The sequence below is a fragment of the Epinephelus lanceolatus genome, chromosome 23, assembly GCF_041903045.1.
Source record: "Epinephelus lanceolatus isolate andai-2023 chromosome 23, ASM4190304v1, whole genome shotgun sequence".
NCBI lineage: Eukaryota > Metazoa > Chordata > Actinopteri > Perciformes > Serranidae > Epinephelus > Epinephelus lanceolatus.
Genome location: NC_135756.1, coordinates 11,664,116 through 11,947,800, shown reverse-complemented (window position 1 = coordinate 11,947,800; position 283,685 = coordinate 11,664,116). Strand labels below are relative to the sequence as shown.

At 40.4% G+C, this 283,685-nt stretch overlaps 19 protein-coding genes and 14 non-coding genes across 48 annotated transcripts in view; 10 read left to right on the top strand and 23 right to left on the bottom strand.

Moving 5' to 3' along the window:
* The window catches only part of arfgap3 (ADP-ribosylation factor GTPase activating protein 3), a 12,196-nt gene extending 11,709 nt beyond the window's left edge, over nt 1-487 (bottom strand). The window contains exon 1 of the mRNA XM_033614941.2: nt 304-487. Within this exon, the coding sequence (XP_033470832.1) occupies nt 304-372 (69 nt within the window). The 5' untranslated portion in view covers nt 373-487. The remainder of the gene's footprint in view (nt 1-303) is intronic.
* Nucleotides 488-2,113: 1,626 nt separating this feature from the next.
* Nucleotides 2,114-28,498, bottom strand: pacsin2 (protein kinase C and casein kinase substrate in neurons 2). 4 transcript variants are annotated; one of them, XM_033614690.2, is made up of 12 exons: nt 28,348-28,498; nt 17,426-17,517; nt 17,091-17,247; nt 16,560-16,795; nt 14,432-14,587; nt 13,695-13,870; nt 13,469-13,589; nt 10,813-10,860; nt 9,499-9,629; nt 6,311-6,454; nt 5,011-5,192; nt 2,114-3,907 (listed from the first exon to the last, which is right to left on the bottom strand). In XM_033614690.2, the coding sequence occupies exons 2-12, from the start codon at nt 17,480-17,482 to the stop codon at nt 3,795-3,797; spliced, it is 1,521 nt and encodes a 506-aa protein (XP_033470581.1). In that variant the 5' UTR covers nt 17,483-17,517; nt 28,348-28,498; the 3' UTR covers nt 2,114-3,794. The 4 variants fall into 4 exon arrangements, with proteins under 4 accessions (XP_033470581.1, XP_033470583.1, XP_033470582.1 ...); XM_033614692.2 differs by lacking the exon at nt 6,311-6,454; XM_033614691.2 differs by lacking the exon at nt 10,813-10,860.
* Nucleotides 28,499-30,530: 2,032 nt separating this feature from the next.
* Nucleotides 30,531-47,286, bottom strand: ttll1 (tubulin tyrosine ligase-like family, member 1). Its single transcript, XM_033614486.2, has 10 exons — nt 46,805-47,286; nt 46,553-46,676; nt 44,712-44,920; nt 44,436-44,616; nt 43,999-44,136; nt 43,727-43,835; nt 42,479-42,622; nt 41,010-41,096; nt 38,849-39,012; nt 30,531-33,509 (listed from the first exon to the last, which is right to left on the bottom strand). The coding sequence occupies exons 2-10, from the start codon at nt 46,663-46,665 to the stop codon at nt 33,380-33,382; spliced, it is 1,275 nt and encodes a 424-aa protein (XP_033470377.1). The 5' UTR covers nt 46,666-46,676; nt 46,805-47,286; the 3' UTR covers nt 30,531-33,379.
* On the top strand, nt 33,713-33,800 carry trnay-gua (transfer RNA tyrosine (anticodon GUA)). Its single transcript is given in 2 exon segments — nt 33,713-33,749; nt 33,765-33,800. It is a non-coding gene; the product is annotated as a tRNA-Tyr (tRNA).
* Nucleotides 34,624-34,710, top strand: trnay-gua (transfer RNA tyrosine (anticodon GUA)). Its single transcript is given in 2 exon segments — nt 34,624-34,660; nt 34,675-34,710. It is a non-coding gene; the product is annotated as a tRNA-Tyr (tRNA).
* trnay-gua (transfer RNA tyrosine (anticodon GUA)) lies at nt 36,110-36,215 on the bottom strand. The gene is made up of 2 exons: nt 36,179-36,215; nt 36,110-36,145 (listed from the first exon to the last, which is right to left on the bottom strand). It is a non-coding gene; the product is annotated as a tRNA-Tyr (tRNA).
* On the bottom strand, nt 37,383-37,469 carry trnay-gua (transfer RNA tyrosine (anticodon GUA)). The gene is given in 2 exon segments: nt 37,383-37,418; nt 37,433-37,469. It is a non-coding gene; the product is annotated as a tRNA-Tyr (tRNA).
* trnay-gua (transfer RNA tyrosine (anticodon GUA)) lies at nt 38,635-38,722 on the bottom strand. The gene is given in 2 exon segments: nt 38,635-38,670; nt 38,686-38,722. It is a non-coding gene; the product is annotated as a tRNA-Tyr (tRNA).
* On the bottom strand, nt 41,805-41,892 carry trnay-gua (transfer RNA tyrosine (anticodon GUA)). Its single transcript is given in 2 exon segments — nt 41,805-41,840; nt 41,856-41,892. It is a non-coding gene; the product is annotated as a tRNA-Tyr (tRNA).
* Nucleotides 47,287-49,019: 1,733 nt separating the features above from the next.
* bik (BCL2 interacting killer) lies at nt 49,020-52,807 on the top strand. Its single transcript, XM_033614929.2, has 6 exons — nt 49,020-49,080; nt 49,165-49,193; nt 50,230-50,332; nt 50,467-50,619; nt 50,706-50,820; nt 51,784-52,807. The coding sequence occupies exons 3-6, from the start codon at nt 50,238-50,240 to the stop codon at nt 51,898-51,900; spliced, it is 480 nt and encodes a 159-aa protein (XP_033470820.1). The 5' UTR covers nt 49,020-49,080; nt 49,165-49,193; nt 50,230-50,237; the 3' UTR covers nt 51,901-52,807.
* Nucleotides 52,808-52,821: 14 nt separating this feature from the next.
* On the bottom strand, nt 52,822-56,094 carry mcat (malonyl CoA:ACP acyltransferase (mitochondrial)). The gene is made up of 5 exons (XM_033614928.2): nt 55,517-56,094; nt 55,191-55,278; nt 54,878-55,095; nt 54,609-54,746; nt 52,822-53,257 (listed from the first exon to the last, which is right to left on the bottom strand). Exons 1-5 carry the CDS (start codon nt 55,952-55,954, stop codon nt 52,979-52,981), a joined length of 1,161 nt encoding a protein of 386 aa, XP_033470819.1. The 5' UTR covers nt 55,955-56,094; the 3' UTR covers nt 52,822-52,978.
* An 831-nt stretch (nt 56,095-56,925) lies between these two features.
* On the bottom strand, nt 56,926-66,840 carry def6c (DEF6 guanine nucleotide exchange factor c). Its single transcript, XM_033614927.2, has 12 exons — nt 66,315-66,840; nt 65,489-65,629; nt 63,915-64,097; nt 63,139-63,369; nt 62,911-63,057; nt 62,632-62,740; nt 60,267-60,496; nt 60,077-60,184; nt 59,697-59,863; nt 58,180-58,378; nt 57,991-58,081; nt 56,926-57,389 (listed from the first exon to the last, which is right to left on the bottom strand). Exons 1-12 carry the CDS (start codon nt 66,408-66,410, stop codon nt 57,178-57,180), a joined length of 1,914 nt encoding a protein of 637 aa, XP_033470818.1. The 5' UTR covers nt 66,411-66,840; the 3' UTR covers nt 56,926-57,177.
* Nucleotides 66,841-69,290: 2,450 nt separating this feature from the next.
* Nucleotides 69,291-76,146, bottom strand: LOC117249576 (tetraspanin-7-like). Its single transcript, XM_078165394.1, has one exon. The coding sequence runs from the start codon at nt 74,409-74,411 to the stop codon at nt 73,323-73,325; it is 1,089 nt and encodes a 362-aa protein (XP_078021520.1). The 5' UTR covers nt 74,412-76,146; the 3' UTR covers nt 69,291-73,322.
* Nucleotides 76,147-79,065: 2,919 nt separating this feature from the next.
* On the bottom strand, nt 79,066-86,366 carry LOC117249331 (uncharacterized). 2 transcript variants are annotated; one of them, XM_033614911.2, is made up of 9 exons: nt 86,226-86,366; nt 85,485-85,687; nt 85,300-85,401; nt 85,130-85,228; nt 84,934-85,044; nt 84,731-84,848; nt 82,394-83,159; nt 81,180-81,238; nt 79,066-81,090 (listed from the first exon to the last, which is right to left on the bottom strand). In XM_033614911.2, exons 1-9 carry the CDS (start codon nt 86,257-86,259, stop codon nt 79,565-79,567), a joined length of 3,018 nt encoding a protein of 1,005 aa, XP_033470802.2. In that variant the 5' UTR covers nt 86,260-86,366; the 3' UTR covers nt 79,066-79,564. The 2 variants fall into 2 exon arrangements, with proteins under 2 accessions (XP_033470802.2, XP_033470803.2); XM_033614912.2 differs by having other exon boundaries at nt 85,130-85,225.
* Nucleotides 86,367-87,324: 958 nt separating this feature from the next.
* washc3 (WASH complex subunit 3) lies at nt 87,325-94,062 on the top strand. Its single transcript, XM_033614913.2, has 7 exons — nt 87,325-87,510; nt 88,058-88,156; nt 88,270-88,335; nt 88,487-88,624; nt 91,368-91,484; nt 91,566-91,630; nt 91,722-94,062. The coding sequence occupies exons 1-7, from the start codon at nt 87,460-87,462 to the stop codon at nt 91,819-91,821; spliced, it is 636 nt and encodes a 211-aa protein (XP_033470804.1). The 5' UTR covers nt 87,325-87,459; the 3' UTR covers nt 91,822-94,062.
* Nucleotides 94,051-103,398, bottom strand: dram1 (DNA-damage regulated autophagy modulator 1). The gene is made up of 7 exons (XM_033614451.2): nt 103,068-103,398; nt 102,653-102,720; nt 100,247-100,389; nt 99,979-100,156; nt 99,691-99,749; nt 97,160-97,252; nt 94,051-97,068 (listed from the first exon to the last, which is right to left on the bottom strand). The coding sequence occupies exons 1-7, from the start codon at nt 103,196-103,198 to the stop codon at nt 97,030-97,032; spliced, it is 711 nt and encodes a 236-aa protein (XP_033470342.1). The 5' UTR covers nt 103,199-103,398; the 3' UTR covers nt 94,051-97,029.
* Nucleotides 103,399-113,059: 9,661 nt separating this feature from the next.
* Nucleotides 113,060-141,652, top strand: gnptab (N-acetylglucosamine-1-phosphate transferase subunits alpha and beta). The gene is made up of 21 exons (XM_033615163.2): nt 113,060-113,402; nt 115,646-115,731; nt 116,120-116,239; nt 116,712-116,762; nt 119,443-119,645; nt 119,983-120,047; nt 120,225-120,359; nt 128,647-128,808; nt 128,906-129,085; nt 129,302-129,472; nt 129,591-129,714; nt 129,802-130,017; nt 130,941-132,019; nt 132,100-132,299; nt 132,644-132,863; nt 132,977-133,090; nt 133,200-133,285; nt 133,376-133,474; nt 133,588-133,755; nt 137,039-137,129; nt 139,090-141,652. Exons 1-21 carry the CDS (start codon nt 113,241-113,243, stop codon nt 139,159-139,161), a joined length of 3,804 nt encoding a protein of 1,267 aa, XP_033471054.1. The 5' UTR covers nt 113,060-113,240; the 3' UTR covers nt 139,162-141,652.
* A 2,085-nt stretch (nt 141,653-143,737) lies between these two features.
* On the bottom strand, nt 143,738-158,300 carry chpt1 (choline phosphotransferase 1). Its single transcript, XM_033615079.2, has 8 exons — nt 157,861-158,300; nt 151,613-151,760; nt 151,355-151,496; nt 151,145-151,229; nt 150,547-150,678; nt 150,294-150,452; nt 148,249-148,374; nt 143,738-145,264 (listed from the first exon to the last, which is right to left on the bottom strand). Exons 1-8 carry the CDS (start codon nt 158,098-158,100, stop codon nt 145,148-145,150), a joined length of 1,149 nt encoding a protein of 382 aa, XP_033470970.1. The 5' UTR covers nt 158,101-158,300; the 3' UTR covers nt 143,738-145,147.
* A 2,458-nt stretch (nt 158,301-160,758) lies between these two features.
* mybpc1 (myosin binding protein C1) lies at nt 160,759-211,109 on the bottom strand. Of its 9 annotated transcripts, XM_078165479.1 has the most exons (34): nt 210,841-211,109; nt 202,302-202,328; nt 199,618-199,692; nt 197,606-197,821; nt 196,500-196,547; nt 192,608-192,649; nt 192,113-192,148; nt 191,238-191,348; nt 190,814-190,962; nt 189,564-189,681; nt 189,426-189,477; nt 188,754-188,810; nt 183,383-183,549; nt 183,174-183,306; nt 180,453-180,461; nt 180,054-180,178; nt 179,819-179,924; nt 178,309-178,475; nt 178,029-178,194; nt 177,843-177,949; nt 177,613-177,749; nt 176,678-176,837; nt 176,500-176,604; nt 175,288-175,476; nt 174,573-174,707; nt 172,541-172,708; nt 172,234-172,322; nt 171,963-172,158; nt 170,831-170,970; nt 170,596-170,755; nt 170,057-170,193; nt 168,441-168,627; nt 164,972-165,010; nt 160,759-161,641 (listed from the first exon to the last, which is right to left on the bottom strand). In XM_078165479.1, the coding sequence occupies exons 1-33, from the start codon at nt 210,860-210,862 to the stop codon at nt 164,991-164,993; spliced, it is 3,756 nt and encodes a 1,251-aa protein (XP_078021605.1). In that variant the 5' UTR covers nt 210,863-211,109; the 3' UTR covers nt 160,759-161,641; nt 164,972-164,990. The 9 variants fall into 9 exon arrangements, with proteins under 9 accessions (XP_078021605.1, XP_033470117.1, XP_033470119.1 ...); XM_033614226.2 differs by lacking the exon at nt 164,972-165,010; XM_033614228.2 differs by lacking the exon at nt 164,972-165,010 and having other exon boundaries at nt 188,754-188,807.
* Nucleotides 211,110-216,696: 5,587 nt separating this feature from the next.
* Nucleotides 216,697-219,128, bottom strand: spi2 (Spi-2 proto-oncogene). The gene is made up of 5 exons (XM_033615298.2): nt 219,030-219,128; nt 218,858-218,942; nt 218,681-218,778; nt 217,559-217,703; nt 216,697-217,199 (listed from the first exon to the last, which is right to left on the bottom strand). Exons 1-5 carry the CDS (start codon nt 219,030-219,032, stop codon nt 216,892-216,894), a joined length of 639 nt encoding a protein of 212 aa, XP_033471189.1. The 5' UTR covers nt 219,033-219,128; the 3' UTR covers nt 216,697-216,891.
* Nucleotides 219,129-219,544: 416 nt separating this feature from the next.
* On the bottom strand, nt 219,545-223,701 carry spic (Spi-C transcription factor (Spi-1/PU.1 related)). 2 transcript variants are annotated; one of them, XM_033615153.2, is made up of 5 exons: nt 223,569-223,701; nt 223,314-223,401; nt 222,943-223,064; nt 222,737-222,842; nt 219,545-221,793 (listed from the first exon to the last, which is right to left on the bottom strand). In XM_033615153.2, exons 1-5 carry the CDS (start codon nt 223,605-223,607, stop codon nt 221,312-221,314), a joined length of 837 nt encoding a protein of 278 aa, XP_033471044.2. In that variant the 5' UTR covers nt 223,608-223,701; the 3' UTR covers nt 219,545-221,311. The 2 variants fall into 2 exon arrangements, with proteins under 2 accessions (XP_033471044.2, XP_078021513.1); XM_078165387.1 differs by having other exon boundaries at nt 222,737-222,839.
* Nucleotides 223,702-229,222: 5,521 nt separating this feature from the next.
* trnay-gua (transfer RNA tyrosine (anticodon GUA)) lies at nt 229,223-229,309 on the top strand. Its single transcript is given in 2 exon segments — nt 229,223-229,259; nt 229,274-229,309. It is a non-coding gene; the product is annotated as a tRNA-Tyr (tRNA).
* Nucleotides 229,310-229,762: 453 nt separating this feature from the next.
* trnay-gua (transfer RNA tyrosine (anticodon GUA)) lies at nt 229,763-229,850 on the top strand. The gene is given in 2 exon segments: nt 229,763-229,799; nt 229,815-229,850. It is a non-coding gene; the product is annotated as a tRNA-Tyr (tRNA).
* A 1,815-nt stretch (nt 229,851-231,665) lies between these two features.
* On the top strand, nt 231,666-231,752 carry trnay-gua (transfer RNA tyrosine (anticodon GUA)). Its single transcript is given in 2 exon segments — nt 231,666-231,702; nt 231,717-231,752. It is a non-coding gene; the product is annotated as a tRNA-Tyr (tRNA).
* Nucleotides 231,753-233,728: 1,976 nt separating this feature from the next.
* LOC117249225 (uncharacterized) lies at nt 233,729-242,953 on the bottom strand. The gene is made up of 2 exons (XM_033614714.2): nt 242,786-242,953; nt 233,729-234,907 (listed from the first exon to the last, which is right to left on the bottom strand). The coding sequence occupies exon 2, from the start codon at nt 234,740-234,742 to the stop codon at nt 234,005-234,007; it is 738 nt and encodes a 245-aa protein (XP_033470605.1). The 5' UTR covers nt 234,743-234,907; nt 242,786-242,953; the 3' UTR covers nt 233,729-234,004.
* Nucleotides 235,696-235,782, bottom strand: trnay-gua (transfer RNA tyrosine (anticodon GUA)). The gene is given in 2 exon segments: nt 235,696-235,731; nt 235,746-235,782. It is a non-coding gene; the product is annotated as a tRNA-Tyr (tRNA).
* On the bottom strand, nt 236,066-236,152 carry trnay-gua (transfer RNA tyrosine (anticodon GUA)). The gene is given in 2 exon segments: nt 236,066-236,101; nt 236,116-236,152. It is a non-coding gene; the product is annotated as a tRNA-Tyr (tRNA).
* On the bottom strand, nt 236,436-236,522 carry trnay-gua (transfer RNA tyrosine (anticodon GUA)). The gene is given in 2 exon segments: nt 236,436-236,471; nt 236,486-236,522. It is a non-coding gene; the product is annotated as a tRNA-Tyr (tRNA).
* trnay-gua (transfer RNA tyrosine (anticodon GUA)) lies at nt 238,212-238,298 on the bottom strand. Its single transcript is given in 2 exon segments — nt 238,212-238,247; nt 238,262-238,298. It is a non-coding gene; the product is annotated as a tRNA-Tyr (tRNA).
* A 1,976-nt stretch (nt 242,954-244,929) lies between the features above and the next one.
* On the bottom strand, nt 244,930-245,016 carry trnay-gua (transfer RNA tyrosine (anticodon GUA)). The gene is given in 2 exon segments: nt 244,930-244,965; nt 244,980-245,016. It is a non-coding gene; the product is annotated as a tRNA-Tyr (tRNA).
* A 1,267-nt stretch (nt 245,017-246,283) lies between these two features.
* On the top strand, nt 246,284-257,387 carry atp6v1e1b (ATPase H+ transporting V1 subunit E1b). The gene is made up of 10 exons (XM_033614715.2): nt 246,284-246,433; nt 246,554-246,615; nt 249,137-249,202; nt 253,215-253,324; nt 253,570-253,636; nt 253,742-253,831; nt 254,118-254,186; nt 254,464-254,558; nt 254,654-254,741; nt 256,602-257,387. The coding sequence occupies exons 2-10, from the start codon at nt 246,583-246,585 to the stop codon at nt 256,662-256,664; spliced, it is 681 nt and encodes a 226-aa protein (XP_033470606.1). The 5' UTR covers nt 246,284-246,433; nt 246,554-246,582; the 3' UTR covers nt 256,665-257,387.
* Nucleotides 257,388-257,484: 97 nt separating this feature from the next.
* Nucleotides 257,485-269,680, top strand: ada2b (adenosine deaminase 2b). 2 transcript variants are annotated; one of them, XM_033614712.2, is made up of 10 exons: nt 257,589-257,630; nt 257,912-258,273; nt 259,945-260,164; nt 261,321-261,531; nt 261,632-261,759; nt 261,911-262,001; nt 262,134-262,242; nt 262,342-262,499; nt 263,980-264,182; nt 269,545-269,680. In XM_033614712.2, exons 2-10 carry the CDS (start codon nt 257,973-257,975, stop codon nt 269,663-269,665), a joined length of 1,542 nt encoding a protein of 513 aa, XP_033470603.2. In that variant the 5' UTR covers nt 257,589-257,630; nt 257,912-257,972; the 3' UTR covers nt 269,666-269,680. The 2 variants fall into 2 exon arrangements, with proteins under 2 accessions (XP_033470604.2, XP_033470603.2); XM_033614713.2 differs by having other exon boundaries at nt 257,485-258,273.
* On the bottom strand, nt 269,246-283,068 carry LOC117249223 (putative polypeptide N-acetylgalactosaminyltransferase 8). 2 transcript variants are annotated; one of them, XM_033614711.1, is made up of 12 exons: nt 282,946-283,068; nt 282,612-282,841; nt 280,732-280,975; nt 278,451-278,617; nt 278,072-278,255; nt 277,089-277,286; nt 274,588-274,702; nt 273,393-273,578; nt 273,101-273,238; nt 271,427-271,522; nt 270,365-270,529; nt 269,246-270,277 (listed from the first exon to the last, which is right to left on the bottom strand). In XM_033614711.1, exons 1-12 carry the CDS (start codon nt 282,957-282,959, stop codon nt 270,143-270,145), a joined length of 1,872 nt encoding a protein of 623 aa, XP_033470602.1. In that variant the 5' UTR covers nt 282,960-283,068; the 3' UTR covers nt 269,246-270,142. The 2 variants fall into 2 exon arrangements, with proteins under 2 accessions (XP_033470602.1, XP_033470601.1); XM_033614710.2 differs by having other exon boundaries at nt 282,612-283,042.
* Between the last annotated feature and the right edge of the window lie 617 nt (nt 283,069-283,685).

Below are 283,685 nucleotides of genomic sequence, written 5' to 3'. Positions count from 1 at the left end.
TGAGGATGCTTAAAACAAACAAATATCAAGCCTCCACAAACACAGCTAGCTAGAGCCAACTGTCAAAATGTAGCTAGCTGCCATCCACGTAGCTAACGTTACGTTCTCTCACACATTATTGTCCTGTAAATGTTACCAGCCCACAGTTCAACAAAACCGACCGTGTTTAAACATGTCACGTATTAGCTAGTTGTTAAATTAGCTGGTAAATTAAAGCTAGCTTTAGCTTTTCCCCAAAGTGCGACGTGTCAGTTGAACTTCCTTGTTAAAGAGAGTAAACTGTCAGCCGTTTGAAACTCTCACCTTGTTCGTAGGGACGGCGCGAAGTCGCTTAAAAATGGTGGAGATATCGTGTCTGCTGGGCTCTGACATTGTTCTGTCTGTAGGTAATAACTGTCGGTTATGTTGAGAAGTAGAAAGGAAAAAACACCCAGTGTGTTTCCTCAATAATAACTGAATACGACACGTCAATAGGAGAACATCATGGTCGGGCTCTGATTGGATAAAAGTGACCCGTGGTTATGTTATTGTAGCAAGGGCTGCTGGGTAGTGTAGTTCATCCTCACATTTTGACGTTACAGTGTTTTCAATGTGGTTAAAGACGTATTTAGGTCCTTTATTCAAGTCTGAACTTTTTCTGAAGTATTACCAATTATTTATAAACGTTTTAATATGCATTTAATTACTGTAAGATTGTTTAACCCTTTGAAACCTGAGCAAATTGGTTTGATTTCTTTTAAAAACATGGGAGAAAGGCAATGAGCCACAAAAAAGTGATCATTATTATTGAATAATCAATCAATTTTATTATTATAATCATAAAATATGATTATTATTGATTACATTTTATTTATTTTTGTAAAAAATAATAAATTATATATATATATATATATATATATATATATATATATATATATATATATATATATATATATATATATATTGTGTGTGTGTGTGTGTGTGTGTGTGTGTGCAATTTGTGGGACATTTCATACCACGTTGCTCACTGCCTTTTTTCCCATGTTTTTTTTTTTTTTTTTTTTTTAAGAATTTGCTCAGGGTTCAAAGGTTTAAATACTGATGGTGTCTGAAAGCAGCACAAGAAAAGAGATGTCACTCCATGCCTGAGAGTGACATCTTGACTTGAGTAGGCTATATTAACTTTTAATTCAAGGTACAGACTGATTTAATTTAACTTTCTGCATCCAACAAAAGTAAGGTTAAATATAATCTTACCCCTCTGATTTAGAGTGGTTTAGAGGAATCCATATTCCTACACTGAACTTGGTCTTGCCCCAAAATAAAATTTGGCTGTTGCAGCAATACAGGGGAAAAGTATATAGATAAGTATAGAAAGAAACAGAGATAAACAATGAGAGAACCCAAACTAAAATAAGAATTTGGAAACAAGATGACATAATAATGTGAGTGGTGTTAATAAAGTGACACTGGCAAAATGTACAAGATATTTTTATATTTCGGGTAACGCCACCGATTAAACCTTATTCTTAAGCTCACAAAAATACTAATAAATTCCAAAAATGTGTAGCACTTAAATGTAGAGATGTTTTTCCAGTTGGAATAAGGATTTATCTGCAAGATACTGACTACAAACTCATAAAAATGTGGGAAACTGAAGCACAAAATTCCAACATCTGTAGGATTCTGTGGATGGATTAAATTTGGTGTATTTCATTATATAAAGTTAACTTTAAGCATGTTAGTGAGGCATTTTTCTACAGAGCCCCTGGAGTCCCGAAATGTGATTTATTATTTATTTTTTTGTCTTGTGCAGTAATATTACACAAGATTATCATTTTTGTGGGAATAGATTATTATCTTGAGTGCTTAAAAAAAAAAAACTTTTCTGGACTTCACGGACTCTGTATTTTCCTTATTTCTACTTATTTCTGACATGTACACTCTGCAATTAAAAGAACTATACAACTTAACTATCAACGTCAAGTACATCTATATTCAAAATTTTTAAAAGATCCTTACATATACTCACATGCAAAAAGATTAAACTCTTTTTAGGTCTAGTAAACATCTTGACATCATCAGTGAAAAGTTAACGATAAGAAATATAAGTGCTCAAGACACGGGCAAAAAGTGTTTTTGAATAAATTCATTTATTACGTTGTGGGACAACATTTACAAACCTTACTGTGCAAGTACAGCTGCTGCTGCGTTTTGACGACAGCACGCCCTGAAAACATAGCAAAACGTCTCCTTTCTCACCATTATTAAAGACAACATATCTTCCTCTCATGCTGCAGGCAAGGGCATCAAGTAGCTTTTGCTTTCAATGATTTTCATCAATTACAATTTAGAGCTTGCACAAGTGAAAAGCCTGCAGTTCTTCTCAAGGCAACAAAATACTTGATGATCAGAACAATATTATAAATTCATGTCGTAGCTCTTGACACATATTTGTTGATTGATTCAATGAGTGTGGCCCTCTGTGTTGGGAAAATAATTATATTTACAAATATACCAAAATAACAGATTGAAGGGATATTTGCCATAAAACATTCAATCACTATACAAACTGATTCTCAGTCACAGCATTCTAACGAGAGTAGAACAAAAGCACTTGTGGCATCATAAATTAACAATCATCACTCTCCAACTACACATCGTCTGATATCGATGTTTAATTTGTTCTGTTTCATCCAGGCTATTTACACGTGTGTATGCGACGCCATACTTGGCTGTGGTTTTATTGCTATAAATTGTAATATATTTTCAAAAAAGAAAAAAGCAACAAACACTAAAATACTCTCCCATAACTTGACATTTAACAAGTGAGAGAATTCAAACATGGAGATTCAAGTGAGATAAACGTTTGTGAAAACCTTTCAGTGTTGCATGAGAAAAAAAATGTATTAAATCTACAATCGACAGAAAGTAGAGAGTGTGTGAAAAGCTTAACAACAGTTTGTTCAGGGGGGGTTAATGGTTCAGTGGTCGCAAAAGTGAACAATCAGTAAGTGAAAAAATACAATCAGTGAATATACATTCAATTGCAGTGACTCGAGGAACCCACCCACTGTGAACTAGATGAAGTCTACATCAGGATGAGGCTCAGCTGATCTTTACCATTCCTTATAAAATAACCAGAAAAACAGAACCCTGAAAGGAATGACAGAACAATGTAAGCACTAATTTAAAATCCGGTTAAATCTGACACAATAATCTCAACATAAGGGCCTGATTTGTCCAAAAAGAATCTAACAATTAACATCAATGGACTGGATTCTATCAGGCAGAAATTGTTTCAAACCTAAAATAGATAATGGTTATAAAAAGGGTTGTCTCCCTTAATGAATCCATAGTGGCTTGCATATTTAAGGCTGCATGTAACATCGCAAGACGATTTGTCAGAGTGTCATCCCAGTGTTTTCTTTAAACAATATATAAATTCACACATAGTTTTTATCTAATATATACTTGAAAAGGCTATTATTTTTTTTAACAGCATAAATGGGATTCTAAATAACATATTTTACACTGACAGCAATTTCTCTCTCTGATCTTCTTCTTCGCCTGGAATCATCTGGAAACTTTTATTTCCATCTTTGCGCTGTCAATCTGTGGCAAGCAACGTTTCAAGTGGTCCTTTAATAATCTGCAACTTCTCCTCTCCATCCTGCTCCAACACCGGTCCAGTCTTCACTGACAGGGAGAAAAGGGTCAAACATAAGGCAGAGCCTCCTCGTTTCCAGCCGCACTGTCATTTCGCAACACCCCACTTTCCTCTTTCTTCACATTAATTCATTTGTGATGAATCACTACTGGATGTCTTCCACGTAGTTAGCAGGATAGAGGCCTATTTGTCCATCCTTGAGACGGCCTTTGCACCAACCCTGATCATCTTCCTCGCCAATTTTGGTGAACTCATCCCCTGGAGACAGACAGAGGAAGGGAGGAATATTAAAGTGTGTCTGTGTTACAGAAATCGACTGTGAACTGACAGAGTTCTGAAAAGTTTTACTGTTTTTGCACAATTTTTTGAGGCTTTCACACTACGGAAGGGTGACATATCGATTATACTCAATGTATGGCAGCTTGTTCTACATGAGGTGAATAAAACGTATCACTAATGTCATTTTTTTAAGCCACTAGCACAAACATGATACATCACACACACTCCCCTGCAAATCCAGACCACTCTCTTTTAGGTGATAGTGAGTGAGCAGGCGAGTTACGTGATTTAGTACCTGCAGGGCTCCAGACTGTGACCATTTAGTCACATTTTTCGACCATGGAGCACCAGTGAGACTTGCAAATACAATTAATATATGCACTGGAGAGCAGTTAGTTAGTTTCCTGCTCACAGTGAGTAAATCCTTCAGTTTAATGGTGTTGCTGTTACAGTTTAACTTTCTGGTAAAATCTGAGTGGTTGACTGGAAACTTCAAGTTCACAGCAAAAACGTGAACACTTCCAGCCTATTTTATTTAACTTTATATAACAGCACTTTATCTAACTTTATTATAACAGTACTTTATTTAACTTTATATAACAGTACTTTATCTAACTTTATATAACAGCATTTTATCTAACTTTATTATAACAGTATTTTATTTAACTTTATATAACAGCATTTTATCTAACTTTATTATAACAGTACTTTATCTAACTTTATATAACAGCATTTTATCTAACTTTGTTATAACAGTACTTTATTTAACTTTATATAACAACACTTTATCTAACTTTATTATAACTGTATTTTATTTAACTTTATATAACATCACTTTAACTTTATAATAACAGTACTTTATTTAACGTTATTATAACAGTATTGTATTTATGTTTTAAATGTAACAATAGTTTATTCAACGTTACTGTAACTGGAGTTTATTTAGGAGTTTAGTAGGCTAGCAGTTTAGAGGCGATTGCAAAATATCAAGATATATATCATGTATCATGATATAGCCTAAATATATCCAATATCACAGCCCATGTCGCCCAGCCTTATTGCAAACCATTTCTGATATGTACCTGCTTTGAAGGTCAGCTCGTCCTGCTCCTGTCCTTCATAGTCATAGAGGGCTCTGACCGGCACAGATATGACCGGAGAGGCTGGTTCGTCCTCAAATGGATTCCCATTACCGTTGGCAGAGAAAGGGTTACCACCTGTGTCTTCATCTGACCAGTCTGGAGTCTTCTCCATACTGCTTGCACTGGATAAACAGACAAAAAATAGTAAAAAAAAAATGAAAATATATTTTCATGTTAATCTGTGGACCGTATGCATTGACGGGGAAATCCAGCATGCCAGGCGCAAGCAGGAACAAAATTTCTTAGTTAGGAAAGCGAGAAAAATAACACCAAGTTTGATCAGACACACAGAAGCCCAAAGTGCAATTCAAAATCCGGTGGCAGCATCCTGAAAAACAACCTCCTTACACTTCTAAATGAGTGCACAACATGCTGACTTATGGCATCAACAGAGCAAGCAGCGTGATACATGATTTAAAAGCCTCTTTAATGGCACTTAAAAACTCAAGAGTGAGAGTGCACACAATGCTGAAGGAAGGCAACAAAACAACATGACCACATATCAAACAGCACGAGAAGAAGCGAGACAAATCATTGTTGTGAAGGCATGATTGGAGTTTAACCTGAACGGCCAGCAGAGGGAGCCACCTAGACACCAGAGAGAACTGAGCTCTTACAGAGGGCTGTAAGTTGAAAGACAATAAACACACACCAGCACATACATAAAGGATTTACAGTCAGATCTGTTCAGTTTCTTTCTTGGACATCCACTGTTGACACTGGGTTTTTTTGGATTTACACCAACAAAACTGGTTGGATTCACATGAGTGTATCTTAATTGTTCTTTTCTGTACTTGTATTTGTATGTATACTTCTTCTGATGTTATACAGCCAGTTAATTGTCTGGCAATTGAAACTGATATGACCAATGTATAAATATACATGTGGGTAAGTGTGTCAACATTCAGATCTGACTGTAAGACATTTCCCACAGCTGAGACATACGCCCCCATGCGCATGACTTTTAATGTTCTGCAAGACATGGCACTGTTAGGAGTGAAGGAGAGACACACATCGGCTTTGTGTGCAATGCCATTCCAGCAACCATGCAGAGCAACACAACAACCTGCCACCTGAGGGAGGAGAACGGAACACAAGAAAGAAGGGATCAAAGAAACTGAGACAAAGAAATGACGCCAAGGACACGCGGCACGAACGGTGATCCGTGACACAAGAGATAGTAAAAAGAAAAAGCGGGAAGGTTGCGGGTGGGCGGAGTTTTTTCCTTCTGTTCACCAACGTTTTTATTTCCTCTTTATTCACACTGATGTGGTTGACTGTTGTCTGCTGCTCCACTGCCGTTGTCTCCTCCTCCTCCTCATCTTCGTCATCCTCGTCAAAGGGGTTTAAGCCCACTGGTGCTGTGTTAGTGGGCACAGTCAGGCTGACGACATGGGACACAGTGAGAGATCGGTTGTTGACATGCAAACACACATAAAGATGGACCTGTGACAAACATACCTGTGGACATGCTAAACATACGCTTCAAATGTTAACATACCCAGCTAATGAGTTTACTACACACAGTAGTGAGCATCACTTCCAAGGCCAAGGAGCCGAGGGGCTTAGCCAACAGTTGATTGTGGCTTTGTTAGAGATGGATGATCCCGTAATTACTGTATTTCTATTCAATTATAATCCTAAGTAACATCAACAGGGTACTACAACCCGTCTATGGAGGGCAACAACTGACTTAAGTACAAATAAATGAATAAACAGATGTATAAATAAATGTGAGAGTAATTAAATATGTAAATAAATAAATAAAAGATTAAATTCATGCTGAAATTAATACAGAAAAAAAGAAATGCATAAAAAAATAATGACAATAAATAACTTAAGTTGATATTTAAAAATTACCTAAATAAAAAAAAATATTTATTTATACATTTTTGTACAATTATATTTCTTTCTTTCTGTGTGTGTATGTTATGAGGTATGTAAGGATTCATAAGAGTACCACAAAAAAAAGAATAAATCTGTAAAATAATAAAAAAATAAATGTGTAAATATTAAGGGGAATGAATGAATAAATAAATATAACTAAAAGTGTGTAAATAAAAAGAGAATCAAATAAAAGAATAAATAAGTAAATAAAAATTTCTAGAAAAATATAAAACTTTAAAGAGAAAAAAATTAAAAGAATGAACAAATGTGGAAATATAAAGACAATCATCAAAATACAAAGAAAAAATTATTAATTATTATTTTCTATTTATATTTACTTACATTTTTAAATATGTTTATTTACATCAATTATTACTACTATTATTTCTTCTCTTTTTTCCTATAATTTCACGCAGGTCCTAACTTCTGCATTTGTTTATTTTTATATGCATTCATGTATTTATTTCTGAATTCAGTTCAGTATTTATTTATTGTTTGATTTATTCATTTACTTACTCCTTTATGTATTTATCTATTTATTTATTTATTTATACTTAATGTCATTTTTCATCCTCCAGACCAGTCAACAAACAACTGTTTTACACTAAATAAAGAGAAAAGACACCATGACAACAATTTGACTTGTTTTACACTAGTGGTTTCACTAAAATCCACAGACGATGTTCATCATAATGACAACAAAGCTATAAAAACATCAATAAGACACTTTCTGAGTGACACAAACAACACTTAATTGTCAGCTCTGTGTTTGTATCGGTGTAAAAGAAGTCACACAACGCCAGTTTACTTCCTATCATTGTCACTTTCCGCATCAAAGAACAAACCAGTAGTAGTAGTAGTAGCAGTAGCCCTCCACCTGTATCAGAGGAAACACAGGGTTTCTACTCCCTGTTTACAGACTCATTGGACCATGAACAGCAGTGGCTATCGGTCGGCCCTTGAGAATGTGCAGCGGAGAAATGTGAATGCCTTTGTTTGCATAGTCATGCCATGCTCTCTTGAGCTGAGCTGGGGGAGTTATTACACCAAACACTACTCTACTGGGAGTCTGGCACAATGTAACTTTGGATGGGTTCAGTCAACAAACAAACCTGACCTGATAACTATGAACCGATTAATCCAACGAGCTGTGTTATCCAGAGAGTGTTAAAATCGTGTTCAATCAAGCTTCAGACAGCAAACAGGGGAAACATCAAAAGGGGCAAATATGTGATACGAATGAGAGCTCGCCTTCTGATGCTGATAATAAAACGACTGAAACAACCACTGAGATAAGTCAACAACCTTCACGATGAAGTCTGCGTTTGAACCTAAGTCAGTGCTCTGTAACAAGGGGAGAGATAATCCAAATTGTTCCAGATTGAACTTCTCCAGGCCCTGTGCGTAAATACAATCCACCAGTCACACCCACAGATGTCGGAAATGACAGGAAAACAATGTGCTGTAAACGCTGGATGGGGAAGAGGCAGTCAACATTCCCAAGTTCAAGGGTCAAATGCTTTCCATGCTTGACATTCCCTTTGTTGACTCCTCTAGACACTCCTCTAGTGCTCTCTTGATTTCGACCTACACGCCACTTCCTACTGATGTCTCAATAAGGGGATGGTTGCTAGAAACAGGACAGGGCGATCATGACTAGTCTGACTTTAAAGCCCAAAGAGCAGATATAACACACACGACAACTTCTGCAATTAGGTCAAAGTTGCAAAACTGTCATTTGCTTTTTCACAGTGATGACGAATGCATGAAAAATTTTTATCTTAATCAGATGTTTGTTGTCGTTTCCATGAACCACTGTTATGTCCTTGGAGCTGTTGCCACAACACCAGGGACACATTTCTCTGTGGGGACAACGAAGTTCTTATCTTGTCTTAAAAAGATTATATCATGCTTTTAAACTGCCAGTCAAACGTGAAGAGCCTCTAAACCTTCACAGTTTGATTCGATTAGAGCTTTTATTGCCATCATTTGTGAATTATGCACTATTTTTCTCTTATAAAAACATGTTATTAACTGAACTCTGTTTTAATATTCTTTTTTTTCCAATCGCAAACTTGCTGAATCCAGGCGCAGGTGTTTGACTTGAACCCTAATCCGGCCTTCTCACAAACTTCTCAGTACCAATACTCATGCTACGAAGGTCTCTGTGTGTGTATGTGTGTGTGAGTACTATATTTCCACATTACTTTCTGGCTTGCTTTCAACTATGTACCAGCCAACTCCAGTCTCGCAGGGATGAATTCTTTCCCAACAAACTCTCAAACTCAAAATGTTTGCTGTTGTCATGGAAACAGCGGTGCCACTGGACGTCACTCCCAGAGATTCCCTTATGTAACGTTTTACAAGCATTCCTAAAGGGAAGGACGCCATGTGTGGTGCACTGGATCATCTCTGATGTGGGGAGTTTGGATGAGGAAGAGTCAGTGAGTGTGTGCGTGTGTGTATTACAAGCACATGCTCAGTTTTCTGTGCGTTTGGTAGAGACAGAAAAAGTGAGTCAGTAAGTGATCAGATATCTACCTGCTGCTGGTCTTGGCAGGCTGAACGGGCTGGTCTGACCCAGTTTGACTGATGCCTGTCAGCGTGACGCCCTCCGACGGCTTCTTCTTTTCTCGTCTGCTGAGGGTTCGGTTGAGGTCTATGGACCAGTCCTGGGACACACACATTGGAGTCAAGTATTACGCCAACATACTTGGCCAACAAAGCTGTTGAGCTTGGTTCAAATCATGCCTTCACAGCTAGTAGAGGGAGAACAAGTCACAGGCATGTGCACAGCAATATACACACACTTCAACACAGTCTAGAATCTGTGAAACATTTCTCAGGCCTCGACACTGACTGGAGGTTTTGAAACAAAACATGCACGGGTGTTTTTGCAGTACAGTGTAGGCCTGATAAGATGGGACACACAGCCACGTACAGTATCCATCACCTGTTGAAAGAAACACACCACCAACCAAACAGAGACCATAACAGCAACACAGTTATAGAAAACAAAATTAGAAATGCTGCTTAAAAAGCAAATTGTCCCCGACACATGACTGATTTCATTCCTGGACTTTTATTTCCAGTTGCAATTTTCAGTATCTATCAAGACATAGAAGTATGATATCAATCTTGTGCTGGAGTTGGGAGCGTACCGACTGACATCTACTCTAGGTAATACACCAATTATGGATAAATACCTCATACAAACCCACTTAAAAAGATCCGAATCATCCCTTTAACATAATTCAAACAGCCATCCCATTGTCCCTCTTTCATATAAATGACTTATTACTCTAGTAAGTGTGACCTCTGAGATTTTTTAAGTCCTTGTCTGACCATTCTGATTTATCAGGCCTCTCAAACTTTCACAGACCAAAGGTCTCCTGTCTGGCTCATGACCTCTGAGACTCTGTGACATTGCTGAGCCATAGTGGCATCATGTGACGGACTGCAGCGTTAACATGGACAGAGTAATGAGTGGAAGGGCAACTGAGGGGTCAGAGTTCAAAGGTTAGAAAGAATAGAAAATCCAAGCTGTGTTAAAAGTGGTGTAGAGTCATTCTGGTATCCAGGAAAAGCTATGCAAACATCCTGGAGTAATCAGGTAAAGGTAGCAAGGGTGGATATGTCAACATACTGTAGCGAGGACAGTGCTGTGGACAGGCATGTGGTTTCTCTGCATGTACCATGTCATTAAAATTCTTTGAAACTTGAATACAAGATAGAAGCACAACCACTTCAAACACACATATATAGAAGAAGTAAAGAGTGAAAGTGTTGTTGGAAAAAAAGACCCCCCCCCCATGGCTGTTGTGAAAAGGAACAGCCCTCCCATGCAGAACTCACTACAATGGACCTTCTCTTAAAGGAGCGAGGATTGGACCAGTCCAAGTTCTGTCAGACATGAGGAAAGGGAAGCAGGTGTGGAAAAGGGTTAATGTGGACAACACGGTCTAATCCTAAAGATGTGAAGTATACACTGTGAGCTGGAGAAATGTTAATTTGTGAATGTAGCAATGAATTACACCAGCAAATCACTCTACTTCTACAAAACAACATGAAATAAAAACCCAGTAATAATTAAGATATGAGCGTGCTGTATTGTTTCTGACATTACGTTTATATTCATCCAAGTTTCTTTTGGATGTCTGCACTGTTGGAGCTGTCTAACAGGTTAAGTCTCGCTCTTTTTTGTTGTGTGTATCCTATTACAGAAAAGACTTATTCCTTCCTTAAAAAGTCTTCCAAAAACTAACCGGTACTCAGAAAGAAAAACAGCGTGGTAATGATGGAGGTGGAAGTGGACGCCCCACTGAAACAGCTATGCACTCAACAGAGCTATAAATTGCAGCACTGAAAATGCATGAAGCTTTTCCTCTTTTTCTTATTTCACCTCCTGTTGAGAAAATGACATGAACTACATTCCTTCCATTGCCACTCTAACACTGAGTTAAGATTTACCTCCACCCCTGCTGCCAAACAGCATACAGTACAGGCCAAAAGTTTGGACACACCTTCTCATTCAATGCGTTTTCTTTATTTTCATGACTATTTACATTGTAGATTCTCACTGAAGGCATCAAAACTATGAATGAACACATGTGGAGTTATGTACTTAACAAAAAAAGGTGAAATAACTGAAAACATGTTTTATATTCTAGTTTCTTCAAAATAGCCACCCTTTGCTCTGATTACTGCTTTGCACACTCTTGGCATTCTCTCCATGAGCTTCAAGAGGTAGTCACCTGAAATGGTTTTCCAACAGTCTTGAAGGAGTTCCCAGAGGTGTTTAGCACTTGTTGGCCCCTTTGCCTTCACTCTGCGGTCCAGCTCACCCCAAACCATCTCGATTGGGTTCAGGTCCGGTGACTGTGGAGGCCAGGTCATCTGCCGCAGCACTCCATCACTCTCCTTCTTGGTCAAATAGCCCTTACGCAGCCTGGAGGTGTGTTTGGGGTCATTGTCCTGTTGAAAAATAAATGATCCTCCAACTAAACGCAAACCAGATGGGATGGCATGTCGCTGCAGGATGCTGTGGTAGCCATGCTGGTTCAGTGTGCCTTCAATTTTGAATAAATCCCCAACAGTGTCACCAGCAAAACACCCCCACACCATCACACCTCCTCCTCCATGCTTCACAGTGGGAACCAGGCATGTGGAATCCATCCGTTCACCTTTTCTGTGTCTCACAAAGACACGGCGGTTGGAATCAAAGATCTCAAATTTGGACTCATCAGACCAAAGCACAGATTTCCACTGGTCTAATGTCCATTCCTTGTGTTTCTTGGCCCAAACAAATCTCTTCTGCTTGTTGCCTCTCCTTAGCAGTGGTTTCCTAGCAGCTATTTGACCATGAAGGCCTGATTGGCGCAGTCTCCTCTTAACAGTTGTTCTAGAGATGGGTCTGCTGCTAGAACTCTGTGTGGCATTCATCTGGTCTCTGATCTGAGCTGCTGTTAACTTGCGATTTCTGAGGCTGGTGACTCGGATGAACTTATCCTTAGAAGCAGAGGTGACTCTTGGTCTTCCTTTCCTGGGTCGGTCCTCATGTGTGCCAGTTTCGTTGTAGCGCTTGATGGTTTTTGCGACTCCACTTGGGGACACATTTAAAGTTTTTGCAATTTTCCGGACTGACTGACCTTCATTTCTTAAAGTAATGATGGCCACTCGTTTTTCTTTAGTTAGCTGATTGGTTCTTGCCATAATATGAATTTTAACAGTTGTCCAATAGGGCTGTCGGCTGTGTATTAACCTGACTTCTGCACAACACAACTGATGGTCCCAACCCCATTGATAAAGCAAGAAATTCCACTAATTAACCCTGATAAGGCACACCTGTGAAGTGGAAACCATTTCAGGTGACTACCTCTTGAAGCTCATGGAGAGAATGCCAAGAGTGTGCAAAGCAGTAATCAGAGCAAAGGGTGGCTATTTTGAAGAAACTAGAATATAAAACATGTTTTCAGTTATTTCACCTTTTTTTGTTAAGTACATAACTCCACGTGTTCACTCATAGTTTTGATGCCTTCAGTGAGAATCTACAATGTAAATAGCCATGAAAATAAAGAAAACGCATTGAATGAGAAGGTGTGTCCAAACTTTTGGCCTGTACTGTAAGTCAATGACAAAAATGACACTAGGTATTAACTCCCGCTTGGGCTACATCTAACACTGTAAAAAGCCCTGACAATGCTGACTTAATTTCTACTGTCCTCTTGACTCATGGTTCCCACAGGGAAAGAACATCAGTGGTCTTTAAGAGGAGATGCTGGCCTCTCAAGATCAGTAAGAACTCAAATTCATTCAAAATCACCTCACTAACAATATATAAGGAAGGACTATTACTCTATGTCTTCAGTCAGGAACAGCACAAATCCTTCTGTAAGAGTTCAGGGGATTAAATAAAGTGAGAGACTGTGACCTACGTGTCACCATCATCCCTCCTTTATCAAACATTGAGCATTTATTCCTCTATTATTAGTATAAATCAAGGCTGTAGTACCTCAAACTGGGGCCAGTTCATCGGCATGCCAGGGCCATGATTGGACCGGAACCATTTCAGGTCGTCTTCAGCATCAGTAGCAGAGATTGTGTCTTCCAGCGTGTGGTAGACTGTCTGGAATCTATGGAGACAATGTTGTACATTATTTTCTTGTTGATATCTGAAATCTCAAGCATTTGACCAATGACTGGAAAAGAGCAACCCGTGTGACTGTCCTGTGTCTGACCTGTGATTGGTTGACAGATCGAGATGCTGTTTAACCTCCAGCAACAGCTCTTTGAAGAAGCGGATTCGTTTGTCTTCAAACTGCTGCCACTGCTCAAACACCTGCTCCATGTTTTCCATATACTGAGGGGTCAACTTGTCGAGTTCTTCAAGAGATTTCTCATAGCGTTCTTTAGTCTGGGATAAAGGGAGGAATGAAGTAACTATTTAAACACATTAAACATAAATACCTGGAGATGTACTTGTGTATCTAGACAGCCTGACGTAATGGAGTATACTAGTGCTGATGTAATTTTTACTCAAGTTATAAATGAAATGTCCAAAAGACACAGGTTCTTAGTTTCAACTGTTATCCCCCTCAAGAACTTTGTAATAAGTACCAGCTAGGTTGGGTTGTAGGTCAGTGAAATACTTAGGGATACCTATACCTATATAGATTAATTTTGATAACATATTCTAGTCTTACTTCAAACATAGAATGAATTAAGACAAATGTATTACAAAGGGTCATAATTGTTATTTAGACACATATGAGGTGGGGAAAAAATCTTTATAAAACTTCAAAGAACAGCAGTTCTAAAAGACTACTATAAGGCAGCTCAACTACGGTCTTTAACAAGTTAATGTGGACCTCTTTATAAAGCAAGATGGAAGGAAATTGAGCCAGCAGTTGGAAAAGGAATACCTTAAGCAGCCGTTCTTGACATTCTACTTAGTCTTTTCCAAAGGAAGCCCTACCTTCTGCACCTCCTGCTGACACTTCTCCACCTTTTCCTGGAGCTTCTTTTGGGCTTCGGGGTTGTTGTTGCTCTCCAGTTTGCTGTTATTCTCCCTGCTGGCTGCCAGCTTCTCTTCTTTGCAGGCAGAGTGATAAGCCTTTTTCATCGTCTCCATCTGTGTGGATTCCACCGACATAATAAAACACAGACAACAGTGCCAGTCTTGTTAAGTACCTTGGAAGAATCTTACAGTGAGGTGGAGAAAGACCAATCGAAGTTTGGTGCCTGACTGAGGGATTTATGCTTAAGTTACATCATATTTTTGGATTAAGTTGTTGGAAAATTGGCCTAAGTCTGTCACTGAAAGTATTTCATTTTTAGCCCAGTAACAACAATAACACCTTTCAATAAGGTCACAGTTGTAGAGTCATCTTTTCCTGAAATGTGCATGCATGTGGCTGCCTCTGTCATTTTCGAGAAAGTCTTTAACAGGCTTGCCAAGCCTTCATAAAGATCAAATTAAAGGACTTTTTTCAAGGACTTTACAGGCCCAACTCCCTCAAATTCAAGTATCTTCAATTTCTATTCTTGCACAAAATATATTAATTCAAGCACTTTCAATTAGGTATATTTAATTCTATTTTCAAAGCATTCAAGACCTTGATTTTTCTTCTCAAAATCACAAACTTTCCACGATTTCAAGAACACGTGGGAACCCTGCTTTGAGGAAACCTAATTTGACTTTGTCTTTGTTGTTAAGGTTGAAACTCATGCTCACTCTTGTGCCAAAAAGCCTGACTAAATGTGTGTCCTTCGTTATTTAGGAACCATTACGCCTAATTTCCTACTCGGAGAAGCTTGGTAATTTCAGGCCCTAGACACACGGATGTTGGAACGAATGAACAACACTTCTCACACAGAAACCAACTCATGTGAGAGAGGCAACATGGAAACACTGACGCCTGATAAGTTTTGTACGTGATGCATTTATGAGAGGAACCACTCCTGTCACTTTGTATATATTTAAACACCGACAGATAAGAATTGGGGAAGCACATTCATCCATTATGGCTCTATTTGAAGAGCATCTTGGGTCGAGCCCAGAGCAGCCGTGTGAACAAACCATGAGGACATAAGTAGAGGACAGCAGATCGTCCTACTCCCAAGTTTGATTTAACAGCCAGTTGAATGTCAATCCACTAAAACTCACGAGGGCTTTGGACTATGAGTCAAATACTGTATCCAGTTTAGCATGTGTGTGTCTATTATTGACACTGCCCACGTCACCGATGCCAGCTACTCATTTTCTAGACCAATTAATTAGCCTCATTTCCTCTCTGCCCTCTACCCACTTGTCCCCGTCTGTCTGGTCAATCAATAAATCACTCGGGCCACAAAACTGTACAAGGCCAGGATGTCACCAACCCCTGGTAACATCACACACACACACAGGAAATGAGGGCAAGGAACCAAGAGGTTGCAAAACGTTCAGTTATTTTGAACATACAAATACTTGGATGTGCGCGCTCTCGCATGCAGATGCACTGAAAGGAATGTGAATACTGTCGCGTAAACAGGCTGCAAAAATGAAAGCAGTAGTAGGAAATACATTGACCTGATTTTGAACTAGAAGTGTCAGTCTCCCTAGAAGTCCTCTGTGTTTCCCTTCTCCTGACAGTCAAAGAACTACAGGACACAGTTACTGGCTGCCACCTCGGCACACTCTGTGGCTACAGTTTGGCAATAGCTTCTTATTCAATATCAAGACGTTGCAGCTGGTGTTCTGCTCTGTTGTTTAGTAAGCAGGTAGTCATGGAGTGAAAACAATGGTGAGTCAGTGATATGTAATCATGTGAACTGGAGGGTAAAATTGATAGTCAGTGGCTTGAAAAATGACTTGCTTGTGGCAACATTTTTGCTGTTTATAGTTTAAAACACATACACTACAAATTATGGATCTTTTCAAACTTGACAACATAAACCTTCAACATGGGTCCCTTTGTATTTCCTGTTGGGATGTTTGTTAATGCGGGGGCTGACAGGAAGTAAACAGGGGCCAAAGCTGTTGCCCTAGCAACAGAGTAGCAACAAAAAGGTCTAGACTATTTTAGTATCTTGTGAGTTCCTGAGAAGTTTGAGAACCACACCTCTTTGAGTTTCTTGGCCCAGGGTTTCTGAGCCTTGCGAAAGCCGTCATCAGCCTCTTTAGTCTCCTTGAAGCCACCGATCATCTGTTTGTGGTACGAGTCTCTCTGCCAGTTCTTCAGCTTCTCGTAGTCTTCTCCCATCAGTGCTGCTTTCACCTCCATGTGGAGCTCGCTCACTTTCTCTGCCTCTGTGCACAGAGCGGACCACGCCCGCTCCAACGTACCATACTGAGGGCCTGAAGGAACAATTATTCACCAGTCAGTGTCTGTGAAAGTCATGTTTTCAGGGGTTATGGATGAATACATGTTTTCCCAATGATGCAATGCATTAATATTTTAATATTTTGGATCAGTGCAGTGTTGTGGTTTCGATGCACTGTCCCTGAGGGAGCAGGGGACTTTTTATTCATTGGATTAAAATGTGCTATATCGGGATATGTATCGTTACCGGGATATGAAATGAACTATATCATGATATGAGTTTTTGGTCAAATCGCCCAGCCCTAGTTGACAGGTGTTTCATGTTCCTACCTTTATCGATGAGCTGCCGCCAGCGTTTCCCCCATTCTGTGAGCTGCTGTGCATAGGCCTTTTCAATACGTGCCCGCTCATGAATACAGCTCATAAGATCATTGCAGAGTCGGTTGCCATCGTCTACCCGTTTCACCGATCGTTTGTAGTTACCGACCTGCAGAGAAAACAGAAAGATAGTTGAAGAAGATACAGAAAATCTAAGTTATGGCTACGACTGCACTGGATTTCCTTGAAGCCTTTGCTCCATGAGTGGTACTGGATTTATTCTACTATGGAAGACATGTGGCCCTGAATTTAACGACTGCTAGCATAAAGAAATTCATGCGTCTCACCTCCCAGAAGCTATCACTGGAGACATCGATCATGGAGTCATCATAAGAGCCCGACATCGCTGCTGCCCTGAGTTACACTCAGTGTGTAGGGCCTAGAAAAAAAACACATACAATACAAATAAAATGTTAATGAATAAAAGTAATTAAAACTCCCTTTTCAATGGGGAATTTAAGCTGTTATCCATGCTTTCTTTAAAGCCACCAGACTCCATTGACAAAAACAATAATTTTACCTCATAGCACAAAGAAGTTGATGGTCAACCAGCAACTCAATCGTTTAGTTTGTTTGTTATTATGTGATTTTCGGAACTGATCTAACGTGGTGCCCATGTAGTGTGGGAAAAAGTTTTAGAGGGTCTTGGGAAAACAGCATTTTTTCTAAAATGACTAAAAACATACATACTTCGGCAGAAATTTTAATTTTCAGATTTGAATACATCAGGAACACTGCTGGAAAGCTACAGAATGATATAAAAACCTAAAATAAATAAAATAATAAACAAAATAAATAATAATAAATAAAACATAACGGAGCTGCCCTTTAAATATATCATCTCTATAAACAGGTATCTGCACATGTCTGCAGAACCTATACAGTGGTACAAGATTTTTTTATCTGAAGCAACCTGGTTTCAGTTTGTAGTCTATAGCTTGTGTAGTATTGAACAATCAAGTTTGAGCATCAGGTTAACAGTCTGTACACAGAGAGCAAAAGAGGCCATATTCACTGGCTGAAATGCAATTTCAGAGCCCATCTGCTATCTTCTGATTAGGGATGCACCGAAATGAAAATTTGTGGCCAAAGCCGAAGCCGGATAATATTAAGCGCTTGGCCGAATACCGAGTACCAAATACCGAATATCGTTGTTTAGTTTTTCATTAGTTTTTGCAGATGAACCCCCTCCAGATTAGTGTTGTCACGGTACCAAAATTGGGACCCACTGTACGATACCAATGAAAATATCATGGTTCTGAGTAGTATCACGATACCACAGCGAAAATGAGGCAGATGTGCTTTTTGTCATTTATAAAAAGATAAATCACTTTTCTATAATACATCAATGATATTTCAATGGAATAAATTACTTATTGACTTATTCATACTTCAAAAACAGCATCAATCAGTGATTAACATGGGGGGATCAAAATAAAATAAATAAATAAAATAAGAATCATCCAGCCACCCTCCTCCCCTGATAAGTCCCTTCATAAGTAAAGAACAGTCCCTAAAGTGCGGTGAGGTTTGTGGGCCGTGAACGGCTCGTTTCTCCTCTGACACATCACATACCTGTGTTCGGCTGGCTCGGCTGTTCAGGTACTTTTGGGCAGTCATGACGCCAAGAAGAGGATATTATTGGAGCCAAATTCTCCGTCGCCGGTAAGCCGATGGCCGGCGTATTTGACAGGAATACATTACTGTCTGTGTCTGTGACCCCATTCAACCCAAAACCGGTGGGATTCGCCTTTCGTTTCTGCTGGTGGCTGAAATTTGTAGGCTGCTCACACAGCGTGCTGAATGATTTAAGCCTATTTTGCTCGCTCAAAACTATTTTTCGGATGGCCACACTGCCGACATTTTACTCCGCCCATCACAGCACGCTGTTTGATTGCGTTATCAAAACACGCCACTATTATTCGGCCTTGCTTTTAACTTACTACACCGAATACCGAATGTGTGGGGTTTTTTTTGCAATATTCAGCCCAATATATTCGGTTACCGAATATTCGGTGCATCCCTACTTCTGATAATGATTTTTAGCCTTCTAAGAAAATATTTTTGTTCAAGTCTTGGCCCAGATGTTTGCTGGTTACACCAGAACCCCCTAAATACTGGCTGTTGTCCCCAGAGGCTTATCATCATCAGACTGATGAATTCCAAGACTGATTAATATTTACAGCAAAGAGGAAGGGAAACATATCTTGTAATCTGACAGTTAAAAACTATTCTGCCCACCTGCCCTCTCTAAGAAACCAACAGCTGGAGGACAACAACATACTTCAGACAATGAACACTTTCATTCTGTCGCAACAACATACCTCAGACACTGAACACTTTCATTCTGTCGCAACAACATACCTCAGACACTTATAAGAGAGTGAATACTGCGGCGAAGAAAAGAAATAGTTCAGAGGAGTTACACAGACAGAAATCGAAGAGGAAGGAAAGTGAAAGTGTGTGATCTGGTTTGATAATCTAGGCAGCAGGTGGGGTTTTCATCCATTTCCATAACCTCACAACGCTCGACACACAACGAACTGAAACCACAGTGGCTGCTGGCAGCGCACGAAGTCTCAGCTAAATATCTGTGTGTGTGATTCTGACAGAGAGAAAAAGAAAACTGTCAAGAAGCGCACAGCGGGCAGCTTCCGTTTCCTTCAGATGGGTACCACAGACGGTCCTCTGTTAGCCTCCTCTCCCCCTCTTCTCTCCTCGTGGCCATCATTTCAAACTCAACAGTCTCTCTTTATTCGTCCCCTCCATCCTCTTCCTCTCCTCCCTTCTCCATCAGCTCAGAGTGTCTCCACTCTTTACAGCCTGACTGGCCCCGTTCAGATCTGGTATCTTGTAACCATATATATTCAAATTGTGGTTACGCACAGCTGAGACAGACGGCAGCGGACACCTGGTATCAGAACTCGTCTGAAATGCATCTCAAGTAACCACTCAAGATCAGATTTTACTTTCCAGCTCTGTGTAAACCGCAACCACTATCAGGAGGAAAACATTTGGAGTCAACTGTAATGGTCATCTGTCGTTATATTTCACAATGAACAGACTACATTATTAATTCACTGCTTGGAGAATGACTGATATATAAATTGAAGATGAAAGTACTCACTGCAGCCCTAGTGCTTCTCAGTGCAGCATGCTGTCATAAGCCACAAACAAATCAACTGTGGGGTTACTGTCTGGAATATGTAGAGTTCAAGAGGCTAATTCAGAGAGGTACTTTTGTTCACACAACCTGCAGACTACAGCACAACTGAAATAGGACTTTTGAGGCAATACAATATTTAAATGAATGAAAAAAATCAGATAATAATATAGCCTAGTTGCCAATGTTTTGTTTGATAAGGTTCCCATTAATTTGGTCATTAAAGACATTTTTAAGTTTAAAAATAAACTTGTAAAAGTTGGGCTGAAACAATTACTCGATTGACAGAAAAATAAGCAGCAACTATTTTAATAATCTGTTAATTAGTAATTTTGTAAGCAAAAATACCAAACATTCCTTATTTACAGCCTCTTCTCTCTTTAGGGTTTGGAAAAAATAAGTCACCTTAGTCGTACGCAAATTGTCGTGAGTATTCTTTCATTATTTTCTTACAGAAATATAATTGATATTCACGCTTAGCTGCAGCCTTAGTCAAAATCATAACACTTACAGCAAATATTTTATTTTAGAGAGATTTCCTCAGAATTGAATTAGTTCAAATAACTTAAAAACAACTAACACAAACGAAAACAAAAATCTAAAAATTAAATATGATTCAAAAATATAAAAATGCACTTTATAATTTTGCCTGTAATTAAAAAAACAAATAAATAAATAAATGGTGGTCATCTCTACAGACAGTAATTAAATTTTTGACATCTCTTTACGGCAATTTCTCGGTACTAATTGCCCATCCCATCACTCATCCCAACACTTTTCTGCCTCTCTTTCTATTTTCTTTTATCAAGACTGACTACATTACACTCATTCAGACATCTATAATATCTTACAAAATAACCATCTCTAATCTGGAGCTGTCCACTCGTAAGCAGATCACACAAGACGCGTTTTAATGATGAGTGTGATCACACAGGGCCTCTTTCAGCTGAGCGAGACAGCGAGAGGATGATGACTGGTGCTTAGTGTGTGTGTGTGTTGGTCAATGGTCAGTGGTCCGTGCCCTCCAGGGCAGAACTTGGACAGAGGGAAGTATTGTGGTCACTGCTCGCTGGGGAACAATCCCCCCTTTAACTGTGTTTGTAGTTTACAATCAGGTCAGTCAAACAGCCAAACACACCCATACACACACTGCCGCAGACACACAAACAGATGTTGTCAGTCACTTTTTCTAGAGCAAACCACACGTTTAATCTTATTCAACTTCCTCATGAATGATAGCCTTGATAAAAGGCACGATTGTACGTGTAAAGCATTTTGTATGCCGCAAATCCTGCAATGAGATCACAGAATGTTTTTACTTAGAGGCTTAATGGGATTGCATTTTCATGAGACATGTGTTTTTGATCAAACAAATCTAATCATTTCAAAGTGGATGTGACAGCAAAGCAGGACACAAGTAAGTTCACTGTAATTTAACAGTCTTGGAGACCAGAATATAGAACATTAACACAAGCATAGAAATCAGTCTAAACTATCTTTTTAGTCTCCTTTTAGCAGCTCCTTAAATGTGACGGTGTATGTTTTTTTGTCATATATCAAAGTTAACTGCACATTTTGGGGTTTCGGCTGCATGGTGGACAAAAAAGGAAATTTAAAGATGTCCCCTTGTGAAATTTTAAGGACTAATTTGTAAGATAATTGGCAAATTGTTAGTTCCAGCCCTTGTATTATCAAGGTAAATGATCAATTAAATTATTATTGTTATTACAATACTTTCTCAATTCATCTCCCAGCTCTGATTGAATGTATTCTGTCGTCTGCCAGATTTGAAATCATCAATCCAAAAGCTTTGGCTACACAAGCAAAACACGCTCTGTGTACATACAGGGCAAAAGTCCAAAAGTGTTCTGTTGCTTCAAATCACCACAAGCATTAATATCAATATTAATGTGCGGCGTGGACTGCCAGAAATCCATCACAGTCGAGTTCTGCAAGAGGTGTGTGTGTGTAATAGAGAAGACAAACTATGGAAGCCTATTTCCCAGCATGAAACATATCATGCATTACCCAGCCCAGTCCTATCCTCCTCTCCCTGCTGCATTTCCCCACCAGCTGTCCATATTCTTCACTCATCAATCACTGCTGCAGCATGAGAGAGGGACACACAAGGGACGCATGGAACGAGCCACAAATATCTGCTCTAAACATGGCAACAAGTCCTCTGACATCAAACACTGCAGATCACAAATTTTCTCTGACAGCAGCATAAAAGATATAAAAGATGTTTTACCTTGATAATAATAATGGGATGATACTTTTAGAAGATATATATATATATACACACAAGGACATTTTGACAATTAACCATGTGGTCATTTGGATCATCTAAGATGTTTAACATTTGAACTATATCATGAAAATCCATGTTTTATGTGTCATAAAATGATCCTGCACAGGAAGTCCTTAGATCTAGTATGGTTTTCTAATCAAGGGGCTCCACTAGCAAACTTTACAATAACAGCAAACACAAATGTATGGAAAATGACCTTCTGTAGATAAAAATTCTTAAGCCACAACAATGTACTAGGAATTCCTACATCACACAATCCATTTCCCACGCCTGATGTAATCTACAGCAAACAGGAACAACCGTCTGCACACCCTTGGCTGTGTAGGACATGGGGATTGTGCTAAACAATTGAAAGCAGCTTGACCTACCCCAACTATAAACAATGCTGTTGACTAAGGCCAGGTCCGAAGTCCACTCTACCAGAGAGCACTGGAAAATCCAACACTGTCTGCTAATGTGCACAACCGAAATACACACGGGAATGAGGCAGACTTGTAGAGAATGTCAGACAGAGGAATTACTTCCTGGCATTGTGTTTTTGGCCTCCAAATTTGAAGTGACAAATAAAAACATAAAACTAATTTCTTGCCAACGAATGCAAGGGTTCATCAAGGCTGCAGAAAGTTGAACAGGGATTCTTAGATTACAGGCTTAGTGATTACGTAATCAAACACAACAATGATATCCACTTAAGTCTAATAAGTGAAATGTACCGAGCATGCTGGAATTTCATTGCTGACGACAGCCTTAAGATAGAAGTGAACAAATGCATTCCTCAATGCTACTGTGGCTAAACTAAACCTTGGCATGCTAAGCGAGTTCCCACACTGTCACTACTCATTTTTAACCAATTTGTAATCCAAATGTAGACAGATGAGGCTGACGTGGCTGTTTGAAAGTAGATGCAGGGTTGACAAATATGGGTAATTTGTTGATTTGTGAATGCAGATGGACAGCTGCGTGTGACCAGCTGAGGCTGACAGTGAGACAGCAAAAGCAAGGATGACCATGCGTGTTATTTAAAGCACACGAAAGCTTACAGTGCTGTCGGAAATGGACACAATGCCATGACCTTTACAGCCAGTGCAGGGAGGGGAAAAGGAGATGAAAAAGACGCAACCAAATATGCCAAATAGGCCCCCAGAGCATATTCTTTGCCACGAACCACAAGCAGACTGTCTATTCCTGCCATGTTTATGTTTCTCAAAGCGCTCTGGGGCTTGTCACACAGAGACAGTGTCATGAATGGAGGTGAGGAGCAGGAAATCACAGGATACACAGACAGCAGAGATGGGCGCATACACAACTGACTGGCACGTGCATACCTGCCCTGAAGCTGTGTGTGTTTATGTTAGTGGGTGAAAAATATAACCAGAGCTCCAGGAAACCAACCTGTGACCAACCTGTATTTGGTCACAGACTGCACACAGACTTCAAAAATAACCTTTTGTTTATATCACATTTGACCGCTTGTGATATTTTGATGATTGAGTTAGGTCACGTCAGAACAACTGCTTATCAACAAGAGTACAGCAAGGACATCTGCAGATTAATGTCACGTAATCTCTACGTTTCATTCTGCCTCAGTGTGACCAGCCTACTAATCAGGAACTGCTGCAGAGAGGAAATGTGTGCACAGTAAGTGGAGTTATCCTGAGGGCTGCTGTGTCATTTTCAGTTTCCTGCAAAATATTGAGACCACCCAGCCTTGTTTGTATAAATGTCAGTGTAAGTAGGGACCAACAGTGCTTACAGGTTTGGTCTATATGAGAATACATGACTAAGGCCTACTTTGACCAAGTCCTGTTATTTCCAGCTGTTGTCATGGTCAAAGAAAAAACATTGAAAACATTGACAAATGATTTGGAACGTTTTTCATTATTGATTCATCGTTTAAGTAATTTTTCAAGCAACAATACCAAAAATGTCCTTGTTCTGGTTGCTCAAATGTGAGTTTGCTGCATTTCTTACATCACAGTAAAGTGAATCACGGCTGCAGCAGCTGATGATTGTTGATTGTTGTTGTTTTAATTAACAATTAATCTGCAGACCATTTACTCTATCAGTTGTTTGGTCTATAAAATTGGCTACATCTAATGATTATTTTCATTACTGATTAGTCATGATTCAAGATTAGTTTAGTCTATAAAATGTCAAAAAATATTTGAAAAATGCTCATCACAACTTCCCAGAGCCCAAAGTGGTGAATGAAAATTGCCTATTTTGTCTAACCAACAGTCCAAAACCTCAGGACTCTTCATTTACTGTTATAAATGACAAAGAAAATGAGCAAGTTTTCACATTTAAGAAGCTGGAACCAGCAACTGTTTGACATTTTTACTTGAAAAATAACTAAAACTATTAAACAATTGTCAAAATAGTTGGTGATTCGGTTCCTTTCCAACAACTTATCGATAAATCAACTAGTCGTTGCAGCTCTAATATTAACAAATAGTAAAAAAGCCCATTACATTTTCCTTGTTGAAGTCTTAAAATGTCGTTTTGTCCAATCAACAGTTCAAAACCCGAAGATATTCAGATTACAATTATATAAATCAAAGAAGACCAGTAAAACTTCAGATTGGAGAGGCTGCAACCAGAGATTACTTGTCATTTTTACTTGAAATCTACTTAAACAATTGGTTTATTATTAAAATATCTGTAGTTTTATTGTCAACTTATCAATTGACTAAGCACTTTCTGATTTTATGCAACGCACAATTAATCCAGGAAATAATGATAATAACTGATAGTTGTAGCTCTACTGACAATTACTGTTACAGTAACACTCAACTCCCTTAAATCATGAGAACAAATGTTAATCAAGGGGACTGAATGAGGAGATTGTGATTACATAATACGCAAGCTTAAAAAAATACTCTAAGTTCGCGCTCTCCTGTGCCAAAGCCTCAATGTCTTAATCACATGAGAACTGCTTATCTGTCAGTTTCCATTTCCTTCCTTTGTTGCATAAAACGCCTGCAATATCTCACAAGCCAGGACTGCAGCTGAGCTGATCTATCCTTTCAATATTGCAGTTTCACAGCAGGACATTGCTAAATCCCGACTGAGCTATGAGAGAAAAAATACAATCATTCCTTTGCTTTTTTCTCTCTCTTATAACACACTCACACATAAACTAGAAGGTCAAAAGTTTCCATGGCAATCGCAGGTCATGAACTTGATTTTCTTTCCCTGTCAGTCATTCACCTCTGCCCTTCTTCCTCATGTGAGCCCAACAGCTGCACGGGACTGCTGATCTCATAGGAGTACGGCCTTTCCAATGTGGAGCCTCTCGATTACTCACTCCCACCGATCCAAGCCTTTATAGAGATCAGTGACAGAGCTTCGTACTGTGGTTAAGAGGCTCCACAAACACCAGACAATGAAACCGTTGGTCCGTCAACACCGGGTCAACTGTAGCCTCAACATAACTGACCGGTCCGCCTGCTCAAAAACCCCTTGCTCCACGGTCAGGGAAAAACAATGGCGTTTGTTCCACACTTTCAAGCATTTTCCAGTGAACACGCCAGCAGCATAGAGAGGGACATAATGGAGGGAAATTCAGTATTACATGACAGGGAAGGGGAGATCCTGACGTCACTGACATGCAAATTCTGCACTTTTTCCTGTGGAAGCCCCTGTCCTGCACGCAGGGTCTCATGTGATGCATTTAGAGCTGCAGACTTTTCAGGAAAGCGCCATGAACAAAAGTCATATGCAAAGCCTGTGACCTTTTATGGCATCTTCTATAATGTATGTGGGCATTCAGCAATTTCCCCAGAAACACAGAGACCACAGAAGAGCTACTTTACTGTACTTATAATGGCCGGAGGGACTGTGAATGAGGGATGCAACTAACTGCTATTCATTATCAATTATTCTGGCACTTATTTTCTGTGGAAAAAAGCCATTATAATTTCTTAAACCCAAGGTGACATCTTGAAATATCTTGCTTTGTCTGATTAACAGTTCCAAAACCCTAAGATATGCAGATTATAATGATATAAAACCAGGACAAGCTAAATATGCTCACATTTAGGAGGATGGCCAATAGATTGCAAATCAATTTCTGCCTCTTGACTAATAGTTTTAACCCCAATTTTCTAGATAAATCAATCATTTGGTCTATAAAAGTTGAGAAAATAACAAAACCCATTACAATCCAATAGGTTCAAGCTGACTTTCATATTATTTGTCTTGTCTGACAAATAATTCAAACTTAAAGATACTAGTTTCATCATTAACAGCTAAGAAAACCAGTAAATATTCACAGTGATTATTTGCCATTTTTACTTGAAAAATAACACTAACATTCAATCAATTATTAAAACATTTGCAGTTTAACTTTCTGTTGATCCACCAATAGATAACAACACTAACTTTATCAGGTATAATGGCACATTTAGCAGTTTTCAGGAATCAGATCTGTGATTTACCTAGTGTATGAAACAGTCTTTCCACTTTCTTGCTTTCTAGCTTTGCTGCACATAGTTGTTCACTCATACTGACAGGCTCATTGAATTACATGATTAAATTCTGCTAGACAATAGCTTATATCCCTTTAACTGCTTCATGTGTGCTCTTGGAGAACATAAATGGAGAGCAGTGCCTTCAGCCCAAATTGGAGTACCCAGTCTAAGTTTAGCTCAGTTCTGTGACGAAGCAATCAGTTCACATGTCCCCCAGAAATAAGGAACCACATAGCTTTCACTACTGCTTTGCCCTGGCAACACCACTCCCCCCACAAACACAAACCACATACATACACTTACACACATTAAAACCTGTACTTTTTTCGCTAGATTTGTCTAAATGCTCAAGCTGCATGGCTGATGACTGATAACTTCCACTGATTCATTACAAGATCATGAGTATTGGCTGTGTCATGCTCAGAGGAAAGGTTCCCTGTTCCCTGCTTCACGTGATTAATAACCTCGTGTTACCAAAGACTGTACTGTAGATGATCCTAATATTAAACCCACTAACGCCTTGACTCTATTAAGAAACCTAACATGTCTTTCTGTGCTTATAACTTGGGTTAAATGTACAGTAAAGGAGTCAGGACTGAACTGCTGGCACTGCGCAATTTAAAACACTGCCTAGATTAGACTGAGGACAGGGCATGGGAAACAGGGAGCCTGCAGGAGCTGAGCCATGTCTTCCAAAGAATATGACCGAAATTATGAAATGTTGTAAGTATACCATGCAGGATGATATGACATGGACCAGGGGTTATCTTTACTTGCGAAACCAGCCCCGCCCTTTATCACTACAGGCAACGAAACACTAGTCTGTCCCTGTGAAAACTACACAGCTGGGGTTAAACATCTTGAGGCAACTATATGAATTAACCCAGTTCATAAAATGAAAAAGTATGACATTGATTACAGCGACATTTTGTTCACTGGCAACCACTTAACGATGCTAGCTTGACGTTAAGTCGTTGGACTTTCGATACCCTGAAATAATAGTTACTGCAACCGTCTCACAGATAGGTAAACTAGTTAAACTTAATATATTAATACACACCCAAACTCTCTGAAGCACCATTATTTTAGCTGTAACTAAGTTAAATCATTTTATGTATTTATAACCACGGTACCAACCTCCTCCCATCGGGAAGTAACTTAACTTTAACGTTAGCCCCCTAGCTCAAATGTTAGCGAATTAGCCACAGCCCCTTCAGTAAAAAAGTTAAAATGTCCGACGTAAAAGTCTTAGTATGAGCTTACCTGGCACAAGTTTATTCCTCCTGACGGTTTAGGTTTAATTCAAGAGTTAATTCTCTCCGTGGTGCCAATTTACAAATCTTTTCGCCCGTTGTTCTGCTCAGCAGCGGCACCATCGATCGACTGACTGACACAACCGTCAGCTAGCAAAAGTACGGTACATCACTTCCGGTCAGGGATTTCAAAATAAGAGCAGCAGTGACTGCGACAGTACCAAGGGTTGAAAGAAAATACATATATGTGTTAAACAAGAATATCTGACCTTCTTTTTCGACATAATTATACTTTATTTGAGTATTTCTATTCTATACTACGTTTTCCCCCTACTTCATTACATTTCAGAAGGAAAGTTTGTACTTTACTCCACATTTTTGACTGCTTTACATTTAAAACATATGATTCCTCTATAAAATATGATGCACTGATACAGATCAAACTATCTAAGAGTGTATAAAGCACAGTATAAAAATAGCTCCAACTTGACTGGCCACAGCACTAAAATGCTACTAACAAAGAAATGTGTCAATAATAATAATAATTAGTGCTGCAACAATAAGTCACTCAGGACAGGAAATTATTGTTTAATTCAATTTTTGAAGCAGAAATTACAAAAATGTGATATTTTCAGGTTGTCAAATGTGATGATTTGCTGCTCTCCTTGGTCTTTTATGATAATCTATTATCTTTTATTATGTATAGATTGTTTTTTTCAACTGAAGTTCTTGGTTTATTTTTTATTTGTCTTTTTATTTTATTGCTCATTTTTTCATATGTCTACATGTTACTGTATGTCATGTGGCAAGCTGTTCAATCAAATTGCCCCTGGTGTGATTAATTAAGTTGTCTGAATCAGAATTTTGTACTAAATTTAATGTTTTGGGATTTGGAAATGTTAATTTGACAAAACAAGACATTTAATGAAGTCACTTTAGGGTTTAGGATACTGCAACAGACTTTTTTTGATTGTTGTCTTTTGAAGACCAAACAATTACTCAAACAAATAATCTGCAGATTAATCAGTACCAAACATAAATATAGCTGCAGCCCTACCAATTATATGATAAACTGGGATATAGCTAGCTATATAACCTTCCACTTTTGCAAGGTACACAAGTAACAATACATACATGGAAATTAAAGTATTCTAAACTTTAAGACAAGATGACAAATATAACAGATGTTGCCTATATATAACACCAAACTCATTCCAAGTGCCTAGAAATTAGATTAAGTTTGTTTAAGCATTAGGGGCACCTACAGCTGTTCCATGATGCTAAAAAGGAAAGTGTCAGGAAATAACACTTTATTTTGAAATCTCCTAACTTCCGCTCCCGAGCTATTTAAGACTGGTTAGCTTTATGCAAACTATGGAGAGGCGCGGCTCTCTGACGTCACATCCCTTGAAAAGTTTTTCTGGTTACTTTATCCTGAGGCACCCTGAGCTTTGGTACCCACTGTGAAGCCGGGGGCCCTCCAGGGGCCCTCGAGAGGCGTACAGGAGTCTGTCAGCAAAATGTGGATCACTTTGAGTTCTCTTAAGCTCCATAAAAGTTAGGCTCCTACTATTCTAGGTGATGTCGTGCTAATGTATAGTGATGGATATTAATAAATTTAGAGAACAAACCTATTACCGCAGACCTGCTGAAACTCTGGAGGCCTCGGAGAAGCTAATCCAATCTTAATTAAAATTTTAAACATACCAAATATCTATGGCAACCAAGTTCATAAATTCAGGAGGTTATCTATGTCACTGGTCATAAAAAAGTTTAACAATAAAGTAACTGAGGCATGTAAAATACTAAAGTGGTGTTGTAAAGATAACATGCTTCCCTATGCAAACATAACAAGCATAACAATATGTAAACACAAATTCAGACACAGCGGCCTTCACAGAAACAGAGTTAAATCCGTCTTGTGTTTCTCACAATGAACCGCCTCCACTACAAATATAGCGTCTTTACTCAAGCAGAAGCCATAAACTAATCCTGTAATCTGAATAGAGATAAATTTAACACAGAGTGCTGTAACAAACACTTTCTGCAGCATATTGCTATTTTTGCTTTCTCACGTGCAGGTTTCGTAAATGTGTGTCCATAAAATAGAAAAATTATACTTTAAAAATGCTGTAAACTAACACATTACTGTATAATTCTAAACAGCCAGCTCACCCAAATCACAAAAACACATTTTTCCACTTTAAAATGAATATCATTTATTGTCAAGGCAGCACCAATATGGATATTTTATTGAAAGAAAGATGAGAACTAAAAGTAAACAATGCATACACAGAGATATCAGTACTGCTAAAAACAGCATGTACACAACATAAGCTTCACACTTTATAACCACATTAAAGAAAACCAGCAGTGTCGACACAGTTCCTGACACACCTCAGAGTTGAGTACGTCTCTTAATAAATTTGGTCTCTAGCACAGGAGGACGTGTGCGTCCTCCTGCCAAACGATGACACATACGGATCAGATGGTTAGGGGAAGTTTGGTTAGAGATCACATGCCAAAAACCTCTATGGCTTACACACCTGATATTCTGTGTGGTAACCAGCTCCAGGAGGAAACAACAAGGTGGAGGAGGGGGAGTGTCAAACTTTCAAGGTCAAGGACCTTGCCATGCAGAGGCTTACTTTACCGGACAGCAAGCACATAAAGGTCATTTGGCTTTTAAAGGATTGACCTCTGATTAATCTAAACTCCACACAGATTAGATTAATCAAAGGCTAGAGGGCCCCTTACCACAGCAGGTGACAAGAAATAAAAAAAAATCTTCAGTTCTGTTATTTAAATTGGTTAAAATTTAATTTTATGTTGTAAAGAAAGCAAATAAAGAAGCTTGTTACATAATCACTGGAGAATTTCCCTTCAGTGAGAGTCAGCAATTCAATTTCACAAAGCACCAAACGGGTTTCTATATCAGAGTCGGCATCAACAGCTTGATTTAATCACAATTTGATTACAGAGGCGCTTTCTCTGGAACCATTTTACCACCTTTCCTTCATCCATTGACAGAAGACACCCCTTGTTTCAGAGTAAATAAAGGGATTATGATGATAATCTTGATAATGAACTTGAATGATGGGGGAGCATACTGATGAAAGGAGACAGTTAATCTCAAAATCAAAAAACATATTGTTCTCTTAACTGTGCTATTTATCAATCTAGATTGTGTGAGTTGCTGAATGTTGGAGATATCGGCTGTAACTTGTCTTGTGGTGCTCAAAGTGCCAAGAATTACATTTGAAAAGCTCAACAGCAATGTCTCTTTCCAGAAATCATGACCTGGTTACTCAAGAGAACCCACAGACCTTGTTGTGAGCAGTTTCATGTAGGAACTCTTTTCTTTTTTTTTACCAAACTACATCCCACAACTGTATCACTGCCCAGAAGGAAGTGTGCATCTACTGCTAGCTCACCTAGCACCACTGAGCTAGCTAACATTACAGCTTAGCAGAGGAAGATGCCATTAATCTTGTGCTGTTATGACACTCTGTCCATTAGTAGATGCATGCTAAACATCATATGGTAGAAAGAAAATACTTCCTACATGACAATGAAATTTTCATTCTACAGCTTCTAGTCTAGGCATCGGTTGAGCTTTAACGTTAGCTAGCTCAGTGGTGCTACATGAGCTGGCAGTAGATGCACGCTTCCTTCTGCGCAGTGATTCAGTCAGTGGGTGTAGTTCAGTTGAAAGAAAATAGTTCCTACATGAAACTGCTCACAACAAGGTCTGTGGATTATCTTGAGTAACTAGCTCATGATTTCCAGAGAGACTTTTCTGATGAGCTTTTCAAGTGTAATTTTTTGGCGGCGTCATCTAGTCCCATGATATTAGAGAGATGAAAGACATCTCTACGGCTGATACCTCACAACAAAACAATCTAAGTAAGAGGAAAAATATGTATTTTTGATTTGGGGGTGAACTGTCCCTTTAAGTGATACATTCATTCCAATTGGCTCTAAAAGTTAAAGCTGCATGTATCTTGTGAAATTACATAACTTTGCTTTAAAACCCCACGATGTGTGCTGCGAACTAAAATACCTAAGCCCTACTTCAGTGTATCAAAAAAGCAGCTGTCTACTCATCATCAGTGTTTCAACGTTTCAGTAGTAACCACAAATTAACAGCTGACAGCTAAGAATGCATTCATCCTCAACACATATTAAAATTTTAAATGTCCAGCAGATAGGACGTCAGTGGTCCAACTCAAAATGCAACATATCTATTTAACATTCAAGCAAAAATAAAGTGCAATAGGGTTCAGCACTGAATACAACCTTAATGAAACCCACCCTGTAAATGCATACTGATAATAAACCTATAAAAACATTATTAAATTCTATCTCGGGGTCTATACACATTAAGTACTATTAACTCTCAGTATATTATATCTTTATACCCTTTGTTAGATCTCTTGTTCCTCTACCTTCTTTTACAAACCACTTCATCTCACAGAGCTCCTTCTTTTTGCACCTGTGTGGTGGCTCTAGTAATCATGCATAGTTCAGGTTGTTGCAATCCTCCTTGTTCACGTCGGATTTTAATCCCACTGATGTATACAACAGGCACCTTTCTTTTCATTTGTGTGGTTCCCTTTTTACTGACTGCAGCTTTCATCAAAGGAGAGTGTTCTTTTTGAATTTCCTCTACCAACGTGTAAGTTTTTTGGAATGGTTGTCCTTATCTTCACAGGGAGCTCAGGCTGAGGTGGGAGCCGCTGTTGCTCTGTTGTTGAGACATTAACCCCACCAATATACCATGGTCAGCATAACGTCTGCATTTTTAGTTACTCATTCATACAAACGGCGACAAATTCCGGCCTTTAAACTCTCCAAATACGACCTCCCCTCCAGCAGTAGAGTTGTCGCCCCCTGTGAACTCTGTCATTGAAATGTGGAGACAGGGAGCAGTCCTCCATCCAATAGTTAGGCTAAAAATAGTCTTTTTTTATCCCCCTGTGCTCCACTGTTGGAACCTGTAATAATGTACAGGAAGTCATTGAGAGTCAGCAAATATCACCTCACTTCCAGGTGGCGGCAGCCGGTCGAACGCCTGCACTCCCCTTGGTGCCCTTCGACCCCAGGGCCTGACCCGAGCGGCTCCGCAGGTCACGCTCGGCATTCTCGCTCTGCGCCTGCTCCTCATCATACCTGGGGACACAGAATCAAAGACAGAGGAATAAGAGTGGGTAAACGCATGTGAGGGAACTCCTGTTGCCTTTACATGAACTATGGATTATGCAACAAGGTGCTTTACTCAAACAATACCCCCTTGCTAAGCACTAAGCCCACAAAACCCTCGCTATTGTGTTCACATAGAGCCCAGAACCCCTCTGTGTCCTCACACAACCAACCCTTCGATAGCTCAGTTGGTAGAGCGGAGGACTGTAGTGGAATTAACCAGGCATCCTTAGGTCGCTGGTTCAAATCCGGCTCGAAGGAGTGACTTTTAAGACTTGAACATACTCTACAACAGCAATTGAAAAACCTGATTATAACCGTTCCAACTGCATATGACATATCCCCCAATAACTTGACTGCAATCCTGTTCACTCCTGGTGTAAACATGCATCTTTGGTAATCCGATCACAAGTGGACAGCGCTAAACACAAGTGTGAACAACCACCAATACGCATTGTGATCCGATCATTCAAACCATCTGCCGAGGGGGTCTGGGATGCATTTGACCACATAGTTTTTATGGTGTAAATGCCAATATGTCCTGATGCATCCCCAATAAGGAGTGCAGTGCAGTGCGGGATGTGGTGGTTGTTTTGGTGACAGCACATTAACGCTCTGTGATTCGACCACTTTGCGTCAAGTTGGACAAAGTGTTGCGTGAACATTTATCATTTTTATGGGAGTGTACATCATGAATTCTGCTGCTGACAGCTGTCTCCAGCTTTCTAGCATGGATGATGTAGGCAGTAATGAGTGGTTTCAAGTGGTCAGTTAGAAATGCGCGATAAAGTCAGTGCTTAATTTAGTCGCCATGCTAGTTTGGCTCGGTTTAGTTTCAGGTCTGGGGAGCATATCCTTCATGTAATGTCTGTCTTTTTAGGGCATAAACTGAAGGTCCACAAGATGGTCATTATGAATACTCCAGGCATTAAAATCTAAACGTTGTGAGAGAGGTCATCTGACAATAGGTGACTCATTCTGAACACAAAAACTGAGGGTGGTGTGTGCCTTAGTACCTAGTGTACACAGTAAGTCCACAGGAATTTACCCATGGGGCATGTGTCTGTCAGCATGGGGAAACGTACCTTCGATAGCTCAGTTGGTAGAGCGGAGGACTGTAGTGGATATGCTAGGCATCCTTAGGTCGCTGGTTCAAATCCGGCTCGAAGGAGTAATATTTTAGCAAGATCGCATGAACATCTCAAAAAGAACAGCCTCACAAAGCTGTTAGCATAGTTGTTAGCATGGCTAAACCCACCCGTCCCCTGTTCAAATGCCCAGACGAGAGACTAGGCGGGGGGGAGTCATTGAGATAACCTGTGATTTCCCTGACCGTAACCCTCTTAGTCTTGTTATCCACATGTCTGCCACTTTAAACTGTAGTTCATATATCAGCAGCCCCAAAAAAGTTGTAGGTGTTATCCTAAACACTTAAAGCAACTTAAAGGTGCTTCTAAATGACAAGGTGCTTGTCTTGATGTATAAAAGCAGCGGGCTGATCCACGGGTTCCCCTTAATTTGGGTGTCTTACCATCACACAGCACGGCAGGTAAAAGAAATCTACCTGCAGTTTAAAGAGGTGCAGTAAAAGCCTGTTGTCTTTCATCTAGCATCTTATTGTAGCTGTCTCTGCTTGTAGTCTTCCTCCCTTCAGTGTAAGTAGACTTGTTTTAATTGAAGAGTAAGAAATTGAAAATTTGGCAATAACATTTAATTTCCTTTAAATCTTCACAGTAAAAGCCCTATGTTATTTTGTAATGTAAAAGCTGTTTTTCTTGTGAACAAGCAAAATAAGGAAATGATGAGTTTTCACCAGCAGTAACTTAAAGTGACTACTATACGACTGAAAGTGAACATGAAACCGTTAAATAAGGCAGATATCTAAAGTACAAATGCGGATGTAGGAGAAAAACTAAACTTGAAACCACAGAGATTACGTTAGAAGCTACAAAAGTACTAACAGCTGAACATAGACACTTTTAAAAACATCTTTCTCTTTGGTCTACTGCGCAGACATCAATTAAGTATTGCAATACACGCTTGTTTGAGGGGAAGAGGGGTTGTCGGGTTGGCTGCAGTCAGAGAGATGTCACAGCTACCTGGTATGCGCACTTGTGGCCTGACTAGAGATATCCATCTCAGACAATGGAAATGCAAATTGGCACAGCATGGTTTGACTTTGTGCAAAAAAAAACACGCCATAGGAAAAGCCCTATACATCCAAAATGACCTTGACTAGAGCCTTGTTCTGCTAAGGAGGTGAATAAAGAATGGCAGAGACAAGGGAGAATAATAAGTGGGTCAGATTTATAAAAAAATCTCAATTACTTATTGTGGAATAAAACAACTTATTGTGCTCTGTGTCAGATACTTCACTATGGTAACAAGTGTTTGTCAAGCCACAGTAAACTCTCATGAGTTATAGCTGTTTAGAAAGTAGTGCAGATTGCATCTTGTTTGGTGAAGTGCTGTATTGTATCAGGAATATCTATGCCAGAAATAAACTAACCACAAAGTACCAGAATCTTCCCATGTGAGGACAGACACACGGCCATGTGATTAAAAGATATTCCTTCGAGCCGGATTTGAACCAGCGACCTAAGGATTCCTGTGACTACCACTTTGGTCTGGTACACCCACTACAGTCCTCCGCTCTACCAACTGAGCTATCGAAGGAAGATAGTATCATTGAAAACAACAAAAAACAAAATGCATGGGATAAATGATAAAACAGAAAAATGACAAAGCATATAGTCTATACCTGAAGTTCATCATCAACAAACAACATGACCTTAATGTTGCCCATGAGCCCCTCGTTTGTGCTGCAGTGTTGGCATAGTGTAGAGAAATGAGTCAGAGTAAGTTGAGGTGGAGAAAGAGGAGTAATGTAGTAATTTCCTCCCTCTGGTTGCTCTTACATAGACTTATTATGTAAACAAGATGCTGAAGCACACACTGCCTACACTATTGTATTCAGAATGAGGCTCCTATTGTCAGAAAGGCTGTGTATTGTGTAAATACAATCCTCCGGGATCTGGTCTGTTGGTTCACAGCATCCCCGCTTCCATAGCTCAGCTGGTCGGGTGGAGGGCTGTAGTGGAAATGGAAGGCATCCTTGTCTGTCACTGGCTCAAAGAAAGATTTTTCTGTCTTTTACTGCCAGTTTGAACTATGAGTTTAAATGCTTACAAGATACTCATTTCAAGTGCTATTGATCCAGTGACCACCCCACTAGCTGAGCTACCACAGGGAGTTGCCAACTGTTTGTAGAAGAGCGTGAGCAGAAGGGTTGATCCCTCTTTTACTGAGCAGATATTGAACACTTTGTTTCACAAGACTGTACACACCATATACAGTAAGACCATTTATAATCTGGTTTAAACTGCTGTTGTACGGCATGTTTGATTATGGACTATTGATTTAAACACTTTGTACCCTGAGGTGCCAAGCTGACAATCAGCCGTAGGTCAATGTCAGGCCGTTGATGAGCATCTGTCACCCTAGTTTTTATGTCCAGCACCGTTGGCACTATTCAGTCCTTGTCAGCTTTTTTTTCTGCAGATTCAGAATGTTGACAGTTCAGCTCAGCGCACAAGAAGAGAAACAAAAGTGAGGAAAGCAAACAAACATCTTAAGTCAAGAAGGTGTGAACAAAACAAACTTGTTATATGAGTTGAGATTTTTTTTTTGCCATTGAGCTCTTTAGCAGGAACAGTTATTAATGCCGAAAATGCAGAACACCACTACCAGTGTACCATAGTCTTTATGATCAAGACACAGAAGACTCAATAGGCAGCCCATAATGCTTTGACTGTGACGTGTGTAGGGGCTTTTAAAAGCCACTCCTTCGAGCCGGATTTGAACCAGCGACCTAAGGATGCCTGTTACAGCCACTACAGTCCTCCGCTCTACCAACTGAGCTATCGAAGGGAGACACATATTCTGCTTTAAAGCAACACAGGTATGGAAACTAGAGAGGACAGGCCCATAATGGGGTAAAAAACATTTTCCCACAGCTGCAGGAAGCAAGCATAGGGAAAGACTGCTTATAAAAGAGTTTAGGTATGTAAGAGTGTAAAGAGTGATTCCTCTTGTGCTGAGCAGATGTTGAACAGTTTGTTTTAAGAGATCTGCACAGTGAGTTATAGACCACACAACAGACCTTTTCTGCTATAACTCCACACATAACCAACTCTGCTCTACCATCTGAGCTACCACAGGGAGACAAGGGGGTCATAATTCATTAGCAGGACCACCTTTACTTACTGTATTTACCAGATGGTCATCTTCTATTGTTTTAGCCTTACCCAATCGTCACTAAAGCTTTCGTCATGCAAGAGAGCCAATGAAATCACAAGGAATGGTCAGAGTTGTCATGATGACATTTAAGGTGTGTTGATTGATTCACAACGGGAGGCATCCTGATCAGATGCCCGAACCACCTCAACTGACCCCTTTTGACACGAAGGAGCAGTGGCTCTACTCTGAGCTCCCTCCGAATGTCTGAGCTCCTCACCCTATCTCTTAAGCTGAGCCCAGACACCCCACGGAGGAAACTCATTTTGGCCACTTGTACTTGCGATGTCATTCTTTCCGTGACGAATGAGTGATGAGAAGACAGCATCAAATCAGTTATATATTGGTACCATCCACAACATTTGACAATGAAAAAATAACTGTTCTAATGTGTAACAAACTGAAGTGCTTGGTGGAAACGAGGCTCTAGGATACCTGGTGTAACCATCACAGTCCTCCGCTCTATCAACTCAGCTATTGAGGGGAGATAAGAGGTTATAGTTCACCAGTAGCAATATTTATAGTTAATGCATTTACAAGCTGTTTATCACCTGTTGTAACCTAATAAAGATAAAGATAAAGATGTCACAGGAACTTCATGGTATAAAAGCCACTCTTTTAAGTCCCACACCCAGTATGTTGAGTGGTAAATGAGTCCTAGTTAATTAGTTACAGCATATTTTAGCAGTGCACTGGGAGAGTGGCTAATGTACAGGAAGATCAAGTATATGCTGGGTTGTAACTGATACTGTACAGTATTTCTGGCAGTGTCCTAGGGGTTTAACCTTTTAAAAGCCACTCTTTCGAGCCGGATTTGAACCAGCGACCTAAGGATGTCTGATATTTCTCACTACAGTCCTCCGCTCTACCAACTAAGCTATCGAAGGGATGATGGTGGACCTAAAAATAGCAAAGGGCTTCAGCTCAGTAACCGCAGGAGACAACGTTTCACTTTTGCTGCAGAAGCTGCTGAGTTTGCCTGAGTGTGACAGGTAGATTTCAACGTCACTCACAAGACTTGATAGTTGCCCAGGGCCTCTCGGGGCGGGCTGCGATTCCAGCGGCAGTCTGGGATGTCTCCGTTGGGAGTGACGATGTTGAGGGTGTCGTTGATGAGGTTGTACTTTAGGATGCGGTCGTTGGCTGTGCTGGAGGTCAGCGAGGGAGAGGCATTGACCTGAGAATGACACAGACGAAGAATGTGACATTTACATCTGAACAAAAGTGTTTGGCACCAAAGCACATGGAAACAGGTAAAGCTTTATGATGTGGGATCCAAACAGGCATAAGCACATTGTTTCATTTCCTCCTCTCCCCGTATAGAAGCTCTTATCAGGCAGGAAGTTCTGCTGCTTAGGTGCTGGAACAGCTGTGCTCATACATAGTGGATGGAAAATGACTCTACTATTTATAAATGAATAAATGTATAAATAAATACAGGAAAAAATAAATAAAATACTGAAATAAATAAAAAAAAAATGCACAAATAAAAATAAATAAATACATTAATAAATAAATACAAGTTGCTAGTTAAACAGGACATAAATAAATAAATAAATATTTTACATTTATTTCTGCATTTTTGTTCAACTACATTTATTTATCGATGTCGATGCATTTATCGATTAATTTCGTTATGCCTTTATTCGTTTTTTACACATTTATTTCAAAATGTATTTATTCCTGTATTTGTGTAGACATTTATTTACTTTCACATGTATTTATTTATTCATCACAGTTTTTATTTATACAATTATTTATTTACTTATTGACATATTTATTTATTCTTGTATTTATGTCTACATTTATTTATTTTTAATATTTATTTATTTAGGTATACATTTATTAATGTATTTTTCATATTTATTTATTTATTCCTGTATTAATGTACAGTTATTTTTTTATTTTCATATTTATTTATCACTATTTTTATATATTATTTTCACATTTATGTATTTATTCCTGTATTTATTTATACATTTTTTAATTCATTCCCGTTTTCATTCATACATGAATTTAGTTATTTAATTACTTTTTTATTTGTTTCTCTATTTATGTGTTTTTATTTATTTATTTTCATATTTATTTATACATCACTGTACTAACTCGTACATTTATTCTATTCATATTTATGTATATATTCCTGTTTTGATTTATACATTAATTTATTTAATCAATTACACATTTGTTTATTTCTGTATTTATGTATACATTTTTAAATTTATTTTCATATTTATTTATTTATTCCTGTATTTATTTATACATTTATCAATTTATTGATACTTAAGTCATTTTTCTTTCTCCATACTCAGAAACATACGTTCTAAAAAGAAGAATGAGTGCCCAGAGAAAGATGAAGCAGCATCTTTAATATCAACACACATTTAATACCTGGAGTAGATGGCACAAACAAAAATAGTTTCGCTTATCAGCTCTGGTTTTGCATTACCTGTTACCTGAGTTGGCCGCTTACAGGAATACTTGACAGAATAATGAACAAAGGAAAGCGTTCCTGACTAGATTTGTGGCACATTTTTTCAGTCCCTCACTGAGGACCATCTATGTCCTACAACCAACTTCATGTCGCCCAAAATAGATCAGATTGGTGTCTGTTAACAGAAATAGTTCAGACCTAGCCTGGAAACCCAGCAACTCATTGTGTGGCTGTCAAAATGAGTTCAAAGAAATATGACAGCCACATGACTAGCACACTATTTTGAATGTTAAAAAACATGATGACGGAGGCTTCCTATTTGAGATTAAAGACTAGACATCAAATAGCCTCTATCAGTCTGTATTACTTGGTACATGTTCAGGTTGAAAACAGCAGTGTTTTTCAGCTGGAATAATGGGTCAGACACACCTTAGGCACATATTTGAATAAACAGAGGCCACACGTTCAAACACACACACACACACACACACACACACACACACACACACACACACACACACTCACACAAAGATAAACCTCAAGGGCATTTAAAGTTGCTTAACACTTGTGAAAGGGAACATGGAGTCACTGTGTAAGCATGTTAAGTGTCTCTGGGCTTGGCAAAATATGCAACAAGGAAAAGAAAAACAGCAGAGGTTCATTTTTAGCCAATTACAGCCATTTTATGTGAGTTTGTAGGTGTGTATGCATGTAACAACCCCTCCTGTTAAATTACTCACCTCGATAAGCCATGGCTTGAGCTTGTCATCAATAATGATGTCATACCCGTAACACTCGAAACAGTGCTTGTCATTGTTCATCACAGGCTGGGAGAGAGAGAGACAGGAGGAGTCAGGAGGAGGAACTGACCTACATTGATTATGATATACTGTCATGTTTTAATGCAATAAAGAATGACTCATTAGGGAAGGATGTTAGTAACATCTAAAGACACCAGTGTGGACTTAACTATTAGTATAGAATAGCCTGTGTGTGAGGCCTGAGAGGGGAAGTGAGTCAGCTCACTTAGTAGAAAAGGGAAGTGTACATTAGGTTGAGTGCACTGTTGTGCTAAAAACAAAAAGAAATCCCCACATTTCAGGTGTTTTTTACAGCTGTGCATATACAAGTGCTGCCCAACTGAGATCACTGAATACTAAAAACAGAAGCCCGACAGAAGCGAAGTAAAAACACAATGACTGGAGGCTTCAACGTGTGTGGCATTGTGGTTAAAGTACTGTATGTGGCTGCAGCACTTGAGACATAAACAGGACAATCAGCAGTGGTGGAATATAACTGTGTACATTTATATTATTTTTTGTTTTCAGAACGAGGCACCTGTTGTCAGACGACCTCTCTCACAACGTCATAATCATGAAGTTTATGCTTCCTAAACTGGCTCATTCAAACTTCAGCTTAATTACCGCTTCAGATAATTATAAAGTGTACACTTAATACACAGTTGGAAGTGTTCTTATCAGGCTTTCAAAGGCTGTAGAGTTTGTTCAGTAGTGGACTACAGGTTTAAAAGTCACTCCTTCGAGCCGGATTTGAACCAGCGACCTAAGGATGCCTGGTATATCCCACTACAGTCCTCCGCTCTACCAACTGAGCTATCGAAGGGACACATACAGTGCATATTCACTATTGAAAAAATGTCTACGTACTGTATTTACCAGCTGTTCATCACCTTTAGTTACAACCAAAGAAATAATATCATAACATAAACTCCTTTGAAATGTCGTTAGGTCAGAGACGATGAATTTCCTGCACCTTCATCAGTCTAATCAGTAGTGTTTTCACTGTGTACATATCTTTTGAGGTAGTAATAAACTGTTAAAAAGAATTTCAAGAATTACTAGCCATTTAACCACTCTTTTTTCACGCTGTAATGAAATCACAAGCCACCACAGCTCATTCTTATTCAAAGATATCTAGTTTAAGTATAGTGTAAACCTCTTAAGTTAAACAGTGCTCTTGCTTTAGGTGCTATTGGACAAAATGTTTCTCAACACACAGTTAAAAGTTACTCCTTCAAGACATATTCGAATTGGCAACCTTAGATTATCTAGTATTACATTTTGGTCAAACTTCCTAAATCTGTGTTAATCTGTAATGTCAATAAGCATGTAGGAGTAATGGTCACATATTTTGGAAATGTAGTTTTCAGTAAAAAAAAAAAAAAAAAAAAACCTCAATGTCTACTTACAGCCACGGCCTTCAGTGACTGCACCACGATCCAGTGGATCTGGTCAAACAGTCGGCTGGTCACCTCCTTCCCTCTGGTGCTCTCTAGGTACAAACGGAGGTTACTGACCGTCCACTTGCCTCCATGGACATGGTTGTAGTCATCCTGCGTTAAAGGTACACAGTCTAACTAGACACTGACATTCTTGTTTGTTTTTTTCACATTGAGTTATATCATTACCTGAAATTCATCATTCAGTCTCCTTGGATATAATATAATTTTGAGAAAAGCATAAATGTAGCCGATAAAACACTTGAAAAATAAAACCAGCCTCAGTTTAAATTTCACAATGAATATCATTATACTCATCATGAGGAGTGATGCTCAGCCTGTGAAAGAAGTTGTATAATGTCCTCTGGGGCTCTGAAGGAAGATTTTTGAAGTCTGGATTTGGCTGAAGATATTTTTGAGAGGAACCCTGTGTTACAAATTTAGGGCATGGACTTGGAAAGACCACCACCGACACCATTTAAGGAGAGTCTAATGACTTTAAGTTGAATTATAAGAAATAGAGGGCCCAATGTTTTTGGAGTTTGACCCATACGAGGCAGTAAAAGGATAACACAGCAACTAGGGGTATCGGTACTGAACACGTTTAATCGACTTGACTAACACAGCACCAAGTAGTATCAAACAATGACTGCATTCAATCCTTTTTTTAATCATTTTTCCGGTTAGCATGAGCTAACACAGCAGCAGTGGCTAACATCAGTTTAACGGTCCAAACTTATTCACACTGACACTAAAACGGCCCGACTCTGTCATTAAACCTGTTATAAACTGTTAGGTAGCATTAGCCATGAGATGCTAACTCTCACTAAGTGTGTGCGGCCAGGTGGACTCTCATCTACTGTCCCTGGTGCAGAGCTCACTCTTCTGCAGCAGCAGCTACTACCCAGTCCATGGTGTGCCTCAGTCGAGCGCAGTGTATATGACCGAGTTTTTAGTTCAGTGTGCCAAGATGGCACCAAAACATTTGAAAGTGTGACATCACTACACATCACTCTATTCACATTATAGGTATCGAATGAAGTACTCTAGGTATCAGGATCACTTTACGGGGAAATGGTATTGGTACTGGTATTGTAATTAAGTGGCCACTGCTGCTTTGTGTGACCCCCAACTTAATGATTCGGTGGAATACCCCTTTATAACACTGTCTTCTAATAACAACACCCACTAGCCATAAAATACAAGATACAGACTTACCCCATGTTTTTGGATGGCCACATTGGTGAGGTGAACGAACATATTGTCCAGTTCACTGGTGCTGGGCGTGTACTTGACTGTGCAGAACCTACAGAAGCCGAGCTTGTACCTGAGGATCAAACCACAGAGAGGCTTAGTGGCAGTTTATTCATGAGAAAACTGTTGTGATGGTTTGATTACAGCCAAATAGTATGACAAACCAGTTGCCTTCTGTTACATGTAGATTACAATTCATTACTAGTATATGGTGCTAGTATCCAAAAAATGCTTACATGTAGCATTTTAATGGCCGATACGTGGTCACTAGGACGTAGAGACGCAGGTCGAACTTCTTCCCTCCTATCAGCAGAGGGTTGTCGATGTACAGGGAGATAACGTAGGCCTCTTTGCCGCTGGATGCTGCAACGAACCTGGAAAAGCAAGAAGCCAAACATCAGCAAACCATAAACCTCTGAAAAGAATTATCGTTACTAGTTTTGGAATTGTACCTGTGAATCAAATGCCCATAGCAGACTGTACAGGTTCTTAATTACACTACTGAGAACCTGTTAAGTAGTTTACTCAAATAAAACGTATTTACTGATTGAGATGACTGCAGGACTAGAACAGGTTTATTTTTACAGAAAGAATAATATATGACAACATGTGAATGTATGTACAGAGTAGTCTCCTTGCAGGAAGTGTTATGATGATGTCATCAGTAACTCACGTGGAGGTGCGGCTGTCTCTGGACCACTTCTTGATCTGGGACAGTTTGTTTATGAGGAAGATGCCTTTGCCCTGAGCCTTCCCGCAGGGCTTCATGATCCAAGTGCTGGACGGGTTCTTGCGAAACTCCTCCACAAAAAGATTATAATCGGCGGGGAGCATGAATGTGACAGGGACAAAATCTGCACGAAGCACAGGGCAAATAGGTAAACATATTCTCCATGTTTTCTGGGGAAGATAATGGAGTAAGCGTGAATTTTTTAACTCTAATATATACCTAAATAAATGTATTTCCCGTTCTCGTCCTTCTCTGCCAGCGGACTGCCCTCCTTCTCCAGCTCCTTGCGGTAGCGCTTGATGTTCTTGATCATCAGGTCCTTCCTGGTCAGCTCATAGTGGTTGGGGAAGTGGTTAACCATCTGATCATCTGACAGGCGGTAGCCGGTGTCCACGCTGAACACATTTCTGATGGTCTGGATGCTCATCCTGCATGTGTGATTAAATAAACCTTCATTATGGTGATCATAAATAGGATCAACATACATCCTATTTGCAGTAGTTAGAGGTTACTGAGAACAGAGTAGATTAAATAACAGAATATTTCCATTTTATACTGCTTTATACTTCTACTCGATAACATTTCAGTACTATGTCATAACTTCAGTTACAAGTTACTTTACAAAATAATATATTTGCACACAAACCAAATGAAAATATACAAGTGCAGCTGAAATGATTAGTTGATTGATCAGAAAGTTATTCAGCAGCCATTGTGATAATTGTTTTAGTCATTCTTCAGGCAAAAACATTTCATGGTTCCAGCCTCCCAAATATGAAGACTTGCTGCTTTTCCTTGATTTATTAAATTGATTCAATTTTTTTCTGCATGAGTATTTTTACTTTTAATACTTGAATACATTTTCCTGATTGTACTTACACACATATACGTTCTTAAGTAACACTGACTTTTACTAGTAACAGAGCCATATATTGCACTTTTTAACTCCACTATATTTATACTTTTACTTTTCCGATTCATATTCTGCATATAAAACATATGGAGACATTATAAAATACAATGCATATTAAAGGATATCTTTGCAGACATGAATATTGTTTATTTTTTCTTTAGCGTTTATTCACCTGAAAATAAAAATCATTGTCTTTTTGTCACCTTAGAATGAGCCGTTATTGTCTAAATAGAAAGCAGGTTCACGTTTATGGTGATCGCCATGTTGCGAAGCCATGTTTCTACATTAGCTCAGAACAGACAAACCAAACACTGGATCAAGAGAGGGCCATTTGCATTTTAGCATCGGCCACTGTAGTTCCTCTGAGCCGTAAAAACACAAATCTTTTAGCATGAAACTGCTTTATTTAGTGTTTACTGGTTTGTTTTGGTTAGGAAGAGACCTCTGCGGATACCTCAGCACCTCAGCTGAGCAATGAACAAGAGTTCACACTTGGCAAATGAGAGAAGTTCCAGCTAGTTGCCATCTGCACTTCTTTCTGCTACATGCCACTAAATCCTATGAATCCTACACACTGATCCTAAATATTACACCAGTGGTTTTCAATCTTTTCGGCTTGTGTGACACTTTACAATAAAGCTGTGTCTAGTTGGGGCCCCTTCTCTCATTTCAGATGTCTATTACTTGTAAGGAGTTCCACCACAGAGACACTTTAGTAGGATTTTTTTTTATCAGTCATTAACAATAAGTGGAATAGCAACTAATAAAAAAGGATCCATGATGACTTATGGTAGGATAAAGGTTGGCATGACAGCATTATTCATTCTTTCCATAACTGCTTATCCTGTTGGGGGTCACAGGAAGGCACTTTTGAAAAGAGCTTCATAAATATATTATTATTATTATTATTATTATTATAACATAATCATTTAATTTAACTTTGTGCCACTCCTTTTTTCCCCCCTGGCCATCCATGCCCCACCTGCAGTGGCTCTATGCCCCCACAGGGAGACCCACCCCACAGATTGACAACCACTGACTTCAGCACAGAACAAGAGTACTTTTGTGTTACTGTATTTAATGCTCACAGAGTACAGTGTCCAAAGACTAGTGAGTCGAGTGTCATGTGGATGAGGTGTGAACCTACCAGTAGAAATTCCAGTCGTCGTTTTCTGTGACTTGAACCCATTCCCTCTTCTCAAAGTTGTTGATGAGCACTGATTTCTCAATATCTGTCACCCACTTCACCTTACCGGCCATGGTGCCTCCCACTAGGGTGGAGCACAAGACAACAGGTAAAAAAAAAAACACAGACAGGACTCAGGATAGTTTAAAGCACAGACAAAGAGTGGGGCAATGCATGCAGCTACCATGCAGCACAAAGCTGTCACCTACCTACCTGCAAATCAATGTCAGGAAACAGCCAGTCATCAGCATGAGCTAGCCGGGCTGGCTCTGTTAGCAGGCTGCTGGATCCTCCCAGGAGTGCTGCAGAGGCTGCTGGGCGGACATCACCCAGTCAGTGATGCAATCTCACCACACTGTCGCTAGCCAGCTTAACTCATAGCGGAGCACAGCGACAGTTAGTCAGCATCACTGTTAGCCTCATAAAGCATCAAATAACAGCTAGCATGTTAGCGGTTTTACTGCTAACAAGCTACATTTATTGATCCCGGCGACGTGAAGCTGGACACAGTGACGAAACGCCCTCCTCTACTCTTCACAATAAAAGTCTAAGTTATTAAAACGCAATAACAAAATACACACGATAAGCTTACAATGCGACTACATTACATTTAAAGGGATTTTTAAAGCGAGAAATGTCTCAAAAACGTTAAACGACGTCGTTGAGGGCTTGGTCCTTCCGGGAGAATAACCTAGCAACGGAGGACGCAGTGATGTCATTGCAGGGCGTCATTACGTCAGCGCACCAGCAGGGGTCAGTGTTGGACCGTATGTGGAGTTTAAACTGGACTGAACTACTTTATATACACACACATAATCATGTTTCACAAACATTATAATGATTTGTAATAAATACTATTACGTATTAACAGAATATTCACAGTAAAGATATTACACACCATCTAAATCAAGGCAATCATTATTATTAAAGACTAAGTACAAGGGTATACCATTAATAATCTAAAACAACAGGAGGGAGAGAAATACTGGATGTCATTCTATATCCTGTTTATTCTATTTTATTGGATCATGTACAAAAGGGAGACAAAAGCAAGATATTTACTATAATTATAACACATAAAAGAGTAAAGTAATTAGTATTATATATTAGAGAAGTTAAGACATAAAATACCAGTGAGGAAAATACCTAAATTTTAAAAAACCTGTGCAGAGTAGGTGAATATCAAACAAAAGTCTGCATATATGTAGCAGCTCTGCAGTTTTAACATAAGGCAGGGACAGTGTAAGACATACTGTAGAGTGAATTAATTATTGTATTGGAATGTATAAAAACTGTCCACTTACATTGAAAAAAGTCTGAAATATTCTTATTTATAACCAAGACACTGCAAGATAATCTTTATTAATTCAGTTGCTACAGCATCAAAGGAGTAAACAGCAACAAGATAGGGGACTTCTAGTCCACACTCAGATGTTCCTACACTATCCCAGCCACTTGGTTGTGCCTCTTGATGTACGCTGTCCCAGCTTGCACCTTAGATCCTGCCACTATGTGTGTTGGACTGTCTCAGGGGACTCTTTGCACAGCCTGCACCGGGGGGTCCTGGCTACCATGGTAGACTCCTGCTTCCATGGATCTGGTGTTGAGGGCCCGTTCTTGTGCTGCTATGATCAAGGTCTTCATGCTGTCCTTCAGGCCAGCCTTTTCAAGCCACTGGTAGGATTTCTTGATGTCAGCCTTTTCCTGTATCTGCCAATGGTGTATTCCATGGAGGGGTTTGGTCTTCCATAATATTTCCTCTTTCTCCTCATCACCCTCTGTCTTCTGCTGCCTGAGGCGCTCTCTGAGCAGGTCATCCTGGGGGGCATCTTCCTGATGTATTCTTGTATGCTCTTTGTTTAATACTAAATCGTGGCTTGGACAATCACTAATCCTCACCCTCCATCTTTTCACTGCTCATATTGTCTGGCATTGTGCTGGCATTGTGAGGAATTTTTGTGTCATGTGTGACATCAGCAGCATCTATGTATGATTCTGATTATACATAATGCATACAATTTATATAACATATAAATATTATATTGTATACACATTAGACATTAGTCATAGTTATACTGTGCAATTGTCATTTATGTCTATCATTGTACTGTGTACTATGTCATTATCTGTATCATATGTATCATATCATACAGACTAATATAATGTGTTGCACAGTATACGTATGTCCGTATGACTAATGTGTTTATAGTATAATTTAAACAATATAATACACACATATATATAATGCATAAACAATAAAATGTTGTAAAATATAGTATATTAAATGTATGAATATATTTCCCTTGCACACAGAGATGTTTCATACAGTCATCATCTAACATAAACATTACTTAAAATCAAACTGTATCCTGTGTGTGACGGTGACGCTGTCGCCCCCTGCTGGTCCCTGTAGGTAGCAGCAGGTAAAGGCGTGGCCAGTCATATTTGTGGCAGTTACCTGAGAGCGAAGGAGATTAAAGGACGCTGCTGTAAGTACAGGAAAACACTTGACAAATATTAATTTATTTTATCACTTCCAAAACGTTTCAAATACAATGTCTTATGTATTACAGGGCGGCGTCCACCTTAATCTACACATAAGGTACGTTTACTTTCGTTTGTTTAATTGTGCATGCACCTGTTGTACTCTCCGCACTTGCATTTGTATCCTTAAAATTAAACATGATGCCATCCCAGCATGACACAATACAGTAGTTATTTGTAAATGTAGTTAGTCATTTTAAAATGGATTCACATCTGTGGGTTTAATGTGTAATCCAGAATGTGTGATCTTCAAAACGACCTTTGTTTGCTTTGGGTGAGAAGGATGACTTCACCTCTTTGTTATGACAGTATGGCAAAGGACTATAGGCTATCACATGATTAATACTCAAAAACTGTCCTCTGGGGATTATTCTAGAGCCTAAACTGTGATTATATTGTTACGGCTCACACATTTAAGGCAGTATTTTAATTGTATTCATGTCATCAAATTGGCATAAACACTGTAAAGCTAAATCTATATAATTAAACATCTTTCTGCACTTTAACAAATATCTAAAAGTTGAATATTTGGGGTCTGTAATGTTATATTTCTTCTTGTTGAGATAAAAAGGGCAGTTTGGTTGATTTGAGTTATGGAAATGGTGCATTTGCATCAAGGCACATGAGTGCAGGTACAGCAGGAACTGGTCTGAGGACAGGTGCACGTAGGAGGGAACACACCTGATCGTTGGGGCATATAACAAGTCATAAATCTTGTAATAAAGGGAGATTAAAATGCACAGTGTCTTGTATTAACTAGTTCACACAGGGGGGAACTTAAACTTAATCTTAAACTTAGTTTGGTTGAAGTAAACAGTAGTAAGTGAGCTACAACTGTTGGACTTAATCCAACAGGTGATGTCATCTCTTCAAACCTGGGAGAGCCTGTTTTATCAACCTGGATCTTCTCCCCGGTAACACAGCCGCCACCTATCCTGGTCACGTGACCCAGTATTTACACAGCCTGTTTATGAACGTTGGGAGTCAAGCAGAGATCAACACTTTCAAACCATGGGGCCTTTATCTATCGTGCATGGCCGATGAAGACGTGTACTGATATGACTTATTTGAATAATACTGGTTTCTCCTCTCAGAAAACAACATGGTGGAACAAACAAGGCAGCAGAGTCGTGTCGTGTCCCTCCAGGCTGGACCTGGTGAGGTGGACACTGACACCCTGTTTGACATGAACCTCAGGTACAGTACGGACCCTTCCCCACACAGCAGTCATAACAACATACAGCTCAGACAGACTGTGCTTCAGGCAGCAGACGATGTGGGACCAGTTGTACTAAAAGACGACAAATCCTTATGTCTGGTTTCTCCTTTAGGATCAATGACAGGGCTGCACAGGCCTTTGGGCGCCAGTTGGCTGTAATTGGAGACCAGCTGAACGGGGAGTGGGCGAGCAGACAGCCAAACTGGTTACCAACTCCTCTTCACATGCTGAGACCCGCTCAGGCACTCACCAGGACCATATATCGGTATAAAATCAGAAAAAAACTCAAATATCTTTATAGCTTTAATGTGACTGGCTAAGACTCTGTACCCTGGTGGTGTTCTCTTCCAGGGACGTACGCAGTCAGTTGTGGGGCCTCCAGGGCCTGTCTGCTGCAGTGAAGGCCTGGATAGCGAGCACTGCACCTGGGAAGGGGATCCTCAGAGCTGACGCCTGGGCCGCCTGGGTAACACTCATTCTCTGACTTGATATCTGAGTCTCAGTGACCTTTCGTTATTACTGCGTAGTAATAAACATAATTGATACACATGCAAAAAAATCCCTTTAGAGCAGGGGTGTGAAACATACAGCCCGCGGCCCAGAACTTGCCCACCAGATGACTAGGCTAAGGCAGAATTTATGCTTCTATGCTGAATCGACGCCGTAGGCTGACATCCACCTCCCCAGATATGTAACTAAACATGGCAGCTACACAGACCTTCCGCCTATTTTTGTAAGCCGAAAACATTTCTCGCAGTGGAAACAAAGCTTTTATTTACTTAAATTTAACAGATAAGAAACAATAAATTGTGAAGACAAAAAAGCCTCCATAAAAATATAACACTTCCGGTCTTGTGTGTGATTTATCCTGGCCTCATGAGCAGAGGAGGCGTTCGCTAGCTGCTAGGCTAATTTATACAGTGTAAAATGCCGCAGGCTTATGCTAATATCGTTAGCATGTTATATTTGTTTGGAAAACGTGTTCAGTATAAGACAGTTGTTTTGTCAGTGAACCTTATGAGTTGTAATGGAGCAGAATTTTGTAACGTTACCTTTGTAAAAATGTTGCTGTTGTCCCTGGCTTCATATGAGTACAAGAAATGTTCGCTAGCTGCTAGGCTAATATATACAATGGAAAATGCCATAGGCTTGTGTTGTTAGCTTGTGTCTGAAATTGTCTCTGTTAAGCCATGTTTAATGTGTGTTTTGGGAGTTTTGAATCATCTAAACTTTACAGCACCTGAACTTGTGCTGTAAAATTAGAGCTGTTGTTATTTATAGGTTATTTTGTGATGGTTTTACTGGCCCAGCCTATCTGAGATCAAGTCAGAAGTTTGACCCCGACCCCCCCCCCCCCACTTTAGAGCACATTTATAAATAAGATATAAACATAACTGCAATTTGACTTTTCATTTCTTTCATTTCACAGGTGTCCAATCTGAAACCAGTAACCTGCACTGGCTGGACCAGAGGAGCACTGGTGACTGTGGCGCTGGTGGCCGCAGTGACCATTTTCAGTGCACTGTGGATGGAATGGAAAGCCTAAAGGGGCCATAAGCAGGTCTTTAAGGCCGTTATATATTTGATTTTTTTTTTTTTGGCAAATGATGAAAAATATTGCTAATTGATTTGTTTCTGCTGTTTACTTTGGGTTCTCTTTTTATATCACTTTAATGATGTATTGAATTTGATACTGACGGAGCCCCTCAAGTCTTAAACGGTGGTATTTTTTATCTTGTGCTCACAAGTTATTTCAATCAGGAGAGAGTTGTTTTAAGAATATTTATGAACATGTGCACATAAGTATGAAAAATGAAAAGTCTTTGGCAGTTAAACCCAATCGAGATGGTATGATTTAAGGAGGGTGATGAATTTTGAAGTCGAACAGAATAGACACTGGTGGTGGGAGAGGTGGTGAAGATGAGATGAGATGCGGATGGGATGAGAAGACGGAGAAGTTCTGATGATCTGGATGAGTAGAGGAATGAGCCTTTGTTGGGATGGGAAAATCGGATGGTGTACATTACACCTGTATGCTTTTTTAAAATTAATGAATTAATTAAGATAAAAATATCACCTTTCAGGACCTTAGGGACTCCATACTATATGAAACAGGTTTAAAAAAATGCTGTAAAATTTTTCAGGGCATGTGGAAATTGTTTAAATGGGTTTTACAGTGTTGCCCAGGGGGTTGGCCAGCATATTGTAGCAGTGACATGTTGGTTCACACTTGTATTAATGTCAACAAGCATGTTACCCGTGTATGGACTGTTGCTGGCCTGCAGTCTTTTTGTACCCTGATTAGTTTCTTACTGGTGTAAGAAGCCAATTTTTTTTTACAAATGATATGTAGCCTGGCTTAATGTAAGATGAAGGGAGCTGGACTTTCTGTTTCAGATTTAAACATGCTTTTTCATGTGATGCTAATAAACAAGATTTGCAAGAATGACAAAGGTTTGTTGTCTCATTCATTAAAAAACATTTTTTTTAATTACTTAATAATAATTATAATACACAAACAAGACCATAAGAAGCAACCACAGGAGCTCACAGGTTTAGCAGGGCTTGCTGGTCACGTATGTCCACACTGAGGCCCATTTTTTGACCTCCACATGTCCGTGTTATCAGTCCTCCTCCTCATCAGTGGTGACATCCACATGTGTGTACGTTGTGAACGCCTTCCTGTTACACTTTTGAAGCATGGCACCGAGCTGCTTTCCCGGGCCGACCTCATAGGTGTGTGGGAACTTGGTTCCCTGAGTCCTCTCGTAGATCTCGTGCAGAGTTTGCTCCCACTTCACCGGCGACACCAGCTGCTTCACCAGCTGCCTGCGCACGTGGCTTGCGTTCATGTAGCGTTTGCCGTCCACATTGGAATACACGTTGATCTCGGGACGCCGGACCTGAATGTGAGAGAATGCTAGGTGTTAGATGATAAGTGCTCAAATGGTCAACGTTTGCAACTTTTCCAAGGGCTGAACAGTTGAGGTTATAAATTTTTAAGTGAGATGTGGAGGAAATTAACTGATATTAGAGGGGCTTTTTTGTGCAAATCAGTTGGTTGATGATGTTGGTTTGTTTCAGGGCTGGAAGGTGCGATTATTTTCATTATCATTTAGTCTGCCAATTGTTTCTTCAATTGATAAATGAACAATTTCTCTATAAAATTAGGGGAAAACAGATTTTTTTAGTTTACCGTCAATGACAAAGAAAAGCATCAGATCCTCTCGCAACAAATTTTTGTATTAAAAGTGACTATTATGATTTGTCGATTATCAAAATAGTGGTTATTTACTGATGATTCTTTAGTCGATTGATCAATTAATCAGATAACTGTGTTTTCCGACCTTTTTCTGTGGGAACCTCTGATGTCAACACACACTGACATGGCAGTTCAAGGCCCCCCCCCCCTTTATAAGAACAGGAACGCAACTATGTTCTCATCCAAAAAAATATTTAAAGCACAAAGATTATTGTCCAGCAACAAAATGAAGTCTTCCCTTACATATCAGACATTTTAAAGATTACAAAATGCATGTTGATGTCTATGCAAACAGTCATCGCGTAAGTTAAATTAGCGCTCTTTTCAGATGGTTATTTTAGAGCAGTTCCTCAAAAAGTGTGTGCCCTGAGCAAGAATTCTTCATTTACATTTTTTACAGTACATTTTCTAATATTGTTTTGCCATATAAAACAAGGCAACATAATAACCAGGTAACAAGGCATTGCATATTTCTTATGGACATGCTCATACTGCATTATAGACATGACATTTAGTGAAAATGTTACTGGCAACCTTTACTTTAACTTAAATGATTATATTACAGATTATTTTTCACTTTTCAATTACTTTCTGGATTGATTGATTAGTTTTTGGTACATAAAATGCCCAAAAATTTGTTTTCCAAAGCCCAAGTTGGTGATTCATTTTTCATTTGACAACTAATTATTTAATCATTGCAACTCTATTAAATTACATTTCCAAACATAGGAATTGAAAGAAATGAGCAATAAACATGGAAATCATTATATTAAAATGATTGCTGGTGTACTGCAACACACTTTCACGCTTTCAAGCATTTAAGTTTAAATGTCAGTGTATGAGATGCCATCAGAGCAAGAAATGGACTATGTGAATATTTCCTTTGCACATGTGTGAGTGTTGTGCGGGCAGGGTTGGGCATGGGAGGAGCGCCATGTAAAGAAAACACCACAAAGGGCTACTGTGGCTTTAAACAAACAGTTTTGACTGACCTCCACCTGTCTGAGCACCTCCCTGAGAGGTTCAGTGGCCGACTCCATCAGCTCAGTGTGGAAAGCCCCGCTGACTGGGAGAGGTTTGCTCCTCACAAACTGGAGACGTCGTGAGTTTTGCTGGAGGAAGTCCAGAGCCTGGGAACACAACAACAGGTATTATTAAACGGATTATCGCAAGAGGAGTCTGAGACAAGACTGTATCACTGTAATTTTTTAATTTTTTCACGTGGTAAATATCAGACTATGTGGTCATATCTGTTTCATACCTGTTGGTGCCCTGCGATGACCCTGCCATCAGGGAACAGATAGTTGGCCACAGAGCAGACTGGCGCCTTAATCCCCAGGCTGCTGCAGTGCTCTTTAGCCTGCACACAGGCGAGTTTGTACTGAGCCTGTGGTCTACCCATGACCGACAGCATCCCACTGGGAACCAGCTCTGATGCCTTCTGCATGGCCTCTGCACGAACCTTCACCGCATACAGTGCTAGAGGACACAGAGAAGGGGTGAATACCATAGAACATGTGAACTAACATCACCACACACACAGTGCTTTAACTGAACATCTTTGTCAGGTTTACCTTCTGCATAGTTCATAGCACCAGAAAAAACCAGGGCAGCGAATTCTCCAACGCTGAAACCAGCAGCAGCGACACACGTCTCAATGGCCTGTGGACAGAAGTGTGAAGAGTCATATAAGAAAATGTTCCTGAGGTGGTTCCTGTAACCGTCTCTGTCCTCCTAAACTCCTCCTCTCTGCCACTTTATAGCTCTACTCCATCTAGGGGTGTGCTGAACTATTAATATTGTATACAGAATCTGAATCTCACTCTGAGTTACTGTTGTTGTTCACAAACTAAAGAAATGAGAGATTGTTTTTACTTATACTGCAGTAAAGATCAGTCACCTTGGGGTTTTCGTGGTTGAGCCTCTCCACAGCAGCCAGGGAGGTGACAAACACCGCCGGCTGACAGTGAACCGTCTTCATCAGCTCCCCCTTGGGTCCCTCCAGGCACAGAGACAGCAGGTCGTACCCGAGGATCTTGTGAGCCACCCTGAACATGTCCTTAACGTTAGGGTACCTCAACAGTCCTCTACCCATGCCCACAAACTGGCTGCCCTGGCCGGGGAAGAGGAGCACGGAGCAGTCCCGGGGGTCTTTCCTGGGTCTCCGCTGCTCCACCGGCTCGCTGTCCGGGAGAGGAGCGGCGGTGTCGGGCGGAGGGTGGGGAGTTCCATCCGGGGAGCCGGGCTGGTTGGTGGAGAGAGTCCTGCTGAGAGAGACCAGAGACCTGACCCTCCCTCTGGAGACTGCTGTCCTCCTCACAACTAATGATGCCAACATGGCGGCTTTAATGATGTCTCACAGGGTTAAAACAAACCCATAATCTGCCCGGAAAACCTGTAATTAATGAACAAAAAAGTCAGGTTTGTTCCTAACGGTCAGCATGAGCCAGTACTGAGAGCCGCCATATTGATAGAGGTCACCAGGGGTGAATTTATTTTCCTTCCGGGTCATTTCCGGTTTTGTGTTCTGCAGTAGCGCCACTCTCAGGTCACAATATGTAATGATTTTACTGACTAAATTAAATTAAATTAAATTAAATTAAATCAAAATATAAAAATAATAGATATATAACATAATATAATAATGATAATTACTATACATTTTATTATTTGAAAATGAATAAAACAAATTCTATTGTCAACCATTTCATGATTTATTATTATTATTAATGATAATAATATTATTTATTCATTATTTATTTTTGATATTTGATGAAAATTATTTATTTCTGTATATATTCCTAAAAAAAATACCAAAACAAATATTTTTTTAAGTATCCCATAAATAAGCTTATTAAAAAGCTGTGACAGGATACTGAGTGCGGTATTTTACTGTTCAATCGTAATAATATTGTTTAATACTGTTTCTTACTTATCACAACAATATATTAATATCAGAAATATACACCAAAACAGAAATATCTGTGATGAGCTCTTATCAGCTGATAATATTAGTCTGCTGATTGGTCTGGCTCCACCGCTTCATATGTTGTATTATTATTAAAATAATACATAAAGATACAGTACATAGAGTCTTGTTAAATGTTACATTAACCTACATTTATGAAAATGTTTATTACTTTCATAGCTTGCTGTGAGTTCAGTTATCAGGTTACAACATGCAGTAGAAGAGTGACTGAATTTTAAAATTAAAATCAGCATTAAGGAAGTCTACAATAATAGTTTTGTGGGTGAGAGGTTGCAGTAATGTGTTGCCCAGTAAACAATAAAGAATACCAGAAATTGATGTTTTATTATTCACCAATAAACTTTATTGTACAAAACTGTAAATCTCACTTGATCTTAGTCAAATGTGTTTTCATTAAATCCTGCATCACACTGTGTTTGTCATCCTTGCTCTCCATCTTAGTGTGCATTTCAAAATATAAATATAATACAACACTTTTCTGCACAGATTCTTTTGTGTAATGTAAATATTTTCTTTCCTTGTGCTCTCAACTCTTGGTCTTAAACAAACAAAGAATTTTTATCATTCACTGATCACATTTGTCCGTTGGGTTTTCCCTGCGATTCGTCTGATCCATCCGACAGGTTGGCGGCCTCCAGCTGCTCCTCCAGTGTCTTGCCGTCTTCAGGAATCTGGCTGTTCTGTTCAGATCTTATGTTGTATTTAGAGATGAACTCGTTACTGGCCAACGCTCCTTCCTTTTTGGGACACTTGCGATTTGATGATAGGCGATGTTCCATACGTTCTACAAAAAAACAAAAAACAAAACATTGACAATAAAGTTTGATCTTCTGCATTTTGATTTACATCTGAATCCAGATGAACATTAGAAAATATTTTCTATTATTACTGCATCCTTAAATTTATATCCGCTCTCTATATGATTTTTTTGTTCCATTATCTGTACAGTTAGTAAAAATAAACAAATGTAAGTTCATACTTAACTAAGTATTATTATTTTACTACGGAAAAAGCTTTACCTTTTTTTAGGATCTAAATAAAATGATATAAATCTATTCTACACAGTACATAGCATCATTATGGTGCTATTTATCAGAGACTTAATAAGAAAATAAAACACCATTAACTTTAAAATATTCCAATTTATTGTTTACTCTGCTGGATAAAGCTACACAGACAACCAAAAGGGGTTGTACATCTGATTAAAAAAGTACTGTATAAATAAAGTTATTAATATTTTTATTACCTCTGGAGCAATAGAGAATTTTTTCTCCTTGATATTTCAGTATGGTGCATATCCCTGACATTGGGGTTTAATTCAATTAAAAGCTGCTGTGCTGCCCTTTAATCAGACCATAACAGACCAGATTAAGATCATACTGCACCTCCAGGACTGATAGGTTTCATCAGTCGGTTCAGCTGGACGTTCCAGTGTCGTACGTGTTGACTGGCGTATCTCAGCTTCTCCTGTACCTCCTGGAATAAGAAAATCAAACAAGTCATTTCTCATGAGCGTTTTTTAAACATGCTTACATGCACACTAAGCCGATCCAAACACACTGTGCTTTTCTTACCTCCAGGCGCTGGTGGCTCCTTTGGCGAGAAGCCTGCAGGTCCTGGAGCTCCTGAGAGGCAGAGTGAAGAGCGGAGGGAGTTTCCTCGTCTGGGCTGCCGTCTGAGGCCTCCAGTATGGGGCTGAGGCACTGCAAGGCCCTCTGCTGCTCCTGGAGGAGCTGGAACTGCTTCTTCTTTGCTTCTTCTGCCTGCAACAACCTGGAAAAGAGAAGTAAGAATAATAATCAAGTAACCACTAATGTCTGTGTAGTTTGGTTTGGTTTAGAGGAATGGTTTTTAGACTGTGAGACACACACATATTTTTAGCTTCAATGTGACTTTGATGTTCATCCCCATGGGCAGATTATGAGACAATGGGCCCCTGGGCACAGATATGCAGAGGGCCCCACCACCTCTCCAAGACTGTGTGGTGGTTTTGCCTCTTTTTTTGTAGTTTTGTGTCTTTGTGGTCGATATACATCTTTTTGTGGTTTTGTGTCTCTGTGGTAATTTTGTGTGTCTCCTTGTTGTAGTTTTGCATCTATTTAAAGTAATTTTATGTCTTTTTGGTTGTTTTGCGTCTCTTTGTTGTCATTCTGTGTCTCTTTGTTATCGTTTTGAGTCTCTTCCCAGTTGGTACGTGTTAATTTGATGACATTTTACTGACTTTGGACCCCCAGGCCTCTGCCCAGTAGGTCCGTTCAGTAATCCATCCTTGCCCGTCGCAAAAATGTCCATGAATGCAATTAGGAATCATAGGAAAAAAGTTGCTCCTTATAACAAGAGAACTTGCCTGAAAATTGTCAAGTTTTTAAGTTTTCTTCAGTATCACAGCAAACCAGTAACATTTGTCTGTACGTCCATGAGTACATTGCAAACATCCATCCATCTGCTTATCCGGGGCTAGGTTGCGGGGCAGACCCAGAGCAAGCTGGAGGGATTACGTATCTCATCTGGCCTGGGAACGCGTTGTGGTCCCCCCAGGAGAAGCTGGAAGATGTTGCTGCCCCCACGACCCTGCCTCGGATATGCTGATGAAAATGGCTGGATGGATAGTAATTCACTAATAATGCCCCCTCAACACAGTGCTGATGTAACTCTCCTTTATCCAGGCCTTTACAGATATTTGCCCTGCGTTGAAAATCTATAGATATAAAGCGAAAAAAAGTCATTCATTCAATTTCCCTAACCGCTTATCCTGTTAGGGGTCGCAGGGGGGCTGGAGTCTATCCCAGCTGACATTGTGTGAGAGGCAGAGTACACCCTGGACAGGTCACCAGACTATCACAGGGCCGACACATAGAGACAGACAACCATTCACACTCACATTCACACCTACGGACAATTTAGAGTCACCAATTAACCTGCATGTCTTTGGACTGTGGGGGGAAGCCGGAGTACCCTGAGAAAACCCACACTGACACGTGGAGAACATGCAAACTCGGCACAGAGGGGTAGAGAGGGACCACACTGTCAGACTTTGAAAACATCTGGTTCAGAGTGTAATGGGAGTACAGTGGGTGTGTTTGTTTATCACCTCTCCAGCTCCTGTCTGGCTCTCTCCTCCTCCAGTCGCGCCTGGATCTCCATGTTGAGAGCAGCCTCCAGTTTCCGCTGCGTCAGCTCCAACTCCTGGATCCTCTTCTTCTGCTGCTCGGCCTCTTTTTCCTTCTCCTGCATCTCCGCCTGCATGCTGTCTCTCAACTAGGAGGACACACACATATATATATACACACACACACACACACACACATGAGGTGACCTATTCCTGAATCACTTTTTCCAGGAACGCCATTACCGCTCCTCCACCACTAAAACTCACTGACTTTTATAATGCCAGTGTTATTGTGCTGTTTTCAGGACTCTGAATCCCATTTCAGTGAAATGTAAATAAACGTATTCGTCTGTAAAACCTACCGTCTCGGCCTCCTTCAGCTGTCTCTCCAGCTCCATCTGCACCTCCCTCTGTCTCCTCCTTTCTTTCTCCTCTGCCTCCCTTCGTTTGGTCTCTAACTCGCGTGCGTGCTGCAAGACACAGATAAATGTTAAAGGTTAAAGGTTAAAACTGAGCTGCGACTACATTAACCATCCCACCACTGATTCTCACCTGTATAATACTTTCTATCTCTAAATCCTGTCTGTCCTTCTCTTTCTCCATCTTCTCAATCTCCTGGAAACTGGAGTCATCTGATTGGCTGCTGCAGCTGCTCCGACTGCTGCGGCTGCTCCTGCTGCGCTCCCGGTGGCTGTGTTCCCGCTGCATTCGCCTCCTCAGTTTGAGTTCTTGGTGAAGGGAGGACTTGCCCTCGCCCTGGAGACGGAGGGCTGTCTGAATAGCTGGAGAGGAGGCAGAAAGACAAACTGTATCTCATCCCATGACGATGACACCTTGGGCTCTGGGAAACTGTAAGAAAATTTAAAAAGATCTACAGGCAAATGATTTTATACCACTGCCACTGTTTGTTTAACTTTGAAAACCCCAATAAAAAGAGTTGGACAAAAAAAGATCTACAGACCCATTTTTCGGAAATAATAATAAATAAAAATAAATACTTGTAGCCCTACTTTAATTTGATCTTTTCTACATTTTCTTATTGAATTGTCAAACCCTCCTCACCATACCACCATCACCATGACCAACACCCATCAACAACCATTAAAAAGAGGAACAAACTCAACAAACAGGATGTTACTCATGTGCTCAGTGACCACAGATAATGTTGCTGTTAACAGACAGAGCTGTGATAACTACCATCATTGAACAGATAAAGACAAACTTCATACACTCAAACTTTAACAAGTCCAATATGAAAAAGAACATCAACAAGTGATGTTTAGGATGTGCAGCAAACACCAAAAACAATGAGTGTTTGACACCAAACATGTCACCGACATCATAAGACATGAACATAAATTTATGCAAAAGAATAGTTTGACATTTTGGGAAATACTCTTACTTGCTTTGTTGCAGCTAGAAGAGAAGACTGATGCCATTTTAATGTCTGTACAGTAATTTTGAAGCTACAGACAGCACCTGGTTAGCTTAGCTTAGCATTAAGACTGGAAACAGTGAAACAGCTAGCCTAGCTCTGTCCAATGGTAATAACATCCACCTACAGTAGCATGTCTAAACTTACTAATTAAGACATTATTTCTTGTTTATTTACCTTGTGCAGAAACAGAAGTGTAAAAATAACAATTAGTTAAACATTAGTTTAACAGGTGTTATTTGTTAGACTACTGCTGCTTTCAAATGGGGTCGTGCTAACTGTGTTCATGAGACGAATGCCTCCTTTTGTGCTATTCAAGACCTCATAAGTGAAAATTTTCTGAAAGCTCAGAGCTCACAAGTTGTGACCAAACGTCAGGAACAGCGCCAGGCTTTGAGACCAATGTGGGCCCAAAAAGACTTTTTCCGATAGACTTACATTGTGAAAGAGATGTTTGAAAATCAGTGGATACATTTTTATAAGTGTCATAATCCCCACAAAATGGCTTGCTTCAGGATTTGTTCCATTAAAGCCAACATTTCTTAAGTCTAGTAGAGCCTCAGAATTAAATAATTTTTATCCCCATTCAAGTTAGCAGAGGGCTAAACCAGATGTTACCTGCTCGGCCGGCGAACATTAGCCACTTGGCCGTCGTTAGTCTCCAGCCTGTTTGGGCCCCACAATGCGGTAGATCCAGGTAATTTCATACTGGGAAGTCAAACTATTTTGGCTTCATGCACCACTGAGCCACTTCCATAGGAATAAATGGGACCCCACCTCCAACCCAGTCTCCAATTCTCTTTATATATCCATGGTTGTGGTGTGTTTGCTGATGTTCTTCAGGAAAGGTGGAAGCCATGGAAGTTCAATTTTTGGTAGATGGTAAGACAATATATTTTAACTCCAGTCTTGTACAGTTTTTCTTCATGATTTTACAATATGTCTGAGAAAGATGTTGATATTTATAACAGCCTCATCTTTTTACTCTGTTATTATGCCTTTGCATTTCCTACATTACGTGACCCCTTTGCTAGCTTGCTAAATTGTTCGCCACAGTGGCTTCCAGATGCCAACAGTAGCTTCCATATTGGTATTGCCCAACAGCGGCACTCTCATAACTTTACCACTTGAACCCTGAGTATATCTTGTACACAGCTTCCAATGTTCCAATGTACATCCAGCAACTCCATAGAGTCTCCTCTGGTTGCCTGGCAACCTAACAGTGATGGCAAGACTGGACCAAGTCAGGCTAGCCTTTTTCCCATTTCAAGTCTTTGGGCTAAGCTAAGATATTAACTGTACAGACATGAGAACAGTATAAATCCTCTATTCTAATTCTTGACAAAAAACAAATAAGTATATCTCTCAAAACTATTCATTTAAAATGTTATTAAGCCACTAGTGACCGTGCACATGATAAATCACTGCAGTGAAAATCTAATTCATGACTCTGTCTGCTAATACTTATACACACCAACACACCTTGAATCCACTCCACCTTCTGTCTCTGGTCAGACGCACTCATCTCAAAGGTTTTATTGTGAGTCTTCACACAGAACAGACAGCGCTTCCCCTCCCTGTCTGCGATAGGCTGAAACAGAAAAAGGACACTCAGAAAATGGCACGTTCCAGATAGTTCAGCTTGATGGTATCAAAATACGAGGATGAGGGATTTACGTGCTGTGAATTAGTTTGTTTGAACATTCGCCTGCGCACAACATAATTATACCTTCAGTGTTTACATCACATTTCCTCACCCACCTCTACGACACAGCCCTTATCCAGATGGATCTCCCCTCTCTTGTCTTTTAAGTCCTCGCTGACATAATAAGCCATGGAGGCGGGCTTCAGCACAAACCAACGCTCAGTCCAGTTCCTGCGTACATGTCCCTTTTTCCACATGTAACCCTGGACACAAGGGACAGAATATAAATAATATAATACAAAAATGACATGCGAGGAAACGACAGACACAAAACACTCTCTTACCCTCTTGAGGACGTTGTGATACATCTCCAGAAAGACCTCATCCAAAGCCAGACTGAAGGCCTCAGCGCTCGTGACCCTCAGCAGCCGACCTGCCCCCATGTGCTCCAGGAAGGTCCACACAGACATGTCCTCTTCCCGCACTGTGGCATCCTGGGATATTAAGTCCTCCAACGGCTTCCCATCCCACTCCTGGCTCATCACTGTGGAGATTTTCTTGAGGAGATACTCCACCTAAAGACATGTTAGAATACTGTCAGTGACTGCAGAAAATAATATTGATGGTTTTAATAACATATTGTATCAGTGTACATCTGTGACAAAGCTACTGCGCTGATAGCACAAAAGCAGTTTATTTTTGTCTCTGTCGACAGGAAACCTAAAGCATTACGGAGGAAGTGGCGGAAGGAAGAGACTCATTAACGTACTTACTTGCACTTGCTTTTTTTCTACTGTGAAAAAATGTAAGACGGTTTGACTTTGTTGGGACACAAGCTGGGTTTATATTGAACTTAATATGTCTTTGAGGCAATTAGGAGATCACAGTGAAAGTGGCTGTTGCCTTGTTTCTCTGTGCAAACTGTTGCTCTATTAATCTTTTGATGCCTTGTGAATGTTAAGAAAGGAATTTTTGCATATTTTAAATAAAAATATGACACTTTTCTTTTACTGTTCTGTGTCAAAATGTTTGCATTTGGACTTGAGTCTCCATCAGATCCCTAAAATCAATTTGCTCCTACCACAAATCCCTGTTGCACGCCATCATCGGCATGTTTTACCTCCTCTGGTATCATCACCAGCGGGTAGCGGTCCTCAGACAGGAGGTTGAACAAACAGAAGAGCTTGAAACAGTCTCTTTCCGATAGCAGCTCCCCCTGTGGTAGCCCCTTGAAGTTCTTCTTCATGGTCATCATCCAGCACAGGTCGTCAAACTTTTCCTTGTCAAACATCCCGTCTTTGACCTGAAAAGACAGACAACATTATAAAATATATATACTGTATTTTCGTGTCTAAGTGTGTGATGGAGATGGTCCAGTATTGTGAGAGAGCCAAACAGGCTGCAGTATAATCCCTACGGGCAATTGTACACTATCAATTTACGTCCACTAAAAGTGTTTGTTTCTGCCATTGATGGGCTGAGATTGTTATTAGAAGTGTCTGATGACATCACAGAAAGGACCCTAAAGAGACATCAAATGACCAGATCTGTTTGTTATTGTGACCAAGTCTTGCTCAAAGAGAGGTTTCATTCTTGCAGACTTTCCCATATTGTGGATATCAGCTACATACTCAGCCATGACACTGAAAATCTTTTACATAACACTAAGCTACACTGTCTGTACTCCAACACAACAATGTCTCCCTGGCACTAGTCTCTCCAACCTTCACCAATGTTTCCACTGTTGCTTTCCTGCACAAAGTCACCTCTCGCGAAATTTCAGAACGAGACTTCTCCTTGAGCGAGACCTGGTCACAATAACAAACAGACCAGCAAAAGGTAAGGAGAAATATTTAATTTCAGACACTTCTAATAACAATGTGAGCCAGTCAGTGGCAAAAACAAGAACTTCAAATGAGTCTAAATTGATGGTGCTCAATTCCCCGTAGGGATTACATAGCTGCAGCTGCAGTGATGGACCAATTTAAAAATAATCTCCATTTTTCTTTCTCCATTTAACACAAAAACATGGGAAAATAGGGTCCAGGTAAAATAATAATAATATAAGTATTCCCAATAATAATAACAATAATAATTTTATTTATAGTGCACTTTATAAAAATTCAAAAACACTATATAACAATAAAAATAACCTACATACAATACAATACAGGGACAAAGTACTACAGGATATAAAATGAAATATTTAAAGCTTTTCTGAAAATAAAACTGATATTTGTCAGTGATCATGTAGTGGTTTTTGTTTGTTTGTTTTTTTACAGGCATCTTCTGCCACTAAATAACATCATATAGACCTGTAAGGAGTATCAATATAACAAGAATAAAATAAAAATAAAATAGAATAAAAATAAAAATTGAATAAATAATAAGAATGATAATAGGCTACACTATTTTAATGGCACAATTCTCAAACAAATATTACAAAATTTTTCCCAAAGTTTGGAAATCTACAGTACATAATGCAGATTTTAAGAGGTAGAGAACAATTATTTTGTATCATTATTATTATATTTAGCCTACACACATATATACACTGTATATATACATATATATTTATATAAACACACAAAGTGAAATCTCTCTCAGTAAAAGAAATAAAACATGTATAAATTCATTCACATTTCTGTATTTCTATAACTGCCACTGAGGATGTGATGTCATCAGCCACAGTACCTTATCCAGTATATATTTGTTGAGGTAGGGCATGTAGCCGTGGTTAGACACTGGCCCATCATCATCATCCTGGAAGTGCTCCTCCAGTGCCACCGGGTCGTGTGGGATGTTCAGCACTGTGTACAGGTTGTGGGAAAGCACCTGAAGAAGCAACACAGATACATATAGGCTATAGATGCAGTAGATATTTGTGCACGCAAACATATAGTCTCAAGGTTTCCTCTGCACTCCATATTTCTTCACACATCCACACACACAGCCACAACCACAGACAGCTGGTCCACAGCATGTCAGGACAGCTTTCTGGTATTTCCCTGGATTCCTCTGGCTCAGTCAGACATGTAAGAACTGGATGGAAACCAGCACGACAGTAAAAAGCTAACACTCACTACCTGGGAAAATTGCAAAATATGACCTGTACTCGCTGTTCTTTGTCATGCCTTTTAATGAATCATTGGCAGTGATGGTATTATGTCATTCTTTGTGTTTCTGGGCCACAGAGAAAGACTGGACTTTGAGCTTGAAGCTGAAACTCACCTACAATCTGAGCAGGTTCTGTGTTTGCTGGATGAAGTGTTGAAACTTTCTCAAATATTTGAACTTGTTAGTGAGCTTGTGGGGCGTTAGTGTGTGAGCTGTTCATTAGATTACAACGCTGATTCACAGAGTTGCCTCCCAGTTAGTATTTAAAAACATATACAGACAACTATAGATACTTTGGTTTAGCCAGAAAAGTGATATAAAGGACAGGGTACAGTTAAAGTCAGCGGACGCCCCTCGCTGTCAGCTTCCTGATCTGAAAATGACCACAAACATTCCTGCTTACCTTCAACTGCGACTTGGACACTTTCCCACACTTCTCGACGTCCAGCGACGTGAAAGCGTACCAGATGGACTTGAGGAGCTCGGATCTTAAGTCCATTTTGGAGACCTCGCTGTGCGTAATAACAACTACATTTCCAAGCTCAGCGCGGCGGCTTTTACGCAGCGACGGTGCGAGCGAGCGAGCGGCGGTGGGAATTGCCAAATAAAATGTGGGGCAGAGTACAGGCTGCTGTGCAAACGGCAAGGGACCAAAAAGGAGTCAGATGTAGGGCAGACTTAAAGAGGCGGAGAGTAGAGGTAAATGCCTACACTGTCCCCCATAATAAATCATGTAAAACGATTTTAAAAAGAAATCAAACACTTACACAAGTTTACATTCTTATAAATATATTTTGGTTAATTATCTTACCATCCACTCTGAATAACATGTCTCTGAATAAAATAGACAAACTTAAAGGGTCAATTTATACATATCCAGGCTAAATTCCCGAGGACATGTATCCACACTACAGGGTGGATTCCTTAGTTCCTGAAGTGCTGCCAGCCAAAATCCGTGTTATCAAATTCAGGAGGCATACTGAGGCTTTAGAGACACACCCATCTGTGAAGAGAGCCTGAAGCCATGTTTATTTAGCAGCTTCAAAATCTGAAAACGTAAGTTTAAATACACAAAAACACTTTTTGTACACTTTTAATGTAGCGTATGTGGGAAATGTAGGCTGCTGGTTACTTTTTTATATATATTAAAGGGTTTATTATATATTTAAGGAATTTAAAGGAACAATGTGTAAGATTTAGGGGGGTTTAGTGGCATCTAGTGGTGAGGATTGCAGATTGCAACCAGCTGAAGCTTCTCCGGGTTAGAATTCCTTCAGAGTTCATTGCTAAGGAGGTTTTTACTGGGACCTGAATTATCCAGAGGTCTCTTCCTCTCCAAAATAAACGGACCAAGTGATTCAAACCAATTAAAAACACAGACTTAAGTGGTTTCACATTACAAATCAACACATTCTCACTCCAATCTCTTCACATATTGACGTTTTGGTCATGGAAGTGCGTTGGGTGTTGACGTTCTGAGATGCCGTGTAAAGTTCTGCCTGTTACATGCATTGTCTTATTTCAAAATACACTTCTATTTTCACAGGAAATTTGCTGTTTACATACAGTCTCTATCAAAATAAACACACTACATCGGTACAACACCGTGAATTGACATTTTTTTCCTTCAACAGCAAACGCACATAGTTGGGTTTAGCAAAAAGAACAGGGTTTGGCTTTAGAATCTCACGGGACACGAACAACGCTCTCCTGGGTGAAAGTCCGTGTCGTTTCCCGCTGATGCCACCGGGCGCTGTTATAATGGCAACTGGTCCCATATCATGCTGATGTTAAAGGATGCCTTTTTTCATGGGTTTCTGATGCAGCAAGTCGCTGCCCAAGCACCAGATTTCAACGACTTTGGAGTGAAACTGTGCCCGATCTGGAGCCAGTGTTTAGTTTGTCCATTCTGGGCTACTGTAAAAACATGGCAGTGCAACATGGCAGACTCCATGGATGAAGACCCTCTATAGACCCTATGTAGATATAAATAGCTCATTCTAAGTTAATGAAAACACAATTGTTGTTATTTTCAGGTGATTATACACAAAAGAAAACATACTTATTATATTATATTCAATTATTGTCAATATATCCCCCTAAATCCTAGACACTGGATCTTTGAATAAATCAACATACAAACTGGAAAACTAATTCTATGATTTATGAATCAAATTTGTTTTGCAGGTAGTAATGCAGGTTAGCATACATGTAAATCCTTTAATTTACCAATGTTGTGATGCTTAATGTCCCTAATCAAGTTAGTATACGTTCTCATCAGAGCTCTTTCTCTTAAGGGAGTGTTTTGGGGCTATGGAGATCTGATAGTGAGTATATCTTACCACCACTCTGCGACCATTTTGTGTCCCTTCCACTGAGTATTTGTTTTGGTAAAAAAGAAGCTATAAATACTGCACATTAAAGCGCCCGACCCAAAATAGTTTTCAGAGGTATTACAAGCAAAAGGCCCCTTGTGGTTCCCCTGACTCAAGGTGTTGCTCGAATATCTCCCAGAGCTCTTCTTTAGTGTGGTGAAACTGCTGGTGGGGATGTAGCAACCTCAGGCAAAATGGGTTAAACAAGGACAATGCAATCAGACAGAAAGCATCCGCAAGCCTTGTTCGAGCATGTAGGCTAATCAATACCATAAATTAGGTCATGAAAATGGTAGTCATTGTTTAGAGGCCACAGCCCACAGCCTCTCTGTGTCTATGTAGATATACTGTATGTTGGTTTTAAGGTAATCTATGTGATGAATTATGAAAATGAACATGCCCAATTCAAGCAGAGGATATAGTTCATGATTTTCTGCTCCATAAACTAATCAATAATGGGTCACGCCATTGTGTTTAGTCACGCTCAGCCATGTCATCTGTATCTATTGTCTCCCTTCAAGGGCAGATGTAATCACCGTTGTCTCAGGTGGTAGAAATGAGATGTCATTCAGTTAGCCATAACTCAGTATTGGCCTGGCGGCCAGCGGTCTCATTGAGAATGGACCACTCCCAGCGCTCACAATTTACCACTCTGGCACATGTCCAGCATGGCCTCTCTAATAAAATAAAAAGCTAGCGCTGTTTCTCAAGGTCTTTAAAATGCAGACAGGAGGCTCGAACCTACCATCTGTCAGGATGAGGGTTATAATCTTTACTTATTTCAATTTTAAAGAGGAAAAAATTCACATTAAAATCCCAAAAAGTCCTCTTTATTATATGTCACAAGTTGTTTATTAGACATTACACACTTCAAATGTGCCTGTGCCAACGTTGTACTGTTTGTTGTTTCAATACTACATCAACCTTTCATGTAAAGAATGCTGCTGCTATTTATATATTTAATACAATTCAAGGGCAGGAGACCTTGACATTCCCATTTGCAGTTTCGAATCAATATCCTGTAATGAGGCAAAGACTTTTTTTTTTATTGTTGACAAATATAGTTTACAGTTTCAGTCATGCTTGTTTGCACCGTTGGTTATTATGAGAATACATTATACAGATACAGTATATATCATACATTACAATTACAAGAGCGATAAAAATGCCTATCCTGTATAGGAGAGGTATGATGTTGAGGCTGGAAGGAAGGTGAATGCATGTGAATCATCTCAGTGCATAATAATCTTAAAACACAAGTAATACGTTTATATGAGAAAACACATATGGTAAGACAAGACAAGAAATTTGATTTTTTGAGGAGACCTAGATGAAAAAATCCATATCACTCACATAACATTTAGATTTTGTTGCCTGTATGAATAGAGACAACTCCAAAAACTTATTGTACAGTTAAAATGTATCTGAATAACCTATGTTACAACCTATGGACATATTTTTATATAGCCTACTTTAGATTAATTACAATGCATTCAATAGCCTATTTGGAATAATGCACCGCAAATAGACACATTTTAGCAATACCAATAAATAAATAAATAAATAAAATAAATAAATAAAAATGAACCAAAAAATAAAAAATCAAACATAAACATGAGTTTAGACAATAACTCATGATAAAAATGTTCCTAATGTAAGAGTTGACAATCTTGGCTAAATATGAAGCTACAGTCAGGAGATGCTTAGCGTAGCATAGCAAAAGAGATTGGGAACAGGTAGTCTGGCTTTGTGGGAAAAAAAAGAAAAGAAAACTTAACAACATTTCTTAAGGTCACTAATTAACATTTTACATATTGTTTATGTATTTTCACTTCATTTGTTTTTTAAACGAGTCAGTTTTTATGCTAGGCTATGCTAATGTTAATTTTTGTACAGATTAAATAAAAAATAATGTAGGCTATCTACTAGCCAGGCAAGCTGCCCCTGCTCTCAGTCTTTATGCTAGGCTAAGCTAACCGGCTGCTGGCATTAGCTTCATTTTAGAGTGGTATCAGTCAACTTCTCTAACTCTTGACATGAAAGCCAACTGTTGAAATGAATTTCAGTTTCATTTTATGTATGGAATAAACAACAACGAAATGTAGCCTATCCTTAGCCAGGCTAATTTACCCCTGCTCTCAGTCTTTATGCTAGGCTAAGCTAACTGGTTGCAGGAATTAGTTTCATATAGTGTACAGACATATGAGTCACCTCATTTAACTATCAACAAGAAAGTGAATAAAGATGTTTTCCAACATATTGAGCCATTTAAGTGAACATGAGTTTGATGTTAATTTTTTTTTGTACAGATTAAACAAAAATTAAATATATCTACTGGCCAGATGAGCTGTTACCCCCTGCTCTCAGTCTTAGTCTGCTAGGCTAAGCTAACCAGCTGCTAGCAATACCTACATATTTATGAGTGGTATTAGTCAACTTTGCTAACTCTCAACAAGAAAGCACATAAAGATATTTTCCAACATGTTAATATGTTTAAGCCAACTTGAGTTAGATGTTGAAGAAGAGCAAGTTTCATGCTGGTAGTGGGATATAAAATATTTGGTTCATGCCAATGTAGGTGTGCATTTAAGAAGTAATGTTCAATTGTGTTATTGACAATATTCAGTGATTTAAAACAATCTTGTGCTTCAGAATATACAAACTCTAGCAACACAAAGACATCTGGAAGAAAAAGCAGTCATCATTTTACCAAAGCACCTCAACATTACAGCCTGTCAGATGTATAAACAGCACAAAATACCACAGACAGCAATAGATTATCAAGCTCTTTTCAGAAGCACCATTCTAGCACAGTGTATTCTTTGTGATGGGAACACTAAGTGATGCAGATACGAACATCTGTTGAACACAGGCTGAGTCATCTTAAGTGGAAAACTGCTGGTGAACATTCCTGTGCATTCAGGTGTGAGATGCGTTAAATCCAAGGATCAAATGAGAGTAGTTTAACCCTACATGATTACTTTTACATTCTATAATGAAGCATATCAATCCATGCTAGTATTTAAACATTTCTGAAACAAAATCAGGGGACGAAGTCACATTTTACTGTTGTTAAGTGTATGAGATTAACAGTGTGCTACCCAATCTGGTCCCATCCTAATTTGTGATGTCAGACTTCCTCTTTGCAGGTATCAAATGGACACACATTTCACCCCACCCTTACTGAATCAAAGATGCATTTTGTAAAATTGTGCAGAAAACAAAGTCAGACAAACAATGAATGCAAGAGAGTTGCAAAGTGTAAGGAGTTGCTTTTTAACCACTAATTTAACATTTTTACCTTTTCCAAGGAGGTTCTGTTTCCGGCAGGATTACAGGAAAACTACTGGCTGGATTTCCACAAAACTTAGTGGAAGGGAGTGGTATGGGCCCTGGAAGAACCCAATAAGTTTTGGAGCAGATCCAAACCATGGGGCAGATAAACAAATTATTTTTTACTTTCATTAACACTGCAAGATAGGGCATTTGGCCTTAGTAGAATACATCTTAAAAATCCTGCAGCTGGTAGTAAAGTTAAATAGTGACAAAACATAGCCAATTGTAATTCGATGACTCCATATCACAATCCACTTTCACTGGTGACAGTAATCTTCTGGGGTAGCCTTCACCATTGCCCAAACTTCATACAGAAAGCAGCTGCTATGGAGCACTCATTTAACATAATTCCAACTGGCTAGTTTTGGAAATATATCTAGACATATAATGTGGTTGCACTTGCAGATTTGCATACCAAGGACAAATAAACTGATACACATAAGGTCACAGACACCCATTTGATAAGACTTCGCTTCAGGGGCCTCCATCTGAAAAGACTGTGCTTGTTAGTTAGACTATTGTTTCCCAACAGGTGTATTCTCAACAGGTGGGTCCCAGGTCCATTCTAAATTGACCGCAAGTCACTCGCAAATGTGTCAAGTTTATAAAAAAAAAAAAAAAAACACTTAATTTTGAAGTACACTGAATTTCCGGCACAGAGCTTTTACTTTGAATTCCCGCTCCCTGCTGTAGAGTGAGTGTCTAACGGACAGCTACATGACAAAGACGGCAAAGTAGCTCAATGACATGGTCAAACGCAAGTATGATGCCGAATACAATGAACTGTGTGGACCTTGAACAAATGACTAAGGAGAAATCTGGACCCCGTGGCCAGACCAGTTGGGAATCACTGAGTTAGAGTATAACTAAGAGCAGAATTCTATAGTTGTCCATTACAGTTGAGGAGATAACCATGGAGGAAGTGATACTTATGATCAGAATAGTAACTCTTATGCCTCTTACTCATATTGGGCTCACTTCTATAATGAATTAAATAGTGAGAATAAACTATTTCTCTTTATTCTTGGGACCCACTGGCGCTCCCTCAAGGACCTGTGAGGGTCCCTGGAACCCTGGTTATGAACCACTGCCATAGAAGACTGGATTATTGGCTTTGGCAGAGGTCTGCGCTCTCCAAGTGCCCTTCTAATGATATCCTTAATGTGTCTTACAATAGATAATTCAACAATATAGGCTGATGAAATGACCATCTGTTGTACTTATTACAGTTCTCGAGAACTTGGCATAGTCACTCACTCATCTAAATTGACCCAGAAACTAAAAGTAATTTGATTTTAACTGCTAGATGTATTATCGGAATCAGATTTCTACAAAATGTCAGCTTTAAAACTCTTCAGTTTCTTTTCGAAATGCTAAACAGATGTTGCAGTTGGTTTCTTGCTTTACCTTTTTGCATACAAAGGCTTGCACCTTTGACCGTTTTGTTAAAGAACAATTTATTTTAATTTTCATAAAGCAGTTAAAGACTTGTGTGGGAAAAGTTTTAATGCCCACCCAAGCCATGCCAATGCCCTTCAAATGCCAATTACCTGACACTGTCAGAAAACAGATGGAACATTTACTCCCGGAAATCTGGCCTTCCGAAATAACTCCCAACACTCTGCAACTCTATTACTCTTTAGGGGCATAGTTCACTCCCAATAATAATTATCTACAAATTACAAATTGACCATTGATACTTAATGTGCCACCACACGTCGATGTTGTCTTGGTGCCAGTTTGTTGGCCAGCAGACAAGCCAGGGCGATGCCTCCAATCTGGGTGAAGGCCAATCCCAACACAGTGGCAGCGATGTGGAAGACATTGTCGTTGACCAAACTGAAGACTTTGCGAAAGCAGCCGTGTGGATGGATCCCTGCAGCTTCAACTCCTTCAATATCATCAGACAGAAGAGGTCGATTCTTGCAGCCCTTGCGCCTCATGCAGCAGCTGTCCGGCAGGGACACCGAAGTGCCATTCTCGTTGGGCAGGAAGGTCATATGCTGGATAGCCCAGTCTGAAGTGAGCCAGTCACGCCAACCTTCAGCTCCACAACACTCCAGGGCCCTCTGCAGGCTGTCTAATGCATCTGCACGGCCTTCATCCTCGGTGTAGCCGGCCACCGCTCGCTGTAAGCCGCTGCGAAATCCTCCTGCAATGTCTTCACGGTAGAAGAGACCTGAGAGTCCAGCTGCCAAACCGGCTACAAGTGCAGCAAGTTGAAAAAACCCATACGCCCTGAGCACGCAGGGTAGGTTTGCAGCCACCCCTAGACAACCCAGGAAGCCCCAGGCAGTGATGGCTGCACCTGTGGCCAGAAGGATGAGCGGTGCATTGGGGTAGCGATTGGCAGACAGCAGCATGAAGTCTGCCAGGGAAATCTGCGCCCACACACCCAGGGTGAAGATGGCCAAACCTGCTGCCCAGAAGAGACAGCTGAAGGCCAGGAGACCCAGGCGCAGGAGGTGCATGACTCCCACTGGGCGGCAGCAGGGTGGGGCAGCGCCCACAGGTGGAGGTGCAGGGGGCGCCAGCGAGGCCTCTGAGCACACTGACAAGGACAGTCGCTGCTGCTGGTGTTGGAGCTGCTCTTCCTGTTCTTGATAGGTCGACAGAAGGTAGCCAGGGATCGCTGAGGGTCGACGAGGAAGAGGAGGTGGAGAGAGCAGGTCAAGACTGCGTGGAGAGGAAAGTCGTCGCACAGCCAGCTGCTGGCGTTCCCAGTCCAAAGCTTGTCTGCTGGGACTCGGCCGAGCTGACAGCGAGTCGTATGGCAGTGCAGAACTCATGATCCTGGCTCTGGCTTTATCTGCTCCCCTCTCCCTCTCTCTTCTTCACACTCCTCCCCTCTCTTCCTTCCTCTATCAGTGCTTTCACTCCCGTCCTCCTGCAACACAAGCCCCCCACTATTTTATGACCAGTATTAATCCGCCATCAACACCGCCAACGCCGACTGGACTGTAAATCACGCTTATGGGTGTCACGTCGTCCTGTTATCGGCATCCACAGCCCCCTTGTCTCCGCTGTATTTATTTGTTTATTTCGGACGTTCTTTCCACCTGCATGGTCACCAGCTCTTCAAATTCCTCTGCTGCTAGTCCCATCCAGACATCTGCCCGCTCGCTGCATGCTGCACCTCGCTCTGGTCGAGGCGAGAGGTGATTGCAGTAGGACCTGAAATCCACCCATGCACACCCTCTCTCGGTGTGGAGGAGACATCCCTTTGAGTTTTACTATTATCCATTTGTGGAATAAATGAACTGGGGAAAAACTGTACTACTGTCTCTACGGTGTGTGTGGTGTCTTTGTGAAAAGTAAAAACTTTACCCATATGTAACTTTTATGCTACAGTGACAAATGAAAATACAGGTTAGTAGCCCCACAGTCAAGGATGTGACTAAAGCCAGTATTTATAGCACTATAACCTGGATGTGAAAATAAATGATTTTTATGTGTGATGTCTATTTAAAAGTAAATTCTTTTTAAAAATATGGACCTATTTTATTACTGTATAAAGACATGCAAAACACAAATTATGCAATCTCAAATCTGCACACTAAATGCTCACTTTAGAACTGCGTTTATTAGAACAGTGACACAGTTTAGCATGCTGTGTTGGGAATTTTTTTTTTTTTTATGAAAAGAGCAAAGTCTTAACTGCAACTCTAAAGTGCAGGCAATTACAAACCAAGAAGCATTAAATAGAGTAGATGTAGAGTTTAGCTGGGGGGACATGGTGACATGCAAAATTTAGAGCATGTGCATTACACAAAATTAAAGATAATTACACCATAAATTGATGCAGAAAATACTTAAATTGGTGCAAAAAATTCACCAGAATGCAGGAAATTAAGTGTTTAATATTCAAAAATTTCAGACCCCAAATCCCCCATTTCATTGGTGCAAACCTATGCCCTTGTAATCAGTGAATTTAAATAAGTTTTTCATGAAATTATTATTAGTAATTTACCATTAAAACTGCAGACTTCATGTAGAAATTGAGAAATCCACCTTGGCTACCAGTATAACTACATTATTACCAAAAATAAAGACTAAAATACAGCTAAAGGGATTTATTAACATTAATAAAGCCATTAGTTATCAGTTATAAACCTTTTATGAAGTATGCTTTTGTATTAGGGAGTGGTACCACAATTACTATTTCTGTTGGTTAGTACGCCCGTGATGTGTGCTTTGTATGCAGCGTGGTTTTGGCCACATCCCCTTTCTGTGGTATTAGTCAAATAAAATATAAAATATAAAGAGCAACCATGACCCAAGAAACTGGCTTGAACTTACACAATTTTACCATTTTCTTTCAAAACCCCGCTTACCACATTATGGATTGTCTCTTGTTGTCATTAACAAATTAAAATACATTTAGAAACATATGCAATGCTAAAAATAGATATTCAAACCCTTCCTTCAGACTGCACTGTAGCAGCACTTTGTTGGTCCCCTGTTAAATGATGCAGCCAATTTAATCCTGGTGATTCCTCCTCGGCTTCCCTCCCATAAACCCTCCCCCCTGTCAGAACTAATTAAAGCCTCTCAGTTAATTAAACACATTTATATGGATTTTTTTTATAAGGACACAAGCATGAAATTGACATGATGACTGAGTGGGGAATACCGGTTCTGCACATCCTTCCCCTCTTCCTGAATGGGTATGCCTACATATACATATAGGCTATAGAAAATAGCTTATGGATTTAAAAAAAAAATCACAAAAATTAATTGTGACTGGCCACAATAGATTGCATAATGATTTTTACGTGTTTACCAGGTTACACATACAGATTAGAATACCTTGTTCCCCAGAATGTGAAGACGACAGCAGTGAGCAGGGTGAGGGGAGAGGAAATTTCACAACAGGCAGCCGGAGGTCTGCGAAGGAAATGAGGTTATGTTTATGATGTTTATAATTAATCTTTGCTCTATAACCACCAGCTCACCGGGTTTTATGTGCACTGTGGACAGAAACGAAGGAAATACATCACCTGACACATGCAGGATGAGATTTCAAGGCAGCTCCAAGAAAATACAGCCGAGGGGGGAGGAGAGGTGAGGGGGAAAACACTCCTCTCTTGTGATTGCTGCAGAATTGTCCTTTTGAAACAGACACAATAAAAGCAACATCTGGGAAACACCTTAAAGCAGAGCGCCCCAACCTTTCTGACTTATGACCCTTAAAACAAAGCTTTGTCTGCTTACAAACCTGTGTTTTACAGGTCAAATGTGTCATAATGGCAGTTCCACCAAAGATTATTATTCCTTCTTAAATTGTCATAATTTTCACAGGCCTTAAATGATAAAAACAAGACTGACTATGAGTACAGCTTCACAGAGTTGGAAGCATGTGCTTAAGTCTCGAAATGCACAGTGGTGCTTTGAGCTAAATGCTACGTCAAGCATGCTAACATGCTAATGTTAAGCTAAGCAGGTATAAGCAGGTATACCATGTGCCCTATCTTAGATTGGTGTTAGCATACTAACATTTGTTAATTAGCAATTACCAAAAATACAGCGGAGGCTGATGTTTGGCTGGTATTTGGCTGAAAGCGCTCTGTGTTGAGCTTTTTTCTGTATTGAAAACATGACAAAATAAACTAACTTTTCTGCATTCTGGAGGTGTGCGATCCCCCATTTTTTTTATTCATTTAAGGACTCTTTTTGGACAACGCACCCAGAGATTTAAGCGCAGTGGTCTTTCCCAAAAATGGCTGGTATTTTTAAAAACTTTTTACCTGATGATGGTGCTGGAGGCAAAGTTAGAGGAATAATCAAAGTTATTACAGTTCATCCGGAGGAAGCATGAAAAATGAAAATGTTTTTCTGTTTCTACATCCTTGTTAATCATCTCCTGATTTCTGCTTGTGACCCTTTTGTGGGGCGTGACCCTCGGTAGAGAACCACTGCCCTAAAGCAGGGGTAGGCAACCTGTGGCTTAACATAAAATTATATATATACATATATATATATATATATATATATATATATATATATATATATATATATATATATAAAACAGTTGTTTTTTTTTTTTTAACATTCTGATTTTCATTTGTCATTGTTGTAGGCCCTATGTGAATATTGCATTTAACAACTGTCAAAACGTGTAGCCTATATATTGAATTTAAAGTGAGGAATTAAAAATATTTTAAAGTTTCATCAACTAAAATGTGCATCATACGTCTACAATCTGGTGCCTTTTCTGGTAAATTTTACTTAACTTCAGTCACGGTGGCTAGCCTGGAGTCTCTCTAGCAAGGCTGACTATGTATTCCAAGTCTTGAAGGAAAATTGAGGTTTTAATAATGTGTGGACAGATTTATTTGCTTTCACCACCAACGCTGCAAAGTTAAAGTACTAATTAATTATAAACTAGTCCATACCTGGGGATGTGTTATGTAGCTATAGATGAATAAGAAATCAAAAACAGTATATTAGAGGAGATGCAAAATCAGAGCACTGTAAATGCACTGTGTAATAAATATTAATGTAAGGCAAACAATGCACACTGTATTTAGAAACATGCTTTATGGCAAAATACATGGAGCATAGTTTTGGTTGACGGCACGGAGGCACACACGGGACCGTGCGCGGGCACACAGGTACACAAATACACACGCAACACGGAGAAAGAATGAAATAAACAGTGCAAAGTGCACAGTGCAATATTTAGTTTGTAATGTTTGTAGGCTAATGTCAGTAAAGTGAAAATACTTGTGTTGGTGCTTGAAATTGCATGTCCCAGCCATAAACTGTGGTCCGAGCACAGGTGTTTTCCAAGTGGTCTCCGCGCATGCACAGCTCGCGCTTCTAATGGTGCTCACAGTATGAATGGGTAGTGGAAAAAAACGCGAATATAAACAGTAGAAATGTGAGAAAATGCAAAAACGGCATTGTGGCTGTCTGCACATGACCAAGATGAAAGCCTATGTGCAAGTTCAGAGAAATAGGTCAAAGCAGTGAGGAGGAAAACAAATGATGACAGACGGATGGACGGAGGGACAGAGGTTTCTCCATTTAATAGTAGGATAGACCACTGCAAAGTAGCAAGCTTACTTACTTACTCATATTAATGAATGCTCATTTAGACTGTTACCTTCATTCCTATATGTTTTGCAGCTTCAGACATTTTTTTTGGCAAATAATGTGTCTTTTAATAGTAAAGGTTGCCGACCCCTGCTCTAAAGTATAATACAATTCAACACGACAGAAATAAAGGCTTCAGCAAAAGCTTTACATCATACACTTCATAAAGGTACGTTTCATTGTATGGCATCGTACAGGATTTGGTTTTATGGCCTAGCACAACCCACAACTTTTCTTATTTCACAATATTTATGTTCTCCATTATACAGCTATTTAATCAGGACACTTAAGGTGCAGTGTGTAGGATGTAGAGGGATGTATAAGCAGAAATGGAACAAAACATTCATAACCATGTTTTTAATAGTGTATAATCACCTGAAACTAGGAAACATGTTTTCGTTACCTCAGAATGACTTGTTTATGAGACCTGCAAACAGCATTGGCCGCAGGGCTTCATTCATACCTATGGAAGTTGCTCAGTGGCGCATGACATCCAAATCTCTATATTTCCGCTGTATGAAATTACCTGGATGATTGGCACTGCTTCTGCATCATTGGGCCCATACAGCAGGAGCACTATATTTACAGCCGCTTGGCTGTGCTCTACGAATATAGCTGAGCAGCCAACCTCCTTGAATGGGGTTAAAGTAATAATTACTAAAAAGGTTGAAGAGTGCTACAGTTCCAAACACACCTTGTCTACACTTGATAGTAAAATCAGTATAGTCAAGAAGACATGTAGTTGTGGACACACGTTTCTCTCCTGATCAGTTCTTGTCACATTTCATAAAGCTAAATATCTAAACTCAAGCATCCTGATACATGTTATATATTTTTCACTGTTTCAATCACTGATATTTTCCTCAGGCTGTATAGAGTCCACAGACTGTGCTGCTTCTCCCTCCTCGCTGTGTGTCTCCATGTGTTTCTTCAGCTTGGCCTTGGACGTGAATGTTTTCTCACACTGCTCACAGTACGGCTTCAGCGGCTTCAACCCCGAATGGCTGCGCTTGTGTCGCGCCAGCTCTGACGAGCTCTTGAACTTGAGCTCGCAGATGTTGCAGGGGTACGGCCTCTCCCCTGTGTGAATACGCTGGTGCAGCTGAGCCTCGCTGAGGGTGAGAAACGACTTCTCACAGTGTCCGCAGGGGAACGGCCTCTCTCCTGTGTGGATGAGATTGTGTCTGGTCAGTGCGTACGGTTTGGTGAAGCCCTTCCCGCAGTAGGCGCAGGAGTACGGGCGGACCCCGGTGTGGGAGACGATATGTTCCTGTTGGGTTTTTTTGCTTTTGAAACGTTTGTCACACTGGGGGCAGGAGTAGGGCCTGTCGTCCACGTGTGACCTGTGATGTTTCGAAAGCTCTCCCTGCGATAAAAAGCCCTTCCCACACTGAGAGCAGAGGAACGGTTTCTCCCCAGTGTGCATCCTCTCGTGTCTGGCCAGCACAGACACCAGGGTGAACCTCTTGGGGCAGTGGGAGCACTGGAAAGGCCGCTCCCCTGTGTGAACACGGAGATGTTTAATGAGCATAAAGCGAAGCGAGAACCGTTTGCTGCACTGGTTACACTGGTACGGTCGCTCCCCAGTGTGTGTGGACAGATGCCTCTTCACATCAGATCTCCGAGTGTACGTCTTCTCACAATGTGGACACTTAAACTGACTCTTCACTTGATGGATCTGCCGGTGCTGGGAGCGTGCGAGCAGGGTATCGAAGCCTTCGCCGCACTTCTGGCATATGTAGCGTTTGGTGATGATGTGAGACTTCCTGTGCTCCAGCAGTTCGGAGGAAGTGGAGAAACTGTGGCTGCAGATGGAGCAGATCTGAGGAAGCTGGCTCTCCTGTGAGTGAGACTTCTTGTGGTGGACGGTGAGTGCGCGGAGGTTAGCGAAGGAGCTCCCGCACAGCTGGCAGGAGAAAGAAATGGCCACGCCGTGATGTTTACTCTCATGTTTGGCCAGATCCCACGAGTGCTGGAAGGTTCTGTCACACTGCGAGCAAAGAAACGGTCTTTCTCCGGTGTGAGTGAGCTGGTGTCTCCTCACGTCTGACGACCGGGTGAACGTTTTGCCGCACGTCTCACACGTGAGGGCCCTCTGTCTGCTTTGGGATTGAGATGCATTGACTTTGCTTTGATTGTCTGGCTGCTCTGCTTCGCTCCCCTCTGTGTTTCCTGTGGGTAAAAGTTTAATGGATGTAAATATTTCATCTGTGCTGGAGGGAGACGGAGTAAATTTGGCTCCTGAGAGAGTCCTGTACACTTCAGAGTGAACACTCTGCATGTGGAAGTGAGGAGGGCTGTTTTTGTCCGAGTTGTGGAAGGGACACTGTGAGCAGGTGAAGATGATGGACATCATTTCATCCGAACCATCTGCAAGTAATAAAAGACAGAAGTGTGAGTAAAACGTGGATTTTATTTCAAAAGGTGCAAGATGTTTCTCTTATCCATGTCAATATTACCTTTGTCGTTTCCTTTGACAGCTATAACAGAGGGGGTGAGAGATACATCAGCTTTGCTCCTGGTGACACAAAAATGGAAATAATGCGGAAATAACTGTAAATGCTGTTTAAATAATGTCTCACAAATAATATGTGAAGTGTTACAACAAATACTACAGTAAAAAGTATGGTACTTCATCCCTGTAATTTCTAAGGAGGAACAGTAATACTATTATTAGAAAGTAAGAAACAATTAAAGGAATGGTTTGACATTTTTGGAAATACACTTATCTGCAATTGTGCTCAGAGTTAGATGCAATGATTGATACCACTACAAAGCTAGCACCACCAGTCAGTTAGCTTAGATTAGCAAAAAAACAGCTAGCCTGGCTCTGTGCAAATCTAACAAAATCTGCCTCACAGCACCTCTGAAGCTCACTAATTAATGCTTTATTTCTTGTTTGATCTGTCCACAAAACAAAGTGTAAAAATGACACATGGTTTTCAGGGGGTTATATGCCGAACTACTTTATGGCCGGGGGATGTTTTCACACTGTTTCCCAACTTTATGCTACGCTAAGCTAAGCGTCTGCTGGTAATAGCTCAGTATTTAGCGTACAGACTATGGCTGTCACAACAACTTACCTCTTACTTACGCACCTCTTATTGCGCCTCATTGCCCTTCTGTGTTCTGTATTTAACAAGTATTTAAATTGTTTTTAAACTGTGTCATCTTTGTCTTTTAAAAAGCAACAATCTACCAAATAATAGTCTGACAATAGAGCTTATTCACAAATCACTAAAATCGGAATAAAATAAGTAATTTACAAAAACAAAAAATGGCAGAGCATATTTCGCTTTTGAGCCACCCTCAATCACTGCAGCGAAAATTCCTTCACTGCAACAGCCCTCCTACAGACATGACAATGGTAATGATTTCTCGTTTGATTAATAAATGTCCCGAAAATGTCAACTTCGTCCTTTAAAGAAGTCTTAATGAAAAACTGACAAATATCTTAAGACTATAGAAGGCGCAGCTGAAAATGGAAATAGACGTCATTCAAGACTTGTATTTCCCAAATAGTTTTTTGTTACTGTTGTTATGTAATGTTGCAAATCAGTTGAGTGACAAAAAAAATAAAACTTGTCCATTTGGTAATGTGGATTTTTAAAAATACTATCTCATAGGAGGACGCAGTCACAGTATTACGGTATTACTACTTTCTCTGACTTACCTCTGGATTTTACACATCTCCTGCCAGCTGGGTGAGGATTTTATTTGTAGACGAGTCGATCGCCGCACATTCTCTGAACTGGAAGACTGTTGTGTTTCAGATAATGGATCCTCACTGGGGACATCTGTCGTTTCTTCATGGACAGAAAAAGCTTCGTGATCATCCTCCAAGTCTGTACATGAGTTCATGTTGCTCTCTGTGCCTCCATGTTGAAAATCCTCCTTCACCTCTTCAACATTTTCTCTCTTCTCGTCAGTTTGATCGCTTGTTTTATGTCCTTCGTTTGTTGTTCTTTCGTCTGGTGCATTTCCTGATCCAGGCTCGTCATTAAGGGATGAATCATTACTCTTTCCTGTCAATACATCTTGCCCAAGGCTTTCCTTCCTTAGTGCGAAAGTTTTCGTCAGAGTCTCCAGAGCTTTGGCGACATCCACAGTTTCAGTTGTTTCTTCTGTCCTTAAGGTGGTCGTCTCCTCACCGCCGGCGTTATCTGCGCTCACAGCCACTATCTCCTCTTCGTAGAAATCGGTTTGAACTTGCACTTCAGCTGACTCGATCATTTCTTCATCGACTTCAGATGCTCCAGCTTCCACCTCGGTGTAGACAGCAACAACGCTGTACTGATCTGTCCCGACAAAGGTGACGGGGTTTAGCACATTAGCGTAGTTGTGGATTGATTCCGGTCCAACAGAGATGTTTGTCCTTTGCGAGGGAGGAATGGATAAAGCAGACATGATGCAGCTGCCGATGGTGGATGAAGGGCCATCTGTAAAAAAGAAAACAAGGAGTCACGGAATGAAGAATCTCTATAAACTGATTCTGAGTATGTGTGCTGAATCTGTGGGCAATGGGACAAGACTTTGGTATTGGAAACGTTCTGGTTTCTGTTTGTAGTCCGAGTACTATTGACCAATCATGTTTGAATGACTGTAAACAGCACGTGTAAAGAGGTGGAATGCATAGACAAAATGCAATCTTAGAATGCATCGGCTATCATCTGACAAGTTAGCTTTATATTCTTTTTTTTTTTTTCATATGTAGATTTCTGTTTATAGAGCAAAAATTATGGCGCACGGAAGAGAAAGTCTTGACCAGGATGTCCACTGGCTATGCCATATCAGCCTGAAATATCAGAGGCTTTATGGTTGTCAAAAGGAAGCCAATTGGTTCTGATACGCTCGCTAAAAAAATTGTAATTTTAAGGCACTTCCTGGAAACACCTTCAGGTATTTACAAGTAGTGCTGTAACTAAAGATCACTTTTACTTTTCCTATTAGTTTTATCGATTAATCACCTAAGTGTTTCGTCAATAAAACACCAGAAGATGGTTAATGGTGTTGTTTGTATTTTATTGTAGTCCTGTTGTATTTATTTGTAGTTTATTTTGTGATCATTTTTAACAAATGTAAAGTGTCTTTCAGTACCATGAGAAGCGCTATACACATAAAATGTATTATTATTATTATTATTATTATTATTATTATTTAGAAAAAGCTTGTTACAATTTTTGCCAGAGCCCAGGTGAGAGCTTCAAATTGTTTTTTTGTGAGACCTTTTTGTCTACAATGCAAAGGTATTAAGCTTACAGTGATATATAGGGTTGGATATTTGTGCAGATGTCAAGATTTGATTAAATTATATTTTAGAAACTTGTAACTTAATTTGATGTGAAATCGCAATAGCAACATAAAATATAAATTGCAATGTTGCATAAATCGAAAAGAGATTCCCTGAATTTATCTTGGGAACTTAAATCTCTTTTTATTCCAAAGTAACCAACAATGGCGTTTTCTTTTGAATATTAAAGTGCCAATTATAAATTAAATTGTAACCACATTTCCTTAGTATAAAATTTTGGGTCAAAATAGGTAGTATATAGAACTATACTAAAGGACTTAGGACAGGATCACACCAGTCTCAGCGCCTACTTCTTGCTCAGATCACTCCCATTTTCACTTTCACTGCGATCTCAACTACACTCTCCTAGGTGCCTCCAGGACCTCACTTTGCCATGATGACACACACAGACAGACAAGATAAAAACAATACCAGCCCCGCTGTCGCAGCTGATAAAAATGTATAAAGGTGTACACACAACACTCTGTGCAAATTTACACACATTCGCTGAGAAAAGATAAGAATGCAAAGGTCGATTTTGGAATTTCAAGACTCAATATTGGATCATACAACTGAAAATCTATGTTTTTTTTACCCAGTTTCAATGATATAACAAAGGCAAAAGCAGATCTCTACATTTAAGAAGCTAAAACCAGAGCATGCTTGGTGTTTTTGCTTGATATCTGATTTAAAAGACAACATAATTTCAGCTCTACTCACATGGCATTTTCAGCAGTCCTATACTTTTGTAGTGCTCGAAGATTAAACCCAGCTCTTCAGGTGAGGACTGGACACATTCCTCCAACACAGAAGGAGCCGAGCCGAACCAGGCGGTGGTCTGTAATCACAGTTTGTGGTAAATGGTGATATTGTGCACAGAAGAAAAAAACAACCTGAGACATCTGAATGGACTGATTCAATACCTGTTTTAAGTCTGGTACTGGGAGCAGCTTTTCCAGCTTTGAGAGCAGCTCCCACAATAACACATGTAGAGCGGCGTCATATTGTGGCCCATATTCCACTGGGAACACCTCCTGTAAGAGTTCATTCAATGTCAGTTTACTGCAGGACTTATTGTGAGTATTTTCAAGACAAGAAATTATTTAAAATCTGTCTGACCTGGAAGAAATACGCTCTCTCAACAGGATCCTTCAGCAGGCTCTGAACAAGTGCAATAAAAGTGGACTCTGTTGCTTTCACCTCTGCGTCCCTGCACTGCTACAGATAAGATTCATGTCACTTTAAGATTATTATTTGTTTTCAAAAAGGAATTTCCTCACTGTACTTACATCTGTGTTTGCAGAGGTTATTGGGAGTCTATCCAAATAGCTCTGGATCACCGGAGCATCAACAGAACCTCGAGCCGTGCCTTTGCAAAGCTCCAGAATCAACTGAAATGTCAACAAACTATGCTATTGCAAAACCATTACAGCAAAATTTACAATATTTGATACAGTACACAACTTCTGCTCACCCTTGCTCTTAGCCCCAGAATGAGCTGAGCTCTCTGCTTGTGGTTGATCAGTCCAGGGACTGCCTCTGTCACCATGAACACAAACTCCTGCAGCTTATCATACTTCATCACATCTTTCTGCTTTGCCAGCTGCCACATAGCAGCAGACAGGAGCTGCAGTGGAGGCACCAGGAGGCGAAGAAATGCAAGAGGCAGGCTTGGGTCTGAGGGATCAAAGTGCAATGTGAGAGATGGTCTGTTGAGGGCATCAATGAGCTTTTAGTGAAGGAGAGCAGTTTGCAAGCAAACTGAGCAGCACCTATTTTACTTGTAATACTTTAAAAATCTTCTTTAAATAAGCTCTTTCGCAATGGAAATATAATCAAGGTAATAATTTGCTAAATCAAAGCAACGGCAAAGTTACTGCAACTTCTATTTGTTCTTACAACTACCCCTTAAGAAGCTGCCATTAGCCTATGAACCCGTATAGTTGCTGGATGCACCTGTTTAATGGGAGTTTTGAATTTGAAACCAGGTAAAGAATCTGCAGGTGTGCTTTAAATCTCGTAACAATTAACTGTGTTACGTCACATTAACATTTGACATCAGACTATAACAAGTTATTTCATTGTGCGACAGCTCCAGTCTTAAAACCACTGATTGTCATGATTCCTTTAAATAGACGGGTCCCGCTAACAGTCTGACTGATATAAACATGGCCTTCCTTAAACTACAGCGGGAGAAAATTAATAATAAACGTACCTTTATTTTTCTCTATTGACCCGATAACCTCCATTAATGCGAGGTGACTGCTGTAGCGTTGAGAAATAGATGTAAAATAATGTTATTTGTTTTTTAGCTAGCATGCGCTGTTGGAACGCAAACACCCGCTTCCTCAACTCGTATGCGTTTCCTCTTTTCAAAATAAAAGTGTCACAACTCAGCTTTCTGTTCTTCACTTAAAATCCACTTTCTCTCCTCTCGTCTTGAGTTTCAACAGTAAGACAAGAAATTAAATTTTAACTATTTACCCTAGCAGTTTACATGTATACAGTTCATTTAGACTGAGTGATTCGTGTTTCAATAACAGTATAATTTAAAACCAAAACTCAATGTCAACGTTACCTACTAGCTTTTTCACAGAGCACATAGTTTTAATCAGCAAATGAAGCAGTTGAAAACTCTGGAGAAAGTTGATTAGTGAACCTTAAATCAATATTAATTATAGCAACAGAGGCAAAAATATTTTTTCATGATAGAATTATAAAACATAGATGCATAACAACTAAGTTTTAAGCCCATAAAATACAAAAAAAAATACAGTTAAATAAACAAGGGTTCTCTGACATGCAGGTGCTAAGCACTTAAAGATTTTTGGTTGTAATTATGATCAAATGTACCAGGTAGAATTTGTCCTCATAAATCCAGCTGTGGTCACAGACACAAAACAAAACATTTGACAAGTGACAATGGGTGTTACAAAAGCCTTCCAAAAACCTCTGCAGCACTGACTTTCAATCTAACCCCAAGACTCAAATTGAATCTTAGTTAAAACATAATTTGTAAGACAGTGAATGGAACTGTAATTCATTTAAAAAAAAAAAAAAAGACTGGTAAAACAATATTTTGTGCCATACGTAAAACAAGTTTATAGATAAAAGTCTAATTTGTAAGTTTGAAATCTCACTGTTGAGTTAAACGTTATTTTAAGACATAATGGATTTTTTTAGCTTATAAAACTTGTAATAATTAGAAACTGTCAAATGCAGCTACGGGACATAACCGGATGTTGTTGCTTTTCCAAGGACCGGAAAGGCGGCTTCAAAATAAAAGCTCAAACCGCCCGTTGGGTGCAACGTCGTGACGTCACGGTCACATGAAACGTTTCCCATCAAATTTTTTTGTATTTAACATTTCTGTGTTTTTGCAGTGAAAATTTTCGCTGTTTGAACTGAAACTGCTCTTTCATCTGCAACAAGTTTAAAAAGCGTCCAACATGGACGAGGACGGGCTGCCGATCGTGGGTTCCGGTGTCGATCTTACCAAGGTTGGTGTCTAAATTAGCTAGCTATCTAGCATTAAGCTTAGCTAACTAACGTCAAGCTACATATTGAGGAAATGAGAAGAAATGGGGGCAAAACAGTGCTGCGAGACAGTTGTCATCCTGATTAGCAAGTCAGATAGTAATTATAACGTTAGTACTTAAGCTAGTTAGCTGTAATCGAAGCAGCTGTTAGCTTCATTATGATTAGCTAACAAAACTGCCTTTTAACATCTCTTTGGCATCCATCCATAGCTTGCAGCAATAACTGTTGGAGTCTTTACTGAATAATTAACATATTATTTAAATATTTAATCACTGTAAAATATTGTGTGGGGTGGCTCAGTTGTGGTAGAAATAATAAATGACTAACTTCATATTAACCTGTTGTCAACAACCAAAGAGTTCACAACATCTACTATGTTCAAACTGAATGAATGCAGTGAGTGTAGTGGCCTAAGGGAGGCAAAATGGCTGTATGTGATTTACTTCATGTCCTCAGTACATCACATGCTGGGTTCCTCCTTAATAAAGCTCCATCTGTTTCCTTTAGGTCCCTGCTATTCAACAGAGAAGAGTCGTTGCCTATCTCAATCAGTTTGTCGTGCACACAGTCCGGTTCCTTAACCGCTTTTCCACAGTTTGTGAAGAGGTTTGTACTTCTTCTTGTACTCTTTACTTGCCTCTGTTGTCCTGGTTAATTCACACACACAACTTCTGCAACACTGAGATCATATCCTGAACTGTTTAACTTTTTCCCCACAGAAACTTTCCAACATATCTCTACGCATACAGCAGATTGAAACAACCCTTTGTATTCTGGAAGCCAAGGTGAGCTCTTGAGCTTCTGACATTTATGACACTATATATATATATATATATATATATATATATATATATATATATATATATATATATATATATATATAAATGTCATGCTCATGCTCTGATCATGTGTCAACTATTGTAATGTTCTGTGCAGCTGTCTTCCATACCTGGGCTGGAGGACGTCACGATAGAGGGACTCAGTCAGCGGCAGCCTGCTCAGGCTAATGGACCCACTAACACCAGTCAGAGCCAAACAGATGGTCCACCAGCAGGGACCCTGCCTCCCACAGAGGTAAATACACTGACATGCACACAAACAAGTATATAGTATTTTTCAGCCACATTGTACCACAAGAGCCAAGATGATTTTCTTTTTTTAACAGAAAGCCATGTATATGCATTTTATGTAGATTCAACCACCAGTTCATAATACAAAAAGTCAAACATGTTCATTGTACTTAAAAAAGTAGTAGAGATTTAAATAGATATGCTTATACACTTTCTTGCAGAGAGTTAGATGAGAAGAGTGATACCACCCTTATGTCTGTGTGTTAATTATAAAGCTAAAGGCAGGAAATGGTTAGCTTAGCTTAGCATAAAGACCTGGAAACAAGGGGAAATGGCTCATCTAGCTCTGTGCAACGATAACAGGATCCACCTACCAGCTCCTCTAAAGCTCACTAACTATTGGCAACCTCACAGTGGTGACGAGTCTCAAGGAAGTCACTGTGCCCACAGGGAAGTAGTTCCATCACATAACTTCCCCTGAAGCCACAGCTTTACAACTCTTTTCATGAACAGTTAAAAGAATTAAAAACTAAGACAGGGGTCCAGTTTTACTAATCTTGCCACACAGATGTTTTGGGTAAGACACCCTTCTTCAGCATGTATTCTGGCAATTTCACAAACAATATACACAGGTGGGGTTAATTTGAGGTGATGGCAACCAGCACAACAAGTAGATCCCAGCAGAGGGTGCCAAAACCTGTCCTGGCACAGTCTCAAGTTGGAGTACAGTGGTTCCCAACTGGTGCAGCAACGGGGTCCAGATTTCTCCTCAGTCATTAATTTAAGGTCCAAACATTTTAATATATTCAGCATCATACTTGTGTTTTGCCATGTCATCGAGCTAGTTTGCTATCTCTGTCAAGTAGCTGTCCACTAGAGACTCATCCTAAAGTAGGAATCAGCACTTGGAAAAAAAAGAGCTATGCTGAAATTTGCTGTATTTCAACATGAAGTGTGTTTTTTTACAAACTTGACATGTTTGCAAGTCACTTGTGGTCCACTGAGGATGGACCTGCGACCCACTTGTTGGGAACCACTGGTAAAGAACACTAAAACATAAAAAAAACAAGGACGCTACAGTAATGCTTGTTTCCTACAAAGTAAATATAATTTGCGCTCTTTCCTTAGTTTTTCGTGTTTTAGTATTCTACATAATGAGACTCCATGCCAGGAAAGGTTGTTGCTCCTTCTGCTTAGATCTACATGTTGCACTGCTTGCAGTTACCTAGATTTAGGGCTCGGTATTGGTATGTGATACTGACTATCGACTGAAATAACCCAGCACTAAGTAGTATTGAAACCACTCCGGTCAAACGATACCTGCATTTAATCCTATTTGCACCCAGATTTTGTGGGTTTGGTTTTGCTCGCAGCCAATCTCTACAAGCATTGTTCGATTCAATGCAACATACGATGGGCCTGCTACTGCAGCAGCTAAAACCCATACAGTCTATGGTGTGGTGAAATCAAGCATGGTGTATTTAATAATAATAATTTTATTTATAAAGCACATTTCAAGCTTGAGTACAAAGCACTCTCTAGATTAAAACATTTACGAAATAAAATGTAAAAAATAATAAACCCATGAAAGCCCCCTGTATGACACATACAAAAAAGAACATGAAAGCACTTATATGAAACAGCACTGAGTCCATACTTAAACAGATGGAGGTGCAAATGCAAAATAAATGAAGTAAACTCATACATAAATAAGTAAAATGTGTGTAAGTCATACTTCTACTGTTATTATACACATATGACTATTGTCACACAAGTATACTGTCAGATATTAATACATACTTTCAACATATTGTACCACAGTAGCCAGAACTATAACTATAATATTATTACTTTCATTAATGTTGTTGTAAGCTACTGTCATTACCTGCATCTCTCTCTCTCTCTCTCTCTCTCTCTCTCTCTCTCTCTCTGTCTCATTGTGTCATATGGATTACTGTTAATTTATTATGCTGATCTGTTCTGTACGACATCTATTGCACGTCTGTCCGTCCTGGAAGAGGGATCCCTCCTCAGTTGCTCTTCCTGAGGTTTCTACCATTTTTTTTCCCCGTTAAAGGGTTTTTTTGGGGGAGTTTTTCCTTATCCGCTGTGAGGGTCATAAGGACAGAGGGATGTTGTATGCTGTAAAGCCCTGTGAGGCAAATTGTGATTTGTGATATTGGGCTTTATAAATAAAATTGATTGATTGATTGATTGATTGATTGATTAGCTCATAGAAAGCAGGTGAAAATTTGAAGCAGTTGGCAGTTCAGCATGCCGAGATCCCACCAGAACATTTGATAGTATGGCTTTACTACATGCCTTTGGGGTCTGACAAAAATAAATGCATAAAATGCAGAAGGAGTACTTCAAAAGAAACTCCGTTTGTATTGGTATCACTTTAAAGGTGCTGGTTTTGGTACTGGTATTGTAATTTTTTTAAATGATACCAAACCCTACCTATAGGTAACCCCACTTGTGTACATTTCTGTGTGTCTTTGTGTCAATAGTAAATGTCACATGAGATTCAGTGTGCTAATTAGTCAGCTTTATATTGTATAATCAATATTATAAACACGCCAACATCAGATAAACACATCTGCAAACCACAATCTCTGCAAGTCTGAAACCTACAAGAGCACCGCCTACTAAAAATGCAAAACAGGGTACCCCACTCGATATCCTGTGTTGTCTAAACCACTGGTTATATCGCACTGTTTTGGTAATTTGCATATTCCATGTTGCAGCCCGCTCAGACTGCACCAGATTCTGCAGCGACACCAAAAGCAGAAGCAGCTGCAGAGAACGTCATGACAGTGGCCAAGGACCCACGTTATGCCCGATACCTGAAAATGGTCCAAGTGGTATGTCATGCAGACTGTAGGGATTAAAAAACATAATCTGTGTGTTCTGTATTTTAATAAATGTTTTATTATTCATCACAGGGAGTCCCAGTTATGGCGATAAAGAACAAAATGGTCCTGGAGGGTTTGGATCCCAGCTTGCTTGAGTGAGTCTTTCACTGTTACTGGTGATGATTACATAATAGTCTTTATCTCTGTAACACTGACCGTTAACATTTCCTTCCCTGATGATGACAGCACACCGGATGCCCCCTTACCTGATGGAGGAACAAGGAGCACAGAGGATCAGGATATTGCAGCCACCAGCTCTGACAGCGAATCATCTTTCAGTGACTGACACCTTTCCTCTGTCTCCATCACCCATATAGCTTCCTGTAAAGGCCATTCATTGCTATTCTGAGCTCCTGTAGGCCTGTACTGAGAATGAAAAGTCGGCTGCAGAGTGCCTGTAAAGGAGCACCTGTGAGAGGGTGCAAATGTAAGTGCCTGAAACAGGAAACTCCAACCAGATTGTAATTTCAGTGTTAAAGCACTGAAATAGTTTTGCATTCAGTCGGTCAGTGACCTCCACAATTTTGATACATCTTGCGTTTTTGACAAATTCAAAAAGAGGGAATAATTTTCCTTGTTGACTGTTTGTCATCAGAACATGGCAGTGGCGATGACTATTGTACAAGAAGTTATTATATCCTGTAGAAGATATCGGTCTTCTTTTTAGTTGTTGCACTACTATCACAGTTTAATGCCTTTAATAGAAACTTGAACAGAAAAATTATTTGAAAAAAGATACTCAACAAATAAATTGTATTTCTGTGTGTTAAGGCCAGGGAGAAAAATATCACAATAATCCTTCAGTAATGATGTATATCATAATATGGTGTAATTTCCGTCCTTCCTTAAAATCAGCTGTCATTCTGAAGTAGTTTGATGAAATTATACTAGCAATATTTTGATTTGTTGACCTTTAACAGAACGCTTAAAGGAATACTTCACTCTCCAAATGACCGTTTTTAAATCTATTACTAAAACTATATTAAGCTCTTAAACAACTCACGCAGTATAATTATAGTCTCATTTATTCAACTGTGTGCTCAGTACTTCCTAAAAAGACAACTCTTTCTGATGGGGAACTGAACTGAAAGCGAAACTTATCAATGCTCTCTTCAAAGCCAGATTCCATTGACAAAAGCAGTAATTTTACCTTGCTGAACACAGGAGTTGCTGATCTACTGCTGCCCGGATTGGTAGATTATAAGTGTTAGTGTTTGACTTTGCTGAATTTGAACTAACCTTTTAAAACATTAAAGTCACACGGCAACACAAACAAACTGACTAATTGAGGCAGCAGTAGACCAGCAGCTCCTGTGTTCAGGGAGATAAAATTACTGTTTTTGTCAATGGAGTCTGGCTTTGAAGAGAGCATAGGTAAGTTTTACTTTCCATTCAGCTGGGTGGCACTGAGCATACGACTGGATAAATTAGACTTTGATTGTACTGCACAATTTGTGTGAGAGTTCGTTAACAGATGTTTTGATATAGTTTTTGCTGTTGTTAACAATGGACCCCAATGACTTCAATTCATCAAGAACTTTCAGGAGTTTTTGGATTCTTCATTCATTGTGGCAACATGTGAGAAAACATTGTTTCCTTCATGAATTAAGCCTAACACAGGATTAGTAAGTGATATACAAATAATCATTTGGGGAGTGGCATTTCCCTTTAATACTGCCTGTTTTTTTTTTCTTCATCTCAAAGCAGCAAAACTGAGATTCAATAAGTTGGCATATGAACAATATCCAAACAGGAGTTCCAAACTGGTGTCTTTACAGAATATTATAATCAAGTCGCAGTGGAGTGTCATGCTTTTCCATTATTGTACCTTGTTAATCACGACACAGCGACTTCTGAAAGTATTCAGACCTCTTTGCTTTTTTTTTTTTGCAAAGTTTATATATTAAAGATTTAAGATGGATTGGGTTAAATTTTTGGGCTGTCAGTTTACTAACAATATGTTAGAGCAAAAACATGTTAATAGAAGGTTTTGAAAACTTATTCTGAATGAAAAAATGAAATCTGAATATTTTCCAAAGCTGCTGAGTGTGTCTTGATTTATAATACAGACAAAAACTCTTTATATGTCACCAATGAGTGACAGTAAATGATAAAAAGTAGTGTATTGTCTGATTCTGCTTTGGGTCCTTGCATAGCAAACATTTTTCTATTGACATTTTCAACTGGGTTTTAATGTTTGTCCCATGATAGCATTGCCTTGTACAGTAACCTCAGCTGGAATGAAGATAAACAAACTTGCACTAAATCAGTGATAAACACAACATGTCAGAACACAAACTTGTCCCAGCTTATGACATTCATCAGGACTTGTGACTACACGCCCTAAAAATGTAAAATAGTGAGGTCATGAACTCCTCGGCACATAACAAATATTCATAAGATTTCTATGAATGAATATTATTACACTATAGTGACTGTGAAAATGAGTGTGAAGAAGTCTGGGAAGCACTTTGTGTACAAAAGCAAGAAGATCTGTAATAAATAAACAGTTTGCTTAAAAAAAAAAGTGTATCTTTATTTTTCAGCCCAGCAGCGCACCATCATCTGTACAGTACATTGTGTCATAAGCAAAACCGTATCAATACACAGTGATTGAATGAAAAAGATAAACTCCCTTTTGTTTCCAAGACAGCATCTGTAGTGGACACGTTAACAATCTGTGGACAGGATTGTCTCTTTGGAATACTGTGTGTTAGTCCCATCTACTGACCACCAGTTACAGACATGATCTATAAAAGAATGCTCCAAAAGTGCTGGCCGCTGAAATACAGGATATCAGCTGATACTCAGATGTGATAGTGATTTTATATTTGGTGAGTAGCAATAGCTGACACTATGACACACTTTATTTGCTCATCACAACATCACAAAATTGTCTCAGAGGACTTTAGAGGCTCTGACATTGTGCGCTTATTTCAGGGTTCCCACTGTCATGAAATTCCTGGAAAAGTTAAATGGTTTTCCAGGCCTGGAAATAGTTTGGAATTAACAGAATGTGTTGGAAATGTTACAGTGGTTAAATATACGCTGGGGTTCCTGTCTATCCCTAAAAATTCTTAAAAGGCACTGGATTAATTAAATTAAAAATAAGGCCTTAATTGGTATTAAAATAAATTAATCTTTCAAAACAAACCTTGTGAGTTGTAATGAAGCTGAATTTTGTAACTTTACCTTTGTTAAATGTTGCTGTTGTCCCTGGCTTCATATGAGTAGAGGAAAAGTCTGCTAGCCACTAGGCTAATTTATACAATGTAAAATGCCATAGGCTTGTGCTAAAAACATTAGCATGTTGTATTTGTGGGGAAAATGTGTCCAGATAAAGACAAGTGTTTGTCTGTGAATTCTGCGAGTTATAGTGAAGCTGATATGTGTACTTATGTTTAAAACTGTCTTTATTAAGCCATGTTTAATGTGTGTTTTGGAGGTGTAACTGCAGAGTGACACAGACATACCACCACGCAAGTATAAATGCTCGGTGTAGGCCACATGTGTAGGCTACAACATAGGCACTGCCACACATGTATAAATCCTCCTTAAGACTTTGGAATCCCACATGCAGAGCAAGAAACACAAAATTGTTTAGAATACTCGTCAACAAATGCCAGGTATTTCCCCAAAAAGTCATGGTTTATATTACACTCAGCATGTGGGCTAAATTGTCCTTAACCCTCGGTAAAAAATCTTGGTCCATGTTTTTTTTTTTCTTCAGTTTTAGTTATTGTAAATTGGTCTTAAAAAGTCTTAAATCTGACTTAAGCTGTCAGAACCATGATACATTGTTTTGGCTGTTGTTAAATATGTCCATCAAAATCCCAAAACATCTAACATTACACAAAATTTCCCATGTAGTATTGAAACATCACCAGTATTACGTGATACACATCTGTGTACGCAGCTAGCTGGTGGCAGGAATGTCGAACAAGTGAGTAAAGTTAGCCAGAGCCAGCAGTTTGCTTATTGGCAAATGTCTGGGCAGTGCATGTTAAATAATGCTTGCCGTTAGCACCGTGAGGAAACGGCTCTAGTCAGCCATTCTAAAGGGATGGCTATAGCCAGGCCAAGATAACATTATCAGTTTGTGTCTACTGTACGTGTATGTCCATATTCCACGCTACACTTTCGCCTGCCTTAGGACATAGCATACTGGAGTAGCACCTTATGATCGCGATAGAGGCCTATCTACTTCACTAAAGTCTTGGAAAGAGGGTTAAATATTACGGGTAATAAAATTCATTGGTAAAGTGTGTGGGAACCCTGATGTTTTTCAGTGTTGATGTTGTTGATGTTACTAAAGTAGCTAAAGTATTGGCAGTGTGCTCTACAGCAGTGGTTCCCAGCCTGGGGTTTGATAATATATATACAAATTTAAGGGCGTCAGAAATTCAAAATATATTTCTGTCACCCAAAATACTTGCATTTTTCAGACTTAATGACATATTGTGAGTGAAATGCTGGAAACTTCTGCCTCTTCAGGCCCCTGAAAATCCTACAAATTAAACAATTTTCAAAGGTAAAGTCCCTCTGATTAAACTGCCTACATTTTTTTAATGCCCGCTGATGTAAGGTTAAGAGAAAAGCTTAGTTTATCTGGCTGACAGCACACTGAAAACCTGCCTTCAATTCTAATTAGCTGCAATTTCTATTCTATTACAGTAATTTAATTTGGCAGTCATACTGAACAAACTATTTAATTAAGTAGCCTAGTTTCTGTTGCATAAACTGTCTACAGTCTGCAGACACAAGCAAAATCCCATCTATAGCTGCACTGTGGAACAATCCAGCAGTATGAGCTTAAACCATTTAGCACACACGGAGAGTACAGAAAGTATTGAAACCAAAACTCTGAATTGGAGCATTCATAGAAAGAGTTTCCAGCTGTCCAAAGAAAACATGATTAGAAAATGCTAATAAAAAAAAATGTCATACAGGTTTCCTGATTACTTACATACAGTATCAATGTAGTCTCACCATTTTCTCACACAACACGAGCACCACCATGTTCCCACAGACGAGTCTGTCATTAGTTTGAGTCTCCTTTAACCATGTGTGAAGCTATCATGTGTTCCCTGTGTGATGAACTTCTCTTATTACTGGTCACAGGTTTGACAGCATGAGTCACGCTGGTGTGGCAACGATCGAGAGCAAAGTGCAAAGTGTTGTTTGAACACAGGAAGCAATTAAGTGCACGTATAAAATGAATTGAGATCATATAAAAGGTATAAAGATACAGGCTGTGATCGGTTTCTGAGCTGCTGATAATGTATAAATAACAACGTACCCACTGTGTTGTACCAGCAAATTCAGTCAGGCGATACAAAACACAACATCGTATAAAAGCCTTGCAGTGTAAAAATACAAATGTACAAAATGCATGTGCATAAAAGCTTTACAAAAAAATGCAGAACATTTTTTTTAAACATTAAAATACTGATAATCATACTGTGATGTGTCGTCAGTCTCAGACTCATCATGGCTACTCCACGTTCTCTGTTTTCACTCGCAACGTAAACAGCTGTGGGGAATAAAAAGGGAGAGAAATAAGAACCCCTTTCAGCATTACATTTAAATAAAAATGAGCTTCTGTTTGTTGGTGTGATACTCACTTTGAAGTCGTCGATGTATGTGAGGAAGAAGCAGATGAAGCTGAAGGCGACGATCCACTCGCATACAGCACTGGCCACATGGAAGGGGTAGTCCTGAAGGAGAGACACAGACAGTCAGTAAATATTCAGCTTTTAAGTGGAAACAGATATTTTTCTTTGCTTTAACTTATTATGAAGTAAATGTTGATTGCACAATGTAATCACTACAGAATACTGACACATCAGTGTTTATTGTTTCCCTAAAAGCCTCGCCTCTATAATGACGTTCTGTTTGCCACCGGGCACGATCACCAGGGAAAATGAAGGTTCGATTTTACGGCACAAGGGAAGTGTGGTAACCACGGTGTAACCAAAACAGGAAGAGGATAGTGCTTTTGTTTTCCCCGGTAGCATTTAGGATGTCCAGAAGCAGAAATGGTGGACGGTGGAACAACCCAAGAACATTCCTAGAAATAAGGGTTACAAAGGGCTAACATTCTTTCTACCTGGAACCAACTGCCTTTGAAGAACATTAATATTCTTAAGGGATTCTTTCAGACCAAAGATTCAAGACAAGACAAGTTGAAACGTGCAACTGCTTGCAATGCTCCGTTCTGCAACGTTCTAAAAACCAACTAGATGAGACGGTGTATCATCTCTACGCAACAACTCTCTGTGCTTCCGTTCTGATTCGCAGCTTTTCAGGCTTATTTTGTGGCTGAATATAATTTGTAGCTTCTTAAAATATCGTCGTCGTCGTCCTCCGCTTATCCGGGTCCGGGTCGCAGGGGCAGCAGGCTCAGCAAAGAAGCCCAGACAGTCCTCTCCCCAGCCACTTCCGTGGGAACCCCGAGGCGTTCCCAGGCCAGCCAGGTGATGTAGTCCCTCCAGCGTGTTCTGGGCGGCCCCGAGGTCTCCTCCCGGTTGGACACGCCCGAAACACCTCCCAAGGGAGGCGTCCAGAAGGCATCCTTACCAGATGCCCGAACCACCTCAACTGGCTCCTCTCGATGTGGAGGAGCAGCGGCTCTACTCCAAGTCCCTCCCGGATGTCTGAGCTCCTCACTCTATCCCTAAGGCTGAGCCCAGCCACCCTGCGGAGGAAACTCATTTCGGCTGCTTGTACTCGCGATCTCATTCTTTCGGTCACTACCCAGAGCTCATGACCATAGGTGAAGGTTGGAACGTAGATCGACTGGTAAATCGAGAGCTTCACTTTTTGGCTAAGCTCTTCACCACAACGGACCGGTTAAGCGCCTGCATCACGGCTGACGCCGCCCCAATCCGCCTGTCAATCTCCCGCTCCATCCTACCCTCACTCGTGAACAAGATCCCGAGATACTTAAACTCCTCCACCTGAGGAAGGACCTCCCCTCCGATCTGGAGAGGGCAATCCACCCTTTTCTGGCTGAGGACCATGGCCTCAGACTTGGAGGTGCTGATTCTCATCCCAGCCGCTTCACACTCGGCTGCGAACCGTCCCAGCAAGAGCTGGAGGTCACTGTTCGATGGAGCTAGGAGGACCACGTCATTCGCAAAAAGCAGGGACGAGATCCTCCCGTCACTGAACCTGACACCCTCCACCACTCGGCTGCACCTAGAAATTCTGTCCATAAAAGTTATGAACAGAACCGGTGACAAAGGGCAGCCCTGGCGGAGTCCAACCCTCACCGGGAACAGGTCCGACTTACTGCCGGCCACGCAAACCAGACTCATGCTCCTTCGGTACAGGGACTGGATGGCCCTTAGCTTCTTAAAATATGAATGAGGATAGTGATAGTGAGACACTAGCTACAGCTGCATTTGTAGCAGTGATGAAACGGGGAAAAGCAGAAACAAAACGAGCATCAGATGGAGTGTATTCATGATAAATACACCACAGTAATATAAATAACCAGCGGCAATAAATAAGTGGGCGGGGCATAAGCACATACAGCGAGCAGCAGCAGCCAACGGTGATTTGACTAGCTGAGCTGCAGGTGACACTATCAGCCGGCTTGAGTCGAGCTCAGAACAGTTTGCACCACCGCAACTTTTCTCTGCAACGCTCTAAAATGAATGAGGAAACCTTTTCATCCAAAGAACTCTTTTTGAAAATAGAGTTCTTCAAGGGTTCTTTGCAGCAGCCCTTATTGTTGACTTGGCCATGTCTGCTACCTAGTCAGAAATGTCTTAGTTCTTCTTGACTAGTTCCTGCTTGGTGCATGTCTTTTAAGTATATAATAGTGCTGTCATCATGAAGTGAACGGAAATAATGAGAGAGAGAGAGAGAGCTTGATTAATCAGTATCGTGTGGGCCAGGATTGACCCCTGGGACAGACTTTGGACATGATGAACCCGTCATGGTTCTAGTTAGCTCTTTCGTTGCTAGGAGTGTAACTGTGGAAACTCTACCTAGCAAAAGAAAAAGAGCCACATTGCTTGGCTCTGAGGAAAGCGGAAAGTGATGGGTTGCTTTTGCGACAGCCCCCATCATGGTGGGCGGCGAAGGGTGTGTGAAAAGTTGCCTGTTTCCACTTTAAACTGATGTATAGTGACAAACAACAGCCTACCTCGTCTTCTTTGTCTCTATGCAGAGTGGTTTGTTTCACATAGAACGCACAGATTAGAGCTGAATTACCCATTAAGGAAAATGGAATCAACAATGATTGACACTTGTAAATGTGGCAGAAATATCACATACTGTGCATTTACTGGTAACGACACTAATGATAATATCAACAAGAGGATCATGTTGCAACCATGAAGCAAAGTTCCTGTTTAAATGCATGTCATGATGGTTAGAAAGAACAACAGACCTTATTGGTATTTTAACAAATTAGACTTCTGTGAAAGGATACTGGGGAAAAATGCCACAACAGCGAGGATGGCGATACCCACACGTACTCGACACACACAAATGGAGGACCCAAATGGATAGGCACGAAATGATATAACAGACTGGAGGATTATGTATAAGACACCAGAGACAAAGAACAATATTGCTCCTATATCGTGAACGGCTGTCACTAATGTTTCCTGCAATAAAAGAGCAAACACAAAATTACACCTTTAAACATTTAATTATCTTAATGTGACTTAAATGTGCACCACATGTAGAGGACATACCTGAAATGTTGCAACAATACACATGCCCAAACAGGAGAGCAACCCCAACGCTAGAGCAGTTTTATTGAGATGTGGGCTCACCATCCCTGTGTCCGCACTCAGCTTCTCCACAAACTTGTACCTGGCATATATGGTGGATATTCCTGTGTAAAGATGACATTGTGCATTTACCACAATGTGTTGCAAACTGATGACTCACTAAAACAGAAAAACAATCCTCTTGCATCCCATCAAATAAACTCTGCTTTCATTTTCCTAAAAAGGGGAAATGTGACTAATAACTTTGGAAGGCTTGGTTCCTCCATTGGGAAAGTTTGCAGTTGCCTAAAAGAGGTTACAGAGGTCACAGTGCAGATGTTCACACTGATGGGAGTGAAAACCCTGTGCATAGGTGCAGATTCTTGGAGGACACATCCCCCTCAATATTTAGAACATGTGCATTTGTTCCCCCCAATAAAACAGGAAAGTAGCAGAGAACTTTATTTTGACAAAAGGACATCTACAACACAAATGAATGGAGATAAGATACAAATTGGCTGCATTAACATTTACCAGAAAACACGCAATTAAGTGTTTGATGCTAAAAATTATCTGGTACATGGATGGATTACACAATGGCCCTACCAGGCACAGGCCCAGGGGGCCAAAGTGTCAGGGCCCTGGCCTTCACTTGCAAAATGTCACTTAAATTAACAGTAACAGGCCAGGAAGAGACTAAAATGATCATAAAGACACACAAAGGAACTACAAAACAGGCAAAACAACCATAAAGAGACCCAAATGACTACAAAACAATAACAAACAGACACAAAACTACTTCAAAAGTGTCAGAAAAAAAGACCAAATAAGACACAAAATTAGTTTAAAGAGACACAAAATTACCCCAAAGAAACCAAAATGACTACAAGGCACACAATGAGAAACAAAGTGTCTACAAATTACACAAAATTACCTCCAAGAGACACAAAACGACCACAGTAAGACACGAAATGACGACAGAGTCACAAAAAAACAACAAAATATTACACAAAATTCCCTCAATAAGACACAAAGTTATCTCAGAGACCCCTACTACTACAAATCGACACGTAACAACCACAAGGGGACACAAAACAATTACAAAGTAACAGAAAAATTACCAAAAATCACATAAAATTACCATAACAACACACAAAATTACCTAAAAGAGACCCATATGACTTTGAGGAAACCAATCAAACCAATCACAACCACAATGAAACACAAAGTGACAAAAAATTACACAAAATTACCTCCAAGAGACACAAAACAATCACAGAAAGACAAAAAACTACTAAAAGGGACAGAAAAACAACCAAATTAGACACAAAATTACTTTAAAGAGACATAAAATTACCTCAACGAGACACAAATGACTACAAGAAGACACATGACAAGCACAAGGAGATACAAAGTGACTACAAATTACACAAAACTACCTCAAAGAGACACAAAACAATCACAGAAAGACAAAAAACTACTAAAAGGGACAGAAAAACAACCAAATTAGACACAAAATTACTTTAAAGAGACATAAAATTACTTCTACGAGACACAAATGACTACAAGAAGACACATGACAAGCACAAAGAGACACAAAGTGACTACAAGAAGACACATAACAAGCACAAGGAGATACAAAGTGACTACAAATTACACAAAACTACCTCAAAGAGACACAAAACAATCATAAGGAGACACAAAGTGAGCAGAGAGACCCCATCGACTACAGACACGTAACAACAACGTAACTACAAAGAGACAGGAAGTTACCAAAAATGACACAAAATTACCTCAAGGAGACCCAAACAAATACACAAAACAAAAATAACCACAATGAGACACAAAATGCCGACAAAGTGACAGAAAAATGACCAAAATTGACACAAAATCACCTCAGAGACCCAAATGACAACCAAACAAACACAATGTAACTACAAAGAGACACAAAACAATCATAAGGAGACACAGAATGACTACAAAGTGACAGAAAAACCACCATAAAAGACACAAAATGACTTTAAAGAGACACAAAGTTACCTCATAGACCCCAACGACTACAAATAGACACAGAGCCACCACAAAATGACTAAAAAGTGACAGAAAAATGACCAAAACCCTCACAAAATTACCTTAAATAGACCCACATGACTACAAAAAGACACATAACAACCATAAAGAGATGTAAAATGTCTACAAGGGGACACAAAATCACTTCAAAGAGCCACAGAACAATCATAAGGAAACACAAATGACTCCAAAGAGACCCAACACCACCACACCCTCTGTGTGTTTCTGGTGGGGCCCTTTGCATATCTGTACCCAGGGGCCCCATTGTCTCTCCACCCATGTATGCATCCCAGTAAATGTAGAGAGGAAAGCTTGTACCTGCACATGCGGAAATGAATGTCATCAGGCCAAAGATGCAGCTCTCTGGAGGTTTTGCACCTGTGTCACTGCAAAGGGAAAAGACAGATCTGCATGTCAGCCCTCACACTACAGACATGTGCTGACAGTACAGAATACTTCCCCTTATGTAGGTTTGTATGATGTTATATTTTAAACTTTAGGGTGAAAGTCTAACTTCATAGTGAGAAGTGAGAAGAGGAGCGGCACATAATAGCAGATGTGTACGGGCAGCTGGACTCTGGGCTCCAGCCGAGTTGACGCAGAGGAAAACGAAACTAAACTCTGTGCCTCAGAAATCACTGAAAATAAACTTCGCCGTGCACTTTCTACACCTCAGATTGACTTTCTGGTGCGTCAAACCACTTATAAAGTCATTTCAATGAATAAAACTTACCTGATGTATGGAAAAATGACGTCGACATCCCCTCTGAAAAGCGCAATAATGTAGGAAACAATAAAAGTGCTGGAGGACCAGATGACCAGAAACGCTGGTAGGAAACACAGTCCTTGCTGGAACCAAAACATCTCCGAGGTGGCTGAACGCGAAGCTTCCAGAAAACACTCTCACACGGAGTCAAAATACATCCACACAACATAAAAACCCGAGTTTAAATGCTGGTCCAGGGCCAGGGCAGAGTCTGCTGCTGCTGGTGCTGCGGTGGAGAGTGATGAAGTTACCGACAGTCACATGGTGGTACGTGAACCAGAGTGAGCCCTGCCAATATACAGTATACAGTAACCTCTTCCCCTTAAATGACTCCGTGTGGGCCGGCCTACGCAAATGAAGCCTCCCGTTATGATCACACGGAGCTTCCTTCCTCCCTTCATCTGTCTTGTTGTCACTGTTTGGCTCCCACAAGACGAGACTCTTTCTTTTGAATTCCCAGAGGTGTGTCAGTGCCAGTAATACACAACAATGTAGGGAAGTAGGCTGCCCTTTACTGAAATATGGGTACAGTATAAAAGTAGTAATAGTTTTAGTTGCATTAACATGTGAGCAACATGTAGTTTATCTGCAAGAGTGCATTATTATTTGTGATTAAATCTCAGTGGGTAGAAAAGTAGCTATGAAATCAGTGTAGGTATATAGTGCACGGAATTTGTAATCAATAAAAGGAAGTTACGAGAAGTTAAAAGTTGTAATCAAGTAGTTTCGTAATTGTAGGAAAAACCAAGGTTGTCACACTTTTTAATCTTGTGTGAATTTCTCATTATCATCAACATCTTTCAAGAGTCACTCAAACATTAAATGAAAGCTTAAGGTCTTGGCTTGAAATGAGTATCATTTTCATTTTTACAACTTATTGTAACAGGAAGTAATAAACCACCAAAGACACTCTGCTGACACATTGTGACAACCAGCCCCATCACCTGGTTGGTTGTCCCTATAGCTATCAGTGGGGTTTTAGAAGAAAAAAAAAACAGATTTTAAAAAATGTGTAGGTTTTTAGCTCTTCAGCCTCTTCAGTTCTACAGAGTCGTAGGGGTCAACAACTCACATTGTGACCTTAAAGACTCTGAAACTAAGAGCTCACGTGACCCCTATGACTCTGCAAGGGTTCCCACCCACACAGTGTCTATAGCTTGCAACTTCGTACCAGTCATTTAGAACTGAAGAAGCTTCTTGGATGAGAGGCGAAACATCATCAAGAAACGCAAGCAAGTCCAGTTGCCTACGATATTAGCACTTACGATTAGCATGACCTGGATGACTGAGAATCTTCACCGACCAGGTGATTGTTTGTTGCAAAGGAGCAAAGGTTGGTCTACGATCAGCCACGAGAAGACCAAGGCCATGATCGTCGGACAGGGTCAACACCACCCACCACTCACTCTAGGCGAGTACGTCAAGAACTTCACGAATTTTGGCAGTAACATCTCGAGTACCGGAGATGTAGAGAAAGACGTACAAAAGAGTATCGGCAAAGCTGCAAGAGCTTTCCAACGGCTCCACAACATACGTTCGTCCAAAGCTATCACTACGGCCATCAAGCCTGTATATGTCAGTGGTCATTCCAACAGCGACCTACACCTGCGAGACGTGAATGAGGACTGCCAGCATTATCAACATGTTGGATGTCTTCCACCGACGATGCCTCAGAACCATCTTGAGGATCTTATGGCGAGACTACATCACCAACGATGAGGTGATCAGAAGGGCAGGGGTGGCACTACTGTCTGACATGGTCTCTGACAGGAGAAGAAGAATGGCTGGACACGTACTCCGACTGCCAAGAGAGAGACCAGCGAGTGTGGCAATGGACTGGGTGCCTGAGGGTGGCAAGAGGAAGAGAGGGAAGCCAAAGACGACGTGGAGACAGACGTTTAAGGAAGACCTAAGCGAGATGGGTGTCAGATGGCATGGTGCAAGGAGGGTCGCCAGGGACCGGAGCAAGTGGAAGGGACTTGTGATTGGGCGACAATGAACATTGGGAGAAAGGACTCAATGTAGAAATTTCAGACGAAGATGGGCATAATGTGTGGAAGATACACCTTTCAACCACTAAATAGTTTCTTTATTACATCAAAACTTAAAAGTAGGCTTCTCTAAAGTTGCCAGAAATGTTGGCGAGAGTGCCGGTCTTTAGATGTCGACCAATCTCTTGTTTTTTGGAAATGTCAGAAAATTACTGTATCTTTATCAATGTATACTTCCCGAAGAAAATGTTTTTGCTAGTGATAGATACTTGATCAAAATATTGCTAGTAGCAAGCAAGAAAGCTATCACTAGGCACTGGGGTAAAGAAACACCACCATCGAAGGATGAATGGCTGACAACTGTGAAATAAATCTTTTTAATGGAGAAACTGACACATACTGCGACTACAAGAAGCACAACTAGAAAGAAAATGGCAAAAATGGACTCTATACAAGACTCAAAAAGACGACACTGGACTGAAATAATAATCAATAGATACACTCATCCTTAATGCTGTAAAAATGCATTTACTTAAGCAGTTTTTGTTTCGTTAGCTCTTATTATTTTTCAGTTTTCAGGATTGTTACCTCTCCAGCAGGGCTGAAAAGTATCTTACACATTTACTCAAGTACAGTTTTGTAGTGCCACTTCATACCCGCTCCAGGGGCGTTGTAGTGGGGGAAAAGTGGGACTGTTTACCCAAGGCCCGCGTGGGACCATTGAAAGGCTTGGAATGAAAAGTTTGGGGTGTTTAGCAGTTTTTTTATTTCTAAGTAATTGGTGCCATAATTCAATCAAAGTTTACTGAATAAATCAGTTAAAAGGCCCCTCTCACCCCTTGAAGTGGTACAAAATGGTTAAGTCCACCCCTGCGCTTGGATTTGTTTATAAATGGAGCTAGAGCCGAGGAAGTGGCTGCTTATGCCGCTGGAGCACCATCGTACACCGTCATGTCTTTTCCTAAGAAAGGGAAATCGGGGTTCCAAGAAGGAAAAGAAAGGAAAGGAAAGGGAAATAACCAGAAGGTGCGTGAGAGAGACGTGACTCAAGAGAGGAAGGCAGGGGGCCACAGAGACTGCTTCTGCATAGGGTCCAGAATTTGGTGCCGTGTCCCTGCTTCTTACAGCTGTAGCTCCTTGTTATAGTTCATCGTATAATGAATTGCTATCCACCTTATTTTCAAACACGGAAGTAAATAGTGATCAACTTCCGTTTTTTTTGTGCGTGACTTCCGGTCAGCCGCTTTCCCTCATGCTTTCCCTTACCGGAGCTAACGGTGCAAGCTTTTTTTTTTTTCAATTTTCAGTTGTTTATGTTAGTCAATCAGTTAGTTAGTTAGTTAGTTAGTTAGTCTGTGTATTTTGTATAACGTTAGATAACTGTGCCCACGTTTCCATTATAACGGAAATTTATTCCCTCTAAACGCGAATAAATCGCACGTCAATCATAAACTATGAACCAAAAAAGCACAATCTATCCCGAGTGAGACAAACTGCTTGATCCCCGTCTCCAGTGTACCAGCAGAAAACCTGCAGAACCGATTCAGCGAAAAAACACACCGGGCTACACAGCCTCTCTACGTCAGCAGCTGAAGCTGCGGCTCGCACCCTCGACACACAGACACACAGACGGTGCTTCTGCATGTCAGCCACACGTGTGCACAACTGTGAGAAATAAATATGTGAAGTGTACGCTGCTTTTCTATCTTTTTTTCCCTTTTCTTTCTTTCTTTCTGTCAGCGACATACACTCCTAACACAGGACGGGTTGTTTTAATTGACTGAGTTGATCATTAAGCCATAGTGATGCGCGGATCGGCTCTGATAGCACCTGAATCAGCATGTACGCATCAACCATCCAGCCATTACAACATGATTGAGCTAGCAAAGCAGTTTTGTGTTGCTATGTGTGGTATTTATTCAGTTTTGGGAAATCACGATGTCTAGAAAGCATCAGTGGCTGCAGCTGACAGGGACAGCTAACGTTAACACTAGCAGCAAAGCTAACATCAGGATCGTCATCTGTTAAAAGCCTCCCGTTGTCGGATACGACATGAAACTACTCCAGTTAGCTCAATCATGTTGTAACTAAGACATCCGCTGGAGAAAATATTTTTTTTTCACGGGCCACTTTGTGAGTTTAGTGAGTTATTACAGACACGGCTAACGGCTAACAGCTAACGGTTAGCCCAGCTAATCTACGATAACCATGTTATTAATTACACACAGAGAAAAAACTAATGTTTGTTCAGTCATTGTGTTTATAGACTTTACAAACATCAGATTAGTCTAAACGGTGATATAATGACGTGAAAAATGTGATATATACATATATACAGTACAGGCCAAAAGTTTGGACACACCTTCTCATTCAATGCGTTTTCTTTATTTTCATGACTATTTACATTGTAGATTCTCACTGAAGGCATCAAAACTATGAATGAACACATGTGGAGTTATGTACTTAACAAAAAAAGGTGAAATAACTGAAAACATGTTTTATATTCTAGTTTCTTCAAAATAGCCACTCTTTGCTCTGATTACTGCTTTGCACACTCTTGGCATTCTCTCCATGAGCTTCAAGAGGTAGTCACCTGAAATGGTTTCCACTTCACAGGTGTGCCTTATCAGGGTTAATTAGTGGAATTTTTTGCTTTATCAATGGGGTTGGGACCATCAGTTGTGTTGTGCAGAAGTCAGGTTAATACACAGCCGACAGCCCTATTGGACAACTGTTAAAATTCATATTATGGCAAGAACCAATCAGCTAACTAAAGAAAAACGAGTGGCCATCATTACTTTAAGAAATGAAGGTCAGTCAGTCCGGAAAATTGCAAAAACTTTAAATGTGTCCCCAAGTGGAGTCGCAAAAACCATCAAGCGCTACAACGAAACTGGCACACATGAGGACCGACCCAGGAAAGGAAGACCAAGAGTCACCTCTGCTTCTGAGGATAAGTTCATCCGAGTCACCAGCCTCAGAAATGGCAAGTTAACAGCAGCTCAGATCAGAGACCAGATGAATGCCACACAGAGTTCTAGCAGCAGACCCATCTCTAGAACAACTGTTAAGAGGAGACTGCGCGAATCAGGCCTTCATGGTCAAATAGCTGCTAGGAAACCACTGCTAAGGAGAGGCAACAAGCAGAAGAGATTTGTTTGGGCCAAGAAACACAAGGAATGGACATTAGACCAGTGGAAATCTGTGCTTTGGTCTGATGAGTCCAAATTTGAGATCTTTGGATCCAACCGCCGTGTCTTTGTGAGACGCAGAAAAGGTGAACGGATGGATTCCACATGCCTGGTTCCCACTGTGAAGCATGGAGGAGGAGGTGTGATGGTGTGGGGGTGTTTTGCTGGTGACACTGTTGGGGATTTATTCAAAATTGAAGGCACACTGAACCAGCATGGCTACCACAGCATCCTGCAGCGACATGCCATCCCATCCGGTTTGCGTTTAGTTGGACGATCATTTATTTTTCAACAGGACAATGACCCCAAACACACCTCCAGGCTGTGTAAGGGCTATTTGACCAAGAAGGAGAGTGATGGAGTGCTGCGGCAGATGACCTGGCCTCCACAGTCACCGGACCTGAACCCAATCGAGATGGTTTGGGGTGAGCTGGACCGCAGAGTGAAGGCAAAGGGGCCAACAAGTGCTAAACACCTCTGGGAACTCCTTCAAGACTGTTGGAAAACCATTTCAGGTGACTACCTCTTGAAGCTCATGGAGAGAATGCCAAGAGTGTGCAAAGCAGTAATCAGAGCAAAGGGTGGCTATTTTGAAGAAACTAGAATATAAAACATGTTTTCAGTTATTTCACCTTTTTTTGTTAAGTACATAGCTCCACATGTGTTCATTCATAGTTTTGATGCCTTCAGTGAGAATCTACAATGTAAATAGTCATGAAAATAAAGAAAACGCATTGAATGAGAAGGTGTGTCCAAACTTTTGGCCTGTACTGTATATATATATATATAGCTAAACTCAGCAAGGTAAACAACAAGGCGATTCCCATTTACAAAGTGGTAAGAGTGCTGGACCGGAAGTGTCGCACAAAAAAACGGAAGCTGGCTGCGTTCTGTTTTGCCTCCGTGTTTCTGTGAAAAATAAAGTGGATAGATCAGGGGTACTTTACTTGCTCTGCACAGGAGTCGCAGAGTGACAGGGGCCAGTTAATAAACAAACATTAATATTGTTTTTATGGCAGTATGGTGGTGCAGTGGTTAGCATTGTCGCCTCACAGCAAGAGGGATCCTGGTTCAAACCCTGGGGTAGGCGGTTCGAACCCCACTCTAAATTGGTTGCAGGGGCATTTCTAGGATTTGAGGACATTCAGGGCTTAGCCTGGACCTCTGTCGGGGGGTCCCTCTCAATTTTTTTTCAAAATACATAAGCTCTATTTTTTCGTTTTTGTATGAACTCTGGCACCTTATTCACATTCAAAGTACAAAAGAAGATTTCCAGTGTGATTCGATTTATTTTCATTGTGAATTAGGAAATGGTACGTGGCCATCCGACACTCTATTGCTGGACAGATTTGGCCCACAGGCCACATATTGAGTATCACTGCTAAGGGTGAACTTATCCAGCAGTAGTATGTCATGTAGTCCACATTTTATTGATATACACAGCGTTAATAATGCAAAAATAGAATTTAAAATGAAAAAGAATTACCCTCTAAGTATTCTATTACTTTAACTTGTATATGATCTATATGCTGTTATATACCACCTCTGTTCTCTGGTGGTGAAGGAGCTTGTTGCAGTGGTTGGTTTGTCCCAGATATGTGGCCTCTGGCTGGGATCCTGCAGACGGGTTCACCTGCGGACACCGTGGTAATTTAATCTGAGGAGCAAACCGGGCCAAGTTGTCATGGATAAAGATGATTCATGGATGCAGTGAGCCAACATGGCTCTTCCAGGGTACTCCTCTCTTTGTTTACTTTCAGACTCTGAGATAAAGTAGTAAAATGATCTTTCAGGTGTCGGTAGTGTAGTGGATAGTGCCGGCGCCCCATGTACAGAGTTATTGCCTCGCTGCAGCGGCTGAGGGTTTGAATCTGGCTTGGGCTCTTTGCTGCATGTCAGTCCCCATTCTCTCTCTGTCTCCCCATTTCACTCTCTGTCCTGTCATTAAAGGCAAAAAGCCCACAAATATAATCTTAAAAAAAAGAAAGAATTATCTTTACTTGGAAAGCTGTGGGAAGGCTTTCCCGGATATGCGATGTGATTTGTGCAAGTCCTGCCTTCCCCTAAAGGAAAGTGCAAAGTCATCATGACTCATAGGGTCGTAATCACAATCATTTATCAGGAATACACTTTAAAGCCAAATATTAATTATCTTCGTAGGGCCAGGCTGACCTGATGGAGGGACCCTGGACAAAAATAAGCTGCAGGCCCTGACCAATCATTCCTCCAAACCAACCAGCACCTATGGTGAAATACAATTTAACATTGAACAAAGAAGCAGGACACGGCCTCTTAAAGACCCCCCAACACAAGCTGAAGGCTCATGTTATCTATTACTGTTACGTCAACATAGTCAAGAGCGATGATTGGAGTAGAACAGTCAAGCTACAGGCCAGCGACTGAAGGCAGGTGCAGATAGATGCAAGGGACAATTTTCATATTCATTGTTTTGCACAGACTAAACGATCTGGTGGAGGCTCACGTCTTTCAGTTCAAACCTCTGCAGAGCTGTTCTTATATTTTAAGGAGAGCCTGGGACACAGAGTCCAAGTGGAGCCAGCTCAGAGCCTCAGTTGTTGATGCCACTATTGAAGCTCGCCAGTGCCTGACTTGGCAGCAACCTTGAGAAATTGTTGGTTGAAAAGGCCTTTTCTGTGTCTGGGCTAGTCCAGGGCACTCCTGACTCAGCAGAGAAAAAGACAACTGGGGCAGGCCAGAGAAACCACAGCCTGCCTGGCCTCAAGAGAAAAGAGCGTTTTGGTTCATCTGAGAGAAGCTCTGGAAAACTGTCAGATTATTCACAGTGGGATTATATGCAGTTCAAGGAAGCTATCAACATGCAACACCAGAAACCATCCTTGACCAGACTCCCCCACTCTCACATGCAATCACTACGTCCTGTGTTTAGGTCACGCTATGGCACCTGAGCAAGTTCCACTTTTTTCCCAGTAGTCTCTCATGTTTCGGGATGTAAAAAGTTCTGAGCAGCTGTATTTCTGCTTTTTTCACTGCCAGGAAAAAATACAGAGCACATGTGATGCAGTGTTCTTACAGATTTCTTGAGAACTGAGTCATACATGTTATTGGCAATGCTTGTTTCAGTAAATTCCTGGTAGTAAAACCCTATGTCACAGCCACAAAATGTTTTTAACCACTGAAAAAAGTCACACCTAAAAAAATCTTTGTCAGATTACGTGTGCTATATTTAGAATATTGTCACCACTTTACCGTGCTGTCATTATCTCAAATTGACACTCATTGAAAAAAGCAGTCATTTTACTTTGCACATTGAGTTGGTGAGTATGTAAAATGAAGTGGAGAAAAAAATTCCAGAAATAGCATACACTAAAAAATACTTTTGATAAATACTTTGGCTTAAAAGTACTTTTGCAGTTGCCAGTTGTCTACCCGGAAGTGATTGTTGTTGTTAATGTGTCCTCACAGTGATCCAATCTATAGGGTACTTGATCATATCACAAATATGAGTTTCAGCACTCTAGTTTCTGGATTTGGGAGAGAGTTCTTCATGTTCACCAATATTTTTGGACTGTCTTTGAATATAGGAATAGCCTGTATGATTTTTCTTGAGAATTGGTGTGATTCCCCTTTAAAGATAATTATGAAAATAATGTGGTGAAGCAGGAGCTGAGCCAGAAGGTGAAGCTTTCGATTTATTGGTCCATCTACATCCCAACCCTCACCTATGGTCATGAGCTCTGGGTAGTGACCGAAAGAATGAGATCGTGGATACAAGCAGCCGAAATGAGTTTCCTCCGTGGGGTGGCTGGGCTCAGCCTTAGAGATAGGGTGAGGAGCTCGGACATCCGGAGGGAGCTCGGAGTAGAGCTGCTGCTCCTTTGCATCGAGAGGGGTCACTTGAGGTGGTTCAGGCATCTAATCAGGATCCTCCTGGGCGCTTCCTGTTGGAAGTGTTCCAGGCACATCCCACCTGTAGTAGGAGGGATTACATATCTCATCTGGCCTGGGAACGCCTTGGGGTCCCCCAGGAGGAGCTGGAAAGTGCTGCTGGGGAGAGGGACGTCTGGGGTGCTTTGCTTGGCCTGCTGCCCCTGCAATCAGATGGATTGATTTTTAAATTAATCGTAAAGCAAATAACTGTGTCAGGTGAAGTGGTTGCTATTAGTCTTCGACACACTTAGAATAATAAAACAATCCTGCAGTTCTCCTCAGCTCTACAAAGCTTTTTAGCATCTTTCAGCACATTGTTTTGGTTTTTACAGTCGAAAACTTTACCGTTTAGATTTACACCACTCCTGTACAGCTCCATATGGCAGACTGCTGGTGAATAATAGTGCATCTATAGCACCATATATTTTTCTCAAGTGTTGGTAGAGAGCAAAAGAGTTTAAGAGTTGTTACATTACATCCTTCAGAGGGACACAAACACGACTTTAAATTAATGAAAATGTTGGAGAACGAGGTAAAAAAGAAATCCTGCACAAAATCTGAATTACATCCATCACAAAAATAAAGAAAAATACAACCCATTACTTAAATTATTATGTTTAATCTGTACAGAAACATATAATAGAAAAAATAAAGCCTGTGTGTGGGACCATCTCCATCCTGTGATGCTCAGGAGTTACTGATCTGTTTAGAATCAAGGAATATCAAAGTTTTTAAACTTAATTCAAGTGCATTTGTCACTGAGTGCCCGAAGTTACCTTTTCTTCCCTAGTAAAACTGTTGGCAACAGTTGGCCGTGAAGGCACCACGGCCCTTACTCCTCCTCCCCACCAGAGGGCGCCCGTGAGTTTGAAGCGCAGCAGCAGCAGCAGCAGCAGCGGGGCGGCAGCAGCGTCACCACCGCAGAAGAAGCGTGAGATGTATGGTTGTCATGTGTCATGCCGTCTGGCTGGTAGTCAGCTGACAGCCCCTGGTCGCCTGTGATGTTTACTTTCTTTGTTTAGTGCGTTAAACGTGTTTCTTTTGAATGAATGCAGCGCTATGCTTCGCCCAGGAGAACCATGGTAGTCGTCAACTCGGTGCTGAAGCTGTTACAGAGGCAGACGTACACCTGTCTGTCCCATCGATACGGGCTGTACCTCTGCTTTGGGGGGCTCGTCCTCATGATAGTTTCCGCCTTTCAGTTTGGCGAGGTGAGCATCTTCTGTTTTCCTAACTCACGTCACTTGCTGGCAGCCGCTTTGTATTGTTGAATTAGCTAACGTCCATTACTCCACAGCTGTGTGCTGCTTCTTTTGATTTGAGGCACCGTCTCACCAGAGTCCACTCAAAAATATGGCTCTTTAAGTTCACCAAGCTTGTCAGCAAACCTGCGCATGTTTAGGTATTTATTTGAAGCGTATTTTGAATCTTTGAGGTGTTCATAATACTTCGGCCTTATAATTCATCGCGTGATGTAACGTATCTTAAAGGAACTGACTCCCATGACTTGCTAACTCACAGCTCTCCACGTTTAAACTCAGCCGTGTTTGTTGAGGGGGATGTGTGCATATCAGCATGGGCGGATTGTGAGACAGTAGGCCCCTGGGCACTGATAAGCAAATGGCCCCACCACCTCTGCTACATGGGAGCAAGACACACAGACTGTGTGGTGGTTTGACATCTCTTTGTAGTCATTGAGCATCCTTTTGTGGGTTTGTGTCTCGTTGTAGTTGTTTTGCCCAATTCTGTAGTTATTTTGTGTGTTTTTGTGTATTTGTGGCAATATTGTGTCTTTTTATGGTTGTTTTGTGTCATTTTTTTGTTATTTTTGTGTCTGTTTGTGGTTATTTTACCCATCTCTATAGTTACTGTGTGTCTCTAAGTAGTTCCTTTGACTCCCTTTGTGGGTTGATTATGTTTCTTTGTGGTCATTTTGTGTCTACTTGTGATTTTTTGTGTCTCTTTGTGGGTATTTTGTTCATTTCTGTAGTTATTATGTGTCTCTAAGCAGTTCCTTTGAGACACAAAAAAACCACAGTGAGGCACAAAATGGCCACAAATACATTGTGGTCATTTTGTGCCACATTGTGTTTTTTTTTTTTTTTTGTCTATTTGGGGCAATTTCTGAGTCTTTGGTTATTTTGTGTTTCTTTGTTGTTGTTTTGCGTCTCTTTCTGGTTGTTTTGCCCATATTCATAGTTATTTTGTGTCTCTTAGCGGTTCCTTTCCATCTCTTTGTAGGTTTTTTGTGTCTCTTCATGGTCATTTTGTGTCTCCTTGGGGTTTTTTGTGTCTATTTGAGGCAATTTTGTTCCTTTTGTGGTTGTTTTGTGTCATTTTTCTGTCATTTTGTGTGTCCTTGTGTTTTGTTTTTGTCTATTTGATGCAGTATTGTGTTTTTTTGGTTGTTTTGTGTCTCTTTTTTGTCGTTTTTTGTGTCTCTTTGGGGTTATTTTGCCCATATCTGTAGTTATTATGTGTCTCTCCGTGGTTCTCTTGCATCTCTTTGTGGGTTTTTTATGTTTCTTTGTGGTCATTTTGTCCCTCCTTGTGATTGTTTTGTGTCTCTTTGAGACAATTTTGCATCTTTTTTGGTTGTTTTGTGTCTTTTTGTGGGTTTTTTGCCCATCTCTGTAGATATTATTCATCTCTTAGTGGTTCCTTGGCATCTCTTTGTGGGGTTTCTGTGTCTCTTTGGGGTCATTTTGTGTCTCCTTGTGTTTTTTTCTTTGTCTTTTTAAGGCAATTTTGCATCTAATTTGTTTGTGTTGTGTCTTTTTTTGGGTCTTTTTTTGCGTCTCTTTGTGGTTATTTTAAGTGGTCAGTATGTGCTAGTTTGAGTGACATTTTGCAGGTGAAGGCCGGGGGGGGCAAAGTTTTAAATGAAGTTTGGATTTTATTCTGATGTGTTTTTGTCCTGGTATATGATTATATGTTAACTTCAAGAGCACAATATCCCCTTGGTGTCTACCTGTGCAGATTATGAGTGAGCAAGCTGTTATGTGCGATGTTTAGGATATTTTTTTTTTTTTTTTACCATTTTATTCACCAATTAGTGCGTACACATGTTGACAGAATGGGCATACTAACAAATATAAAAACAATGAAAGAAAGAAAGGCAACAATAGATTTAAAGATGTTACTGATTGCAAGACATAAAAGAGCTTAGATGAGCAACAGATGACAATGTTTGAGGTGAGAAAAAAACGAAACCGGGGAGGTGGTGGTGGTAAATGACTGGAGGGCATGGTATGTTTAAGTTTAAATATATTTCAGACAAGTTTTGCAGGATGGGACTGGATTAGTATTATAGATTCTTTCTGTTCATATATACACACATTCCCACAGACACATACAGTTCCACAGTTGCATGCTGATATTTAGGAGTTAACAACATCAGCAGCTACTTGTCTGAGAGGTTTATATCATCTTGTGCCCTCTCCTCTCCATACAGGTGGTGGTGGAGTGGAGTCGGGACCAGTATCATGTGCTGTTTGATTCGTACAGAGACAATGTGGGTGGGAAATCATTCCAGAGCAGGTGAGTTAAAGACAGCACATTAGCTCCTAATGAACGGAGCAAATGAAATACATGAATTTCACTGTTGTGTTACTGCCTCATTTAGACAGATGTCATCTCTGCACTCACAGTCACAAGTGCAAAATATTCTTGGGTGGAGTTCACAAGTGAAAATCGAATCATAATCACAAATGTTGAAATGTTGAAAGTGTGTGCACTTCCTGCAAAAACCTTCCTCCGTGCCGCACAGGACTGTTGGCACCCTTCCCTTGAGGGAAATCTGAAAGAACTGGACGAGATGTAACCATGCATGAACAAAAACCAATCCAGACTCGCTGGGGAGGGAAACAGGGCCACCGCTTTGCAGTTTGACGACTGTCTTGAGTGATGCGAGTGTTTCTCTTTGCAGGCTCTGTCTGCCCATGCCTATTGATGTGGTGTACACATGGGTGAACGGCACCGACATGGCTCTGCTGAAGGAACTGAAGACGGTCAAGGAGCAACTGGAGGAGGAACAAAAAGCTCTAAGGTAGCTGCGGTTCCGCTGTCTGTGCAGATACAGCTGTGCAGTGAAACTTAGTGGTGAAGTAGAATCATTGTAGGCCTTAACCCACAAGGCCTGCAGTCAAATTTAAACCTTTATTTTCTGTAGAACGTCTTACCTGCAGTATGTGGTGATAGAGTGCAAACACACTTAAGTGGCTTCAGTTTTGGTACACGAGCTATAGCATTATCACTCTCACTTTGATTGGCTTGTTCAGACGTTGCCCCAGAGGAAGAGGGGCTCTGGGATCAAAGGTTAAAGTAACTCTGAGGAGAAAGTTCATGTTTCATTAGTCTCTGAACTTTTCTTCTTCTATCATCTGTTTGTTAAAATGGTGCTGCTCCTCTGTTTATTGGCTTCTACAGACCTCTGTAAACAACACACTGTCGTACAGTGTTGTTATTCTGGGTTGTGTGTGATGATAAATAATATGAATTCACTGCTTTGTCGCACACAGGGAACGCCTGGGGAAAAATGCAAGTGAGACAACTGAAGTGCCAAAAGAGAGGTGAGTGTTGAGATATGTTGGGTGTGTGATGGTCCCCATAGGTCACAATGTTTCACACTGCATATTAGCCCTGGGCTAACTTAGCCCCATTCCACACGCACACACTGTTAACCCAGGGTTAAGCCAAGCCCAGGGCTATATGAATCACACCACACCTCTCAGAGCTCAACAATAAGGATTGCCGGATTGCCTGGGGCAAGTAAAATGCCAGATCCAGCAAGTAAATCTAGCAACTCAATTGTCCACTCAGGCTAGTGGTAAAAAGCAAACTAAACACATTGCTTTTTTCTGGAGCTGCTGATGGCAGTAGCTAAGGAGTGAGCCATCTTGCTCCCTTCTCATCTCTGTTGAGTTTTGCACGTGTGCTGTGCCAATAGGGCATCAGGTGGTGGGTAAAGACAAAGTTTATGAGCTGAAGTGCAAGAGAGCATCTCAGTTATCCTGGAAACAGGAGTTTAGATGGGTGGCGTTAGAGGATGTGGAGTGTGCAGTTTGCCGCGATTCGGAGAGCAAAGTGGATAAAATGAGGTTGTTTTTCATGACAGTTCACTGTAGTCTTTGTTGTCATTTCCTTACTGATTATACATAAAACAGTTTCCATGGAGCAAATAAAAATTGATTTAGGTCAAAAAGATTTCTGACCCACTTGCTTGACGGAGCAAGTGAGAAAAAAAACATTAACCTTGAACCCTGCTACTGCTTGCCCTGGGTCAAATGCCTGTTGGTACATGTGGCGTGTTATTGTTGTTTTAAGTTAGCTAGCTTGCTAGGTACCTGCTGTTTCTGTTAGTAGAACTTACCATGCTTAAAACATAAACATAAAGCATTGGTGCACTGATGATGTGATGTGTGATTGGACAACAAAAACATGACATAAATTCCAGTAGCTCCATTTCACACTGACAACTTTTAGCCCAGTTTTCAGTTGATATTCGGGTGATAACCCTGCAAACTTGAGGCTAATTCTGCTCCGGAGCAGCGCCAGCAAGCTCTAGACTAAAACTCTAGACCAGTGGTTCCCAACTGGTCCCACCACGAGGACCAGATTCCACCTTAGTCACTAGTTCAAGGTCCACTCAGTTTAATACATTCAGTGTCGTACTTGTGTTTGGCCATGGCATCAAGCAAGTTCTGTCTCTGTCAAGTAGCTGTTCGTTAGTCACTCAGTCTACAGCAGGAAATTAATTAATATATATAGATTCAGTTGCCAGTTTACTTTGACTAATGTATATCAATAAGGGTAGGCTAATTAACAGAAACACCTCTCTGTATAATACAATACAGTTCAACAGCACCACAAACGACATCCTCAAAAATCACCATAAAGCTGAAGCAGCATCTCTCCAAATCAGAACTGAACATGATAAAGGAAGGATTTATGGCAGGACTGTTGTATTAGACTGCTTTAGTTTTAGCTTAGTGTACCTAATAAACTGCATATATGATATAGTTAATTTTCCAGAAAATTAACAGAGGAACTGTTCCTACATTAAACTGCTGTATGAAATGTTCAGGACCCAGGAAACTAAATCCCCGACAAAAACATGCAAATCTATTATTTCCATAAAGACTGAATGCTCATTGGTTTACAACCGTTCCTAAAACGACAAGAGATAAGAAAGGGAGAGCTGCCACTGAGGGTTGGGTGATATGGAGAAAATCAAATATTAGAATATTCTTGACCAAATAATTTGATATCGATATTGTAACGATACTGTAGGGTTGACTGTTGGTGCTTTCAAAAAATATTTGCACAGATTTTTGATAAATAATCATCAGTAATGTGGCAAATAATAGAACAGCTAGAACAGTCTGGTAAATCTAAGATCATATCTCGTCTCATATCACCATATCAGTATATTTCCCAGCCCTGCTACCACTGTGTAACAGGTACTGCAAAATCTAAATAGCCTGTTTGTATGTACACTCACTGACCACTTTATTAGGTACACCTCACAGTTTTTGTTTTATGTAAAGGTCTGGTTTTAGAGATCATTGTGAGACTAGTTGGTCTTTTATAACACCAGGAAGTGACAGCTAAAGGCACAGTGGAACACTAGTGTAAGCATTTGATGTTGAAACAGGAAGTTGGGAGGTTGGTTAAACCACAGAGAGCTGGTGGGATATCGGTTATTTGATGGCGGCAAAAGAGGCCCAGCGTTGTTAATAAGTGGGTGGGTGTGACCATCATTTTCAGCATGCTTTATAGGAAGTAAAGGCAATGGAATATGAATCTAAGGCATCTTCTTATAAAACGTGCGTACACAGTGGTTTGAAAGACAAATCTAATGAAGTCAAAGGGTCCTTTTACATTTTTTTGCAGTGCTGTGAATCTTAAAGCTGAGCCCCCGTGTCGATTCAAGTTCAGAGTAAGGATTTCCTGTGTACACCACCAAAAGCATTAGGTTGCAAAGGGCCCCCATCTCTCTCGTCTTACTGCTCGACTCTTTCTGTCAAGATTAAAAACCTGTTAGTTTTAACCACAGACACACAGACGGAGACTCGATGCAGCATTTCCACAAAGGAAGCCATTTTGCTAAATGTGTGAACGTGACTAATTTCACATGTATGTATGAATAGCTGAAAGGCCGAAACCACTAAGTTAGAGGAGGCGGTCACCTACAGGAGAGCACAAGGTGAAGATAATATGAGTAATGTGTTTTTTTGTTTTGTATTTCAGTGTAAAGCCGGAGTGTCTGCTGTCCCACTGCATCATAGCGCCCATGCTGGCGCTGGACCCTGCACTGCCAGCCAACATCACACTCAAAGAGCTGCCGTCGCTCTCTCCCTCCTTCTCTGCTGCCAAAGAGCTGCTGCTGATGAACAAACCCTTTCACCCGTCCACCACCGTCTCCGTTGCCATCTTCCACTCTCAGGCTGACGGTAAAAACACACGCAAGAATCCAGAAACACTGGTTTAAAAACTAGATTAAAAAACATCCAGCAACAAAGGGCAGCAGACGCTGCTCGCTCAGTGATCCTAAACACCATGTAAGAGATTTTCTAGGCAGAGAGATAAACTGAACCCAGCAGGCAGATTATCACTCAGATATGAAAATATTTACAGTGCAAAAGATGATATTTGAAGTGTGGTTAATAAGTAAACAGAGCATGAGGATGCAGCAGCGGTGGAGCAAGGAATCTGTATTCTGAGCTTCTTGTTAGACTTCTTGGCTGCAGATTTTATTCTTCTCTCATTATTTATCAATTGTTTTTACAGCTGATAAAGCCTTTACAGATGTGTCTAAAGAGGAACAGAAGTTCTCTGTGTCCAGATGTTACCTGGTGAGTTAATAACACTTCTATTAACTGTTAAATGCATGCTGAACTGTATGAAACTGTCTGATTCAAGATGTATCCCCATAATTTCCTCCTATAATGGCAGATAATTATGAAATATCACATATCACACATATCATTGTTGGATGGTTGAAATGTATTTCTTTGTTGTGTGTTTTGCAGACGACAGATAAAGAGGCTCCAGGTCTGATCCGCATGCAGTCTCTGGCCTACCTGAGCGGCTTCCCGGCAACGTTTAAGGAAACAGAGCAGCTGAGAGTCAAACTGCCCTCTGCAATAACCAATAAGATCAAACAGGTAAAACTTTTTCTTATCATTATTAATGACTTCATTATCACTTATTAATAGAGATGCCCTGATCTGAGTCCTTACCGTCGATACTGAGTCTGATCAGATCCCATCGCTCAGAAAATATTTCCAGTAATAGACTCTGAGCCAGTACAGAATATCACATAGACTCAAGAGCACTCTTCACTTTCTCAACAAAATGAATCCCCAGAAAAGAAGCAGGAATCTAACATCACTGTATCTGGTAATATCCTGCGATATGGAAGTACTGAAGGGGCTTTATAAAAAGGTAGCAACCAGGTGCCAGACCGTAAGCAGCAGACATCCAAGAGACACGGCACAGAAAAAATGCAAATACAGCGAGGTGAAACGCCAAATGAGAGTGAATCTGTGGTCGGCTTTTACTGTTACTTTTGCTGGTGAGGGTGTTCACAAAGAGTAACTGACAATCCTGCATGGTAATAGTTTGGCAGCAACATGGATCAAAACTTGTTTCTCAGCTGAAATAGTTTCTGGGGGTGGGGTGACTTGTAGCTCACCTGGTAGAGTCGGCGGCCCGTGTACAACAGCTGTGGCCTTGACGCTGTGGCTGCAGGCTCGATTCCAACCAGTAGCCCTTTCCTGCATGTCTCCCCCTTTCACGCTGAAGCTGTCCTCTCAAATAAAGGCAAAAAGCTCTTAAAAATTTCCTAGAAATAGTTCCTGGTGTTTGGGAGATCAGAAAGACAGATTAAAAAAAAGTTATTGGGGTAAACCGCGGCAACTAAGCTGCTTATTTGTTAGAGTTAGAATTGACATATCTGCAGAGATTTTCATCATATGGATTTCCTTTTTGTATTTAGCATCTACAATATTCATCTGTTATGTCTTATAGCATCTTTCAAAACACAGTTACAAAGTGCTTTACAATAAAAAAACAACTCATATAAAACAGAGAGAATGAAACCAACAAAAAGCCAAAGATGAAGCACATACAACTATAGTAAAACACAGAGTAAAATGCACTAAAATATCATTGAAAATAAAGAAAATTGCAGAAAAGCAAGTCTAGAACTTGATTATTACATCAAAATAGAATGTCAAATAGACTGTCCTAATTTTTAACTTCGTTTTTATTTCGGTTCCAGCAACCTATACAATCTTTTTCAGAATTTCCAGGCTGTTTTTTTGTATTTTTTTTTAACACATCCCAGCTTAAAGTATTAATTTTGAAATAAAACAAAAGGTATAAAGTAGGAAAAAGGAATGTTGTGTGTATACAGTGGCATGAGTGTGTGTATCTGCATCAACAGGTGAGTCAGGTAGGGAAGATAAAGATACTTATATACTGTAAAATATGTAGGCGGATTTCAATCACTTCATTATGTTAGGCAGGTCGTTGTAATATCTAGGAGTTAAATCCACTTCATGTAGGTGTCTGAAAAGGAGGAAATTTCAGTTTCAAAACAGCAGGTGGCAGAGTTGCACACTGGATAAATATATAGAAGATGCCATTGACTTTTAGCTTCTTTTATTTATTATATTTCTTACTCCATGTGGAGAATGAGCTATAATTCTTTAAGGTATTTTGGAAGTGACAATGTTAAAGACAACTTAAATATAACTGAGTTTGGCCACCAGATGTCACTCTCACAGCGTCCTAACATCACAGTACTGAAGGGTGCTGCTCACTACAGATATACACTGTATATTTGTGTGGGCACAAATTAAGATCTTTTTATACATCACAGCAGCAGCGTAATCTAAGAAAGGGCTGAACACAAATGTCAAATCCTCCTTGGAGAGGAGGTTGCACTGTCCTGCTAAATATGGGCTTTTTCTATTTTAAACAGTTATGTTGTGATGTGGATAAAGGGCCTCTGTTTGGCTCGGCGGCGTGTGTATCTAATAATTTTCTCTAATCAGAAGTCTGCTTTATATTTTGAGTGCGAGGAATGCCACTAACGAGCGCGGATTACTCTGAAATAATCAAAGAAAACAAAACAGTGCAGCCTGGAGCTGAGTGACCCTGTCACACCAGCAGACGGCCAGGACCGGCATGAGTCAACTGTTTGTCCCGTCTTCCGATAATATGCTCACATGGCTGATTAGATTTAACGGGTGACGGATTAGATAACATCTTTTGTAACTGCCTTTGTATATTATCAAATGTAAAACAAAGGTGTTATACAATAGAGTTATGTTATCACCTCCCAGTACTGTATTTTATTAGATAATCAATGGATTGGTGGATCAACAGGCTCAAATTAAGTCATTTTTGATGTAAAACTCCCCAAGTTCACTTGTTCCAGCTTCTCAAATGTGAATATTTGCTGCTTCTAGGAGAGTAAACTGAACATCTTTGTGCTATTCATTGCAGTTTGACCAAACAAGCAGTTTTAAGTGCATCAGTCTGGATTTTGTGAGATTATGACGGGCTATTTTCACTATTTTCTGACATTTTATAGAGCAAAAAATCAATTGGAAAAATGATCAGCATCTTCACTGATAATATAAATAATTCAGTTTAACACTCAATAGTACGATATTATGTTAAAATGCAGCAATTGCAGGTTCAAACCATTTCATGGCTAACAGGAGGAGTCAGCTCAATTGCCAAACTCAAAGCTGCAAGCAACAGCGTGAGCAGGTCCTGGGCTTCACAAAGCTCAGCAAAGTCACGCCATTTCAAAGTCTTGCCGTTTTGCCCCCCTTTAACAGATGTGAATGAAATTTGATGGATACATTCAGGACATTGTTCAGGATGTCTCCACTGAATTTAATTAGGATTATTAAAAAACAATTTGAGTTATGACCTTTTTACTGCTAAGCCGGCCCTTCTTGGTTGATGGCACTCATTGTTTTTGACCAGTCTTGCTAATTTATAACGGAATTGATTAGCCCTATCCTGCAATGCTGTATACCAAATTTAGTGTTGATACAGGTAAAGTAATTTTAAAAAAGGAGACACATTGTTTTCGCATTATGCAAAATAGCAATAACTCCATTATAGTGGCCTTTTGAGGCTTTTTTTATAGAGCAAACCGAGCTGTAGATGTGTGTCAAATTTTAAGTGAGCCAGACTCATGCTGTCACTTTTTCGGCTGTAAATTACAGCGCCACCATCTGGCTGATCGGGATTAAATTTAATGTGAAGCATTAGAACATCATTCCCAGTCATGGTCCCAAAATTCTTTTCTCTATCTCATTCTAGCTCACAGAAATTTGAGCAAAGGCATAATGTAGCGTGTATTGCTATGTAGGCAATCAATATGACACTCATTAATTCTTGCCTATTTGGTGACAATCTGTCCACCAGTTATTGAGATACATGTTTTTGGTGTTTGTGTCGACCCCTATGGGTCAGGCTGAGAATGCTTTGGTAGGCCTATTCATCAACACATACTGAAGATATATATTAATATTTATGATAAGTGGACAAAATGAGTTTTGGCCACTTAACTGCAAAATCCCTGCTTTTGTGAAGTTTTTTGATTGATGGCGATTGTGTGTGTTTTTTTTTTAACCAATCTGGCTCATTTAGTCTTTTTTTTATATATAGCATGAAGGGGGGAGAGGGGGGAGGACACGCAGCAAAGGGCCATGAGTTGAAATTGAACCCGCTGCCGCTGCAGCAAGAACACAGCCTTCTTACATGAGGTACCTGCACTGCCAGGTGAGCTAGTGGACGCCCCTCATTTTGTCATTTAGTAGAAATGTGTATTTCAGTCCTTCAAGGCTGTGTAGCAAATTTGGTGTTGATAGAGCCAAAATTAAGAAAAGTATTTTCATTTTATGGTGTTTGACATTATGGAAAAAAAACATAATGGTCCAAGAGGTTTTTTTTGTAGAGTACATTTAGCTCTATGTGTGTGCCAAATTTCAAGACACTTGGCACTATGGTGTGAGGGGTGTTGCCTTTCCAAAATGGCATTTTCTGTCACTAATTACAGCGCCAGCATGCAGCCGATTGGAGTCATATTTCTGGGGAAGCATTTGTAAATAGTTCTTGGTTATGGTGCCAAATATCATGTCTCTACCTTATTCCAGCTCTCAGCAACTGAAGCAACGACATAAGGTAGTATATAATGTGAAACAGGCCACGCCCACATGTACCAATCAATATAATACTTCATATCTTGGTGAATACTTTCCTCTTAGAGCATGTGTACCAAATTTGGTCAGTGTCAAGATCCCAGCAGATGTCACATAACTGTTTTTTACATTATTCAGATTAGCAAAATATCCATCATGGCAGACATTTATGCTCCAGGATGCTTTTTTTGAGCACAATGAGCTTTATATTTGTGCCAAATTCCAAGTCAGTCAGACTCAGGATAACGTACTGTACATAATACTACTGTATGTTCTATGTGAGCACTAACAGGTGAAGAGGCAGCCTCAGCGGAGTCAAACTTATGTAACTTTGTGTGTGATGATATGTAGGTTAACTGTGTTTAACCTACATATCATCACCAAACGCAGTTGTCCCATCATTCCCTGCGTTTGTCTCCAGGTCTGTGGTCGCGCTGTAGCCTGGTAGGCCGTGTGATAATAGCCAGCGGCATTCGGGCTGTAACCTTAGCTGGCGTTGCGGGGGTTAACATTAGAACAACTGTTTGGAGTGGCGCGGCGCCAGCCAACACACTGAAAGGTCACAAGGATTTTACTGACCTTCTCTGCACTCACGGACACACCCTGTCATCTCAGACATGTTTGTGTGTGCCCAGCTTTACCTGTGTGGAGTCCAGATTTTATCTTTGAGTGGAACAAGCTGGAATGGGTGCAGCAGGATTAAAGTGGAGTGGTGGGAATAGAGATGATACCGGGACTTGTGAAGCCACACACACAGTCCAGGATGGAAAGTGTGTGTGTTTGGCTTTTAGGACCAGAGGGATTCTAGGTACACGGGCCGCCACAGAATACACAGTTTGGGTTTCAAGGTGTTTCCTGGTGTCGTCAGGCCGATTCTGTGAAAGAGGGATGATGTGCATAGTGTGGAGGGAGAGGTTGAGCGGTGAGAGGCAGCTGGTATTTATAGCTGGTGTTAGACCGAGTGCTGTGGTGATGAAAGCTGCCCCACAACCCCGATCATCTGCTCCCAGTGTTTGTGTACAAGCCTGCTGATGTGTTTGTATTAGCGTGTATTTTTATGTGGTTGCGTTTGTCCACACGGTGTCTCATCTCTACTGTGAAGCAAGATTCAAAGGTTTTATTTCCCATACAATATGTGCAGAGCCACACTGTTTAGGTTGTGCTGAAAAGGCTGTTGTTGGATATGTTTTTCAGCTAGAGTTGACAAAGAAGAAGTCTAAGTGTGCTTTACCTCATTTGGTTCGGTTCAGTCGAACTCAAGTTTGTTTGCCCCCTCAGTGTTGTTCCTTTGGGCAGGTGTGAACACAGCAATCACACTCAGGTGTGCACCAAAACAACCGGACCGAGACCTTCTTGAAGAGGTGGTCTCAGTTTGGTTACAAACGAACTCTGGTGCGGTTCATTTGTGGTGAGAACGTGTTCCGACCTGGATCTGAACCAACTGCAGTCACATGACACATTGTTTGGGTTAAACATGAGCATGTTACAGTCCTGGAGGATTATTAATGTGCACCTCCTCCTGTACTGCCTTAATATGCACATTCAGCACATCCAATGCATCAAAACATTGTTTTCTAGTTGGAGCTGCGCCTCGTTTTCAAACTGATTTAAAGATGTCTCTTTTGCCATGTAAGTCAATAAGAGAGTCTTTTCGGGCCGCAAGGCATCAGATGATGGTGTTTTTACACTGTTTAGTCACTACGAAAATTGGCCTTAAAGCCTGGCGCACTTCCTGGGGGCCTGGTCACCACAGTCAATGAGGCAGAACCACTTCTATCTCCTCCACTGCTCTAATCTCCTGTCCAAACATAAAAAATCCAAGAAGCTAATGGCCAAAATGCCAAACTCAAGTCTTCAAAACAGTCCACAAACCAGTGGATGACATCACGGTAGCTACGGCCATTATTTTGTACAGTCTTTGGTTGTGACACACATACACCAAACATCTGTCAACAGAAAACTAGATGACCAACCGAATTGTCATGTCGTAACATTGACAATGTTTGGTACGTTATGTAAAGAACTGGATAGTGTTATAGTTCAGTTTCTGACTGTCAGACTGTTCCAGACCTTTTGACCCAACAGGTGACACAGGATGACGCAGCCTCAGCTCAGATGAAGCCGTCCATTGTGCTGCGTGCCACTACAGCATCTCAACCCACCTGCTTAGACAGATCACTCAACACGAGGTTAATTGGTTTACTCAGAGGGTCAACTCTTTTCTAGGCTAATTACATTTTGTGTTGCCTCTGCAGTTACATACAGGCCACAGAATGTATGTTGAGACTAAAACTCACATGGGAAGTATTAATACTTGGGAAGAGCAACTTAAGCTGCATTAAAAAAATGGAAATTGGAAGAATAAGGAATTAATTTGCGAGTCAGGTGTAAAAAATAAGTTCTATACATGTTAGGGTCTTATCTTATCTTGAATCAATCCTTCAAGACTAGTCAGTCATAATGTTTCCTTGTGGTCTAGTAAATAATTATGTGCCATGTGTGTATTGAAAATAGTTTACACTTGCTTGCGGGCAGACATGTGCCAGTGTTAGGCCACCACACACCTCTGCTTCGTGTGCGAGTGTTAGAGCATTATCAGGACTACGAGGAGAGCTATAATAAAGACGACTATGTGATCCGCAGCTCGCTGTCTCCTGGCTGCTCCCTGCTGCGTTTATAAGACACAGCAAATCCTCGTCACCTAAAAACAGGAGCAGAGAAAAACAAAGGAGTTGGGTTCATGCGAGATGTTTGGGTTCAGCGTGGGATGATGGAGTGAGACGGGGTGAGTCTTTTTCCTGGGAAGCTTAGAGTTTAAGAGATGAGAGAGGGCGAGACAGATTGTTGGAAAGGGGCAAGGCCGGGGGTGTCTCCCTCACACACACACACCGAAAGAGAGTCCTCCGATGCCTCACATAGCTCTCCATGTGACCCCCATGGAGAAGATGACATCACAGAATTTTCCGAACCCTCACCTCTTTAAACACAAACACACACATTGGTCTGACTGCAGCAGCCAGCAGATGCCTCCACACAAGCATCATCACTGCTTTGATTTGACCTCCATAGCTGCAGGTCAGAGGTCACACTGTCAGTCTTGTCATTTGCGTTCCCAGACTTCCAGAAATCTTCCGGCCCCAAAGACAGACCAATGAAGGTTTCTGTCACATGTCTGGCTGGACTGTGGTTAAACCATGTCACTGGCATGTGACTTCACCTCAGAGAAATCTCTATTTAGACTGTTCCCACAGCGCATGTGGTGGCTCAACTCTGATTTTATATTTAAAAGTGCAACTAGAAAACGCAATATGTGTCTTGAGAAACTTTTTAAGTTCCTGTTTCAGAGTAGATACTTTGCCAGCACAGCAACCATGAGTGATGTAAGTGCATGTTGATTGGTCAAACAAATGAGCCAATGCAGCAGACAGCCCTCTGGGTAAACTTCTCCCATGAGTACCAACTGCTGGTCAGCTCCTGTCACTTCAGCGTTCCTGTTGGTGGAGCAAATGCATTAGAGGAAAGGCCTTTGAAGGCAGCGTTGAGACCGCACTGAGACCAAGTTATGTCAAAAAACTGAGACAACACAAAGACTTTGAGGGGCTGAGACTGAGTCAGGGCCAACACCAGATCAGTGGACGACACACTTGTGATAAAATGTGGAACAAGCAAACATACTACAACTGCTTTAGAAATAAAATCCTGAGTCCTCTTTGTCTGAGGACGAGACAAGATCAAGTAAAAATGCAGTTGAGTCCAACATGAGACCGAGACCTTGAGTAAATGGTCTTGAAACCAAGGCCGATCTTGAGTACTACAACACTACTTGAAGGTATATATTTCTCAGGGGAGCTCCCCAGTGGGCAGTTCCTCCCAGGGAGTCCCCATAAATGTTAGGTAAATTGAATTGATGTGATGGCGCCATATGAAAAGTCAGGGGATCACCAAAAATGAATGGAATCTATCCTCACAGGACATTAAATATATGTACCAAATTCCACAGCAACCTAGCTAATAGTTGTCGAGACATGGTGCACGAGGCAAAGTCAGAGGTTTACCAAAGTCATCAGGATTCATCACGTGGAAACACTAAATGTCTGCACAAAATTTTGCCCCAATCCATTAGACATTATGTCTTTATTAAGTCCACCAACTTCAGGAAAATGCAATTCCAAATCACTGGAGCGCTCTGTAACACCCTACTCCTTGTTTATTTGTCCCTCAGTTTGAGTTGTACTCCGAGGCCAGCATCGCCCTGCTCCACCTGAACACTCCACAGGACTTCACCGATCTCACCCAGCAGGCGAAAAAGAACCTGACGCTGGATGGAAAAGAGTTAACCATCAGCCCTGGCTACTTGTTCTGGGACCTGACCGCCATCTCACAGGTACGACTGGTCCTCCCTGAAACCCTGTCGGCTCTTCACCATGAGCAGTAATATCCCCTGAGATATGAGCTTAATATTTATCGTTTTTCCTCTCCAGTCTAAACAGGATGAAGATGTCTCAGCCAGCCGATTCGAAGACAACGAGGAGCTCCGCTATTCGCTGCGCTCTGTGGAGAGACACGCCCCCTGGGTGCGACACATCTTCATTGTCACGAACGGGCAGATTCCCTCCTGGCTCAACCTGGATAACCCCAGAGTTACAGTTGTCACACATCAGGTAAAATTTAAGCCTCGACATCTATCACACTGCGCTGCACTCTTAAAGAGGGATTGGCAGTCAGATTATTTTTACTGACCCCTAAACCCTATGTTATATCTTAAAAACCAAATAGAAAAAATACCGAAACAATTACAGAACTCTCAAAGTGCAAAGAACGTGAATGTGAACACCACAGCTACAAATCTACTAAATATATTTCTCTTTTATTTCCAGGATATCTTCCTGAACAGCAGCCACCTTCCCACCTTCAGCTCCCCTGCCATAGAGACCCACATCCACCGCATCCCAGGGCTCTCCCAAAAGTTCATTTACCTCAACGATGACGTGATGTTTGGCAAAGACGTCTGGCCGGACGACTTCTACAGCCACTCCAAAGGACAGAAGGTGACAGAAAGTGGTCACAGGGAGTTCATTTTAAACTGTGTACAGATTGTACAAGTAAAAACATGTTAAACTGACTACAGACTGTCCTTTAATCTTGTCTTCCCTCACCTCACTGCAGGTGTATCTCACCTGGCCTGTACCCAACTGTGCTGAGGGCTGCCCAGGATCCTGGATCAAAGATGGGTACTGTGACAAAGCCTGTAACAACTCCGCCTGTGACTGGGATGGAGGAGACTGCCTCGGTAAAGAACACCAACTCTATCTCTCCTGTGTAAATAAAGCTATTTTGCTACGTTTGTGTCTAACATGTCGTCCCTTTTCTCTGACAGGTGCGGCAGGGAACAGCCGGTTTGCGGCTGGTGTCGGCGGTGGCGGGCCTGGTGGAGCTGGTGGACAGGTGTGGCAGTTTGCAGGGGGTCTAGGAGGTCTTGGGGGGACATCGTACTGTAATCAAGGCTGTGCCAACTCCTGGCTGGCGGACAAGTTCTGCGACCAAGCCTGCAATGTTCTCTCCTGTGGATACGATGTGGGAGACTGCGGCCAAGGTGAGTTCAATGCACCATGTTAATATTTTCTACTAGGAGTGGGAATCACCAGAGGCTTCACAATACAATATTATCACGAGTCACGACACTTTAGACAGGATGCAAAATTATGGCAAGAACATAATAAAATGAGAAAATACACATAAAAGACAGTATAAGATAGAATAAATAAGATTCAGATACACAACCGCACACTCACACTGACACACACAATCATAAGAAATACAAATTGGGTTTGAGACCAAATGATTATACAAAAGCTACTAAATTTTTGGTTTTAAGATTTTCGTTTGAAGCTGTTTACTGAATCAAAGAGTCTGACGTCCTCTGGAAGGCTGTTCCAGAGACAAGGGCCGATGACACAGAACGCAGCATCACCGTACTTTTTAGTTCTACACTGGGGGACATTTAATAGACTGGAGGTGGAGGATTTTAGGGATCTAGGGGGAATGTATTTGACCAATATATCAGATAAGTAGTCAGGAGTCAGTCCATTAAGAGATTCAAAAACTAAAAGAAAAGCCTTTAAAACCGGAGTAATGTGTTCTCTGTGTTTAGTCTTGGTGAGCAGACGTGCTGCTGCACATCTGAACTTTATTTAAAGATTTCATTCAGAGGCCTGAGAACAAGGTGTTACAGTAGTCAAGTCTATTTGCATTACCAAGAATTATAAAGTAAAACAAATTACAATTGACGTGTTGTGATATTGTGATACTATGCAGTGTAGGTTTTTCCCTCACCCCAGTTTCTAGCCACAGTTGTTTTATAACAACACCAAAGGGATAATGGAGGGACGTTAAAATTTTCAGAGACTATTTTTTGTTTTGGCGTCATCATGGAATTTGTTGCCAGTAATAAAGGTTTTGAATATCACCAGCCTTATCCTTTAACAGATGCATTGATTGTGCTGATTTCTGTTGCAGAGCACTTTGGCGAGCTGTACCATGTGACCCTGCTGAAGAACCAGACCCTGTACACCCTCCCAGTGGGTGAAACCAGGCCATATTTCAGCTTCGACAGACTGGCCCGCAGAGTCTCAGAGGCCCACGTCAGCGACAACCCGGCACTTCGCCACACCTCCGTCGCCAACAAGTGGAAAACCATTCACCTGCTGCTCCATCCAGGCCACAACGCCACCCAGATTCACTACAATCTCACTTTCCAGAGACAAGATGACACAGAGTTCACCATGAGCTTCAGCGTAGCTGTCGACACTCGCGAGGTACCCCAAGTTAATGTGTCCCAAGCTGCGAGCAAAGACGGCGGCAAAGAGCCAAAGCCAACCCCGACTCCAGAGCCACCTGTACCGTTCTCAGACATTCCTGAGGACAAACAGGGGCCTAAGATCAAGAGGAGGCAGCCAGGTGAACCTCAGGTTGTCGTTGAAGTTCCCTCACTGAACGTGTCTCTTCTACCAGCTGCTGTGCAGAGTGAGCTGCAGAAGCTGGAGGAGAAACTTCTGATCGGTGACATCACTGTGAAGGGTTATAACCTCACAAAGGCTGAACTTCTAAAACCGTACAGGGCACTGGCTCAAAAGCAGCAGGACACTGATTCACATCCAGCGAATGAGGGTGCAGCCAAGGTCCAGGGTAAGCCCTATAAAGACCTGGAGGGAGAGCAGCTGGAGGGGAAACCACCGGTTGAAGACATAGCTGGAAAAATCATTCAGAAAAATCCAAACTCAAAAGAGGAAATGTCCAGGAAAGATGGGGCAGCGCCACAAAGAACAGTCACTCCTCATATCACAGTGAATATTGATGATAAGCCTGGTAAAGACTTTGTACCTCCCAAACAATACAATCTGAAAGCTGCGATCGACAGGCCTCTGACTTCCAAACTGTTCAGCAGCCTTTCCAAAACCAAGAGCGCCGAGAGCAAGGCAGAGCCGGTCGACGCTGCAGGAGGAGCTCCAGTTGGGAGGAGACTCCAACACTACATCTCCACGGACAGAGGCTTCCTGCCGTGGGAGAGGAGGAAATACTTTCAGGAACTTCTTGAGGTAAGTACGGCAACAATTTCCACTTTCAGTCAAGCATTTTGATTTCTTTAAATGTTAATTTCTTTGTGGTGACTCTGCAGGAAGAGGAGCGTCTGCAGAGAGAACTGTCCTACGAGACTGATGGTGCTGCCACCATCCGAAAGCTGCAGGACACCTTTGCTGACTCGCTGCGCTACGTCAACAAGCTGCTCAACGGCCAGTTTGGGTTCACGTCCCGCAAAGTGCCTGCACACATGCCTCACATGATCGACCGTCTCATCATGCAGGAGCTGCAGGACACGTGAGTGTGTTACAGATTTTTTGTTATAATTTTTAGGTACTAGGAACGGGCCGATTGCTGGGCCACAAGTATTGCTGCTTGCAGCTTTCTCAAGAAACACTCATCCAAACAACTTCACGTTCAACATTACGCTTTCTTTGGAGTATATGCATTATTTGCTGACAGCTAGCTATCTGGGACCAGGCTATTTACGGGAACTTCCTTGGGTCCTCAGCAATACACACGCCAGCTGTTAAGTCCATCCAAAGACTGGAGGAAATATACAGGCAGACCCACATACATACAAACAAACAGACAGAGACTCCTTTGCGACATGTTAAACTGCTCTGCTCTCTTTTCTCCAGATTCCCAGAGGAGTTTGACAAGACATCAGGCCACCGTGTTCGTCACTCAGAGGACATGCAGTTCGCCTTTTCGTACTTCTACTTCCTGATGAGTGCTCAGCAGCAGCTCAACGTGTCTGAAGTGTTTGATGAGATCGACACCGACCACTCAGGTATCTTGTCCGACCGGGAGATTCGAACTCTGGCCACAAGGATCCACGAGCTGCCACTCAGCCTCCAGGTTGGTCCTGGCTTTGATACGTCTTCTCTCCCTAACATAAGACTTTGTCAGATAATATTTTACAAGATTTCTTCTGGTTTTGAAGTGTGATATATTTTTGTTGCATCTTGTAGGACCTGACAGGTCTGGAGCAGATGTTAATAAACTGCTCTAAGACGCTCCCAACTAACCTGACCCAGCTCCACCTGGTGAACCCAACTCAGGAGGCCTACTATGACCCCAGCATGGTGAGCCAACACATTGAATCCATTGCATATGATAAGCTTTTAAGACCTCTTTTGTGGCTTTCTTGCTGAATAATTTGTCTGGTTTTCTGTGCTTTTTTTCAATCCACAGCCTCCTGTCACGAAAGGCCTCGTCCTTCACTGCAAGCCCATCACAGAACGCATCCAAAAAGCCTTCAGAGACCAGAATAAGTACAAGTGAGTACTCAGTGTACCGTTATTTAGTCTGTGAATGTCTAAAAAATCAGCTTTACTGTTGCTGCTGCTAACATGTGCTCTGTTGGACAGGTTTGAGATCATGGGGGAGGAGGAGATAGCTTTCAAGATGGTGCGGACAAATGTGTCCCATGTTGTCGGCCAGTTAGACGACATTAGGAAGAACCCCAGGTAGGAAAGGATTCTGTTTGCCTTTCGTCTTCATTTCTCCCTCTCTGAGCCTAAGTTCACTACATCAGCTGTTAAATTGTACCACCATCTGTATTTTCGCTGATCCCCAACAGGAAGTTCATCTGTCTGAACGACAACATCGACCACAGCCATAAAGATGCTGCCACAGTGAAAGCTGTGCTGAGAGACTTCTATGAGTCCATGTTCCCGCTGCCGTCCCAGTTTGAGCTGCCAAGAGAGTATCGCAACAGGTTCCTGCACATGGAGGAGCTCCAGGAATGGTAGGATGTGACGTTTAGACATCATTTAGTTCAGATGTACATTAAAAGAGCTTTAGATATGTGTTGTGCTGTAGCCATCAGCCGTGCCCCCACCTGTCTCCTATGTCCCTCAATTTTAATGCACCACATCACACTTATGGGCACTCACATTCACATTCACGGTGTAGGGTTAATGTTTCGCCGTCAGGGATCGGAGAATCATAGTAAGAGGGGGGGTGGTGGGTTTACACACACTGTAGATACGCATGGCGTGGCTCGTGGGGCCCGGCCCTCCTGGGCTGAGGGTTGGAGCCAGTGAGCCCATTTACATCATGGTGGTGTGGCTGGGTTCACGGTGTCTGGGGGGTCCCGTGGCCCTGTGGCGGGTGGGCCAGGTGGCCCCTGGGGGCTCTGTGGGTTCCTGCCGGGGTTCTGCCTCCTGACCGGCTGTGGTTTATGGGCCCTCTGCTAGGGGGTCCCGATGGGGGATTGACTGCTCATGGCGGCCCGCTCTCTCCTGTGTGTTGGTGGGGGCCCGTCCTGGGGGGTTCGGGCGGGTGGCCCTTCGCGGTCCCCTGGTTCCCGATGCGCTGGGGACATATGCCTTGCAGCATCACCGCCTCCTTGCCTCCCTCGTCTGCCCGGGCCTGGGTGGGCTCTCACTACCGTCCGGTCCGGCGTCTGCTGGTGGCCGGCGCCTGGTGCGGGCCCGTCCGGTGCGGTGCTGGTTCTCTCCCCGGGGGCGGTGCCGGGCCCCCGCGCCTGGCTCCTTGGGTCGGGGGCGGGCGGGTGGTCGGGGGCGGGTGGTGGTTGGGGGGGGTGGGGGCGGTCCGCGGCGGGTGGGCGGGCCCTCCTGCCCCGCCTGTCTGGGGTGTGTCTCTGGCTCTCTGGGAGTGCCGGCCATTGCCGCCCTGGGTCTGTGGGCCTGCGTGGTTTCCTGCGGCCTCTGCGGCTCCCTGGTCTTGGGGTCTGGGCGCTCCTGCGGTCTTGGGGTGCCATACCGCCCCCCTTCCCCCGTAGGGCTGGCCCTGGACCCTGGTGATGGTTTTCATAAACACATTGGGAGGGTTCAAATACACGTATGCATGTTCGATACTTCAGCTCCGTGACGCATCGCAAAGAACCGATGGGATCACTCCAAAGGGGCCCACTTGCTTCTCAAACCTACCACACCGCGCTGGCAACTCTTCTCTGCAATCGGGCTTTCCCCCTCCACCAAGACTCTCACATTTTTGGTGTTCAGTATAGACTTCTCTTTTGTTTTTGTTTTTCAGTACAGTATAGCAGACATGTATATGTTTATTTTTGATAATCTGCATGGAGCACAACCACCTCAAGGCCACAATACATCAGCTACACTGCCTGTTTCTCCCCTGTTTTTTTTTTCGTTTGTTTGTTTATTTGTTTGTTTTTCCTCCTTCTTCTCCGCATGCACTGTCGCTATATAACTCAGGACTTAAGCACCTGCCCCCTCCCCTTGCTTGTTTCCTTACTTTCCCCTTGACACACTTTGGTGTATCACGGCCCTCTCTGGCTCATATTAGGAAGTTTTTTCCAATAAAGGCTGTTCGGCTAGTCTCCAGGGAGGGTGGGTGACGGTCACAACCACGCATTATGGGTATAAAATACTTGACTGCAAGATTAACAGTGCATCAATCTTCACAAGAAGCTTACACCCTTTAGTGGCGCTAAGCTATGAAGACCAATGCAGACAAGTAGAGAAAAAAAAAAAAAAAAAAAATAGCTTTAGATATTTGTGGTTTTGAGTAGGGATGTGGATTAATAGACTGATCATTCAGCGCTATCATGGGGTCAAATTGTAATTTGTCCACTACTTTGCTCTATCATCAAACCTGCAGAGCTAATTATATTCCCATGAGCCTCAGCTTTACCTTGTGTTTAGTGCTAGTAGGCAAACATTAGCACGCTGGGACGTTACTAAAGTGACATACTGCTGTCTCTCAAATCGGATACCTCTGTTAGCATACTTATGTAGTACGTTGGTAGCTTCTAAAGCTTCTTACCACAAATCTAATGCTTGAAACTTCTACAGTGGAGATGAGAGTTTAACATGCATTAACACCAAATGTAATTACACCCATAGATCCTGTAGCCTTGGCCAGTGGTTCCCAACTGGTCCATCCACAGGGCCCAGATTTCTCTTTTGTCATCAGTTCAAGGTCCACACAGTTTATATAGTCAGCGTCATACTTGCGTTTGGCCATGTCATTGAGCTAGTTTGCTGTCTCTGTCAAGTAGCTGTCCGTTAGTCACTTACTCTACAGCAGGAAACAGCACTTCAAAATAAAAGCTCTGTGCTGGAAATTCACTGTACTTCAAAATAAAGTGTGTTTTTTTACAAACTTGACACGTTGACCATGAATTATTACAGAAGTAACCCAATAAACAAACTGATGACTTATATCCAAAAAAAAAACAATATAGTGGTAGTAAAAAATACACATATTTGAACAATGCTTTGGTGTTCATCATGATAGTTGGCCGACATTGCACTTTGTAGGCTACATGGCGACCATTTAGGGTGTATAAGTACAGAGGTATCCGACTTAAGACACAGCACAAGTCTTGCTTTTACTATCTGTGTGTCATGTTTTGATGAATCAAGTGACAGTCAATAAATTGCAGAAAACAGTCACAAGTTCCCTGAGACCAAGGTGACCTTCAGTGATCTTTGGCAGACTAATCTGCTTGAGAAGTGTTTGTGTAGTCGTTTAATAAATCAATCACAGGCGATTATTGATGGTTAAAAAGCACACACATCAGAGTCTTTGTTGCACGTGAGTCAGTAATGTATCAAGCTTTTCTCATCACAAACAGCTTAAGTCAAGACTTTGTGGTGATCACCACATGTGACCGAGCGTTGCCAGGTTGGAGCAGTGGGAATCCCTCCGGGGCTTTAGGGGTTTTTTGTCAGGGATCCTGCTCCTGTACTCGGGGGGGCTTCGGCTGGAGAATGCCGTCCTCACATAGAGGCTTTAAAATTAGACTGAGCCGCTTCAGATCAATCGCTGGCTGTAAGATACTGTAAGATCATCACACAGCTGAGCCTCCCGTCTCCTCCCGTCACCTCCCCTCCCGTCTTCGTGCTCTTAAAGTGATAGGCAGATGCCGTTGGGTGATGTCACCTTGTCACCCTGTTGCCCTGCTGCCCTCTGCATACTGTATGTTTCCTTCTTGTTACATCACAGCGCAACTAGCCTCCAGTGAGACCTGTGCACCTGTACTGTAGTTGGATGTTTTTGTTTAATTTGAACCTAAGTGAAATGTGATTTTTTTTTTCCAGGCGGGTGTATCGGGACAAGCTGAAGTTCTGGACGCACTGTGTCCTCGTGACGCTCGTCATCTTCACCATCATGTCCTTCTTTGCCGAACAGGTCAGCATGTCCCACCTCGGACCACACGCAGTTTTTTGACACATTCAGATAAAGGCACACAGGACATGCGCCCACACACCTCTCTGTTTCCATGATTCACACTTGAGCTATGACTCAGGCCTTCGCTTCCCAAGTTCCACTCAAAGGTGCATCCGTCTCATGTGTCGCGGGAGTATGAGCGGCTGAGCCAAGGACCTGACTTTACAGAAATGAAAGACGCCCAGCAGTCCTCTGTGAAACGCGACACTTGTCTGTCTTTGTACTTGTATTTACTTTAACCTTCTTTGTTGCCAGACAAGTAGGATTTCTAGCTGGAGGGACGACCAAGGAGCATTATAGTGAAGAATTTTAAGATCAGGATAACGTTCTTGGACCAGTTTTCTATCACGTTCTTCCAGTATGGTACTCAAAAGAGATTAAATCAAATGCCAGGAAATGTTTAACAAATAGTACGCGACTCAGGTTTGACATTGAGCTGTTTCCAGGCGCTTCCCTAATCCGAAGGTTTCCAGTTTCTCCTCAGCGAACCTCAAGAAAGGTTAATAGTTGCAGTGACCTTAGGAGAATTTTCCCCCACAGCAGCCTGTGGGACCAGTGCTCCCATTTAGGAATGTGTCAGACTTGTCCAGTGTCTCTGTCACCAGACACAAACAGACTTTTGATGTCTTTTTGGCACCGAATGAGCCTAGCTGTCCCACGTTATTAAGATGGAGAAATCAGAGTCAGCTTTGTACTGTTTAGATTAGAGAGATCAAAAGTGACTTCTCTCCATAGGGACGAGAGTTTGCCCTGCTGCCCCACTTCTAAGATTATCTTTGCTTTCTTGGGTTACGAAAGGTCTGAGGGAAATATGGTGTCAAAGTCCTCTTGCGATACCAAGTCCTATATGAAAGGAATAGTCCAGCATTTTTGGTAAATTTGCTTATTTGAGAACATCAATACCACTTATAGCTGCGTGTTAAATACAAAGCTACAGCCAGCAGCCAGTTAGCTTAGCATAAGTACTGGAGACGGGGGGAAACAGCAACCCTGGATCTGTCTGAAGGCTGCCTGAAGCAGCTGAGCAGTTGCCACGCAGCCAAAGGTGTAGCGCTGCCCTCTACTAAGAATTTTCCTAGTCGACCAATAGTTGTAATTTAGGGCCATTAGTCGACTAGTCGCCTGCATGTTTATGATGTTAATGATTATTAAATGATATATTTTGGGCGGGGCAACACAATGGTTTGAGTTGAAGGTGTTAACACTGTGCTACATTACAGAGAAATACAAAACCGTACTAATGAACCTTCATTAATATAGGCCTATATTTTATCTACAAGTGCACGTCACACACTGAGCGAGCCGCCTGTTAATGACGCTGTGGGCTAATGGGCATGTAGCTACTTCCATGTTTCAGATGATACATCATGTTTGTAGTCGACCAATGAAGGTGAGTTTACATATCACCTTGGGTTCGTCCTTCACCTTCTCAAAATGATCCCACACTTTGGATTTCCTGCCCGACATGTTATTAACTAGCCTGTGGAATAACCACAGGTACCATCCCTGGAAATTAACCTGACTCCTGTCTGACTGCTGAGCGTGGACACTTCCTGTGTCTGTCCTTTCAAATTAAATTCCCACATGGTCCAGACATATAGGTTTTGATTTATTTTGACAAGGCACACATTCTAATAGAGTTTCATGACGAAGCAACCAATGAAATCTTGCCAACTAATGCCGTTTCTAGTCGACTAGAATTTACTCCCCTTACATTCAACACACTGGACCTTTAAGTAGAAGGTCTGAGTACTTTTTCCACCACTGGAGAGTAGTATTGATCCTCTCATCTACCTCTCTGCCAGGAAGCGAGTAAGCTAAGTGGTGATCTGTAGTGTGAAGTGTAAACATCTCCACCCTTTTATTTGACACACATCCTCTCACTAATAGTGCCATTTCCTCCTCTTCCCTCTTCCTGCAGCTGATTCTGCTGAAGCGAAAGCTGTTCCCCAGACGCAGAGTGAACAGAGACATCAACCCTGAGCGGGTGTGAAAGAATGGAAGACTTCCCTCTCCTCTCCTGTCTGCACTTCAACAACCTCCACCTTTTCTCTCCTGCTCAGTCAAGAGGATTCGGAGTGGGGGAACTGGGTGGAAACAGGAATCTGAAGTCCTCGGTGCTTGTGTTGTATCAGCACGGACGGAGGACAGAGACTAATGTGAGATGGTGATGAAACATTTTCCAGAAGATGATGGATGGGGCTGGCCAGTGTAAGGAATGGCAGCCAGAAAGAAGAACCCTGTAATTCTTCTGTTCCTTCACCAGGGGCGTCTCAGACGTTTGTACAACACACTCACTTACAGAAACACAAACAAACACTCCCTCCACACTGCACCACCCTCCTCCTATCCTGCCTTCACCGTGTCATTGATTCATGTGCTGTTAACGTGTGAAACATTTGACAGCAGCAGGTCAGGACTCGTCGTGTGCATGTGTGTGTGCAGCAAGCAAGTTTTACTATGAAATCCGCAAACTGTTTTGTTTAGAGCTCAAACGATTAGCGGATTAATCGATCTGTAACTGTTTTGATAATCTATTAATCATTTGAGTTACTTTTGAAGGAAAAATGTGAGTCTTTTTTTCTGTTTTATATTATTGTGGATTGATTATCTTTGGGATGTGGACTGTTGGTCAAACTAAAAAATACATTTTAAGATGTGTTCTGGGATGCTGGGAAATTGTGATGGGCATTTTTCCACAGTTTTATTGACGGAATAGTCATTAGACGAAAAGAGTCGGTACTTGGAGCCCTGGTTTTGTTTGGCTTTTAGTGTAATGTCTTCATTTTAAATAAAATGAAGGAAGAAGAACAAATGGGAAGAATAAAAGAGTTAATTTAAAGCTGGGGAAGGCAGAAAAAAAATCTGCAGAATTAAAAAATCACCCTCCTTCTGCAGCTGCTCCCTCTCCGTCCTAAGCCCCTCCCATCAGACAACCATGAGCATATGCACATGCTTCATACAGTAACCCAGTGTTTCCCACACTACTGACCAGAGTTGCACACACCCTCTTGTTATCAAACTACAAATGAGACAAAAACTACCTAGCTAGCCACTCCACGGTCTCTCTGCCATGCTCACTGAGGCTGTGGACTACTCAACCTGGAGGAGAGCCAGCAGCTTCAGGGAGGGACTTTTGGTGGCGGCTGTCGTGGTTTGAATTTGGCCAGCCAAATCCCCTAGTGCTGAGCGCCCCCAGCACCAGGTCTAACCTTTGTAACAGCAGCAACAGAAAGTTTCCTGATCTGGCAGGGAGTTGAGGCTCTCCAGTCCCCCAGAACTGGAGCTTGCTGCGACTGCTGACTAGGGGTCTTATTCAGGAGCCGCTGCTCGCTCTCCTCCTGGCAAGGTGGTCTGTGATTTGAGTCTTTCGCTAATATAAGCTGCTGCAGCCATAAGCCTTTGGCTGCAGTTAGAAAAAGGCTTAATTATTAGCAAGGCTTTGCCGATAGTAACATGTTCAATTCTCTTTATCGTCAGACTCTCTTTAGATAAGGCCATCTTCCTTTTGGGTTGCTTTGCAGTGTAGGCAGTTACAGACCGAATAACAGTATTTATTTCCAGTAACGTCTGGGTAGAAAAACCTGGTGTCACGTACATAACATCAAACAGTGCTCAATCAAACCGCTGCTTCAATTAATTAGTTTTAAGCCTCCTTAAAAAAAAAGTCGGTATCAGTTTAAGTGTACACTATATTTAGAATACTTTCATGGCTTTACCTTGCCGTCAGCAGCCCTTTCCAACAGGTAACTGAAGTCGATACGTCATAGTACGAAAGAGTTGCTGGTCTACCACTGCCTCTATCCGCTATTGTGTGAGGTAAAGAGGTGAAAGTATTCCAAAAAAGTATACATTGAAACTGATACTGATTTTTCAGGTGGCTAAAATATGTTGTACAGCAGCCCCGTCCACAGCAGTATATTCTTTAGCTTCCATGCCAGTAAATTTGGTTCATCAAAATGATAGCAAACTGCCCTCCCCAGCTTTAAGTGTCGGCTGTCACATCTGTGTTGTCCCTAAAAACATGAAAACTTGAAGTGCCTTCGTTGTTCATTCCTTCTTGTTTGAACATTTGTGTTTATCTCCTCTTGTTGTTTTTTTTTTTTTTTTTAACTTGTCTTCTTATAAATGTGGGCCACATCACACTCTAATCAGGAATGGATGGGACATGGGATAATATGATTCTTAATGTGGTACAAGTGTATTGCCGGAGCTACATGTAAGTGATACTACAGCTTTCATAGCCACCTGTATGTGTGTCCCCGTGGGACTCGACAGGCTCGCTACTGTCTGAAATTCAGACCCCTCAGCATGTTCTGTAACTTATTTTGATTGTCTTGTTGTGACAGTGAGCCCAGTGACTGATGCATCTGGTTCGAACGCCGCAGAATGTTAACAAAGCCTCAGACAGTGCTCGACAACTTTTCCCTCTGAATGTCAGTTTTACAAAGTTCTTTATTATAATAAAAAAATGGAATTGACTACTTGATGTTGTCAGCATTTTACTGCTGCCAAAAAGTCATATGATGTGTGTTATGATGTCAGTAGGCGGGGCGATGAGTCACATATCTGTAAAATGGGATTTCCTCAGATTGCATCAGTTTAGTGGCTCCTCTGACTGAAATAAAATGTGGTTTGGTTCAGTCAACTCGCTGTTTATGTCGTGTGAACACAGCTCAGTACATTTACTCAACTACTGTACTGAAGTACATACACTGAACAAAAATATAAACGCAACACTTTTGTTTTTGCTCCCATTTTTCATGAGCTGAACTCAAAGATCTAAAACATTTTCTATACACACAAAAGACCATTTCCCTCAAATATTGTTCAGAAATCTGTCTAAATCTGTGTTAGTGAGCACTTCTCCTTTGCCGAGATAATCCATCCCACCTCACAGGTGTGGCATATCAAGATGCTGATTAGACAGCATGAATATTGCACAGGTGTGCCTTAGGCTGGCCACAATAAAAGGCCACTCTGAAATGTTCAGTTTTATCACACAGCACAATGCCACAGATGTTGCAAGTTTTGAGGGAGCATGCAATTGGCATGCTGACTGCATGAGATATGCCACACCTGTTAGGTGGGATGGATGCAAGGTCTGTGGAGTGTCTGGGTCATGATTTCTGGAAAGAGACATTGCTACTGAGTTTTCAAATGTATTTTTTGGCACTTTGAGCACCACAAGCCGAGTGCCATCTAGTTCCATTATATTAGAGAGAAGGCAGACATCTCTACGGCAGATATCTCCAGCACTTCACAACTCACACCAAAACAATTTAGAATGATAAATAGCACTACCGGTAAGAGTGAAAATGTGTATTTTTGATTGTGGGGTGAACTGTCCCTTTAAGTATGTTTAGCTGATACCTCTGTTCTTTAACTTAAGTATAAGTTTGAGTGATGGAATTTAACTTGTAATAGAGTATTTTTACATAGTGGTATAGGCCTTTTTCACAGCAGACATTTTGACTTGTCAGAGTAGGACATGCACGGGTGTTAGTAATAACACTAATTATGGCTCCAGGGGTGTAAATATAGAGAGTGCAGGTAGTGCAGTTGAGCTGAGAGCTGTGGGGTGGAGGGGCCTGATTGCCACCTGGAAATATGCCCGTGTTTACAGAAGAACTCATGTTAAATTAAAAATGGTGCAATTTCTTTATGGAAAAGATTACTTTTTCTCTTCATCTTCAGAAAAATGTGTTCATTAAATTCTGGGCGAAGTGGGTGAAATACGAAAAACCCCTATGACCTGAGAAAGACCCTATGATGTTTAGTCAAACAAACCTCACTGACTGCTATTCTATTTTTTTTCTCTCTTTAATCCCTCCTCAAGTCTCCCAAACATATCATGCTTATATGTACACTTAATTTCTCTCCAAATGTTCTACAAAGTTCTTTAATTGTGAAAAAAAAATGTTATGCTTTGTAAACTGCTGTCGAACAAAAAAGGTGTGATTTCTATATATGCCCACAAAAAGGCAAACCCATCTCCATCATGGCTTTCTTTTCTGTTCTATTTTTTTTTGGGCAGTTTTGCCTTTAATTGATAGGAAAGTCAAGTGTGAAAGGAGAGAGAGAGAGAGAGAGAGAGAGAGAGAGAGAGAGAGAGAGAGAGAGAGAGAGAGAGAGAGAGAGAGAGAGAGAGAGAGAGAGAGAGGAGGAATGACATGCAGCAAAGGGCCACAGGCTGGAGTCAAACCCGGGCCACTGCGGCAACAGCCTTGTACATGGGGCGCCTGCTCTATCCAATAAGCCACCGACGCCCCTATAAAAAAAAAAGACTATCAAGTTAAACTAATAACTTCCTGTTTTCTTTTGTAGTTTTTGTCACGCCTAAAACTGTGTGTGTGCTTCACAACTAGAGTTCCAGTTTGAGTGACAGCGAGTCAGCATGCACATTAACAAGAACCTGAAATCAGAGCAGCTAAATGGAATCCAGCCATCATTAATTTCATGATTCACACCTGTGCTTTCCCTCCTGTGACAAGTCAACATGTCTCATTGGGACTTTGACATTAGTAAAGGATGCGAGTGCGTCTTTCACCGCCGACAGTAACAACAAATCATAAAAAATATTTTCTTTATTACAATCTTTTCCACTCATACAGTACCTGTTAGTAGAAATGTGTTTTACTGTATTATTGAACAGTGCAACATGGTGTTGAAATCAAAGGGTGAACATGTCAATGCATAGTTCCAAAGTCGAACAGAAAACCATCTTTTTAGAACATGCCCCTCTTTTTAGTGTCCACAATCCTGCCGGAGCAGAAACTGAGAGGAAGATAATTTTAAAAGTACAATAGTTTTTTACCCTTATATAGTTTACCCGCACTACAGAAACATCCCCTTTGATCCCTATGAACCTGAATAATGAGTCAGATAATCCAACAAATCTTGAACATACATCATGTACCTTTGTATGAGTGAAGAAACTTGAAGAGTGAACAGTGGCGTAGCACTGTATTATTACTGTCGTTGCATCTGGTATGATACTTCAGTGAAAAAAACCAAACGTACAAAGCTGTTTTAAATATTCACAAGTTTAACAGTAATTACAACAAAAATATTTAAGGCGTTTTCATTTGAATTCTGTACAATCACAACATAATTAGCCCTTTAGGGAGAAGAACAGAGAAAGCAGAACGAGTTGTGTGTTAATGCTTCATCAGTCGACGGTGCTCTAAAAGGCCGGAGGTAACGTGTTATTTTATTTCCAGGAATGTAGGATGAGATGAGTAACTGAGGATACAAATATTAATGTAAAGGTGTTTCTAAGAGAAGCCTGATAGAGAACCCATCGTTGCTTTCGGCACTAACACACACACCGTTACCCTGCCACATACCGCGTTGACAACCTGCCAGCCCACATTGCAAACTTCATTGGAAATTATGAGGTTTTAAAGGTCATTTAAAAAAAAATTATCTGCATTTTTAAGCCCTGATTTAAGTCAGATTTTTTTAATAAATAAAACAAATGATTAAGAAAACTTCCAAGAGTTAGTCCGTTTAGTTTGAGCATACATCAAAGAGATTTATCTCGATATTCGCTGTATATTTATGAAATGTATGACAATAACATGTCTGAAAATTTAAAACCGATAAAACTACTTTGATATTTGCCCAAGCAAAGGTTAGAGAAACATTTTGGTATTTGAGTTGAACAAGCAGGAACTCTTCTTTTCTGACATGCACTTTCGTCTAAATTAAAAACTTTGAAGGGAAACTTTAGTCCCGTATAATCTTCCATTCCATGCTTTTCAAAACTTTTTCTTTCTTTTTTTTGGTTTGTAGAGTTTAGTAGGTTTTATTTTTCCGTCTTGTGGGAGAGGCAGTTTTTACTCAGAGGTGGTCACTTTGTCAAGGCTGCAGTGGCTCAGGGTCGAGGAGGAGTGTCCCTCCTCCTCGTCATCATCTGCTTTCAGGAGCGGGGAGAGGTCTGCATCCTCCCCCTCCTCCTCCCGCCGGGCAAGCCGTCAGTCGCGGTGAGCGTTGCTCGGCGGCGTGATGCTGAAGACCCGGATGCGCAGGTGGGAGGCGATCTGGAGGCACACGCCCGTGCAGTAGCGTGTTAGATCCAGAAGAGAGAAGACCTGAAGAGAGATGGAGAGGATAAAAAATAAATATACTTCACTACAACTGCATTACCTGCTTATCTGAAGCCAGATCGGGGGGCAGCAGGCCGAGCAAAGCACCCCAGACGTCTCTCTCCACAGCGATGTCTTCCAGCTCCTCCTGGGAGAACCCAAGATGTTCCCAAGCCAGATGAGATATGTAAACCCTCCTGTGTGTTCTGGGTCTGCCCCGGGGCCTCCTACCAGTGGGACATGCCCAAAACACCTCCAGCAGGAGGCATCCTGATCAGATGCCCAAACCACCTCAACTGACCCCTTTCGACGTGAAGGAGCAGCGGCGCTACTCCGAGCTCCCTCCGGATGTCTGAGCTCCTTACCCTATCTCTAAGGCTGAGCCCAACCACCTTTCTGAGGAAACTTATATCAGCTGCTTGTATCCGCAATCTTGTTCCTTCGATCACTACCCAGAGCTCATGACCATAGGTGAGAGTTGGGACTACATCATTACAGTCGACTTAGGTGTTGGAGCCTATCCCAGCTGACACTGGGCGAGAGGCAGGGTACACCCTGGACAGGTCACCAGACTATCGCAGGGCTGACACATAGAGACAGACAACCATTCACACTCACATTCACACCTGCGGACAATTTAGAGTCACCAATTAACCTGCATGTCTTTGGACTGTGGGAGGAAGCTGGAGTACCTGGAGAAAACCCATGCTGACACAGGGAGAGCGTGTTAACTCCCCACTAACCATTGTAAGTAGTACTTTGAGTAATTCATTAACCAGGTACTTTTTTACTTCTACTTGAGTATTGCTTTTCAGTACTGCATCCACCACTGGGAAGTGAGGGGTTGTTTTATTTTGATATCCCCACATAAAAAAGGCCCACTATCCATGGTCCACCCACACAGGTGTTTTAACTTGTTTCCCCAATACACCTTTCCTCAGGAGGGTGTGGGTGTGAACAGGCCAGACTTGATTGCTCTCCCTCAGTTTAAACCTTCATGAGCAGATAGTAGGCTCATTTGAGATGCCTGTTAGAGTAAGTCTGACTTGATCCCAACTTGCTCTGACGTCATGCACATGTGGGCAATGATAGTCTCGCTCACCAGACCTTTCTCAAGAAAAGAAAGGTCTGGCTGGGCCGACTCTCACTTTAAGATTGGAGAAAAAAACGCCCCGGCTGCTTGTATTTCTTTCAACCAATCACAATCATTCTTGGCGGTGCCACAGCAACGGTGCGCTTGCAAAAATATTGCCGGGGGGAAACAGGTTTTGGTGTAACACGCCCACAAAAATGTCGCCTACAGGACACGAACCATGGCAGAAAAATGGCTACATCCCCGCAAGATCAAACACCTCAAAAGTTAGTAAAGGACATGTTGAAAACTGCAACCGGAGGTGGTAGGGCGGGACTTCAGCGGGTGGCTCGTTCCACCCAATGAGAGGCTGATCTTTGCAGCGAACTTCCACCCACTCAGACTAGGGCAATGATAACCTCATGAGATTAAGGTGGCTGCAGCTTTAAGAGCCAGGTGAGCAGTTGCTCTCCACCAACTGCAAGACCGAGGGCATTATGGAAAAATCCTAATTGTCTGTGTAATTGTAATATTCAACACTATCGGTTAGTGTATTCAACATTGTCGGTTATTAGTCTCAATTTGTGCAATGAAAGTTTACTCTTGTGTGGCTATCGTTCATCTCAAATGAGCCTATTTTGACAAGTCACAGCAGGAGAAGCACAGGTGTATTTTACTGTATTAACAATGGCTCTGTTCCATTAAAGTGTCCCAGTGAGTGCATGCACCACACCAGGTGTAATTAATGTCATTAGTGACATCTGTGGTTTTCCTGCTGTGACTTGTCGAAATGTTTGATGTCCCTCATCTTACACTTTAATCATTCAGAGACACGCTGATGTTTTGTTAAGCAGAGGTCTAATCAGCCAGAATAACTGGAAACACCTGTGTGGGTGTGCACGGCCCTATAGGGCTGCGACAGAACCTCATTTCAGCTCCTCCTGAGCCTGAGAACTGCGTGTTTTCTGTCCCAACAAGTTCTTTGTTCACACATGAACCCTGCAGATCACCCAGGATTATGACCACGCATTCAACCTGCATTTTGACTGTGTGAAAATACCTGGATGTTGTCACTGCAGCCAGGTAAAGTGTAAAGTTGTAGGAAGACCCACAATCAAGCTCTCATATCAAGGCTGGGCAGAAGAACATGCGCCACAGATGTCAAAGGAAGGTTTATGTCGAGTCATCCCATTAGTCTAAAGGAACTTGGCACTGAACTTCGACCAACACCTGAGTCCCTGATTAGCTAAAGTGAAAGTCCCACACACAGGACTGAGAACCACACTGTGCTTACATGTACATAGACTTTATGTGCTCTTCTTGTCAGTCATAACCTGTCTTGCGTGTTTTTACTACAACTGGCTCAATCACACTGTCATGAAAACGTTTTGCTCTCAATAGAAGCAGGTGTGCTGAAGAACAATAGAAGGCATTTATTATGAAACGGCTGGTAGTCTTTTTACTGGTTGCACGATATATTTCTCTGCAACAGTTCTACTAACACGTTTGCTCCTGTCTGTATGTTGAGTCGTGGGTGCAGCCTCATGAAGACTGAATACACAGTTTATATAACACCACAGTGCCCAGACTGCCACTGTGAGAGAAAACCATTTCACACCGTCAAATATAAGGTTTAAAAATGTGCACATGTTGGGAATCTCTGAATACAAATCAGACCTTTGTTTTCATCATTTTAAGCCTAAAGTGAACAGAACAATCTCTCAAAAACACCAAACTTTTTACTGACAATAATTAAAAGTGATTGATCATACATCACCAATAGTCAAACAGTGGATCAGTTAGATGCTTGTATTTGGTACTTGTGCATGGTGATTAGTAGTTGAGGATGTTATACTGTGATATTAAATCTTTACCCCTTTAAAAAACTGTTAATAATACAAATGTGTCAGACACCTACCATGGCAATCCAGAGGACTATGTGCTCGTGGATGAAGCTGTTGAAGTACTGGTTGAGGAAGAGGAGGCCAGGGCCTATGAAGGCCGTGTCCGGGAGGTGCAGCTCACTCTTGGTCATGTGTGCAATCTACAGTGAAACAGGGACACATGAGAGGAAGGCATGATGAATGTGGTGGAGTGGCGGAGTCCGCCATTTCCGCGCTGAATTCAATTTGCCTTCACATACAGGAGGGACTTAGAGGGAACACTGCAGCATGTACTCCAACGTCACAGTTTTTAATTTTCAACACTACTTTGGCTGGTAGTTAGTGTGTGTGTGTGTGTGTGTGTGTGTACATCATCAGCATGTAGTCCTGGAGACACCTGGTATAGTGGAAACACCACAGAAGCAGTTTTGAGTACTTTATATGTCTGTCTGTCTGTCGCAACCGTGCAAGACGCAATCAGGCAACTTCACAGGTGTGTACTTGAGACCACAGTGAAGGCTGAATTTGAAAATGAGTATGGTCTGAGCAAGGAGGCAGGAAGTAGGGAGTTTAGGAAGTCGGGAAGAGCCATTAGCCCCCTCACTTCATGCCTCTGGCCCACGTTGTGGACCGCTAGATCAGAATTTGAATCAGAAATACTTTATTGATGCCTGAGGAGAAACTGTGATTCGATACGGTTGCTCTGATGTAAAGAATAGAGAATTATAAGAAGTAAGACTATGTGTATAACATAGAAGTTTGTTAATATAAAGCAATGAAATTAAATAAAAAAACATGAAAATGCACATTAAAAATAAAATAAAATGTGCATTATACTACAGTGTTTAACACTAGTGCTTAAGATGTTAAAAATATTAAAAACAAAATATGTATTGTCACTGTGCCGAGGCTGTTAGTGTGAAAATGTAACTACATTATATACATCAACAGAATAAAACAAGAATAGACAGCTGAATAACTGCACCCAGTAGATAATCAATTATAAATGCAGAAGGTTAATGAAGTCCTGATGACAGTCTATTGACTCAGGGTGGCTGACGATCTGAGGGAGGAGTCATACAGGTTGAAAGCCACAGGCGGGAATGACTTCCTGTTGCACTCTGTGGTGCATCTTGGGGAATGAGTCTTATACTAAATGTGCTCCTGTGTTGGTGGTGGGATACATTGTCCAAAATGGCACATATCTTGCCTCCACAGAGTCCAGCTCCGCCCCCATGACATCACTGGCCTTGCTAATCAGTTTATTGAGTCTGTTGGCCTCTGATAACCTCAACCTGCTGCCCCGGCACACAGCAGTAAACAGGACAGCACTGGCCACCACAGACTCAATCGACAGACAGTATCCAGCTCTAGTACGTCATTTACACCAGACTCACCGTTTACTGTTACTGTCCTACAACTGAATCAGCTGCTGCTTCACATTAAAGATGTTCAACTGACCAAACACTGGGTGGTTTTTATTGTGAAGCCATCACAGGAGTCGCAGTGTATTTATCATAGAGGTTAGTGCATCCACAACATAAACTAGAGACCATCTTGCGAGGAGATCTCTCCATCCCCGACACCGTGATCCATGTCCTAAAGCAAACCTTGGCCAGGGGCATGAATGTATGTGTTGGGGGGCAATGGCCTCTTTCCCTAATTGCTACCCTCCTACTTCCGTCCCCCTTGATCGCACCACCCATGTCTTGAAAGTTGTCCATCATTTTGTTCCCAATTACACACCTGTAAAGTTTAAACACTAGCCAAAGTACTCAAAATGTGTTCTGAGGTAGTTCCTGCTACAATTTGGTGTCACTAGGACCACATTTTGGCATGATGACACACAAGGTGAAAGCAACACCAGCCGTCATGATGTTGTCTTGGCTGGGAACAACATTTAAACAATGCAAGTTTGTTTGGCTGCACTAGAAACACGCATACCACAAAGTAGCTGCTCATTAAGTGTTAACTGTTGTACTAAACCTTGCTTGCTGTCATCATGGTAACCATAGGTGTTGCCACATCAACCAGGGCTGAAACAGTTTGGATTACAACTTAAAGACAAAATGAAACGTACCACCAGCTTGTTGGAGATCTTGGAGATGACCATGCCAAAGGCGAGCAGGTAGAGACAGGGGTGGAGCTCGAACAGCTCGCTGGACGACTTCTTGAAAATGATGAAGGCCAGCGTGAGGATGAGGCCGATGTGCAAACCAGGAGTCAGCACACTGGTGTCCTGTACAGAGGGACAGTTATTAAGCATGCATCACAATATAGCTTCTGACTTGGATCAGACTTTGTGTGAGGAGTAGATGTGTTTGTGGACTTACAGCCACAGTGGAGCCGTTTTTGCCGACACCTCCGTTCAAAATGACATAGAAGTAGTTGTAGCAGGAGTAGAGAGCCCCGCCGATGATGCCCATGATGGGGAAGTAGTATAGCTTCAGTCCAATGACAGGCAACTATGGAAACACACGCAGCCAAAATTAATGCTTAGACACAACGTGTTCTCCTTCTAGCAGGAAGTAAAGTGCTAATATGGAAGCTGCAGGCATGCCGAGCGTGATGAGAGGGCAAAGCAAAAAGAAAAAAAAAAATGCAGGTGACATCATCAGCTTTTTGAGCCAGATCATGTCCAATAGATGACCTGTTGCCATGGCGTTAGCTAGCCATATTTACCTTCTCACTTCTCTCATGTGATGTTAAGTCAAGCCTCCAAAGGCAGCACGGAGTAAAAGTAAAACACAAATTCTATTTAAAGACTAGAATGACGACTAAAAACTAGGAAATGATCAGAATTAGTTTGGTGTGAAAACTAACGGAGGAAAATCTTCGACTACTACAAGGTGAAATGAAAGTGTTCCTGTGTGTGTACAGTATTTGAGCATCTGTACATGTGACTGTACAAAATCTGTCATTCTCAGTTACCGTGGTTTGCCAAAGGCTTACGCCTCCGAAAGCTGACATCAAATACATGATTATGATGGCGATCTGCACCTCTGTGACGTCGATCCTGCAAAGTTAGTGACAGAGGGAGAGCGAGATCATTAATTTAAGTGACAATATAATGGTTTCACAGTTGTACAGGCACAGAGCAGCATCTATATTCTTACTGGACAAGATGAATGTGTGACTTACAGGCCAAAGCGCAGGGTCCCGGACACATAGGTCTGCCAGTGGGCGCAGAAGAACATGAACATCCCGATGAAACCACAGAAGAACATCCAGTCTGGATATCTTCCTATTCCACATGAAATGCATGTTCCCACGGCAACAAAGACTGACACAAGGAAGACAAAACAACAGACGATAAAAATCTCTCCCTGATTCACTAAAGCTCTGCAGCCACTCTTAATATTCTGTAGTTTGGGTTCAGCTGTCCAGTGAGGCAGCTACCTGTGGAGACTGCATCGCAGCCGTGGTCGAAGAGCTCCCCCAGAGGTGAGCTGCTGTTTGTCCTCCTGGCCTGCTTCCCATCAATGGCGTCCAGAGACTGGTAGATGAACAGGCCCAGAGCGCTCATGATGAAGGCCCATGCTGGAGCCTGGAGGTGGAGGAGGGAGAGGGACTTTTATCTGCAATCTATTGTACTCAGAACTCGGAAAAAAACTACCTCCGACACAGTGAAGTGCAATGGAATGGTCCACAAAGCCTGTTTGCCAACATAAACAAACCTGACGTCAAAGCAACATCGCGGTGCACACAGTGAACACAGCAAAATAACCTCTTTCATCAATTATTACTTTATGTAGTATATGTGCAACTAGTTAGTTAGTTAGCTGCAGTCACACACAGACACACAGCTGCAGCCTGCAACATGGGTTTGTTTTGCTGTTCCCTTGTTTGCAGAGTGGGTGTGGAGGAGGCAAACCCAGCGATGCTACTGCTCTCGTTCTATCTACAGTGATACTGACAGTTGAGCAAGCATGTCAAAGACGGGCTACCTTTAATGTAAATGTATATTTGATAAGATTTATATGCGTTTACATAAAGGTGTTGGCCATGTTATTATTTTAAAGGTCCAGTGTAAGACTTTGGGGGATTTAGTGGCATCTATGTTGACGACTGCAGACTGTAACCAGCTAAAACTTCTCTAGGTTAGAATTCCTTCAGTGTTTACTGTTCAGGAGGTTTTTCATGGGAGTCCAATTATTCACAGAGGTCACTTCCGCTCCAAAAACAAATAAACAAACAAACAAAAACGACCAGATGATTTAAACCAGTAAAAACATGACATTGCTCATTGCTGAGGGCTGCTAACTACGGTGGTCGACACAAAAAAAAAAACAACAACAACAAATGGCCCTGTCTAGAGCCAGTGTAGGTTTGTCTGTTCTGGGCTACTGTAGAAACAACATGGCTGACTCTGTAGTAGAGGACCCGCTCCCTATGAAGATAGAAACGGCTCACTCTAAGGTAATGAAAACACAACAATTCTTATTTTCAGGTGATTACACACTAAAGAAAACATATTATCTCAAATTCCATTTCTGCCAATATACAGTACAGGCCAAAAGTTTGGACACACCTTCTCATTCAATGCGTTTTCTTTATTTTCATGACTATTTACATTGTAGATTCTCACTGAAGGCATCAAAACTATGAATGAACACATGTGGAGTTATGTACTTAACAAAAAAAGGTGAAATAACTGAAAACATGTTTTATATTCTAGTTTCTTCAAAATAGCCACCCTTTGCTCTGATTACTGCTTTGCACACTCTTGGCATTCTCTCCATGAGCTTCAAGAGGTAGTCACCTGAAATGGTTTCCACTTCACAGGTGTGCCTTATCAGGGTTAATTAGTGGAATTTCTTGCTTTATCAATGGGGTTGGGACCATCAGTTGTGTTGTGCAGAAGTCAGGTTAATACACAGCCGACAGCCCTATTGGACAACTGTTAAAATTCATATTATGGCAAGAACCAATCAGCTAACTAAAGAAAAACGAGTGGCCATCATTACTTTAAGAAATGAAGGTCAGTCAGTCCGGAAAATTGCAAAAACTTTAAATGTGTCCCCAAGTGGAGTCGCAAAAACCATCAAGCGCTACAACCAAACTGGCACACATGAGGACCGACCCAGGAAAGGAAGACCAAGAGTCACCTCTGCTTCTGAGGATAAGTTCATCCGAGTCACCAGCCTCAGAAATGGCAAGTTAACAGCAGCTCAGATCAGAGACCAGATGAATGCCACACAGAGTTCTAGCAGCAGACCCATCTCTAGAACAACTGTTAAGAGGAGACTGCGCCAATCAGGCCTTCATGGTCAAATAGCTGCTAGGAAACCACTGCTAAGGAGAGGCAACAAGCAGAAGAGATTTGTTTGGGCCAAGAAACACAAGGAATGGACATTAGACCAGTGGAAATCTGTGCTTTGGTCTGATGAGTCCAAATTTGAGATCTTTGGTTCCAACCGCCGTGTCTTTGTGAGACGCAGAAAAGGTGAACGGATGGATTCCACATGCCTGGTTCCCACTGTGAAGCATGGAGGAGGAGGTGTGATGGTGTGGGGGTGTTTTGCTGGTGACACTGTTGGGAATTTATTCAAAATTGAAGGCACACTGAACCAGCATGGCTACCACAGCATCCTGCAGCGACATGCCATCCCATCCGGTTTGCGTTTAGTTGGACGATCATTTATTTTTCAACAGGACAATGACCCCAAACACACCTCCAGGCTGTGTAAGGGCTATTTGACCAAGAAGGAGAGTGATGGAGTGCTGCGGCAGATGACCTGGCCTCCACAGTCACCGGACCTGAACCCAATCCAGATGGTTTGGGGTGAGCTGGACCGCAGAGTGAAGGCAAAGGGGCCAACAAGTGCTAAACACCTCTGGGAACTCCTTCAAGACTGTTGGAAAACCATTTCAGGTGACTACCTCTTGAAGCTCATGGAGAGAATGCCAAGAGTGTGCAAAGCAGTAATCAGAGCAAAGGGTGTCTATTTTGAAGAAACTAGAATATAAAACATGTTTTCAGTTATTTCACCTTTTTTTGTTAAGTACATAACTCCACATGTGTTCATTCATAGTTTTGATGCCTTCAGTGAGAATCTACAATGTAAATAGTCATGAAAATAAAGAAAACGCATTGAATGAGAAGGTGTGTCCAAACTTTTGGCCTGTACTGTATATCCTACCAAATCCTACACATTGGACCTTTAATGTTTATGCAAACAAAAAGTGGAGGGTGCCGCAGACTTTGGTCACTATAGTCATAGTATAAATCTTCATACCATTTTATCTAAGGGCTATTTTCTGATATTTATGACCAAATGAATAATCGAGACAGTAACCTGCTGATTAGTCAATAATTAAAATAACAGTTACAGCCCTAAAGCAAAGGTCAGATAAGTGCTGCACCCAGTCTGTTACATAAGAATATCAATATGATATCTTATGCAGATAATTCAGATATTATAGATTGAAAATAATCTCATAAAAGAGGGAAAAAAGTCTCTTTTTCCACCTAGTATATCACATACACTAAAAAACAAATACACTTATATGAAATAAAACCTGAACCCTTTTTTTTTCTTTACACAGTAAATGCTATTAATTTTCTGAGTGTGGCTTCTTTTCAGACTGATAGCTACAAAATTTAAACTGATCATGAAACGATGTTTCCCCTGCTACGAGGATAAAGGATTACTGTGAGGTAATGGAAACATATGCAATAAATTGTGCAATGACTCAACTGTGCACGTTATTTCACCTAACAGTCTTATTTATTTCTTACTTCTGCAATATTTGCATTTATATTTAACACACGTTATTATGATGCACATATTTGTACAAGCTTCTTGTTTTTCTATTTATATATATTTGTTACATATTGGAGCATAATGCACACATTTTCATGTTTTTGCATACTTCTTAATTTATAATCATTTTATATGTTCATATATTAGAGAAACTGCGAAAAACTGTAAAGTATTTTTGATTCTGAAATCATACACTCCTGCTGTACCTTTTTGATAAACCTGCTGTCAGTGTACGCACATTATTATGCATACACACTAATATATTATACTGTATTAACCAGATTTTTCTTTTTTTCTTTGTTATTTATTCGTGTTTGTTTGCTAACTCACTTGTTTAAATGTATTCTAACATTTTTAGTTGTTTTTAAAATGATTTATTTATCTAAATATGGCTGGTCGAGGGTTTAATAGGTGTTTGAAATCTAAATATTTGTATTGCTGTTGTAACTGATCTCTAGATATGGCTGTAATTTTAAGAAATGGATCACAGAATAAGACGGATCAGGATCTGTGTGGCTCTTGTGGCTACCGTTTACAAGGCACCTCATCACTTAAAGCACAGCAACTTCTGAGTAGTAATACAACTGTTACAAAATGTATTTTAGTGCCTTGCCATGTGCACACACTCCATGTATCTGTGTGTGTGCTTTAGGTATTGAGAAAGAGCGATTCCAGCTGACTGGTGTGACTCAGTTCCTCTAACTGGGGTGGAGGTTATGGACCATCTGGACGGTGGAGCCAGCCAACACAGTGTGTTTACCACTACAATGTGTGTATGCTTGTGACTGAGTGTGTGAGAGCGGGACACAAAGATCGTCTGTGTGTCCACAATGATCAAGAATCTCATGCTGTCCTAAATATTCAGAGATCCCGCTGTTGTCTTTAAAGTCCATGTCCTAAATGCCTCATAGAGTGGTGGGGACAGGGTCTGCCTGTTCAGGGTTATCACAGAGGTTAGGGAGAACGCTCAACTGTGTCCATTATTGTTTAAATTCCTCTAGTATGTGTTTGTTTGCACAGGCGTGGAGCCTCCCTATGTTTACAGTCCATGAAGAAGAGTGGCCAGGTTTGCATTATGCAGCACTAAACAATGAGTGAGGGAAACTGGAATACCTTTGCACATGTGGAATTTGACAGTAACAGCATGCTGCATGGACTGTGGACTTAGCTGAAGGTTCTCAGATTGAGAGTGGACAAAGGTGTAAATCTGATAAACACACCTAAGTACCTGCATGGGTCACTGCTCCACAGTGAACCTGGTGACACACGTTAACTGGACTATAGGTCACAGGTTTGTTGCAAGGCCTTTTATTGTATTTTAGGTCTAAGTTTTTGAAATATGGAGCAGAGACTACATTAGACCATGGGTGGATGAAGTGACAGTGGGCCCCTGGGCACAGATATGCAAAAGACCCCACCATCTTTCCAACAAAAAAGCAAGAAACTGACTTAGTGGTGGTTTTGTCTCTTTTTGCTGTTGTTGTGTCTTTTAGTGGTCATTATGCACCTGTTTGTGGTTTTGTGTCTCACTGTAGTCATTTTGTGTCTCTTTGAGGTAAAGTTTGTGTCTTTTGAAGTCGTTTTGTGGTCGTTTTGTGTCTTTTGTAGTCATTTTATATCTTTTTGTAGTCATTTTGTGGCTCTTTGTGGTTGTTTTGTGTTCCACTGTAGTCATCTTTTGTCTCTTTGAAGTAAAGTTTGTGTCTCTGTAGTCATTTTATGTCATTTTGTAGTCATTTTGTCTCTTTGTCATTGTTTTGTGTCTTTTTGTAGTCATTTAATGTCTTTTGGTAGTCATTTTGTGTCTCTTTGTAGTCATTGTGCATCTTTTTGTGGGTTTGTGTCCCACTGTAGTAATTTTAGGTCTCTTTGAGGTAAAGTTTGTGTCTTTTTGTAGTCATTTTATGTCTTTTCGTAGTAATTTTGTGTCTCTTAGTAGTCATTATGCATCTTTTTGTGGTTTTGTGTCTCACTGTAGTCATTTTGTGTCTTTTTGTAGTCATTTGAGTCTCTTCCTAAACAGTACATGTCTGCAGATAAAGGCCAGGGGACCCCTGACACTTGGGCCCCTGGGCCTGTGACTGGAGGGCCCACTCAATAATCCATTCATGGGTAGATCTGGAGCAATTCCACATCAAATTAGTCATCTAAAAAAAATCTGTTATTAATTTGTAATTAAGTGTTACTACCCTGAGTGAGCTGAACAAGAGCAACAACATTTCCTTCAAATTCCTGTTTTACCATCAGCAACACAGCACCACGTGAGCCTGGGCAGACAGCAACACACAACACCTCAAAGCTGACAACTTTCCAAAAACATGTGGGAGAGACCACATGACGAACACGTATAGTATTCTCCCGTTAGAATCTTCCCACAGGAAAGCAATGTCACACCTAATCCAATTGAAAAAAACCCAACATTTAAAGCTTCCTCGCTTGTGTGCGGCCATGCAAATGTTACACCTTGTATTTTAACAAATCTCCCAGACCATCACGTGACAATCTTTAATTCGGCTTACACTGTATACTGAAATAAAATATCAAATGCCCGAAGTGATTCCTTTAATATTGCCTGGACCTTCTGCCATAACACAGAGAGAGTGTTAGAGAGCAGGGTGACCCTATCAATGACGTGGAGATGTTTTTAAAATGTGAGTAGCTGTGAGGCTCAAATCTATGCCGAATTAACAAGTAGACTCTGCTGACTCAGAAATATCTTGTAAAGTGGCTTTGAGGGGTGTGAGGTTGGCGCAGATGGCCACGTACCGTTAACTTATGCGATTTCTGAATGGAGGATCCGCGTTCTTCCCATACCAGAGAAGGGCACGTAATTGGGGCTAGTCCCCGGGTACAAACTTTGGCCAAGGTCGCTTTACTCACCTCCTCTGTTGCCGTGGGACAAAAATACACAAGCACCACCGTGGAGATGATATTGACCAGCAGTCCGACGATAGTGAGAGTGTTTGGTGCGACCCATGTCGGAGTTTGTTGGACGAGCCAGTTCCAGTAGAGCTGACACGGCGGCTCAAACAGGGACCGACCAGAGGCGCTGTATTTATGCTCCTCCAGCCGCTTCAGTTGTGCGGGTGACAGCGGCTCTGGCCACAGGAAATGTGGCATTGTTTTTCTGCCAAGTCTCTCCTCAAATTACCGTCACAAACTTCCAAGGACGCCCGGGTGGTGGCTCACACGGGACTATCTTCTCTCGGCCGCCCCCAAAATAAAGCAGCTCATTTGGCATTTATAGCTAGGTGACTAGACGAGGCCATTTCCACAGCGGAACCATGTGCAGTCGATACTCGGTACGTTTCTGATCGACTGGCGTCTCGGCAGGAAGCGTCGATCCGGAAGGGAATAATATGGCTGCGGACCGGGGAATTTGAATTGAAATATAAACATATGGCAAATACGAGGTTATTAAAACCGTTATATGCATATGTATTAAATGTCAAAATTAATCAGTTGTCACGTAAAAAAATACAGTAATACGACTGCAAGTAAGCGGAAAGAGAGACTGATGTTTATACATTAATTCCATTATATTTACATAACACTAAGTATTAAATTAAAATGTTCACATATTTATGTTTGACTGTCACTAATTCATTTTTATATTATTTGATAGTATACTTAATTTTATATTATTTATTATATTTTATGTGCATTTAAAAGGATTTAAAGGGACAGTTCATCTCAAAATTGAAAACACATTTTTCCTCTTACCTACAACGTATTCAGGGGCGTAAATATAATCAGTGCAGGCAGTGCGGTGGCACTGGAGCCCAAGGGGTGATGGGTGGGGGCCTGTAGAGAGAGTGGGCTGTCCTACAATGTGTTAGGCAGAGAGCTCAATGGATAAAAAAGTAATCTAAAAATAATCTCTCCTAATATAAAAAGTTTATTTTGTCTATAGTTATTTGTTTACTTTCCTCATTTCAATTTGGCCTCTGCCGCCATTTCAGCATGCTCAATAAGCTGATAAAAAGTGAACGAGGACACACTGCAAAAACTAGGGCGACAGACGCTCGCTAACACTTGCCCTTGCAAGTGATTCAGATTGCCACATCAGAAATATGCATGTTGAAAAAAGAACTCACATTAAAATAAAAATGGTGCCATCTGCTATATATGCCCTCGAAAAGGTGAACCCATGTCCATCATGGGTTTCTATCTTTCTTTTTTAGTCGCAGTCTTTAACAAAATTATATGTTTATTCCATTTAAACTATAAAAACATAGATAAACTAAAAAATATTCAATCAAATGCATAATTTTTTATTTTATTTGGTATCTGTGTCATATACAAATTTGCAACGATGATTGTTGGGTGACAGGTTTGTTGATGTTGTCCAATGTCAACTATCTATTTAATCATGTAACGAGATGATACAATATATGGTTGCTACTTTAGGCGTAAGATCAGGCACTAGGGCCTGTCATAATAGCATGCAATGAGGCCCATCCTAACTACCATATGCTACTGTATGTATCAGTCTAGATTGTTTTGGTCTGAGTTACAGAATGTTGGAAATATCCACCGTAGAGATGTCTGCCTTCTCTTGAGCATAATCAAGTACCCCAGGAGTGAGTCCTAAAACCTGAAAATGAGTTAGCATTTTGGCACTCCTGGTTCCCTCATCTCAAAGTCAATGGGTTTTCGGTTAGATACCTGAAATAGGGTCTGTGGTTAACACAAGTTTAAGAGACTTTTATGTTTTGTTATATGACATAAAATACATCAGTAAATACTCCTCTTGTGAATTTAAAGCTTTTATGTGTCTTTAAAAAGGCAGTTGCTAACAAGTAGCTAAATGAAACTTACAGCATCGTTTTGGTAGGGCTGTTGAATTTTGTGACTGTAGTATAGTTTGTTTATAGCTTAGCAATAGCTTTTTACTTCTGGCAATCGCATTTAGGCTCCAGAAATCATGAAAGCTGTGTTAATTTGTGAAGATCAGCTTGCTGAACAAAACATGTAAGTTTGCCGCAGAGCTTACTTTCTGCAATTAAAAAAAAAAAAAACAGGACAATGCTATCTTCTGCGTTGCCCTACAGAAAAATGTCATTCCTGGATACTCTATGGAATTAGACTGCACTCGCAATGGATGCAGTGGATGAAAATCAAATCCTTAATTCATTTATTAATTCACTGGCCTAAAATTAGTCAAATTTTAGTATAAATATACTGGAATAACCCCAAAACACCCATCACGTGTAAGTATTTAATTGAATTATGTAAACAACTCAGCTAAAATACCCCAACGAAATACCAAGGATGTGACTACAGTGATCTCAGTGATTTATTTTTTTATTCACTGAGGCTTTTGTTTTTACTAGAAAATATAATTATTTACTTATAATATTTTATGGCCTAGTAACCTTGTATATACCTTGAGCAGAATCTAATATGTTCATGGTCAAACCCCATCATGTAAATATAATGGTGAAATAATTGGTCTGTGTGTATTCTGTCTGTGTCCATCCAATGGAGAGGCTCAGTGGGATGTAGAACCTTATTCTTTAAATTATGAAGATAGATATTTATCTAGATAGATATATTTCACATGCAAATCATTTGTCTGTGCATGTGAGAAACATTTACAACTTGAGGTTACACTCTTAACAGAAGCCCATGTTTTGGTCTACCTCTTACACCATAATAAATCTGTATTTTTGTATTTATTTAAGAATGAGTCTCTGTGTAAAAGCCCCAATAAGCTTTTTTTAAACAGGTTGTCATATGATTATAATCCAAACAAAAGGAGTCCTCAGAACAAAACAATTTTCAAAATGACTTTTTAATGTAATCCACGGGTCATAATTACAGAGGTAAAGGCATGCGCACATGACTGAGCATCAATCAAGCTTCAAGTCCAGAATGAATCCAAAAAGCACAATGAGTCATGCAGAATATGGACTGTGTGTAAACCTCTACATTTTCTCACTTACTAGACACAAATGACCTACACAGAAAACAAGTGAAATGAACAAACATTACTGTGAATTATCTCAGAAGGACCTACACATTCATTTATCCAACATTACTCTGGTCTGTTTTCATTTGTCTTGCCATATAGAAGTTCTGTCACACCATACAAACACCAAACCTTTGTTTATACATTCTGTTTTCCTTTCTTTCAGACCCTGGAAATAAATTATCGCCTTCAACAGACACTCCCAACAAGAATCAACGTGTAAATACTGTAAGTGTGTGCCAATGTGCTATATATTGAAGATTTTTTATTTTTGTTTTACACTCTACATGTACCAAAACACTGCCGGCATGCATCTGAGCTGAAACAGAGTCTTTTCGAACACAAGAGGGTGACAAAGAAGTGAGCTGGCTTTTTTTTTTTTGTCCTATGGTAACTAGCCCCAAACCTGCACACATTATGTCACACAACAGAGCAGTACACCCTCCCCCACACTCCTCCACCTGTCTCGCCATCCCTCTATCATCCCTCCATCCAATCTTCAGCCTGCTGACCTCAGTAAGTGAGAGAAGAGGATTACTAGTGGCGGCAGATGTCTGCAAAGCTAAAGTGTCTCATTGCGCTCTGTCCCATTTTACTTCTCTTGCTCAACAATCTTCTCGTTCATGTACTTGTCAATCAGGTGTAGGGGCACTCCGCGTTGCATGAGTTCGTAGAAGGTGAAGCCGCCTGATGGACGAGAGGAAAAATGATCTTATAATATTCTTAAAGGGGACAGAGGCAGATGTGGAGAGTGGAAAACAGAGAGAGGAAGAAGGAATGGAGGAGGAGAGAGCAAGAAGCTGACCAGGCAGAGCAAAGAAGTGTTCACAACACTGGATCAAGAGTGAGAGAAGAAGGGTGGTCAGAATAGCTCATGAGTATACTAAATCTCTGCATCGGTTTAAGCTTGCAGAACCAGCAGCATAGCTGATTCCACTGAACTAAAATGCAGGTCCAACACCTTTGAAAAATTCCAGATTAATGAAGCATACACCGTCTTTAGTCATCCACTATATGCTAACGGTGGTGGAAAAAGTTTGCAGATCCTTAAGTTAATGGGCCAATACCACTGAGCAGGTTTCCTCTGTGACAAATATCTTAATAATACATAAAAAGGTATAATTTTTTTTGTTTTATACTCTAATATATATGACATTACTGGATTATCATTTCTAAAGAAGCATATTTTTCTTGTTGCTAATTGAGAAGGTGCAAATTTGAACTAACTTATACACCGTTAGGCAGTTAGACCATTATTAAATTGTCATATTTTAAGGGATCACACATCTCGCATATAAAATCTGACTCTGCAGATTAACTACTATATCTGTCAGATAAATATCAGAGTAAAAATATAATTTACAAAACAAAAATAAGCACAGTATACCACTGAAATGTTCTACAGTATAAGTATGAAGCTGCATGTGGTAAAATACAAGTTCTTAACTGTATTTAAAAGAATTGTTGGACATTTCTGGAATTACACTTATTCGCTTTCCATTGTAACTTCCAGGGTTTTCATCTGGTTGCCTGGCAACCTGGTGGCAACAAGACTCCAGTAAGTTACTGTGCCCATCTTAAAAATAGTACGACCTGTAACCACTCATAAAACCATGTTTTTTTTACTTCGGATTTTGTATGGATAAGACACACAAAACATAATTTGTTAATCAATGAGTTTTAGATGTGCTAAGATGGATTTTGTGACCTTTGAACTAGGGCTGTACCCAAATATTCGGATATTTGGTTCTATGGGTAGGTATTCCTTGTGAAAATTTGGTATTACTTTTTTTTTTTTTTTTTAACATATTTTTTTTGGTGCTAAATGTAGCCTTTTTGTTGTTGGTAAATGTAGGTTATCAATAAAAATCAAAACTTTTAAATTGCATTGTTAAAAATGTGAAAATATAGTATAGCCTACCAACTGAGCTTGTGCGCACGGCACGCTTGAGCACATCCGTCTGAGGCTGTGGATCAATGCCAAGTTTTACCAGTTTATCACTATTCCCTCTAACTTGTAGCTGTTTTTTCGTTATCTTTTGGATTTAATATGAATTATGGAACCGTTTTTGTCAACGTTTGTTTCCCCCGTTTTGTACAATAAATTATTGTTTAAAGTTTCAACAAGTTTCTTTTGGAGTGCGTGATACAAGTGTGTTTTGAAAACGGCTGCAGACTGTCACCTGCTCAACGCATCAGTACCTTCGGATGCCATGACAGTAATAGATTATAGATTAATAGATTATAATAATAATGTCAAAATATCATTTACAGACCGATTTAACAGACGATCACTGCTGCCCGACCTGCAGGTCCATTTGCGGGTCCCGCGGGTTACAGGTCGACCCGCGCATCACTACTCAGCTCAATCTATAAAGGCTGTACACAACAGTAAGGCTATAGACATTATATTGTATTCAGGCCGGCAGAACCAGCAGGCATCGGCTCTACAGTGCACGCTGATTAACCATTTTATTGCAGCACAGAGTGTCTGGCAGCAACCAATTACTTGCAGAGGCTTCCTACAACTTGTTTCAACGGTTCCGATTTAATCAGAATACAAATTAAACAGGATTAGCCAATGTGAAAATCAAAAGAAAGCATAGAATAATGTACTGAAGGAGACTGTTGTGCCATCACATTTTTTTGTGGTTTGAGAGCAAAGATCCATCCCCCCCCCAAATTGGGCACGAATATTCAAATATTCGTTATAAATTCTGCCGAAGGTCCGAATGTTAAAAAATGGTATTCAGGACAGCCCTACTTTGAACAGAGGCAGGCTCACTGTTTCCCTGGTTTCAAACTCCCAGTACGAAGCTAAGCTAACTGGTTGTAGCCTCATATTGAAGGACCCTGACATACAAAAACAACGGTCGGCCGTTGGTCAGTGTTGGTTGTCAGCGAGTGTCTGTCGCCCTAATTTTTGCAGTGTGTTCTCGTTCACTTTTTATCAGCTTATTGAGCATGCTGAAATGGCGGCAGAGGCCAAATTGAAATGAGGAAAGTAAACAAATAACTATAGGCAAAATAAACTTTTTATATTAGGTAAGATTAGTTTTTTATCCATTGAGCTCTTTAGCAGAGACAGATTGTAAGTGTTTGTGTTGTTGTTCATGTTGCTAATGTGCTAACTAGTGTCTTGAATGCGCCCTGTCAGTCTTCCGGTTTCCCTTTTTGAATGATGAATACAGACTACCGCTGCCTGCTGGTATGGAGAGTTATCACTTCTCACACAGGCACAGAATGCATGCACTAGTTGGTGGTTGGCTGTAGTCTTTGAGGTGTATTCACGTGCAACTTTTTGGCCAAGACACATGCAACTTGAGACGATGCAGTTGGCCTTCACTGCCACTAGTTCTTTGATGTCAGTTTGGTGTGTCTGGGCCATAATGGACAGACATGAGAGTGGTATTGATCCTTTCTCTTTCTGCAAGAAAGCAAATAAGCATACTCCCCAAAATGTCAAAATATTCCTGTAATTACAGTACTTAAGTAATGTTACTTTCCACCACTGTAAGCTAAGGGACGCAACAGAAACTGCACTGTCATACAAACTCACACAGGATTTGGAAAATACCCAGTGTTAGTACGCTTTGCTTGGATTTTGTATGATGACTGCTATGTAAACATCATGTCAACATGAAACCCAGCTTTTGATTTCTCGGAAAAAGGTTAGCAAGTTTGCAAAATGTTTTTACTCACCTTATCTGTGGCACAAAATACATGAGAGGTAGTCTTTGATTTCACTCCATTTCACACCAGCGACTATGGCAATTGATTAAAATATTCAGAACAGGGCTGTTAAATTCAGCCAGCAAAGCAGAACCGGGGAAAAATTTGGCAAACGTTGTCATGCAAACCTTGTTTCACTAATGCCCGATTTCTCTGGGTCCTGCTTTCATGGGAAAGAAAAGCAGCTACAAACCCACCAACCGAGAAAAGCGAGGTTACAAGCTGGCTGAAAGATGCATAATGAATGACATAAGCTTCATATGCCAAAACCATATGAAAGCTTACCTTATATGAGAACATACATTCACAATTCTTGAGTTTGGACTGGGGGAGAGAGAAAAGAAGAGGGGTTAACAAAATGTTTACATGGAGTTATATGTGTGCACCAGGGAATACTGTTGAGTTATTACTGAACACTTTTATATGAGGAGTTAACTGTGGCATAAAGACGACACTGGAATCTGTGGAGAATAGTCTCAAGACAACACAGAAACATCACAGCTCCTACTGAGGTGTGACTGGTGACAGACTGTGTGTGGAGGTGGTGTGTTGTGATGATGAACATGATGACTGGATGGATTGGACTGGGGATAAACCCGTACATGTGGTGGTGATGGGAAAGTGTCACCAGATATTATGTGCACTGCACACAAATGAATGTATTATTATTATGTCATTATTTGTATCTGTAAAATGGTGTTCAGGAGCAGGTTGCACCAGCTGTTCATAAGTTCAAGCTTCAGGATAAGTCTTTAGGAAATAAGGATTGACATGTCGCTAAATTCAAACGGGTTGCACCATACAAACTAGTTTTTATGTGAACATTAGCTGTTAAAATAAACTACACATGGACATCATGACAGCTCCCCAAGGTGAAGCCAAAACATTTCAATCAACCCCTGGTGGCTGGCTGCAGTATAGGTCATAAACCAGGCCCCTCATGTTAGCAGATGGGACCCAAAAATTAAAAATATTCTATTTTTTCCCCCTAAATATGGTTTCTGTCATTTTAAGTAGTTCTTATCACGCTGATCAAGGGATTGTTTTTCTGATTTTTGTTTTTGTTTTAAAGGAACATGTATGAAACATCAGGTAAATAATAACAGCACTTATATAAAAAAGGAATGACATAAGTACATGTGAAGAGTAGAAATAACAGTATTTTAAAACAATTGCATACAAAAATAAATAGGAAAAAAGATAAATGGATACAAGCATATAAAGAACAAGTCTATTCAGTCAAAGGATTTTTGGAAAAAAAATGCATATTTTTTAAAAGCTCTACACATTTTTGTTTGTTTGTGTTTTTTTGTCGATTTGAGAAGGGTTAACCTTGAATTCTAGGAGAAAAGATAAAATAAATTAATAGTTAAAATAAGAATAAAAATTCAGGAAGTGACTTAGAGAATTTCTGATTGTAAATAAAAAATGTAGCATTTAGAGGAACAAAATTAATTAGATATTCAAGAGTGCTATCATCTGGATTATCACACTGAAAAATTATATGCATAAGCACATATTAAAAAAAGGAATGACAAAAGTATATGTGAAGAGTATAAATAATATATTTTAAGACAATTACGTCAAAATAAACCCTCAGAAAAAACAGACAAAACAGGTTCAAGCATACAAATAAAAAGTAGGCTATATTCTAGCTATCTGCTAGCTTAATTCCATCTAATGTAAACAAAGGGTGTGTAATGGTGTCATGATTGACAGCTACATGTGCCAATCAGTGTGTACTTGATCCACGGCGCTGCTCGTGATTGGTTGGACGGGTGAATGGGCGGGAACCCGGTACTGCGGAGATCGTAACTGAGCAGACTGGCTCTTAATGCCAACAAGATGGCGGCAGCTGTATCTGGGACAGTTTGGCTTTATTTTTTATTCACAGTGGCAGTAAGTGAGGATGTGTTGTCCGTCTAAATATACTCTCTTTGATTGTTACTTATTATTTACACCTATTAATTGCCAGATATATGGGCTAGCTGTCAGTTAGCTAACGTTAATTGTGCTATCCGACAAAGTTAGCTTTAGCTTGCTAATTGTACCTGTTAATAGCAAAAGAGACAATATTGTCGACATCTTAAATGCCTTTATGTTACATTTGATTTCACAAAAACTATGCCTCAAATTAAAACATTATGCTAGTAATATTTAGCCTAAATGACCAAAAAAAACGTTAGCTAGGTTTGCATCATCTCCCGCTCACACTCTTAAGCAAGATGAGTGCTTCTAATTCTGGCACACATATTTCCTTATGTATACATATATTGATCAAGAAAATTATTAATAAAGTAAAGTCAAACCTAATGATTGGCAGGTAAGTTTAATATATTGTTTTGCCTCCTAAAGCTGTTATTTTCTGCATTTGTTGTTACAGCTTGTGATGCTACAGTGACTAACTGTTTTCATAGTTGATTACTTTAGTGCTCATACACATGCTGCATCTTTTACCATATACACAATACAAGGTTGGGTGGTGGGTGCCATTCTTGTGCCAACTATTGTGTCAAATTTTTAAGGGTGTGGACTGCGGAGGCAGGTTGTGCCTGATGTTGCTTACGACTATAACTAGCACCATATCATTGCCTTGGCTACTTAGCAGAAACCCTGAGTTTGTAACTGATATTCCATGTGTTGTTTTTTTTGACAGTATATATTAAAATATTGTCTGTGGGGCAGATGTAAAGCTCTGGGTAGCCCTGCAAAAAACATGATCAACAGCTCACCTCATCACACCTCATTTTTACAATAAAAATTGGTAAAAATGGGCTGTGATTGGTTGTTCTTCGTCATGTGTGTGCGTTCCAAAAGTTTAACTGTCTTTATCTTAGGGCACAGCTTTCACACCCTGAAAAATAGGTGCTTGGGAAAGTTTAAACGCTGCTCTCGCTTTTGGGCGAGCTTGGCGACAACAATGGCTTGGAGGGCACAAAAAATGTGGCATGTGTCTGGGACCTTAGTCCTCATGCGTCCTGATGCGGAATCGTGATGAGTACATTTTTTTATCTTTAATTTTCCGTGTTGATTTCTCTCTGTGGCAAACCACTATTTTCCCAAACTGTACATATCGAAAATTCATGCCTACAGCATAGTTCTCCTTTTTCTCTGCCTATCAGTGTCTGCGTCATCAGAAAATGTCGGATTTGCATGGAAAGGTGAAAACCTGCTGCATGGTACCTGTGCAAAGTGGTGGGACTGATGGTATGACATCACTTTGGCCATGGGGACACTCACAACCCTCACAGGTTTGTCAAGCATAAATCAAGTATTAGATTGGACAGATATTTCACAGCAACCAGTTTACACTTTACTAATGTATCTAGCTAAAACATTCCTTAAGTTTTGATGGTGCAGCCCAATGTAGTGAATCATCAGAAATTAGCTAACAGTTCTAAGAATTTCAGAAAGACTTAACATACAACCTGAGCAATGAATTTGTGAGCAGCTGGTGCAACCCAGTAAAGGTACTTACATGTCCACTGCCTATGTGGTCAGCCCTTTGGGAGACTGCAACACACAGTAGAGTCGGTTTCCCAAAGCCATCGTGGGGTCTTTTTACTTATTATAACTTATTTGTTTTAGATAAAGAAACAAAGATTCTTGAATTAACATTCAGCAGGGGCACTGGCCAGAGGCAGTAGAAATTAAGATTTAAAACTAGAAAGGCAAAAGGCTATGGGAAGCCAGACTCAGAAACAGACAGGTACCCAGGGAGGCACACTGAGCTCGCCTCCTGGACCACACTGACCTTTGACCTCCAGCTTGCATTCAACTAGGGCCTCTCCCAGGTCGTTGATGGCCTTGCAGGAGTACATGCCGCCATCATAGGGACTGGGCTTCCTGATCTCCAGAGTACATACTCCCTGGTTGCTAAACATGCGGTAGCGCGGGTCGTCGAGGATGACTATCTTATTCTTCATCCAGATCACTTTGGGCTGCAGGCAGACAACAGAAACATCAGCATAATGGTGTTAATCTGACAGGCAATTGGGCAAAAGTGTCCAGATATAATCCCTGAATTTTAATATTGGGTCATAATTTTAAAATTTGTCTTCGTTTTCCTTTGCTAACAAGTTTTTTAAAAACTGCACAGTCATCTAGGTGCTCTTGTTCTTTAGTGATGCTCCCTGGTATTATAGATACAGTTGGCATTTGTGGGAACGCCCATAAAACATCATAGCCTTTTTTGCTAAGGAGAAAAGCAAAAGTTGCTATGTGGCTTTCTGTATGTCAAAGAAATAAATCAGAAAAAAGGGTATTTTTTCAACCTGAATCCTATTTTTCCAGGGTTTTTTTTTTGTCAAAGTGACTAATAGGAACAACATTTTTGATTTGGCCCAGTATTGGACAAGAGTGCTGCAGCCAGCAGGGCCAGGCTGCAATGTAAATACGGCACGTTCCAGCTGTCAATTTACATCCACTGAAAGTGCTTGTATTTGCTAGTAACAGGCTCTGATTGTAATTTTAAGTGTCAGGATCAGCAAAAGGATCCCTACTGAGACAGACCATTTTGCTAAAGAATAACATCTTTTTTGTTTAACCATGAACAGCTCCTAAATCACTATTGATAAACCCAGCAGACTTCATTTAAATAAACGACAGTTTTATCATCGTAAAACACACTAAATTCAAAGTCAAAAGAAACAAGAAACTCACAGAAACAAACATAGTTTACATTTCCACTGTTCAATCACCAACTCTAGTTTGGTTTAAATCAACCCTTAATTCACCCAATTAGATGTGAAAATATGACGACTCTTGAGAAGCCAAAATGACTGTGTATTTAAATGTTGTCTGGTGAGTTTAGTGATACCAAATCCGGGACTGTTTCTGGTTTTACAAAAAGGATCTAACGCTTTATCCAAACAGTGTTAGATTGTTTAGCCACTGGTACAAAAGTTGTGAGCTTCCAAGGATGTATAGCTCTTGAATTTGCAAATCCCTGCATGATAACATTATAGCACATCGTCAAAACACGGGCTAATGACATTAAGTAACGTTAGCACTGCTATGCTGTCTTTAAACGTGCGTGAAATTCAGTTAAACATGCTAGTCTATTACATAAAAGTGTTAACGTCTTTAGGTTACTGATGTTATGGTAAGTTTAATTCGTCATATCTATAGTAAATGTAATAGTGTCTCTTATTTAGGTTTAAAAACACTGCTTTTCCAGCATTTACGGGCAGTGTGGCAAGGACTGCTTTCCCCCTCACCGACTCCACCCTCACCACACCCCCTAGCTATGACCAGACACCAACGTTATCTATCATTACCAATAGTGTGCCATAGTACAAGATGGGCAACCTGTGTATTTACCAGAGTGCAATCTATATACAAAATTTTACCTGTGGTCCTCCCACCTACCCTTGGGTTGGCACGAACACTACAATTGAGAGTAGTGTTGTAGCCGGCGATGGCAAAAGTGTTGATCAGCGGCTGCGTGAACTTTGGCGCCTCCTTGAAGTCGTGGTCGTTGAACTCGTGCGTTTTCACCTGCAAGCCTGTTGAGGGAAGGGTAAAGGAATGGGGTTGTGCATGATACTGGCTCTGAGCGGTATCATGTGGGAAATTCCCTAAGTGATGAGGGAAAGACAATATTTTTGTGTTTATCATCGGCTGAGGCTACAACACCACTGTCAAAGGGCCTGTCAGTCATAGCCCGACCCCTGTTTCATTTAAGTTAAAGTGAGGCTGTAAATAAACCCAGGCTCACTTCAGGGTGGAAAACATCACTGACAGTTCCTTTCAGATAACAGCTGTGAAATAAATAGACAGCAAACAACGTTATTGGCATTTATGACAAATAAAATGAATGTGATTTGTTCCAAAGATTTAACTTTGGAAGCATTTTCCCCCATCAGACATTATTAGTAAGCATTTGCTTATATGATAGTCAGTGCTACCTTCTTTGACAATGAGGGCGCTTTTCTTGGTTTGGGTGGCAGTTTCACTTAGGCCACACATGTTCTCTGCAAAGATCCTGAAGAAGTACTCGTTCCCTACTACCAGCTCTGTGATGGTGATGCAGTTGCGATGATAATGCTCGATGCATGTGTACCACTCCTGTAAAGCAGATCACAGCGTGTTAGTGTGACGTTCACATCATTTTCAGCATTTTTTGAAAAACTGATCTTCTACCATTGTCTTCTTGTCTGCTTTTTGAATAGTGTAGCCTGTAATTGGAGCGTTGCCGATATCTTTTGGAGGAGTCCAGACCAGAGCCACGTTTTCTCCCCAAACATCTTCAATCGTCACACACTGAGGAGGCCCAGGTAGGTCTAACAATCAGAGAAAAGATTGTTTGTTCTTATTGTTATTAATATACTAAGTTTGAGTAGTAAAAATAATATAGTAACTTTGTTGAAGAGTAGCTAGCTGCAGGGTTGATTTTAAATTCAATTCACAATTGTTCTGGCCAAAGTATTAACTTATAATGGGAAACCAGGACGGACTATATGTCCTTCCCAGCAGTATATAACAATAGTTGCTAATAATATCATTAATTATTTGAGTGTGACCTGGACCTGGACAAGTAGCATAAAATAGATGGATGGATTAACCAATGAAAAGTCATTTATTTTGGGAGATGATGAGCTTCATAGGGACTTAGCTGTAAGAAGTGCATGGTGCTGACCAAACTACAAAACAGCCTGCTACGCTCACAACCCACTGTTGCAACAAGGTATGGGTGTGTTTTATAGGTGTGTAATGTCTCCTGACAGCCTGCAGTCATTACAACAACATAGTATAACTAGAAAAATGCTCTCTAGAATGCAGATCTCCTCCAGCCAGCTACTGCAGCTGATTGCACCACTCTAGACAATTGCTGTAGACGCAGCGCAGCATGTTTTAGAAATGTCCCAGAAGCCAGAAAAATACACCTTGGCTATTTTTGACGGAGCTGCAGTGCGTTGCACAGAGCATATAGGATGGATGTATTTTTAAAAAAACTTAAACACAGCCACAATCCTTTGATCCATGTCTTCATAACTAGACTTTAATGGGATTAATTTTGTCTGTAGACTAAAACACAATTAAAACAGACAAAAAAATAAATATTTTAACTACATAGCCTACTTTCTTTTGGTGGAAGCCTTCAGGCTTACCCCTGGCAGAGATAACTACCATTACCATCTACAGCAGGCAATGGAAAATATTTAAGACCTTTCTTTATTTAGTTTAAGACTTAATACCACCTTTGCATTTATGAGGAAACAATACAGTGCTGTTTCCGACTTCATTCTCTAAGAGCAGTCTTTCGTTCACTCACCTACAATTTGTATGTCCAGAATGGCCGTGTCCACATGGTTTTCAACCTGCACGGTCATCTCATACTTTCCAGAGTGGCTGCGTTCTGCTTTACGGATGAAAATGATGCTGTCGCAGTCTGTGTTGCGGATGCTTACGTGGGAAGGCTCGATGGGCTTGCCCTCTTTCAGCCAGTTGACCTTCGGCCTGGGTTTACCCTGCAGAAATCACACACAGATAATTATTCTGCTCAGAGATGAAACAACTATTTAGTGATTTTGAGGTTGCTTTACCATGAATGGCACGACGAGGTTGACTGCCTCTCCAACTCTGCGAGTGTATGTTTGCTTCAAGTGTCGGGGGACGCGGATCTTGGGTGGTTCTTAGGAAAAGACACACCATAGCACGTGTATGACAAATGATTTAAGATATCTTTTTAGTGAAATATCTGAGTTTGTTTGAATCTTTTCTTTAAAAAACTTTTAACTCGTTACAGCAGAAAAGTTTTTGTTGAAATGTATTTTTGGAGAATAGTCTCATAAAAAAGCAGTTTAAAGAGAAAATGTAGTGAAAGTCTCCACTGCAGTTTCCAGAGCTCACCGATAACCTCTTTGACCAGGACGGAGTGCTGAATAGTCCGTGGAGCGCTGGCTCCGGCAGCGTTGATGGCTTTGACTCGAATTAAGATTTTAGTTCCTGGAGTCAGCCCAGTGATGGTGTGCTTGGTCTTCTCTGTCAGCTCCGTGTTGGATATTATCCAATCATCAGCTACAGCGAACAAACAGTCCAGCTGAATTAATAGTTTGTTAGCAGCCTCTGCTGAAATTTTTGTAAGCTCTGACTAACATGACAAACATGCACACACAACTTCAGGCTCCGACAAACACTGTGCGGGATAGGTCTGATAAAATAACTGTCTGTGACTGTATTATATCAATTTTGAGGCATGTCAGATTGTGCCATGAATGTCTGGTGATTTGTAGCACTGAAATGTACATTTTTAACAATACGTAAGCAGCATGATATACACACGGGAATTTGGTATTCATGTGAATATCTATCTATCCATGAGCGCTCACAATGTTGCACTGGTCAGTGTATACCATATCATTTCTGTAGTCCCTGTGCTGAAATGCAACCAAGTATGTTTACTGAAGCACTTTACTTAAGTACAAATTTGAGGTGTTTTAATCTACTGCCACTTTCTTCTTCCGTTCCCTTACACTTGAGAAGATATTGTGCTTTTTATTCCACTACAATTATTTTGTAACTTTGCTTACTAGTTACTTCACAAATAATGATTGGCTGCTAAAGTACAGCTAAAATTATTAGTCAGTTAATTAGAAAATGAATTGGCAACTAATTTGATAATTGTTGAAATTATTTTTCATCCAAAAAATTTTCATGGTTCTAGCTTTTCATATTTGAGGACTTGCAGCTTTTTCTGTATTATTTTAATTATTTTAATTCATTAATTAATTTAAAATTTTCTGCATGTGCACTTTTTTTTAATATTTGAAGGCATTTTCCGGATTTCTTGATTCCTGATTGGTGCGTCCAGCAATTTCTATTTTTTTTTTTCATTCTATACACGACTGCTTCTGTCACTTTTCGTATGTACAAATGAGTGCAATGCTACAAATGTCTTCCAGGAAATATTGTCCACAAGTGTGTCGTTAACTTAATTTTAACGATTATTTCGTTTCACGCTGCTCTATGATGACTGGACTTTCCCCCTGTAGTCAGCGTGGCAGTTTGGAACAGCTATAAACGCTTTTGCCTTCAGACATTATTGGACCATGTTGTGCAAACTAGTCGTTTTTGAGCATACCCATGCATTAGATTTCTTAAAATCTCTAGAATTATTACGCAGAATAAGTCTGGGTGCAATGTCACTAAATAGGCTGTTGGCAGATGCCTGTCACAAATTGAGTTTCCATCCAATGGTAGTGCAAATTTTAACCAAACTTTCGAAAAATGTACAATAAAATATGTCAATTTATGTACTTTTCCATCATTACTGTATCTGTGTCAATATTGGAGGTTGGTTAATTGAGATAAGCATGACATGGTGCTAATTCTCCAGTTAGGTGCCACTGCAAAAGAGGGCGCAACAATATGACATGATTAAAAGAGCACCTGTCAAACCTAAAACACAGGAAAACAAATGATGGATAGTAACGTAGGGCACACTGGATAATAATAATAATGATAAGAGTTTTATACAACTAATATTACAACTCAGTGCTATTTCAAAGCCTTCCAGAGACGATGATGAGAGCTTACAGTGGCTTATGCAATGACAGTACGTCATGACTGTATGTCTTAGTTTATTCACTGAATCTGCTTCCAGTACACTTAGTCACAGTTAGCTTTATCAATACAGCAATATTTTTTTCAATCTTTTTGACTTTTTGGCGTTTCCTCTCGGGTGTTTTTTATGTGCAAATCTAAAATGCGCATCAATAAAAAGGTTGATGGAAATCCACCTACAGTGTGATTTATGATCAGTAGTTTGGATTATCAACCAAAGTTTCGGCACGTTACTCTCATAATTGTCAACTTGTGTCTTAAACATCCCCAAAATCACACAGTGTGTTGGGGCCTCTAGAAGATTTGATGGTTGTCTCACTTCCTTCTATGCAGTACTCCACTTGGTATCCGTCCAGTCCGGCAGCTCCGATAGTCTCAGGAGGACGCCACTTTACTGTCACTGTGGTGTCGGTGACATCGTCCACGACCAGCATGGTGGGCTCACTGGTCACAGCTGAGTGGACATAAAGGTTTTAGAGATCAGAAGAGTCATAACCACCATTCTTCATTTGTTTTCCAACAATAGCTATGAGCGAGATCGGAAAACATCCATTTTGGCAAGACAAGAACACGTGAGCAAGTGCGCCTTGCTCTCAGGCTGGTATGCTATCAATCTGTATAGCAGATCTTAATAGTCCCTGCTCTTTCTATCTATTCTTGTATTGTGAATCATATTTAACTCCTATTGAACCCTCTGACAGACCTGATCTCCTAAACCTCTAATCCGCAGATGATTTGGCAGCCATTATAAAGACATATTTAATATCCTCTAAAGCTCCTGCGTGTCCAGTGGAGGTCACAGTCAGAATGCTTGGGATGGTGGGGTATGGGGAGGAACAGCTGCGTCTCTGGGGTACCAAGGGCAGATGACACATGCACTCACTCTTTAAAATTTCCCCCATTATCATGAAACGGTTGCTAGATAAACTCAAGCCTTGTGTCATACTTTTCCTGGACAGATTATTGGCAGTAACAGCTCAAGGGCCAGTGTTTGGACTGCTTAGTGGATAAATGGAGACATTTGGGCTACTCACCGAGGGGAGTAAAGGGCTTGGATGGTTCACTGGGCTTGGACACACCGATGGCGTTGACTGCGAAGATGCGCACTTCATATGGCACTCCTTCAATCATCTTCTTGGGTTCGAATGATGTTTCTTTGATCAGGTCAAAGTTCAGTCTCATCCATCTGGAGCTCTGTTTCTTTTTTCTCTCGATGAAGTAGCCTTTAGAGGACAGTCAGAAAGCTTATCATATAACCACCAACACATACATTTAAAGGGAAACTATTATGTTCATTTTCAGGTTTGTGCTTGTATTTGGGGTTTTCACTTAGAATGTTATTGATGTTTACATGCTTTAATGGTCAAGAAACACTATTTTCTGAATACTGTCTGTGCTGAAACACGTGTATTCACAGTCATTGCAGTTGGGGAATGACTGCAACAGAGAAAAGCGTTACTTTCTATCGTGAAAAATCACCAGTAAACACTACTAAATAGAACCTTACATGTTCCAGCAGGAAAATTGCTACGTTCATCTGGAACTCGTGAGCTCATGTTTACTACATGGGAAGTCAAATACACAAAGTTGTGAACTCTGAGCTCTCAGAAAATGTACTCTTACGAGTACGGGGCGTTCATATGGTCTCTTTCTCATGAACACTGTAATCACAGCCATCATTTAACATACGATCCAAAATCAGGGAGAATTTAAAAGCAGAAACCAGGATAACATGTCTCCCTGATGTTAGCATCTAGCTACATGTGTGTTAGCAGTGTACTTGCAGCTGGGTAATGAATGTAACAGAATCACGGCACTTTCTACTGTGAAAAATCACCAGTAAAAGCTCCTAACATAAGCAACCAAGATTACTTGTTTGTCTTACGTTAGCATGTTGCTACATGTAGCATTGCTGGCTACATAATGCGAACACTTGCAGTAGTGTGCCTGGAGCAGATGACCAAATAAAGAAACCTGTCAGAAGTTGACGTTATCTTGTTTCTAAAGTAGAAATAACAGTTGGAAACAGATTATTCAGAACGGTCTGAGGCCTGAGGCGTGTTGCAGGGATTATTAGGGATAACTTTTACTCTCAGTATGTTGAGTTTACCTAAATTTTTAAAACTTTGGCCACATTTAATATGAACATCTAACATTGTAATGCTCCATACTGTAAAAGACACAAAATACGGAAAAGCATAATACATCCCCTTTAAGCTGTCATAACAAGTAACATGCAATTTTACCTAATAATGGTGAGCCTCCATCATATTTTGGTGCTTCCCATGTCATAGTGCACCAATCACCGCCCACCGTTGGGACCAAGGGAGCCTCTGGAGGGTCGGGGATGTCTGCAGACAACACAAGGCCATGTAAAATATCCGAGGAACAAATTTGCAGTGCAAGTGTTTTGCTATCACTTACCTACAACCTTGATTTTGACGCTAGCTGTAGCTTCACCAGCCTCATTCTGCAGGACTATCTTGTAGTTGCCTGTGTCCTCCCGCTCTGTGACGTCAATTGTCAGGCTGGTTTGGTCGCCGTACGTTTCAGCGTGGATGCGATGGCCTGTCTCAAGAATCACCTAAGATGAATAAGACAGAAAAAAATATATTAAGGACTACCAGATGACATTTTAAGCATATGGCTGGGTATATTCTATGTTCTGTTTTTACTGTCAACAAATCCCATGAAAAGACCAAAACCAACAATTAATTTTTGTCTGTGTATCTAATGCCTGATATATTTCATTCCTCTGTGCCACAAAGCTTCACTGTTGTCCAAAAACTACTAAAAACACTGAGTGACATATTCCTTTTATACTGTGAACAAGGCCACTGTAGTTTATTTTAACTCAATCCCACATGCTGTGCTGTGCCTTGAAATAGCATCAAATGCGTATTAATCCACCGCTGAAAATAATCCCCAACAAATGTACTGTTCAGTCCTGTTTAGGTAACATTTGCTAACACCTACAGAGCCCAGCTGTTGTGGGAAATAACCAAGCCTTTTCTTAAAATGAAAGTGCATGTTTGTGATCAGTTTTCAAAGATTTTTGTCTTCACAAGGAACCAGTGGGTCTGAGTTTCAGAGACCGGGCGCATACTGGCTGAATTGACTGAAAAGGATGTTGTGTTAGTTAAAACTTTGTGTGTCAAGTTGAGACCGCTTGACAGCAAATTTCCGAGGTGCTTTATGTTGCCAGTCCACCCCTGCCAGAGACAGGATAAGGAAATTGGAAAGTACTTTGGTTCTGGTATTTTCCTGGGATTTGTTATCAAAGAAAAATAGAAGAAAAAATAAAACAATGCCAGCCTTTTCCTTTAAAAGAGTTTAAGACTAATAAGGTTAAAGCTCACCCTTTCACCCTTCATCCACACCACTCTGGGTGCTGGTTCTCCACTGATGGGGATCTCCAGGCGAAGTTTGTTTCCCGCCACAATTGTCACTGTGTTGTCTGGGAAGTTCAAGCTATCCAAATGCACCCTTGGTGGGTCTGCAGAAAGTTAAGTTGTTTCATAAAAGACATTATGTTAATAAGTGTATTTAAGTGTGATGGCAAGTTATAGATGAAGCATAAGGTTCGTACCAATGATATGAATTTTGGCAGAGAGACTCTGTGAATATCCCTCAGGTACAAAAGTGTAATCTCCTGCATCATGAAGGGAGCTGGCCGCAATTTCAAGGCGATGGTTCCTGGAAAACCAGAATGATGTTAGTCAGCGTTTGTGTGAAATTGGTTTTGATAGAACAGAGCTTAACAGAGGTTACATACTTATTTCTGTGTAAGATGTTGATGCGGTCATTGGGCTGGATCAGCTGTCCATTCCTGTACCAACGCCCTGGGACGTTGCCGGGGTAAATCTCACAGTGCATCTTGAGGGGTTCACCCAGCAACACCGTCATATCCTGCAGGTCCTGGTATATCTTCAGTGGTTTCACTAATTAAATGTAAAAAGGGGTTAGAACTGAACAGAGCAAATTATTAATACTGATTCTTTTTAAAGCCATTTAACCAAACAGGCATTATGAAAAAGGGCCAGGATGCTACGTACAGTCAACCTGTACATGTGCCTCAGATGTGCCACCAGTAGCCATGATGGAGTAAGTCCCAGTGTCCTCCCTGGAGGCGTCATCGATCACCAAGAAGTGTTTTGTTCCTTCAGACTTAACTCGGTATCTGGAGCGAACTCCTGTTGGAACCTCAACACCATTCTTCATCCTGAGGGAGGAAGAAGAATTTGAAATTAGTCACAAACACATACGTCATGGATAAATGAGCAGCTAAACATAAGCACGAATGCTTCATTGTTACATCAAGTGTTACCTTGTTACATTAACTCCTGTCATGATTATTTGTGAAGCTTCATCTTATGGCTTCATTATTTCCTAATGATTTTATGACTGTCTCCTGTAAAGAACTAATTTGGTACTAATCAGGCCAGCCGTTAGGAACAGTGGACAGGGGGACAACATTTTACAAATAGGGCCCCTCATCCAGTCCCACTCCAGCACCATCACATACCTACACTTAGGTCTAATAGCAACATAGGCAAGGGACAGGGAATCTTTAACAAGCATTTTTAAATCTGTTGTTAAAGGCCCATCCAGGCCATACTCTGTTTTGCTTACATATACTTAATATGATTACAAAGCACCAAAAGTTAAGTCATTTATTTCAAAACAGAGAAAATTATTGTTTCAAATAAGACTGTGACAATAACATTTTGCCTTTTACCTTAAATCAAAACAATGCGAGAATTTTTTTCCCCAATGAATGAGTAGAGAAAAGTGAAATCAAACACTGAAGAAATTACTGCGAGGTTGCTAACATTTTGCTAACTGGAGCCAAAAGGCTCACGACTGCGGCTTCAAGTTCATGTTTTTGTAGCTAAAGTTAGCCTTGAATCACAATGTCCTCCACTGCTACAGACCACCTCGCCGGGAGGAGGGCAGGCAGCAGCTCTGGAGACAGACAGTCGCAATTTAAATCCAGTCAGTGCAAACACCAAGCTCCATGGAACTGAACGACCATGGCTTGCTGCTGGATCAGCAAACTTTCTGTTGATGCCCTTACACAGGTTAGACTCAGCAGCCCACTGTGACAGCCTGCACTGGCTGAATTCAAGCTTTTTCAGCTGCCACCGGAGGTCTGTCTCTGAGCTTCCCCCCGACTCTTTTCTCAGGGAAGGAGTCCACAGCAGCTAGGGATGAGGCGAAGGGACCGTGGGGTGCCTAATTCTTGTTTCAATTGATGTCTGATGAACAGAGAGCAGGGCAAGGACGGGCTGGGTGATTGTGCTAAGGGCAACTTTACAATGAAATAAGATAAAATTAATCAATGTATGGGAAACACTGGGTTACTGTATGAAGCCTGTGCATATCCCACTGGTTGTCTGGTGGGAGGGGCTTAGGACAGAGAAGGTGTAACTGCTTTTTTTCACCATTATTCTTCCCTTTGCTCTAACCAACCAGTGGCCTCTTCTTTTAATCTGCCATAAAGCAGTCTATTTTGAATTTGATGTGTAATTTTGCAACACATTGAATCTTTAAAGCGAGTCTTACCATTTGACCTGAGCACCTTCCTCTGACACCTCGCACTCCAGCTCAATCCTCTCATTCACTGTGGTCTTCACTGGCTCGATACCTTTAACGATTTTAACTGGCAACTCTGTAAGACAAGAATAGAGAAAGAAACTGAAAAAGTTTCTCACGGTTTGGCACGCTAAATCTGCAGCATATTGTATGTCATATGCAGTTCTTTAGAAGTTAAATTAAAGTGAGTACATAATCAGGATACCTTTGACGAACAGCTCTGTGGCGCATTTCTCGTCCCCCGCAGCTACAGAATAAGCTGCATCATCATTCATGGTGCAGTTGTTGATGACCATAATCCTTTGTGTGCCCTTATGCTCAAAAATATACCTAAACAGGAAGTTCAGTAGTCACATCACTGATCACCTATAGATAGTGTCCATATTCAGTAATATATAGATAGGAATGGGTTTTATTACAAGATATTAAGTAAAAGAAATACAAAAATCATTCTTTAAATCAAAATGTACAGTGGTGTTGACAAAATAAACAATTGCACATCATTATTATTCTAAACATGCATCAAGTGCACTTCACAAACCCAAAGGTCAGGCTAGACAAAGACACATGGAGAAGGGAGAATCGACTGGACGGATGGACTTACTTCCTCTGACTAACGGTCAGCAGTGGAGCCAGAATGGGGCCGGAGCACAGGGAGTGTACAGGAAGTAATTATGGCAGACAGGAAGGAGCATCATGATATGACACACAGATAGACAGACAGACAAAGACAGAGAGACATCATGCCTGGAGGGGTTTATGAAGTCGGCAAATAGTGTCAGAAGAGAGACAGAGAGTTTTTTTTTTATAGTGAAGTCTTCGAAGCAGGGAGCCCTGGAGAAAATGCAACAGGAGACCAAAACCAGAAAACAGCAATAACCTCCCAGATGGCTTTAACTTTGAATGGCTTTGAACACAAGTTTCAGCTTATGAACGTTAGGTTAGGCATAGTGTTCATCTGGTATACAGGTGTGTAATCCTAATATCTGTTTTATCTATTCTCGGATTCTATAGATAAACACCTTTGATTGACGAATCATTTTCAATTTGATATCACCAGCTATTATTATAAGCCTTATTAGCAAAGCATGATAACTATAATTTAGTTTTTAGTTTAGTTTATTTCGGTCATTTTCCAACTTAAAGAACTCAAATACACTGGTAGAGAGACAATAAATAACATTAAGTTGATGCTTTTTTAGCATTATAAACAAAAGTTCAACAAAAAAGCAAGGTGTAGACTGAAGCCTTAGCTTATTACACCTACCCTTTTACCATTAATTATTCGACATGTACATTTTATCATTATTACTATTCTTCTTTTAGACATTTAAGGTTGGGAACATATACTAAAGCTTCATTTTCTAATGTTTGAATGGTTGAGCTTAAACCTGCATTAGATGATTTTTGGGCCACTTAGAGGCAGCGAAAAAAACTGGAAATATGACTAATTAAGTAGATTTTTAAAAATATTCTTAATATAGGTTTTTAAGTTATTGTCAATATAAAAATATTAGTTTAGTTAGTTAGCTTTTCTTAGGAATATAATCCTTTTGAAAGGCAGTAGGCAATTTGAGAGGGGATAAGAGTGGACGCCATTTCCCTTGGTAGCAGAAAAATGGGACGATGCATAGCATAGGTGATGGGACGAGGTTTTGGTATCGGAAGTGTTTTGGTTTCTGTCTGTAGTCCAAGAAGTATGGAGAAGCGAAGGCCATCGGCTGTCGTCTTATGACGAGCTAGCTTTATGTTAGTTTTGAAAAATGAATCTGCATTCATATACATATATGTGTTTATACGACTAGCCAAAATTACCTGCGCATGGAACGGAAAATCTTGGCCGGAATATCCGCTGGCTACACAGCATTAGCCCGAAGTATTGGCCATTGCCCCTAGAAGCTTTATCGTCGTCAGATGATAGCCAGTGCGTTCAGAGATTGACCGATAGATTACCAAGAGTAATTATTATTTTGACGGAGCATTTCTATTTTAACTGGTGCAGCATTTTGAGCCTTTATGGCACTGGTTTTGCACCCCACGAAACTCACAGACAATTTCATACTTTGTAAGTCATCTCACGTGATGCTACTCCGCCAATCAAATCTGTGCATTCTGATAAGCATTGCGACATGAGTCAGCGTGTAAGATGCACACACACGGGAGAGACTAGCTGAGACAACAGCTGTAGAAATAAATGAGTCAGTGAAAAGTAATTTCATGTGGCATGCTCTAAAAAAAAGAAAAGTAGACAGCGGAGACAGAGCGGTAAATCAACAACGGACAGAATCTAACATGTTCATTCTTTTATTATTCCATTATTTTAGTCCTGCCCTTTTGTCAGTTTAATCTTGGATCTAAATATTACCTAATCAATATAACTTAGAAACTAATAAATCGCCTGCTGTGTAGAGGAATACGTAACATTTTTTTTTCTCAGACAGAAGGCTGTCACTATTCCCATGGTCAAGAAAAAGTCTCAGTCTGACTTCCTCTGTCTAGTGTTGTTTTATCTGAGTCTTCACATCTAATTAGTAAATGCCTGCTGTGCTAAAAACTCGTGAAAACATCACTCATATCCTTTAAGCCATATGGATTTGAAAAACAACATTTGTTGTTGTTAAGATTATATTGGTAATTACTTGTTAAAATACATGATCTTTATTTGCATTCACTGCAGTATGTGACATAGTCTATTAAACTTGTTTCAAAGCCAGACTTGGTTAAAGACCTGTGAAGGAGGTACCACCTTTTTTCCTGTATAGAGGAGGACATACAGTAGTTAATGGCAATTAACTACAACAGTTGACATCATACACTGCATTTACACCCAAATGTAGCTCTGGGGCCTTTTCGTATGGCCCTATGCATTCATAATGTTCCTAATAATGTGTGTGAGACTTTGTGGAAACTGATCAGAGCCACATTAGAGCCGAGAAAACGTTATTTATTTACTAGCAATGGTTCACAGTAGAGTGGGCTGTAGAGGAAGGTGATGTAAGATTACATCAGATGTACAGTATTAGTAAGCTACTTTTAGATTTTAAATTATTTCTATGGGTGTCTTCATAAAAATGTAGGTCTATGTAGCGCATGATGTGTTTTTCAGTTTAAGTAAACTAGTGAAAATATCTGTGTGATGTAAAACATGTGAACCATTGTGCTTTTGAGTGGTGACAGAACATTATATGAAAACACATTATCAGAAGACTGCTTAAGGACAGTGATGCCACAAATGAAACACATTTTTAAAAACCTGTGTTTCATTTGTGCCGTGTTGAAGGGGAGAAGACACAGAAGATAAATTGAAGAAAACATTGTGACATACTTGGGAGAGGGTCTGATTTCCTGTCCGTTCTTGTACCACTTGAGCTCAACTGTGGGGTCGGCCAGGTCAACCACCAAGCGGATCTTTCCACCTTTATCCACCTGATATGCCGGTTCCAGTTTCTTTGCGAAAGCTTTGGAAAGACAAAGCAAAGGTCACAAAAGAGACACCAAGATTGAGATTAAGATGACATCAAAACACCGATTTACCTTCGCTTTTCTTCTCCTCTTTCGGGATCTTCTTCATCCTCCGCAGCAGACCCCTCAGATCTGTGATGCCATACATAAAGGCGATCTTCTCGTACTCATCTGGTCGGGCGTTTTTGAGGATCTCCCACACATCGATCTCTGGAGTGTCATCCTGCTTTTGTGGCTCCCTAGTGGTGCCGGATACGAGGGAACGGTGTAAGGTAGGCAGTCATAAGCTGGTGTTTGCAACTTGTCCTGAGGAACTGCTCTTTAACTTCTACAATATGGGTCTTTGAGGCATTAGTCAGATTACTCTTAAGCTTTTCAATCACTGCTTAGGGAAATGTTCTTTTCAATTCCTCCTCTGCCATTTTCAGTTTGCATATCCTATTTCCCTGCAGAGTGTTCCTCGGGACATGTCACACAAAGGGATGGGCATGGTGAGCTCTTTAGCACAGATGTGTTATCTAATTTGCTTAGAAGTAATGGGAGGTTGATCGTACCTGTGTGTTATTATCCATGTGTTTGTCCACCAGGATTTAATCAGAAATGCTCAAGATGCAAAAATCAGGAAGATTTTTAATTAGTAAGGTGTGTGCAAACAGTGGTGCAGTGGTAGTTAATGAGATGGATGTGCTACTAGGTACATGGGTAGGTTACTGAGGGGGAAGTGGGTGTACTCTCCTGTATAATTCAATGACATTTTTGGCTGATAGGTGGGAATACTGTAAAGGGCCAGAAAAAGAGATGGGTATATAACCCGGAAATCCAGATGCCCCGCCCCTAGCAAATTCGAATTTGCTCTGCATGGGGATCTGGCCCCGACGAGCAAAGCCCGCTGAATCGCCATCGGACCAATCAGATCAGTCTGTCTGACAGAGGCGGGCTCTGGGCAGGCGTAACATGATGAGGACAGCGCTGCGCCGTAGTAGTCGAAAAGTAAACAGCCAAGATGGCAGCTGCCGAAGGACCGCATCCATTCATTTTAGCTTTGGAAGAAACGCTAAGCCGAATACACTTATCTTTTTCCTTGAGAGAGGAACAGAAGACTGCCCTAGAAGCCTTCACTTCCAGGAAGGACATTTTTGCTGTTTTGCCAACGGGATACAGCAAAAACATAATATATCAGTTAGCCCAGTTAGTTAGTGCAATGAATACGTCACCTTGTTTTTTGCTCTGATTGGCCATCGTGCTATCCAATTGCACGCGGCGGCATTTGAAATGCCTCAGTTAGTGCCGCCCCTTGGGTAGGAAGCGTGTATCGGTGAGGGCCAGACTCAAAATCTTTCTAGATTTGAGTCTGGATTTCCAGGCTAGTGGGTATACCCTGTGAGGTTGTTGTAGAGCTGGACTATACAGTATGTCGATATTAAATCAATATTGTGATATAAAACTAGATATTGTCTTAGATTTTGGATATCGTAATGTGGTCAGTTTTGTCTTTTCCTGGTTTTAAAGGCTGCATTACAGTAAAGGGGTGTAATGGTCCGAACTTACAAGTTCTAGCTGTTCTATTATTTGTCTTTACCCACGTAATCATTATATCCACATTAAACGTTTTGGGACTAATCACGTCTGCCCACTTGGGACCTCCCTTGAAAGCTTCATACCTTCAAGGACTTTTTTTCTGTTTGCAGTCACACCACCAATAGGTACTCTGAAGTGATGCACTGAGAGTCGGCCAGTGGTTGGTATAGCAACGTCACTTTTGCTTTGACTTGTCAAAGTCACGTTGTATTTCTACCAGCATATATATGCTCGGTAAAACCTGGACTTCACTGTGGGTCTATTTGTCCAGGTTTTCTTGCATTTTTTTCATGGCCAATGGGTTTTAAAAATGGTGATTGCTGTTGCTGCATTGGTTGTGTTCAACCAATCAATGTATACTTATGACGTCTGGATCAATCACTGTACATTTACGTCACTCACAGTTCCTCTTGTGCTGAAAAAGTACCTACTCTGAAATAGGAGCTAAAAAAGTTCCTCAAAATGGCATTCTTTGAACTACAATCATTCCTAGTTCTTGTAGTTCAGCCACAATTAGACGGGGAGTTCTTAGAATTCCTTTGGTCCAGCAGTGCCTTTTACTGATGATTATTTATCACAGATATTGAGTAAATATTTTGTAAAAGCCCCAATTGTCAACCTTACAATATTGTCACAATATTGATATAGAGATATTTGGTCAAAGATATCATAATATTTTATTTTCCTCATGTTGCTCAGCCCTAGGATGTTGTTACAAAGAAGAACTAAAGGAAGTCTACAGGGAACACTGAGGACCAGTCTGTCTTTTACACCAGTGCTTACCAACATTTTAACCCCGTAATTCAAAGCCCCTTATGACCGCTCATTGCATGTCTGTAAATTATGAGCAGTTCAGTCAAAGAAGAGTTGTGTCTTCCCAGATTGTCTCTTTTTGGGTAACAACAGTGTAGTATTAAACAAAAGAAGAAAAAAAAGATTGGAGAAAAGTCTGAAAATAAATTTGTGTACCAGAATTTAGTTGATCTCTTATTTAATCTTAATCTCTTGTCTAGAGGTTAGAGCTTTTATGGTGTGCAAGATAGTTTGATGATCAAAATTTACAAACATTTTACATGAACTGCAAAATAAAATCTTTTAAGTCATCAGGACGTCTATCACATATTGACTTTTATCTCAAAGAAGGTTTGTGCTACTGTTATAAAAAATATAGTTACTTTCGCTTTTCAGTCCTGTTACCATTTCTAACTTTTATCTCCTGGGGATTGGTCATCGTTCTTAGGTCCCTGACTAGGTTAAATACAATAGGAAATCATAGGTATGTTTTTCTGCGGGAGGAAACAAAAAAGATATTCCACTTTGCTGATGTGCCACATTAATGGCCACCTAGCAGATTTTCTTATCATTACAGTGTTTTTATATTTAGGACTGCTACTGAATCCACAATAATGTTTGTAAAATGGCTTTTTAAGGTTTCTAGCATGCACTGAGGGATGAAGAAGAAACACTAAAAGGGAGCTGAATTATGGAGGATATTTGAGTTTCAGTGTTGTAGGATTAAAATTAGCACACATGAGTGGACACAAATCCACTAAGGAGAGTTTTTGTTTCCATGTTGTGAGAAAAATGCTGTGGGTTTCATCCTATTGTAATGCTTAACACTTGGGTGTAATAACATGATAACATGATATGCAGCATGCAGGGAATGAGGGGAAACCTGCAACAGAGATTTTAAATGATGATTTCAACATCTTTCTTATTGCTCTTACGAACTGGCCCATCCCTTTGTTTGTTGTTGGTTTGAGTGATCACTTCAGAGATGCTCCGACACTGTTAGGTAATGATATTGAAGACATTAGATTTGTGAGACCCAAGTTAATAAACACGTTGCCCTGGACATGAGTGTATTCATTAGTTAACATAAAGAACATTCAGACAGCCCTTTCTTTCGTAGACATTTTTCCAAATGTCTGAAAGATTGGAGGTGAATAGCGTCAAATATTATTCCATTCTGTGTTTGTATTTCTCATCTGTTTATTTTCAGGCAATTATGAAGAAAGCTGAAATAAACATGGTGGTATTTGCCTTATATTTCTAAGTTGAAATAAAACGACAATGTAGAGATAACACTATTTTACAGCATCATTTCTTTATGGCCCACGAGCATATCATTAATAATCCAAAATGGCGCACTTTGCCTCATAAAGGTGGTGTCTGACTTCACGACTCGATGAAGAGCAGTCACCTCTGATAGTTTATGATGCAAAGCCCATTTCCATCATTACTGATTGCTGACAGAGCGGTTAGGAATGCTGCCTTCAAATGAAGTGTTACCGTACTACAGTAGGCCAACACTCTTGCTCGTCCAATTCCTAGAGCTACATGTCATGCTGGGGACTCTACAGGATTATACAGTACTCACCCGCAGTAAGGTCTAATCGTTTTAAAACCTATGATTTTCTCTCTACTAACCTTTGATTTCTGAATATGTAGGGGAGAAGAAGAGACAAGCCCAAAATAAATGTATAATTTCGCCGGTGAACAGTGTCACTGCCTAGGACTAGTTGTACTCACACTTTAACGTTGCTCTGTATCATCTGAAATATGCATCATGGTGTTTATTTTGAGCCACCACAGTAGCTTTGGTAAACAAGAGGTTTTCAAGCTGTGAGGCGCCCCTCCCAACATTTGCACTGCTTCTCAGACTCATAACTCAGTCATATCTGATGACACAAAAATATTTTTAGGGGACATGATTATCTCCAATGACTGTCACAAATAAGTGTCCATAACCTTTAAAACACTTAGAAACCATAGAATAACAGTGCTCTTTACTCAAGAAATTGCCCGATAAACATTGTGATTTTAAGTTTTTTTTCCGTATCAAAGTAATCCAGTGATAGTTGTCTCTTGGTGCCAGTTTACCAAAATCTAAACAAATAAAGGCTAAAAATAACAAAAACTTCGGTACTTATAACCCTGACTCCTTAAGGCTCGTGTATGCTCATTGTTAGATACGTATACGGACATGGAGGGAGCCTTCTGTCCATACTCTACATTCATGTCATCCGTATCTGTGCATGTTATCTGAAAGCTTGTGGACATAGATGAAACTGGGGAATACCACCGGAGACTCTGGGGGCAGTGTAGCATATTTCAAGCAAGGCACGACTGTAGGAAAAGACATTTTATAAATGCCGGAATCGAACAAATCGGTAATATAGTGAAGAGAATTTTCCATTTGCATGTTGCGATTCATTTAATGGCTTCACAGATTACCGCCGTCTAAAACGCTGCCTCCTTCACAAGGTGCATCATTACAACCTCCTCCGCCATCATTTGTTGTTGGTTGAAACTTCTGACTCTGCCCTCTAGTGCCATCTAATGGATGTATCTATTTCAACATAAAGGACTCATGAAAGTATGCGGGTGTTGACAGTTTAAATGTTTGAAATGAGAGGATCCATTTATGTTCATTAAGGGAGTATGAATGAGCCCTTCTCATTACTTCTAATGGGTGGCTGGCTGGTCATTGGGTAAAGTAAGTTGAAGTAAGACAAAGACTAATAATATGACTAAAAAAATTAAGATTAATGTTTTCATATTGCACTATCAATGTTTTTTTTTGCCATTAGATGGGGATGTTGGGAAGGGTGCAGTTGTCTCAATTTTGTCCGAGGGGGAGCCCACAGTATCAGACTTTGAAAACCTCTGGTATAACAAAATTTTTCATCAGTTGAAATGTACTTGCCACTCATACAGTAGCCTAATACAAATCCAGTTTACAAAAGATTTGAAAGAAAGAGAAAAGAAGCTCATCCAAAAAAAAAAAAAAGAAAAGAAAAAAGAAGGGCTTAAGAATTCTGAAAAGCGCAAAAACCACTCAGGGTCGGGATGTGATTCTCACCTATGTTTAAGGAGACCACTAAAGTCAAGCTCCCCTGCATCTTCTTGTCCTTCACTGCTGTTGTTAACAAGGAGAGATTAATAAAGATTTAATCAGAGATGAAACATATACAGGCACTAGAAAACAATGCTAAAAGAGCAACACAAAGCACAGGCTCTGATGTCAATCGTTGCATTAGCTCCGATTGGTGCTTACACAAAAACCCTTTTTTGTCTTTTTCTGATAAAAGCTTGAAACAAGGTGTTTTGCGTAAGACACTTTGAGAGCGGTCCCAGCCAATATTGCCACAGTAGTTGTGCAATGTTGGAGCAACATTACTGAGCAGCAACATTGTGACACTGGGATGCTTTGCATTGCTTTCCAGACACATTGTTTGGAGGGAGACTTAAAATGCAAGAGTTGGCCTTTAATTACACATTGAGTCGGCTGGTTGATTTGTAATTACCTTTGAGAAAGGTTAATGACATTATTACAACCATCTTGTCACACTTAAATGTCGTACAGTAATATTACTACAAGGTGAAATGTCCTTTTCTTCACTACTCAGAAGCATGTATTAGTATTAATTCTATTTCTAGAATAAATACCTTGGTTTGTTCAGTTGAAGTGAAAAAATACTGTACTGTTGCATACTGAATTCATAATGCTTACTGTTGACAGTATTTCCGTTACCTTCTTTTGAAAGCTGATCGAATATCAATATTCTGTGTGCCCTGTTCAGCTTCTGTAAGACAGTAACAACACATATCCTAGTCTGTATTTTGTTGACATATTAGAATTAATACAAGGCACTTTGATGCTTTAACAAACCTTTAACTTCCAAGTCAAAGGAACAGCTGTCAAACTTGTCCTTGTAGGTGACTTCGCACCTGTAGTTTCCAGCATAGTTCTCTTTGGCCTTGATGATGTGCATCTCAAATGTATGTATCTGCCAGGGAGTAATATATAAAAATTGGTTCAACAGTGCTTTCTGTGAAGTTGTGCTCACAAACCCCAGCAGCAGGAAAAATGCTAGCATTCTACATTTCTGCAAATTGTCACATTTGTACATTGTAGAGAAACGTTATATTTCAATAACACTGTGGTTAACATGTGGTTAGGTTTAGGAACAAAAACCACATAGTTATGATTAGTAAGAGAACATGTTTGATCAAGGTTTGGGGCACAATCCCACCCCAAAATGAAGCGATGTCTTGGTAAAAAAGAATCACTTTTTTTTAGCACTATTCTAGCAGGAAACACAGCTATATCACTGTGAAAAACAAAAGCCTGTCGTTGCACTATCTCAGCAGAAATTGCAGCGATGTCTTGGTAAAACACAACCGCTTTTTGTTGCATTATCCCATCAGAAAATACAGGGATGTCCCGGTAAAGAACAACCACTTGTTGTACTATTGCAGCAATAAATGCAGTGATGCCAGCGAGGCCATGTTTAAAAACAAGCACTTTTTTGTAACACCATCCTGGCAGAAAACTAGACGAAACAATCACTTTTTGAGGTACTATACTGGCAAAAAATAGAGTGATATCTTGGCAAAAAACAAATGCTTTTTGACGCACTATCCTGGCGGGAAAGCGACAATGTTTCAGTAAAAAACAACCCCTTTTTATGGTACCATCCTGGTAAAAAAAATGCAGCAATGTCTTTGTGACAAACAAATGCTTCTTGTCGTACTGTCCTTACAGAAAACATGCCGATGTCTCAGTAAAAAACAACCACTAATTATGGTACTACCCTGACACAAAAAGCAGTAATCTCTTGGTAGAAAACAAACTCTTTTAGTGCCACTCCCCTGGGTGGAAAAACAGCAACCGAAACACAACCAGTTTTGTTGTTTGTTGGTCTGAGCAGTGGTCTGCAGCTTGACATGCACCTTGCCTAGGTGACAAAGTCAGCTCAGACATTACATCACTTTAGAAACACTGATATGATATGTATGAAAGGTACAGAGGTAACGTATTTGTGGTTTGCAGAAACGCACAAAGCCAACATTTCTTTCTGGTGACTGGGCTGTGCTCATGTAGGAGCTTCGATGGGAGGGTGCTTTGCTGTACAGTACCTTGGTCAGTCGGTCAAAGGTCTCTTTTAGCTGTAAGTGCTTTCCTGTCTTGCTGGCCAGATCCATCCACTTTCCTTTAAACCACTTGACAGTAGGTTTGCGGAGAAGATCTTTGGCCTCAACCTTGGCAACAAAGTTGGCGTCTCCACCTTTAGATGCAGAAAATACAACGTGATCACAGAGAAAAAGTGTCAACAGTCCAAACGCCCAATTAATAAACCATACATAACAATGAAAGTTGATTAAATTAAACATTAAAACTATGGAGGCACTATGCTCTCAAAATGCCTTTTCATCAATCTAGAAATTTAGATGGTGAACCTGTTGTCCCTTTCTAAGTTTTCTTAAAGAAATAGTTTCAAATTTTAGGCAATGTTCCAATCTTTTACCATCTTTAACTCCCTTTTGTTGTTCTGTCACTCACCCACAAAGATAGAGGCACTCTGGGGGCTCTCTATCAGCAGGGTTGACCGTGGTGGGGTGTCAATGGGCTTTTCCAGCTCCTCTGGGCCCTGGCCCTCTCCCAGAGACCACACTGGTCAGTCAGGAGAAACACATACATGATACACTGCTCTCCACTGTCATTGTGCAGGGAAAAATGTAGCAGTATACATTTGAGGAATTCATACACCCACCTTTCACTTCTGATCTGAAAGTTTTAGTCTTACCAGAGGAAAGTTATACAGACAAACAGACAGTAACAGACAGACACATATTCTCACTTTCAGCCATCACACCTCGCATACCTCGTATCAGCAGAATTTAAGCTCTTTGCAACATGGAAAGCATGAAACAGACAAAATGAAACACAAGAAGGGCGTCTAAGTAGCATAGCAGACCACATTTAAGGGACATTTTCAGCAAAATATAAAAGATTATGTAAATTCTTCACTGATGCTCCAGTCTTCTTTGCAATGGGAGGTCCAAGTCTTGTCTTCACAGTTTATGCCAGTTCCCCATTGACAAAATTGTCTATCAGATGTTGCCTGCTAATTTTTAATCCTTTACCCTAATGCACATGGAAAAGATTTCATTTTCCAGACGCCCCATCACGTCAGCTCAAGGAATTGGGGCTATGATGTGAGGAAAAAAATCTTTTTCATGTTGCATACCATATTGATGCGCGAAAGTGGCCTGGATTATGCTGAGATGCTAGTAAGGCCCCATTTGCCCATCTATGACGGAAAACAGGGAACAACAACAATCGGATTTTCTTGATACCGATCTAAATTCCTCTTTGAGTGTAGTAAGAATAGAAAAAATTCCACAACAGTCTTTTTTTGACTACCACTTTATTACCTGAGTCTTTTCTCCCCATGGCTGGCACGCTATCATCTAAACAAAGACAGAGAGAAATTTACAGCATATTGTAAGGAATAGTACTGTAAAGTCCACTGAAGCAAGCACACACTCAGAAAAAGTGAAACCAACAAGCAATTATAGATTTGCAAGCACTGATGCGAGGAATTCTGAATCTGAATTCCAAGTGTAGTCACATAAATGGCAATTTATGTGTACAGACAAAAAACAACATAATCATGTACCACCCCAAAAGTGTAATTAATGTAAGAAAAATAATTTGTATTATTTGGTAGATGTTAATATGTTAGCAATTATATTCTGAACATCTTCACTTTCTTCTATTGAAAAGCTAACCTTCAAACACACAGAAATATCTATAAATAAACATGTCTCCAACATGTTTCCTAGGTTCAGACAGTGGGTGATTTTTATTTAAAGTAGACTACTGGTTTCAGAGGTACTAAAATGGTGGCAGGATTTGAGGGATCTTACTAGGCAGCTCAATTGAGAGTTTCTTGAGTGAATTGGCTTCCTCTGTGAAAAAAGCACAGTTGTCATTGAAATTAATGAGGATAAACTCAAATACTATAGGTGGTATGTGTCTACATCAGTGTGGGTTTGACTAGCTGCTGCTGGATGTTTTCCATTGAAAAGCTCAGGGACGCAACTGTGTGCTTGTCTTTTGCTTGGAAGTTAACCCAACCGACCACATATCCCTCACCCTTAAAGCCTTTCTTTTGTAAAACTGAAATAAAGTTAAACATAGACTGTATTAAAAAAAGTGGACAAAACCACTGTGATGTGGTTTGTGATCTACAATTTTGATGCATGATATTTGGCATTTTGGACATTGTCATTGTTTTTCAGCCACATCGCCAGAATAAAGGTTGGCATTTTACGTTTCTGCAAACCACTTAATTTGTACATTATTATTTTGCAGACTCATTGTAACTTCACGTGTCGACGATGTGGTGGTGAACATGTGGTTAGGTATAGGCACAAAAACAATGTGGTTATGGTTAGGAAAAGATCATGTTTTGGTTTAAAACACCCCGTTTTGGTGACTAAAAAGCTGCCGGAAGACAAAATGAAGCAAATGCAGAAGTGCCAAAAACTGCAGTTCCTTGAAAGGCCACTTGAGGCTGGCTCCAAAAGTGAGGTAATCCCCATAGACCCCCATGTTAAAATGGCCAAATGTACAGCAGAAATAAACATGTTTACAGCCTCGTACAAAAAATGGTTTTAGTCTCTAAATTGATTTTTACTTTGTGGGGGTTGAATTTTTATATAACCCACCCGTTTAAATGTTATGAAGGCCTAATTTATGCATAATTCACGGTGTGGCTGCTATTATTGTCAAGTGAGTGCCATCTGTTGACAAGTCACTACCATAGCAGCAGTGCTGGTTAGGTAACATAACTATGGCGTAACCCAGGATTCAGAGTCTAGACTGTAACTGTTGCTATTTCAGTAAGTTCTCAATTCGTGAAAATTGATTTGTAGCAATTTGTTTGCCTAAAAAGGTTCAGTGATTGGTCATCACTGAGGTCTGATGTTTAGTTTTCATATAAGTGCATTTTGTTTTAATGTTTTGAAGCCTCTTTTTGCTAGCAACAATCAGCATTGTCACTGTGAAATAAAGCTGTCAATGCATAATGCTAACCAAGCTAGCAGCAAGCGTTATGGTTAGCTTCACCCTCTCATACTAATGGGGCCATGTCTGGCACCTAAAATCCAAGATGGCCACAGCCAAAATGCCAAATTCAGGGCTTCAAAACAGGAGTTCACAAACCAGTGGGTGACGTTATGATGGCTACGTTGATTATTTTATAGAGTTTATGTTTGAAAAAAGATGTCACCGGGGTATGGCCCCATTTTGGCCTGGTACACTATTAAGAAAAGGCAAAAAAGTTGGCCTCGAAAACTTTTTTTTGGACAAGCCACACAAATGATTAATTTAGGATTTATCTTAAGAGCTTTCAAGTTTTTTTTTTTTTTTTTTTTAAAAGTATGTTTTGGTTTAACAAGACAAAAGGCTTCAAGGATAAGGACTTTATTTTTTATTTGGTATGTCTGGTTAACCTTCCCATCAGACAGCAGCTGTATCATGCTTTTTAAATGGGAAACATCCAGGATTGTCTCTAAGAGAGTCCCAACTCATTACATATCACTAAAGTGAAATTAAAATAAAAGCAAAATAATTTTGAATACTCTGCCATTTTGGTAAATAAACATACTTGCTGCCTTACCAATTTATGCATTTACGTAGGTGCCTTTTCTCAACTCTAAACCATCTTATTTACACATTCTTCAGATATTTTTTGCCCAATAACTGGGTGCAGTAGCTGCACAAAGAATCACAGATGTTGTCATGGTGAAATTGCTTGTAACCAAATCCAAACAAAACCTGACTAGCGGGGATACTGGGGGTTAGCTTGGTAACTAACAAGATAAAACATCAGATAAAGAGAACTCTTAAGTTCTTGGAAGGCACTTTTTTCCCCCTTTTATCTAAAAAGATTCTGCTTCTAATTCCAGGCTTAAATATGTACGTCTCTGAGCTAGTCTTGGACACACAGAAAAAAAATTGATATCAAGACAGCAAGTAATTGAATTTGCCAAATGCCAGAGTATTTAGGAAAAGCAAGTCTATCAACATAAAAGGGAATGCCGATGTCCAGACAAGTTTGACATGTAACGTTAGCTATTCGTTGGCATGATTTGTTCTCTACATGGATGTATGAAGGGAGCTGGATATAGTGTTGGAGGCAGGGCCCCTTCCATTCATATGAAAGTTGCTCAGTGGCTCATGAAGCCAAAAAGCTCAATTTCCATGGTATGAAGTTATCTTTCACATCGGGGGCCCATAGAGCATGTGCACTTTACCGCAGCTAAGTCGCTGTAATGTTATTGTACTGAATGGATTAAATTCTGATAGCGAAATGAGTCATTTCTTGGGTTTTAGCTCAAAAAACAGACATGTCTTTCACAATGTAAGTCTTTGAGAAAGGTCTTTTTGGGCCCGATGGTATCATGTGACAAATCTGGAAGTTGTAATTCTACATTTGGCCCACGGCCCCAGGAAGTGCGCTGGGCGTTGAAGCTAATTTTTGTAGAGGCCAAACATGGTGCCGTATGGCCCAAAAACACTTCCCATTGACTTGTTTGGCGGAAAAGACAGTGGATACATTTTTTTTGAGCGTTACAACTTTACAACTGCAGCAGAATGACTCACGTCATTATCAGGATTCCAATCATTTGGTCCAATTACATTTGGAAAGTCTAGAAGAGCTTCACGATTAATTCATTTTATCCTTATTCGAGTTAGCAGAGTGCTAAACTGAAAGTTTACACTTGACCGCACTTGGTGGCGCTCAGTCGCTTTAGGTCTCTAGTGCACCTGCTCCATGGGCCGCACAGTGCGGAAGTGGTGCAGTCATCCTTGAATCATCCGAGTAATTTTATACGTGGCAGGTGAACCATTTTTGCTTCATGCGCCACTGAGCAACTCTCCTAGGAAGGAACGGAATCGCTCTATCCAGTTCTCTTAATACATTCATGGTTTGGCCACAACAGCCCGACACTGTTCTGGTGGCTTGGTTTTCTCACAATAGCTACAAATCAGAGCCCAATTAAATGGTATACTGTAAAATATAACATTTAATTTTCATTCTGAAGTTTGGATGATTATCAGTAATAATCAAAAGCAATGATTTAATGTTAAGTAATATCAAACTGTCCTGGGACATAGAAACAGTCTATTAAAAAACGAAAATTTAGCAGCATTCCCTTTTAGTAGATAGACAAGATTTAAAAACAATTTGTTGAACAATAATGTGCATATATATTAATATGCACATTTAGCAACCATGTATTTATTTTGTATATATAATATATACATGTGAAATATCAATTTCACATTCATACCTTTATTTCAGATTAGTAAATAAAGGACGATGTGCTTATAGGAGTATTTGCATGTAAAATTCACACATTTACTATGTGTATGTCAGTGCACGGACATACATCAGAATATTGGACATAAAAATCCTGATTAAAAAAATATATAGCGTTTCAAGTGTGGCATAGATTTCTGCCACTTGCCACGAACCTGAGGCTAAAATGCACATAACACACCAGAAAACAAAATTGTTGGATGAATTAAACATTAAATTCAATCGCCACGATACAACTGACAAACTAACATAACAGTAACTCATGATTAAAATTTAAAGTACTTAAACTGTCTTCGTAAACGCACCCATGAGGCAATGGAAGTTGATTTGAGCCTGACTTAAGGTGAGTGCTCCTTTGCAACCATCCCCAAAGGGTGAAATGAAGAGGAATGAATTAGAAAGTAGTAAGGGTTGTTAAGGGTACCAACCTGCTTGGGGTGTTGGGGATGGGGCAGTGGCTGGGGCATCATCATCACCTGCAATAAATGTGTCATTGACAAATAGACCCACCTATCAGAAAGCTCCATCACTGGCAGGTCAACAAGACACAAGACTGGCAGGCCAACAAGGCCGTCGATCACATGCGGGACAAGAACGGAGCTTGACATGCAGCTCTCGGACAGGAAGAAAGAGACCAAAACATCGTCCCATGATTTAACCCTAATGACTAGAGATAAAAGAGTGTGGGATCACGAATGCTCATTACCACAAGCTTCTGAAGCCGCAGAATCAAAAGCACAAGCTCTCTAGCACCGCGGCACGCATAAACACACATGGTTGTGTAATAAAAAAATCAACCTTTAAGCAGCAGGTGCAATTCATATTTGCAAAAGAATGCTCATGACCCAACCAACAAAAGCATAAAAATCCTGTGTAACTTCAAAGAATCTCCGCCTTTTTCCCAGGAACTGTATCCTCTCTCTCAAAATCAGTTCAACTTACCTGAAGATACTATGTAAGCAAAACCGACAGAAGGAAACCAGCCATATCAACGCTGTTTAGTATATGTGTTTTTGTCTGCTTATGTATCGATTTTAGAAGAAGGGTTGATGACTCACCTTTCACACAAATAGTATCACCTTCAGTTTGCCATTTTAGGATTTAGTCAGTACTTCATCCATTAGTCCTTATTCATTAGTCTACATTAGTTCTTATTTCTCATTTCTGAAAACGGCACCATAAAGTCCTGAGGTACAAGTGTATTTTTTCTTTGAAGGCTGCATGCAGTTAAAGCCATGTAGGAATTAGAGCAGTGTTTTAAAAACAAATGATAAGTTAATGCATGTCTCCAACCAGTAAGAGTGAAATCCATAGCATTCTCAGCAGGGAAGTACATGTAATCTTCTCGCTTTTAACTGAGAGTAAATCTAGGCTTTATGTCATTATTGCCATGCTGCTGAGCCATGAAGTGCGCAACTGCAAAGTAAGACTTTCAGGGGTTGTTGCAGTAGCATTATACCAGAATGAGCTAGAGGGGTACACATGCATTTTGAGAGAGAAATGGGACTGATTCAAATTTAAGAAGCATACTTACCAGCTGGTGGGGGAGAGCAAGGGCCCTCTTCCTTTACAGCAGAGCTACCGGACTCTGCTTGCTCGTTTACCACAACCTCAATAGGCTGCGGTTGGTTTGAGCCATTCTCGGTGGGGCTTGGCTCCTGAGCCACCACAGGCTGTGGTGGCTCAGGCTCTGTGGGCTCTGGTTTCTTCCCATCAGTCTCTACTGGCTCTTTCCCCTCTGCTACCGGCTCTGTACAGCAGATAAAGCGCTAGGCTGGAGCAGCAAGCATGGAGCACAACTACTAGCAGCCCTGCAGGGCAATGCTTGCAAATGGTGCGGGTATAAATAGCTAATGACCAGTTAGCCATGGTCCTAATTGGTGACATTTGAGTAGGGAAGGTAATTTTAAAGAGTCAACCACGCTAGCTGCTCTGTGAGGCTTAAACACAGCTAACAAGCTGTGTTGACATGCTAATGTTCAGCAGGTGTATTGTTTACCATGATCACCGTCCTTATTTAGCATGCTAGCATGCTAACATTTGCTAATTAGGAGAGGTGGGACATAGTCATTTTTTTTGCAAGTCACAAGTAAGTCTCAAGTCTTTGCACTCAAATGCCAAGTCAAGCGAGGAAAGTCATGAGTCAAGTCCCAAGCCAAGACTGGCAAGTCCCATGTCAATCCTAAGTCAAGAGTGACAAGTCCTACATCAAGTCCGCAGTCAAGACAGGCAAGTCCCTGGTCAAGCCCCAAGTCAAGATTGACAAATCCTATGTCAAGCCCCAAGTCAAGACAGGCAAGTCTTGGGCAATTCCCAAATCAAGACAGTCAAGTCCTGGGTCAAGTCCCAAGTCAAGATTGACAAATCCTACGTCAATGAGTGCCCAACAGAATGAATATTGTATGTTTCTGTCCTGTATTGTATTTAACTTGTCTCATATTTGAGAATGTGTATTAAATCTCTTCTCAAAGTGATGTGGGGGAAAGTATTAAATATTTTCAACTTAAAAGTCTCAAGTCCAAGTGAAGTTATGATTCATAATGTTTAAGTCCAAGTTCAGTCTAAAGTCATCAAATTTTCGAGTCTGACTCGAGTCCAAGTCATATGGCTCAAGTCCACGCCTCTGCTAATTCGCACCAATGCACAGCATATGGGCTTCTGACCCTGATGGGCATATCATTGGATTTCATTTTTGGAGAAATTAAGGTTTTGAGCTGATGGAAACATCAGAGGACAACTGAAATCAACAGGATTCCTCTTTGTACCATGCATATTTGCACAAAACTTCATGGAAATCCATCCAATAGATATTTCAGTCTGGACCAGAGTGGTGGACCGATTGACTGACATTGCATTCCATACAGCCATGCTGCCAGTGTGGCTAAAGAAACAACCCAAATTCATCATTCAGATTCAACCAAATCATTCAATTTTGTCCAAAATATATCTGTAATCAAAGCAAAAATGTAATGCCATCATGTATCATGTTTTGATCAGTTGCACCATTGGAGCATCTATCTGGTCATTGCATATCTATACTGTATCGTAATCAAGGAGGCAGGGATTTACTGACTCATACGGTATGTATGAAATTATCTGTTAGCTTGTATCATTGAATTTAGACAGCAGGCCTTTGACTAAGGCCCACAGAGTCAGTAACACCAAACATCCCGTATTCCTTTATGCCTCCTGTGCGATGACCCAAGATGGCACACACTTGCACAAACATGAAGACAGCTACAGCACTCGTTACTGTCAGAACCAAGCATCATGACAAATGCAGGCAGAGCAGAGCAGGCATGTGGGTAAGTGCAAAGATAGTGGGGAGGTGATCTTACAGCTAACCTAATTAACTTTCTGTGTGAACATACGGTGTGTCGAGCAATCATACCTACACAAGAACAGTGCAGTTTCAGGCCTCTCAGAGTGAATTAAGTGAAGAAAAAGAAATCGTGAAGGCACACACCAAACAAACGTGATGTAAGTGTGATGTGCAAAAGAACGCAACATTCTGGGGAGAGTGAAGGGGGCGTCAGGTTTACCCACCTGGGGGTGGAGAAACCTCCAGGGAAATCTCAGGAAGGGGCAGGGCAGGGCCGTTACTGTCTGGGGCAACACTTTCTGAGCATGTGACAAATATAGTGGTGGATGGAACAGCTGCTTTTTATAAGCACAAAGCTTCAGCATCTGCAATGCCTCTCAGTCTCACACTCAAACATAATCACCAAAACACACACAGACATAAAAACACACAGACATGTACTAACTCACACATCTACGGCCACCTGCCTGTATTCACACTTCATCACAATGAATCATACTATTCTCCCATTCGATGCAACACAGACATACACAGGAAAAAAACTTATTGTAGGTCTGTTTTCCTGCTAATAAAAGTACAGTATGTGTTAAGGTTAGGATTATGAAATGTCAATGAGGTTCACAGTTAAAATGCACACTAATAGACACAGTAAATTCAAATAATACCTAGGCTAAAGGCTAAATCATACTTTATACTTTCATCAAGGTGTAGTGGTGGTTTGCTGTAGATTCCGAAAGTATAAGCAGTGTAGGATTTACTACTGCAACACTCTCTGGAAGTGCCAAGCAGTGTTGAAACTTTCTGGCCTTGTCCAGACTGCCAGCCCACATCTGTTTTTTGGCATGTCAAGATTGTATCTAGACTGATTTTAGAATGTCTGGACAGCCAAGGACCACATGAAATGCTTTTTTTCGGATCCAAACAACATTTGGTGGTGGTTGTAAATGTAATTCCAGTGGGGTTTCTACGGATGCGTCTCTACAGACGCTCTGGCTGCTTAAATTGGATTTCATTGCGTCACTCGCAACATTATGCACAACAACGTCAAATGGACATCTATGCAAGTGCTGAGCAGAGTCCATCATGCTACTTGCAGAGCACTATGGGGGACGATATGGAGATCACACAGTACCACAGTAACCCACCCAACAAATCTGATCTTATCACTTGCAAACAACAGTGCAGACAGTCTGTCTGCATCTGAATTGATGAACAAATCAGCCTTAGTAATTGTGTAATAAACTGTTTAAGGTAAGGCATACTTGTATTGGCAACAAGAGCAATTGCACTGAAAATGGCTTCACTGGGTCATGAAATGCAAGTTATCACTGCACTTGTATGACCACGTGTTGTTTAACATGTTTTGACTGGTGTTGGGCAGTAATGCATTGTTTAATACTTTGACACTTTGACATTATGCAGGGTCGGCTTGTTTGTTGTCTCATTAGGAGTTTGGTAGAGGGATATTACCAATCTGATTTGATCCCAAACATGTTAGCTTAGCGCCGAAGTACGATTAGCCTTTAACAAAAGTAGAGATATGCGACGTTCTGCAATTCCAAAGATGTCTTATGCTGCCTTCAAGTAACCCTGGCTGCAGAAATTTTCTGAAAGCTCAGAGTACACAAGTTCACGGACGCCATGGAAGCTAATTTTTCAGAGGTGTTTAGGTAATGTGTTGTAATTTTAGTCGTATAGAGATGTTGATATTACCAAGGGTCTCATCTGTCTGTCATTATGTAAAGGCATTATGTCATTATGTCTTTGCATTTTTTGCATTACATTACCCACTCCCTAGCTTTCTAGATTGTACCTCAATGGCTTCTAGACGCAAAGTGGCATCCATACTGTCGTTGCTTGGCAGCTGAGCTCTTGCGACTTAACCACTTGAATGCTAAACATATGGTGTACGTAACTTCTCATGTCATATCCACTTGCTCACTGGTTCCATTTGAAGGCAGCGTTTTTTACATGTTGTGTCTTTATAGCTAGCTTGAAAACATTAGCCACAGGTAAGCCTAAATTCAGGACTCACCTGGCTTTGTTTGTTAGTGTGGTGTCTATTGGGTTGCAAAAGTAGCTTTGACAAAGGCGATATAACAAGCAGTGTATCCCATTAATTTGATGTTGAGTAAATAGGTAGGTAACTTAATTACTTTTTTAGTAAGTAATATGTAATAAGTACATTTTTCACGTTACCTGCCCAACGTTGGTAATGACACTGGAAATCATGAGCCAGTGCACTGCTGTTCTGTGCTACAGCTAAGATCTGACTGGCATTTTTGAATAACCTTGAATGAATTATTTATCTGACAACTCGTAACACTTTTAGTTCACCCCTAAAAAGCTGAGCTCTTCCCCTCGACTGTGTTGGAGCCTCAAGATGCTGCAGCTCCAAGGTCAAACCCCAGTGGCGGCAAAAAGCCAATTGCATGCCAGCACCTTGCTCACATGGGGCAGCTGGGGCGTCAGCTGAATCAACAGAGAGGGATCAGCTGGCTGTCGAGAGGAATGTCAGAGATACTGACAGCTCGGTCGTCACCACAGACCACTCTGGAGCACAGCAGCTTGTCTATACTGCCGACTATTGGCTCCACATTTACACTCCTATGTGACTGTGTTTGCACATTCACGCCAAGTTCAAAGCTGCGGTCGTCACCTTATATGTTTAGATGTGCTCACTTTTGCCCTGTGCCTATAAATCTTTGTGCAAACAAGTTTTGGCGTTTGATGGACAAGAATATTCTCTTTCCAGAAATTTGGGTTCTTGTTCCCTTGCTTTCTTCTTCCTTCACTTGTGCAGCTACTCTTGTTTTGATCAATCTGCTCTTGTGCATACACTGTGTAGCAATAATCTGCTAGACTGTGAAGTGACGGGGAGATTAGATGTCTGTTGCCGTCCACTCACCTTCTGGCTGGCCATTTGGCACCTCATCTGAAAGCAAAACAAAACACATGACTGTCAAACATGATAACAAGATCTCTCACAGTCCTTATCACCCACAAATTTCTGTCCAATTGCACACATTGACTTATTTTATTAACATCCATTCACCACTAAGCCATATCATCTTTGTGTCAGATGACTGGCTCCTCATGCGTAGACACCATGTTGTCTTAACTGATTATGATAGAGGCCCCCATGACACACCATTTGTTTGCCCTCTGCCTTGTCTAGACTTATGAAGCTAATGGTGGTGGTGGGGTAGCTACAGAAACATGTTTGGATACGAAATTCAAAACCTGTAACAGGACTCATGCAAGGCCCCAACACATCAAAGCATCCATACAGCCCTTGGCATGCAATGATGGGGTTAAAATTTTTTGCCTCATTTGTTAATAGTGGGTTAGTGGAGCACAGAGCCATGAGAGGTTGTCTGATACTCATGGGAGTTTCAGATAAGTCATGAAACATCTGGACCTGCCTTTTTTTTTTTTTGTCCTTGCTGAGAAAAGTTTATGTGGCAGGGGGATTTACAGTTAAAGGTTAACACCCATAGCAGTCCTGCACTTCCTAAAAGACCGAACTGTATGTCAAGGATACGGTGGCTATTAAATACCACTTGGGAACTGCAAGAACTGTGAATAGTCATCTTAAATTACCTGCTACTAGTTTCCACTGCTAGTGAAGATTGTTGTTTGTTAAGACAACATTAAATAAGTTTAAACTAGACCTGTTATGCTTTTTTTCTTAGGTTCATACTTGTATTTTGGTCTCTACTAGAACGTGTTTACATGCTTTAATGATCCAAAAACACTTTATGTTCCCCATACTGTGCTGGAACACCTGTATTCACTCTCTAAGCCCCTCTCCTAAAATAACCCACTCTGCTCTGATAAGTCAGAGTTTAAGGGTCTTCCTGCGCCATTATTGCAGCCGGGGAATGACTGTAACGGAGAGTAGTAGCACTTTTCACAGTGAAAAATCACCAATAGAAACTACTTAACACAACTGGACATGTTCAAGCAGGAATATGATCTGAAATGGGGGAGAAATTAACAACATCAACAACCACGATTACATGATTCCCCTGACGTTAGCATGTAGCTTTTTGTAGCAGTGTAAGCTACATAATGTAAACACTTGGAGTAGTGTCCTGGACCAAATGGGCCTAAGTGCAGTTGATTGGTTGATCTTTTAGCAAAAATATACAGTCTAATAGGTTCAATACTGACATGATAGTGGCTTCAACAGAACCAACTTGGTTGTTTTCGAAAAGCCCTAACAGTACTCCTTTTTACAGTCTTTGTCCCAAATATATCCCATATTGATAAGCAATTGTAAATTAAGGATTGATGGATTATCGGGCACCAAAGTCAGCATTTTTATGATAGTCGATAAAATAAATTAATTGAAAAATGTGATACTTTGGCTCTGATTCCACTGCCTGCCTCTGTCTACTGTCTCTGCTCTGCTGCCTTCGTCATTTTCTCACCAATGGCTCTATCTAATTGGTTAAACATCAAAAGTGATAGCCTGACACAACACTGAAGAATGTTGTACCATATTACTGAAGTTGTAATAAACATTAAAATCTAATATGATGAAGTTGTAAAAATACCTGGTGTTTCTGCTAGTAACGTTCTGCTGTTAGTCTAATAGTAGTTACTGGATGAAACTTAAGTTGTAAAAGTATGAGAACTGCAAGGAGAGGAAAAGGGAGTGAGACAGTGTCTGGGTGTAGGCGATAAATATGATGAGTTCATCATAGTTTATGAATTATAAACAAAATTGATCACTGACAGTACAGACATTTCATACACCAGACGAATGTAATGTGGAATTGCCGATGGGCATTCAACCTGAAACGGATCCATTAATATGAGTCAGCGTCATGTTTGTCACTTTTAGGAAAATTCCACTCTCCGCTAGGCTAATTTATGCAGTGTAAAATGTCATAGGCCTATGCTAATAACTTTAGCATGTTGTGTTTGTTGGGAAAGCATGTCTAGCAAAAGATAATTGTTTTGTCTTGGAGCCATATGAATTACATTCTCAGAACCCATCGGCTATATTCAGCGTCTGACTTCCAGCAGACAGCAATACAGCCTCTGGGGGCAGACCCCCGATGTTTTGGCATTCCGGTTTGATTTGGGCAGAGGAGGCGAATCTCCGTTTCCATCTTCCGTTTATATATAAGTAAATATGCTGAACCATTGCGATGGATTCAGAGTTTGCAGTGAGGCCAATTATGTTCTGCCTCATTAGTTCACCGCACGGACTGTTTAACCTGGCAACAACTGCAGCCGGCTCAAACATGATTGGTCAATATCACGCAGACTACAAACAGTCTACAACCGGAAACCAGGGCTCTTCCGGTCTTCTTCCGGAGGCAAGATCTCCAGGGTTTGCCTACAGACTCTACATTCACTGAATGTAGAGTCTGTATATAGAGACTATATGAATTATAATGGAACCAAATCTTGTGCTTGTTTTTATTACTGTCACTATTGAACCATGTTTCATGGGGGATTTAGATGTGTTAGTTGAATCAGTCAGACTTTACTGAAACGCCACCACCAACTTGTGTTTTGGAGATGTATTATAGAGCAACATACCAACATCAGGGAAGGCAGGCTACAATACATGCAAGAACTTTCTTTTTGTAAAGATAATGTTGAAAAGTTATTTTTGCACCATTTAATGTAATCATACATAGGATGCTTAAAGGCATTTGAACAAAGTTTTCTGTTGGAGTTGTGAAGTTTGTGTTATATTAACGTTTGACACTATGATATTCATTTTTACTGCAAATGTATATCGGTTCAAAATATTGGTTATTAGTCTCCTTGTTTGCTAATAATTGGTATCGGGATGGGCCCTAAAGAAAACCCTATCTGTCGCTCCCTATTATGAATGGCCTAGCACGTCTCTGGCCACTGCAAATCTGTTTAAAGCAGACCAGAGATCAGATGCATCTGTCAGAGCAAACAAGACATGAGCTTGCAAATTTGTCTCGCTCTCGGGCAATACAGGATTTACAGTTGAAGGTTAGCCCCCATAGTAGTCCTGCACCTTCTAAAAAAGGGAACTGTATGTCAAGGATACAGTGGCTATGAAATACCACTTGGGAACTGCGAGAACTGTGAATAGTCATCTTGAATTTCCTGCTACTAGTTTCCACTGCTGGTGAAGATTGTTGTTTTTAAAGGGATAGTTTGACATTTTGGCAAATTCGCCTATTGCCGTAATCCCTATAGTCATATGAGTAGGTACATTACCTTTAATTGTCAGTCCCTGCTGTTCTGAGATTGGTGGGGCAGAGCTGCCTGCTGAAATAGTGAACGGTACAGCCCCCTCTCTCCCTCAAAACTAATCAAATACACCATCAAATGACTCCAAAATGCTCTTGTGGACAGCAAATACTTGGAACTACTTTCTTGAGTAAACCACTGGGCGGAGTGACACAGTGCACACCTGAGACAGTGCCGTAGTTATTGCTTGCAGCCTTGCATTTGCAGTATCGTCAGCTGGACGCAGCAGAAAGTTTGAGAAAAGTTTACAGAGTGTTGTTGTAAATCATTGTTTACACATGTATTGTAAAAGGTTGCGGTAACAAGCCGAAGACATGGAGCAGAGTGAAGTTTCACGTAGTACCAACCAAAAATACGGACAGAATGAAACAATGGCTATTTGTGCTGGACATCGACCCCAACATGCCTGTGGAAATGGTCTGGAAAATGTTTGTTAGCTCCAACCATTTTTTACCGGAGGACTACAGTGAAAGGATGGAGCGCAGAAGCTCAGGAATGGTTCAAACGCTTTTCTTGAAAGACTAAGCCACTGCCATACCATCTGTCGGCATCACAAAACGAGCGGACGTGGTGAGTGATCGTTGTGTATTTTGCTCAGCAATCTCTTTGCTGTAATGTTACCTCCATGTTGAGTAACATTAGCCTACAACCCAAGTGTGGTAAATAAGGCTAAAATGCAAATGTTGTTGTGGTTATGTTATGGATAAGTGCTTGCCCAGAGCATATAGTGAAGTGACTGGCATTACTTCTTATTGTTGGGAATAAACAGACTGCTAGGGAACATTTTATGTTGTTGTTCCCTCAGGAGTTGTGGTGATTTATGAGTGTGGAGTTCACATGTTCTCCTCGTGTTCCGGTGATTATTTTGAGGCGTACTCTCGTCCCATCCCACCATCAACATATGTCTGTAACATACAGTCACTGGCCACTTTGTTAGGTACACCTGTGTAATCTAATGCAATCCAGTAGAGCGGATATACCATGATTTTTTTCCCCGAAGCTTATACATTTTTGGTTATTGTTGACATTGTCTAGAAAGTGATGATTCCACTATTATTGAGGTCATAGTGAATGGTGGTGGTCTCCTAATTTTGTCTAATTGAGAGGGACAAAATATTAGGAATACTTTTCAATATATTGCACTCCAGTACACCAGCACCACCCACTATGACCTCAATAATAAAGTAGAATAATCACCTTTCTGACAATGTCAAGAAAAACTGAAAATGTAAAAGCTTTGTAAACATAGAATGTGTGGCAGAGCTGTTGTATTGGATTGTATTAGATTGCACAGGTGTACCTAATAAAGTGGCCAGTAAACCCCACATTTACACCACCAATCCATGCCGGCTCTGGGTCTCCCCTCAGTCCCTGGTTGCTCGGCAGCCTCAGCCTCTCTTCTTGCCCTCTCTTCTTCCAAAACCTTTAACTCTTCCTCTGTATATTCTTGCTTCTTCTCAACAAATTTGTTTTGATGACGGGAGTAACTGTGCTAAACATACGCTGTCTGAAATCACTCCACCCACCAAGTACCGTATGTCTGGAATGTAGTTCCGGCTGTGCATTTGGCTTCAAAAGAACTCTGTCTCATTGCGTGGTGAATGTGTAAGCTATAAGTTGTCCACAAGAGCGTTTTGGAGTCATTTGATGGTGTATTTGATTAGTTTTGAGGGAGAGAGGGGGCCATACTGTTTACCTCCATTTTGTGCACTGAGCAGCAGGCAGCTCTGCCCCACCGATCTCTGAACAAGAGGCACTCATAATTAAAGGTAATGTACCTACCCATATGACTATAGGGATTATGGCAATAGGCGAATTTGCCAAAATGTCGAACTATCCCTTTAAGGACAACATCAAGTAAGTTTAAACTAGACCTATTATGCTCATTTGTAGGTTCATACTTGTATTTTGGTCTCTACTAGAACATGTTTACATGCTTTAATGATCAAAAAACATGTTCCTCATACTGTCTTTGCTGGAACACCTGTATTCTCTCTCTATTTCTACTGCAAATGTATATTGGTTCAAAATACTGGTTATTAGTCTCCTTGTTTGCCAATAATTGGTATCGGGATCGGCCCTAAAGAAAACCATATATGTCGCTCCCTATTATGAATGGTCTAGCACGTCTCTGGCCACTGCAAATCTGTTTAAAGCAGACCAGAGATCAGATGCATCTGTCAGAGCAAACAAGACATGAGCTTGCAAATGTGTCTCGCTCTCAGGCAATAGATAGTTCATCTTGTCAGTGAATAGGTCCATACAAGGGAGCTTCTCTAGAGCCAGCAGTTGGTAATTACACCACAAAGATCTTAAGCATATCTTCAAAATACAGTAGGAAATGAAATTTCAATACCCAGTATTCTTGAGTGTCTCACTTTCTCCCAGAATAGCTGAATGTGTTGACAACCCCAGCCTGATGTTTCTTTGAAATCCATTTGCAAAACACAACCAACAGTCTGAGACTTGATGCTCTTCCTTCAGCAACTTTATCTGAAGAGAAACCTTGGTTCCCTTTAAAAGGAGTCTCTTTGCAAGCTGTTTGCATCCAGTCTATGAATACTGCAACCATGATTCCATGTATGTCCATTGACTATGCACCATATTTAACAGCCATTTTCTTCCCATCACTTCTTAACTTCTGATATCCATCCACTTGTAATGATTCCCTCAAAGCATTCCTTGTCAAAATTAGCCCCACTCCCACCTCACTGCAAAACAATGTATCGCTGGCCACCGGGCCACAATCCTGCAGGGTCACATCATACACCCGAGAATGAGCTTCGCTCGCTCTCTGTCTCATCTCCATTGAGATAATGAGAGTGGAGAAAGGTTTTGTTTTACCTCTGAGGACTCCCAGTGCAGCTGACAGCCCTGCAGGTATTTTCAGCTGTTGCCCCTGCTGACGTGCAGACAGAAGGGCTCATACAGGCTCCGATGAGAGCCAAACTGCCGACAGCTTAATTTTTCCTAATATAGACCTTTATTGCTTTAATACGCCTACAATAATGATACTATTTGCCCTTGTTGTGAATCCTTATTCTAGTTCTAAGGACTTTGACAAGGAACTTCTATGTTAAATCTGATGAGAGTTGAGAACAGGGTGGCAATTAGCTGCTGACAGGCTTCTCTCCTGTAGCTGAGCGTGGGTTTGATTTATGAGGTGGTGTTCTGTAACACAAAGCGACAGCTAAAGAGGACAGAGCCCAGGGAGAGTGCTGGACCTTAGGGACAGTAAATATCATGAGGTGAAGACAAGGGCTTGTTCACAACTGAAACCCAAAACTTATAACAGTATTGTAAGGCCTCTGGGCACAGGGTCAGAGGTTTTAATAGCGAGGTGTCTGACCTCTGAGTGATACAACCTGAACTGAAGTTGGCAGGGAGATGTCTGTTTTGGTGTGTGGCACAGGAGGGGGTTTTGGCGGCTGTGGAGGACGATGGAAGGGAACAAGGGATGGGGATTAAAAGTGCACTCATTCTGAACTATTCCCGGGACAAGAATCTAAGTCCCAAGAGATCTGCGGGCGACTCAGCCAGTTCGTCATCTCTGGTTTGGACTTTTTAAAGGCTTGAGAGTGTGGTGTCTAAAACAACAGCACTGGCCTCCTCCTCTTCAGCTGTTCAGGCTCATTTAAAGACAATGCTTTTCTACTCTCATTTATCTGGTGCTCTGGACTACGCAGCTATTTATGGGTAGTGTTTGTAGTAGATTGGAATCTGCTGCCTCTATTTGCCCATGGCTTTGTCTCTGAGGGGATCAGAGTTGTTTATGGCCATGGATGAACACTGTGGGGGCAACTGCAATGTACACAATCAACAGTACCAAGGTGCATAAAAATGAAGGCCAACCTGAGCATGACATCACTTCAGGGGCTTAGTTTCTTCTGGCTGTTGCAAACTCCTACTCTTTTGTGACCACAGATGACCCAACAACAGATTAAGACAAGATCTGGATTTGAGGAATGGGATTTTGAAGCTTGCAGCTGGCAGTTAACCGTCTCCCCATATGTAACAATCAATGCCAAAAAGCTCCCATGAACCAGATCTTGAAAATGCAAAGTCCGCTGTTCAAAAGGTAACCAGTTAATTCATCTGCATAGACCGAGCTATTTGGTGCAAACTTTATACTTAGACCATTGGTTCGGATAAGGGAAAAACGTCCCCCTCCCCAGAGAACTTTCACATGGGGGAAAGCAAATGAAGAAACAACAGAGCAACAAGAGGAAGGATCCCTCTTTCAGGAATAAACAGACAGGAAATACATTTCTTAAATGCAGAAAACTGTATTAGCTTCTATGTGCAAATCATGCCCTAGGTATCAAGAACAACCAGGGACGGATCAATGCTCCCCCAGAGGATAACATGTTTATTAAAAACTTGTATCGGCTCTCATCAGGAAGGCCTCCAAGACTGAAACAAAATGTTCCATTTCCTCTACATGGGCATGTCTGGGTCGACAGCAGACCCCAAAAAGAACTGCGCTAATGTGGAGGGTGGGAGTAATACCATAGCGTAATGACAGACAAGAACGGATTAAAAGGGAATGTTGATGGACGCTATGGTGCTGGGGAGTGATTCAGTGTTAGGGTGGGACAGGGGATGGGTTAAGATGCTGTGTGTGGTTGAATAAGGAGTTGAATTATGGGCAGGGGGCAGATCTGAGGGGTACGGCTCCCATCAATCATCAGAAACACAATCAGAGTCAGGTTATTATTTATCCTCATACAGCCCGGCACTCACTCAAAATTGCATCATTCTTCACAGGTCTTTGCTTGTGTCCGGCTCGACACTTGTCAACATTCCTCTGCCGCGCTTCATCATCGTGTCTTTCTCCAGCTGGATCACACAGAACAATCCAGGATGCCAACCCCCCCAGGAAACAATAGTATCTGCTCATAAACCTCAAATCTTCTCTTGCCCCCCGGATGGTAGAAACACGCATGCATCAGTAATACAATACTGCTGTCAAAGTCACTTTGAGGATTCCTATTAACAGGCTGGCAGGCAAGCCATAAAGTGATGGACTCCGCTCCCCTCACACAAACCAATCATAAAAATAAACATAAATGTACTTTTTTTGTTATCACATCAATTCAAACCTGCAATATTTTGAATTTTAGTTGTCACATGCTTTGACGTTACTGTTAGTGGCAACATGCTGATCCCATCCACACTACCAAAACTCCTACCTTTCTTTGTGGGCTCTGGCATCTTGAGCCGCTTCCCCAGAAATAAAGCGAGTTAAAAACTGCAGGTAGGACAGGTAGGTGCCTTCAGAGTAATGTGACTGCACAGGAGGCCAGGTACGGCGTGGTAGCCCTCTTGTCCAGGAGGGAGAGAGATGATGATAGAAGAAAGGGTGGAAGTAAAAACCTCTGGGACCCCTCGGACCAGAGTGATGGGAGATGAGGAGGGCGCAGGGATACGGTTTGGAAATCTCAGTGGGGGAGGAGAGGAGGACCAGTGACAGATTCAGGAGGGACAGGCTTTAAAGGCCTTATATAGAGAGTTGGCATGCTCCTCCTCTCTGTGGTGGACGCTTCATTGCTGTCCCCTACCCACTGGCTGCTGTGCCAACTTTTTAGATGAGAAAAAGTAAAAGTTTGTTTTTTAATGCTGCCTTATACACAGAAGTAACATCAATATTATGCATTTTGCGATGTATTGGCTGAGTGGATTAAAGTCAAAGATAAGAAATATATTTGTTTTGTAGCTGGAGCAAAATAACTTCATTTTCAAATGTCAAAAGTTCTGCATATAGCAGTGTTTAAAGGGGTTTCATAGCTCATAATGAAGCCGCTTACTCACCAGGGCTACCTAGAGGTAGACAGTAGGGGGCTATCATGTTTCTGCAGCCGTCCTGGCGGCAGGTCGGCATTACCAGTGGTAATAGCCAAATGAGTGGTGCCGCTAGCTAGGTCCCACCTGACCAGGTGGTGCACAATGCAGAGTGGCCAAGGCTCACATTAGCTAACTTGTGGAGACTAGAAGGTGGGCAGTGAGTAGTATGTTTCTGCATGTTAACGTGGCTAGCTGGCTGCCTGTCAGCCAACAGAAAATAAAATAGAAGGCACGACATTTACATCACAAAACATTAACATTTCACCAAATCTAAAGGAAGAGCACTTTGATATGTGGTGCTAAAGCTCACTGAGTCAATAGAGCATTGAAGTTAAAGGACAGACCTCTTGTATTAGCTACCAGTTAATGGGTGTCAGGCTATCAAAAACAAAATTAACCGAAACTGACATTGTAAGTCTTGTTTGACTTATAGGAATAGATTGACATTTTTTGGAAACGTGCTTATTTGCTTTCCTGAGAGTTAGGTGACAAGCCCAACACCACTTTCATGTCTGTACATTAAATATGAAGCTGCATCCAGCAGCTGATTAGCTCAGCTTAGCACAAAGACTGTAAAAGAAAGGCCAACTGCGAGCCTGGCTCTGTCTTAAAGTAACAAAATCTACTCACCACCACCTCTAAAGCTCACAGATTAACATGTTATATCTCATTTGTTCAATCCACTCAAATCCGTATGTGCCGGAAAAGAAATATTCCCGCACGACACCCTGTGAAACCACAATGTATGTATTTTTACCCTTCGGTATGACAATAATGGTATCAAACTTCTCATGTAACCCTTAACAAGAAAGGAACTGGGTCTACTGCCCAAAGTGTCAGTGTAATTTAAAGTCCAGGAGAAACAGCATTTCGGAAGTATCTAGTCTCAGTATCATGACATGTGAAATAAGATAGGCAGGCTGGATATAACATGACAAGAAATCTGATTTGATTGTTGAAAAGTGGGTGTGTCATTATTGTGAGGCCCTGATGGTGTAATGGCAGTAGGATAAAAGTATCCGTCAAGGAGAGAGGGACGAGGTTCATTGTGTGCGCCATGTAGCTGCTGAAATAGTCCATTGTAAAATGCCTTGCACATAATCTGAATTTATTTACTGAGAGTGAATACATTTTAGCCAGTGGGCCTGTAACCACGTTATTTTTTGGGAAACAAAGACACACCAATGTGGCATGTTGTTGCGAGCTAGCTAGCTAAATCTGTGCTGCTAAAGTTGGAGATTTGGTTGAAATTGGATGGTACTAGCTTATGTTAGCACACATCATATTTTTGCAGAAAGAAAACATGGTTGGATTTTGATATATATGGATATTGTAATCTTTTGGTATATATACATATATTGTTGAATAGGTGTGCAGTATGGCAGCCAGGGATGTGACCTACAAGGGTAATGAAAGGCATTTTTCATTAAATCTTGATTTTAAGACCAGATTTGTTTTCATCGCTTCCATATTTTTGCGTCACTATCAGGGTGAGGGCTGTCAGTGGGGCATTGGAGGTGAGTATCCTTAATGCACTGCAGAAGTAGATGAAGCAATAGGTTGGATATAAAAAGGGAGAGGTGCTGTCATTGTCACAGGTCTGAGGCTGATGTAATACTCTCCGACATCAACAGATGATAGAAAACATATTCAGAAAGTCTGCGGCTGTATCACAAAAGAAAAGTTTGAAGTGACACGCAGCGACTTGGTGCCAGATGGCGGATATCAGTTTAATCCAGGGGGAATGCTGCACAAGAACAGCAGGCTCTCCAAACTGGCAAATAAATACTGGAGAGATGCCTGGGCGGTGGTTATATGGCCTATACTTAGAAAGCTGTCATAAACCTTGACATTTGACATGTGTATCGGACACGAAAAGAAGGTTTCATTGTGAATTATATCATCGATGTGGCTGCTTTGGTCCTAATTAATCTCTTTAGCACGTCAAACACAAGTGATAAATCGAATGTGGTCTCTGATCAAAGGTTGCAAAGATTAAACAACGAGGAGGAAAGCTGCTGGATTTACGAGCAACGGCTCGTCTGGTGCTGAGGCTAGGTTACATGTGCGGTACCCAGCGCCTGCAGAGGATCTAACAATATCATAAACACTTGAGCATGTTAATGATCCCAACATGGGGGTGCACTTAAAACATGCACAATTACTTCCCCAGACAGTCAAGACGGGGCACAGCTCTATTTTAGGGGCTATAGATACAGTCTCTTCACAGGAATGCAGCTTATATCCACTGTCAGAAATTTGCTGGGACAATCATTCCATACAGGAAGATCCCTGAAATGAATCACTGTGGCTACAAAATTAGATCTATACTGCGAGCTGACACATATCATATGATGTGGAAGCGTTTAATTGAGAACTTTCCTTAAATGACCATTTTCATTATTCAGTTCAAAGTATGTGGCCTTTCTTGGTAACAGACACCCACAGCTCAGTTACCCATTTATAACCCTCAGTGGGCTCCAGCAGTAAATACTGGGCTTAGGGAAGTATCATGTGGGTCCGCTACAAACAGCACAAAACCATTTGGTATTGCCGAGGACGGCTGGGGGTTCACATCACAGGGGCGATTTAGCCATGAGGTCACAGCATACAGGAAAGGAAAGAGAAGCTGAGAGGCTTTGAGGTGGACTACACTGACACCCTCTGGTTCCTAACAGCCAGCAAAATGTATTACATGAGGGAAAACACATGCACACTTGTCAACAGATGTACATTAATGTGCTGCATGATTCTTTACTCTGGGGTTAAGATAATATTCTTGTATTTATAAGTAAGTTACCGTTGCTTACCTTTAGACAGTGTTAGGTAAACTAGAACATGTGCATTTGCCTCCCCCAGTACATCAGGAAAGTAGCAGAGGACTTTTATTTTGACAGAATGCAAGACATTTACATATACCATAAATTGTTGCAAAAAAGCCACAAGTTGGTGCATGAAAATTCACCAGAATGCAGGGAATTAAGGGTTTGACACCCCCAAACTGAAGTTTTATATGCAGCTTGAAAGGAAACCCACACTCTTGTGAACATTTGATGCAAAGTTATTGTAAAATATAATACAGAAAAGTCACATGCCAGCAAAAATTGCCACTCTGTTGAGTTTATTGACCCGTTCACAGGTCATACATAAATACAAAGCAATAAAAGCCCCCACTATTCATGTGAAATTGTAGGACTGTCAGCTTTAGTTTTGTAGACAATGTCCATCAGTCAGACACCTGCTTTCCAGAAACTAGAGTCCAGGTGGAGGTATTGCACCAGGCAGGACTACTCAGTCAGCCAGGTAACCTCTACAGTAACATGCAACAACAATATACTACTGTATGCAGCTGCATTTCAAATGTAATGGTGTTTTGTTAGTGAAGTGAATTTAATAATTTTTTTAGTTTAAACATGGACATTATCCTCTAAATCTAAGGATAATTTCTAAGAAAGAACTATTCTTTGTGGACTTAGAAAGTTATCTCATTTATATTTTGTGGTGTAAGCGTATTTGCAATTAAATTGCAGTGATTTAACATTTCAACATTCATTAATAAATAGCAATAATCAGTACTACTCAAGACTAATTTGGTCAAAGGGGATCCAATTACAGTGGAGAGGCAATGGTAAAATAAAAATAAAAAATCATCTTTGTCATTTTATGCTTGGGGACCACATTTAACACCATCAAAGCATCTGTTTGCACACTCACACACAAAATCTGCACTATAATCCAAGTCTTAATCATCCATTTGTATGCTCAGTACTTCCCAAACACAAGAATTTTCACTAAAATGTAATAATTCAAAACTAAACTGTAAGTAAAACTTCTCCATGCACTTTTTAAAGCCAGAGTCCATAAGGTTTTAACAAAAATGCACGTGTTCAGGAAGTTACAAGCTTGATAACTGAGATTTGGATTATACTGTATGAATTTTGTGAGAATTTGTCAACAGATGTTTTGATGTAGTTTTGCCATTGTTAAATCTGGTCTTCAAATGAATCAGTAAATCAATATGGCCGCTGTTTTTTGTGGAGGCATGTGGGAAAAAAGTTTACTCCACAAATATAAGGTAACAGGCACGGCCAATTTATTTACAAGTGATTATTTTGTGGGTGAAGTATTTCTCTAACTACACAAAAAAAAAATAAATTCACGACTTGAATCACTACACAGATGTGAATGTAGTTGAACAACCAACAAGTTACTGCAAAATATATTTAACTAATAGTTTGATAAAATATAGTTCACTATTACTAAACACTGCCTTTTAAGATTTTATGTTACTGGTTATGTTGGACAGCATTATAGTAATATTTCATTTCAGGTTGGAAAATGACTGATGAATTGTTGGTTTTTAATTATGCTTAGATGGGAGCTAGTCTTTTTTTTCTTGTCAATTCAGTATTCATGTTTTATTGTTCTGTTTTTTTTTATTGTCATTAGTAGTTTGTTGTCATTGATTTATTTTATTTTATGTATCTAAAATTTGCTTGTTTTACATTTATGTTTGGCTCCCTTTTGTAAGGATGCCCTGCCCTGAGAGGCAAGCCAGCTTTTTTTTTTGTGGTCATCATGTTTTTATTTTATTTTGTTTTATTTTTCTCCATCTGTGAAAACAGGTAATTTTTTTTTACTAGAAAAACAAAAAACTCACTTGCCTGTCAGGGCTTCTGTACTTGTGTCTTGGATTGTTTAAGTACATATTTGTTTTATATTATAATGTAATTTTTTTTTTTTTTTTTTTTTTTGTGAGGACCCCAGCAAGAGCAGTACCTTGATAGTGGTAAAGGGGATCCAGATTTATTAAACAGACCCAGAATCAGTCCCATTGCTCTGAGTGTAGTCCTGTTGCTCTCAGTGTAGATACTGTGCAGAGAGATAAACATAACAGCTAAGAATAAGGACAACAAAGCTGGACAAATAAAGGTAAAGAATAGACAGGACTAATATGTACACAAGCACGTGGAAAAATAGGTGTATATATTTATGTAGATACCAAAAAATAGGATAAAAAGTCTATATACAAGTAAAATATATAAATCACCACAACTCACTGTTATCTTTTACTTTGTCACCATGTGCATCACTGACCTCCACCCATGGAAGAAAAGATGTGCAAAAAATGAATTGTGCACTGCATTAAACAGTCAAATAAAAATATAAATATGGTAAAAATGATAACAGCACTATAAGGCAAAATATTTTTTCTTTATTTCTTTTTTTATATTTACACCACAAACTGAATGCATGTACTTACTTCAAGAAAACCTGATATGTAAATGCAGTTTGCCAAACTCATAACAGAAAGTGAAAGGTCGTAGACTTAAAAAAAAAAAAGAACACATTTAGAGTTTTATATGAGATGATATGAGCTACACAGAATCTAGTCCACATTACAGATCTCCTCGTTGACACTTCTGCAGTAACATCAGTGTCTCTCTGCTGAACTGATAGGTGAGCTTCTTCTTCACCTTGAAGATCTCTCCGGACCGGGCGTAGTTCCTCAGGGCGCGGGACATCTTCTGGTAAGTCATGGGCCTCTTGTTGCCCTTTCTCTGCCCCCACAGCGCTGCCACCTGGTCCTTGTTCGTGGAAGAGAAGCGGAAAACACCGGCGGCTGCTGGCACCCAGGACACACAGTGGGCCATGTTTGGATCCTCCAGCATCTCAAACAGAAAGTGAAAGAGTCGCACTTTTCCACCTGCAACCATTGAGCAAACAGACAGTGGCACGGTGAAGAACTGACAGGGATTTAAAAGAAGGAGGCAGCTGTGTTACTCCAAAACAGTCTGGCTACAGTTAATCATTTCCTCAAATACAACAATTCCCAGAAAATCTTGTCACTGATGGGATGCCATTTAGCGGAGGGTGTAAAAGCTGTAAACACTGCGGTTATCTGATAGATATGTAAAAACAGCTATTGAGCTACGCCATGCATGGCCCCATTGTTTTTGACAGTAAAGGGAAGGTCTCTTATTTGCTCTCTTGGTATTGTTTCCCCCAGGCTACTAGCAAGCGAGGCAATAACAGTATCTAGTGACCAAAAAAAGGAGAACTCACCACTCCCCGCTGTGTGTTTGGTTGGTTGTCTTGTTGATACAAAGTTTGGCAGTGACCCATGCTCACACAATGTTGCTGTTGTGTTCTGGCTGAGAGGTGACGGGGCGTCGTGTGCCAGCAGAGGCTGAAGTGCAGGTTTGATGATCTGTGATAGAGGAAATGATGAAGAGACACAGCTTTAAAGGTCCAGTGTGTAGGATTTAGGGGGAGATATAGGCAGAAATGGAATATGATATAATAACTGTGTGTTTCTCAGTGTGTAAAAAATAAGAATCATTGTGTTTGAGCTGTTTATATCTACACAGGGAGCAGGGCCTTGTCTCTAGCACCACTATGTTTCTACAGTAGCCCGGAACGGACAAACCTAACACTGGCTATTAACATTTTTGCGTCGGCCACTCTAATTACCAGCCCCTCCATGATGAGAGCATTGGAAAGACGAATATGTTTTTTTTGTTTGTTTGTTTGTTTTTTTAACAGTAAACTGCCTTATTTAGTGTTTTTACCTGTTTAAATTACCAGGTCTATTTCTTTTGGAGAGGAAGACACCTCTGCAGATAATTTGGCTCCCGGTCACAACCTCCCGAGTGCCTAGATCTTAAGTTATGAGAGAAAAAGGTGAGCAAACATTAGCATTGGCAGTGCTAGCGGCCTGTCTCTGACATGCCGAACAGTGTTGAAGAAACACTGATTTATAACGTGAAACTACTTTATTCAGTGTTTTATCCAGTTTAAGTCTGAGGGTCTGTTTGTTTTGGGGAGGAAGAGACCTCTGCGGATAATTCTGGTCACTGTGAAACCCTCCTGAACATCTGGATCTGTCTGCGATGAGCCAAACGGCTTCAGAGAAACACTGATTTTTAGCTTGAAACTGCTTTATTCAGCATTTTACTGGTTTTAATCGCCTGGTGGACTTGTTTTGGAGAGGAGGAGACCTCTGCGGATAATTCATCTCACGATAAAACCTCCTGAACACTGAAGGAATTCTAACCAGGAGAAGATTCAGCTGGTAGTAATCCTTAACCCACACCCTAAATCTTACACACTGTCCGTTTAAAGTTTAGATTATATGGGCACATCCTACTACAACTGTCTTGTGTGGAAAATTTTTTTAATGCTTACAGGTGGCCCATAGCACATCCAGCGCTGCTCGCTTGACTCATCCACAGGTGCACTTCTTTCATCTACTGGCTCACCTGCAGCCCAGCTCACCTTGTCCACTGTAAAAAGCAAAACAAATGCTCAAAGATCAAATTAGTCTTTAAGTATTCAGTTAAATTTCCGAGGCTTTCTTCTTACCATTGTCCCCAGCGTTTTGCCTGTAGTACTCCTCTAGGAACTCTAAGATCACCTCCAAATCAGACTGAGAGTCCTGTAAAGAATTCTGATAAAGATAAATAATTCAAAATCAGCCTTAAAAACTGCATAATGCTGAAGATATTTCAATCCTTGCAATGAGGCTGCTCTTTACCATCACTGATGAGGCTGAATCTAAAGCAGAACAGTCCTTGCACTTTGGGAGAATTTCACAAAACTGACTTCAAGACTCTCAAGTGCCCCGACTCTTATTATACCCCCCGCAGAAGCGGGGCTTTCTGCATAACACCAGACGTTTTCTACCCAAGGCTCACAGGAACAATGACCACCATCCCACAAACACCACCACCAGTCAACCCATCAACAAAGCCTCCCAGCGCTGACCACATCCTCCCCGCTGCAGCAGATAAGACCGGGCCTGGAGGCAGCGTCGACACAATGCTCTCTTTTCAGGAAAAACACACTTGCTGCCATATTTTTCCTCACAGGATGTGTCTTAATTTCAGATTTTTGTCATGCTCCTGTTGTAATATTTCACTACAATGGAGACAGTGCCAAATCTTTCAACACGGTGATAATGCCAGTGTTTTATTTATTTATTTATTTTTGATAAAAGACGAGAGCACAGCTGCAGTTTGTCATTATCAAGTCAGAAAACCAAACACAAACGAGAGTACACAGATTGATTTATTGGGTGTCTTAAAACAATTCAAAATAAAAATTAAACTTCAGTACAAAATGATTTATGATATTAACAACAGATATGTATTAATACATACATTTATTAATACACAATAAATATAATAAGTATACAAAATGTTTGATCAAGAAAATTATCAAGACACACATCACCACATCTAATGCTTATTACTGGTTGCTTGTTGAAACAACAGGAGCCTTAGACTTAAACTTTAAAATATAAATTATTGTTATAAACTCTAATCCTCCATGGTCTTGTACACACCATAGTCAAAGTCGTGTGTTCAAATTAGAAAAATATACATCCATGATTATTTACTTTGATTGCAAATCATCTTAATTGTTCAAAACTGACACAAATTGTAAACAGATTTATTGTACTTATGTTTCTAGATACTATTTCATAGTGTAATACGTAAAGATACAGATTTTTTTTTATAGTTTTTTATATGATAACATTTAATTCTAAAGACTGAAATCTTACCTGTTAAATGGCTCATGGCTGTAGCATTTAGTGGCTTCTAACAGTGAGGTTTACAGATTGCAACCAACTGCACCTTCTGCCATGTGCCAAGCGTGTAGGAGAACTACGGTGGCCCCTCAAATGTCCCTTTCTAGAGCTAGTAGTGCTGACTGGAAAAGTCTTGTTAAGTCTACAATTTACTGGTGCATACAGCTGCATATCAAATGTACCTGTGTAGAGAATTATCATTTAAATCAAAGGGTTTGGTAAGAAATCACTTTGCGTAATGAAATTAGAGAATTTTCTTGTGCATGTTTTGTAGTTTAAAAGTATTTACAATTAATTTACAGTGATACATTTGAATGGGGGTCACTTTTGTGTCCCAGATCATTAAATTATGACATGTAATAACATTCATCGACTGAATATGGACCCAGTCTCCAAGAAGCTCCTGTTAATTAGACTCTTAATTAGTGCTTAAATAGATGCAGGTGTGCTGACTAGAAACGTTCACCCGTTAAGTCCACAATATGTGTTAGCATTGATGCTAGCATTAGCTTTATGCTAAATATAACTGTATTAGTTAATTAAAGGTGTGTAAAAGATCGATTTGTTAGTTACAGCCAGAGTGTTATCATATAAATCTAAGGGTTTTCTATTTAAGAGATTTTTTTTTGTTCAGTTTTAAAGTATTTACATTTAATTTGCAGTGTTATGTTTGACTGGCAGGATATGATTCTGCAAAAACTGTCACTTTGTGTGGCCCAGATAGTCAAATTTCACATGTAATAACATTCACTGTCTGCATATGGACCTAGTCTTTGAAAAGCTCTGAAAATTAGACTCTCGTGTTGACTGGTGAGATCAACCTCTTAAGTCCACAATATAAGTTAAATGTGCCGGCATTAGCTGCAATATAATAGGTACATTGTTCACTTAATATGTCTATTTAAATCCTCATAATCCTCATTTATTAGTTAGATTCAGGCAATTTTAAAAAACAAATGGTAGGTAATTTTCTAAAAGAAGAGACGCACTCGTATTTTGAGTATTTACAAAATTAATTCCCTGTATCACTCCTCTCACATGATGCTAAAATAAAGAGCATTTAAACATCTGTAAACTGAAAGATGTTACTGTTTTGTGACATTATTAGTCCCACTGTAACTTGTGATGACATGTAGGGACTGAATGTGGACTCAGGAAGTTTGAGAGCAAAAAGTCTGCTCTCAATAAGGGAATTTCCCCCCTCTGTGATCAAACCATCCTCCCGCTCACAGTTTGTTTGTGCTGTGTGATGTGAAGCTGGAGGCCAGATTGTAGTCTTCGTGCAGCTGGTAGTGTTCGTACCAGCTGTTCCAGTCCGTCGCTGCAGAGCCGCAGTAGCTCTGCTCAGCTGGGCTTGGCTGCCGGGTGTGCGCCTCCTCCTGCGCAGGGCGGTAGGGCAGGTGCACGGACACCTGCCCGGAGCCGAGCCTGTGCAGGATGTCTGGGTTGAACTGGTAGGTGAGTTTGCGGCGCACTTTGATGATCTCACCGGTGCGGCTGTAGTTTCTCAGAGCTCTCGCCATCTTCTGATAGGTCATGGTCTTGCGGTTGCCCTTGCGTTGGCCCCAGCACTCGGCTAGCTTCTCTTTGTTCTTGGAGATGAAGTGGAAGGTGCCGCTGCCGCTGTCTGTCCACTGGATTGAGTCGCCCATGTTGGGGTCATTCAGAGCCTCGTGGAGGTATTCATAAAGTCTGAGCTTCTTACGACCTGAGAAGAGGGAACTGTTTTAGTCACAGCGGACTTCTAATGTAAAGTATACTGACACACTACAGGTGAATAGGGTACAATTTTTAACAGATATCACCATGAAACTTCCACAGTTGAATACTTACAGTAAGACTAAATACTAATAATAGTAATACACTTTACACATTGATATAGCACCTTTAAAACACAGTTACAAAGTGCTGTACAATAAAACTAACTAAAATCAAGATAATAAATGGGAAATAAAATCAGTAAGATAACAACAAGAAGACAGACAGCTCAGATATAGTCAGGATATGATTAGAGATTGAATTATGTTTTTAGGAGAGACTTAAACGAAGCCAGTGACTCAGACTAAATATGCAAATGAGGCAATATCTAATTAAATATGCACGGATTTACATATACAAATCTGAATATATGATGAAGCCAGGTTCAAAATGTTTGTTTATTTTTTGTCATATTCAGAGTAAAAGGTTTTTAGAGAGGGAATCTTTTTTTTTTTTTTTTTTATCATTCCGTAAATCAGAACATACTGTCGGCAGCCATTCCATAATGTATTTTTGCCATGTTTTTAGGAATAAAATGTTAAATAAATCAGGCTGTGAATGATATATGAACAAACCCCTCAGTAAAAACCTTCAGAATAAACTGTAGACAGGAATAAAATTTAAAAAACAAAATCCTGGTGTATGTAAGTGCAGCTGAAGTGGAGATTTTTTGGTTCAGAGTTTGAGAAAGAAAGAAAAAGAAATAAATAAGAAAGAAAATGGCCTCTAAAGATATGTACTATTAAATTTCATACAAAAAAAAAGTGTTTAAATATGCAAATATGTCCTTGTTGCATAAAATTCTAGAAAATAAATCTGATCTGAATTAAACACCTAAATGTGTATTTTGGATTATCTTTCCAGTAGTCTAACAGAAGGCATGTTATGCTTACCTTTGCTGTTCCTCGGTGGCGGTAAAATCGGGTAGAAATGAGACGACTCATTTTGCACAGAACGACCCAAAGAGACATCAGGGATGGCCTGAGGCCAAGACTGCTGCTGAAAGATAAAAACATTAAAAATCAAAACCCTTCTTTTTATAGTTTTCCCTGCTGTTTTTTGAACACACAAATATACAGATTTCTTTTGCACAACTTACTGCCATGTCATTCCAGTCGTATCCCGGTGCTGGTACATCAGACTGGTGTGTGACGAGGCAGCAGGAGATCTGACACTGTAGCGATGGCTGCTGCGTACCCAGAGTCTCGTAGTATGTGTACTCTGAAATTAAAAAGCATATCAGTTGTTATTTTATTCAGATCAGGCATAATTAAATTAATTAAACTGATACCATGAATTGAAATTGCTTTCTTGAGGTTATAAAAGAGAGGAAAATTATAGTTTTTATACATTAAATCATGCATTAAAAGATAAATAAATATGAAACACAAAGAGCAGAATTTATGTATTCACGGTAATGTTTTTTTGCATTACAATAAATCAGTTTTATGAGAGATTTTTTTACCATACCTGAATCATAATATGAATTATTTGAATGCTGTTGAATCACATCAATTGCATCCTGAAAGTGTTGGTTGATGTCGCTGTCCAAAGAGGTCTAGAATAAATAAAAAACCTTAATTTCACCTAGAAAAATCTAAAACAAAATGCATCTCATACTTTTCATTTTTCCTTTAAATAAATATAAAAATTAAGAACATGAAATTATGAAACTACATGAGACTAATTTTAAATGAAAATATATTTAGCATCCCTGCAACTCACCATCTTGTATGTCTGAGTGTTGCCCTCACTTGAGGCCATTTCCAACTCGATAGCTGAACACTGCTACACTAGTGCAGGTGAACAGTACCTGGACAGGTATATATACGTCGCAGACCTCCAATACCTGTTCACCGTTCAGCCACATGAATAGGTAGAGAGGCCGGTCGATTTAAATGTGTTAACGTCACGATGTTCTGCAGCCGCACACTTCTTCTTTTTTGGAAGCACGGATCAGATAGACATCTGAGCATCACACAGTCACACATTGTGGAGATCACAATCTGCGTTACAACAAAACCCTCTTTTACTGCACCCATCGACCAGGAATACCACCAATTCTCAGCCTGACCCCAGGATTTGCATACCGGCCGAGATATGAATCTAACATACACATTTATAATTGGTGCTGTTCAGTAATACGCTTTTCTGTAAATTGAAATTGGAGCCTATGGAATTGCAGGAAATTGTCCTCTGTGGTTCTTTGTTTTCTGGTGATAAAATAAATACGACGAAACAATATTTGCATGAAGAGTGGTCATGATGCGAGGCTGTGGCTGGGCTCTTATAGGAAACACAGACAGTGGATAACCATTAACTTACAATAAATCAAACAACATTAATCATTTGTCACTTATAGTAAAATAAATCAATATTTAAAGGGCTAAAATGCCAAAAATGGTCTCATAATATCAGTTTTCCCATATCATTTAATATAATTCTATCTATTTTTTAAGTTTGAATCATTAAAACCTTATAAGTAACTTAAATTTAACAACTTTTGTATGTTTTATTCTGCTTTTTATTGCATTAATAGCAACAAACTGACAGAAAAATGGTCAAATATTCAGTGAAAAGCAAAATTCAAAAGCATTTGCACCCCTCACAAAGCAATATGAACCCCCTCAGATCTTGCACAACAAAAAAACACAAACTTTGTTCCTCTTCTTAAATTTGATTTCTTTACAGCCCTTTATTTTATCACTCATGATCATTAAAAATGCATCATGTACCCTTCTTTTTTTTACCACCACTTGCTTGGATATAAAGGGAAGTTTATTGTACTGTCTTTAAAAGTTGCTTTAAAAACTAAAATGCATCCTCTGCAGTCAGGTCCCCATATCACTCTGAGCTCACTGTGGGGCCTCAGCCAAATTAACATAATAGTTGTGACTATTTGAATTTCCAATTGACCAGAATGCCATAAACGCCGCTTCAGATAAATGTGATTGTAAAGGTTAATGGTTAATAATGTGGTGATCGCTGTTGAACTCGACCTGCGCTTTATTTTTCCGCACAAAGCCAACCCCCTGTTCAAATAAACACAGGGCTTTTTGAGAAGTTCATTTATCTCAGGCGTGCAGTTTTAAATATCAACTGACTTGCTCCTGAAGTTCCCCTTTCGGCCCGACTAAGTGTGGAGGCAGTCAGGCCTGAGCGCTGAGCTGATGGAAACATGATGGAAACAAAGAGATGGAGATGCACAGGTTACAGAGAGGTTACTCTGAGAGATTACAGAAGCAGCCGACTCCATTTTCCTCTGATAGGATCATTATTGTGCTTTATTTTTACTCACTGAAGCAGCTTTGTCCCATCGGTAAAGAAAAACACCTTGTCACAGTAAATTACCATATTGTGTGTGCGTGCATATGAGAGCATGCAAATGTGCATGTGAGAGTGTGGCACATGTGTGTTTGTGTGTGCTTCCTGCCTGTGCAGCACACTGATAAAAACAAAGAACCACAAAACCTTTCACCCACTCCGTCTTTCCCTCTCTCCATTCAGAGTGAAACTTCTGTCAGATCAGCTCCATAAATTAAAGACCACAACCTGTCGGGCCGCAGCTGAAGCCTGACAGCTGTGTGCTGGTGTTGGCACTGTGTGGGATGCAGAGTTGGCTCCCTTGTGCTCCGTTAGTTTAGTCTTTGGGGTCCTAAAAAAGTTGATTTCAACAGTTTTGTGTTAAAGCATGAAAGTCGAGAACTCAAGAGTTAAATATTTTATTATCTCTAGATAACAACGCTTGTCTTCTTGTGAAAGCGGGTTAGTGTATGAAAAAAAAGCTGATTCCTTGAGATAACGAGATAAGAAAATGACTTGTTTTGTCAAGATCACAGACTAATAATGGAGAACTCTAAAATGAGTGCATTTTGAGTTCATTTGATCACACCTGATTTCAACTTTTTAATATCACTGTCATGACTGTTGGGGAGGGTTAATAACTGAACCTGGATTTAAGTACGGTCAAATCCACTGATCAAAAATAGGTACTTCTGTTTTGACATTTTCAGCGTGAAACATTTAAGATGCCAGAGCCCTCTCTGATAAACTAGTATTGAGAGGAGATTATCCTTTGTGTTCTCCTTATCTCATAAGATATCAAAACTCATTTTCTCTGGATAACGAAAGAATTAAAAATTGCAGGCATGGCTGTTCTCAGCTTCCGTAGATACGTTATTTCCAATTATAAAGGTAATTCATCACTCATTTGAAACAAGGACATAATGAAGGCTGCTTCTTTCCATGGTTCTTGGACTACTTTTTGAGTTCTTATAATTCTCTTTTTTGTATGCTATTTTATTCTGTTAATTGTTTATCCAATTTTTAGCCAGTCATTACATGGCTCCAGGGTTTGCAGTGTTGCTCAGCCCCCACAAAAGTATCTCAACTATTGGCACTAAATTGTGTTCAAACATTCATTGTAACCAGAGGATGAAGTGAAGTGCCAGCATTGGGTCTACTTCATCCAATTAAGCAATATCACACAAGAGGGAGTGACGTACTGTATATCGTCACGGCCTTGAGTGTGATATTGCTTTTATACAACAGTTCAACAACAGCTTAAACAGCAATGCTGAGTAAGGAAATGTTAACAAAAGGTGATGAAATAAATTAACTAAGTATGTTACGTAGCTCCACGAAAAAAAAAAAACAGTTCCCCCAGTCTGTTGCCAGGCAACACGGCACACACGCCAGGAACTCACAAGCTACTTTGTATTTACATTGATCTGCAACTGTGTCAATTCGTCCAGTTCAGCTGATGAAATGTCCTCATCAGTAATAATAATATCCATCTTCTTGGTGTAACGCTCTAGTGTCAGTTTGCGTCAGTGTAGCCAGTGTGACAGTTGGTTAATTAACGGTTGTATTTATATTTATAACACCTGTGAGCGGAGTCATTTTACTGTTACATGTCCCAGTGATGTTATACTCTATATCAGCACTCATGGAATGCCTCTCGTCCAATCAAATTACTCGGTCGGAACTAACTGTCGTATAAAGCATTATTAATAATCAAATACCTGCACAGCACTAATGACATTCCCATCAGCTTCAGCTGTTCTTTGTGTTTATCACTGTTTAGTAAACATTAGCATGCTAACATGCTAAACTATGAGGTTAGCAAGTCATTAAATTGTGTCCTGTTATGTTCTATTCTAATATGTTGTTTTCTATTCTATCTGTTCTGTTCTGTTGTGTTATGTCCTGTCCTGTTCTGTTCTATTTTGTAGTTTCTATTCTGTTCTATTCTGTTCTGTACTGTTCTGTTCTATTGATTTGTATCTGTGTTCTATTCTGTTCTACCTCTCAATTCCTTTCTGTTGTTTTTGTTCTGTACTTTTCTAAAATGTTCTGTTCTGTTCTGTTCTGTTTGATTCTATTATGTTGTGGTCAGTTCTTTTCTATTCCAATAACCTGTGTTTGGTTCTGTTGTGTCTTATTATGATATGCCCTTTACATGTGTTCTACTTTGTTCTATTCTATCCTATGATTTTATTATTCTAATATGTTCGTTTCTTTTCTATTCTTTTATGTGGTCTATTTTATTCCTTTTTACTGTGTTCTATTCTGTTCCGTTGTAATATGTTGTCTTCTATTCTCTTCTATGGTGTGTTCTAGTCTACAACCTTGTTATTCTAATAAGTTAATTTCTATTGTTTTATTATGTTGTATTCTGTTCTATTCTATTCTATTCTGTTCTGCTCTATTTTCATCCATTTTCTACTCTGTTCTGTTGTGTTCTGCTCTATATAAACATAAAAACCTGATAGATACTTTTTGTTACTGGAAATTAATGAAGTAAATTTCAGTATCCGTTCATCATATCTGTATAGTTGAATAATAATAGTCTCACATTTAACATTTTGACATGGCGTAGCTAAGTTTACATCACCACTTGCTTTAGCAGAGAACAATCGTTGCTATTATCTGTGTATTATAATACTGATGGTGTCAGTAAATGTATGTTTATTATGTGGTTAGGTGTGTGTGTTGAGAGGGAAGGGAGCAAGAGAGATTCATGTTTGTCTATGAAGGTGCTACAGTATGTTTTCTGGCAGAGCAGACATGCTGCAGCTTTATCTTTCCAAACAAAGAAGCACTTTCCTTCCTCTTCTCAATTCAATAGCTGCGTGCATGTTGGCACCGTTGTGGGAACGGCAGCTCAACCGCAGCACAGTCAACCCCATTGTTCTTCTTTATTTACTGGCACTCGATGAAAATCAAGAAGTGTATGTAATCAGTCTCTGAGGCTGAATGCTGGTGTGACCACAGACTTACAATCATTATCTATGAGATCATGTTTGTGTCCTGGGTGTGAACATCAGAAAAAAAACATGCATGTAGTAGAGTCAGACTGCTTCACTGTTTTATATTCATGCTTTTAGATATATTTTCAACATGTTTTAATCTCAGTGAAGCAGTAGATTGTTTTCCAGTGAAAACAAAGTTGCATACTTAACTTTTTAAAATCTGTTTTGTTTTTCTTGTTGACTCAACAGATTTATTTTCCTTATCCAAAACTGAAAAAAATGCTTTATGTTTGAAAGAAAATATAAATTATAAATATTGCACAAGAAGAAGTGATACAGCAGAATAGAAGTTGATTAATGAATTAATAATTCAATAAAATATATTTCCTGGTCCTGTCATTCTATAAGGTTGGTATTGGTGTTGCTTGATGAATGACATGATGCAGACTGACCAGCAGGTGGCAGGACAGAGCAGTAAATCAGCTAATGGTACTCTACATTTTCTGTTACTTTCTAATTCTACTGAACTACAATTCAGAGGGAAATATTGTACTCTTTACTCTACTATATTTATCTGATAAGTTAAGTTACAAGTTACTTTGCAGATTCAGATTAATAAGAAACAAAAAAAGGATTTTATTGATCCCCAAGGGAAATTCACAACCTAGCAGTGTATTTAAGTAACTCAAATGATCTCTACCTCTACCAGCTGCAACATTAAAGTGATGTATGAAACAATATAAACAATATTTATGAAATAATATAACATACATTATTCCTAAATGTACCATTCTGCATGTTCAGAAGGGTAAAGTCAGGTAATTTGGGATACTTTTTGGTAGATGACCAAGAAAACCACCTAAAATTCTGAAGATCAGTCTACCCTAAGTGTTTCTTATATAAATTGATATGGATCTATGCTACATTTTATAAAGGTAATAAGTTGCCAAGTAAAATACTTAAGAAATGTTGGACCTTGAAACACAGCAAGAACTCCTACCTAACTCCAATGACATGTAAGGTAAAACTGAACAGTCATGTTTTTTAATGGTTAAATCCATCTATCAGTTCATATATGTACATTGTGAAAAGACTAGTTGATATTTTTATTTTCATGCTGAACTCCCTTCGATAGCTCAGTTGGTAGAGCGGAGGACTGTAGTGGTTACAACAGGCATCCTTAGGTCGCTGGTTCAAATCCGGCTCGAAGGAGGCACTTTTAAAGGGTAAATGCATTGTCCACTTGCAACAGTCAATACAACCATTAGAACCGTTTCTGCTGTACATATGCACTGTTCAATACACAGTAGATAAAAACACAGGACCTTCTAAAACATGCTGTAACTGATTAACTAGCACTTGCTAACTGATCAGTGTCACGATGTGGGCTTCAAGCTACATTTCAAAAGAATGACTTCTATTGAACAAAGTTTATGTTATTGTGACGGAGATGGTAAATACATTAAGTATGGCTGGTGATACTTGGGAATTATGCTTTTGGCTACCCTTCGACAGCTCAGTTGATAAAGCGGATGACTGTAGTAGTGGTTATCTCTGCAAAGCACCAAAGAAATCTATTTTACACTTAATAATTTGTTAGTGCTCCACAGGATATTCACATTATGAAAAGACTACTTGATATCTTTACACTTCAGGACCTCACTCCCTTCGATAGCTCAGTTGGTAGAGCGGAGGACTGTAGTGCAACTAAATAGGCATCCTTAGGTCGCTGGTTCAAATCCGGCTCGAAGGAGTAATTTTTCAGGGGTAAATTCATCGTCCACAGATCAGCATACTGTGCAACAGCAGTTAGAAACAGTAAAACTGATCTTACTGTTCAACAAACAGTAGACAAAGACACAGAAGACCAGTCAGTACAGTGCACTTCTAAAACATGCTGTAACTGATTAACTGGCACTTGTTAACTGGTCAGTGTAACGATATTGGTCTCAGACTTTATTTCAAAAGTGTGGCTTTCGTTCAACAAAGTTAATGTAATATTTATTAGGTTATAACAGCAGGTGATGAACAAATGGCAACTACATCACGTACATAAAGTCATACTTGTGAATCTTTAATAGCTCAGTTGGTAGAGCGGAGGACTGTAGTGGTTGCCTCATCCATGCGTTGGATTTTCTCCTCTCACCTGTAGTGCTGTTTATCAATCTAGATTGTTTTGGCGTGAGTTGCTGTGTGTTGGAGATATCGGTCAAAGAGATGTCTTCTTCTCTCCAGTATAATGGAACTAGATGGCACTCAGCTTGTGGTGCTCAAAGTGCCAAAAAGATCAATCTGAAAAACTCAACAGCAATGTCTCTTTTCAGAAATTATGACCTATGACCTGATCACTCAAGATAATCCACAGGCCTTAACTCCTGCCAGCTTTTTGGTCACATGATCACAAAATATAGAAAACCTGATGCAGTTCCATCTAGGCTTTCCTTCATGCTAGAAAAGTTATGCACACTGGTGCCCTTTTATTAATTTTTTTTCTCACTGTTCTTTCATTTCTGGTGAGAACATCAGAAAAAAACATGCACGTAGTAGATTCACACTGCTTCACTGTGTTATATTCATACTTTTAGATATATTTTCAATATGTTCTAATCAGGGAAGAGCACTTGATTATTTTCTAGTGAAAACAAAGTTGCATACTTAACTTTTTAAAATCTGTTTTGTCTTTCTTGTTGACTCAACAGGTTTATTTTCCTTATCTAAAACTGAAAATATGCTTTATGTTTTGAAGAAAATACAAAGTATAAAATTTGCATGATTGCCCCTAAAAGAACAGGTGAGCAGAATAGAGGTTGATTGAAGGATTAATAATCAGTTAAAATATATTTCCTGGTCCTGTCATTTGGTTTTGCTAGATGAATGAAATGATGCAGACTGACCAGCAGGTGGCAGGACAGAGCAGTAAATCAGCTAATGGTACTCTACATTTTCTGTTACTTTCTAATTCTACTTGACTACAATTCAGAGGCAAATATTGTACTTTTAACTGTACTATATTTAAGATAACTTAAGTTGCAAGTTACCTTGCAGATTCAGATTAATAAGAAACAAAAAAAGGACTTTATTGATCCCCAAGGGAAATTCACAAGCTTGCAGTGTATTTAAGTAACTCAAATGATCTCTACCTCTATCAGCTGCAACATTAAAGTGATGTATGAAACAATATAAACAATATATATGAAATAATATAACACACATTATTCCTAAATGTACCATTCTGCATGTTCAGAAAGGTAAAGTAGGGTAATTTGGGATACTTTTTGGTAGATTACCAATAAAACCACCTAAAATTCTGAAGACCAGCCTACCCTAAGTGTTACTTATATGAATTGCTGTGGATCTCTGCTACATTTATATAAAGATAATAAGTTGCCAAGCAAAATACTTAAGAAATGTTGGACCTTCAAACACAGCAAGAACCCCTACCTAACTCCAATGACATGTAAGGTAAAACTGGACGGTCATGTTTTTAAATGGTTAAATCCATCTATCAGTTCATATATGTACATTGTGAAAAGACTAGTTGATATTTTTATATTTTCATGCTGAACTCCCTTCGATAGCTCAGTTGGTAGAGCGGAGGACTGTAGTGGTTACAACAGGCATCCTTAGGTCGCTGGTTCAAATCCGGCTCGAAGGAGTGACTTTTAAAAATGTAAATTCACAATACACAGTTCAACATACCGTACAACAGCAGTTCATAACATTAAAACTGATCTTACTGCACATACATGCTGTTCAACAAACAGTTAACAACACAGGAGACCATTCACTACAGTGCACCTCTAAAACATGCTGTGAACTTGTTAACTGGTCTGTGTGATGATCTGGGCTTCAGACTGCATTTCAAAAGAGTGACTTTCATTTAACAAAGTTAAGGTCGTATTATTATCACCCCCAGAGACTGATGTGATATTTGTCCAGGGACAGGTCACCTATATTTTAACAGCCAATATATAAAAAGCGTGTGTCTATTTTGACAGAAAGTGAATATTTTACACTTAATTATTCATTAGTACTCCACAGGATATGTTCATAGTGAAAAGACTACATCCTGTCTTTATAGAGTTAAGAGGCGCTCCCTTCGATAGCTCAGTTGGTAGAGCGGAGTGGGCTGCACTGATTAACTAGCACTTGCTACCTGTTGGGCGTTTCAGAGAGTGGCTTTTTTCACTTTAACTATAGATTGTCAAACTTGTGAAATAAGAGCTTAACTTACCCTTCGATAGCTCAGTTGGCAGAGCAGAGAACTGTAGAGGTTACATCAGGTATCCTTAGGTTGCTGGTTCAAATCTGGCTCGAAGGAGTGACTTTTAAGGCTCACCCCAGAATCAAAAACACATATTTTCCTCTTACCTGTAGTGCTATTAATCAATTTGGATTGTTTTGGTGTGAGTTGCCGAGTGTTGGAGATATCGGCTGGATAGTGGGCATCTTAACATTGTTTTGTTTTGTTTTCTGGCCCACAACTTTATTGTTTTGGTTCACTCTCTTAGCTCTCATATCATCAACTGTACGCTACCCGCCAAACAGCAAATAGTTAGTAACTAACCTCAGCTGGTGAACATAGTGGAGCATTTAGCTGCCGAAGAGTCAGACATTCCCTTCTGGAGTAAGAGGAGAGAGACAACAGAGCTAAAAGGAGAGTAATATTTAACTTACATTCATCAGGTGTCCGAAACATGACTCCATGTATCTACTGGATGTGAGAAAAAGGTAACTGTTTGCTTACAAGTTTGCATAATACACTTAAAAGATAATGGGCCCTATTGAAATAATCTATAGTGCATGGTCTAACGTTCATGGCAGAAGTACATGTAGGGTGTGTCTAACTCCACTGTTGCTGTTAAATGGCACATAATTTGGGGGTTTGTGCTCCCATAATTAATCACAGAGTTGTGTCTTGGGTGTAACATGAATTCAACCAATCAGAGTGTCATCTCCAATTCCCTTTTAAAGTCAGGTGCTCTGCAGCTCTGGTCTCTGCTATGTTCTTATTTTAGAGAATATCATTTATATTTTCCTCACTCATGATTTTTTATTTCTCCCACCTGCAGCCTGTCTGCTCATCTCTGTCTGTGTATCAAGCAGAGTGTGTGTGCAGTGTGAACTCCTCTATGTAGGCACATCTTACTATCTAAATAATGCATTCTTTACATGGCAGGATAATACTGGCGGTCAATGGCGTAAATACTTTCTGCTGCCAACAATGCATCTGACCACTCCTCTTTTTAAGACCTACTGCTCATATGGCAGGCCAAAGCTATTCAATAAAGGCTGTGACATGATCTTTGACCCCATGGGAGCTATGGGGTATGGCACATGTACAATGTAACTGAGTTATGATGTTGGAGGGACAGCGGACGGTCCTAGAGGCAAAGCAGTGGTGTCCGCTCTGGTGCTAAATTGCTGACTGTACATTCCCGCTGTTCATTTCTTATATGCAACACAGATGCATGCAATTGCCTGAAGTGTAAAGGTATCTATTGGCTAAACATCATATCGGCACTTCTTTGGTAAAGTCTAAAGCAACATGAAAAAGGAATTAGTGTGTCATTTCATCCCTTGTGTTGTTTTCTGGTGAAGTAATAAGAGACACAGTCAGACAAAGAAACATTTCAAGTTTCAGCATTCTTTAAAATTCTATCTTTACATGATTTTACATTCCATGTTTACATTTTAGAGATCTGCTGTACACAGAAAAAACAAAGGCCATGAGCTCTGCTGTGAGCTGAGGTAGCACAGATCTGAAATAAAGTGTGTCTAATAATCACTAAAACACCAGAGAGTGCCAGAGAATGAAATCCTGAATTTGAAGAGTGAAGTGGAATATTTTCATTTGGAGTAGATTTAAAAAGCTGTGTTGAAAAGGTGATTCAGGGTTAAAGGAAATTATTTTCTACAGTAGGCCATAGCACCGTAAGCCACTACTCCCACAACAGCGACTAAAGCAGCGCCTCCACACAGCAGCTCGGTGGAGCTCAGAGGTTTGGCAGTCTTGGGAGCAGTTGGCTGCGGTGGCTCCGGCTTTTCTGGTTCTACTTCAGAGGCTTTGACTGAATGTTCCTCCGCATCCGAGAGGGGAATCTGTGAGAACTGTTGCTCGACGCTCTGTGACGGAGGCTCCTCTGCCATCCGTGCAAGGATAGAAGGAGGGTGGAGCCCCTGAATGGAGTAGTGCTCCTCGGCTTCAGAGGTTGTGGTTGAAGGGACCGGGGTGGATGTAGCGGAGGGGGGATCGAGCTTGACGATTGGCAGAGGAGGCAGCGCCATCGGGGGAACCACCTGCATGAACTCTGCAGGCTCCTCCTCCATGTGGGGCTCCTCTGCTGTCACCAGGAGCTCCTCAGTTTCTGGGGCGTGGAGGTCCTGCCCCTCCTCCCTGAGCTCCACCAGCTCCCTCTCCCCACCCAAAACACTCAACACGCTCGTCTGCAGCTCCTCATCGTCTTCCTCCTCTTCCTCCATTCTCTTCACCCCCTCCTCCTTCTCTGCCTCCTCCAACATCTCGGCTTCTTCTGACTCCAGGTGGACCATGTCAGAGTTGGAGGAGTGGTTCTCCTCGCCGCCCAGAACCACCTCGTCATTGCTGTCCAGGCTGTTGGTGTCCTCAGGGTCCATGTCGCCCATGGTGGACCAGGACTCTGCCAGCAGGCTCTCGCTCTGCCAGGTCCTTTCTGCCGAGGTCAGAGGCAAAGCAGCAGGGCCAGGGCTGAGGGAACCAGGCTCCCCGCCTCCCCCATCCCCCCCGCTGGACTCGACTGGGCCCTTTCCCTCCAGAATGAAGGCTGGCTGCTGCAGAGACAAAACAGATGACTTCAGAGGTGGAAGTACAGTTATAAGGTACTTGTAGTTTACTTGAGTATTTCCATTTTATGCATCTCAGTCCCTCTTTTCTGCTACATTTCAGAGGGAATTATTTCACTTTTTAATCCACTACATGAGTCCTAGTTAATTAAACCTTACTTTGGAAGTGCACTGTACTGATAGGTCCTCCGTGTTTTTATCTAGTGTTTGTTGAACAGTATGTATGTACAGTAAGAACAGTTTTTAATGTTTTTGATTGCTGTTGTACATTATGTTGTTCAGTATGTTGGACTATATACTATGAATTTACCCCTTAAAAAGCACTCCTTCGAGTCGGATTTTAACCAGCGACCTAAGGATACCTGTTAGAGCCACTACAGTCCTCCGCTCTACCAACTGAGCTATCGAAGGGAGTATGTTGTGTTTTTTCAAAGATATCAACAAGTCTTTTCACAATGTACATATCCTGTGGAGTAGTGGTGTAGAATGCTTTCTGCTGCCTCAAAATAGCAGTGTGCCAACAATGCACCTGACCACACCTCTTCTTAGGACCTACACGCCCATGCGGCGGGTCAAGGCTATTCAGTAAAGGCTGCGACATGATCTTTGACCCCACGGGAGTTGTGGGATATGGCACATGCAAAGTGTAACTGGAGTTGCAATGTTGGAGGATTACAGCAGACAGTGCTAGAAGCAAAGTGACGGTGTCGGCACAGGCGCTCCTTTGGCGCAGTATGTTCGACTGTGTAGTGTGAATTTACTCCCTTAAAAGTCACTCCTTCGAGCCGGATTTGAACCAGCGACCTAAGGATGCCTGTTATACCCTCTACAGTCCTCCGCTCTACCAACTGAGCTATCGAAGGTTGTGCAGCATAAGCCCCTAAAGATATGAAGTAGTCTTTTCACGATGTACATATCCTGTGGAGCAGGATATGCGGTGGGTCAAGGCTATTCAGTAAAGGCTGCGACATGATCTTTGACCCCATGGGAGTTGTGGGATATGGCACATGCAAAGTGTAACTGGAGTTGCAATGTTGGAGGATTACAGCAGACAGTGCTAGAAGCAAAGTGACGGTGTCGGCACAGGCGCTCCTTTGGCGCAGTATGTTCGACTGTGTAGTGTGAATTTACTCCCTTAAAAGTCACTCCTTCGAGCCGGATTTGAACCAGCGACCTAAGGATGCCTGTTATACCCTCTACAGTCCTCCGCTCTACCAACTGAGCTATCGAAGGTTGTGCAGCATAAGCCCCTAAAGATATGAAGTAGTCTTTTCACGATGTACATATCCTGTGGAGCAGGATATGCGGCGGGTCAAGGCTATTCAGTAAAGGCTGCGACATGATCTTTGACCCCATGGGAGTTGTGGGATATGGCACATGCAAAGTGTAACTGGAGTTGCAATGTTGGAGGATTACAGCAGACAGTGCTAGAAGCAAAGTGACGGTGTCAGCACAGGCGCTCCTTTGGCGCAGTATGTTCGACTGTGTAGTGTGAATTTACTCCCTTAAAAGTCACTCCTTCGAGCCGGATATGAACCAGCGACCTAAGGATGCCTGTTATACCGTCTACAGTCCTCCGCTCTACCAACTGAGCTATCGAAGGGTGTGCAGCATAAGCCCCTAAAGATATGAAGTAGTCTTTTCACGATGTACATATCCTGTGGAGCAGTGGGTCAGTAATCCAGTAATATAATTTCTTAACACAGGGTATTTTTACCTTTGATACTTTAGTAAATTTAGCTGATTATACGTCTGTACTTTTACTTGGGTACTATTTTGAGGGCAGCACTTTATCTGTGATGAAATATTGGTACAGTGTGGGATTGTTTTTACTTTTGGTATCTGCTTTATTGCTTTACTAAATAAGTGTTCTGAATAGTTCCTGAACTCCAAACCGAGATAGTTTTGTCCCAAGTCATACACGTGTTGGTAGTGATACATTATTAAGTGATAAGTTATTATGTTACTTAACATAATATTAACTTTTTGTCAAAATGGAAAAACTCTTTTTTATATACTAGTCCACACCCATTGGTAGCTTTGTCACCTTCTACCTATGCCAATCCTCAATGCCTATGTGCAGTTTCACATAGACTGACCACGTCAGTGAGTAGAAAAACGTGGGACAGACAGAATGACTGACTGACAGAATGACACACTGACAGTTTCTGTGATTATGTACAGCATACCATACCATGACTTAGTCATACCAAAAATTAGAAAAAAAGAGGCAACTTTAGATATTGGTCCCTAGATTATGTTCACCGAGTTTCATGCAGATCAGTCAAACTTCCTAGGAAGAGATCGATTTGAAGTGTTTTTCAAAAAAATCAAAATGGCGGAAAATCTATATAACCAGAAGTCATGGGTTCTTGAAGCAAATTTGTTCCTCATGAGGAGAGGCATCTCTGTGCAAAGTTTCATGTCTCTACAACATATGGGTCATGAGATATGCCCATTCAAAGTTTGTAATTTCAATCGGTTGCTATAGCTCCTCCTATGACCCTCTACCACTGTGCCAAATTTCAAATGGATTGACCAAGTCAGTGAGGAGAAAAACGTGGAACAGACAGACAGTTTTCGACATTATATAGTAAGATTGGCTGTCAAAATCTAGGAGAACTGTCCCTTTAATGACTGACAATTTTCTGGTTTTGATCTAGTGTGTGTTCAACAGCATGTATGTGTAGTAAGGTCAGTTTTCATGTTTAAACTACTGTTGCATGGTATGTTTAACTGTGTATTATGAATGTATCCCCTAAAAGTAACTCCTTTGAGCCGGATTTGAACCAGCGACCTAAGGATGCCTGTTAAAGCCACTACATTCCTCTGCTCTACCAACTGAGCTGTTGAAGGGAGTACAGGAACAAACATAAAAATATGCAGTAGTCTATTCACAATATACGTATCCTAAGTAGTGGAGATACATAATTAAGTGTAAAATATTCACTTTTCTGTCAAAATAGAAAGACTTCTTTTATATATTGGCTGTTAAACTTGAGAACTGTCCCCTTAATGACTTTGACAAATAGTCTTTGGGTTGAGCTTTCCCTTTAACACATTTGTTATGATCCACTAGAAACAAAAATAAAATCAAAAGGGCACCAGTGTGCAGAAAGCTTTCTAGTGTGTAGGGTACCATGCATGGAACTACATGACATTTTCTCTATTTTGTGATGAGGTGATCAACACACTGGCGTCTACTGTGTGATGAACAGTAAGATCGGTCATTTAATTGCTGTTACACAGTATATTGAAATGTGAACTGTGCATGTACCCCCTTAAAAGTGCCTCCTTCGAGCCGGATTTGAACCAGCGACCTAAGGATGCCTGTTGTAACCACTACAGTACTCCGCTCTACCAACTGAGCTATCGAAGGGAGTTTAATTTGAGTGTACTAAGATGAGTAGTATTCTTTTCACAATGTACATATCCTGTGCAGTAATGATAAATAATTAAGTGTAAAATATTCACTTGATATCAAAATTGAAGGGAAGCCTATGTTCAACTGCATCATGTTTTCTCCACTCAGAAGACACCCAAAGAGCATTTTACTACTTAAGTAAAGGTAGCAACACCTCTGCTACAAGGGAAAGTCCTGCATCCATGCGCTTCGAGCACCACAAGCTGAGTGCTGTCTCGTTCCATCATATTTGAGAGAAGGCAGACTACAGTGAGTGCTGGACGGAGCAGTGAGTGAAAACAACTCCGCCCACATGTGAGAGTACTATTTGCGGTGGATACCATGTCTGAAGGGTCACTTTTGGTTCCAAAGGTACCATACCGAAAATGTTTGGTGGAAACAGGGTTTAATAGAACATGAAAATTTCTTAACAACACATAAACTGCACCAGTTTTCACCATGATTTTCTCATTTTCTTTAGATTATCAGAAATATTTCTGCACATTGTGGCTTCAGTAAATGATGATCTGCAACATGCTTTATCTACGGTGTTCTCAGTGACGTCGGTGAGGCTGTGGTTGGAAAAAGTTGCTCACTGTCTGCTCTGTATTGCAGCGGCGTGTGACTATCTATAGCCCCGACCTGCATATCTTACTATGTTTAGGCTCTACATACATCTCCATCTGTCACCCAGGAGTGGAAGCTATGTCAGTGATTTCACATGACGTGAGAATTGGACATGAGTAGGGACATGAAATGGCATGTTATTCAAAAAAATTACACCACTCCAACGCTCATTACTACCAATACTGAGATATTAGCATTTAATCTCAACTGTATAAAATCATACTTTCTAGAAACCACTCCCAGATTTAGGATGATCACTGTATACATGGTTGTTGGCATAAATGAAATCAGTCTCAAGGTGACCCTCTTCACCCCTTGTGCCAGTCTGAGCTTTGACTGCAGAAAGTCTTCGCCCCATGCCAGCCCCAGAATAGATTCTCTCAACACTTGCTCCTCGCTGTCTAATGTTGGATCACGTGCGCAACATGTGGCCTGTCGTGTGTTTTCTCTGGTTTCAGAACACGTCTCTTTACAGGGCTCTACAGTGCCAGCACTCTGATGTCTGAGAGATGCACGCTGAAACTCCGGTTTTAGATCTGACTTCTCTCTGCCCAACATATTATTTACTTTATTTAGATTTTATATATTTTTAAAGGCTATTATTGAGTTTATATAGTGACATTGATGTTGTAAATTTTGCTGAAATATTATGTTATTATATTTAAAATAAAGATAATTCTCTTTTGTATACAAGAATGATGAAATAACTATTTTTAGTAATAAAAAAATAATCAAAGAGTATCAATAAATTGGGCCTAACAGACAGAGTAACTTTCAAAAGTTGAATGCTAAACACTTAGGTTTGGAATTCAGGATTCAGATTAAATACTAAAAAATACTAATACTTAAATATCTGATACTAGATGGATAGAATGCTATTAAACCCTTATTTCAAAAACCTAAAAACAATAAGTAGTCTCATGCTGTGTGAAAGGGGATGTGTTCAAGAACAGCAGTACCTCCAGGTCCTTTGTTAGGTGTCAAATACATCTCGTGTGTCAAAACTATTTGATAATATCAAAGTGAAGTCTTTCTTGCCCATCTATAGTTTGTTTACTTTTACATTTTAATGGTTAAAAAAAGAAGCATATTTTGTGCCCTTTAATTTTCCTCTGTGCCCTGACCATAAATGTAAACGCAGCGCTCTGCTTAATGAAGACAAATCCTTTAACAGCCTCTCAGGGGTTTGAGTGTCTGTTACATTTACACTTGACTTTACATTAAGATGTGATTGTATACTCTAAGAGGTGTTGCTGCTTACTGTAAGCAAAAAAACATTTAAAATTAGTAATAATCAGTAGCTGCGGCAAGAGATGAAATGTAGACTCAATATGGGTAGTTTTGTATTTCATTTTGTAGAAATAAATCAGCTGTAGAATTAACTGAAAAATTTGTGTTTAGACCTGCAACTGACAAATGCTTATTTCTGCTTAAATTGTTTTAAAAGGAGGGAAAAACCTGGGACAGCCTCATGGTCAAGTGCATGGGATGTGGCCGCAGCATCACAACGCGTTCTCATCCCAACTCGTTATATACTGCTGCTTCATCAGTGGACCTGATTGTCAAAATATGATGGACTAGGTAGCCTCCTGTGTGGGTTTTTTGAATGTTCATAGATGGCATCTCAATTGACGCCTGTTACATGCATTGTGTCTTTTCAAAACACACTTCTGTTTTCACAGGAAATGTACAGTTTCTTTTTCAAAACAGACTCATTATATAGATAAAACACTTCATTTTTACATTTATTTCCTTAAGTTTAGGCAACAAAAGCATGTGGTTAGGTTTTGAAAAATCCCATCATGGTTTGGCTTAAAATAAGTACGGTTCTTACTAACATCATGTCATAGACATAGCCGCCGCAAAGTGTGGCTGGGTGCATTAATGTCTGACGCCAACATCCACTGATGAAGTGGCGGTATTCAAAAAGTTTGGTTGTGGCTGGCAGCATCAGAAACAGCTGCTGCATGTCATACCGCCATGAAAGGTGCCTCCATACGTCAGTATCTAATGCCGAAATCACTGACAAACAGCGGTATTTGACGAGTTGGGGGTAAGAATGGGTTAAGTATTACTAGTTTGACCTTTTTTTAGATGTTGTACCCCTCCTTTTATACATCCCTGATTTGACCTTTTTAGATGTTACACCTCTCTTTGTTTTTAAAGTTTTTTTTGTGGCATTTCTGCTTTATTTTGATAGAGAGACAGAGAGGAGAAAGAGGGGATGAAATACAACAAAGGGGCCTGGGCTGCATTCAAACCCAGCCCAGTGACACTCAGCCTTCATGGTAAGTGTTCCCTCCTGACCTCTGCCAGTATTATCCAATACAAAGGTCTCCATGAAATTCCATAAATGTACCACACCTGTGCTGTCTGATTTTCACTAAATTGATCCATAAAAATTTGCATGGAATTACATTTACACTCATCATTAAAGACAGAACCTCTAGATCATTGGTTCAGGAGTCACCAAGAAGTCACAAGATGAATCTGACCAAAAACATACTTTTACGTAACACTGTTTAATTTTTGGAACATGTCGGTAGTCTTTTTTTTTTTTTTTTGTCGAATAGTTTTACATCTTCAGGCCTAAAAGTAATGGAAATTATACAACTAGAGAAGTGCTTACATCTCATACAGATGTGATATCTTACACATTTTGATGGATTTAATGAGTCCCAAGCCAAAAAGTTTGGGGAAACACTGATCTAGATTGTGTCTGGATATATCTGCAAACTTATATTTAGGTGTATTATGAATTTCATCTTCCTTTCTCCCATTTTAGTTCCTCTACCTCATTGCAATCACATCTAAATATTATGCGTATACATGTTCTCACAGATGAATAGATTTTAATCATTTCACTGTTATTGCTTCAAATAAACTCACTTAAATTCCACGACTAAAAACTATTGCTTTTGTGTTGCTTGATAGGGGAAAGCAAACCCCCCTTCCTGCGTGTTACACAACACTTTGATTACTTTTTGTGCAATAAAACCTTCTGACTCTGAGTCCGGCAGCTGGACAAATCAATAAAAGGCTCATTTGGCCTTGAATAAACATTTCCAGCACACAGTGGTGCCTTAAAGAGCCAAATCACCTGTTAAATCTTAAATTTTCTCAAGCTTTCCGTGACTAAAACCCTTCATCGTTTCACTCCACCTCTTCCAGAGTGAGCAGACTGAAACAGACGCCTCTCAGACGTCACTGATTTAACGACCAGCTTGCTGCCATATTGTCTGACCCGAGCTGTTAGCCCTGTAGACCTGCGCAGACTTCAATCCCTGAAACATTAAAGTTGGCCACCAACATTTATAAAGCCTTCACACACACTGAGGCTCACCTGCGTCCCTGCCTGCAAAGAAACCAATCAACCTTTTCTTCTCTGTGACCCTCCTTTACTTACTGGCCTACTTGAGTAATTGGATTCCCATTGATCCTATCCCGGCGATAACATGGTGAAGTAAATGATCAGAGAGATTTAGGGCACTCGTTCTGTGCTAATGTGTGATGAGGACGGAGTGATATCAGATACAAGAATTGGACAAAAGGTCAGCTTTCAATGTTAAAGTGGACGAACTGGTCAAGATAAGACGAACCAGCTCTTCATGGCAGCTTCTGTGTCTCGTGCAAGGTGCCCTTCACAACATCAGAGTGACCCATAGTGACCCCTCTAACACTGACATGTTTACAGATAACACCTTTAACAAAGCCTGGCACACAAGGGAGGAAAAAATCACATCATATTCTTGATTCAAGCGCATTGTTTGTCTTTCTCCTGGCTTCAGGCTTTGTTAAAACTTTCTGCAATGTGAATAAAAGACATCGGAGCATACCTGCGTCCTCTTGGTGCGGAGCCGAACGAGCTGCTAGATGAGAAGCAGATGCTGGAGCTCAAAGCGCGACGTGCATTCAGACACGAAGCCACAAAACAACAGATAGGCAGACATGCATGCTGTAGCTGGCACAGGACTAACAAGATGGACAAGCTGTGCAAAAGTCTCTCTCCCCCTCCCTTCTCCCTCTCCCTCTCCCTCTCCCTCTCACCCACCCCACCTCCCAAATCCATGACATAACAGTTGGCTGGGGAGCAGTCGGTGGTGACTTTGCTGTCTGTTCAGACTGAATAAGGTAAATAAAAAGTTACAAAACCACTCCTGAATCGGACCTTGTGATCACAGTCTATGAAAAGTCACCTGAGGTCAGTGGGTGAGTTTTTCCGCTCAGGTAAACACGTCTGTTCACTGTCCAAACAGCAGATTATCAGTGAGTCCACAGTGTGCTGCTGTGAGCCGCTGACACCGAGTGGAAAGAGTGCTATTTCTAAAGCTGGACTTCCCAACTTCTACTTCCCTCTACTGGCAAGGCATGTTACAAGACTGGAAACTATGCTGGGAGGCTTTTATAAGGTACATTTACTCAGCACCAAAATGTATTCTGTGCACATATACACTGATACACAATGCAAGCATTTGTTTTTTCGCAGTAGCTGCCCCAAAACTGTGGATTTCCCTTCCTCCACCTTACGTTTACACATTTAATTCACCTGTTATCTTCTTTGTGTGATTATGTGACTTTTTACTGTCTGTTTTATTTAAAGTTTTTGTTCAGCTACACCTGCTGTATTTTGTCTTTAGAGTCTTTCATCAATGAATGTTGAAACCAAAACTCCAGTAGCATATCAAGTGTATCAAGTAAAGGCAAAAACTGATCAGGTCTGATTTCCTAAACAACCTACTAAACCATGTTGTTTCTCTTCTACGGTGTCTTAATCAATGAAAAAAATGAAAAAATGAAAAACTTTGAGAACACAACAAAAGATCAACAGAGCCTGCGGGAGTAAACGCAACTTCCACCTAGACAGCATTATTATCTATATCCTTGTCTTCTTGTCCTTCATTCATCTGTGTCCTGTCTGTAAGATTCTCCATCACCTGAATATTGTCTGTGATGGTCGGCCATTCTTTGTGATTTTAAGCGTCCCCTCTTCAGCCAGTTCTTTGTAATTGCTTTCATTCCAGCAGTAAGGAGGATCTTGGCCGCTCCAGAAAATGTGTGTGTGGTTTGGTTCCATGTGGTTACAAAATCTCAAACATGGTTGTTGAATCTTTGTCGCTTACTTTGAATTATATAGTGTATTTATTTTATTTTCTCATCTGTTCTCTCCTGTTTTTGTCCTGTCTCGTCTCTGTGCTGTAAAACACTGCGGATCAACTGTTTTATGCATTAATTGCTGTTTAAATGAAGCTGAGTAAAGCAGAGAAATGTCATGATAAAACAGAATTAAAGTTTGCAAATACAACAGCAACATGTTTATTCTTATCGGAACATATTTTAGCAATACTAAGCTAATTAAAGACAATGTAATGAAAAACCAAAATTTGAGAGGTTTTGATTTTATCTTATGGTTGTGTTGAGGTACTTGATAACAGAGTCCTGCAGTGTTGTTCTTCTAATGTACTACTCCTACTACTGAACCAGCAACCTAAGGATGCCTGTTAAAGCCACTACAGTCCTCCGCTCTACCAGCTGAGCTATTGAAGGGAGTACAGGAACAAACATAAAAATATGCAGTAGTCTATTCACAATATACGTATCCTAAGTAGTGGAGATACATAATTAAGTGTAAAATATTCACTTTTCTGTCAAAATGGAAAGACTTCTTTTATATATTGGCTGTTAAACTTGAGAACTGTCCCCTTAATGACTTTGACAAATAGTCTTTAGGTTGAACTTTCCCTTTAACACATTTGTTATGATCCACTAGAAACAAAAATAAAATCAAAAGGGCACCAGTGTGCAGAAAGCTTTCTAGTGTGTAGGGTATCATGTGTGGAACTACATGACATTTTCTCTATTTTGTGATGAGGTGATCAACACACTGGCGTCTACTGTGTGTTAAACAGTAAGATCGGTCATTTAATTGCTGTTACATAGTATATTGAAATGTGAACTGTGCATTTACCCCCTTAAAAGTGCCTCCTTCGAGCCGGATTTGAACCAGCGACCTAAGGATGCCTGTTGTAACCACTACAGTCCTCCGCTCTACCAACTGAGCTATCGAAGGGAGTTTAATTTGGGTGTACAAAGATGAGTAGTATTCGTTTCACAATGTACATATCTGTGCAGTAATGATAAATAATTAAGTGTAAAATATTCACTTGATATCAAAATTGAAGGGAAGCCTATGTTCAACTGCATCATGTTTTCTCCACTCAGAAGACACCCAAAGAGCATTTTACTACTTAAGTAAATGTAGCAACACCTCTGCTGCAAGGAAAAGTCCTGCATCCATGCGCTTCGAGCACCACAAGCTGAGTGCCGTCTTGTTCCATCATATTTTAGGGAAGGCAGACTACAGTGAGTGCTGGACGGAGCAGTGAGTGAAAACAACTCCTTTAAGCCAAAAAACACAACAAAACCAAAGCAACCAAAGCAAATAAAGATAAATAAATAAAACAAATAAAAATAAAAAAGTTGAAAAGAAATTCCATTCAGGACAAAAATAATAAATAAATATATCTTATGTACATACATATATATATATATATATATATATATATATATATATATATAATGTACAATATATGACTAACAAAAAAAATTGTATTAAAAAAATAGATTTTTGGGGGAGTTTATGTAAATGTATGAAAAACATAGCACATGTATTTAAGTATGTGACAAAAAAAATCATATAACAATGAATATATCATTAATTGAATTAATGATAAATTTTATTTCTATAGCAGTTTGCTTTACAAAATTAGAAAGTGATCAACATGGAAAAGAAAAAATAAGAAAATAAATAAAGCAAATAAATGTAAAAATTTGAAATGAAATTCGGTTCAGGACCAAATTAATAAATACATATATCTTATATATAAAAAATATATACACATGTAATGTACCATATATGACTAACAAAAAAATACATTAAAAAAACTATGTAGATTTTTATGTTTTTTTATTCATGTATAAAAATCAGAGCACATGTATATTAGTATGTGAAAACAGTAAATATATGAATAAAAAATTAATTATAAACTTAATTTGTATAACAAGTATTTTTATATATAGTATAGTTTTTTTGTTTTTGTTTTACAAAATAAATAATCCATCAACATGGAAAAGAAAAAAAAGAAACAATAAAACCAAAGCAAATGCAAATAAAAGATGATTGATAACAAAGACATAATCAAACAAAAGAGGGCAGAAATAAAGTTAAATGTATGTTAGTGTATATATAGTATTTTAAATTCATATATTTTTCTACAGTTTAATAACAAAGAGGACACTTAATAACCGAAAAATCATTTTCCTCTTCTCTACGTCAGAATAAGCTCCTCTCCGTATCGCGCACCTGATTGGCTCCTCGACCGGAAGTAAACATCATGTGACGTTGCAAATCAGCTGATCCTCCGTAGACATCTTTACGAGTCACGACTGCGGACTTTAATTCATACCTCATCGTCTGTGATTTGCGGGTAATTAAACATCGATTTAACGCTTTATTCACGTGATTAAATTCCCCTTCCTGTTAGTGACGGTGTGTTTTATTTATTAGCTATTCTAATTTTTATATTTTTTATTATTTTTCCTCGCAGGCCCGCGCGGATCTTTGACAGCTGCAACCATGGCGCTCAGCGATGCCGATGTTCAGAAGCAGGTAATGAAGCGTTTTAACCTTCAGAAATGTCACCAGTAATCTGTTTCTCATCAGTTATTGTTAGAGGACTTTCTAAGCTGCCAATCGTCTTAATAAAACACAGAGAAATGTGTCTTGTAGCTGTGATATGTGTGTGTGGAGCAGAATGACATTGAGAGGCTGCAGGAGGTTAGCATCGATATAAACACTACAAGCTAATTATTTAATGTGTTTCTCACTGGACGTTTAGCACGTTAAAATGCCAAATGTAATAAAGTAAGCAGCCATTTTGAGGTCAGTGTTGTATTGGACGCTATGGCTGAGATGTAGGGGGTCATGTTCCCAGATGATCACATGATGAACACATGCCAGGGCCTGATGAGGAACTGGGAGTGAGTGAGCCACTGTCTGGACACTTTAATGGGAAATATTAGTTAATATTGGAAAAAACTCACAGCAGAAGAGACCAGCACACACTGTATGTTAGAGGGTTGGGTTCGGTGTTAATCAGTAACAAAGCACATTTACTTAAGTGCAAATTTGAGGTGCTTGAGCTTAAATAATTCTACTATATGCACTCCTAAATTTTAGAGACAAATATTGTAGTTTGTACTCCACTGCATTTGTCTGACAGCTTTGATTACGACCCAGATTACAGTGTTCCATATCTTTCCAGTGAAACCATGTATCTATCCACATGTGGTGATTTTAAATTTGAATATTCCTGATAAACTAAAGGACTAAATGTTTCTTTTTGGGTTGAGAAAATTCTCCTACTAGCAAAATATATTTTTTAAAATAGGGATGTTTGGTAATATCAGTACGTCAGCTGTATCGGCCGATATTGGCACAATGAATAAATATTACATACACTGAAGAGTATTCCATTTCATGTCTCCATCTGCTGGTGGGCTATCATGATAAAAGTATACGTGTGTAATGGGATGTTAACACCACAGAGAGACTTCAAGATCCCTAAAATAAGGTGGGGGAAAAAGGTGGATGTATCGATTCATTTTAAAGCACATACCCCGTACACAGCGCTGTCAGTCCTTACAACTTGGTGCAGGTGATGGCAGGAAGCATCAGATTGATAGTCAATTAGCAGATACACTGCACACAAGAGGGCTGAAATAACATGTCAAATGAAGACTAAATTAAAAGAAGAAGGAATTCAGCCCTCTTGTGTGCGGTGGATATATCGTTATCACTTATCGGCCAAATAAGTTTTTATATATCGGCATATCAGATATGGGCAAAAAATCTAATAGTGTGCATCCCTGAATTAAAATCCCTCATAGATCAGCTAGAAAATGCTCATGAAATGCTCATTAAGCTCATGAAAAGCTGACATTATAGAGATTTGTGGTTCTTACAGGACAGTGAAGCCACACACGTGAAGATCTTACAGAATATGATGTATTGCTGTAGATTAAACCACCCAGCAGTGCATTAAGGAGTTAAAATTAGCACAACCTTAAGTATCTACAGCAGAAAAATGCAACATGTGCATTAGTGCAGCAGTAGTATTAATCTAAAAACATCATATATATATATATATATAACAGTAAAACACTGAAAGGGAATATTGTACATAATTGTACATGCATAATGAATATTTTTACTTTTGACACTTTGCCTCTAATGGCATTTGCTAGAATCTACCCCAGCACACAGAAAACAGCCAATCAGAGCAGAGCGGCCTCTAACGCAGCTGCCAGTCATATCCTTCCCAAATTCATTGTGAAAGGAGCAGCTTCTTTACTCCATGATATCATCAAGTCTGAGTTTTAGCACTTTAGCTTTTGGATTTGGGAGAGGGTTGATCATGTTTCCGAACATTTTTGCATAGGACTTACATTTATGAATTTTGAGAATGGGCATAGCTCCCTTTAAATGAAGGATCTGAATACTTCTTCCACCAGTGACAGAAACATTCCTCACCATAGTGATAAAATCAGACAGCACAGTCAGTTCACACTTTGGTTTAAGTCTGCATTTAGATGGTAAGGACATGTGCCTGCCAATATTTCTCGTTTGTATTACCCTCATCCTGTGAGTTCTGTGCACAAGAATACAGGACATATTGCGTCTTGTATTGATTCAGTGCATTTTATTTTTCATTACAAGACGATCCTGTATTATACCTGATCAAAAGTGTTTTCAGTTAGTTTCAGTTAGTTAGTATGCCTCCTTCAGAGAGAGTCTCAAACATGTGTCTGTCAGACGATCTGAAGGGGATATGACCATGTCAGCAGAGCAGTAACATAAAGCACAGCAGACTTTAGGACAGGTAGATCTTTGTCTTTAAACAATACAACTATTTTCATTAAATTATGAGTTTATTTTCATAATATTACAACTTCTTTGCCAAATATAACTTAACTCTCTATGTCTCGGAGAACACAGATATGTGGGATATGTTCTGTGTGTGCATTAAGTTTTGAACATGGGCAGAAATCTTGCTGAAACACATATGAACTATTAACGTCCAGCAGTTTATGAATTCTTTGTCATTAATGTTTCTTCCTCCCGTCTACAGATCAAGCACATGATGGCCTTCATTGAACAGGAGGCCAATGAGAAGGCAGAAGAGATTGATGCAAAGGTAACATCACTGCAGTATTTGTTTTATTTGTTTATTTGTATTTGGACGAGTATGTAAAATGATGCAACACACTAGAGCAGTGCTTCCCAACTGGTGGGTCATGGTCCAAGTTTGTAAATTACACACTTTATTTTGAAGTACAGTGAATATCTGGCACAGAGCTTTTAATTTAAAGTGCCATTTCCTGCTGTAGAGTGAGTGGCTAACTGATAGCTACATGACAGAGACAGCAAACTAGCTCAATGACATGGCCAAACACAAGTATAACGGTGAATTCATTGAACTGTGTGGACCTTCAACAAGTGACTAAGGAGAAATCTGGACCCTGTGGCTGGACCAGTTGGGAATCACTGCACTAGAGCATTTATAGCCAATGCTTATATGCAATGCCTGTCCCTGCATGGGCCTTAGAAATACAAATTTGATCCAGATCAGACCTGTGATGCATTTAATTTTGAAATGTATTGCAGCGCCCCCCTCAGATCAGACAGTGAGTTGCCAGTGTTCATTTAAAGAGGCAACAGATAGCATCTCCTAAATATATCGTTTTGAAAATAATGTGGGTTGCACAGGGTGGTATACACAGTAAAATCAGACTATCAGCGTTTACATAGGTTACGTAGTGGCTTTGAAATCTTTGCAATAAGCTTCTGCCACCGGTGCTGAAATTTTGCGGAAAAAATCTGATTTACTGCAGGAAATGCGTCATGTATTGCGAAATTGGTCGATCAGCCAATCAGGAACTGGAGCAAGTCCTTATGAAGAGTTGGGCATGAGATAGTTGAGTCATGAGCACAATGGCAGACAGACAATGTTTGGAGTCAAGTGAAAAATGGCCTCCCAAAAGAAAACGAGCTCCTCTGTCTGAGGAGGCGAGGATGCACAAAAAGGAGAGTGATAAAAGAAGAGGAAAAACAAGAGTAAACCTCAGTCAGGCGTTCAAGAGATGGAGGGAGCTCCGTGACCAAAGAGGCTTCAGAACCGATGTCCAGCTAGCTTTCTTTCTAATGGATCAGTAAGTAACACGGCTAAATGTTAGCTAGACAAGAGAGGACTCTACTGTACTGGCTGCTAGTTAATTCGTAGCTGGCCGCCATCGCAAATCGCCGCAACCAGGGACCGGGTAGCGAGTGTTGGTCGGCTGACATCCTCGTTGCCATTCTACGGCAGCCCTCGGACAGTGATACCCCCTCCCTTCCTTCTGTTCTCTTCTCACGGAGGCAGCTATCGACGGACATCGCCCAGCTAAGTGAACACTGAACTTTGTTTCCCATTCAATTTGAACTCCAACCCGGCCGCATCGTTTCTATACGGTACCATTTATTCTAGAATCGGTACTGTTTGCATGTGCATATTGGTATAATTCCACTGTGTCTACTGTTGTTTGTACTGATACCGTGCATTCTGGTATAATTATTTGCATTACTATTTGTTTTTTCTTCAGATAAATCTGATAATTGTTGCTCGGTCTTTTTACTCATTTATTTAGTAGAGTGTCCACACACCACCTCATTCTACATATACAGTGCCCTCCAAAAGTATTGGAACAGTGAGTCCAATTCGTTTACTTTTGTTGTAGACTGAAAACATTTGGGTTTGACATCAAAAGATGAATATGAGACAAGAGATCAACATTTCAGCTTTTATTTCCAGGTATTTACATCTGGATCTGATACACAACTTAGAAGATAGCATTATTTGTAACGGAACACAAAATTTTTAGGTGAGCAAAGGTATTGGAACATATAAACTTAAAATAGATTAAAGTGAATGAGACTTAATATTTAGTTGCAAATCCTTGCTATGCTTTCAATAACTGCATCAAGCCTGTGACCCATTGACATCACCAAACTTTTGCATTCTTCTTTTGTGATGCTTTTCCAGGCTTTCACCGCAGCCTCTTTCAGTTGTTGTTTGTTTTGGGGGGTTACTCCCTTCAGTCTCCTCTTAAGCAGGTAAAATGCATGCTCTATTGGGTTTAAGTCTGGAGACTGACTTGGCCAGTCTAAAACCTTCCACTTCTTGCCCCTGATGAACTCCTTTGTTGTTTTGGCAGTGTGTTTTGGGTCGTTATCTTGCTGCATGATGAAGGATCTCCCAATCAGTTTGGTTGCATCTTTCTTTAAATTAGCAGACAAAATGTTTCTGTAGACTTGTGAGTTCATTTTGCTGCTGCCATCATGTGTTATATCATCAATGAAGATGAAAGAGTCCGTCCCAGAAGAAGCCATGCAAGCCCAAGCCATGACATTACCTCCACCGTGTTTCACAGATGAGCTTATATGTTTGGGATCATGAGCAGATCCTTTCTTTCTCCAAACGTTTGCCTTTCCATCACTTTGGAAAAAGTTAATCTTTGTCTCATCAGTCCATAAAACTTTTTCCCAGAATTTTTGAGGCTCATCTCTGTACCTTTTGGCAAATTCCAGCCTGGCCTTCATATTCTTCTTGCTAATGAGTGGTTTGCATCTTCTGGTGTAGCCTCTGTACTTTTGTTCATGAAGTCTTCTGCGAACAGTAGATTGTGATACCTTCACTCCTGCCCTCTGGAGGTTGTTGCTGATGTCACTAACAGTTGTTTTAGGGTCTTTCTTGACAGCTCTCACAATGTTTCTGTCATCAACTGCTGATGTTTTCCTTGGTCTACCTGTTCGATGTCTGTTGCTTAGTACACCAGTGGTTTCTTTCTTCTTCAGGACATTCCAAATGGTTGTACTGGCTATGGCCAATGTTTGTGCAATGGCTCTGATTGATTGTCCATCTTCTCTCAGATTCACAATTGCTTCTTTTTCACCCATAGTCAGCTCTCAGTTTTCATGTTGGTTCCACCTCTAAATGCAGTCTGCACAGGCAAAACCTATCCTACCCAATCTGAAACTGAGCTCAGACATTCAGTGCTATTTATTGTTTGAATAATCAATGTAATTGGGAAACACCTGGGCAACAAAACACACCTGTCAGTCACATGTTCCAATACTTTTGCTCTCATGAAAAATGGGTGGGTTCAAACAAAAGGTGCTATCTTCTAAGTTGTGTATCAGATCCAGATGTAAATACCTGGAAATGAAAGCTGAAATGTTGATCTCTTGTCCCATATTCATATTTTAATGTCAAACCCAAATATTTTCAGTCTACAACAAAAATAAAGGAATTGGCCTCACTGTTCCAATACTTTTGGAGGGCACTGTACATAGAGGTATAGTGGTGGCTTTACAGCCTACATTTTATTTAACTTAGAGAGTCTAATAGAGTCATTTTATTGATTATCTCTGATCCCCACGGTCAATTTGGTCGTTGCAGCAGTGCGACGTAACACCTCTGACGCTAGGTGGCGCCAAGCTAAAAAACAAATCCTATCTGTTGCCTCTTTAATCTTTTATTTGAACAGGTGGTGACATCATGTATATCAAACAAGAATAAACACATTATGAGGACATGAACAAACACAGTGATTCACAACATCAGACAGTTTACATACACAGTAACACACACTGATGCCACATTAAAGAGAACTTTACAAATGAGTACAGTGTTTTAAAATACATCATTACTCACCATCACCATCATTTCCTGAGACTCACCACTAGAGGGCGCTAAAATCACAGTTAGTGTCAATATGAACAGGCTCTATTGGCAGATGTTACACAATCTGATGCCCTTGAAATCTTCTGAATCCATAAGATAACGCCTCAATTTATTTACCTTAACCTACAACTGACATCAGTGCTTTGGCTTCAATAATACTGACCATTAGTGTCTTTTATGTCACATTTAAGAAAACAAAATATGACCTAGGTGTATGACACTGAAAGCAATCAGCATAATATTTGAAATTACACATCATTGATTCAAAATCTATTCTGTTAAATTTCGGGAAAATTTGTCTGCTAATCGTATCATAAATAAAACCTCTTAAAGTGACCTTTAATTATAGTCACCAGCAGCAGAGTCAGTGTAAAGACAATTAAGAATAGAGGATCGTCTGCTGAGTGAACTGTGTCTCCTCCTGCAGGCAGAAGAAGAGTTCAACATCGAGAAGGGTCGTCTGGTCCAAACTCAGAGGCTGAAGATCATGGAGTACTACGAGAAGAAAGAGAAGCAGATCGAGCAGCAGAAGAAAATGTGAGTCATGTCGAAATAAATCACAGGACACATCAAGTCCTCCCTTCCTTAATCAGACCTTTTTTAAGAACAAAGAAATATCTGTGTGTGTGACACACAGTTCCCAAGATTTAATTTAGTCACTTCTTTGTCCTACAATGACTCTTTGTGAATGCCCCACACAGTCTCAGGAGTTTTTAAACAAACATAATGTCACTTAGAAGTCTAAACAGACCCAATGTGTGTGTTATTTGTCTACTTTACAGTCAGATGTCAAACCTGATGAACCAGGCTCGACTGAAGGTGCTGAAATCCCGGGACGATATGATCTCGGTAAGCAGCTGTACCTCATGTTGTCGTATTTTACGTACAGAGGCGAGATGGATCACGTGAATGATTCTCTCTGTAAATGAACACTGTGTGTATATGTGCTCTCAGGAAATGCTGAATGAGGCCCGCCAGCGGCTCGTAAACGTCGCAAAAGACCCAGCGAAGTATCCAGCTCTGATGGACGGATTGATCTTACAGGTTAGATTATACGCTCAGCTACTCTACAGTCAGGAACACTGAGGGAAAGCCAACGCGGGCTATACGAGCTGTGGTCCCCCCATATACAATTTAAATTTAAACAGTCTTATTTTAGAAAGAATCTAAAAATATCGAGACATTGTTTATAATCGGTATTGTGCAGTCTAAGTAGCGTCTATTATTTTTAGTTGGGTGTTCCTGATAAACTGACTAAGTATATTTATAACAAGGCTGTGTTGATACTGAGATTGGAGTTTAATAACCCTTTCATAATCTTTCATATCAGGGATTTTATCAGCTTCTGGAGCCCAAAGTGACGATTCGCTGCCGTAAGCAGGACTTCCAGATGGTACAGGTGAGTAAGTTAGTTAGTGCATGTTTAAGTCTATGTTAATATTCAACCATTTTAGAATCATAATCAGCTTTACTGGCGACATATGTGTACAAACACAGAGAATTTGAATTAAAAATACGATTAATGTCAAAAACAACATAAACACAGAACTATTCTGCACACACATATGGGTGAAGAATATGTGTATATATAAATACATATGGAATGGAGTCACGTAGCTGCTTTAAAATCAGCTTAAATCTGAATTTGAATTGTATTGTGACTCGTTGTCTTTCAGGCCTCCATCCAGAGGAATATTCCCATATATAAAGCAGCTGTGAAGAGCAACATCGAGGTCCGCATCGACCAGGACAACTTCATCCCCTCTGACGTGTAAGCAGCATCACATTTGATCATCATCATTAAAATTACTCCTGAAAACCTCTGAGATGAGTCATTTCTTTCGTTTTAAACTTCCTCTTCTTCAGTTCTGGAGGTGTGGAGATCTATAATGGTGACGGGAAGATCAAGGTGGCGAATACCCTGGAGAGCAGACTGGACCTCATGGCTCAGCAGGTAGGAACACACAGACAGCTCATCAGTCTTATCAGTCTCAGATTCTATTTTTCATCCTTGAGACTTAACATGCATCATAAACACTTCTTCCTGTGTAGTTTATAGCCTTTGTTCTCTTTTTAACCACCCCCCCCCTCTTTTATCCATCTCATCTTATGTTTAAAAGGTCTTGATGTCCATACATGTTGATTTATTCATTGATGTTCCTGCAGATTCTCGTTTGATAGTTTTTCGCTTTTTATTTAGGTCTGATCCTATGACGAACTTGTTTGATCTGATTCTTAAGCACTCTTAAAAAAAGCGGGGTTTTCCAGTGAGACTTTCCTGCTTAAAGGAAAGGTCAAATAAATACATAAATTCCTTTAATCAGTCTCAAATTGAATTACCTTTTAACCCTATGGTTATTGAGGGGGACATCCCCCCCCCCAATGCCCAATATGCCCCCCCAATATATAACTGAAACTGAAGAACAACAACAAACTTTGTTTACTGCAAACAAAGTGGCAAATATTATCTTGGAGGACATCATTGCACTTGGTTGACTATTTTTCTGTTATCTAAGATGTAAATATTGCATGTTTCTTTCAGATAAAACACATTTTTGATTTGTGAATGAGTCAATGGACTTTCTTGCAATAATGAAAAAATACTGGCAATCATGTCTGCCTGGCACAAACCACATGTTTTGGACAGCTGTGAAGTGACAGAATGTCCTACCATCATAGTTCTTATATTGCCAGATTCCAGAGAGTCTCCCCTCTTCATATATGGCAGAATATGTCAACTTCCAACTTGCTATGCTGAGATACATGTCAAAATGTAAGAATTTAGTAACACGGATGTTTGTTTTTTTCATTGATATAAAAATTAATATAAAATACAGGCACATAGAAGGACATGAAATTATGGCAAATGTGGTTAACCCAGACTGTCCTGAAAAAAAAAAACAAGATATAGCATGTGTATGTAGCCTTTATAATGACTGTGATATGAGCTTAAAAGTAAAGGCAGTAAAAATAACCCAAAAACGCCTAGGGCCCATAGGGTTAAAAGACGGGCGCAGCTGTTATCAAGCATTTGACTAAATGAGATTAGCGGAGCTCTCACTTCAGCTGAACGTTCCGTTTTCTGTGCAAGGAACTAAAAACAACCCCACGTGTCACAAGATGGAGCGACAGATGTTTTATGGATATGTACAGTATGAGCGTTAGTCTCATTAATTTATTGTTGTATATTTTTAGATTGATCTTACTTACATATAACCTTTATTTACACTTGGAAAAAGGCATCAAGTGTGCAGAGCTTATATCATATAAACACAGAAGCTATGATTACTGTTAATACATTTTGTTGTTGATGGATTTAATGTCAGATTTTTAGGTGCCATGTCAGGTTGTTTCTTGGGTGCTCTCATCTGTAATTTAATTTAGTTTACACTCACATTCTGTTCAGATCTAATTTTGTGTTATATTTTGTGTTGACCGCTTTATGATCGTCATTTTTGACTCAGGAGATGGTTGAAAAAGCCATTTTTAGTCTCAATAAGGCTTCATAGTTAAATAAGTCAAATAAATTATACATTTTTAATAAGATAACAATCTAGTCTCCTGCTAAATGTTTGTATGTTTTGAATTTCCTCATATTTCTGCAGTTTTGATTAATCAGTCAAAAAAAAAGATAAATCAGCAGTTGTTTTGATCATTTTCTTTGTCTTGTGTGAGACTAAATCTTCAAAGAAAGAATTTTAATTTGTCACGTCAGGTTTTAGGAAATTGTGTGGGGCATGTTTTACTATTTTCTCACCAGCAGATCAGTTGTTATTTACAGCCGTACTTATAAACCATGTGTGTCTGTTTGCAGATGATGCCTGAAATCCGAGTGGCTCTCTTCGGTGCCAACCCAAACCGCAAGTTTATGGACTAAATAGCTCCACTGTATTAGAATTTAAAAAAAAAAAAAAAAAAAAAAAACCTCTCCTTTTATTTTTTATTTTGTCACTTGAAAGACGTCATTCCTCTGTCTGTGAAACGAATTTTTCCGGTGCAAAAGAGACGCATCGTTGTTGTGTGATGTATCGCTGTGTTTTTTCTGTGCATTAAGGGACATGATGGATGCTGCAGCTCAACATTACAGATGTGCACCACGGGTACTGCACAGTTGTTTACTCTGCTGCTCCCCTCTGAGGGTCTCGGTTTACACTGATTAGTCGGGGACGATGAGGATCTGCTGATTGGCTGGATGTTCTAACAGGTTGTCCTTTAATTAGATCACGACAAACACAGCATCCGTGTCACAGTCCCCCCCAGTTTCATTAACCTCTACTCCACGCCATGTAAGTTGGGGCATTGTGTTGCTAATGGATGTCTGCTCCAACCTATTACACAGAAAATAAATACCATCCTAGAGACAAAACCGAAGACTGTACATGACCTGAGTTAATTTATTGATGCGTGTTATTCTGTCATGGATTAAATGAGTGGGTGATATCATTCCAGAGGGTGCACTGTATGTATATGAGGTTTCCAGATTAAATTATACGTATGTGTGGTTGTTTTTGTTCTCTTCTTTGTTTTTGTTGGTGTCTCAAATTGAAGATGTTATATTGTGGAAATGTTAAACATAATAAAATATAAATCATTAGTATCACTTCTTCTTACTCTTCTTGGCTCAAACGGTGTCCTCTGTGCTGCGTGGCGTACAGTTTTTTTTTTTATATTTATTTTGCAATCATGCTTCATTCATTAGTTTATCACATGGTGTTTGTCAGAGAAAAATGCTCCAATTATCCAGTTGCTCCGAGCATTCTGCTGACATGCTTGACTCACAGCGGAGTCTTTTCTCTGAGGCTGCTGAGCTGAGACACAGGACGCCAGGAGCTCCTTCTTACATGTAAGTATATTATGGTTTAAAGTAGATAAATTTGCCTTAAAATGTATTCCTAGTTTATGTTAATGATCTGAAGATTCGTTGTCACTTTCCTCCACTTTTCTCTGCTAATTTTTAAACTCAGAAAGCAAAGCGTGGTCATTGTCAGGCTACTGAATCAGCTCCTTTATCTGTTAATTTGTTGATCCTAAAACAAGTTAATTAAGCCACTGTGCTGCTAAAACTTGTCCGAGGCACTTTGAGGTCATTAGTACGTCTTACACAGAGTATTTCTGTCTTTACAGCATCAGAGCAGACCTGCTCTTGTGGATTATGTTCTAGCGCTCCTCTGTGTCACATCAGGACATGGTGATCTCAATCTGCCAGGCTGTGGTCACTTACGTGCCCCTGCTGTGGTTTGTAAGAGTGGCTGATGGGATGCCTGACCCCGCTCAGAGGGACCTGCTGATGCGTCAGGAGGCGTCCAGGCAGACGGGAGGCCGGGTGACCCTGTCGGCGGCCGAGCAGAAGCTGGACGTTTACCTCCATCGATTAAAGGAGAAAGAGATGTCTGCTGAACAGTTCCCCCCGGCTATACACTTCTTCAAAGCAAAGCCTCTCATACAGAAGAGTCCCATCTTCAAACTGCTGCAGAAGATGCCTAAAGGTGATGTCATAAGGGTGGATGAAGAAGGCCTACCACACACAGGCCTCCTTAATATAATAGCTGAACAGTATACTGAGGCTAGAATTTCATTAAAATACATAAATGGTAAAATTAAACTTTTTTCATCTCAGGCTTTATTTTATAATTTCCTGTAATATTCTGTATTCATTTACATGCTTATATGTTGCGGCAGGAAGCTCTGGAGTCAGTTTCTCTTCATCCCCAGCATGAACTTAATGTTTTTGAAATAACATGAGCACCTGAGAGTTCTGCAAAATGTCACGTAAATGCAAAATGATATGAAGACATCAAATGACCACATATAGACACAACAGCTACAAAGAGACTCAAAACTACAAAGTTGCATGTCTACACAGCCAAAACGTGACTATACAGAGATACAAAACATATTTAAAGTTACACAGAACAACTACAGGTTACACAAAAGAACTAAAATGACTACGAAAAAGTCAGAAATAACTAAAAAGCCACATAAGACAGCTACAAAACTACAAATGTACAAAGTTAACAGACACGTGGCTATAACAAGACACAAAGTAACTTAAGAAACAAACAAAAAACTTCAAAGCAACACAAGACAGCCGCAAAACTACAAATACACAACTTCAAATGACTGAATCAAAAGGACTGAAAAGAAGAAACTACAGAGACAATAAAATAACTACAAAACGACACAAGACAGCTACAATGCTACAAATGCACAATAATAAAAGATTCACAGCAACAAGTGACACAAAACGACTTCAAAGAAACAAAAAAAAACAACAGAGCTACAATGCTCCAAATACACAATTACAAAAATGCATGACTACCATGAGACACGAAATAACTATAAAGCTACACAAGACAGGTACAAAGCTACAAATGGCTACAAAAGATGGATGACTACTAAGAGACATAAAATAACTAACTACAAAGAGAAAAGGCTTAACTACAAAGAGACACAAAATAACTACAGAGAATAAAAACAAATACAAAGAGAAAAAATAGATAAAAACAAGACTCAAAATGAATACAAAGAGACAAAATAACTATAGAGAGAAAAGGCATGCCTACAAAGAGAAACAAAACAACTACAAACACATACAAAATAATTACAAAGGGAAATAACTACACAACACAAGATGCATGACTACAATGAGACACAAAATAGCTACAATGCTACACAAGACACGTACAAAGCTACAAATACGCAGTGGCTACAAAAGATGGATGACTTCTAAGAGACAAACTGACTGCAAAGACAAACAAAAGAACTACAAAAACACACAAAATAACAACAAAGAGAAAATACATTACTAAAAAGAGACGCAAAATGGCTGCAAAGGTATACAAAACAATTCTAAGGAGGCAAAACATAACAGAGACATGAAAAAAAAAATCCAACAGACAAAGAATGACTTCAAAGAGACAAAAAAGCCTACAGAAACAAAATAACTGCAAAGCTACAAATTCACAATGACCGCAAAAAGACACAAAATAACTACAAAGACACAAAAAATGCAAGATGCAAAACAGGTCGGAGGGGTAGGGGACCCTGTTGTCACATAATCTATCCATGGTTACAGCACCCTGTTGTAACTTAGGTTTATGTGACTGTCTAAGCTCAGCACATCGGTCTGAGTTTATACCATACTGTTTTGGTGACAGGTGCAGCGCTGCACATCCACACCTCGTCTCTGGTCAGTGTTGACTGGCTGGTGAAAAACGTCACCTACAGGCCTCACTGCTACATCTGCTTCACCTGGGACAACTCGGTCCGCTTCTTGTTCTCCAACCGCCAGCCCTTCCCTCGGTGGGACTGCTTCTACTGGCAGCTGCTGGAGACCCTGAGAGCCAGAGTGGGAGACCCCACAGGCTTTGATAACAGGTTCAGTAAGACATCACCGTTCCTTACATGTTACCTGTGGGGTGCCGTTTGTAAAGTGGCTCATGCTGAAAATAACATCAACATTTTGCCACGTGTAGCTTCAAACAATGTTTAAAAAAGTGTTGTGAATTTTTTAGCATCACCTTTTACCACATTTACAGCAATATTTGTTAACTTAGAAATATATTAAATAGTTAAATCTAAATATTAAATGTGGCACCTAAATATTAAATCTAGATCTAAATCTAAATCTAAATGTTAAATCTAAATCTAAATCTAAATCTAAATATTAAATCTAAATCTAAATGTTAAATCTAAATGTTAAATGTTAAATCTAAATGTTCTGGGTGAAACTAAATATTTAGCTAATATGCAAATTCACACTGCCGGTCACTGGAAGTACCAAGTGTTTATAGACTTTACCAACATCAGATTAGTCTAAACGGTGATATAGTGACGTGAAAAATGTGAGATATTCATTTATATATGTAGCTAAACTCTGCTGGTTTTCTATTTGTAAACAACAAGGCGATTCCCTCCGAAGGGACACTAACAACTCAAAGTACACGTCAAATAAAATTTCTCCAAACATGTTTTTTGTTATTTTAGGTAGTTATTATCACGCTAATGTATGTTCAGGTGTTCATTCCCCCGATAAGTTGGTTTTAATTCGTTATTTGATTCTATAAACACAGTCTGACCATCTCGAGCTTTTATTTTGGTACTTCCGGTGATCGGCAGTGTGAATTTGCATATTAGCTAAATATTTGGTTTCACCCAGAACATTTAGATTTAACCTTTAGATTTAGATTTAGCATTTAGATTTAACATTTAGATTTAGATTTAGATTTAGCATTTAGATTTAACATTTAGATTTAGATTTAATATTTAGATTTAACATTTAACATTTAGGTGCCACATTTAATATTTAGATTTAACTATTTAATATATTTCTAAGTTAACAAATATTGCTGTAAATGTGGTAAAAGGTGACGTTAAAAAATTCACAACACTTTTTTAAACATTGTTTGAAGCTAAATGTGGCAAAATGTTGATGTTATTTTCAGTGTGAGCCACTTTACAAACGGCACCCCATAGTTACCAGTCAAGATATAACAAGCTGAGCTGATGAGTGTTTGTTTTGGGATGTTTTCAGTTTAATGCAGCACCTCACACTTTTCACTGAGGATCCAGATGGCAAGTACCCGAGCCAGGAGGTTGTGTGGGAGAAGTTTGAGAAAGCCTTCATTGCAGCTGCTGGGCTTATCACCCATGCACCTGTACTGAGAGACTACCTCTACAGGGGCCTAGAGGAGCTTCTCAATGACAACATCATGTACCTGGAACTGAGGAGCGGCCTCTCGAGGGTTTGTCTTCGCTTGTTCGCACCCGATCCACAGCTCCAGCCTCTGTCGAGGAGCCACTATGGTTGATCTGACACCTCTGCATTTCATTCATGTGTTTCAGACATATGAGCTCGATGGAACCATTCATGATAAGGTCTGGGCTCTGAAAACCTTTCAAGAAGTGACAAAGAAATTTGTAGCAGACCATCCGGACTTTCTTGGGGCTCGTATCATCATTTCTGCGCACAGGTACTGATGTTCAAAGAATCTCTAACTTGAACTCACAATTACTCATTACCTGCTCTATTGAAGAGACAAAATTTGCATAGCTGCTGTGGCAAAAGATGTACTCAGACAAGTCTTGTGTCATCATGAGTGTTATCGTTTCTGCTTTCTCCAGAGCTCTGAGTGTGTCCGAGATCAAATCAGCTGTAAAAGAGGCCATTCAGCTGCAGAAGGACTTCCCAGACGTTGTTGCAGGATTCGACATGGTAGGAAGTGATTTGTCTTGTTTAATCTCTTATTTGACTAAAACAACAAGCTTGTGTTAAGAGGAAATCATATCATATGTTTGTTGTGATAGTTTGATTTGCTGCTCCCTGAGCTAACATTGTGTACTGCAGGTTGGCAGGGAGGACGATGGGAGGACTCTTTGGTACTTCAGTGAGGCACTGTCTCTGCCAGCTGATCTGGGTGTCACGCTGCCGTACTTCTTTCACGCAGGGGAAACAGGTGGGTGGACCCAAAGCACAAAATACATAATTTATAACAAAACAGTTTTACAAATCTTTTTAAATGTATTTCGACTCCACTGTGTATGTTTGCTTGTAGATGATGAAGGCACAGACGTAGATCAAAATATTCTTGACGCCCTTCTGTTCAACACATCACGCATCGGGCACGGCTTTGCTTTGGCTCACCATCCACTCGCTAAAGAGCTTTCTAGAAAAAGAAACGTAGCTGTGGAGCTGTGCCCCGTCTCAAACCAGGTAGGACAACCTACTGTCACTAGAACAATAAAAAAAGAACATTGCAAAATCCAAACATCCACCTCTGAGTTCTGTGACTGTTCACTGTCATCACATCAAGTCTGCGAGGAGTTATGGATCTAAGACCTACAGTATTTCCATGGAAACTCTGACCTTGTAACTTATTTTAAGGTATTTTTTGGAGAAGTTTTTAATGGTAATGATATTGACATTGATATTGAGTCTGCTGCTTCACGTAGAAGCTACAGTCAGAATGAGCGGTGAAGCTGAACCCTCACCTGAGGATCTTTACACATAAAATGGAGAAGAAAACTAACCTTTGGTCGTCTAGCTTTGCAGAATATAAACAAACCAAACATTTTTAGCCGTTGCAAATTCTGTCTATTGTATTTGATCGGATTAAACGGTAGCTTAGGTGTTTTTCAACCTGGACTCCATACCATATTGTTTTTTGTTTGTTTTTGTGCCTAAGTGACTAATGGGTAAACAACAGTTTTTAAAACTGGTCCAGTGTTGAGTGCGACGAGGGCTGCAATGTCACCACTCAGAGCACTTGTGCATCAGCCTGGTAAGACCATCCTGATGACGTGAGCTCAACATTCTGTTCTGTTTTGCTCTCTGTATCACTCTGGACTCGGTGCCACGCCAAACGCTTTGAATGTGTGGGAGTACTCGCCTTGACAGACAAACTCCTTCAGCCAGTCAGCATAACGAAACACCGGGAAACATCTTCTTCATCACCATTGGAGCCAGATGATAAATCAGGCTTTTGCCAAATCTAGTCGGAAGAACAGAAGAAACTCTGCGAGTTCATTCTCTTGTTTTCGTTTAATTGTTGTTATTGACTTTATTTCTGCAATAAATTCACATATTGCTGTGTTTAAACTACTGATGTTACAGTTAGCACTTGTTGCTTCGGGAGACGCCACCACTGTCCTGCCACCTGTGGCCTGCATTTCACATCATCAGCTACAGAGCAGGTCCTGATTGGCTGCTTACATTGTCAACTATGGTGGCAATCCCTGATTGGTCCCGATTGGATTTTAATTTCTGTATATGAGGAGGCAGAGGGGCAGCACAGAGTCCACACTGAAATCATCGGGATGGTCTAACCAGGCTACTTGTACATTGTCAATTAACATCCACTAAAAGTGTTAGTTTCTGCCACTGACTGGCTCAGAATATTATTCTAAGTGTCTGACAACATTATGGAAAGGATTCATACAGACGTCGACCTTTATGTTAAAGAGTGAGATCTTTTTTGTGCAACTAGAAAAAGCCCGAAATTGCCATCACAAAACCTACCAGACTCTATTTAAATAAACAGTAGAGCTGATCAGATCAGATTGATGGATGAGAGGAGCGGCTGCTGCAGAGGAAGAGTGAATGCAAACTTGTGATTAAGTCTGGACATGTGGATTCATTCTGTGCCTGTCTTCACATATAAAGTACCTCAGTGTGTTTGACCTCTGACCTCCAGGTGCTGAAGCTGGTGTCAGACCTTCGGAACCACCCTGCAGCTGTGCTGATGTCCGAGGGCCACCCGATGGTGATCAGCTCCGATGACCCGTCTCTGTTCGGCACCACGGGCCTCTCCTACGACTTCTATCAAGCCTTTGTTGGCATCGGAGGGTTAAAAGCAAACCTGGGCACTCTGAAAGAGCTGGCTCTGAACTCCATCAGGTGAGAGTCTGCTGATTTGATCTCTGTCATGCCTTTCTTCCAAATTACTTAACTTCTCAGGAAGCCACAGGTTTTAAGATTATAATCTGTATTTTTTTTCTTACTGTCAACAAATCCCATGAAACAATGAATGTATCCTACTTATAAGTCGTGTGTATATCCAGAGCCTAATATATTGATCACACAGAGCTCCACTCTTGTCCAAAAACTATTTAAAAATACATCACTGAGCCACACTGTTAAGGGTTCCCACAGTGGTGGAAAACCTGGAAAAGTCCTGGAATTTCACAATCACATTTTCCAAGCCTGGAAAAGTCATAAAATTGGTCAAATAATTTAAAGTTTTGGAAAAGTCACATAATTTTGTTGTGTCTAATAAGATTGTTACACTAATCTTTCGTGGATAACCTCCCATGTAATGTAACATAACAGCAAATAAATTCTCTGTAGCCACCAACTTAACGTAGCTCTAATATGTGTTGATGTGTGACAACGTTTTGTTGACCATCATGCACATTACATCATTTCCTCCCTGGGTTCGTCTCTCCCTTCTTGTATGCCAGCTAGCTGGAATTGTGTTTGAACAGAGTTTGATTCTGATATGTCTGAAAAATGTTGGGCAAGTGGGGTAAGAAAAAATAATTATGATGAGCCCATGAGAAGTCAGTAGAAGTTTGGAAATATTGTCCATGAAAATGTGTGAGTGACATGTTGCTTCATCATGATGAGCATGGGCACTGTAGGTTATTTTATCCCACAGTCACTGTCCCGGTGCTGTAAATTCCCCAAAACCCCAAACCAACTGTATATTAATCCACAGCTTTAGTTCTTTATTTGTACATATGATAAAAGAAAAAATCATTAACATAAGAAAATGTATAGATGGGATGAAAAAATCACTGAGGGCTTGTAAAAGTACCCCAACAAACACCAGACATTGAAATTAAACAATGAAATTAAACACAGCTGTATATACTTATCAACAGACAAATATTTTTAAATATACAGTACAGGCCAAAAGTTTGGACACACCTTCTCATTCAATGTGTTTTCTTTATTTTCATGACTATTTACATTGTAGATTCTCACTGAAGGCATCAAAACTATGAATGAACACATGTGGAGTTATGTACTTAACAAAAAAAGGTGAAATAACTGAAAACATGTTTTATATTCTAGTTTCTTCAAAATAGCCACCCTTTGCTCTGATTACTGCTTTGCACACTCTTGGCATTCTCTCCATGAGCTTCAAGAGGTAGTCACCTGAAATGGTTTCCACTTCACAGGTGTGCCTTATCAGGGTTAATTAGTGGAATTTCTTGCTTTATCAATGGGGTTGGGACCATCAGTTGTGTTGTGCAGAAGTCAATAATACACAGCCGACAGCCCTATTGGACAACTGTTAAAATTCATATTATGGCAAGAACCAATCAGCTAACTAAAGAAAAACGAGTGGCCATCATTACTTTAAGAAATGAAGGTCAGTCAGTCCGGAAAATTGCAAAAACTTTAAATGTGTCCCCAAGTGGAGTCGCAAAAACCATCAAGCGCTACAACCAAACTGGCACACATGAGGACCGATCCAGGAAAGGAAGACCAAGAGTCACCTCTGCTTCTGAGGATAAGTTCATCCGAGTCACCAGCCTCAGAAATGGCAAGTTAACAGCAGCTCAGATCAGAGACCAGATGAATGCCACACAGAATTCTAGCAGCAGACCCATCTCTAGAACAACTGTTAAGAGGAGACTGCGCCAATCAGGCCTTCATGGTCAAATAGCTGCTAGGAAACCACTGCTAAGGAGAGGCAACAAGCAGAAGAGATTTGTTTGGGCCAAGAAACACAAGGAATGGACATTAGACCAGTGGAAATCTGTGCTTTGGTCTGATGAGTCCAAATTTGAGATCTTTGGTTCCAACTGCCATGTCTTTGTGAGATGCAGAAAAGGTGAACGGATGGATTCCACATGCCTGGTTCCCACTGTGAAGCATGGAGGAGGAGGTGTGATGGTGTGGGGGTGTTTTGCTGGTGACACTGTTGGGGATTTATTCAAAATTGAAGGCACACTGAACCAGCATGGCTACCACAGCATCCTGCAGCGACATGCCATCCCATCCGGTTGGCGTTTAGTTGGACGATCATTTATTTTTCAACAGGACAATGACCCCAAACACACCTCCAGGCTGTGTAAGGGCTATTTGACCAAGGAGAGTGATGGAGTGCTGCAGCAGATGACCTGGCCTCCACAGTCACCGGACCTGAACCCAATCGAGATGGTTTGGGGTGAGCTGGACCGCAGAGTGAAGGCAAAGGGGCCAACAAGTGCTAAACACCTCTGGGAACTCCTTCAAGACTGTTGGAAAACCATTTCAGGTGACTACCTCTTGAAGCTCATGGAGAGAATGCCAAGAGTGTGCAAAGCAGTAATCAGAGCAAAGGGTGGCTATTTTGAAGAAACTAGAATATAAAACATGTTTTCAGTTATTTCACCTTTTTTTGTTAAGTACATAACTCCACATGTGTTCATTCATAGTTTTGATGCCTTCAGTGAGAATCTACAATGTAAATAGTCATGAAAATAAAGAAAACGCATTGAATGAGAAGGTGTGTCCAAACTTTTGGCCTGTACTGTATAAAAATAAAAAAAGAGAAGGCAAAAGAGTACAATACTAAAGACAAAAACACCAAGGAAGAAAAAAAGAAATACAATACAATTTGATATCCTTACAGGAAATACCACACATAAAAACCCCCAAAATGAAATAAATAAAAACAAGAATTACAACAGTACCATATCCCGTTGTTTCATAAAACTGGACCTCTGTACCTAATTGAAAACTGGCCAAAGTTACATCTGTAGAACTGACTGTACGGAAGATCAACATCTAAATCTTCTTCTGTTTGAATGACATTTGCTAAAAACTGCAGTGCCCTGGTACTTTAGGAAATAATTTTGCACCTCTTTAAAATTGACGTGTTTTATTTAGCCGAGTAGGATGTCCGCGAGGGCCGACTCCACATTCTCGAGTTACAAAATACTAGTCCATACCCATTGGTAGCTTTGTCACCTTCTACCATGCCAATCCTCAATGCCTATGTGCAGTTTCACATAGATTGACCACGTCAGTGAGTAGAAAAACGTGGGACAGACAGAATGACTGACTGACAGAATGACACACTGACAGTTTCCATGATTATGTACAGCATACCATACCATGACTTAGTCATACCAAACATTAGAAGAAAAAAAAAAAACATTGGTCCACAGGGGGAGCCACGGCGATCGGTCGCATTTTAGCCATTTTTAAGCATTTTTCTGTTGTTATAGCGCCACCCAGTTGCCAATTAGTGTTAAATTTCTCCAGTCACCTTGAGGCGTCCTGTTCTACATATCTACCACGTTTAGTAAAAATCGATATGGCGGTTAGGCCTAGATACGAAATTAGCTCTGTAGCGCCCCCATTTTGTTTGATGGGGTCAATAATGGAGAGGTCCCCTCAGATTATGTGTGGTCATATGTCTACAAAGTTGCGTGGTGATGGGTGAAACCCTTGAGATGTTATACACCTTTATGTGATGAGCCACGCCCTCCGCAATATTCATTGCCTTATAGAAGCTCAGTTTTAGTAAGTTTTCCAACTTTTGCCAAGAGGGAACTTTAGATATTGGTCCCTAGATTATGTTCACCGAGTTTCATGCAGATCGGTCAAACTTCCTAGGAAGAGATCGATTTGAAGTGTTTTTCAAAAAATTCAAAATGGCAGAAAATCTATATAAGCCGAAGTTATGGGTTCTTGAGGCAAATTTCTTTCTCATGAGGAGAGGCATCTCTGCAAAGTTTCATGTCTCTACGACATACGGGGCATGAGATATGCCCATTCAAAGGTTGCAATTTCAGTCGGTTGCTATAGCGCCCCCCTTTGGCCAATTGATGTAATATTGCTTCATTAGCATCCTCCCATGACCCTCTACCACTGTGCCAAATTTCACATGGATTGACCAAGTCAGTGAGGAGACAAACGTGGAACAGACACACAGACACAGACAGACAGAGTTTTCGTCATTATATAGTAAGATAATCTCGTTCCACACTCCAGTCCAGTGGGCGGCGTATGCACAGCTAGCTGGTTTGCCAAGACGAAGAAAACAAAATGAATGCTTATTTTGAAGAGAAGTTGCGCTAGGAGATCTGCCATCACCTACATTTATATAGTTTGTCTTTAAAAGAATACAAAGGCAATCAAATGACGTTGAAAACAACAAACACAGGAGCTCGTCTTGCTGTCTTGGGCTTGCTATTTTCTTTCCTAACGCACATGCTGCTTCTTCTTTTCTAATTTTTAAGGCGGTTGGTAAACAACATTATGGCACATTACCATTACCAACTGGATTGGACTATGGATCAGGAAATGTGCATGTGTGGAATTCCAGACCAATGTGGCCTCTCAATTGTAGTATGATGGAACAGTGTGTGCGTCTTTGCTGCCAAAACAAGTCTGCAGCAGTTCACAGACGTTCAGTGAGGAAAATGTGTCCGAGCCTTAACATTTCTTTTGTTTTGGTCTTTTGTGGGATTTGTTGATGATAACAAAAATCTAAAATATCACTGGACTTACCCTTTAAAGGTAAACTATGCAGGAATTGTTGGTAACGGTGTGTAAAGGATATCGCCAGCAAAAGTGAAAGCCAACCCCAGATTCACCCTACTGCTATATTAGCGTTTTTTCTGCACTGTGTCCACAAGGGCAGAGTCTCTGCAGATAAATACACCACCACACGCTTCTAGTGGGTCAAGTGATGATTCTAAGAGCTTTGTATGAGTTATTGTTTTGAAGGAAAATCCTACATAGTGTACCTTTAATTTCACCGCAGTATAAAAACAGATACCTGAAACTTGCAAGACACTGAAACACAAACCTGGTGCAGAGCTGTGTCTCAGCTGAAATCTTCTCCTGGTAGTATCTCAGTGACATCTGGGGTTTTCGGATCTTCCTTCTGCGGCACATTTCATCAAATTTACAACATGCGAGCTGTAATTCGAAACATTGGATAATTTCTTCTCGACTTATTTTTAAAACGTCTTTATTTTAACACAATGAAGCCCTGTTAGACTCTCAAATCTCTGCAAAATGCAACAATCAGTTGTGACATGTGTGAAAGCAGTGCACTCAAAATGCTTTCATGAAACTGGTCCCTGAACAGTGACATCCAAAATCTAATTAACTTTACACAATGTCCATATTTGATAACAGAATGTCTAGATTAGAGCTGAAAACTTGGATATTTTTAGCCAGCAGCCTTTCCTATAATATCATTTCACAGTTAAATGAATTCCTTCTCATGAACAGTTTCTTCTGCCTGCAGGTACAGCTCCCTGCCAGCTCATCTGAAGGACACGTGTCAGGTCATGTGGCAGAACAAATGGGACGACTTCATTTTAAATCATTCATCACAACTGAACCACAACAGATCCTGTTTGACTTGAATGTTATAAAAGCGCTTAACTAAAGCAAACATTTACTAGCCTTTATTTAAACAGTTCAACTTAAATGCAGCTACTGTATCATTATTGATATTGTATTCAAAGCTGTCCACAACCAATCTGTTGTCGTCATTAAAAGGATTTTCATACAGAAAAACTGCACTAGTAAATGTTCATGAGGACATTTTCTATTCAAAACCAACCTAAAAAAATCATTACTCAAGTGTAGTTCATATTGTGTCACACAAGTAAATCATCAAGTAAAATTTGTCAAAACAATAAGAGGCAAAAACAGTAGTTAAATAAAAAATGTTTACAACTTTGCTTGTGCACAGTCCGACTCTTGTGGATCCAAGTCATCTGGTGCAAAATGTAAACTCCAGAGACACACAGTTGTTCCAGATCTTTCTCCAAGGTGCAGTTTTTGTGCAACAATGGCTCATTAATCATGTTGCCTTCTGGGACCTGCCCACCAATCTGTTAGTGGTCTTTGATGAGATGTTGTATCTTCCAGCGCTGACCACTACACTGCCCAACAACCAGTTTGTAATAGCTGTCTTCACCCTGCGCAATTTCCAAGCACCTCTTTGTTTCTCTGTTCTGGATTGGTCCGTCCTGGAAAGAAAACACAACACACACAATGAGACACATTTCTTTTCCTCCAAACAGATCAGATTTATATTTCAGAAGTGTAATATGTACCTGTTTAAAATCCCACAGCATGTGGAACTTCTTCTGCTGGGCCGCTTTGCACTCGTACAGTCCAGGGTAGATAGTGCCGGAATCCACCAGGCAGCGGTTGCTGTTGTACTTGTGAGATTTGATTCCGCCGATGTAGAGTTGTCCGTCAGTGCGATAAAAACAGTGCTACACACAGAAGAACAATAAGTATGCACAAACAAATTAACAGTCAGTGTGCATGCAGTGAATCCATGAAATAGGGCAATAATAATCTAAAGAAACAATTGTTCGACTGAAATTCTACCTACTCTTTAACCAGTCGATTGATTGATGGAGGAAAAAAAAAACATTATTATCATTATTTCTAGATGAACTAAATCAGCCACAGTGCACTGAGCGCACTCTGCCTGGTAGCGCTGTTTTCCACCATAGCATTTTTTTTCCTGTCACAGGGCTTGACATTTACACTTGTCCAGGGCAATTAAACTTCAGGCAAGTGGAATGCCTCAAGCAAAAAATAAGTTTGTCACGCACAACATAACTTTCCTAACGTTAAATATCTCTGTAATGCTGCATGTGAGAGAGAGAGAGACTTGCTATTATCAGCCCAGAAGCTAATGTTAGCTACCCTGCTGCTCCAACAAGGGCTCCGCTGTGATCATATCCCTTTCAGAAGCTTTCTAATCCAGCCTTGAACTGCGGTGTCTGTATGGAGACTTAGTAAAATAAATCCATAGTGATAAATCTGACATTGAATGTCTTCTGTGATTATTTATCCGTTTCCCGATTAAAAATAAGAGTCAAAAAATGTTAAAATTGCTGAACTTGTCACTGTCACCAGCCATCTAATTACAGTGGAAAAGGGTTGGGACAAATACCACAAAGACCAGCCATCATAGAGGACATCTACAAGTGCTGAACAACTGCTGTTTTCAGATAGGATAAGAAACGCCTTGGTGGACACACAGCCTCATTAAAGTAACACCAACAAATGTCTGACTAGTGAGAATTTGGTCAGACGGAGTGCAGAGATCAACCAAACAACCAACAGACCAGAAGGTGACAGCCCGACCCTGAACATACCTGAGGTGAGAAGGTGTGACATCCATATATAATGGGTGTGTTTCCAGGCTGTGGGCCTTGGTCAATGCAGAGGTCTGGCTTCAGATCATTAATCAGCTGTTAAGAGAAGCAGAAATAGAAAGTAACCAATGAAAGCATCAATTAGAAATAGTAGCACAGCATAAATAACATAAACATCTAGTGATATATCTAATGAGGTTTTAGCCCAGAATCCACTTCCCTTTTCTGTGTCAACAAATCCTGTAATCCTCAGACAGGTATAAATAATTCATTAGGCAGGGACAATGCTTCAAATATGGACGTTGCTGCTTATTTTAAAATGCCTCACACAAATCTTCAACCTGGCACCTCAGAACATCTGTACAATCAGCAGCTGTACCCAAGATTACTGTCACCAACTCAATAACTGACCAAATGTCTCCCCTTCTGTTCCAGAGTTAAGCTTTTGAATAATGGCCAGAAAAGGATTTTTGCAGAACATCACTATGTCAGAGTGAAGCTGACCTTTGACCTTTTGTATGTAAAAGTTTATCACTTCATCATTTTATCCTATTAGGCATTTGTGTGAAATGTTGCCATAATCAGCGTATGAATTCTTGAGTTATGGCCAAAAGCATGCAAACATGCTTTCTTTTTTAGGCTACAGTGACCTTGACATTTGACCACCAAATTCTAATCAGTTCATTGTTGAGTCCAAGTGGACGTTTGTGCCAAATCTGAGGAAATCTCCTCAGGGCAATCTTGAAATATTGTGTTCAAGAGAATGAGATGAAGGCAAGGTCATAGTGACATTTGACCGCCAAATTCTAATCGGTTCATTGTTGAGTCCAAGTCGACGTTTGTGCCAAATTTGAGGAAATTTAGGCGTCCTTATTGTGTTCATAAGAATGGGATAGACAACCCAAAAAACACAACGCCCCTGGCCACAGCAATGTCAGCGCAAAGGCATAAAACTTTATTTTTCAGATTTTCTTGTATCTTTCTTTTCTTTTCTTTTCTGTTTGTGAATTCTTGGATATTTTTTTAGGTCTTTAAAATCTATTCAAAATCAAACAACAACAAAAATAACAATCAAAAATAATCTTGATCATAGCCAACAGACGTGTGCGACTGCTGACGATGGGTGATGAGTAGTGATGGTGTGATGAAGCCCCGTGAATGTGTTGAATCTTTCAGGCCGATTGCGTTGCCAAAAGGCTGATCACATGAAGCCCCGTTTAACAGCTCATTTAGGAGTACTCAGAACACTTGCTGTATTTCCCGACTCGAATCACACAACGAGGCAGTCACGTAATTCCAGATAAACGGGACCTTGTTTGTCTTTGGTCACGTGATATATTGAAAAACGATATGGGCTTCGACAAGGGCTTCATTTGGACAAGCCCCCTTTGCACACGACACAGGCCTCAGGACTGCAGTATCAGACGTAACATCACTAGTGATAATTAGACATTGTTTGGTTCAGGAAGCCAAAAGGTCAGGAACCATCAGTTTACATGACAATCTTGCCAAATTCAACTGACTTACTGCTATTAGATAACCTTTGACTTGGGTGATTCAAAGAGAATCAATATGATAATTAAAAAATATTGAATTAAACCTCAATAAAGAATGACTGTGACACTTGCTAATTAAGACTTAAAATGTGGTCATATCTGATCCATATCTACTCACCGCTCCATAACCTTGCAGGTCTTGCAGAGGGTCCAGCATGGGGTAAACATTATCCAGATACCACTTAAAGGGTTTACAGTTCAGCCTCTCTCTCAGCTTCTTCCTCTCTGACACATCCCCAATGTCTATCCCATGATTCTGTGGGAGAAAAAAACAGGATACAAAGGCCACAAAATTAAATTTAGATTGCACTATTCATTTTATTCTTCAGAACACTATTTTATGAACCCTTATCTTTTTAGATAAAACAAGTTGTAATGTATCTGATTGATCAGGTGTCATCATGCCTTACCTCTATGGGAACGTTCCAAGCAATGTTGACATTGTATTTATATTCATCCAGCCACACCTCCGCCACCCTCAGTGCATTACGCTTCACCATTTCACTCAAATCTGGGAGGTAAGGCTTTCTGGCCCGTTCAATGTGCGCAATTTTCGAGCAAGGTATAACTTCTATGCTTCCTCCACACAGCCACACCTGCCAAAACACAAAGGTCGGATATTTAAAAAGATAGATTTTTCAGGGATTCAGCACACTATATGATTAAAGCGTATTTACTGTTAGCTTATTTCTCACAGATACCAACCTAAAAAGGAAACATACTGTACAGAGAACAACCTTTTGAGACAGGGAGTTCAAAACAACATGCACACTGCACACTACAGCCAAACAAACCCATATTGTGTCTTATGCCTGCAGGGATAGGATAAGGATAAAGGGCAGGTAAACATCCTGGACAAAATCACCAGCAACAGTTCACAGACAGTAACACTGTGTCATCATAGATCCTCTGACGACCATGTATGACAGATTGTTCGAAGAAATCCATGCAAACACCAAGAGGACAAAGAGCTACACAAAAAAGATCAGGACCTAAAAAGCGTTTACAGTCCTGCTAGCATCTCTTTGTAAGGGGTCTTCTTTGAGCTAAATGCTAATCTCAGGGTGCTAACATGCAACCAATGGCAAAGCTAACATGAGAAGCAGGTTTTGCTCACCATCTTATTTTAGCCTGCTAGCATGCTAACATTCACTAATGAGCACAATCCACAAAGTAGGAAAGAACAGGGTTGGTCATCACACGTTTTACTTTCATTTGAATCCCTCAAAAACTGTATCCTAAATAGATTCTCTTTCAACATATAACTGAAGCTTAAAATGTCATTAAGGAATGGAGTGACCTTATTCTCCTTCAGCTTATTCTGTTTATAAGATACAGACTGTCAAATAGCCTATATATGTGCACTTGTGACAACCACCCCCATCACGGGGTTGGTTGTCTCTATTTTTTAATGGGGGAAAATGTTTTAAAAATGGAACAATCCTAAAAATAAATTTAAAAGTTTCATTTCATTAAAAATTTTTCATTGAAGGCAGCAACCTAACCAACTAACTTATCGAGAGAACATAAGGAAAAATCAGTCCCACATGTGTGTTTTTCATACTTATGTAACAATGCATATGACAAGCGTCCTGAAAATCTCACCCGGATGCCGAGCTCCACATTTTCACCACCGTAAATTTTCATTCCGCCATCAAGGCTTCCAATTTCTCCAAAGAACTTGCGATCAGCAACAAGAATCCCCATGATGGAGGGGCTCCTGAGGACAGAATATGTCACGTTAATAAATTTGATATGTAAACACCAACCACACTTCATACATTACATTGTGTTACTTCCTTAAAGTCAGAAAAATATATGAATAATGTATATATATTTTCCTACATATAAATAGTTTTGTTTTCATTTGCTGAGATTTTTGAGATATCCAGTAGAGTTTAGAAATACTGAGGTCATGAGTCAAAGCCAGAGTTTTGACAACAGTGGGTCAATGTGTACAGTGTCATCAGATACAGATAAAGTTAATTATTTGTCTAGACAAAAAGGAAGGAGGTCAGGTCCTTCTGAAGCAGTGCTGTTTAACAATGTTCTTGATAGCACTGGATTGTGCAACGCACTGTGTCATATAATCAGACTGAGAGAGAGAGGAGTGGAAACTATCACCATGATGAACAGCATACAGTATCTGTCTGTAGGTTTTCTTGTAGATGAAGGCTTTATGTCCTTTACGCACATCATACTGTTATGTACGTCCATTCAGATGTTCTCCTACATGGAAAAACAAACTGCCGTGCAGCTACAATATTTACCAGCGTGTATGGGACTTCATGGCAAAGAGCCTATCAATCTGTTCACACTGTACACATTGCCCCAACGTTATAAAAACATATATCAGGTACTTTGTCTGCACTTCTACATTATGCAAATCATATGTCAACAATACAGTCGGGTTATTATTATCCAGGCTTTCACTTCCTATTAGAAGCAGATGAATTTATACAGGGTCACTGTTGGTCTAATAGTCAGGTGGGGTCCCCATGCCCAAGATTATTCTGTGTAAACATTTCTGGAAGAAGTGTTGCTGATGATCTTTTTCAAATGTCGGTAGATAGATAGATAGATGGGTAGGTAGATGGGTAGATAGATGGGTAGGTAGGTAGGTAGGTAGGTAGATGGGTGGGTAGATGGGTAGGTAGGTAGGTAGGTAGGTAGGTAGGTAGGTAGATGGGTGGGTAGATGGGTAGGTAGATGGTAGGTATTAGGTAGATGGGTAGGTAGGTAGGTAGGTAGATGGGTAGGTATTAGGTAGGTAGGTAGGTAGATGGGTGGGTAGATGGGTAGGTAGATGGTAGGTATTAGGTAGATGGGTAGGTAGGTAGGTAGGTAGATGGGTAGGTATTAGGTAGGTAGGTAGGTAGGTAGGTAGGTAGGTAGATGGGTAGGTAGGTAGGTAGGTAGATAGGTAGATGGGTAGATGGGTAGGTAGGTTGTAGGTAGGTAGGTAGATGGGTGGGTAGATAGATAGGTAGACAGATAGGTAGACAGGTAGATAGGTAGACAGATAAGTAGGTAGATGGTAGATAGATAGGAAGGCAGGTGGGTAGGTAGGGAGGTAGTAAAAGGGAGGTAGGTAGGTAGATGGGTAGGTACTAGGTAGATGGGTAGATAGGTAGGTAGGTAGATGGGTAGATGGATAGGTAGGTAGATGGGTAGGTAGGTAGGTAGATGGGTAGACAGATATGTAGGTGGATAGATAGGTAGGTAGATAGGTAGACAGATAGGTAGGTAGGTAGATAGGTAGGTAGGTAGATGGGTAGATAGATAGGTAGGTAGATGAGTAGATGGATAGGTAGGTAGATGGGTAGGTAGGTAGGTAGATGGGTAGACAGATAGGTAGGTAGATGAGTAGTTAGATGGGTAGATAGATATGTAGGTGGATAGATAGGTAGGTAGATAGGTAGACAGATAGGTAGGTAGGTAGATAGGTAGGTAGGTAGATGGGTAGATAGATAGGTAGGTAGATAGGTAGGTAGGTAGATGGGTAGATAGATAGGTAGATGGGTAGGTAGATGGGTAGGTAGCTGGGTAGATAGATAGGTAGATGGGTAGACAGATAGGTAGGTAGATGGGTAGTTATATAGGTAGGTAGATGGGTAGACAGGTAGGTAGGTAGATGGTAGATAGATATAGTTTGTTTAAAGTTTAAATCGCCTGGTCCGTTTGTTTTAGAGAGGAAGAGACCTCTGTGGATAATTTAGCTAACTGTAAAACCTGGACGTCCTGAAGTTATCAGAGAATAAAGGTGTGTACAGATTAACAGACAGGTTAGCGGTCTGTTTCTGACATGCCAAACAGCATAGAAAAACACTGATTTTTAACATGAAACTGCTTTATTAAGTGTATTTACTGGTGTAAATTATCTGGTCCATTTATTTTGGAGAGGAAGAGACCTCTGTGGATAATTCGGCTCACAGTAAAAACCTCCTGAACAATGAAGGAATTTTAAGCAAGTTTCAGCTGGTTGCAATCTGTGGTCCTCATCGCTATATGCTAATAAATCCCTCTAAATCTTACACACTGTTTCTCTAAGTGTGAAAGTAAAAGTGTTGTTGTGTGATTTGGGTGAACTGACTCTTAATACTTACTTTCCAGGTTTGGAGTCGTCCTTTAACGCGTACCACTCAGGTCTGAAGGACTCGTACATGCACCACAGAGCCCAGTCGAAGGCATCTGCAGCAGGTATGTAGGGTGTCAATGTCAAGTCATCAAAACCAACTTTGTCAAATACTGGTGTCAATATCACGGTGCGATCCTCCTTAATCCGAGCTAACAGCGGCTCTGCCCTGGACAGACAATGACAGTTTAACTTAAGCTGCATTAGACAAGGCAGAAACAAAAGGTGATGACAGGTTTACTTTCCAGACTATTTGTGAATTGTGGTGTTAAAAATGTCATACAATACAATACAATATCATACAACATCGACTGGTGAAAGCAGCAACAATCAGTGTCTCCTCCACACGCACTTCTTTGCTATTGAATGAGGCTGCAACTTTGTCAGTCAAAGTTCACCAAAGTTGAACTCCACACAATGCTTGGCCACCTGAAGCAATGTTTTATTCGCCCCTCTGTTCACACTGGATGGAACTGAATGAGAGGCAAATATTTGCCAGTGTTATTTTGGCTTGTGTGTGACCGTACCCTGATGCTGCTGTCTTTTTCGGTGACAATTAACCGTTCATCTTCCCAGGCCAGGCAACGCCTAAACTAACATAGTTCTCATGTCAAAACACTGCAACACATAAATTTTGGCAGTGTGAAAGCCTGTCATACGCCAGAAACATTAGGGTTGGTGACCCTGACCATCATGTGAATGGAAGCTTTCAGTGAGAATGATTTTGTGGCATGATCTTGTCACGCAAACTGTCAACTCTGTCAGATACACCACACTTGACTTTTCCACAAAAAGGATCAAATGGCAGGTATCGTTTGACTGGAGAAGTTTCATTAGGCTACTACTTGGTACTGGGTGATTTGGTCTATACCAAAAGCTATCCAGTAGTGATACTCAGTCGTAACTGTAGCACAGCAAGGAAATAAGGTGACAACTCAGATTATTTTAACCAACCATTGTACGTGGACTTCTATGTGAGCGTCCAAGATGGCCACCACGTCCCCCACAGCAGCCCTCCATCCCGACAGTCTGGCCTGGGTGAGGCCGAGTCGCTCAGAGTGCCTGACTTTCTTCACCAGGCCTGAACGCTCCTCATGGATGGAGTTGATGTATTCATCCAGTTTGTCCATTAAATCCTCTGCAGAAAGTAAAAATAATAAGACCTCTTTTCAAGATACAGTCACACATTGACTTTAACTGACGTCTGAACAATAAACAAATTCATACATACAACTACGAGAGTAAATATCTGGTGTAATGTGACTGAACTGACCCTTTATAATTTTGAGTAATCTCATAAATAACAGTATTTTGTCATAGCAGGTGGACCTACCATTACTGCTGTGGTCATCCACCAGTATGATTTCTTTCAGTAGCCGAGCTGGTGTCTTGTCTATGATGCTGCGGATGGCCCTCTTGATCACAGACAGAGCTTCATCCAGGTAGATTAAGATGACGCTGATGGAGGGCAGATCCTCAGGGTACTTTTTCTCAGCACACCTGTGAGGGGAAGAGAAAAAGTGGTAGATTTTTTTTTCCAAGACATATTTTTATTGATATTTTTGTAAAGCAGGGAAGACAAAAAGGCAAAATAAAAAGTGATAATACTAACAGTGTACAAATTACTGACATCTAAACCCGGCAAGACAAGACAAAAACAAACCTACAAAACAAGACAGACAAATAAAATAATGTGAATTAACCAATCAAATTTCAAAAGGAAACTTAGATGTCATTTCCTCTGAACTTTTTTGAAGCCTTCTCAAATGCTGATTTGGATTTTGTGAATGAGGCATATCTTAGTTAGAGCTCCAACTATTAATCTTACTATATAATGACGAAAACTCTGTCTGTGGGTGTGTCTGTTCCACGTTTGTCTCCTCACTGACTTGGTCAATCCATGTGAAATTTGGCACAGTGGTAGAGGGTCATGGGAGGATGCGAATGAAGCAATATTACATCAGTTGGCCAAAGGGGGGCGCTATAGCAACCGATTGGAATTGCAATCTTTGAATGGGCATATCTCATGCCCCGTATGTCGTAGAGACATGAAACTTTGCACAGAGATGCCTCTCCTCATGAGGAAGAAATTTGCCTCAAGAACCCATAACTTCAGCTTATATAGATTTTCTGCCATTTTGAATTTTCTGAAAAACACTTCAAATCGATCTCTTCCTAGGAAGTTTGACCGATCTGCATGAAACTCGGTGAACATAATCTAGGGACCAATATCTAAAGTTCCCTCTTGGCAAAAGTTGGCAAAACTTGGAAATTGCAGATTTAATAGTCAACTGAACCCATTTAAGAAGAGCAATGTATTCAGACAGAGTTTTTGTGAATTTGATAGTATGATTGCTTTATTGAAAGTGCAGTAGTACCATTGAAAATAATGGGATAGTTAGTGGGCTAAAACTGCACATTAGTATTTGAGATAGCACGTTGAAAGGCAGATAGTTAAAGCGTTTATATGTTGTATTGACTTAAAAGTGTGGGCGCACTGGTAGTTCACATGGGAAAGGTGCAGCTAGCCCTTGTTGCAGCAGCATACCATACCATGACTTAGCCATACCAAAAATTAGAAAAAAAACCCAACACTGGTCCACAGGGGGAGCCACAGCGATCAGTCGCATTTTAGCCATTTTTAAGCATTTTTCTGTTGTTATAGCGCCACCCAGTTGCCAATTAGTGTTAAATTTCCTCCAGTCACCTTGAGGCATCCTGTTCTACATATCTACCACGTTTAGTAAAAATCGATATGGGGTTAGGCCTAGATAAGAAATTAGCTCTGTAGCGCCCCCATTTTGTTTGATGGGGTCAATAATGGAGGGGTCCCCTCAGATTATGTGTGCTCATATGCCTACAAAGTTGCGTGGTGATGGGTGAAACCCTTGAGATGTTATACACCTTTATGTGATGAGCCACGCCCTCCGCAATATTCATTGCCTTATAGAAGCTCAGTTTTAGTAAGTTTTCCAACTTTTGCCAAGAGGGAACTTTAGATATTGGTCCCTAGATTATGTTCACCGAGTTTCATGCAGATCGGTCAAACTTCCTAGGAAGAGATCAATTTTAAGTGTTTTTCAAAAAAATTCAAAATGGTGGAAAATCTATATAAGCTGAAGTTATGGGTTCTTGGGGTAAATTTCTTCCTCATGAGGAGAGGCATCTCTGTGCAAAGTTTCATGTCTCTATGACATACGGGACATGAGATATGTCCATTCAAAGTTTGCAATTTCAGTCGGTTGCTATAGCGCCCCCCTTTGGCCAATCGATGTAATATTGCTTCATTAGCATCCTCCCATGACCCTCTACCACTGTGCCAAATTTCACATGGATTGACCAAGTCAGTGAGGAGAAAAACATGGAACAGACACACAGACAGACACACAGACAGAGTTTTCGTCATTATATAGGAAGATATTCCATTGCTGCAAATATATCCCCCTAAAGCCTACACACTGGATCTTTTAAAGGAAGTCTTAAAGAGTAATCAAATTTGTGTATGACCTGGGTCTCACGTATAGAGGCATCATTGTGGCTACACCTGTGTGTGAAGCAGGTGTGGTTTATCAGCAGTTTATTAGGTCCCCCAATGAATAGGAAGTGATAATCACCTGCGGGGCCTGGTGTCTGGAATCTCTCTGTTGAGGGGCAGCCTGTCACTGAGGAAGGCGTTGTAGCCGTATCTCTGGAACAATCTCTCAGCCTCCTTCTGCTCCTCCTCTGACAGCTCGTCACCCCACTTGGTGAACAGATACGAGTTGGGGAACAGCTTCCTCACCGCCTTCCTCTCCTTCTTCACCTCTGCGTTGTTCTCTTTCACCGCATCCTTCTTTTCAAGTTTACTCATCAGACTGACTGTTGACAGAAGAGAGTACCTGAGTATTTGCTTCACAGTTCTTATTAGTGGATGACAGATGGCTGATCACACATGTGTCCCTCCCTAAAACATAAATATGGCATGATCCTTATTTCATCAACAAATATTAATTAGTGGTTGTCAATGCAAACAGGTGTAGTTTAATACATGTAGCCCAATTACCCGTTTAAACAACCCAAAGTCACTAATATTAATCTAAGTATTTTAATGTTTGTTATTATGTGTACAGCTGTGTGTACTGCCAGGCTGAAATTGACCCGAGTTGCTGTGAGACTTGATTATGTAATTTGCAGGTCAGTCTTTGGGTGGGTCCAGGTCCAGTGTGTAGGATTTAAGGGGATATATTGGCAGAAATGGAATACACTATAAAAAGTATGTTTTTGTGTCAGCCACCGTAGTTAGCAGCCCCTCCATGATGAGCAGCATCAGAAAAACTGTTTTTTAAAAATGTGAAACTGCTTTATTTTTTGGTTTGTACTGGTTTAAATCACCTGGTACAAGGCGGTGTTTGCTCTGCACCATTTCATTTCATGTGCATGACGTGGAAGTTTTCCCGGATGTTACTTTTAAAACGTTTGGTTTATAGGCAACTTTTGTCCCTGCTTAAGTTATTTAAAAATATATTTTTCGGTGCTTTTTGCCTTTATTTGACAGGACAGCTATAACATGAAAGAGGGAGACAGAGAGGGGGGATGACATGCAGCGAAGGGCCATGGGTTGGAATCGAGCCTGTGACAGCTGCGGCAAGGACAGAGCCTTTGTATACCAGGTGAGCAAGTGGGTGCCCTGAAACTTCCTAGACTTCTCAATCTTAAGTTATCAGAGAACAAAGGTGAGCACACATTAGCAGGTGCTGGGCTCATGGCTTGTCTCTGACATGCCAAACAACTAGGAGAAACATTGATTTGTGATGTGAAACTGCTTTATTCAGTGTTTTTTACTAATTTAAATCATTGGATTTATTTGTTTTAGAGAGGAAGAGACCTCTGCGGATAATTCAGCTACCTGTAAAAACCTCCTGAACGTCTAAATCTCAGGTTATCAGAGAAAATAGGTGAGCACATATTAAGTTATCAGAGAAAATAAGTGAGCAAACATTAGCAGCTCTCTGGGACATGCCTAACAGGGTAAAAAACCACTGATTTGTAAAGTAAAACTGCTTTTTTTTCAGTGTTTTTACCAGTTTTAACCACCTGGTCTGTTTGTTTTGAGAGGAAGAGACCTCTGTGGATAATTCAGCTCCCTGTAAAAACCTCCTGAACAATTAACACTGAAGGAATCCGAGCCAGGAGAAGCTTGAACTGGTTTCGATCTTTAACCCTCACCGCTCGATGCCACTAAATCCCTCTAAATCTAAATCTAAAAAAAATCTTTGGTTTCAAATGTAAGGATTTGTTGCACTGTGTTTGGCATTGTTTGTTGTATAAAATAAGACATGTGAAGATGTCATTTTGGGCTCTGGGAAATTATAATGGACATTTTTTTTACATTTTGTTGAAAAAAAAAAAAAACATTAATCGAAACCACAGATTGATAATAAAGATAATTTTTAGTTGCAGCCCTACCCATTGTTGTAACAGCATTTTAAGAATGAAGGATTTTGATTGGACTCACGTAGTCTGCCGATGTCTGCTTCCATCTTGTTCATCCTCTTGATCATTCCCTGACCCCTGATGGAGTCGTTGTGATGGGCCCTCTGGAGTCTCTCCGAATGGATATGAACCTCCTTCTTAATGGAGCCGAGGTATAACAGCGCCAAGGCCACGGCAAAAGCCAGAAATGATCCTTTCATCCAGCCAGATCTCATCCTGGTGCTTCTGTGCATGTCACGCGTTTTGTTTTGCCTTTCATTGAAAGAAACAGGAGAAGTATGTTTCCCTGCCTTTAACTTCAGGTGCTCTCTCTTTCTTCCCACCCCCTCCACGCACACAAACATACACACACTTACACAAACACAGTCATGCACAGTGACTCATAGCTGTGTTATCTGATATCCTGAGGTTCACACCGGATTTGCTTGACGTGTGGATTTCAGTAGATTTCACTCTGCTGCCTCTTGGTTGTATTACCAGGTGTGTATCATCAGCTGTAGTTAACTGAGAAGACAGAAAACCAGCAGCACTCTGCAGGTGGCAGGAACAGGACTGACTGACAAATCAGCTACAGCACTACTGGTCTTATCGCAAGTGTTCAGCCTCTCTGCTAACAGCATGTCTGAGAGGTCTTTCTTGGGGAGGGGGGGCTGATTGTGCTGAGAACCAGATTTTGTCTGGTTCTAAAGAAAATCCCACTGGATCCATATAATCCATATCATATTCCCATTGTTTCCCAAGATTTCTCTGGCTCCCAGCAACAAAATGTCACATACAAACAAATTTAATAAAATATCTGGAAAGGGCTTTTCTCGCTCATCTTTTAGGCTTTAAGTAAAACTGGCTCGTTTAAAGGAACAGTGTGTCAGATTTAAGGGGATTTAGCAATGATGACTGCAGTTTGCACTCAGCTGAAACGTTTCCTGGTTAGAATTCCATCAGTGTTCAATGTTGAGGAGGTTTTAACCGGGAGCCGAATTATCCTCAGAGGTCGCTACCTCCCCAAAACAATCAGACCAGGTGATTTAAACCAGTTAAAACACTGAATAAAGTTGTTTCATGTTAAAAAAAATCAGTGTTTTTCCCATGCTGCTCC

Bases quoted from the DNA above. Each gene is read 5' to 3' on its own strand.
- ttll1 (XM_033614486.2), bottom strand. From the start codon at position 46,665: ATGGCCGGTAAGGTGAAGTGGGTGACAGATATTGAGAAATCAGTGCTC. The intron at 39,013-41,009 runs GTGAGTAATTTA...TGTCATTCTCAG, and splicing joins TCAAGCCATGGCTTATCGAG to GTCAATGCCTCTCCCTCGCT. The intron at 33,510-38,848 runs GTGAGTGACGTT...CTGTGTCCCCAG, and splicing joins CTGGGCAACTATCAAGTCTT to GTATGATGAGGAGCAGGCGC.
- LOC117249223 (XM_033614710.2), bottom strand. From the start codon at position 282,933: ATGTTTGTGTGCGTGGAGGGGGTGGGAAGAAAGAGAGAGCACCTGAAG. The intron at 280,976-282,611 runs GTGAGTCCAATC...TTCTGTCAACAG, and splicing joins AGCAGACATCGGCAGACTAC to TCAGTCTGATGAGTAAACTT. The intron at 278,618-280,731 runs GTGATTATCACT...TTCCCCTCACAG, and splicing joins CCAGACACCAGGCCCCGCAG to GTGTGCTGAGAAAAAGTACC.
- mcat (XM_033614928.2), bottom strand. From the start codon at position 55,954: ATGTTGGCATCATTAGTTGTGAGGAGGACAGCAGTCTCCAGAGGGAGG. The intron at 55,279-55,516 runs GTGACTGATCTT...TTCTGTCCACAG, and splicing joins TCAACCACGAAAACCCCAAG to GCCATTGAGACGTGTGTCGC. The intron at 55,096-55,190 runs GTAAACCTGACA...TGTGTCCTCTAG, and splicing joins TGCTATGAACTATGCAGAAG to CACTGTATGCGGTGAAGGTT.
- def6c (XM_033614927.2), bottom strand. From the start codon at position 66,410: ATGGACTTAAGATCCGAGCTCCTCAAGTCCATCTGGTACGCTTTCACG. The intron at 63,370-63,914 runs GTAAAACATGCC...ACATGTCTTTAG, and splicing joins TGGTGATGATACCAGAGGAG to GTGGAGTATCTCCTCAAGAA. The intron at 57,390-57,990 runs GTGCAGTATGAT...GTTTTTTTGTAG, and splicing joins GAAACCTATCAGTCCTGGAG to AACGTATGGAACATCGCCTA.
- spi2 (XM_033615298.2), bottom strand. The intron at 218,779-218,857 runs GTAAGAAGAAAG...TGCTTTTTACAG, and splicing joins GCAAAACGCTGGGGACAATG to TGGACAAGGTGAGCTGGGCT. The intron at 217,704-218,680 runs GTAAGCATTAAA...CCTCTATCACAG, and splicing joins GGATGTGCTATGGGCCACCT to ATCATCAAACCTGCACTTCA.
- bik (XM_033614929.2), top strand. From the start codon at position 50,238: ATGGTGGAACAAACAAGGCAGCAGAGTCGTGTCGTGTCCCTCCAGGCT. The intron at 50,620-50,705 runs GTATAAAATCAG...GTTCTCTTCCAG, and splicing joins CTCACCAGGACCATATATCG to GGACGTACGCAGTCAGTTGT. The intron at 50,821-51,783 runs GTAACACTCATT...TTCATTTCACAG, and splicing joins CTGACGCCTGGGCCGCCTGG to GTGTCCAATCTGAAACCAGT.
- pacsin2 (XM_033614690.2), bottom strand. From the start codon at position 17,482: ATGTCGGGCTCTTATGATGACTCCATGATCGATGTCTCCAGTGATAGC. The intron at 14,588-16,559 runs GTGTGGTTCTCA...GAATCCACACAG, and splicing joins GGGCCAAGAAACTCAAAGAG to ATGGAGACGATGAAAAAGGC. The intron at 5,193-6,310 runs GTTGGTGAACAG...CTGTTTATCCAG, and splicing joins AATAAAGAGGAAATAAAAAC to TGCAAGCAGTATGGAGAAGA.
- LOC117249331 (XM_033614911.2), bottom strand. From the start codon at position 86,259: ATGGAGGTTATCGGGTCAATAGAGAAAAATAAAG. The intron at 85,045-85,129 runs GTCAGACAGATT...GAACTCTTACAG, and splicing joins AGAGAGCGTATTTCTTCCAG to GAGGTGTTCCCAGTGGAATA. The intron at 81,091-81,179 runs GTAATATTGACA...TATTACTTGCAG, and splicing joins TGTCAAAGGAAACGACAAAG to ATGGTTCGGATGAAATGATG.
- mybpc1 (XM_033614226.2), bottom strand. From the start codon at position 210,862: ATGCCAGAGCCCACAAAGAAAG. The intron at 178,195-178,308 runs GTACGTAGCATC...ACATTTAATTAG, and splicing joins GGCACATGTACAGGTTGACT to TGAAACCACTGAAGATATAC. The intron at 177,750-177,842 runs GTACGAACCTTA...AACTTTCTGCAG, and splicing joins TGCCAAAATTCATATCATTG to ACCCACCAAGGGTGCATTTG.
- LOC117249225 (XM_033614714.2), bottom strand. From the start codon at position 234,742: ATGGGCGACATGGACCCTGAGGACACCAACAGCCTGGACAGCAATGAC.
- washc3 (XM_033614913.2), top strand. From the start codon at position 87,460: ATGGACGAGGACGGGCTGCCGATCGTGGGTTCCGGTGTCGATCTTACC. The intron at 91,485-91,565 runs GTATGTCATGCA...TATTCATCACAG, and splicing joins ACCTGAAAATGGTCCAAGTG to GGAGTCCCAGTTATGGCGAT. The intron at 91,631-91,721 runs GTGAGTCTTTCA...TGATGATGACAG, and splicing joins TTGGATCCCAGCTTGCTTGA to CACACCGGATGCCCCCTTAC.
- gnptab (XM_033615163.2), top strand. From the start codon at position 113,241: ATGCAGCGCTATGCTTCGCCCAGGAGAACCATGGTAGTCGTCAACTCG. The intron at 119,646-119,982 runs GTAAAAACACAC...TTGTTTTTACAG, and splicing joins CTTCCACTCTCAGGCTGACG to CTGATAAAGCCTTTACAGAT. The intron at 137,130-139,089 runs GTCAGCATGTCC...CTCTTCCTGCAG, and splicing joins TGTCCTTCTTTGCCGAACAG to CTGATTCTGCTGAAGCGAAA.
- atp6v1e1b (XM_033614715.2), top strand. From the start codon at position 246,583: ATGGCGCTCAGCGATGCCGATGTTCAGAAGCAG. The intron at 253,637-253,741 runs GTAAGCAGCTGT...ATGTGCTCTCAG, and splicing joins CCCGGGACGATATGATCTCG to GAAATGCTGAATGAGGCCCG. The intron at 254,742-256,601 runs GTAGGAACACAC...GTCTGTTTGCAG, and splicing joins TGGACCTCATGGCTCAGCAG to ATGATGCCTGAAATCCGAGT.
- ada2b (XM_033614713.2), top strand. From the start codon at position 257,973: ATGGTGATCTCAATCTGCCAGGCTGTGGTCACTTACGTGCCCCTGCTG. The intron at 262,243-262,341 runs GTGGGTGGACCC...GTTTGCTTGTAG, and splicing joins CTTTCACGCAGGGGAAACAG to ATGATGAAGGCACAGACGTA. The intron at 262,500-263,979 runs GTAGGACAACCT...TCTGACCTCCAG, and splicing joins TGTGCCCCGTCTCAAACCAG to GTGCTGAAGCTGGTGTCAGA.
- chpt1 (XM_033615079.2), bottom strand. From the start codon at position 158,100: ATGCCACATTTCCTGTGGCCAGAGCCGCTGTCACCCGCACAACTGAAG. The intron at 151,230-151,354 runs GTAAGTCACACA...CTAACTTTGCAG, and splicing joins GGGACCCTGCGCTTTGGCCT to GATCGACGTCACAGAGGTGC. The intron at 150,453-150,546 runs GTAAGTCCACAA...CCCTCTGTACAG, and splicing joins AAAACGGCTCCACTGTGGCT to GACACCAGTGTGCTGACTCC.
- LOC117249576 (XM_078165394.1), bottom strand. From the start codon at position 74,411: ATGAGTTCTGCACTGCCATACGACTCGCTGTCAGCTCGGCCGAGTCCC.
- spic (XM_033615153.2), bottom strand. From the start codon at position 223,607: ATGGCCTCAAGTGAGGGCAACACTCAGACATACAAGATG. The intron at 223,065-223,313 runs GTATGGTAAAAA...TTTTAATTTCAG, and splicing joins TAATTCATATTATGATTCAG to AGTACACATACTACGAGACT. The intron at 222,843-222,942 runs GTAAGTTGTGCA...TTTATCTTTCAG, and splicing joins ACGACTGGAATGACATGGCA to CAGCAGTCTTGGCCTCAGGC.
- dram1 (XM_033614451.2), bottom strand. From the start codon at position 103,198: ATGTTTTGGTTCCAGCAAGGACTGTGTTTCCTACCAGCGTTTCTGGTC. The intron at 97,253-99,690 runs GTAGGCTGTTGT...TCTCTCCTTCAG, and splicing joins ATAGAGACAAAGAAGACGAG to GACTACCCCTTCCATGTGGC. The intron at 97,069-97,159 runs GTGAGTATCACA...TATTCCCCACAG, and splicing joins CATACATCGACGACTTCAAA to CTGTTTACGTTGCGAGTGAA.